The following is a 206,726-nucleotide window of genomic DNA, read 5'->3' on the forward strand; positions in this document are numbered from 1 at the left end:
TTCTCTTCTGTCAGACCATAATCTGCACAGAAGCACTCATAGCAGTGGCATTACTGGGGAGATGAATAGTAGAGCACTTCCTCCTGTCATACAACATTGAAGGCTATTTCACCATTCAGTCAAGGCCTTTAGTTATTGTTTTTAATTGCCTATGGGTTCTTTCCACCTGATTCCTCAGCTATAAAACAGAAACAGTCACAACTTACATTTGTCCAACACATTGAGATCCGTGTATGAACGTGCAAAGACAGATGTGGTTTTTTCTTGAAAACAAGTTGTGTTGCTTGTGAAAAATAAACCAAACAAGTGTTATTTTTAAAATTTTGTTTCATTTATTTGGCAGTAATATCCAAACCCCCCTGCTTCAAAAAAATTACAAAATCAAGTAAAATAAGTGCACTAAGGAAACCTACAGAATACTGATAAATTTCACACACGTACAGGAGGGAATATAGAGGGAGGAGTGGGACTTTTTTGTTTGTTGCTTAAATTTGGGTTTTTGGGAAAAAAAAAAAAACAACAAAAAACACCTTCCCTGCCCTTTGTAGTCTGTACAGCAATCATCCCAGAGGGCAATGGCTGAAATTCAGCACTTCCTTCCCCAGCAGCCAGGTCATCCTGCAGAAGCCTGAGGATTGCTCAGTCTGGGCTGCCCTTCCCCTCTGCACAGGGAGCCAAGATCTTTTGGTCCCCTTTAAGAACTGCTGCCCTTAGAACGGGCCTCAGTTTCCACCAGGTCCCTTTGTAGAGGCAGAAGGAGGAAGAGGTTCCACAGGCAGCAGCCCTTGCCAGAGGCACTGTTGCTGCACTCCCAGCCTGCTGCCCTAGGCTACCCTGGGATCTGTTGTATGGCTTCTCGGAGAGCTCCGCTTGCCGGAGATCACAGCTTGTCCCTCTGCCTTCAGTGCAAGAGCAAGCTCTGTAAACCTCAGCTGCCAGCACACGTCTCCAGCTGCCCCAGCAGCCACCCCCCATCTGCACGGCTGCACAGCCACAGCAGGCAGGAGGGGACAGAGAACACATCACAGTGCAGCCTACAGAAGCCCTGAAGCCATGCATTTGCCTCCTCTTCCTGCACGTGCTCTGGTTTTCACAGTTGGAGATATTCCTGACTGAACAAGATGTTATCCCTGTCCAGGGAAAGCCTTTAAGGCAAGCTGTTGTGTTTTCTCTAAGGCACTTTAACAATCCTAGCTGGAAGGAAGTGATCTGGGAGGCACTAACTACCTTTTAGAGCAGGGCTAGAATAAAGCAAAACATTTATTAACAATGTTCCTGTGACTCCAGATCCAGCACATGAAGCCCTTTCGCTCATACTCTTGGGAAGGAGCAAGCCTATGTCTAATGGGTGCTCCTATTTCACCAACTACTTCTTCCAGTGCCACCAGAACACAAACAATGACTCTGTCCCAGTGTAGCATTGTCCACATTACTCTCAGCTCGCATGGACTCATTCTCCTCACCTTCACAGGTGACAGCTACTCAAATCCAGGCCCTCATGAGAAAAAAAACCCAGTCTCCTTCTGTATTTATGATGCCTAGACCTCAATGGCAGGGTACATTATAGTTCTCACTGAAAAAGTGGCACTATGCCGAAGTCAATGGAAGTCCTGTGGCTTCACATCAGGAAACCAGCTTAAAGACCAGACAGCCTTTAACACATCTGGCTCATGGGAAAGAGCACAGGAGGGACCAAGCTTTCTTCTTTTCCTATACTTCTAGGTATGAGCTCATTCCTCCTCTCCAAGGAAAGCACTGTGCAAAAAGGGGAAGGTTGGGACTCAAGTCCTGCTGATCTTCACTCAAACCAGACATGCTTTTGCAGATGCAAGTGGAATTTTGCTTGAGTAAGCAATAGAGACTGCAAGATACACAGCAACAACTGCTGAAGTTGCTCACAAACAGAAAGATGGAAGTCACAGGCAGTCGATCAGGGCACATGCAACTGCTTGGGAAGCACAGCACAGGCATGAAGGGAACCTGGATGTGTGCATGAAGTACATTTGACAATTGCATAAAAAAATCAGCTGGGCTTCAAGCTACAGAGGTGACTATCAACAAAAGAGTATTTCATTTGCATCTAGGACCAATGCTCTGAGAAACGTGTGGGATGAAACCGACCCATGAAAGAATGTGAGAGTGGTCAAAGGTGGTCTGATCAATAACATTGAGAAATGCATCAGTAATGAGGCTTCCAGCCCTGACTCCAAACTCATACCTAGAATCAAAGAATAATGCTGCTGCCTCACCCCAGAGGAAGATGAAAAGCCCAAGATGATGCCAACAGCACAACTAAACAGTTTTCTACATAGTTAAGCTTTTTAAGATACTGTACTAATGGGGTTGCCTGGTCCCTCTGTCTGTAGACTGCTTTGAGGAATTTAGAGGCACGAGCACAGACTTAGAGCACATGGTCAATGCTAGCTAAGAGAGCGAGAGCTAGAGAGCTGCAGTGCAATCTGTGTCTGGTGAAATTAATTACATCCAGCCCTGTCTCTTCTTCCCACGAGGGACACTGCTATCCCCCAGCTGGGAAATACCCTGTAGTGCAAGGCTCACAATTCACCTGTGGTGTTTGTGGTGGCTGAGAGCAGTGCGATACAAACTGTGCATGGGCAATACAGCACTGTCAACAACAAAAACCCACACGCTGGGTTTTCTTGAAAGATCTAGAGCTACAAAACATACAAAAGCTGAATCACTACCATAGGAAATAAAATAATAAAAAAACAAAAAAAAAAAAGGGGGAGTCAGCACGTGGATGTGATAAGAAAAAAATACGATAGCACCTCTAAGGAGGGGGCAGGGAGAGTAAGAGTGAGATGAGGTCAAAAGGAACCATGTTGTGTTGGAGCCCACAATGTACTGGAGGAGCTGCTGGGGACAGTCTGGTGGAAAGCAAGGAGGAATGGGCTGGACTCATGCCAGCAGCATGGCACCATGACTCCCAGGTGTCACACCAGGCTGAGCAGCTTTGAGGAGCTCGAAGCAAAGGGTAAGGTCCTTGGATAGTGATGCCCTGCAGCACACATGTTCAGCCACAAAACTGCCAGGCCTATATTTCTGCAGCCAAGGGTGGTGCTGACAATTGTATTGACTGAAGACCCCCTTTTCTATCCAGCATTGACCTCCAGCCTTTCCCCAGATCCAGAGGAACAAGAAATCCCTGTTAGCTCTTGGAGGGAGCAGCTGTCTGCTCTGGGGAAGGGCCCCAGAGGCTGCTCTAAGTCCCTCCCAGCCTTCCAAGGTCCCAGCAATGAAGCTCCCTGAACAGGTGGGCTCTGCTCCCCTTTCCTGGCCCCATTCTTTGTGTATTACAAAACAAATAACCCATCGCTATACATGTAAATATCTGTGACTGGGCAACTGTAGCAGACACTTGTGCATACTGAGATCAGCACTGGAGGACAGGGTGGCAGGCTGGACCCATCCTCCTGGGCTCCTCCACTGTGGAGGCCCCTTACATCTCCTTGGTGCTCATTCTCTTGGTCTTCTCAGCCGTCTCCTAGAGAGAGAGAGAGCACAGAAGTGAAGCTCTGCACTGACACAGGAATTGGTAGCACTCTGAAGTCTTTGGTCCATCCACAGACAGTGCCAACACTGGCTTGTATCTGAAAGCCCCACCCCTGTATTTGTCCCCACAGGCAAGATATTTACTCTGCTCCTCCTTCTACCTCTTACCCCCTTCTACTTCTTCTAGAAGTCTCCAAGTGACAGAAACAGAAGGAACTCATGTGGCAATGGGAGGCTTAGTGCAAGCAGACCTTTCCAGCTTCATGCTAACCTGATGCTTCTGCAGTTCCTGAATGTATCTGGCCATCTCCTCCTCAGTCAAATCTTGATCAGGTCGGTGTCTCTGAGCAGGCACCTTCTCATTCCTCCCTAGAAGCAGAAATGGAGTTTAGTGCTTCACAAATAGGGGATGCAAATTTCAGATGCTGAACCATGAAGGACAAAGGGAGGCAGGTCAGCCACAGCATCTCTCAAGCTTAGGTAGCCTTTGCTGGAAGATGGTATGGGTTGGCTTCTTAGAAAGAGAACAGGCCTTGTGACTGCCTGGGACTTCACTGTTACACTTGGTGTTCCCCGGGGGTCCGTCTGGCCCCCGGGGCAGCAGCCGCCGTAGGTGTCCCGGATAGCACTGTGCTGATGAGGCACAGCCTGTCTGGGCCCCCCGGCTAGCTCCGAGCCGCTGGCTACTTTAGCGAGCACTTGTGGAGTGATTTCAGCTCTTAGTGATTTCAGCTCTTAGTGATTTCAGCTCTGTGCTTGCAAAGTGCCTCGGCAGACGCAGAGAAGGAGAGAGGTGAAGGCTGTGTGGAGTTCTGCGGAGATGTCTTTATTGGCAGCTTCTGCAAAGGGTTCCAGTGACAGCTCTTCCATCTGAGCTGGGCAATAGTATGGGTTTATATAGGCTGTTGAGGGATCAGGATTTGTCCTATGGCTGAGGTCGAGGAGAATACGACCTATAGCCTTACAGAGAGATAACAGAGGTGTGATGTGCGGAAGAGGGGCAGCTCTGTTCCACTCATCATGACTCTGCATTTCTTATCTTAGGCTAGTGACCGCCATGGAGGCCTTGCAGGGCCTCTGACTGCTACACTTCACAACTTGGGTGTGCAGTCTGTCCCTGTCTCTCCCTCCCATGTGACTGATAATAAAGCCACTTAGAAGAGGCTGCATATTATTCAAAAGAAAAACCTATAATTAGTTCAAACATCTGGGCCTCTTGTAGGGAATAAATGGAAGCTCAGTGCTACCCAAGTACAATAACTGATATCTAATGAAGAGGTAGTTTCGCTCAATGAAGATGTAACTTGCTGATGTGTTTGATCTGATTCTTCAGTTTCTTTATTCCTCTAACAATAGCCTCTAACCCCTCTGCTGCTCTGACATGGGCAGAAAGTCAAGGAATTGTTATCCCATAGCATGCTTCTGTCATGGATGCAGGGAACAAAGTAGGCAGCAAGAACAGGTGTTGCATAGCAACTTTGAAGGTTGTTTCTGGGGAGGCAGCAAAAAGAGCCTCTCATTCTGTTGCTTAATCTATGACACCTACACAGCTCCTCTGGCAGCTTTATTAATACTACAGTTGTTTTTTCTCAGGTGAGTTCCTGCTGCTACAACTAAGTCTGAGCTGAGGTGATCCTGAAGCCTCTGCTGCAGCAGATCAGATAAACATGAAAAGCTCTGTGCACGCTGCTGCCGTTTCCCTCTCTCCTACTCTGCTCAAGCTACTGACTATAGATCTGAACCAGTGTACTCCTGGCAGGTCCCACACAGCTCTGAAACAAAGGTCCTGCAAGGGCCTGGTTTCTAGAGAAGAAGAATATAAAAATGCAGCAAGGTCTGGGTTTCTAGGGAAGAAGGCCAGAAAAATGCAGCACCATGCTGGGAGGATGGATATGGCTCCTTGGGAAGGACCCATACATTTGCCAGCACAAGGAAAAGGTGGCATTCCACTGGCCCTGAAGTATGTGTTAGAAGGCAAAACAGAGAGCTGTTGTTCACAACTGCACCACGACCTCTCACAATTGTACCGTGGCTGTGCAAGTTTAAGGGCCTTCCAAAGGAGGAACAAACAACCCTGCCTTACTATAGCACCACCTCCCTGCATCTCCATTATTCTACAGCTTTTCTGGCAAGAAGCTAAAGCGCTTTCTTGGCATTGGATGAAGGTTCCTATATCCCCTCTTGATCGAGACAGGATCCTAGATCCTGTTTTATAAATTCCATAAACACAGATACAGTGAGGATATGGACACATATACAGGAAAGCTGACTTGCTCACGCCAACATGTATATTAGCAGCCAGTGACCTATTTGGTCTGCACCAGCTGGATGCAGAGTAGCTCTTGTTTGGAAGATGTAGTGCTGAATTTTCAGGACACCAAATCCAAATTACAAACCCCAGCAGCATTGCCCCGAGCCCAGTTACATACTTTCTGACCTCTGGAACAGTAACAGCTTGGGTTTGACTAAGATCAAACAAGTGAGGATTATGCGGAAACCACCCATGGAGAAGCTGAGGAAAAGATGGAGAGCGAAGAACCCTGGATAGCTGGTGCTTTTGGAAAGACAGAGTGAGAATTCCTTTTGCCCAAACCCAAGCACAGTAATTTTCTGGAGAGCATACAGACCCTCGCACGTCATTGCAGTGCACACCCAGTTCCCACAGGCACAGACGCAGCGGTTGCACTCCACCTGGGTCTCTGCTCCATCCTCATAGGTCTCATCTTCCAGGGCACACTCTGAAGAGGCACAAAACAAGGGCAGTGCTTGTGAGAGAGCAAGCAGGCTAAAGACAACATACTTTGGAGATGCCTTGAGAGAGAAGATGAGGTTGAAGACGAAGCCTTCTTTCCCCCAACCACCAGAAGTTTCCTCATTACTAAAATATTCATGCTGAATTTGGTGAATGAAATCAGCCAAAATATAATTTGGGAAAGTCAAACCCTTTTTTTTTCTTCCTCAGAAGAACACATTTCAATTTCTCAATTCCAAATGAAATCTCAGTGTTGGGATTTCTTTGAATTTCCTTATCTCTTACACAAAGAAAAGAACTCCTGAAATGAAAGCTTGGGTTATTCTTATCCCCAGGTGGGGATAAATTGGGGAAATAATTTGGAAGGATAGTGAACTTTGAGATGGTCATCAGGAAGGCTGTCTGTGTGAAAGGGAGAGCATAGCAGGACTTTGGTCTGGTCTGACTTTCCTAAGTTATCCAGCCATGAACTCCTCACATGATTGACCTCTGCACTGTTAAATACATGCCTTGACCTTACAAGCATACCATAACCATTCAACCTACGTCCTTGCTTCTAAAATCCAAACCTTTCTTATCACAAGAGCTGCAGGAGCTCTGGGACAGTAAAGGCAGTACTTTCAACAATGCAGGGACAAAGAGTGCTGTTGGATGAGAGGCAGGCATATATTAAAATTATCTCTGGCCATGGAGTTACAGCACACAATGTATGGCCTGAACCTGATTCTCTTTTCTTTCCTCCCTTCCCAAGACCCCTCTTGTTCCCCAAGATAAGTAAGAAGTTCCTACTTTTCTCTGGTGGGTTGAAGGATGGGCTGAGGCACTTGAGAAATTCATTGAAGCTGAGCTTCCAGTCAGCATTTTCATCTGACAGCTCGATGAGGGCATCTACACAGAGTCCCCTGAAAGAAAACACAGAGGCTTGTTCTGCACAGGGCTGTGCTAGGCCGGTCCCTGATCTACTGTCTTCAGAGTGCAGGTGAGTAAAAACAGTAGTAACTAGGGAGACTCCAAGATGTCTGGCAGAAGTGGCTTCTCTAAGGAAATCTCACAGGATACAGAGAAAAGAAAAACAGTCATAAAATACTCTCTGTCTGGCAACGGGCTGGGCAGAGGGGGGATATTCAGAACAGCAGGAATGGGACACCCACATTTGTTGACATCTACGTGCTGTCACACAGGTAGAGATGCATAACTACAGCAGCCTACAATAAGCACAGCATAACCACAAGCAGCCTTTTTTCACAGAGTGACAGACAAAGAAAGAGGGAAACCTCTCAAACTATAAAGCTGCATATGAACGGTGTTTTCCCATCATCCTTCTTACACTGGATCTAGCTATTAGGCAAAAGGTGAGGGGAGTCCCCAGGAAATCTAATTTATTGGGAAATGGAAAGAAGATGACAAATCTTCTGTTACCCAACTCCCTTCTGGCTGCACAAGTGCTAGATTTAAGGCAAAAGAATTGGAATACATGACTAACATGAAGGGTAGAGATAGGACTGCTCCTCTTGTGATGTTCACACCTATTTAAGTTGGAAGCCACTTCATACAGAGTTAACTCTGTCAGTGCAAGCCCTAACTGATATTTACCACGAGTGAATTTCCATGTTCCATTCTACCACATCTGCCCTGCCTCTGGCATCCCGTCCACTGCCCACCTGAGTAACTTGTTGGTCTCCTGGTCCACGTAGGTGGTGATGTTGATGGCAGTCTCATTCTGCTCCACAAACTTCAGGAATTCCGTGGAGTCCAAGCGAGAATCACCATCATCAAAGCTCTGTAGGGGAAGATAGGAAGATGTGAGAGGGTCTCATTTATCAGTTCAAAGTACCCCTTCCTTCTTCCTTTTCCCTATATACATAGCGTTTTGAAGCTTTAGTTCCATTATCCCTTTTTTCATAAAGAAAGAGGCTCAGAGAAAAGCAGCAACATATCCACATTAGCCTCAGAATGAGAGAGATATGATCCTAGCCTTGTTCTCACAGATAAGCTACACTGCCTCTCATTCACCTCCTGCTGCTTGATTTATGGCTCTAGCCCTATTTCTTCTCTTTGTTTCAGCCAGCTCTTAGCTTTCTTATATACCTCCTGCCTTAAAGCAGACCAGCTGCATTCAAGGAGGTGTCAGCTTTCCAATATGTATAAATCCAGAGCTGTGCCTGGACTCTGACAGTGACAAAAAGGAAAAATCACAGGAAGCAGTTTTCTGCTGATACCAGGGAAAAAATTTAATGCAATAGCACAACACCTCACCATCAAGTTCTTAAGGTCCTGACAAGACTCCTGGCACTGAAGAGCAGTGTTTTTAGCCCCAAAATACTGGCTATACTCCCAAAGAAATAATTGCATTTTGCTTTCCTGTTTGGAGATGTGACACCGCAGTGCTGGGCACTTGGCAGGAACTGCTGTGCCCCCTCAGAGACAGCTGCATTGCTGTGAGTGGAAAATTAATCCTGCACACAGACTGCTGCCACCTAATTTTTGCTGTGTGATTGGGGCAGGTCGCTGTGGCTCCTTGTGCAGTACTCTCAGGAATGCTGGAATAGACACTGCCTGTTGCTACCTCTAAGTGTTTCAGGAGAAACATCTAGGGCTATGGAAATTATTCTGCGTAACTGCTCCACATGTCAACTTCCACTAGACTTTGAAATCTCTTGTCCTGCTTTTTATTGTGAAAATGAATGCAGTTCTCTTAATGACCCAGACTGTGAGTTTTCTTGCCTTTCAAAGTTATGGTCTACATTAAGGCATTCCCACAGAGATTCTCCAAATGGAACAGCTTCCCACTACTGGTCTTGCTCCTCTTGAAATAATGTCCTTCAAGATCATGACCTGCCTGATGAAAAAAGCACATCCCAATGAGCCCCACAAGTCAGGCTTCCAGGAGGGAAATAGCTTAATGCCACATCTACAAAACTCCCCACCAAGGAGAAAGGGGAAAAGTTTCATTTCAACTATGCCTCCAGTGTTTCCTATATGCAGGACAGGAATCAGGCTATTTGCAGGAATGCAGGGCATGAAGAGCCCCACAGCTTACCATGACAAAATTCCTCCAGTGACAGCAGACACTTGTTGCTGACACAAATTTCTGTGTGTTTGAAACCATTTAATTTGCTTTGCCTTGATTTGTCCCAAGTTGTTCCAAACTCTGAATTCTGCTTTAAAAATATTTCAAAGCTTTAAGAATAAGGTAGTTGAAAAGGTGGATTACCACCTGATAAAGAATCACAGAATCATTCAGGTTGGAAAAGACCTCCAAGATCCTCGAGTACAACCTGTAATTGAATACCACCTTATCAACTAAACCACAGCAGCAAGTGCCACATCCAGTTGTTTCTTTAACCCTTCTAGGGATGGTGACTCCACCACCTCCCTTGGCAGCCACTCTTTCCCCAGCCTGTAGTTCTGCCTGGAATTGTTGTGACCCAAATGCAGGATCCGACACTTGCCCTTACTAAACCTCATACTGTTAACCTTGGCCATAGAAATTCTCCCTTTGGTACCAGCAGAGCTATTTCTTTGCCATAAGAACTCTCACCCAGTGGCTGGGATCAGTGTTCCAGAAGAAGTGGGACAGTAAAGAGAACATGAGGCTGCCTGCCTCTGAGCTGCAGCCTCAGGATATCACCAGCATGTTAACAGGCATGGGGACAGCGGGTGTGAATGGCTTGTGCAGTGACAGTGGAACAAGCCTGTGGCTGGCTCATGCATTTCAGCAAAGCCCATGACCTGGGGAGACCCTGCAAAAGTGGCTGGGGACAGCACATTTGCAGGGAGAGTGACTAACACAGGACACTGCCACTTTTGGGCGCTGGCAGGCACTGACAGGAGTGCCCAGGGCAGTGGATTTCCACAGACAGAGCAGCATTAAAGGCTGCAAATGTGAGGATGCCTGTGGAGCGAGGGGACCAGTTCCTCTGTCTCACCAGGGGGTGCCATTGCTATGGCAAATTTGCTTGCAGTGCTAACTCCTGTCAGGCACCATTAATCTCTTGCTGTCAACAGCTCATGATTTAAATGCTCTCCCCTCTTCCCCACCTGCTCCTCCAGCTCCATCCTGAATGCTCTGAAGTCTCTGTCAGGAGCCAGGCATGAGAGGGAGGGACACAGCAGTGCATGTGGCAGGAGCATGGGAGAAGCTTGGGATCTGCTGGTTACAGAAGGGGGTGCAGATGGGCTGAGGGACAGACTGACAGGGAGAAGGGAGGAACAGGATTATTGCAAGGCCCAAGACTCTAGTGTCTCCTTTCATTCTGCAGAGTACTAGGGAACTGCCAGCTCTCAGACACAACTGGGACATACTCCTTGAAGCCCCCAAGTGTCCCTTATACCCATCTCAGCATGGCCTTGGGACTATCTAGACCAAAGGATCAGCAGCCTCTGCCACAGCTTCCTGCATTTCCAGCACTTTCACCTCTTTTCCTCTGGCTTTTTACCCCTGAGATTAGTTCCCTACTCTCCTACAGGCACATGTGTCTTGCCCTCCTCCTTTTCCCCAGGGCAGGTCAGACACCAGGAGTCAGAGATGCTCCACATCTGGCTGTCACAAGCTGTGCCAGTGTCTCAGTCAGTGGCTGCTGCAAGCGGCCCATAACACATCAGGCTGTAGGACTTACCAGATCCCTCTGTTCCCCAGCTCAACAGGCACATCACACACTGGAGCCTCTCAGCTGGGGGGGCACAGCAGCTGTTATGCAGTGACAAGGCAAGAAATGTTGTCTGGGCTTTGAGGCAGATGTTGCTCTACTTGCCTTGAAATATTTGTCCAGGACTTCGCTGTAGTTACTGCCCTTGGAGAACCACCCATCTGGGATTATCTCAGCTTCCAGCCACTGGATGACCCGGCGACGAAGCTCATCCCTGTCTGACTGGTAGCAGACAACTGTAATGGGAGACAGTGCAGTAGAAGGAAAAACAAGAGTGAGAGAAATCAAGCTGGCAGGGAGATCACAGAGAGAGGACTGGAAATAAAAGCCAGCCAGCCCACCCTGATTCCAGCTTGCAGCCCCTCGGCCCTGTCCTTGGAGTTACATCACTGCCAGATCCAAGCAGCTGTGTCATGTGCTGAATAGTGGATGGGCTGTTGGTGACACCATGTGGCATGGCCGGAAAACAACACTCCTGCCAATATTCTTCCTTCCCATTCCTGAAGCTTGTGGAAGAACAACCTGGAGCTGACTCATCTTGGTGTGAAGAGTCCCTGACTGAGGGAGGAAGCCCAATGTCCCTGGGCTTCCCAACACTAGAATTGTCATTCAGCTGTCAACCCTAAAATACCAAAACCTCTATCGTCTGCAAGGGGGAGGACTAGGCTGAGCAAGCCTTTCTCACCCTGTCTCCATGACTTGAATTTTAGGGCCTACTATCTCAGGAAATACTGTTTCTTCAAAGCCCTGATTTGTCCACTCTGACTGGAAACGAGAGGGGGTCAGGTTGGGCTTGTTCACTCACAGTGCTTGCCAGTGCCACAGTTTCTCCAGGGCCATTATCACTTTGTGTGCTAAACTGTGCATCTAGAAACAAAACTGAAAGCCTAGCTGGGAATTATCACACCTGCCCAGTGGTCAGCAAAGCCAGAAAAGGAATCAGTGTGCATTCATGTCACTTACACACACTAAGGATCTTCTGAATCCAGTGACTACTATCACAACCAGATGGAGAGATGAAAAAAATTCAGCTCTGTAGGGATTCTGCATGTTTAATTTTGTATTTCTTTAAAACTGCTTTAGGGTGGTGGCCATGCTCTGGCATGGTCCTTCCTCTTTAGTTTGTATGAGGCTTTGCTCTCATCTGTCCTAGGAAGTTAAAGTTGATGATTATACAGCTTCAGTACTTTGAAATAATGAATAGGAAAAGGCTTTCCTGATGACAAGCCATGGCCCTAAAATCCAGTGTTAAGTACACATGGCAATACATAAGGGGAGAAACCAAGTGCAGGGAATTGAAGAGACTTATAATTTAGGTGATCATAGAATCATTTAGGTTAGAAGAGACCCTTAAGATCATCTTGTTGGCTGATGGTAGAGGCAGTTCAGCTGTACCTCCTGACTCTGCCTCTGCACCCATTGGTTCATCACTTGTAAAGCAAAGTTTCCTTTTAAAAGAGTGCTCCATCCCTCTGTATGGTTGATGAGCACAGTTTGAGTCCCTGAGGGCAAATTTGGTTTCATTGCATCTTGTCTATGCTGAGTCCCTGAGACATCCCAGTACAGTAAAAAGCCCAGGAGATGTATGAGCTCTGAGAGGTTACCCAAGAGCTGGGCAATCACATTTCAGCTGATTTATCAGCTCAGACTCTTCTACAGCCCATGCAGGATATGACTTTTACACAGAGCTGTGCATTCCCCCAGCACACCCTCTGCCCATCTCCCAGAGCATGCAAATTCATCCAGAGGCCTCAGCCAAACAGGAGACAGCTTCTTACCTGGACTTGCAGCTGGATTCTCAGACTTCTTCTCTGTTAATGGAAAGACAGAAGAGGACATTTCTGATGCAGTGTGAAGCAATACAAATCTCTTCCCACCATGGGTAAAAAGCAGAGGAACCTGGGAGTCTTTGGATATATGAGGGCCACATACATGATTGAGGGACTGGAATCCCCTGGACCCTGAAGAGATACTGAGGAACATTTAGTCTGAAGAACTGAAGGCTCAGGGACAATCTTATCAATGTTTATAAAATCTGATGGAAGGAAATGAGGAAGACTGCATCAGACTTTTATCCACGGTATTCAGTGACACGGCAAGAGACAGTGGGCACATATTTAAACACATTAAACTCTGTCTGAACACAAGAAAACCATGCAGCTGTTGTGTGTGTGAGTTAAACAGCCCCATTGATGAGGCAAAATCCTTGCTCCTAAAGTTATTGAGGTCTCTTATGAACATGGATGATAGTATTGGTTTTAGGAGTTTATCCTCAGAGCATGACTTTTCTTCAGCAGTTACACTGAGAGACTTACCTGGCTGAATCCAAAAGCTTAGAGTGAGGCAGCAGGAGCAAAAGGTTGTCCTGCTCTCCTGAGTGCCACACTTCCAGAAGCTTGGAGAGACAATAGCTCCAAGGTTCCCCCACAATCATGGTGTCAGGGTTTTGAGTGCACTAATGGGGGCCTAAATGACCCTGCTGGCCTCACCTAGAGTCTCTGTCCATACTCTCTAACCATGAGCCATGAGGCTCCATTTCATATCTGATGCCTCAACTCCTACTCCTTGCCTATGATTATTATGTTGTAGCCATGCCTGTTTCTAGCTCTGTTGCAACCACTCTCTTCCATAGACTGTTGATCCAGGCCTGACCTGGTGACTGTGCTCCCACCTTGATCTCAGCCCTTCTACAGACTGCATCACTAGGAGCTCATTTGGCTGTTTGATTCTGGTTACCAGAATCACCAGCCCTGACTTCATGACTTGATTTCAGGCCTACTTCATCACTGCCAGCTTGCCTGCTCATCTGCACTCTTGCTTGAACCTGGCTACTGTTCAGAGGCTTGCCTTGTTTACCCCACTCAGCAACTGTGGGACAACATCTTGGCTGGTGAGGCCTCTGCCTTGCCTTGTTATCATGCTTCACTTCCTTCAACTCTTTGTCCCTGAGAGTGTAGCCAGCCCTCCTTGCCAGGGTTACCTTTGCAGTGGCCATCGTAATCCACCTGGATCTTGGAGCCGGTGAGGCAGGCGTCACGGTGCAGCTCACAGTGGTTCAGGTATGTCTTGCCATTGCTCCCACACACAGGCCTCTTGTGAGGTTTGCATTTCTGTGGGAGAGCCAGAGAACACAGTGTTTCACCTGCCTCCTTGGGACAGCTTGGTGAGTCCAACCATCAGCTCAGGAGAAGTCCTTGGCATAGTCCCCTTGGCCCTGTGTTTGGAACAGGCTAACTCACCCATCATTACCCCAGAAAAACCCACATAGGGAAGTCTGTGGGTGTGAGTTCAAAGGCCTCACTTTGTCCCAGTTTCCATCGCCACCAGCATGACAGGAGTCTTTCTGAAAGCAGACCCCTGCAGAGAAATCAGTGTTCAGCATAAATATGGAGCATAATCCTGCAACTGCTGCTCAATGTGCCGTGGCCATGCCTGCCCAGAGGTGCCTCTGTGTCTCTGGTCTCTGCACCTGCACTTGCTTGGCTCCATTGCATCTCTCTGTAGACTCTGCTCCACCCTTCTGCAACGTAATGGCAGAATAAGCCATCAGCCATGAACAAACAACACAGCCTAACAGCAAAGAGAGAGCTCACCAGTGCCACTATTCAGGCTATGAACTTCTTTCTTCTGTCCCTTTTGTTCTGGCCAAGCCAGAGTGACAGACTGTCTTCCTACTAACAGAGCATTTCACTCTCCAGTGCCCAGGCTGGTCATGCCAGAGCTGCAAGCTCTGAGGGAAGGGGGAACAAAGAGCCACATGGCCATTCCCAGGAGCTGGGCAGAAATATTTTGAAAGCATGGGGCAGAGCGCAGCAGGGAGACATTGTGTCCCTACAGCTGGGAAAGACTCTTCTAATCATATCTGACTCCCTGCTGGATAAAGCTATTCATCCTTACAGCACTCTACCACAATTATTTCCATTTTACAAAAGCTGATTTTTAGTAGGGTGCTCGTAACCTCCTCAAACAAGGTGCCAATGAGGGCAGGCTGTCTTGGAGGTCACAGACCATTCCCTAGAGTGCCCTTCAAAGGCAGCTGCACATCCATACCCCACTGGGCTTTCCCAACAAAAGACCTCCAGTCAAGTCTCCTGTGCATGTAAAGGCCCTAGGCAGTCCTGCAAGCAGCACAGCTGCAAGTCCAGACTGTATCTACCCTACAGGACTTTGCCCCCACACAACACTGGAAACAGTCCTGCTGTTTGAAGAGCTACTGTGAATTTGCAGCTGCTTCAAAACAGCCATAGCCTTATTCCTTCACAGGATCCTTCCGGTGACAGAAACCCATCTGGGGGAGGAGGGAAGGGGGGGGAAGGGCGGGGGTGTGATGGTGGTAACACCTGTCCCAGACACAGAACCTGTGCTGCTCCCATACCTCAATGCAGAGGCAGGTTGGCTCTCCCTTCTCTGTCACTGCACACTCACGCCCAGCTCCGCAGAAAACATTGGCACAGATCTTAGATTTGCTCCTTGGCTCTTCCTGCAAGATACAAAGTCAGAGACACAAAATACATCATTACTCAGAGGAGTAACAACACAGTTTAAAAAAAAATAGCACATTTAACTGGTATCAGGACCAAAAGGTACCATGGTGTTAAGCTGGGGGTGACAGAACAAGAGAGACATGACTTCAATAGATGGACAGCTCAGACAATAAGAAGGAGCAGACACAAGAACAAGGGCTACAGTCCCAGGGTTTCCTTCAGGTCATTCCTGGAAAATCACCTGGGAGAAATGAAGCGAACATGGGCAAGAGGAAGTCTAGCAAGAATAATTTGCTCATGTCAAAGACTGCTGTCTTTAAAATTTCTTTTCATGGAGGGTAGGGAGCAGAAATGTCTTTGCATGAAACACTTAGGAAGAAGGTGAACATATCCCTAGAGAAAAGTACAATACAAACAGGCAGAAGAAATTGCCAGATAATGTCCTTGTCACAAAAAAGTCACAAAACTACATGACCCATTTTCTTGCTTTCACTAGTCAAGATTAAACACTTTAAAGGAAGAACACTGTCATGGATGAGATAATTATCCACTAATCCTCCCATAATGAAAATTCCTTCCTGGTTCCTGACAGCTTGCAATTGACTTATGTCCTGCAGCACAGTTTATATGTTTTACAGTTTTCTTTTCTCCTAGCCAAAGTCATCACAAGTATTGTTGTCCACATAACTGTCAAATATTTTGGTTTTTTTTTTTTTCTTGGTGTCCCACAGCATTCCTAAACTGGCAACACCTAGCGTGGAACATTTCCATAGTTTAATCATGGTTTTGATACAACTACCACTTACTTTTATCCATTAATGCCTTTTAAAATAGACTTCTAAAAGAGAAGATAGTTCCAGGGTTCTGACTTTGAAGAGCCTGGCTTAATTCCCTGCTTTGTCATTAATTTCCTTTGTGACTCTCATTTCATCTAACATCTTCCACCTGGATGCTGAGTATCTGGTTTATGCCAGCCAACTGGCTTCTACAACAGTTTTGCATCAGAAAGAAGATTGAGGAACAAAAAATAATCAGTGAGATAATCAATCACATCTGCTGTATTTCTTCCCCCTAATAAAAAAATGTTTTTTCACCTTCTCATCAGAGTATTATTTTTATACTCTGTTCATTTGTAGCATCTTTGTACCTCCATCACATACTTCTGAAAATAGGTGATGAAAAAGGAACAGAATTTGTCAGAAGAGCAAGCAATATTGACAAATGCTGAAGATATTTTTTCCTCCCGTTTCTTCTTTATTCTAGTTTTTTGTTTGTTTTGCTTTTAAACCACAATTTCACAGAGAGGTGCTGTCTTAACTGAATCATGGACAGCTCAGATCTGAGCCAGATCATTTTCTGAATAACCTTGCCCTGGTCTTCAGAATAGTTTGTTTGCTGGCCTACTACACAATTCATCAAACCTGAGAAGATCTTTTTAAAGCACTGCAGGAATCTCTCCAGGTTCACATAGTGACAAATATCTTTCGTATTCTCTGCAGGTGCTCCTATTTTGCTGCTTATTCTGTCAAATACAGTATTTGGACATGCCAGTCTTAGCTGAGAAATATATTCCACGTCCCAGGCTTGTTCTCCCCATGAACGTTACTCTCCTTCTGCCTTTCCTCCTTTCACATATTGTTTCTGAGCTACAAGTGACACACTATGCCTTCTACTGCATCCACCTCTCTCTAGTCACCTTCCAGTGGAGGGCTGGGGTAAATGAACCAGGCACTTCTGAGGTGGGATGGAACAACAGGAGTACTTCACTGCACAAAGGAACCTCATGCAACTCAGGGCAGGGAAGGAAGAATAGCTCATTTTGCAAAATGCACAAAGGAAAACCCAAATTGTCCAAGGCTGGAGTCTGACTTTGGGCACTCACACACCAAAAATGCAATGTAGGTACCAAAGTGTTGATCCATTTTAGGGGTTTTGAACATCTTCTCAATCCCTTCAAGCAGTCAAAGACAGAAAAAAAACCAGCTGGGCACAGCTTTGAATGGGCCAGTGAGGTCTGTAACGCAGGTGCCTGGCAACGGATGGCAGTACTCTGCCTCTCCCATGGACAGGCATGCCCACCAATGCCAAGCCTGGCTTTTGATTCCTGTCTGGGACTTAAGGCACTGCTACAATGCAGCCTGCCTCAACAAGCAATCCACAGTGCCCAAGCTCAGATAGCAGGACTCCTCTCCCCACGGGAGCTCACTTGGAAACCCAGTCTCCAATGTGGCCATCCACAGCTCCCTCCCTGGTAGTGCTAAAGCCCAGGAAACATCTCACAGCTTTTCCATTAGAACCTGGGCTGGGGATGCTGGCAGGGTGACATCACCAGAACAGCTTCTGAAGACACCCTGCCTCCTACCAGGCTAGAAGGCCACATTATTCTGATTTTTCTTATTAATCAAAGCAATACAATTTTCTGGTTGCTTCTTCTTATTGCCTTAAGTTGCCCTAGGCTGGCAGGGGGTTGAGGCTTATTGCCACATTCCAGCATGGCTTTCTCCACCTCAGGATTCAGCCAGAGGAAGAAAGGAAGCAAGCTGCTCTGCCTGCCTGCCCTCTCACTCTGGCACAGGGTTTCTCAAACCCAGCTGTCGCATACCAGAGGGTGGGAGCTCTTTCTAGCAGCTCCTGTCTGCCTTCCCACCAAATGTGGGAGTCTCCTGTGCACAACTGAGAGTGTAACCAGGACAGAGGTGGATGACTGTATGAGTATAGTAGGGGTCTGCAAATGAGGCTTTATAATATCCCCATTCTCTGGTGATCTCCCGGAAGCTACCAGCCAAACTGGTTTCTTGTGACAGATACTCTGATCTTACCTTGGACCTTGTCATGTTTGCTTTTTATAAAGCTTCACCTGCTGGAGTCATGTGAGTGAGGATGGCAGCTGCCACTTTAATATTAAATAACCCATCCTTGCACCTGCCTTGTAAAAGCTTGAAAACATAAACTGCAAATTTTTAAAATTTTAAATTTTAAAAAAAGACTCCACAGTGTTTCAACATTATCGCCCTTAAATTAATTAATATCAAGATTTGGGGGCTGGAATCACAGCTTTTACACTGCTTTGTCTCTGAGAGCTGCCATTGCCTTTTCTGTCATCCTGTGCTTGGGAAGTGTCACCCGTTCCAGTCCACAGCACGCTCAGGCAGGCGGAAGGGAAAGGGCAGACAGTTGTTATTAGTTGCTGCATGGTGACATTTTCACTGCAAGCCTTTGCAAGGCAGTTCTTCTCTTCTGCCTTGAGTGAGGTGCCCAAGCTCTCTCTCTGGGCAATGCTTTTACGTACTCCTCTGCTGCCCAGAGAGCAAATTGGAAGGTGTAAAAGCAGCGAGGATGAAGCCAGGGCAGGAGTGCCTGTGCCTTTGGAACATCTGCCATAGCACAGGGGCACTCTGACTCCTCACCCTGCAGTGGCATGACCTTCCCAGACATCTTCACTGGCAAAGACCGTGGAGAAAGCTGTTCCCAACAGCTCAAGGGCCAGAAGCTCAGGGCAACTGGGCAGCATCATGTATGCATAGCCCAGCTTGTCTATTGAATGGGGATGGGAATGCACAATGCTTTTGGAGGGCTGGGAAGTTTAACCCCATGGATGAAGGCTCTTTGCATGTTATCAGGCAAACACTAAGCAGAAGACCTGAGCTGACAGTGCAGAGTTACATACAATGCCTCTGCCTCAGCTGTTGCCTCCTGAGGAGCAAGGAGGAAAAAGACATTTCCAAGGCACTGCAGGCAAGAAAGCCAGAGGCAATGCCAGTGGTGAAGGATCACCATGGCAACCAGCAATGCAGGGCCTCTAGGTGGAGAGCTAAAATTAGGAAATTAGGCAGTGGAAAGGGCTGTTTCTCATCTCTGGCAGCATCTGGTGCTGAGAAGTTGGACCCCCAACACAGAGTAAGCACAGACATCCGGAGCATTTCCGAGTCCCTGCCTGCGCCAGGATGTCCAGGACCAAGTGTGACTTGATACACCAGTGCAGTGCCAGGTCTGCATGGGATCCCAAGGTTTTGCCAGGTGCTGTGCCTGCTCTGCACTGGTGGGACTGCATAGAAACAGTGCAGTGTCTGCAGTGAGATAGGAGTGATTGCACACATGACAGAAAAGAGGTATCACGGCTCCTTGCCTTTGCAAGGGAACTGCCCACTGCAGCTCTCCCTTGGCTGCCTCCTCCCCTGGCCCCTATTGAGCCATGATTGTCTGGTGTCCCTTGGTGGGAATTGGGACTTTCCCAACCAGCCTGTGAAAGTTGGAACCATGTACAATTCAATGACAAAACACCTCTGTAAGGAAGAACAAGCTTCCACCTGCAGAGAAGACCTGTGTATGCAGCTCCATGTCCACAGTGCCCTGCTGCCTGAAGAGAGCAGCAGGGATTACTACCATTACACACATTCTGGGAAACAAGCACCTTGCCCTGCTGCTAGGTGGGGAGTTAATGTGCCTCACAACAGCCCTTCATACTGCCTTGTTTTCTGCATATCTTTCCACACAAAATCTCCTTTTTGAGACCTCAGAAGTCTTTTTCTCAGCAGCCTATACTGCATTGGAGAAATACTACCTACTGTCCTGCTCCTATTGATACAAGTAACAACCTTTTCTGGTATCAGCAGTGAGGGCAGGTCTTTTCTTCTTTTGGCATCACTTTCTGGAAATCCATAAAATTACTTGACCCTCACATAATGCTCTGTGCTGTTTGCTGTAAAATCGAGGTTTTGTGGTTTTGCTTTGCGTGACGTGCAAGGAAATCAAAATGCTCTAAAGCTGGAGCACTGAAAGCTCCTATGGGAGGCAATCCCATGTATTATACAAACTTGAGTATTAGATAAGGCAAAACTAAAGGGCACCAAAATGATGTCTAGGATTGCAAGACATGCACAGATTCTCATGCCTCAGGGAAGGCAGCAGCAAAATCTGGGTGCAAGTTTTCAGATATAATCAGTACAATTCGCAGTAGACTTCCCTCCATGCAGCAGAGAGAAATAAGCTGTGCAGCTACGTATTTCTGCCAGTCCTCCCTACATCTTCACATCCACATCCCTTTTACCTGTTCCCTGCCACAACTAACATGGGAGCAGGGATGTAAGGGATCTCTGAATATGCCAAGTTGCCATCTATAAACTGCATAGCCTGCACAATTTCTAAACCCACTCAACATCCAGCCATGAAATCTAGCACCCTGTCTAGCTGTTATCTTGGCAATGTTTGCTTCTGAGTGCAGAAAGATTTGGAAACACAAGGCAGTAGGTTAATGATGCAGAAAGCTAAGATAAGCTATGTCTTCTGACTCCCAAACCTCCCTCCTCTCCTGTTGTGGAGCTGGGAGGGAGAAGCACTACATTGCACTGCAACATTCAAAAAGAGAGGGCTGGGTAGCAGAGCAGCTCAGGGGGGAGTCAGGAAAATTTTGCAACAGTGATGGCTCATGCATTTCATCCCATTACCCAAGTGTTTCTCCAGGTGGAACAACTCTTTCAGCACCAGTGTCCTCCTGCAGAGTTCCAGGGAGACCAGATCCCATGTTCACTGGAGGGCATGAAGGGGCAGCCAGCTTGTCACCTCTGGTCTTTTGTGCAGCATGTTTGTCCCGTTGTTCTGGTTTGCAACTAACAAGCAAAGCACTCGTTCCTCCCTGCAAACCTGACCCAATTCCTGTGGCAGCTCCCTGGATCCACTAACACTCTGGTGTGATGGGGTGGAAATATAGCAGCAGCATAAACAGAGCATGAAACAAGCAGATACCCCTGACACTGGGTTTGCCATAAATAGATAGGTAAGGTGACCATTACCGTTTTCCTTCCTTTGGGCTACTGCCTCAGGTTGGAAGAAAATCCACACAAATTATCTTAAATTCTTACTTGGAAGGCTTGAGTTTCATTTAGCAAAAATAAGATGGAGATAAGCCCAGCAAGTAGGGACTGAATCATGCTATTCCCAGTTCAGCTCCCCAATAAAACCAGACATTATCAGGACAATCCCAGGACATCATCACTATTGGGATGGTATAGTAGGCTGTGGAATAATACATATTCTGCTCTGTAAGGAAGCCTGCTGCCAGAGGTTGCTGTACACACTGGTGCAGGGTCATCTCTTGCACACTTCTTTTGGTCTGGTGTTATGTGGACTCAAAGTGGCACCCTCTGGAACTCGTCTCTCCCCTGCTGCAGGAGATTCCCATCTGTCTCTGGAAGGCTCATGGTACATGTCCTGCTGCTCACATCAGCAAAGGTGTTACTAGGTAGCTGGAAGGGCTCAAAACCAGGCTATGCCCAAGCTAGGTCATTAAAAAAGATGTTTGTCAGGCAAAGTCTGGACCAGGGCTGGATTCCCCAAGGGACTGTGACCAGCTGCATTTGACAACGTTCCCAATGCTAACAATATCCCATTTGAAGGGTGTCAATATGGGGTCTGTGTCGGATGCAGAGGGGTCCAGTGCCATTTAAACTGTAGGATTCCCCCTCCCCCAATTCCTAAAGCCATCCTGCGAGCAGCAGAACAAATGAAGGCCAGTTTCCAACAGCTCTCTCTGCATGGCCTGTCTGTCAGCTAGTTACAGGGCAGCTCATGGACTCCTTCCTCAGGGGAGGTCTTCGCAGGCCTTCTCATTAAGGCAGTCACCTAGAGTCACAAAACCAGCTGGATCCCATTATCTCGGAGGCCTCCACCGCTCTATCAGCTGTGCCGGAAACAGGCCCATAGATTCAAGGCTTGCTGGAGGCCAGAGACAGGCAGGCAGACACAGACAGCCTGCTGACATTACTTTGCTTCCTTAGGGAACCAGGCAGTAATTCCTTTGCAGAGCCCCACAAAACATTTCTCTGGCTCAGCCTCTCCTCTTGACAGACTCAACGTCACTGCTGCTTGCAGTCCTGAGGACAGATCCTCACTCCAGCCCCCCACCATGAATCCAGGCCCCCTCCTGTCTCCCTGCCACTGACCCTTGTGCTTCCCCTACAGCATTTTCTTTGTGTTGGAGGACAGACCCCATCTTACTTCTGCCTCCTCAGAGCTTCCATCACTAGGGCATTTCAGCCAGCTTCAATCAAGGGCTGTGAACAGCGATCTGGATACAGTGTTAGGAGCTGGGATGCCTGCCATGGAGGACAGCATGTGCCCCAATCCACACACCTAGACATCAGCCAACCCCTCTTTCCAATACTTTGCTCCTATCTCTTTCTATTCTTAGCTGACATCTAGGACTGGCTTTTAAAACATCACACCAAGTGCAACTCCTAAAAGGCTTTTGAATGCTTGCGAGATGAATATTTAATGGCAAAATTAGCCTGACTTTGCTAATGGGAAACAAGCCAGACCATACATCTCTGCACATGCTGGGAATCAGGGCATATTCCCAGAAAATCTGGATGCAGAGAAAAGAAGGCAATAGAGGAAAGGAACTGTACCTCCCAGAGCTCAAAGGAGGTTCCCTCTCTGCAAACCCATACCTCACCCATTTGTGCGAGACCCTCCCTAACTTGCTGGCTGCTCATTCCAGGATCCATGGATCAGATATGTCCATCATATGAACATTGAGCAGGAGAGTGGCTGAGGCTCTGACTGACCTCTGTGATAAAGGGGGCACATCAGGTCAGTGACCTTTACATGAGGCCACAGAAAAACAACATGGCTTGTGAAAACCTGCTTGTAGGAATTCATCCATGACTCTGTCAGGGAAACGGAGATGAAGATGTCTGATGCTTGTACTGCTACTAAAAAAGACTACCTGGGCAGCATTGCCTTGCAGACATTGGCAGGATGGATACAGAGCTCTACCTCCCCACTGAACCCTGTGGAGACATGGCCTGGACTGCTGGCAGGGACAGCAGCCCTCACACACCAGCCATGGCTTTCTCATGTCCCATAGGGACCAGGCAGAAGTTGGTGCCTGCACAGAAAGGGAAGCAAGAACTGGGAAGAAGGAGGGTTTTCTCCCTACAACCTAATCAAGAGCAAAAAGGCATCTGCCAAACAGCTGATGTCTCTTACAGCATGATGCTGCTAAAACAGTTACAGAACCAGGCACACCTCTCGGGCACTCTGCTGCGCAAGGACTCTGTTTTCCCTTTTAAGCTGGAAGGAATGTCTGTGCTTTGGCCCCCACAACCTCATATTTTCCACCACAAGGCAATGACCAGTGAGGCCCCATTAGGGGAACAATGACATGAGAGTCTGGGGAAGAGGAAATCTCTTCTGCAAACAAGTCTGGAAAATGGCTGCTAGAAGGAAGGGAGCTTGCTTCTGGCAGCACTCTCACTCCTGCAGCCTCTCTGCTGCTCAGGCAAAAACACTCCTTATACTCACAGCTTCCAAAGTGTCATGGCCCAAAGCTGCACTTCTCTTAGCACTATTCCCTCCACCTATCCATACAGCACCTCTGGAAGAAGGAGTTTGATTCCCATCATGTGGTGAAATTGCCAGCTTTTCCACAACCACCGGAATCTTTCTTACTAGTGCTGGCTCCCAGCAAGGCATGGAGACAGGAGTTAGAGTGTGACTGATTTGTGAATACCAAACCAGCTGAAGAGGCTTCAGCTGCAAGCAGGGCAGAATCAGTCCCACAGGAGGAGAGAACATAATGTTCTGCTGCACAATGGTTCTTAGAGGGAGGAATCAAGTTAATCACTTTGTATTTGAATAGAAAAATAACCCTCACACACAGGGAAGCATCTCAGTGCACAGAAAGGTCCTAATTGAAGTTAGTCCCACAGGCCTTAGGGATGAAATTGGTGTCATCCTCTCATGTGACAAGACTGGAAAGGAAAGGCCCAAGGTGCAAGACTTGCTCAAGAATGACCAGAAGACAGCAGCTCAGCTCCCTCTGCTCTCTGGTCTGGAGCCAGGACCACTTCACTGAGTGATGCACAAGTCATACTCCTCATTGGGGCATGATTCTTCTTCCCATATCCTGAGTGCCCTGGGCGAGGCTCTATTTTGCCATGGCTAAGCTCCTAGGAATCACAATTCTCCATCCTATTTTGTTTAAAACAAAAATAAGAACAAGACCAGCACTGACTTCTGAATTCCAAGAGGAGGGTGATGTTCTGTATGTGGGTAGCACATGAGACAAGTCACAGCTCTTAAGAGTGGTCAAAGGAAGCCCTTGACAACAGGAGGCTGAAGGAGGAGGATGAGGAGTTCACCCTCAGGACCTCCACACCAGAGAAGAGCTGTGCACCACAAACTATTGCTAGCAACTAAACCTAGGTGCCATCACCTCTCTTTCTCTAAGCACACCCAGGCTCAACTGTAAAAGGGAGGTTTCTCTGTCAGACGGCATTTCCCCAAAGGTGTATACTCCTTCCTTCGTCTGTCCCATTCTGAGGTGCTCTCACACAGCTGCCTGCCCCCATACCCATTACCCAATCTGAGGCAGTTTGTGCCATATACAACCTTCAAATGTTCCCTTTTCAACCCCTAAATCTATGTTAACCCACAGCTCTTCCTGTATCATGGCTGTCCCTCTTTTTTCATCTTTCATTCCCCTAATTTCCCACACTCTGAAGTCCTGCAAATTCTACTGGTCCTGCCAGTAAGTTTTGTTGCCTCTTTTTTCTGACCAGGGATGATTTATTTCTGAATGGGATCCAAATCTGGCACATTTCTCAGCCATCACCTGGCTCCAACAGAGAGAATGAAAGAGTGAGCTAAGCAGTGGGAGGCAAGTTAGAATTTACAACCCTATGGCATATCCACACCCCTTCCAGTAACTGGATACACAAGAGGAATGTAGATTGCAGGAAATGCTGAGGTTTACCAGCAGCCTCCAGCTTCTTGTGCAAGACCCTTCAGTGGTTTTGTTCCCTTCACTGGCATGGGAATCCAATTGCAATGGATTTTATGATCCTTCTTCCCAGCTCTATCCCGCAGTCCTTTTTTACTTGCCTTCTACCACAGCACATTGCAAAAAAAAAGCAATGGAAATCGCTGTGTGATTGGGGGGAAACACTGAGTCAGCCTCAGTGTGGGAGAATGAGAACAGAGCTGGACATAAGCCAGTCTTGCTGAAGGATTTGCTCAGCTTCTTGTTAATGCAGAGCAGCTTTGGGTCTGCTCTACCCAATGGCTCTGCTGGAGGCAGCTCTGGAAGAGTGAATCCCCAGGGGACAGTGCTCTGTCACAGTCATTTCACTCCTTTGAAGCTTCTCTACTTCAGGCAGTCATGAAATCCCCTTCACACAGTGAGAACAGTGAGGAAGGCTCAGAAAACCCATCATTATTAGGCATTATTTTGTGTAGACAACTTTTCTTGGTCTGTGGTATTGAGGGAGCATCTATCCCCTTTCTTAAATCATATAGCTGGGAATGGTTATCAGACTAACAGGAACACCTGGAACTAGAAGTGAAGTAAGGTGAACGTGCAAGAGAGGAAAAGTTTGAGTAGGCTGTGGAAGTAACCTGGAGTCTGCTCATCAGTGATACATCTGCCAAAAAGGCATGGCTCCATCCAAGGTTAAACTGTGTCCCTGTAGCCAGAGGGAGCTGAAGGCAAGTCTGCCAAAGCTCTACCACACTGCAGCTGCAAAATGCAAACTAGGATTTCAGGAGATGACCTGACAACTGGCAGGTGTGCATCTACTGATTAGTATTGGAAAGAGGAGAGAAAAAACTCTGCTGTAAACACTAAGTGAAAATCCTTGCTGAAACTGGGACATTAGGAAGGCTGAAGAGGTACACAGGGAGAGATGTGCATGTGTTCACTGCTCTCAGAAACATCACATCAGCAACAAGAAAATCCTATTAAACTGCAAGGGCAGTCAGCCCACAGCCCCACACTGAAATCAGGGAATAGCAATGTTGGGCCATGTGGGACCCAGCACAAGGGGGGCTGTGACCCAAGTTATGATCAGTACATTCTTTTCAACTCCTGTTGTCCCTATTATCCTTTAGAAAGCCTCCAGTCAAGTCACCAGCACCTGAAACCGTCCCTGTGAAGTACCAACACCATTTCATGCCTACCCTCAACAGACTTCCCTCTGTGGTAGGGAATGCTCTGTAAATCTCTGACTTGCACTTAATGACTGACCTCTTCACTGAGACAGCCAAGAGGAAGCTCTATAAGGCCATGAGAAAACTGGCAGCATCACCATGAAATAGGCTACAAAATAGAGTCAATATGGAAACTGCCACAATTGTAAGGATAGGAAAAATCTTCTCAACTCCAAGGGTTTCCAGCCTTCTCATGGATGCCCCAAGGATGGGTGTCTCTCCAGGCTATCAGCACCACAGCCAAGAATGGCCCCTTTGCCCCTGCACAGCTCCCTGCAGCTTCTTCTGGACCCAATGTCACTCAAGAACATTGGTCAAACACAGACTTTTTCTTAGGCAAGCTGCTTGTGCTTACACTGGTGTATCCTCATGGGTTCCCCACCTCATTTCTGATTTAACACAGCTTTAACAGAAGGGGAACAAAGATAATCATGTGTGTGGACTATCAGTGAGGAAGCTGGATGGTATTTCCCCCAACACCCCTCCTGGCCTGTTAGCTTATGATGTGTTGCTTGGAAGATGCACCTGTCACAACCACAGCCCCCCACCAGCAGAGGAGCAGTATATAAAATGAAGGGGAAAATGAAGCAAACAACCTCTGCTGTGCTCATTAGAAATGGCATACCCTGTACCCACACGTGTAGTCTTGGAGAACCGGACTCAGCCACCACCACTTCAGCCAGAGCAGAGCTTCCCTTATGTCCCCATGGCTGACAGCACAGACTTGGCAGCATTTGCAGCTCAAAGGCAATTCTGTGATTAAGAAACAAGAGAAGTGACCATTGATTTCCTATAACTCCTAAATAAGGCCGGGTAACATTTTTCAGACAGAGACCTAATTCACTAGGAAATGCAATTTGAGGTAGACCAAAACTATTTGGAAATTTGTGCCTAGTTCAGGGAACAGCTTTGATTCCAAAATGATTTCTAAGATGAAGTAAACTGTTTTCCTTCTCTTATTTTTAAATATATTTCATGAGGTTATGTATGCAAGCTTAAAGGTCGAAGAAAGCAAAATAAAAACATGTTTTGGTAAGCTTAGCAACTTTGTTTGCCCAGCTATTTTTTTCTGCTGGATACAGAACATGAATTTCAACTGACCTAAAATGCAATTTTTGAGTTGACTCTCTGATTCAGCTAGGAAATTAAAAAAACAAAACCAATAAGCTATTCCAATGGCTTTATTCCTATAACATTGTTATTTGGTGTCGAAAGCAACCTATTCTTCTAATTCTTTCATCTCCTTCCATCTGGCTCTTTGTGACTGTGTCTGGAAATAACGAAGAACTGTTGCAGACATTGCTCTCCCCCTCTCTCTGCAGCCATGGAATTTTTCCTGTCTAGTTGGGAAGACTTTGGATGCCGACTCCCATAGCTCAACTTTCAAAACCAAACAAACAGAAAAATAAAGCCACATCTCCATTTGGTGGTTATGAGAACCCAGAGAGATGCTGCTTCAGGGAAAGCATCCCCTCCTCTAAGCCACTCCAGCAAAGCAGTGATTTAACGAAGCTGCTCCCAGTCCAAACTGTACTAGACTAGGGCTGCAAACCCCGATCTTGCTCTGCTCTCGTCCCCTCTCAAACACTCACTCCTGCTCCATTGCTTCTCATCCTTCAGACCCCCGTGCCTGCCTCTTGAGACATACAGTGAGTGCTGCAGCTGTCAGCAGAGGAGGATATCATTGCTCTGCTGGCACCATCCAAACCCAGCTGGGCAAGCTAATGGGCATCGGGAGGTTTGCATGCAGAAACTTAAATGGGAGGCTGATATGTGCACTCAGAGATATGCAGGCTTGCCTGGAGAAGCAGAGTGCACCCAGGACTTGTGCAGGGAGAACATGGCACTGCCTGGGTCTTCCCAGCTCTCCTCCCCTGATGGATAATTTCAAGAGACACTGCCATCACCTCTACACACACCCAGAGGTGGCTCTACTTGCAGAGACATAAAGGACCTGAGTACACCACTGCAGTCACTTAAACACAGGGCTTTTGAACTCCACTAGCCTGTCTGGCCCCAAACCAGTAAGGGTAAGCAATCAGTGCCAGCCACATGTGATGATGACAATCTGAGCATTTGCCCATCTCACCTTTCTCCCTGCCCTGGAGACAGTGATGAGGCATCAGGGACTTGCTATGAGCTTCAGTCATGACCTGGGGTAGAAGGAGAGGGCTCCAAGCCCTGCTAGTGACCCCGAGGCTCTCCATGCCTCCTGCAGCCTGTGTTCCTAGAAGAAGGATCACTGCTTGAATCACCTCCAACAGCATGAACTATTCTCTAATACTTCCTGAGCCCTTCCCAGGACGTTTTGCTTTCTGCCCTGTGGCCTGGCTGGGCTGCATTTCAGAGATGAAAGGCTGTGAGCACACACAGATGCCGGCATCCTTACGCATTCCTGGCTCAAGGGTTTTCCTCGAAGCAGCTGCAGCTGCACTGCCAGGGAGGAGCAGCTGCCTCCCAGCCCAGAGAGAGAGCTGCAAATCTCAGCTTGCCAGGTATGCTGCAAGATCCCAGCACAGACCCCTCTGGCTTTGGGACCAGCTGTGACCCCCTTGGGCCCCCAACTAGCCCAGCAGAAACCAAGGCAGCTTTCTTGCTTTCCCTGAGAGTTACAACTCCCTTGAGGAGACATGGTGCAAAATGTAGAGGCCATGATGCTATCAGCATGCAAACTTGCTCAATAAAAACATGTGTTTCTCATCTGTTTTGTCCTCATGGCTCCCAGAGCTTGTCACAAATCAAGCATGTGAAGCACCACTGCCCACAGCTGGAAAATATGTGCTATAGGAAGGGAACCCAAAGAGCACTCGAGGTCTTGGGCAGAAAACTCAGGGTTTGTGCAACACCAAAGTAGTCAGTAGGGCAGGCACTTGGAGGGCTGCAATACAGACATCTGCATGCATCCATCTCCCCTGCCCAGCTCTAGCACAAGCCAAACCAAATTCCCAACACCAAATGCTGAAGGGAAGCTCTTTCATAGTCTCAGTGTGCAGCTCAGCCCCATCATAATGTTACAGGGAGACTCTGCCAGTGGTCTGTCCCCTCAGTGCTTCCCACTTAAATTCAGCATTGGTGCAGGAGCTCAGCCCTGATCCTCCACAACCAGCAAGAAAAGGCATCTCCCTGAATTATGGCCTCCTCTGTACCCCTCCAAATCCAGGCCTTTGTTCTAACAGGATGAAGTTGGCACAGCTCAGGAGATCAGAAGGGAGCTCTGAAGGATCACACCAGCCTATGGCACCAGGTGCTGGCAGAGATATGCTCAGAGCCTGGGTGGAATGTGCAGCCCTTTCTTTCTCACATAACTAAGATAGGGAATTATAAACACAACCCTGTCAAAAAAAAAAAAAAAAAACAAAAAAACACAAAAAAACCAAACAAACAAACAAACAAAAAAAAAAAAAAAAAAAACAAAAACCACAACACAAACCCACCAGAATCTATGGAAGAGTAACCACTAACCCAGCTGGATCCAATGTCTTGGGGAAATCTTGATGCCCTCATGCTTTATGCATGCAAACCAGAGGCACACTAACAGACATGGGGCAGAGACCTCTTAGAAAATCCATGGTATTCCCTTAGCTGGCCACTCAGTACATTCCTGTGTGCAAGGGAGTCCCTGTCACAGGGGCTGGCCTGTCCCTGCTGTGAATGCACTGAAAAGCAATGTCCTTGCAGTTGCTGCGTATCATATAGTTTATCATATCATTTGAGGCAAGTGCTCCCCTATTTCCCTCCCCTGTCATGTCTCAGAGGTGGACTGAATTAATTGCATGTGTTTTTTCTGTGAGTGTATAAACTGCCATATGCACACAAGGCAGATTATAGCCAGAGTAAAGAAGTGGCTGTTTTTGTGTGTCCTCTTCACACATATCCTTTCTCCTAATACTTCCCCATGACAATTATTTTTTCATACCACAAAGGCAGTCAAATGGCTCTGTTCCCATACCACCTTACTGAAATCATGAGGTAAGAAAAGGTGGCTTTGTGCCATCCAAATGATCACTAAAACAACTCATGGCTGCTGTAGGAGCTGTAGCTGGCACAGCTCTGTCCCTGCATCCCAGTGCTGCTGAACCTCTGGCCGCCTGGCACTGTCTTTTCCACCCTCAGCCTTGCCCTGGACAAGGGAACCCCAGGCAGGAAGAGCAAAAGTACCATTCCAGAAGAGAAATGTGTTGTTTTCTTCACACCACCAATGCAGTGTAAGGTTTTCAGCAAGGATGCTCCTGGTAATAAACTCAGTCACTTGGAGTGTCTCTCTGCTACACAAACCTTTCTGCTGTCCACAGCCTGTTTAATTTCTCTCTCAAGTGCCAGACCTTCTGTTCATTAGCACTGAACTTTCTCCAGTTGCCAGCAGCTCTCACTGCTCTGTGTTGTCAAACTGTAGTCGGCTTCCTGTCCTGTGTCATTCCCTCTTATGATTGATTTTTATTCCTGTAACTTCGTCCTTGTGGAAACTTCATTTCCTCAAGGTGCTTGGGCAGTCACAGTCTTTGATATCTTTCCTATGCTTTGGAGTATGATGAACTTCAGCTCCCCGCTCCCTGCCTGTCCAGATGACTTTCATTGCCCACTTTCCCAGCACACTGCTCCTCCTGCCCTTCAGCATTAATCCCTATCACCAACTCTTGCCTTCAATGGGATCACACAGCTGGGATGTACACAGGGCTGGGAGTCACCAAGTCCATCTCCATGTTACCACGCTCCCTCTTTGTGCAACTCCATTTACATGACACTGATTAAAGGCTGCTATTTTTGGCTGTCTCATACCCACAGAAAGCCTGGTCTCAAAACTGTCTTACAGTTATAAGCCTTCCCCTAATGTCAAGGCTGACTGTATTCATGGATGATTCATACATATTTATTCACACTAGCATAGGAATGAATATGTATGCTCTTGCAACTCTAAGCATATGACTTCTATACTTTAACTCAAACAACATATTTCCCTCCCTGGCATTTCGTTCCCTTGTCTTGCTCAGCATAAGGGAGGAAAAGAGAAAGCAAAAACAGATGTCTGACTTAATAAATAATGCTCTTTTATAAAAGTAATTTCTGTTTTGATTGTTATCAACAATACTTTTAAAGAAACATGAGATCCAAAAATCTCCCATTGCATTAAAATCTGGGGGACAGGCCAAATCAGAGGTGAAAATATACAGTTTAACACCATTTTAGGGCCAGAAGAGGGCAAAGAAAGGTTATAACCTGAATTTAATATTTTCACTACAGTGCAAGTTTAGCCAAGGTTCTAATTAGGACAGTAAGCTATCATCATCAAATTCCCATTCCTTCCAGGGAAAAAGAATCCTCTGTATAAGATGTGACATGCAAGATTAGGGATGGAGAAAAAGTAGAATGGATTTATTCATGGTTTCAATAGTCTGGGAACAAACAGAACAACATGAGGCAGCTCTAGTTTTGTTTCAGAGAGGGAACAGCCACCTCCAGAACTAAATCCCCTACTGTTTTGGAGCTGATATCCATTATTGGCCATGCTGTTACCTCAATGGGCAGCTGAGAGACAAAAGACAGCATTTTCCCCACACTGTAAACCTTCTCCAATAAACCAGGGCTATGTTTCAAATGATTTGTAATTGCCTCTAAACCTGCAATTAAAAATGCCATGCTATAGGCAACAATTGCCACAGATGCTTGGGATCTCTGCAGGTATCTAAGTGCCCATGCACCACAGATAGAGCATGCAGATTCCAGGAACAATTCCTGGGACCAAGGGAGGAGGAGGAGGAGGGTAAAGATGCTGCCACATACCAGCTCATATCTGGCTCTCCCACTTTTTCCCCCTAGCTTTAATTCCCATGGAAAGAAACATTTTTTTCTTTTGTGCAGGCTTTTGCAAAATCTCTTCAGCAAGACCACATGTTTGTCCTCCTTGTTCCTCGAACAGCCCTTGTGATCCTGCTTCCCAGAGGGCTGGTTAAGCACAGATGGATTCAGACACCCTTGCCAGCCCTTTGCCTCCCACAGTCCAGGCAGGCATCCCATGCTTCTCCCCAGCACGGGGACCTGACCCTGAAGAACTGGAGACCTCCAGCAAATCCTCTGCTGGCATCCCTAACAGAAGGCAGCAGACCACACAGACTTAGCTGTCCTCTCTTCGATGAAGAATGCTCCCTTCTGGGCAAATTTGAGGCTTGTTTTGGGATGCAGAGGATAGAGCAAAAAGGAGGGAGGATAGCTGCATTGTTGTCTCTCCATTCTTGGCTGGTCTTTGGGTAAATAATGGACTTCTGTCTCCAGGGCTGCTAAGCAGCTCTAAATGCCCTCAAAGAAAGCAAACAACAGCACAATAGGAAAGCCCAGAAATAAATCCATTTCATTATAAATTCATTTTGTTTTCATTCCATTTTTCTTGCTAGCAAGAAATTTAGGTTAAGCTAAGCACTTTCTTTTCCCAGCAATCTCTGCTGGCTGTCGGCTAATGCAACAGAAAATTAGGCTTTTGACAGTGTAATGGCTTTGTTATGAAAAAAATGCAATTATATTATTTCCCAAGACAAATTCTACAGCATTAAGTGTCTGAGCAATACAGCATTGTCCTTGAAGCTGTCGGTGTAGGAATTTTACATGAAGAAATAGCAGGACAAGCAGCCTTCATGGGAGATTCATTTTACTGCATAGCTCTCCATTGGTCAGAAATACAGACAAGATTTCATAGCAGGGACACAACCCATATGCTAGATAACTGTGGTACACAAGCTTTTGCCTCTATGCTACTTGCAGCTGTGTCACCAGAACTGGAGACTGTAACCACTTGAAGACTCCTCCACGGCACACAATAAACTATGTCAATTCATCGGTGTCAGCTCATCTCCCTGCTGGTGTTCCTAACAAACTCATTAGCTATAGCTATGGCTGATAATCCAGGAGTAAGGAGGAAGAGTTTAGAGCATTAAATGGAGTGAATTCATAACAGATATCACAGATATTTCAGTAATCCTCCATGTCTAGGCTAATCCCAGCAAAGCTCTTTGAAGTTCAGCTGTGGAGAAGAATACCCCAAGGCAGCAGAAGCCACCAGGGGCTGACAGAGTGCAATCCACTCCTGAACACAACAAAGGGAAAAATTGAGGAACTGCATGGTTTTGCGATGGGCACGGAGCACCAGGGCTCAGAGGCTGTGCTTACCTTGGGAAATTCAGGAGATCCAGGCACTAGCAGGAAAATTCCAGGCATCCAAGCTCAGAGAATAGGGTCAATGGTGTGGTCTGCAAGTTCTCAGACATGGTTTAGGGGTTAGCACAGACCCCCAGTAACCAAGAAATAATTCACATGCAGCATCTCTAAATAAGAGCTAAGACAGTCTAACAGCAGCATAGATGTTGGCCATTTGGTCTCCCTTGGCTCCACAGCTGGCAAACCTGTGCATGTTTAATTTAATAATGCAGACATTGCCAAAGCCATTGCAGAATCTCAGCCACAGCCTGTAAGGAGTCAAGTACCATGATGGGAAACATTGTAAAGGCCAAGGTAAAAGCATAATTTTCCACACATCTGGAATTTGCAAGACATCCTCGTGACTGGAAAATACAAAGACATGCCAAGCTGTGTATATGAAACAGCAGCTCTCATCCCCCTCCAACTTTACTTGGTTTGTACTTCACAGCCTGTCCTCCTCTAAAGGCCCTCTGAGGAATGAAGAGCAGCTGAGCCAGCAGATTCACAGAACTCAAGGTGTCATCCACTGTTATGGGTGTAACAGGTAGCACCCAACACTTAAAAGCAGCCTGACACTTTCTCCTATGAAAACATCTTTTCCACTGCTGAGAACTTTGCCAGCACTGAACTGCTGAGGTTGAAATGTTTCCATGTCAGAAGTTTGCCTCAGGGTGACTTTTCCTTTTAAAGTGTCAACAGAAAAAGGTCAATGGTTTCTAAGAACAAGATTAAGTTGTTTTGTCCATGTCTGAGGAATTGTTAAAGTTGTGCTCAGAACACAGAACAGACCTCAGCACCTCTGCAAGAGCCTGAATTTGGTGGAAGAGTCAGCCTGGTGCCTCTTGCTTGTGGGGAGAAGGCCACATCTCTCAAGGACTCTAGCAATTTAGTATGTGCTTATGGAAATCACCAATTTACACACAGTGACCATTCTAGCACATTTTTACTTCTAAATCTTCAGTCTCTGTTGAGAACAATCTTTCCCCTTACAGCTCACTGATCCAAATTACGTTGCTCAAACACGAGCTAAACAGGAATGCGAAATGAGCTCTCTTCTGGGATTGTAGGATTTCACAGGCACCTGCTGCTTGGGGTAGAGCATGGAGCAATGAATGAAAGGCAGCAGGGCTACATCTCCCTTCCAGGTCATCCATCATTACAGCCAGCAAGGCTGAGGCCAGAAGAAAAGAGGACAAATAGTACAAGGGTGAAGAACTGAATCAGCAGATGGTTTTCATAGAAGAGGCAGGCTCAAGACATGACTGAGAGCACAGAGAAGAAGCTGGGCAGGTAGGGCATGACCATCCCCTGGAGCTAGAGTCTCCCTGGGACCTGGGTTGTGTGGCAGCAGATCCAGCGTGTGCTTTATGTTCTCTCAAAAAGCAACCACATAGTGGGATGAAGCTCAGGGCCTGAATGAGTACAGCAGCAGTCTGAATTCACAGGTACCACAAACCCTTTGCCCATGAAGATGGCTGAGCTACTGCTGCTCCACTCATGAAAGTTCCCTCTTAGTTACTGCATAAGCAAGCACTCTGGAGCCAAGCACAAGGGCATCTCACACCCTCATGTCTGACCTTCATCTTTTCTTATTTATATTTTCTCAAAAGAGAAGCATAGCCCTGTGCTCTTCACAGCACAGAGTCAGTGGTTGCCACCACATCCCTAGACAGAGGATGAAAACCACCTGGATGTGATGACTTTATTTGCTTGTCTTTGGTTCAAGCAAAAGAGACGGCCTAACAGCCTACCTTAGAGAGGTTTGACAGCTGCTCAAGTAATTAAGCAGCAAATTAAGCAGCAAAAAGTCTGGTTACTAGTGATAGCACCTGAGTGGATGGCATGAAAATGTGTCAAGGGAGGTTTAGGTTGGGTATTTGGAAAAGGTTCTTCACCCAGAGGGTGGCTGGGCACTGGAACAGGCTCCCCAGGGAAGTGGACACAGCACCAAGCCTGACAGAGTTCAAGAAGTGTTTGGACAATGTTCTCAGGCACATGGTGTGGCTCTTGGGGTGTCCTGTGCAGGGCCAGGAGTGGGACTCAATGATCCTTGTGGGTCCTTTCCAAGTCAGGGTATTCTATGATTTTAAATGTTTTAATGGGCTGAGATAGATGATGCAGCAGACAGCAAAATAAAATTATAGATGCTCTGTACCACAGAAGAAAAAAAACCAACTGCAGCCAGAGCTCAGCACTACAGGTCCCAGGTGTACTCTTCCCCAGTACCAAAACAGCACTCACCTGCAGTAATTCACTCCTGTAAGAGCCAGGGTCCTTCTGAGCAGCCAGGTGTTGCTAACACAAGGTACCACCTTCAAGTGCCATTTGCCCCGATCACACAAACAGCAGCCACACAAGCAGCACAAATCTCCCCCCCCAAAAAAATTAATTTTTCACAGCAGCTGGAGCTGCAGGTCAGCAGATTTATACCTTAGAGCTCAGGAACATGGGATAGGGGGGTATTAAAGGCAAAACAAAGATGGTAGAAAAAGATACATGATAAGGCAATGGCCCCCACAGATGTGAAGGGTACCTGAGCAGCAGCAATTCCTTCCTGAGCAATGAAGGTGATTGTGCCAGACTTTGGGAAATGTCCCAGAAACCTAGACGTTTATAGCAGCAGCAGAAGCCAAGATCTCTGCCCAGACAGCAGATCTCCAATTACCAAAGCCAGGTCAGTTGGCTTAGTGACAGGTTATTTCCATGGGGTTTTTTTGCTTGCTCATTTAGTGGTAGCATTTTCTATGTGTCTCTCTTTCCCCATACAACAGCAAGAAGCCAGACACCGTGAATTTCTGGTAGCCTCCCTAATCAGAGGGAGTGTCTGTGATGCAACTTGGAAACACAACCCTAACCATGCTTTCAACCACTGGGGCTCCCAGCTGCTGCTCCTTGAATCAGAGGTGACACTGCTGATGATCTTCTGAGCTTGGCTTTCCAGCCAACCCAATGAAGATTGACATTCCTCTTTTTACCTTTTGTATCCAGCCTTGCATGCCTCCCTTTAACATCCTCCCTCAAAGAGAAAATCATCTGATCTGCTTCAGTTCTTTTGCCAGGAGAGAACATTCCTCCAAACAGCCTGACATTCACAGATGTTGGAAATGCTTAGTGATACAGAAAGGAAACAAAAGCCTTCAGCCTTGCTGGAAACCCAACCCACAGCACCAGCCTAACTCTGCCTGAAAATATCCCCTCTGATCTGAAAAGCTCAGCTCCACAAAGTGAGGGCAGTGTCCACACTCTCCCTTTGCAACAACGCAGAAATGGCTGAGTTAATCTTTCTCCACAAACTTCCTTGTTTGTGGAACTATCTAGACACCAGAGAGACATGTGTGGCAGGCTGAAACTTGGTGTTTTTCATACTTTATGTCAAAATCAAATCAAAGGCAGGGGAGCGCACTTAGTTTGGACATATTTTAAGTTAAACAAGCATAAAATATTTGGCAAACTTCCCTTGCTTAATGCAGTATAAACAATTTTGGTATTCCAAAGAAAATTTCCCATTTAATGAATGCAGTGAGTAAGTAAAGAGAAGGTCACACTATTCTTGCAGTCTTCATTAAGCACAGAACAGCCACAACTTTAGCAAAGTCCACATATGACATTAAGTGGCTCATTTGCCACCGGGGCTGCACTGAGAGGTGAGAGGAAATATCCCTGTAGGATGGTAGGTTCTCCTGCAGAATCCAAGTGAAGACAAGCCAATTTTTGCCATTACTTTCTGAGGGGAAGAAATAAACTCTGATAGACACAAACCAGAGGCAGACTAAAGGTTTCAGAAGGCAGCCTCTGGCAAATGCAACTGCAGCAGTTTAAGACATTAGCTTGCACAGCTGTCTGCCAGCCTTGGCTGTCCACCTTGTTGGCTAGCCAGAATTTACTGCTCCTCTAATAAAATCAGCAGAAAGAAATACATGCTTGTGCCTCAGCCACTATAGTTTGCAGCCCAGTGTATTAGACTGCATTGCTGATGATTGGTGAGATCCCAGACTGTATATTGAATGAGGGAAAGAACAGATAAGAACAGAACAAAATGTCTTCCTTGTCATGAAGGGCTTAGAAAATACTTGAAAGAAAAGAGGCAAATAAAGGGGCTAAAGAACTAAAGAAAGATGTTTATTCCACAGAAATTGATGCAGCATTCTTTGCTGTTGGAAAGGCTGGATTGGCTATCTACTGCTCCCCATGGGGGCAGGGAGCTGTAGGTGCAAAAGATAAAGCCAGGTCTGCCAGAGTTATCAGCACTGCTCATGCTCCCACCAGCTCAGAGCCCACTGTAAAAGTAGGAGCATCCTCCACCACCTAATTTGGTATAAGGAAGCCCTCCTGACCCTAATACCTACACTACTGACACCACCCTCCCCTTCCAGGGCTCCCCTCCAGGAATGACATCACCTGAATGTAGAAGCAGTCTATTTTTACAATTCCCAATGCAACCAGGCCTTCTACTCCTATGCAGAGCAGATTTCAGACGTAAAATGCAATGTGTTGAAAGAAATTAAGATAGGAAATTTAGAAGGGACAATAGGTTTTCTTTTTTGACAAAGATTTAAGAAAACCCAGGAAATCTACACACCCAAAGCATTTATTAAAATATGTCCCTAGAGCCAGCTTTGATTAAGCATGCCAGGAAATCACTGGTAGCCTTTGAATACTCAGAAAAAAACCTTAAAAGTACATATAATTGTGTATTGTAGACATAAATCTCATGTACTGGATTGCCCCACTTGCTTTGTTAAACAAAGCTACACTAGACACAACCTGTACTAATCCATAGGCCGTAGGAAATCTTACAAGACAACATGATCCGTTTCACCCAAAATGATTTTAGAAATAGTATGTGATACTGTAGCAATGTGTTGAGCCACAATTAACCAATGTAAGGTGCTGCAGGCCATCTGGAAGTTTTGCAATTACTGAAAGTCTAATGCTGTGCAACAAAATGTTCAGGAACTCAACACAGAACATTTTGAGGTCTTGGTTTGTTTTGGAAAGAAAGCCAGTCTTACTTTTCAGCAACCCAGTAACTTGGGTTAGCTCAGTTTGAGATAACCTAAAAACAAGCAAATAAACAAAGCCAAAAATACCCACTCAAAAAACCCCACTACCCAAAGAAGCCCCAAAAGTTCCTTACTGAAAGTCTAACAGCACTCCTAGAATAAAACTTGCAAAGCTTGTGCCAGTCCTTCCCTGACAAACACTCAGACTCTCCGAGAGTGCAGGCATTTCAGGTCAGAACAGGTAAGATAGTAGCCCTAGAAAGTTGTCTCACCAAGCTGAAGGGATGGTGTATGTGTGCTCCTTTAGCCTATGGCAAAAGCAAGATACACTAAATAACCTTAGCCTGTAATGAAAGATTTATTGCAATCAAAATACCCAACAACTTGATCGCAGCCTAGGCAAATCCAGCTGCTGGCTCTATGCTCCTCCTTGTGTTTTAAGTGCTCCAGCACTTGTAATTCCTGAGCCACTTCAATGCAGTAACTCACCAAAGAGAGGCTAAGTATCTTACTGTGAACATGAATGTCTTCCACACTGTTGCTGGTCTTTAAAAACCTCTCACTCATGAGGCCTTGACACCAATTCTCACTTACTGGGTGAACCACAACCCTTACCCATGCATGTCTTACTTGCTCTTGCCCTTGGCAGCCCTGACACTGTGAAACACATAAACAAACAGTCTAGTCCCAGCAGTGAACCTTTATACAAGAAGCCTTTAAAGTTTCAGTCAGCAACATTAAGTCCAGGGTGTGGACAAAAATCAAGTCTCTAAAGGGCACTGTTTGCGGCTGCTTCCTTCTCCCCTTCAGCAATGAATACGTGCTCTACAGCACAGGTATCCCAACTGGTTGTGGAGCAGTTCCTGCCGAGGCATTGCAGCTCTCTGCTTCATCTTCCATGGTAAAGCTGCCCCACGTTCAGTTACCAGTGCACACTGTGCCATAAGCACTGCAGGACATGCTCCACGACCTGTCCAGTCATCTCTGCTGTGTGATGGCAATCTCAGCCAAAGGCTGCTGCAGGCAGCCATGGCCACACTGCACTCAGCTGTCCAAGCCTAATCATCCAAGTCCTTTGTTACAGCAAAACACAATTGACTTTCATGAGCCTCATATCTTCCAAAATGCCAGGATGCCAGCATAGCCCTGCTATAAGGGATGTTGTTCTTCCAGTTATATCAATGTTCCATTAAATCTTGTTCCTTCACCTGCTCATATGTCATCAAACACACCAAGCAACAGTTTGTGAAACACCTGCTTTACACCTCTGCATACTCCATACATGGACTTCACCATGTTTCTTCATCTTATCTGAGTTTTGTATCTTCATCTGAGCTAAGACATTTTAATTCCTCCTCTCCCCACTTCCCTGTCAGAAACCATTCAACTGCAGAGAGATCAGACTATAATAACACTGGGACCCCAGCCAGCAGTATGCAGTGTGCCTGGCTTTTAACAGCTAAATCCTATAAAAAATAATGATGCAAATATGGGCACTCCTCCCCAAGACATCCTAATGCTTTCAACAACCTCTTAGGAACACATAATGCTACTGCATGGGACAGAGGCTGAAAGGAACTAATTTGAGACTCCTGGTACTTACTGTGTGAACACCTGCTGGCTAAATAAACAGGCCTAGGTATGAAAGCTGAGAAAGCTGTATTCACACTCTTCACTACTGTATCAGATAGCTGCTTCCTGAAAGCAGGCATGAAATGCACTGCATTATCACCTAAATGTGGTCATGGGGTAGAAAGCTCTTCTTTAAGAATTGTACATGCTGACATAGGATGAGGACAATTCTACCAAAACACCCACCTTGAAGTAGGCTCAGACCACTATCATCATTTAGGAGACTAACTCCCCTGTTCTCCATGAATGTTAGATACATTATCTGTCCTCAGCACTAATCTAATACCGCACAGGAAGTCTGTGGGAAGCCTTGCAAGTCCTGCCAGGTAAGCCCATCCTCACCTTCCACCAACAACTGCAGTTGTTCCATGACGCTTTCCTGCCATTCACTGCACGAGTATGAGCAAGGACACAAAGCCCTTCTTACATGGAATTAAGCTGATGAATGCTTCTGCATCCACCCTTCAGTCATGGTACCTTGTGTCCGTCACCTAGTGTCCTCTGGAATTTGCCCCTGCAATAAATGAACACTTAACAAGTTCCCTGTTCCAGCAGGGGGCCATGGACAAATGTCCTATGGGGAGGTGGAAATCCCCTCTCACTAGTATGCTGCTGGAGGCTCTGAAGGAAAGTTTTTATGTGAGAGGAACCATGGGAACAGACAACAGCTTCTCTGAAAAAGCATTAAGGATCTCTCCTGCATCCAAAAAACAGAGCAGCCAGCAAAGGGCTTCTGTCACAGGGGCTGTAGGGAATGTGATGGGGCAGAGAGGGAGGGCACCTCTTTTGCACTCTCTATGCTCCATTTTCCAATGTTTTCTTTCATGCCTTTAAAGATAAAAAACTAAAAACTATGTTCACCCTTATCCCCAACATCTAGAGTTATTCTGGGGACAGAGTTCAGTTTTCAGCTGCCTAAGGGCAGAGAAAAAAAGAAGAGGGAGCACAAAGACAAAGCAGCACAGGAGATGCTCACCTTTCTTCAGGGCAGCTCACAGAGCAACTCACAGGCTCTGTAACCACTTCTTTAGATGCATGTCTGAAGGAAGTGTGGCTACAAGTCTAAAAATCACAGCCCTGAGAAACAGGGCTTTGTTGCATCTTGCCAGACTTTTATTAAAAATTAGTTTCAAGCTTGCAGCAGAGCACAGGGTGAAAGCATCACCTCAGGAAAGGGAACTATCTCCTTTCACCTCTCATCACTGACAAAAAAAGACTTCCAACTAGCTTGCCCAAAGAAAAAGTGCATGAGCTTTCTTTATCTGAATGCCTCTGCTGCCCAGTAAAGGCTGCCGTGCAGGAAGATGCCTTAAAGCTATGAAAGCACAAAAATTCAACCTCGCCCATTTAGTCTTTCCAAGATGTGAACCGGAAGGGACCTGAGGCCAAGAAACACAGCCAGCTTTCCACTTTCTCTCAGAGGAGAAAAAAGTCCAACATCCCTAATTAAAGACAAAAGTTGTTAAAGACAAAGGGAGACCGTGCTCAAGGCACTGGCTGGGGAGGACAGGAGCCCCAGCAAGCTTCAGCTGAGGCTGCCTGAGGACAGGCTTCAGCTGGCTGAGTTGCTGCAGTTTGGCCGCTTGTCTCCTAGAGGACACAAGCTGTGCTGAGCACACCTCCTGGCCCCCAGACCAGTCAAATCTCACCTGTGAAATCAAGAGGGTCAGAAAGCCTCCAAATATTGACCTTTAACTAAAGCATGTATTTTAGGAAACTCAAACCCAAGGCTTTAGCTGGTAACAACAGCACATTTGTGTACTAAGGGAGCACCTCCATTGTGAAAACTTCACCAGCTGTGCTTCCTGATGGTGTGTGTGTTAATGTGTATAAACTCCCTAGTAGTAAATCAGGGCTTGCAGTGGTTTTGCCTTTCTTCTTTTCACAATTTGCACTGCCCAGTATTTATGGATTCCCAGTAACGAGCACATGACGATGCCCCTGTCATCACAGGGTGAGGGAGCACTAACACCCTGGCAAAAGGGATGCACTGTGTGGAGATTCAATACTGAGCAAGAGATTAGGAAACTCACCTTGCCAGGGGATGGCTTGAGGAGCTCAGACTGCTCAGTTTGCCAAAGACAAGACTGGGAGCAGTCCTTGTGCAGACAACAGTTACAGCAGTGGGGAAGAGACACACTGGACTAAAGGCTTCTTCTGTTTAGTGGATTAAACAGAAGATTCAACATCTGTAGATCAAGACTAGACAAATGCAAGCCAGAAATGAGGTGTAACAGCATGTGGGTAATTAACCACTGCAGCAACATACCAAACACAGTGGTATTTTCCATTTGTAGTAATTACTTAATCAAGACTAGATGTTTTTAAGACACACTATAGAGTCCAGAGCAAATGGAATTAATAAAAAAAATAGATATATGGGCTGTATTGTGCGAGAGGGCGGAACTAAAGCATAATAGATCCTTCTGGTCTCACCATCTACCAATCTATGGGGAAAACTGCCCCTTTTAGTGCCAATGGAGTTGGTAGACAGTCATATTTTTAGCAACAAGACATTCTGATGTTTACATGAAATAGTAATAATAATACACTGTTTTACACCCACACCTCTAATCTGAAATTCTCTAAGCTCTTTACCATCACTATGTCAGCAAGCCTGACAACTCACTGGCTGATAAATTGGCATTATCATTCCCCTTTCATCCAGCTTGTGCTTTTTCAGAGTAGCTAATAATCCGCTTACCATTTACATGGGAAACAGAACACTCAGGCTACCTGCCATTTTACTTTTAAGCCTTTTAGTGAGAAAAATGCTCATATGCGTACCTTGCAGAAGCTGTCAGAGTGGAAAGCAGCTCAGCACACAGAACTGACCAGCAGCTTCAGATGCTACTTCAGATGCTCATCCCCAATACAAACTTTATAGCATTCAAAAACTATATACAAACTTCCCTAGGAAAATTCTGCCAATAAAATACTTTTGAAGAGCAGAAGTCAGCAATTAAAGTGTTAAAAACAAAAGAGAGAAAAGAAAAAATGCTTCCTAGTTGTTTTAACAAAAACTTCATATACGACAGACAAAAAAAAAAAAAGAGTAATTTCCATTAGTTTCCATGACAACCAATGGAAATAACTAACCCATCTTCTCTCCCTTGTCAACCTCTGGCAGACCTGTCAGGGAAAGCAAGGGACTATGCCCTGTGTAAGGTTCTCTGGTGAACCAGAACACTGGGAAATCTACATTGCCATAATATCAAGTGCTCCCCTTACAGCAGAGCTCTAGTTTTTTTCCTCTGAGATACTAGAGGATGAAGAAGTGCTTACTGCTTTCCTGCAAGAGCAAATGTATCCGAGAAGTCCCCTCTGAGACACCCCAACTCTCCCACTTTATGACCTGCTTCTTTCTCTCTTTGGCTTCATCAAAACATTCAACCACCTCTTTTCCATCTGTGAGCCATTGGCTCATACCTTGTAGGTGGCCCATATTAAACCCTTTTTGTACATCTTTACTGGCTGGCAAGAAACTGCTGCATCACCCCCTGGTCTACATTTTGTCTCCATTTTTCTTACTATTATTATCGTTGCTGGCAAGGAAAATGATCCTCAGCAATGCCTGGTGCACCTTCTACATGAGATCTTTTAAACTTTTCTTAACAGGAATGCATCCAGCCTTATAAACCCTGCTATGAGGCACAGCACCATCATTATTCTTGTCTTACAGATGTGAGCACCACGTCTTAGAGGAATAGGATGCCTTGCCCAAAGCCTACATACAAATCATGGCATCGTGCTAAGAGTGAGGACAAATTGGTCTACAAAGAGTCTGTTTGCATTTTCTTGATGCCCACAGGTTCGGAAAGTGTTTGAACCACAGATGCTCAGTCTGCTGTAGTCCCTCCACCCTGCCAAAACCCCACAGCAAATAAATATTAACCTCAAACAAAACCAAAACACCTAAATCTCAAATAGTTGTCTTTGTTTAATGCTGGTTTACTGTTGACCTTGCATCTGCAGCCAGGATGGCCTAACTCACCCCAGCATCTGGATGTGTGCTGCTGCACTGCAGAGGAGCTTGGCAGTGATTTGTGAGGAGGAGTTAACATCCAGCTGTTCTCCCATCTCTTTTGGTTTTCACATGCACAAAGCCAGGAGCGGCCCAGGCACGGTGCTGCCACTGTGTGACTTCAGGTTTTCACATACCACAGTGAGATTTAACACTCACCCAGCAAGACAGGAAATCCACAAATAATCCATATTGACTGCAAATTTTGCTACATCCTCTATTCTCCCATCCCAGGTCTGGGTTGCAGGAGTTACCAGCAAGTAACAGGACTGGGCACAGTGGCTCAGTGCATGTGGGTGTGGGTGCGCACGAGGTGTAACAAACCATATTTTGTGCCCCCTGATTAGCTGTGCTTAGGCTCAGTTTCCTCCATTACACCCTCCTGGGGGACTGCACACAGCTCTGAGAGCCAAAGAGGACAAGACAAAGCACCGAGTTCAAAGTTGAGCAACAATAAGTTGCTCTACAAACTGCTTCCCGCAGATTCCTGTCTTGAGGCTGATGGCATTTAGTGGCTATGAAGGTATGAACTACAATCACTGGGGAATGCTCATAAATTGCTTCTCTGGCCCACAGCAAAAGCTGATCTCACACTCAAGCTGTTCCCTCTGGTAAAGCAGTAAGTACTGCAGCACCGCACCTACTCTTACAAAACTTAGAGCAACACTGTATCCTGTAGGAAATTAATACACTTCACTAAACGTGACTGAAACTGGCTTTTTAGTTTAAAAGTTGTTTGAGAAGGTTAAAAGGTAACACCAAACAGAGAATTAGATCACATACATCTCTGTTTCCTTTCCTGCATTGACAGGAGGAAGGGAGCTACAGGGAGATTAAGAGGTGTACTAAGCACTGAGCTGAGGGGGCCCATAAACTGGCTACGTGTACAAGGTGGAGATAATGGCATGGGGGAGGCACTAATTATCAATGAACACAGGGGTGTAATTAGGACCATTGGGACAGAATAAAAAATTAATGGTCTACTTGCTCACAGAAGAGAACTGTGAAGATAAACTTACTAACTCTGAGACATTCCAGAGCATGGTATCATTTTTCAGAGAACAGGAAGGGGGGCATCACTTATCAGGGAGGTGTAAAACTGAATTTGACAAGACACTAATGGCTATGGTGTGTACAAACAGCTACTAATCCCAGGGCATGCAGTGATACCCTGTAGAAAAAACAGTCTGTTTTTCTGAACAAGTAAAGAATAAAAAAAGTACTCCCTTTTTAACCTGCTCCTCCTTACCCTTACACATCATCCTCTACAAAGGGGCCCAAGCCTCAGTCCTGGGGATGACAGAAAAAGAGCTTTGTGAGAAATGGAGTCTCTGCTGCAACCTGACTTCTCCATGATTCCTCTGGAGAGGGAGAGGACTGCCTGAAGATTAGGCTGATACTACTCATGTGGCATTCATTGTCTTAGGACTGGAATACCCCAGAGCTTGCATCCTGGAGCAAACACGCTGTCCTCACACAAGAACACCGCAGCTTTTCTGCCAAGCTGAAGGCGATGCCTCCCACATGAATGCTTGGTCCCTTGCCACCTTAATTTTCCAGAGCTCTGGGTCTGAATGCACAAACTGCAGACCAGAGCTCGGTCACAACCTTTACAGTTATCCCTGAGGAATTCTACTCACCCAGACAACTAAATGATCCAGACATTGCAAAAATTCCCCAATGAAATTGCTTCCTCCTACATATAGGAAACGAGACAACAATTCCAATCCCTCATGCTTAAGCTTCCTTGAACATAAACATGAAAATGCGGCCAAAACCAGGAGGGGAAAGAAAGTCCCAGAGCAGCAAGAAGTACATATGCAAGGAGTTACATCATGCAGAAGGAAAGCTCTTGGCTTCAGGCTAAAATTACCAGTGCTTAAATGGCAGGGGCTGCTCTAGCATGGAGGGGCACCTTCCCCAGAACAGTCCTCCAGATCCATTGTCAGGAAAACAGCAACAGGCTCTGCTGTCAAAACCATCCCTGGACAACACAGTGCTGGATGCCAACTTATCAGCTGGCCAGTGCTTGCCAAAGCCCATCCTGGTGGATCGATGGAAATTCCTTGTTCTGCCTCCCTGACACTCAAGCCCCAAAATATCTTACCATTGCAGCAGGGTGACAAGGAAAAGGCAGGCAAGAATAGCATTTCTGATGGCAGGAAGAACACCCAGGCTCTGGGCTCCTTCATTAGGACAAGGTTCACCAGTATATCTCTCCATGAGAGGCAGGTACCTTTGCCAGCCCACTCCTGTCACCCCACTCTTGCTTCCCCTCTTATTGAAGACTTTAATATCCTCTGCTCCCCTCCCATGACTTGTAAGACTTAAGATCCTTTCAGGTTTGAGTCATACTACTGCCATGGGTACCTCCGCAGCAAGTCTTTCCACAACCTCTCCAGGTCTCCTCACAGATACAAAACTAAAGAATTTGTTTCTGACTATAGAACAAAATCTTCAAATCACTGTTTCTTGAAAACTTTCATTGTTGGGAAGAAGCTGCTTAAGCACTGGAAGCTCTACCAGTATTCATATTCCCAAGGTCTCCTGATCTTGTCTCAGGACTCTAAGCAAGAAACAGAGATGGGATCAGAAGGAACATGTACATAGGGACAACCAGCAGTGGATAACAAATAGCTGCCCGGACTAAGGAGAAGGAACAAGAAAAGCTGGGTTCTATGAGGTCCATTACGCAGCATTAAGGTATTTTGAGAAAGTGGTTAGAGGTCCATCTCTGGGATAGCAGTAGAGAAGGTACAGCCAAGGAAAACACTGTTTAGCTGTTAACAGTGGAAATCTGGGATTCACTTCCAGCTGAAGTTAACAAGATACTAAACTCCTCTCCAGTCATCCACCCCAAATCCTTTGCTCTTTACAAGGTATTTGTCCAAGAGGAGCCTCCAATTTGTTTCTAGCTTATAGGCTTCCTGATGCACTCCAAACAAGGTGCAGACATCGGCAAGAAATTTCACATTTGCAGACTGGACTATGAATCTGCTTTTCTTCAACTCTTTACAGGCAGCCTTCATCTAAACCACTGCCCAAGCAACCACAGGGTCCACACCAAAACCAAGAGGTACACTGTAATAAGTGACAAAACTACAGCACAGTAGCAAAATTTCACAGCAGCTTATATGAACTTCACTTCTGGGTAGCTAGTTTGCAAGACAGAGAAGGGACAGCCACTCAACACTGCTGCCTTGTGTCTTCAGCCCTGATCAGTACTGAAACAGATTTGAGAAAAAGTAGCAAGAAAATGCCACACAGTTGCTGCTTATGCTACAGTTATCTGTACTTTAATGGAGCATTGACGCCTCTAGACTTGCTTCTCCCATTTGCTTTCTTACTGCCGAGGATTTGCAATCAGAACCCCACAGCTGAAAGCAAATACATCCCTGCTCTAACCAGCTCACACCTAACTGTACACAGTTGTGGCAAAATCTACAAACCCTGGTAAAGTCAAGATGTATAACTCCTTGTCTACCACCCAGATGCAGCTGTAGAAGGAAGTACGCTTCACAGCACAACAGCAGGCTGTTCTTTTTGCTTGCTAAACTCAGAGACAGCGCTGTGAGAGATAAATCTCTCCAAGGAAATGCTGGTTATTCACAGATTAGCATAGCTATCACAGTAGAGCAGAAGCCAACCTCCCTGCAAAGATTGATGCAACCCAGGTAAACAAGGCATTTCTGGGAACCAATCTCATCTAGCTCACAGGATATGTGGCAGAAACACAGCCTGGTTAATGGGAGTCTCATCAGTCTAGGAAGAGACATCTGGCTGAAATTCGTGACAAATTCTCTTCTGTACAAAGAGAAACACTCCCCAGCTCATGTAACACCACACAAGAAAGATCAAAGGTGTCCCGAAGCCTCCCGATGGGTAAGCAGCTGTACCAATAACAGCAGCTGGAAAACGCAACAGGAGACTCAGCCAGTCCTTTCCTCCTGTGCTGGGAGCAGAGCTGCCTCCTCGGCAGCCCCCAGCAGCAGCCCCCTGTTAATTACCGGCAAGGAATTTGCACTATGGCAGATAAAGTCATTCACTCAGCCACTGGCGCGTTTGCACAAAGCAGCTTGGCTCTGACAGCAGCTCCATCTGAGAAGCAACATGCTTATTGTCTTGAGCTACAACTCCAGCAACACCTGGTCTGGCACTCAAGGGAAGGATTTCAAGAAGACACCTATCACTCCAAAACCAGCTCAAGGATAAAAAATAGATGCAAACTTTCCTTCTACTGAAGATGTGATTGCTAGACTAGACCTGGGAAGCCACTTTTATTAAATTATTTTATGAATGTGGTACTGCTGGGTTGCATTGCACAAAACCAGTGCATATTAAAAACAGTCTCAGTTACCCACATCACTGGCACCATGCTGCCTTTTCTGTCCACTGTCCTGGCTAAAATATCAGTGAAAGCAGGGCTGAACTATTCATAAAGTCTCTGTCATTTAATTTCAAAAGGCAAACTTCTTAAATGATGGCTTCAGAGCCAAATACAGCTATGCAATTACATAGGGATCTCAAATTTAATCTGTTTTATTTATTAAGACATTAGTTTTTTAGATTTTGTTCCTTGCAAAAACGTGGGAAAAGTTTGACCAAGGCAAGCTCCTGATGCTGGCCATACTGTGTGAACAGACCAGTGGAAGGAAGTACACCAAGTACACAAGATGGTCTGTGAAGACCATCTGAATTCCCCGTTCCAAATCCTCTGGTGCACACAAGTACTCTGCTGGCAAAGGGCACAAGTCTTGGAAAGGGTGAAGAGTTGCTCTCCTTACAAGAAAAAGAGCCAAGTCAGATCAAGAGGAAGCACTTAGGTGAGTTAAACAAACAGAAACCTCTGCTGTTTCTCTCCCCCCCTTAACATCCCTTTTCATCTCTTCATATATAGAAAAACGACATGGAAGGAAACAGAGGTCAGGTGAAAAAAAATCATCCCAAAATTACAACAGATGTAGACACTGCAAACACCATGCTTTTAGAAAAGGTTGTGAACCTGCCTCCAGATATTTGTCACCACTGTGCTGCTCAGGGGTTTTAGTGCCTCAGATCTGTCTGTACATCTCACAAGAGGGGAGTCTCTGGCCTTCCTCTTCTTGCCCTTTTTAGCCAAAATGAGACAAGTCAGATCAAACCATTTACACATAATTCTTTAAAAAGGCTGGCTCATTTGGCCAGAAATGGGTTAAGGATATTTCAGAAGAACAGCTACAGGCCCCAGAGATTATTTTGAATAGCCAGAAAACTTGCAAGGAGCAGAAGGCAGGCCAGGTCAGTGACCTCTCCTCTTGGCAAGGCTGGATTCAAGAAAGGACTTGTATCCACAGCTCACACCAATATACTCATGCTGGCATAAACCTCCTTGCTAACATCTAAAATTCATGGTGAAAATAACTTTCTCAAAGATTCTCAATGAGGTTTAAGTGAAAATGAAAACAAGAAAACCCATCACTCTTATTGTGAAACAAGTAGCCTGCTGGGACACAGAATGATGCTGGTATGGAAGTGGTCCCACACACCACCCTTCAGACCTCAATGTGCAGAATCAAATAGCACCTGGACTCCTCTCCAGTGTTAACTAGGTAACTTACTCCAGCAGGATGTGAACAACTGATTGACTTTGTACATTCAACAGACATTTCAAGCCTCTCCCTTTTCCTCTTTCATGATGGATGTTTCCCAAAAATCACTCCATATGCTTTGGGAGCCCCAGCTGAGAATATGAGTAACTTCACATCTGTGGCATCCCTGTTAATACAAGTAAACAGCCACCTCATTGAGTCTGACCCAGGAAGAGAGAGATAAAAGGGGCTGTCTGAAGCTGGTGGCTGGCCTCCATCCGAGGAGTACAGTTCACCGTCTATTGCTCTTGTGACTATTACTGAACCAGGCCAAGAAAAGCTCTGAAGTTCTGGCACGCCTCAGATTTTCCAGTCTGCATGAAGTTATGCCAGGAACATTTACTGAAGCAATTTCTTTCTTTAAAGACTCTAATTATGCACCTAACAATGTTGTACAAGAACCCCAGTACAACTCAAGAGTTTTGCTAACAAAAGGATTAGAAGCTTAAGGCTCAGTGTTAATATTCTGAATGTACTGAAAGGGACAAAGTGCAAGTTACAACAGAAACAGAAGGCACAGAGAGGGTTATCGCTTCCAAAATCTGGAAAGGGAAAACCACACAGGAAAATGCCACACTAATCTTTCTGAATGCCAGTGATGCAGTGGAGTAGTAACAGAAAACATTTAGAAGTGGGCAACCATCAAAGCTGTCTCTGAATTACAAGCAGCTCACCTTCAAGCACAGCCCATTCCCTAGAAAATGAGAAGGTCTAAATATCCCAGAGGATGGGATGCTACCCGTGACTGAACTGATAGTCACTGCTTGGCAGCTACTAGCAAACAGGAATCAAACTGAACCCCAAAACAGAAGTTGCCTGAAGTGTCCATTTTCCCTGAAACCAGACTCAGACCGCAGTCATAAGTCTCAAGTTTTGCTGAACTTAGACTGGAATCAAACCAAAACATTCACTGGTTTGCCACTTGGACCATTATCTCTGAAGCCAGTCATAATAATTCATTTATTCACTCAAGCATGAATTAGCCTTTAAAACCAAGTTTTGAACATGATGGCTGTACATTTTTTCTTACTTTCAGTTTGCAGGTGAGACACAGAGACATGACAATACTTATATCTGGGAAGCTATCCAGGTACTACAAATTAGAGAACATTAGGCAAAAAGCAGGATTTAGCATTTCAACAATGTTAGTGACACCAATGAAATCACAAGTGCAGGGCCAAACATATTTTGGCTGTTTCTCTGGGTTACTGATCCCAGAAGGCTTTACTCAGACCAGTGTCATCATTATTTAGCTGTTAGTATAATTTTTCTTATGCTGTGCACCTCCTTCCTACAGAGGTGTTGGTGCATATTGACCAGAACTGATTAAGATTTATTTAGGGTTCCTAAGAAAAGGAATAAACATGATTTAGCTTATTCAGGACAGTGTTGGAGAGGATGCACGGGAACATTCACTATATAAGTATGTCAAGTTTTGGGAAGAATGTGTATTACAATATTATCACATACAGGCAGATGTGAAATGCTGGTCCATACTACAGCTCATTCCCACTCCCCTTGGTTTTCATGACAGCAATGACCAGAGCCCAACCGTGTCGGCTAACAACCACCCTGTCTCACATCTGCTCCTCACCTGGCCGTTGCAGGGAGTTCACACAGAGCTTTGCTCAGGGACAGAAAGCAACAGCATTTAGGATGGGCTCCATCCTAAATCCCATTCTTTACCATAACCCGGGCAGCACAGTTCATGGGTGGGAGGCAAAAAAAGAGGGAACCAGACGTGTTTATGCCTTTTTTTTTTTTTTCCCGTGGAGCCAAACTGCGATGCTCTAGGGTGGGTCTCGCCATCTGGGAGAAATATGCAGGGAGAAAAAATGCAGGGAGGGAGGACGACCTGCCCCCGAGTGGGACCGCTTTCCTCCGAAGGCAGGCTCGGCCTCCCTTCCCAGCCCAGCTTGAGTTCATTTTCCTCAAATCGCTTCCACATTTCCCCTGCCGTAATTATCAAATATTTTGTTTCTGACTTCACTTTTTAGGGAGGCCGCCGCAATCGGGAACGCAGGCACCGTTTGTTTTCTGTCAACAGAGATGGGGGGGTTGCAGCTGGGGGCTTTCAAAGCTTTTCAACGTCATTGCAATAAAAGAAAGGAAAAAAAAGAAGAGCGCGCGGGAGAGAGGGAGGAAAGGGGGCTACCCCGGGGAGCCCATCCCGGTGGCGGGATGCAGAGGTCCGGCCCCGGCGCGGACACAGCCCCTCGCCCCACCGAGGCGCCCATCGGCCCCGCAACTTCCCTCTCCACCCCGGCTGCCACTTTCCCCGGTCCCGGCTGCTCCCCCGCGGGCGCCGCGGCGCCCCCGCTGTCCCCACCCCGTCCCGCCGCCGGGGCCCCGCGCCTACCTCGGCTCGCAGGCGGGCGGCGGCCAGCAGGGCGCACAGCAGCGGGAGAGTTTTCCAGATCTGCAAGAGAGGGAGCGGGAAGGCGGTGAGCGCGGGCCGGGCCGGGGCCGGCGAGGCGGCCGCCGCCGAACTTCCCGCCCGGCAACCCCTCTCACCATGCTGCGGGCGGCACCGGCGGGGCAGGAGGAGTTGCGGAGGCGCCTTCCCCGGCTTCGGCTCGCTCGCGAAGGGAAGGGGAGGGCTCCCCCTCGCCCCGACCCGCCAGCCCGCGGCTCCACCCCCGGCCCGGCCCGACCCCCGCCCCGGGGCCGACTCCTCCCCGGCCCCCGCCCGCTCCCCGCCGCCCCTCGGCGGTGCCCCCGTCCCTCCCGCCGCCGGCCCCTCGGCGCCCACGGCGACCTTTGAAGGCAGCAGGAGGCCGAGGGGCGTCCATGGCACTCGGTTGCCGCCCCACAACGCCCGGCTTCACACTCCCGCCGGGCAGAACGCGGATCCGGGGAGGCTCCCGAGCCCTACCCCGGTAGGGGTTCGGGAGGACTGGCGACAGCCGTGCCGGGGCGCGGATGCCCGCCAGCCGGGTCAAGAGCATCCCGCCGAGGGGTCGCAGCCGCCCCCCACATTGTCACGAAAAATGGGGAAACTGAGGCACGAGGTGGCTTTTCCACAGGCAGGACTCACTCACCGACTCAACCCATTGTCCCCCTACGCTCCAGCCCTGAGGCCACACCTACAGGTGTCACTCGTGTAGGGATGTGGACAGGTTCAAAAATAAGGATTTAGACCCATATATGATAAGATCCAAATGTTCTCTGAGCAGAACAGGCTGCCAGGGCTTCATGCCAGGCACAGGGGCTCAAAATTCCACCTGAAATGCCTGGTGGTGCTCATTTGTGTATAAATACTTGTGATCCTCTTGTTTTAGCTTTTTATCTCTGAATTTCAGTAACTTCCAGTAGCTAGAAGAGAGGATGTGACAATGCAAAGAGACCCATTGCCTTGGGCACATTGAGAAATCTCTCTCACAGCAAGCAACACTATGACACCAGTTGTCAAAGGCATTTTCTCGAGTTTTGAGGTTTGTTGTAACCAAAAATGACATCCCTGGCTTTAAAATACCATCTCACTCTGACCAAGCATCCCCATAAGCTGTCTTCTTTTCCTGTTTTATTCTGTGCCCTCAATGCAGGCAGGCACCAAGGGAGATGCTGGCATGTGTACCCTCATTCACAAAGACCAAAGAGTACTCCAGCATCCTGCTGCAAGGAGAAAACTCTGAGAAGAGTTACCCTAGATCAGTCCACATCTGGTCTGTTCATGGCAGCTGTGCCATTTTTCTGTGCTTCCTCAGGCTCTGCTTCCTTACTCAGTTTTGTTTTTAGGACTACTGTTACTAATTTTGCATTTACAAAGCATCCTCCCCAGCAAGTTCTGCTTCTGCCTGTGAATGGTACTAGTCTACAAATCCATCCTGAAGAGATGTCTAATTATTTCACTGCAGATGCTGAGCAATGTGATTTTAATTGCTTGGTTTTGGTTCTTTTAAACTCACCTTTCATGATGTACCTCTTTGTTTTGGAGTCATTGATTGCCCTGCCTCATGATACAGCACAGGCATAGTTATGGCTGAAATCAGCTGGCCTCTAGTTTGCAGAAGCTCACACTGAGTCACCCTGAAGTGAGTGCCATGATAAGAAAAAAACAAATAGCAAATGATAAATACATTTTAAAAGATTAATCAGTTTCTGTGCCCTTGGTACTCAGCTCTGTGGAAGCTGTATTACATGAGGAGGCTCTCAATTTCCAGAGTGTAAAAGTGACTCATATCAGCCTTCAGAACAGGGCACTAGCAGAGGTCTCCCAGTGCCCGCATTCCCTCCCTGATACCACAAGCAGCCTCCTCATGTAGGTGTGATTAGGCACTCTGCTGGATTATGTAGGTCACCATGAGCATGGATTTTTCTTCTTTGTATTCAAAGGACTAAATATGGAACAGAAACTAAAGGATTTAATCTCCCATTCTGTGCTGACATTCAGGTACATGAAAATACATTTCTTCAAGTTAGTTTCTATAATGTGTAAATGGGTAGAAGTAAAAACCAAAAAGCATCTCTCATACAAGCATCAGAAAGAGAGAGCACAAGACAAAACAATCTCAGTGCAGACACCAGAGCCTTATTGCTGTGCACAAAGGCACACATTTTATAACCAAATACATGATATCCAACAAACTTTTTGCTTTTTTCCCAAACTTTCACCATTTAAAACCGTAAACTGCAAAGGAACAGTCTGTACAACCTGAGTGCATGACAAATCTGATGAGAATTTTTGCTCTTTCGTGATGGACCCAAAACACACAGCTTGAACCAGAAGCACTAGAATAAGGGGAAAGCAAATGCATTTACAGTTATGTTTTCAAGCTGTGGCCATAATGGATAAGGTAATTCATCATTGCTGGCTACACAGCCAAAGTATCATAAAAATGCTTTCAGCTAAAAGCTTCATTATAAGAGTGAACGATGCTTGCCTGAAATTTTGAAGGTTGCAATGCTCTGGTGGGCCAAAGAAATTGGGAATCATTGTTCTACAGAGATGTTGTTGTTCTATTACATATACCAGTATTTCATTTCTGCTGATGCTTACTTTCCAGTCACTGGTATTTCTAAAACAAACATTTTGTTACACATATGGGATTGCAAATTTTGAGATACATACTTATCCCCGAGTGGCTGCACAACTGAAATTCAGTAACAAGCTGTTTTCTGAGAAGCAGATCAAGGGAAGCCTGGACACATGCAAATGTACATCTCATGGGTGGATACATTCTCCTGTGTTTAATAAAATGCAGGCTTCAACAGAGGCTTCCTCCATTCTTGGGGCACTGTCAAGATCACTCCCCTGGATCTCTGGTGCCCCATGAGGGTTACTCTGAAGGCTCAGCCTCTCCCTTATTACAGCATGTGCACATACATACACCCAAAATGATACTGTAAGCCTCATTTCCCTGGGAAATGAGGCTAAATAAGCCAAAAATTACTTATTAAGCCCTCACCCAACCCTTGTGGCTGTACCATGATATCACCCTCTCCACATTACCTCACTCCTATCCACCACCCACATCCGTCATGTTTCCCCATTTCTCCTGCCATATGAAACATCTGCCCTAAGGGATGGGGTTGTGCTCACACTGCTGTGATGAAGTCAGTGATTGCCCTGCCTGCACTGTGTTTTAGGTTACATTTCAAGAAACCAAGTTGTTTGGCAAGTGACCTTCACAACAGGACAGTAGTTGTCTGCGTGACAAGACAACAATCTGTCCCATTGAAGAGTAGAAAATTTGCAGCAACATTATTTGGTGGAATTAAGAAGCAGGGAATTATTTTTGAGTAGCAAATGTGTTAAGGTTGTAGCCGAGAAGGCTCAGCTCATGTGGCACTGGAGACAGCTGTGTTGTCTTGAGCTATGTGAGCAGTGACCCCTCATGGACCAGATTGCCAGCACCTGAGGAAGGACCAAGGGATGCCTGGGTTTTCCCAGCAGACATAGGCCAAGACTGTAAGACATGAGGGGAAAGCCTGGAGCAGGGTTATACCCTCAAAGATGTGGGCATCAGTTCCAAATGAACTCTAGGATGACCGCAAGGCCAGTGTGAGGGTGCCCAGAGCGGTAACACATGGATCACACGGACACCTCACCACCTTCTTTGAGAACTCAGGCCCACAGCAGCCTCCTCCAGGTGTCCCCCTGACCTGGCAGTGCTTACTCGAGTCCGTAACTACATTTCTGGAGCTTGGTTACTTTGCAGACTGCACTTTGTTAAATGCAGATTTTTTTTTTCTATTCTTCTGGCTGTTTTTTGCTTCATTTCCCTTCTACTTGTAATTTTCTTTCTCATTGTGGTTTCCTCATTTCTTGCTCCAGCTGCAGTATTTGTACTAATCATTATTCCTTAAAGCTCTATTTCAGACCTGATGTAATAAAGTGCTATACCTTCTCCTCTTTTTGTCCCCTAGTACATGTCTTTATTTTGCAGGTAGTGCTGGGGACATTGCTGACCAAAGGGCACACAAGTCTGGCACTAGCAGGCTGCATGGTTTGTATAAAATGCATTCTCTAATGGCTAATGCATTTGATAGGCTTTTGGATATTCCATTACCTAGAGGAGTAAAATGCCTAAATACTTTGACAACCTGGCCCTTAAACTTTATCCTTGGTATCCCTTTTTTCAAGGTGAGCTTTTCTAATTTCAGACAAGCTCCCAAAGGCAGCATTTCCTCACAGAATTCATCTAGCCCCAGCACCCAGGTGCAATAGCCCAGGTAAGCCATACCCAATGTGAGAGGGCACAGAGCTGCACCCACATCCAGACAGTGTAACCATATCCACTCTGCTTTTGCCACTCCCTGACCAAGGCTAACTTGATGGTCACAGTACACTTGGATCCAAGTAATGGTGTAAGAAAGAAAAATCAGTCTCAAAGCCTCAGTGTGGAAACAGTCAATCTGTCCTCAGTAGTCCTCATGTTCCTTGTGCCAGTTCACTGCACTGCTGTCAGGCCAGGATGCAGCACAGATAAATTAAATACTCTTGTTTTTGAGTCTGCTCGTGCCTCTTTATAAAGAAGCTGAGGGCACAAGGCTTGTTCAGCCTGAAGAAGAGACCCTGTTCAGAGCAGGAGGGTAGACTAAAGTTTCTTCCAACCTGAATTATTCAATGAACTTATTTGGTCCTTTAAGTTTGGCACAACCTTTAAACTAAAAGCACTCTCACAACCTATCCAAAAGCAGATTGATACAATTCCCTGAAAGTGTTCCCTAGGATGGTGCTTGTCTGTGGTCAAACAGCTCAGAACTGCCAAGTCCACCAGCTGTGATCTGGAGATATGGGCCTGTGAGAATTACTGTAATTCTTTATGCACAAAGAACAGGTCTCATGCATCTGGAGCAACAGCTGGCATGAAGGAAACGGTGTTCCCAGGCAGTTCTATATTATCTACAAGGCTGCCCCTCAGCCTGACAGGGAGTAAGAGCTATCTCAGCTGCCAGATGTGTGCTTCCACCATTGTGTAGATGATGACTGGTCACAGAGATTGGCTCATAGAGACTGCCTGCCACATCCAACCTGGTGCAGAGGAGATGTGGGATGTGGCTTATCAGCTAGATGAGCAAACCCCTTATTTCATCCAAATGAGGCAGTCACTAGCAAGATACCTGTACCCACAGTTATTTTGTGGGGTCCTAGCCTATGTGCGACTGCTTCAGTTGTTGGATTTGAGTCTGACCCCAAAAGCCCCTCAGAGACAGTTTGATAATGCAACAGGCAATTGCAAAAGCCTAGCAAATTAAGTCTTAGGACTAGTATCAAGGTAAGGTGAGTTGTCCATTGTATAGGCAGCTGAATGGGCTGTTCAATTCATAATATGGATTTTCTCATGTATAACTCTACATCACAAAGCAGGATGTAGGTACACACTACCATGAAAAAAAAAAACTGCAGGGTAGAGTCCCAACTCAACTCCACACCTGCCAATGTCACATGCACTTCACAGCGCAAACTGTTACATGTAATACTACTCTCTGAAAGTGAGGAAATAAACATCACTGCCTTCCACTTCCTTCCCCATTATCTCCCTCATTTTGCAGATGCTTTCACTGAGGAGTTGCTAAGGTCATTTCTGTCAGACCACAGAGTCAAACCCAGGACTCTTCTGTGGCTGGATGAAATTTCAGCTACTTTGTCTTCCTGCATCATTGAGCTACAAAGATGTACTCGGCCCTGCCATATTCCATACAATAACCCAGGCACCCTATTCCCAACATACTACTACTGCAGAGCAAGCAGTTATCTACCACCAGCAAATCCTGATTCACACAATTAAGAGCACTTCCTCCATTAGCTGAAACAGTAGGGGGTTTGTGCTCATGAATATAGCAGGAACTCAACCCAGAATGTCTTGAGCTCAGGCACAGGTTGTTATTATCTATCAATTATAGCACAACAAAACACAAGTATTCCACATGTCACTCACTTGTCTCACCTCTCAATTGCTGCTCTCATCCAGGGCCAAGCTTAACATTTGAATGAAATGTCCAGAAAAAAATTCCAGGAGGTGTGCTAGCACCTGCCATCCTGCTGTAAAGAAGCAGGCTCTCTCTCTTCTGCAGTCAAAGCTCACTTGTGGCTTGGCTGTGGGATTTACAGATCCTGGCTACCAAGTCAAAGCACCAAGTGCTGAAAGAGCCACTGGGCATTTCCAGGATTAATATGAACACCACAGGAGGTGCTGGGGTGTGTGCAGCCAGACCCTTCTTGGGAAGGGCAAGGACACAGAGCTAATGAGCCTACTGAGGTGTGGGAAGATTTTGTGTAGAGGCTTTTGTGTGCCTCAACACCACACAATCCATCTACAAGGTATGGGACGTCAGAGATCACTGAGGTGACCCTCCACTGAACAGCTCTAAGGTTGTCTCCTAACCTGCATAATCTGTCCATAGCTGTGTGATAGAAATTGAGTGCACCCCAAGATGCCCCCAGTCCATTCAAACAATTGCCACAGCAGTAGATCATGTCTCTCAGCAATGTTACAGGACTGTCAGAGTATGTCAGGATTCATCCCCATATGGGCCACCAATTGTTGGCATCGGTGCTTGGCACCAATCAACAGTGGACGGAAACTGACTGTCATTGCCAGTTTGTTATCCTACTGTAAAACCTTCATACCTTCTCTCTGTGAGTTCCCAAGGGCAGCCTCTCTCAACTCTGACTCCTTTTCTCTTTTTCTTCTGCACAGCTGGCTGACTTCTTCCTATCCCTATCACAACCACCTAATCCTTTCTGTCCCTAGGAGCACATACTAACCCTTACTGTCCCTAGCACAACTACCTGACCCTTCCTCTTCACAGCAGCACAGCCAACAAACTCCAACTCTCCCCTCAAGCAGCTAACCCACTCTTTTATAACACCCATCCTTATTGGACCATCCTTATTGGACACAGCTGTGCCCTGTTAAGGGCAGGGCTGTTCCTACTCTTTGGTAATTAGTACAGCTGCAACTCCTAAGGGGCGCGAGATTGCCTTCAGCACTATCTCTATTCTCTCACAATCCATCTTTCCACAAGAATACATCTCAAACTCAGGTCTTGTAGCTACTTTCTCCTTACCCTTACATTATACATATACAAAAACTTCATGGACTGTGCCAGTCACTTCTGTGGTCCAGAGGACAGGGTTCTCCGGTTCTTCCAGCCACTCTGAATAATTTTGCTATTCTCATCCTCTAAGGATGGGCAACCTGCTAGCATAGAACATGATCACACACACATAGCTATCTGTCCCAACCCGTGGCAGAGCCTGGGATACTTGCTAGAAGGCATTCAGGAATTTGCTGCCCAAAAGGCGTTTGAGCTATGTGAGTCGAGCCTGGGTCAGTGGGGACTGGGTGTGGAGCAGCAGTTCTGTGAGTCACCAGTGGTCTGTGAGACCTGAAGGAAAGGTCGACACAGCCTTTTAAAAGTACAGACTGCTGCGATGTTCTGTACACAGATTCAGGACGTCTGTTCCAGTGGTGTATATATGAGAAAGCTTGGGAGTTGGCCATGTAAGTTTGGACAGCTGACCTAAAACATAAACACGAGTTCAGGGACTCTTATAAAATGAGAAATTATGCTGCTAAGCAAGAAAATGGGCAATGTGTTAGTAAACATAGCTCACCCTAGAGATTAGCTCTTGTCATTGCTTAGCAATGCTATGAAATCATATATTCCCCTCCCAGCCCTGGGCTACACAGTGGAAACCGAGGGGTTTTAGTTTTCCTTCATACAGAGGAGCAATGCCTGCCTTTAACAAGTGCCATCATTCCCTAGGAGATGCTAAGCACCCTCAGCCCCTCTACAGGGGCTGGCAAGTGCAGTTGCTGAGCACCTGAAAACACGGTTGTTGCATTAGGTGGTAAGTATAGAGAAAGTGTCTGACCTTAGACATCCATATTTGAACATGTTGGCCTTTAATTGCTGCAGCCAAGCTGACCCAGTGGGTCAGGATTATGCCAAACCTTTAACGTGTAAGAAGAGGATAAATAGCTGTAAACAAAGCCAATCCAAAGGAAAAGGTCACTGCTTTCAACCTGTGTGAGAGAAAGCTTTTGAATTGGAAATGTTAGTGATAGGAGAGAAAGTGGATAAGAAGTTGTGATTACAAACTAAATGAGTTGTCCCAGGAGAATGGAAACTGGGAGAGCTGGATGGGCAAGTTCAAATGACATACTCCTCTGGGCCAGTGCAGCACTGCAGTGATCACTGAACTCTGTCAGAAAGCAAGGTGTAGGAGGTGAGAGACACCTTTCTGGCAGAACAACAAGTGGAGGAGATGAGCAAAGCAAGCCATAAGCAAAAAATAAAGGATGAAAGCACCATCAGAGGGCTTGGAAAGAGGGACAGGTTCCAGCTGAATGGCACAGATTTGGAGAGGTCTGCCTGGCTCTGAGGGAGGGGATAAATTCATGGTGGAAGTGTGACATCTTCCCAAATCCCATCTGGATATCCAACACTCAAAAGTTCATTGACTTTACAGTAGCACAATCCTACCTTCAGAAAAGAAGTGTGTTCACTGGATCTGAACTTCTGACTCTTTTAAAATGTCTATATCCATGATTTCCCACCGCAAGAAACATGGCATTGGGACCAAAATGCTGAATAAAATCTATCCACTGAACCCAGATCTCCAGTATCTTTTACAAGCTTGCCTCTATCTTCCTTTAGCGAGGTATGAGCTCATCTGCTCCAAATAAAATAACTGGCTTGGCAGTTTTGGCTCCTGTGGGTATCTATCCCAGTTTGGTAGGAGAAACTTAATGGCCAGGTGACACAGGCAGGTCTGGATGGAGCTGTGCTTTGTAACTCTGTGCCTATGCAAATCTGTGTGCAATGTACACAACATCTGTCCAGATGCTCTGGGGCAGGGTTTTTAGAGACTTTTTCCATCATCCCACTCTCCAGGAAACACAAACCTGGGAATGACATGGCTTTAAGTTAGTGTGGAGCCTGGAAATGACAAATTAACATAAACTGTGAGTTTACATACTTCTCACAGCCATTTATGGCCTTGTCTGAGCTTAAATAAAAGCCATGGTCCCTGGAAAATCTGGGCCAGTCTGTCAGTAAGGCATTCCAGAGAAAACATCACGTGAAGTGAAATAAGATCTTTGTTCTGCATGCTTTCCCTCCCCCCTTTCCCTTTTTCTGAATGAGGCAGTTTTGTCCAAGGATTACAAGTCAATGTTCCAATCCCTCACAGACGTTTTCCATTATCAGAGCTGCCTCTTGTCCTTCAAATCATTTTCCACAGGACTCCTGTAACTGGGGCTAGGAAACAAAGCCAAAAGCTCAGAAGAAAGGACCCTATTCCAGGCTGCTGACAAGACTGAAAAATGCTTTAGGGTGTTGCTGGGACCACCCAGACTGAAGCATCCTCAGCAGAGGAGCAGCTGAAAAAGATGCTAGTGGTGGGAGGAGGCTCACTGTACTGTACAGGCATTTGAACAGCTTGGTAAATTAACTCTGATGAAGTATAATCACATTGTGTGGAACTGACTGTAGAGACTGGTGGTAGACAACAGTGACTGATGATTAACTCCACAGCATACACTACAAAGGGCCTTTGTGTTGCCCCCCTGAGACTTACTCATATTTTGTGAGCTGCCTCTGTCTGGGAGTCAAATTGCCTCTGCTGTAGAAAACTACCAAACAGAGTTGGAGGAAGGGAGGGGAAACTCCAGGGTGGCATTCTGTTTGGATTCTTCTTCCCCCCACCCCTCCCAAAATATCATCCTGTGCTGGGGGTCCCACATGTATGGAGCTGGGCCACCTACTTACTGCACAGAGCCAAGCAGCTTCCTTCCTGCAAACAGAAACCAGCTACTGGAATGGCATCAGGCTCTGCTCTGCAGATTCCTTTTTCCATTGAGCTCAGCTGCAGAGGAGGTCACTAAGCTGGAAGGACCCATCTGAAGAACCTACGAAGCCCCTTTCTGCATCCTCACATAACTTTGTGCCATTCTGGCCTTTGGAGACTTCTGCTGAAATTCCTCCAACCATCATGATCTCATCTACCTTGAGAAGGAAAATCTCCAATTCCTTATTTCATGTTTGCAAGAAAGTTAAGGTGGCACTTGATGAGAACCATGAGAAATGAAATTAGGTTCCCTACATGTCCCCTTCCCTCCAACTCAGCTCTAGACAGTGAAATAAAGCTATAGCAGAGATGTCAAACAGGTACTCACAACTACAGCTTACATTGCTGCAGGAAAATTTGCCAGGACTCCTTTGTCAGCATCCTAATGTGAAAGAATTCTGCTGCTTCAAAAGCAGGGACTGCCCTAGGACAAGGGAGGTCTGAGCAGTGGTATTGTATTCCCAATGGCTATATTCTGCTTTTTATCAGGATGTTCTGGGAAGCAAAACACACTAGGCAGGCCTGGCTTCCATGATTAGAGCTCATGACCCCTACCTTCTGGAACCAGACCTCGTTTCAACTGGCTTGATGAGTTTGACTTTTTCTCACTTGCAAGCCCCAAGATTTCAACAGAAGTGTTGCATAATTCCTGGTGTCTCCCTTTTTGCCATCCTAAGCCTAGATGCATGTCTCACCAACACCATATAAGCTCAGAGCACCTGGTTAGATGGTGAAAGACGGAGAGAAACTGTTTCCTTGGCAGCTGTTTGCAGAGTTGAACTGACTATCAAAGAGAAGGGGTTATAAGCTGAGCACCTCTGCCAGGCTGGGACTATATGTGGGTTTGAGCAGTCCTGCAGAATCACAGAAATGCCAGCCTGGAGGGGATCTTGGTGGCTGTGTGGTTCAGCCTCCTACCTGAAGCAGGGCTATGGCCAACACTAATTTTGTTGGCTGCGCCTCTGACTCACCAAATCTTGAAGATCTCCGCAGATGGTGACTCCACCACCTCCCTGGGCACTTGTTACAGTGACACATCCTTGTATTGGGAACCTGTAAGTGTTTATCCTCCCTAAACTTACCCTCACCCCTTCTCATGTCCCCAGACATGGGGTTCCTCAACGTCTGTAAGGGTCTCCACATGTAGGAAATCTGTGGTCTGAAATGGAGCCGTTGACTGCTCTGAGAAATCTCCTGGACGTGGACAGATCTTGGCCATAGACTGAGTCACTCTGGCATTACACTCTACTTGACATCAGGAATTAGTCTGAATTTAGGCTATGGCTACAAATTAGGAATTATGGTAATTATATAATTTTTATTAATACAAATATTATTATGTAATAATAATAAGTATTAATACATATTAATAGTGTAAACTCACTATAAACCCAAAAATAATGCAAAATGCTGACTGAAAATACATAACTACATTAATCTTTTTCTACAAACTCTTCCAGTTGCATTTCCTTCATTCATAGTGAATAAATAGGCATTCAACTGCACACAGCCATCTTCTGCTCCTGTTTTCCTGCTCTGATCAGTCATAAGGTTGGTAAAAGGCATTTTGGTTTTTTGAGCACAGATACAGCAACAGCAGGAAAACCCAGCCAATTTAGCTGAGAATTATGGCATACTTCATCACCTAGCTGATTCTCTCTCCACTTTGGGGGTCATGCCTCGTTCATTCTTTTCTTGCATACATTATACTGCAATGGTAAGGTAAACAAAATTAAAACCAACTTGGTTACATTGCTTGGTCAGAGCAAAGATCAGACATTTCCCCCAAAGCAATGCTGACTTTTTCTTGTCTGCCAAGAAATGCTGCAGCTCCCTCAGCTGAGGCAGTACAAGGGCAGGGGGGTCACAGCTGATTTTGCTTCTGGGCAGAGACTGAGCTTCTGTAATTCTCAGAAACTCCAGACTACTTGCAGATAGCAAGACAGCAGAGGGCACACTGCAATCACTGCAGGTATAGGGGCTCAGGAGCAGCCCGTGGTTCCATCACACAGTAAACATACAGAGATGTCTCTGATGTACCTGTGCAAGGAAAAAGGACAGTGTGCCATCTGGATGAGACAGAGCCCATAAAAAGGGTAGGGAAGAGAAAGGGAAGTGGGAAGCAGTGGTGCCCCAGATGAGGTGGCAGGCACACAGGCTGGCAGAGGCTATGTGTGGAGCTACTGAAGAGCAACCAGTGTAAGGAGGTCATTAGGGTTTCACTGCAATACAAGGGACAACATGAAATAACTTTCCATGTCCTGCAGCTTCAAAGCATTTCAACTTGGCAAGACACTCATCTGTCCTATCTTCCAAAACAATAAATTTTAAAAAACCCCACAAAAATCAACAGCAACAACACCAAACTCCCATAGTGTGATATCAGATGGCTCACTGCCTAAAACAATAGTGGGGTTCAAGCCATTTCTAAGAGGGAGCCTCTGTAAATGGATCAGCTGGAGGAGAGGCTGCTGCCTGTATACAGCCAGCACATCCCACTGAGGTTCGTAGGTAGATGGGTGTCTGCTGCCCAGCCACTCCTGGTGACATTGTGACCCAGCCCTAGCTTCTCAGTCTGATTTCTTCATTCCTACCTTGTCCTGGTCCTTTCTGTACTCAGAGCTGGTTTCTCATTCCAGTCCTCTTTGCTCTCCAGTCACTGCCTCACCTTCTCATAATTGCTCTCTGCTTGCTTTCTTTACTTGCCTCACAAAGTATCTATCTGCCTTCATCTTTGAGGCTCAGCCTCCTTCTACTTCTCACCACCATTTCCCCAAACATCCATCTCCTGTTCCTAGGCTCCTTCCTCCAGCTTTTTGTCCAGTCACCCACCCTTCCCAGTCTCCGTTTTCAGGCTGTCCATAGCCCCTCCATCTCAGCTGCTTCTGGCTGTGTCTTCCCACTCTCAGTCTCATCTCCCTCTGTGCTCCAGATCCTCCAGTTCCTGTACTACATGTTCCTGGTCACTCTTCACTACTCACAATCACTGCCTTCTCCCTGCTTCAGGTCCTGGAGGCTTGTCCCAGTATAATCCATTTTCTTCCCACCTGGTCCTCCCCACTCTGCGTTGCAGGTAAATGTCTTTCCTTTCCCAAGTTGCTTGGGCAACTGGCAAAGGCATCAGAACAGCACAGAAATAATGGACTTCCTGCCTCCAATTGGGAAGCAATGGGCAAACTCGTCCATCCTGAGAACAAACTCCTGCTGCTGCCCTCACCCAAACCTAGGAAGATCAAAGCAGGTACCCACACACCCATCCAGCTTGTGGGAAGTGTGGGGGCCATGGCAGTGGCTTTCAACTGATGTGATGACAAGGAGATATGGACATCATGCCCTCTTCAGACACAGCTCCATTTTACCTCCTCATGGTTGATTATCTTTCAAACAGAAGTACTGCTCTGTAGTGGAAATGCCTCATTTTAGTGTTTGTGTGTGGAAACACACTAAAGCAAAGCCCTCGTAAGACAGCCAGATTTGTATCCTTGGGAAAAGCAATAGATGCTCTGTGGAGAAATGTACAACCTTGTGTCATTCCCTTATAGGAGATGAGAAAGACCATGAAACCTGGCAGCTGCAGTCCTGCATTCCTAATAATGGTAACCAACTTCAACTTGACCTTCCTGATGGACAGATAAGATTGCACCAAATCCTTCCATCATTTCACAGAGTGAAGAAAACACAAGATAAAGCCATTTGTTTCCCTTTCCATGCTGTTGGCATGGCTGATCTCAGTCAAATAAAGGCAGAAGGAAATAGGCTGGAGCTGGGAAGGCTGAGTACAGCAGGAGGGGAAAAAAAACTTTTGGCTAAAATATTTGGCCGAGGCTGGAACAAAGTAAAAGAAGAGAAAGAGAAGAGAGGCATTTTTAGGGGAACATACTCCATCTGAAAAAATATCTGCTATTTCTCTACCATAGCAGCCTATTGTAGCATTTTCTGCAAAAGAAAAAACATTCCAACAGGCACATTCTTTTCCTTCCTTAGAAATCTGACCACTGGTAGAGCCAACAAGACAACCTCTCTCTTACAGTGTATTACAAAACTTTGCCCTGGCTGCCAAACATTCACCGTTTATTTGAACTGAAATTTTCCATTCTTGCTTTCCATCTCAGACATGTATTTCCTTTTAAATTCTTACAGAAATAGCATCCCTGTGCTCTGAAAGGGGCTTGGGAAAAGGATAGTGCAGATTTGTTTTTTCAGCCATTCCAGAAAGGGGTAGAAATTCAAGGAGCTGAAGCAGTAACTTTAGATGAGAGAGAAGACCCAATTCCTTCTTTTTTTTTTTTTTTTTTTTTTTTTTTTTTTTTTTTTTTTTTTTTTTTTTTTTTTTTCCTTCTTTTCCACCAGCTCCTTGGCTGACCTTATCAGACCCCTCAGGAAACTGTTTGAATTTATCAGCACAAATATCAGTATTTCTGGGCTACAGCTAACTGCTTCCTGTGATCAACTGGTAGAAATAACCAGCAGACCTTCGCTAAAAACTGGATCCTGATTTCTTTGATTTTACAGAGGAGCTCACACTCCTAAAACTTGGCAGCCTGGTACATTCCTTAATATAAAAAAAAAAAAAAAAAAAAAAAAAGTAAAAAAACTCTCCTCCCACCCTTTCAGGGCTTTCCTCTTTCTTGCAATACTTGCAGTGTTGTAGCAAGACTATGAAATGTGGTAGGGTACATAAGTCAGGAAAAGGTAACTTTTTGTAATATGGTCTCATGAAAATCTGTTCAGATTTTGGGTTTAAGTACAAAATGTCACAAATTTCCATTTCCCATCTGTGACTGGCATAGCACAGCTTGTAGTTCTGGCCACTTGCCACAACTCCATGACAGTTTTATTGCCACGTGTAAGTTCTGGCCCTGTGTCCTGCCACTTTCCAAAGAACTCTGATCCAGCTGATCTATTGCCAGCTGTGAAGATGTGGCCAAATGTGATACAGGAAAACTCTTTGATTACTGATATCTAGGTGCATGCATATATATGAAATGAAGTGTTGGATTACTAGAACACTGGACCATAGCATTCTTGTAGCCAGAACAAGGTGGATTGGGTTAGATGAGGGGACGACAAAGTGAGTAAAAACACACTGGACAGGTGAACTCAAAGTGTAGAGGTCAACATTCCAAAGACTAATGGGAAAATGGGAAGACACTTAGGAGCAACATTCCTCAAGGGATTAATATAATTTAACATGCTCATCTACAAGAGAAAAAGGAGGCAGAGAACACCTTGAAGATCTCACAGATGATACAAACTTGGAATAGTGGTGGATGTTCTGGAGGGCAGCACTGCCATTCAGAAGGACCTAAATAAGCTGGAGAAAAGGGTTGGCAGACATCTCACCAAGTTCAACAGTGACAAGCACAAAGTTTTGCAGTGCTCGACCATGCAGGCTGGCTGCTGACTGCCCAGGAAACACCTCTGCAGAAAGGCTTTAGGGTCCCAAAAGACTACTGATTGAAATCAGAAGTACACTCAGCAGCTATGTAGGACAAGGGCATGCTGGACTGCAGAAACAAGAGGGCAAGTCAAAGAAAGGGATCATTTCCCTCTGTTCAACACTCATAAGGCTGCATCTGGAGCATTTTTCCTGTTATTTTCATCCCAGGATATGAATGATATTCATATACTAAGTGGGGTACACCAAGAAAATAATGAATCTGAAGCACTTAATGTGTAAGGAAAGACTGAGGAACCTGGGTTTGCTCATACTGGAGTAAAGATAATTGTTGGGGACTTATTTGCTGTCTCTGACTAACAGGAGGGTTATGGGAGTCAGACTCTTCACAAGGGTCCAAGCAGAAAGGATGAGAAGCAATGGACACAGTTGCAGCAAAGGAAATTCCACAGTTTATAATATTGAAGGCCAAGTGCATGTTCCTGGACTCATTCCTCTTGTGTGACATCCATTCTGGGATGACATCCTAGACTCTTTCATCTTGGTGACATCCACCCTGAGGACCCTCTTTTCAACCAAATCTGTCCCTTAAAACCAGTACCTGAGACATCTGAGCCATTCCAGTTAAGTAACCCCACTCTCTGGGAGCTCAGCCTGCTGATACCTTTTGGTTCAACCCACCAAAGACAGCACAGAAGGACTGAAAGCAGCACAAGTTTCAGGGAAGAATTATTTGATCTCACTGAACCGTTTACATTATTCAATGTGCTAAAATGTTAAAATTACAGACTCTTGAAAACATCTCAGATCCCATGAGATGCTGGTATTTTTGGTGAGCCTGGAACTTTTGGGTAAGCTTGGACTGACTTGTCTTCTTTTGCAAATGCATATTGGATGTGATGTTGGTTAGTTCACCTTTAGAATTAACTCTCTTTTCTCCACTCTGCATGCTCTGGTTGGAGAAGGCAATTGCACAGTCCTGCTGTCCATCTTCCTGCCACTGTAGCATTTTTGTTCTGATGGGCCAAAAATTAGGTGAAAGCTGGGACCAATGCAAAATATGGTGTGGGGTTCAAAGGGAAGATAAAAACATTACCTCTTCTGCTGTAAATGATGAGCTATTCCTGCTTCAGTGCTTGTGTGTCCCTTCATAGAAGTATGGGAAATTCAGGGGCTTCATGCTGGGCTTTCAGAGAAACGGGAGTTGGCCAAGTTTTTCTTTTGTCTGTTAGTCTTTGGTTCTAGCTGGGTCACATTTTCCATTATTTCATCTGAAACTGCAAGTTTCTTCTTTAAATTAATGAATGTTAAAATTTATAGAATCATTCAGGTTGGAAAAGATGTTTAAGATCATGGAGTCCTGCTGTAAACCTCCCACTGCTAAGTTCGACTAACCCATGCCCCTAAACTGCAGTAGTTACTAGTCTGTCTCTGACACTTAATACCATATCAAATGCCCAAAGTCTTACACACATCTGCACCAAAACAAGAGGAAATGGAATCCCAGAATCTCTTGCCGAATGTCTCTTAAAACTCACCTCCCCATTTTACATCCCATCTACAAAGTGGAGAAGCTCAGAGCATGACATATGTTGTTGCCATTTGATTCAAATAAGGGGCAGCTGGAGGAGGCAGTGGACAGAAGAGGAAGAGCTTGGCACTGCATTTGAATTCTATTGTGTCTTTCAGTGAGCACAGCCCTTGTGGTGTGGATGGACTCCCTGCTGGTGAAAATGTTTCTAAGGCCAGAAACTGTAGATGATAACAATTAATGGTACAAGTTAATGGTACAAATCTGTCTGTCTCCAACAATAGCTGGCTCCCAGCTCCTCAGAGTGTGCCCCTACCCTCCCAAAACAGTAATCACACAGACAGCACTCGACATCCCAAGGACTTCTGGACTCTCTTACCCAGCTGTCTTTACTTGATGAACTGCAGGCATCATTGTATGCTGAGTGAATGCTGCTTTTGTGGGATTCAGCACACTGCCATAGAATTTGTTAGGTAATGGTGTAGCTACACAATACCTACCTTTTGACAATAATTCACAATGAGTGTGGTATCTCTTCTAGAGAATACATCATTGTCAGTTTCTGCCAATAACACAAACTCTGATTCATTTCTTGCAGTAGTCTTTCTGGTTTGAGCACCAATGTCCATATTTCCTTCTACCTGTGGTTTCACACCATGTCAAAAACTTATGCTTCCTTTTCTTTTTTTTTTTTTTTTTTTTTTTTTTTTGTAAAGCATTATAGCAATTACCCATTACCTATTCTTTTTTTCAGATCCATTTCTTTAGGAATCACTGTTTCTCCTTGTGTTTCATCCTTAATCTTTTCTCTGCAGACAATGTTTTGCTCATCCCAAAAGTCTGCAATAGCCAAGGGAGCTTGTTATTCTTGTGCAGGTCACTCTGCTCTCTTTGCTTCCTTTTAAAACACAGCACATCCCAACTCTGCTTTTCTTGCTATTTCTGATAATTTAAATGTAGGCACTGTTAAGTGCTGGACTATCACTATGGATTCCTTCCTCAAACTCTTATTTTTTTCTTTTCTGTATGAAATTTCAAGGAGGATATATCAGAAGAACTTGTCTTTCCCTGTTTATATTTTCCCTTTCAATTTGAATCTTTCTAGTTTTAGAGTTACATGTTAATTACTTGGTTGTACAGGAGTATGAGGCTTGTGAAGAACATCTCCTAAGAGACTGCAAATTTCTTGCAATGCTAGCCTGTGGTCCAGCATTGTGCCAGAGAAAACTCTGACATCCAGACAATAGCAAACAAGGACTTTTCCAGGAATCTCATTTTGCAGCATTAGCACCAGTTCATCCATAAACTACCAGAGGTACTTCCTACTACTTTAACTGTCTGATGTGGTATTTTTCTTGCTTTTGCTGATTTAGCCTGATTTCAAAGCAACTGCTTTGGAGGTCTTGTTCAAGGTTTCCTTGCCACTATCCCTTCTTAGTTCTCCTCATTTATATCTTTCCCCAGTTCATGAGCCATGCATTTATGCTGCTCATGGTATAAATCTTGATAGGTATGTCAATATTCCTTGCAGTTGCTGACTTTGAGAGGGAAATTGCTGTTCATTAGCTGTTTTCTTTACTTTGAATCAAATCTGATGTCTCCTCTTTCTGCAGCATGGACAAAATAATTCAGTTCCTTTGCATGGATTTGCATCTTGCTGTGATTCAATTTCAGGCTGCAGTCTCTGCTTCTTGTAGGTAATTCTGTTAGTTTTGGAGGTTTTGTCATGTTTTCTCTGGGTCTGTCATTCATAAGAATGTCATCCAAAGTGACTCCTGCCCTTCATCAGCTTAATTTTAGAAATATTTTGGGAAATATTTTCAGCATAGGCAGCATTTTAAGAGGCTTAAAATTGAAATGCTGTCTTGAAGCCATTAACATTCTGCTGTCTTTGTTCAGCCTGAACTGCCTGTGCCTAGATGGAACACTTGGTACATGTAGTATATTTTGTGTAGAAAGCAGATAGGTGATCTCATCTTGGGTGTGTAAAGTGCATTTTTTTACTGCTTTCTTTCTGTCTAAATAGCCTCCGCAGCTACAGATTATAATGATATTTCTCTCTTTCCCTGTAATAATTGTGAAATATCATTCCAGTGCTTTCTTTCTCCATTGGATCAATTGTCTTTAGCTGCAGCACAGGCTCTGCTCCCCAGCCCTTTCTGAGTCTTGCTGCTGGTGGATGCCATGGTGTGTGTTCATCATTTTAGGCAGTAGGTACTCTCTTGCAGGGAGGGGTTGTGTTTGAATCCCAAGGGAGCCTGGGATGTCATCCTCAATGATTCCTGCCGATTCAATTCCCCTGCAGCAGAGGAGAAATCATCCATCATTCTCTGCTGCAGCACAGCTCCACTGCTGGACAAGTGCCCCATTCCAGCCTGGCAGGCACAATGAAACCACATCTGGGAGCAGCAACGCCCAAGAGAAGAGGCAAGCCTGAGGTTCAGATGGGAAATTGAGAGCCCGTGGCAGGGTCAGGGCTCCCATCAGCAGGGTACCAGCCAGGCAGGAACACAGCCATAGTGCAACTTAGGCAGCAGCCAAGCATGAGAGAGCTGTGCCTTCAAGCAGTTCCCAGGATAAGGAAGGGAGGGTGTCCCATGAAAATATCTTAGTAGAGCTTCATAGGGAATCCTCCACAAAAGCTTCTCCCAGCTCTTCTTTTCTTACCAGCTCTGACCAGCCAGCTGGTCTGAAGCTGCCAACCAAAATTCTAGGAGAGGGACAGTGCCCTCAGGGCCTTGACAAACTCTCCATCCCATGTCTTCAAATTCCAGGAGAGCATTTGGTTTTCTCTTCTGTTAGGCAGACTTTAAATTTTTTTATCAAATTTCAGGGACTTAAGGTTTTTTGTCCCATGACCAGTTTTCCTGGCATCTTTATATCACAGCACTGGAGATACTTGACACCTTGATGTATGTGTGTCTGCAACACTGCATTTCCCTGCTGTGCCAGATGCAGGTCTCTGCATCCTATCAGCCTCACAACGGTGTTCATGGGACAGCTCAGGCTGTGCTTCTCCTTTACTCTGTCCTAGGGTGGTAAGTAGCCTGTAGAGCCATGAGAAGATCCAGTGTCACCAGTGTGTCTCCTAGGTCCTACATATCATGGAATTTCATACAGTCATGGAATATGCTAAGTTGGAAGGGACCCATCAGGATCATCAAGTCCAACTCCTGGCCCTACAGGAAGAGTGCAATGTCACTGCTGCTAAATTGCTGTCCTTGGAGGTGCTCTGCAGTCACACCTGTGGGTGTGGCCAGGTACCTTTCCATCTGCTCAAATGACAAGCTCTCACCTGGACTGTGGAGAGCCAGGTGTGCTTGTTGCTTCATCACAATGAATCACATCACATCACACCAATGTCCTGCTGATGTGCCTCTGCTGCAGGCTCCACTTTAACTGCTGGGTGTGGCTCAGGCCCTCTGCTACCTCCCTTCCCTCTCAGCACTGCCTGTGGCCTGTGTTGTCCTTGTCTCTTCATCTAATGAGGTAATACCACCCCAACTTCTCGATGATGCCTGTGCTCTCTGAGCTCCCTCTGTTCAGTTGCTAAATGGGTCTTCATTGCTTATTTTCCTTGTGCCCCTTTCTGGTTTGACCCTGTTAAAACCTTCTCCTTCAATACACCATTCCTCTCTGTCAAAGCAGAACTTTCCTTAAAGCCTCAATTCTCCACCCACTACTGGGCTCTTCCTGCCTAGGTTTGGATATTTTCCTTGATAATTAGTGTTGTGCAGATTTTTTTTTTTGTTGTTTGCTGAGCTTTGTCTCTTTGTTAATTTCCCCCGAGTTTCTCACCAGTCACCACAAAGCATCCAGCTCCAGCCCACCTCCTTTGCTGTGTTTCCAGAAGCCCCCCATGCCCCTACTCTGCTCCCATCTGCTCCTTCCCTCATGTTCTGCTCTCCTCTTATGCAATGCTTGCATTTCTGCTCACATCAAGGAGAGGACTAACATCTTACCAGCTACTGATCAGAGGACATTAAAGTGTGGGTTGCCAGCAACTGAAACCATCCTGCTCCTGCACCTCCCCATCAATGGGCAGTCACTCAGATCAGCACACTCATCCAACAGACATTTTACTGGAGTAATTTCCAGCCAAATAACTCAGCTCATCTGATTCAGATCACAGAATCTTATGCCAGGTCCAAGCTGATAAGAGGTAACCAGAAGCCCCCAGGGGAGCAGAAAAAACAACGTGGGACAGCCCCTCTTGTCACTACTGCAGCATCAGGGTAGCTAAACAGGACCATGAATCATGCCCTGGGACAAAACAGTGACAAGGAGATGCTATTTAGCTTTTTTGAGCAGCCTGATGATTCTCACAGGTCTTTTGCCATGCAGGAAGAGGTTTAGACTTTTTTCTTTCTAAGTAACACTATCAGGGGACCAGAAAAAGCCATATAGAGGTAATTATGCTCAAAAGCACAACCAGAAGAAAAAATGTGCCCGCTGGCTCTGCAGGCATGAAGTCCAGCGTCAGCAACAGTAACACAGACCTGGAGTCACAATAAGAGTAATAAATAACAGCAGCAATGAGGATTGCTTTTCTTTTGTTAATCTGAGGGAACTTTGATGGGACACTGCATGGGTGGGGATATAAAATGGGTGTAAAGTCAGAGCAAAATGAAGAATATGGCTCTTAGTCCATGCAGGACAGGCTGTTCAAGAATTCCCTAAAATCAGAGGAAAGTCACTGTATTGCTTGGCACCCGCCCAAAGTGATTTCATTTTCTGTTCAGGATTAAAATGCATTAATAGCCTGAGGGCAGCAGTTTCCTTGCCAAAAAATTGCCTTTCCTCTCCCCCTCCTCCCATTTTGTTTTAAATATGAAGGCTTGCAGGTCAGCACTGAACACTCAGCGAGTATTACTTGAATTATCAAATGAAAGTGCAGCAATATCATTTTCTTTCAAGCAAACACTGACTTAATTAAAATGTGCACTCTGAACTTGGAAAGTTTCACATTATTAATGAGAAAGGTATGGGTTTGTCTATTGCAAAGGCAAGCTAAAAATAATCAGAGATACAGAACCAGAAGGGTAGCTGTTAAGAGTAAGGCACTAGAACTTTTTCTGACAAAACTCTATCTCCAAGAGTGTCATTTACCCTCAGACCATTCTCTAGTCCCAAACAACATAGCAAAGCTGGAAAAAGTCTTCATGTAAATGTGATTATGCTGGCCACAAAATCCTTTTGGCCAGAAAGCTGCGCTCTCTTTGGGGAAACAACATAATCTCTATGGGCCAAAGCACTTCTGCTGACCAAATTGTGCCCTAAGAGGGAGTAAGGCTGGAAAGCTAGGTGAAGGCAGCATTCAAAGGCTGCAGTGAGAAAAGTTTCCAACTCTCAGAGGCCCAGTCCAGCAAATGAGGGCTACTATGCTTTTGCCACAACCTTGTAGACTTGTATTCTTCCACAGAGTGACTTTTTCCATAGCAGGGCTAGGATAGCAGGAAGCACATCTGCCATTGCCTACAGCTCTGTAGCACTGTGGGCATCTGTGCAGGTCTCCCTTTGGGTTTCAACAGGGAGCCAAGGACCTAGACAGCCAGAATGTTTAGTGGGACTGGACAGATGTGAGGCCAAAAAAACCTGGAGTGCTTAGCACCACCATTGCTGAGGCAGAGGAAAAGTGGCAGCAATTTTCACGTTAACAGAACCAAAGTGTTTTCACCTTAAGGTTTTGTTCAAAGGACACTGAAAAGGGAGGAGGAGAATTAGAGCTTATCTTGCATATCACATTAATAAAAGTCTGTACACAGACCAAAGATATGACTTACCCTTTTTCCTCCTTCCAAACTCCTTTCTATTGCTTTGCTCTTAGACGGGAGATCAATTGATGGGTGAAGTGACATCCCAATATAAAATTTGCCTTCTCTCCACTGCACCTGTCATTCTCTGGCAGGTTGATCTGAAACCACAAAGTCATGTTAGTCATCTGAAAATCCTAAGCAAGATGTTTCCTGTCTTACCTGTGTAAATTTGGGTCAATCTCATCTGCTTCAACACACCCAGTTGATAGCTGATGGAAGCCAAATATCTGAAAAGTATGTGGGCAGTGAAGGTCAGCCCGTTTGCCAGTTCAAGAGCAAAGGCTTTCTTCTGAGATGAAATGATCTGCAATCCTCCATGCAGGTAAAGCCGGATAGAAATCTCCTGACAGTAGATGAAAACTGGTCTGCTTGCTTAAATTATGCCCTTATCCCTAGTTTGGAAGAACTGGACGAATTCTTATAAAAGATGCTTAGAGAATCTGGTAGGTGGGGGCAGGATGACCAAAAGCACACTGCATCCATCCCAGAAGCTCTGCCAAAAGACACTGGAGCTGTAGCAGTCCTGGGGGGACAGGGGAACTATTGCTGCACAAATACTGCACTGCAGAGGCTGGCTGGGACAGCAGAAAATATCTCTGATCTAGGGTTGAGTATAAGAGTGTGGCCAGTGATTGACATCAGTCTATACCAGGAGACACGCAGGGATCCTTTCCTCATCTTTCAGAACAGGAGCTCCAGGAATAGCTTCTGCAGTATGGGCTGGTACCACATAGGCACTGTGCAGCCTTGCTACACCATCCTGGTCTGCTGGGAAGCATCCATTCATCCCCAGGGAGATGTTCTCTTTCATCAGCCCACCCCTCCATAATAGAAGTGGGAGTGTGTGAAGAATTTGGTACATCTATTCTGTGTTGAGTTGAATAAAGAGGAGCATTTGTCTCTCCTCTGAAAGTACCATCTGCAACAGATGCCACCCTTGAAGATACTGTGAGACTTTAGGAGGTGTTTTGGAAGAAGCATGGCCATTAAGCAGAATAAAGTATTTTCATTGTAAGGAAGATTTCAACAAACAGGAAGGTAACAAACCCCCAACTACAAAATAAAAACAAGGTAAAACATGACTAAGAAAAGAGACAAATTTTATTTCTAAATGTATTCAGAAGGAGAGAAATTCAGATTGTGCATTGAAATCCCTGCAGTCTCATCCCAGGAGCAGATTAGTATAGGTACCCTTGTAGAATGAATACAGAATAGCTTTTCAAGTGCTAGCTGAAATAACATCCAGATAATAGCTCTCTTGGGGCATCCAGGTTTCAGCATAATGCTTATCTTGATTGAGGAGGAATCTGAAGGTATGAATGGGCAGAGTGCCATGCCTCTATGGGGGACTCCACATCTGATCCTGACAGCCTGGAACAGCTGGAGGCTAGGGAGATGACATTGTGGTTGTAGCTACAACCTTGAAACTCAAAAAACTGAGTGGCACAGGTGAAGATCAGACCAGTGGGCCACACCATGGGCAGGATGTGAGAGAAGAAGATTGTAAGAAACCAACTCTGAGTCTTTCAAACATCTCATTTCATAGAAGACAGATAAAGAAAGCTCTGGTTATGTGTCACCAGTATCTCAGAAATGCAATTGAGAACCGGGATCCTGTTGGGCTGGATGCTGCTCAAAGAACAGAACCCCTGCTATGAGTTTCTGCTGAGAGCTGAGAGAATCCACTCTGTGTTAAGGAAACCTATGGCAAATGTGTCCCTATGTTGTGGATGGGTAGCAATTCCACCTCATTTATTGGAAGCTTTGTACCATTTTTGAGGTGTGACTCTCCCTTCAGCAGCTATCCCAGGGACTTTTGAGGGCTAATTTTGTGAAGCAATATCAGGCTGCCATAGCTGGATTCACTACTGAAAGCTCTGTGAAGAGCAGATGGGGCCAGAGCAAACATTAACTCTGTTCAAACAACAGTGAGTCCAAAAAGACAGGGGCAGGAGAAAGAGAGAGCCTTCTCACAGCAGCAGTCCACCCCCAGCTCTCCTCCTGACTGCCTTCCTACCACAGTCAGAGATATCCAGCTTTGACTCTAGGGCTGGCAGGCCACTAACTATGGCACTTGACTGCTCCTTGCCACCAGCCTCTTCTCCAGGCCGTGCTACTTGTCAAGGTTGTAAGACAGCTGGGATCTTGCAGGTTTTCCTGGCTTGATTTTTCTAGTTGGGTGAAGCAGAGATGGTTTACATAATCTGATCTCCATTTTCCCATTTTTCCCATTTTTCTCATTGAAAAGCTCATCGTGCCCTCAGGGTGAATGCTAACCCTATATTCTGCTGCAGATTCTGTTTGTGTTGAAATGTCACCTGTGTAAACTTACTTTGCTCAGACCACCACACAGAGTTTGGTTCAAGGAGACTTGCATCTCTACTGCGGAGGCCAAAGGGTTATCAAAATAGAAGTATCTTCCAAAAAATACCACAAAAGATGCCAGCCCGTGGCACTACAGAATGAAAGGAGACTTGCTGGAAACTGCTGCATGGCAAGCAGATGAGTCTCCTGCCCTGACCCCAGCATTGCTTCTGTGATGGTGAACAAAGGCCACCACAGTCCCTTTGTGCATGGGAGGGCTGTGTCTCTCTCAACAGCAGAACTGCCTGTTGTCCTCACCAATGCTTTAGCCAGGTGATGGCTCCCTCCAGGTCAGGTTGCATCTCTGTTATTAAACAAAACAGAATGAAAGATTCAAGGGCAGTGGGACATGGGCATCAGTCATGTCGAGCTACCTAAATTCTCCACCAGCACAGGGTGGCTGTGTTCAAACCCCTCTTGCCTGTTTGTACATCTGTAGACCTAGAGATGCTGCCAAACACCAGGAAAGGTGCTACCTATATCCATGCAGTAAGTTTTTCAGAGCCTTAAAAGTGCATTCTGGGCTTGATCCCAGACCTCTCCAGGGGGCTTTGAGGTGAACAGAAACTGACACCAGACTCAGGGTTAATCAGTTCATAAGAAAATAATTGGGAACTGCTCTTCCCCAAATTCTCATTTAAATGGTATCCAGTCATTTTCCAGGCCAGAGCTGACTGGCACAAAAAAGGTGGCCAGGGAACATAACCATTAAGTCATACAGAAGTTGAGTTTTGCCAGTATAGACAAAGCCTCTGCTAACACAGCTGGCCAAACCTGGTGCACTTCTGCAGGGGCTCTGACTGACTGGTAGCCCAGTTCAATCAGCCAAGGGCAAATCATGCCCCTGGAAACAAGCCATAACAATGAAGAGAAAACATGTTTAAAAGAAAACTAACTCAGTTTAAAACTTCTAATTTAGGGCTGTGTGTGTGTCAACCAGGATCACTCAACATAGGGAAGGCATAACAAATACCCTGGCTGAGGTGACATGAGATGTCCTGGAAGCCCGAAGCTCATTTCATTCATGCTTCTGTAAGCAACAGCAAAACCATATACCAAGCACTGTCTGCAAATTGAAGTGTCTAAGCTCCCTCCTGGGCAAGGGAAATGTCCTAACTTTGTGAACAAAGGCATTGTTTAAGACTGGAAGCGGAATTGAACATTTGAAATAAGGAACAACTCAAAAAATATGTCTTTTTCCTTCAAATTTTATCTTTTGCCTCACAGTCAGTGCCGGCTTGGGAAACAAAAGAAGTGCTTCTGCCATACTCAGGCAGTACTCATACTTCTCCTCTGAGGGATGTGAAGGGTTGCTCATGCAGAGGCACAGGAGAGATGGACCTTTAGCAGACTCCTTCACCAACCTCTGCTGATGCATTTCATCCCTTAGCTCTGCTGAGCCCACTCCTCCAGTACAGAGGCAGATGAAAAGTGGGAGCACACTGGTACTGCTGTGACTCACACCAGTGCAGCAGTCACAACTTTTATCTTTCCTCCAGCCAAGCAGTCTGGGAGATGGAGGCACTTGCAGGTGGGACTCTCAAGGCACTGCACACCTCTCCTCACCATCCTGTTACACTGCAGAAGACAGTCCTTGAAGAAGAACTACTTCATCCTTAGAATCACAGCAACATAGAATGGTTCAGGTTGCAAGGGACCTTAAAGACCATCCAGCTCCAATTCCTCTGCTATGGGAGGGGCACTTTCCACTAGACAAGGATTTCTAAAGGACCATGAAGGGAATTTACACAGGGAAAAGGACTGAGGCTGATGTTTCCAGTGCAATATTTGCCTTTTCACAGCTAAAGCATGTGAAAACAGCTAGACTGTTGTGTGAAGTTTCTTTTAAAAGTTGAGGGTGTTTTTTGAGAATGAGAACATGACATGACATTGCAACATCTGGTAAATAACAAGGATTTAAAGCTACCTGAGATGAGCACTTCTGCATTTTGTTCTCCTCTAATGAGGACATAATAAAATATAGGAGTTTATAGGAGCCTATAGTCTATCAGACACTATAGGAAATACAGGAATCTTTTCTGAAGGGTGGATATTGTTTACTAAGTCACCTTCTGATATACAATAGACTTCCCATGAGTGACTAGTCTGGCACCAAAATGAGTGTTTTAGTGTGGTGGAAGTGGGAGCTACAAGTAAATGAATTCTAAAATATTAAAACAGTCAGCCATGTCACTTCTCAGACAGAAAAGCCTCCCAGCATCAGGCTGCTGTCTGTGGTCCTCCACTGCATAGAAAATAAGCCCCTTCTACAAAATCATGTTTCCCCATCAGCTGCAGGGAAACAGACTTTCCATGTCTTTTGCTGCTGCATTGTTGCTATGATCATACAGGGTCCAATGAACTGAGACAGTATTTTAATATGTGGTTATAAAAAATGCCTTTGCAAGTTGAATCTATGTAGGCCAGATGTCTATTTGGGTAGAAAAGGCTGATTTTAAATACGTCATGAAATAAATAAATAAATTAAGGGATTAACATACTGAGTGCATGTCACAATACACAGTTTCCAAACAAGAAACATTTGTGCAAAACTGAAGAATAGACTAGAAACTGAGAGGACTCTTTTCTAGTAATTCAGAATCCATAGAAGTTGCTTCCAAATGGCAAGAATAGCTTTTGCTTCTTGTGCAAAAAGAAAAGCTGAAAGTCCTCTTCCAAACAGCAATTTTTTGTCCTGCTAGTGCTTATATGATTCTGAATTTCCTAATTTTTGATTTCTTGAAATTTCTGTGAGCAACAAAAAAAAAAAATAGCAGTACTATCATACAGGTAATACACCAGTGAGCACAAATTTCAATTGCAAAGTAATTTCTATTGCTATTAATTTGTTAAAATTATTTTTGTTTGCTTGCTTTTAAAAACATTTTGTTTGAATGGCAAACAAACATTTAGGGGAATATAAGTTTTCTGGTCTTTCAGTTTGGATATGACAACATTCCTATTTCACTGATGAAATTTTGGCAAATCCTTTATGAACCTGATGAAACTTCAGGCTTTGCATTCCCACTTGAAAGCAAAAATAAAGCAGAAAAAAACCCATTAAGACAACAAGCCAACAGTTTTAGGCTCTTAACATATTTGTGAAGAAATAAAATGCCCGTGATTGTGCACTCTGTTACTGTTTCTGGCACACCTATAAAATAAATCTCAATCAATTCTTTCATCATTTGAAACCAATGTTTCCAGGTCCACTGGGTTTAGTGAACTGAGCCTCCTGCTATGCATAGAGCTAAAGAAATATTTTCTTTGCCAACAGACTACTGCACCAGCCTTCCTTGGTAATTCATTTTAGGTGTGACTAACCATGGAGTCTCCCACACAAACTGTTTTAGTTGTTTCAAAGATTGCTATACACATATCTAAGTGCTCCTGAGCTCTCCACAGCAGAAAACCCTCATAAGCACCTAATATAATATCCAAGCACAGACAGATCCATTTGGTGAGATATCTTTGCAACCACAGTCACATGCAGATTTTTCAGCTATGTATGAACATGTTCCATGTTCCTCCAGCAACAAGAGTTATACCAAGTTCTGAGTTCTGGGATTGTTTTGGTAGAAAATTGAGACCAAGGCAGAGAGATTCCTTGTGATGAAAGTGTCCTTGCTCTAGTGCTCCATTCTGCTGAAAGGCTGAAGGTGAGGCAGAAAAGGGGAAACTGTGTGAAGTTTTTACTTGAAAAGTCCTCTTCAAGTTGGCAGGTTTTGAGGTATTGAACTATAGCTCATGGTAACTTGCCACTGTACTGATAAGGAAACAGATCAAGGGACCTGATGCTCAGGAGTTACTTTCCTCTTTCTATCTCTTCCTAACTCCACATACTGATTCCTGGCATGACCCTGTGTCACCAGCACCCAACCATGTGCACATGAAGATGCAGGAGGGGAGAGTCCAGCAGCCAAAGTTTTGTATGAGAAAAGGTGTTGCTGACTTTCTCTAGTGGCAAAGCTCATTAGGAATGAGAAGTTAGCAGGGTTTTTGTGGAGGCTGTGTGTGCCTAGGAGCAGCAACATCATTTTATTCAGTATTCAAGAAGTCTGCAAACTGAGGATCCTCTAATTTCGGTTGCAAGATCCCTTCAGCAGGGGTGGATGTGACTGTACTGTGATGCATCTGTAGCATGATGGCAAGGGATGGTCAGTTGTTCAAGCATCATACAGGTGCTGTGCTGAGGTAGCTCACATAAAGTGCTTTTGTTACACTCCTCTAGGTTAAAAGCAACTATAAAAAACTCATTCTTCAAGGACAAAACATTCACCGTTTGATAAAAAGATCACTCACTCTAATCACAGGTGCTTTTGTCAAAATCTGTTTGGACTGTGCTCTCCCTGCAAGTGGGAAAACTCTTCTGCTTGCTTTTCTCCCACATCTGAATCTGAATCAACCTAATCTTTCAGTATGAACTACTAGGAGCTTCCTAACTTTGCCGTGTGATGGACTCACTATAAAACTCTGAGACAGATCAGGTATTGAAGCACTCAAATGCTGACAGCCCTGGCTGCATACTTTGAGCTGCAATAGCTGTGCTTGGCAGGGAACACGCTCTCATTAAGTAGCTGGAGGACTCCTCCAAAATCTGCCATCCCACCTGGACAATGGCATTTCCAGCACAGGCGAGCCTCTGACTGCAGCAAGGAAATCCTGGCTGCAATGAGGGACCCCACCTCACAGGGGAGCTGCTTGAATTTCAAGGGCAGTACAAGCCTAATCAGAGGCCGAATATTTTGGCAGGGGTCAGAACATTCAGACTGCTTTGGTGTCCTCGGACTGGATATTTGAAAAGGTTTTCAACTTCTCCCTCTCCTGTTCTGCCACTAGAGGGCACGGCTCCCCGCTCTGCCAGGAGACGCATCAGCCTGCAAGGACAAGGGGTTTGCCTGCTGGAGAAATTTGAGGTCTTTTTCTCCCACCTTCCCTATACCTGCATTTCACACTCTTGGCTGGACCTGAAGCCCTGTCTAAGAAGAAAATACCCTGAGAACTTTAGCTGAGGCAGAAGGGAAGGCAGCCGGTTGTCACTTTGCATGGCTTGAGAAAGCATTTGACACGTCTTTCCTCCGTTGAGCCCACCCAGAAGCAGCTCTGCCAACACGCCCTGTTTCTTATTTCAGCTCGGCCTCGTTTGCACTGTGCTACAGATCTGTGCAGCAGCCACAGCCCTGCCTCAGAGCCGCTGAGGCATCAGGCAAAGCCTGGGCACACGAGGGTGAGGCTTCCTGCAGCTCTTGACCTGTGGGAAGCAAGCTGGTTTGTGAACCAGATGCTCACTCCTTCACAGCCATTTCAGAACTACAAGATGCAGGACAGAGAGCAATAGGATAGTAACCTTTTTCTGCAGTGACCATTCAGTAAACAGCACATTCTATTTTATTTGTTCTCCAATAGTCACTGCCAACACTGCGTGACAACCAGCACATCCTCTCCTTTGATGTGACAATAGAAATCTAACCAGAGCAGCCACCGATTTGAAACTTTTTCATCTTTTTTTTTTTTTTTTTTTTTTTTTTTTTTTTTTTTTTACCATAAATAAAATATGGCTAAAATACAGGATATTAGTCATGCTTTTGGGAAGTCAGATTAAGGCAAGTTCAGGAACACTGACAGTAAAACAAAGAAGAAACACTGAATGAATAGTAATTTGCACTAGGCTGAGGTTCAGACCTACTCAATTCACAGTGAGCCTTTCCAACAGCCATTGGGAAGCAAAAAAATTTAGCTTGCAGCAAAGCTGTTAACCTTTTCTCTAAGAAAAGCACTTCCAAACCAGCATGGCCTCTTTGATGCTGTATGAGGACTCAGGACTAATTTCCTAGAGGTATTTCTCACTGATGAGTCTTCATTCAGGAATTCATGCAAATGTATTTTAGGTTGTGAAGTGCTGGGAAATTGCTTGCACTTCCTCATGAGATGTATATGCCTGGTCTCCAACAGTGGTATCTTTTCTGGCTTGATGATTAGAATAACCAAACTCTAGTTTTGGACATTAAAACTCAGAAGAAACAAAAAACTGAATTAGTGAAACTTTTTAGTTTGATGAACTAAGATTTTGTTTCTGCTTAGTTAATGCTAGGACAGGATGCATACAATTGCTCAGATACAAAATATGTATGGAGTTATAAATACCTTTAATTTTCCATCCATATGAACTGAAGTCCATGCAAAATAGGCAAACATGATCTTACCAAAGCAGCCACGTATTTTAAAGGAAGAAATATAGTACAACTTATTTTTACTTTTTGAAGATACAAATGGATATTGGAAGGTACTCTGAATTGGAGTCTAGCAATTCATAGGTAAAAGCCTAAGATATTGCTGTGTGTAAATGCCAAGTACCAGAGCCTGTTATGCTGGAAAAGGTTAGGAGTTTGAAGCAGTGATTTAGGTCATATAATTTTCCCAAGCAAACAAGATTGTATTCTTATGCAAATGATTAGGCTACTAAAAATACCAGGCAATTGAAAGGACCAGCTTTATATAAGCAGAAATACATACAAATCAGCATTCCACAAGGCTCACTAGCAGGCACCAGCAGGTTTTTTATGGGTGTTTTAAACATCTGCTTTCGCCCTCTCTCCCTGACAATTTGTCTCTCTACATGCACCAGATGCTTCCAAGGCTGTGGAGCTGCCAGAGAGTCAGCCCAGGAGATTCAGAAAGGAAAAGTCAATTATCATCAGTGAAGAGGAGCACAACATGGATGAGGGGTGCCTTCCCAGGAGACTGGTGGAGTTCCTCCTGCAGGACACAAAAAATTTGGGCATTAAAACTGTGGGCTGCAAAAGCCCAAGGCAAGGTCTCCAAGGAAATGGTGGGAAGGTGTCCATGTGTCGTGGTTTGACATGGAAGTGAATTTTTTTTTTAGGAAGTTGGGTCAAACCAATCAGTGGTCAGGTTTGGATATCGGCACCTGGAGTGACCACTGAAAGTATGGACACGCCTCTGAGAACACAGGGGGTTAAAAGCAAGAACTCCCAGGGGAACTGTCTCTTTGGTTCCAGTCGTCAGAGAGTGCAGTGAGACTCTCCCCTGCCCAGCCATGGGCTGGGTGGGGGAGGGGAAGCCACGCGGCCTTGTCCAGATAGGCCGAGGGGCTGAAGGTCTGGAACCGAGCCAGCCCCTGTGGACGGAAGGGTGGAGAGAAGTGGAGATGCCTTTGTTTTCCCCCCACAGAGGGAAAGAGACAGAGAGCCTGACAGCACCTGGAAATTTGCTGGCAGTGGAGAAGGAGAAAGGGGGGGGGATGATGCCCAGCGTGGGAGACGGGATGCTGGACCGAGATTTCAGCTGTCCAGGGAGTCTGAACTTTTAACCCTTTCCGGGAAATGAGGGCTTTGTAAAATATTACTCCTCCTTGATTTGTAGTGGAAGAGAGACAGTCCGGGACCTGAGATGTTAGAAGAATAAATATTTAGGTGAGAGAAGATGATGAAGTAGCTTTTGGCTGGACTTTTCTTGTTAGCCATAGACTGAATCAAAATCTCCTGCAACAGAGACTGCATTTTAGGGGGATGCAGTGGTGACCCAAGGAGACCTGCTTCAGCTTCTAACAGCACAGGAATGGCAAGAACAGAGGAAAGCTGAGGAGGGAATGGTGATGCCCTCTGTCTTCAGGAAGAAGATGATCTCTGTTCTTGGACCCTTGGCCCCTGGGGAAAATGGGGGGGACTGTAGTCCCAGGATGAGAAGCTGAACTGTTGTATCTTTGGGTCCGTGGCAAAGCATCCTTAAAGGAGCCCTATGAGCAGTCTGTCCATGCACGGTGGTGAGAGCACTGTGACATGGAAAGGAGAGTGTCACACTGGCAGATTTTCTCCGTGCGGTTGCCATGTGTGACAGGGAAACACAGGAGGTGGCAACTGTGTTTCCTGGGGGGTCTGTGGTGCAAGAGAGACTTCTCTCTCCCTTGATAGCTTGAGTATTGATTATCTGAAGGGTGGTAATTTGATCAGGAATCCCGGGTGATGTTTCATGCTGGGTGTTTTTGGAAATTGGGAGGAGGAGGGGTGTTTTAAAAAGTCTTCATCCTGGATTTAGTCTGTGTGTTTTCTGTAGTAGTAGTAGTTTAATAAAGTTTTTTTCCCTTTGTTATTAAGCTTGGGCCTGCTCTGCTCTGTTCCTGATAACATCTCACAGCATTTATTTGGGGAAGGTGCATTTTCATGGGGGTGCTGGCATTGCGCCAGTGTCAAACCATGACACCATGGTGCAATACAGCTACTGCTCTTCCTCCAGGCCTGATCTGCAGCCCGGCAGTGACAGTCCTGCCACAGGAAGCAGGAACAAGGAGAACACATACTCATCACGGTAAAACCCCTATGATGTGATCCATGATTTCTTTCCATATCTCCTGCCTAGCATAAAGGAACTAGAAAAGTTTGCTCTGTCCCTTCTTAAACCTATGCCCTTCCATTGCCAAATGGCTCTTAGTCTTCACTGCCAATGGCACAATATTGTGGTACTGAGGAACTCTGATCTGGCAGCACTGCGGCACCACTGCATTGATCTTGGGTGGAAATGTGCTATAAATGCTTCTATATGTATTTCCAAAAAACAGGTAATGTGAGCAATCTATAGCATCCCTAGGCAAAACTTCTGAATTAGGTACTCAGAAAAAGCTGGACTGACTCCTGACTTTGTGCACTAAGGACCTAGATAACTCAGATGTCAAACTCTTTTTATCCAGAATTTTAGCCTGTGAGAATCTGCTTTGTGGTCCTTTTGCAGTGACCAGAGGGGAACCTTAACTGAGCTTCACATGATAAGTTTTTGCTTCAGCCCAGACTTCTTACTCATCCTTTTATAGCATGACATGTGCATGGACCTCTTGAAGCAGCCCTAAGAATAAGTTTTGATCCCATTATCAGATGGCAAGGTGTTTTGACTTTTAATAATCCACCATGACTTGGGCCTGGCAGTGGATCTTCTTCTCTTTCCAGCACTCCCACACATTGCATCTTTTTAACCTGTGCTGGCTACCAGACCAAGCAGGGGAAGATTGATTTTGTCCTTCTTCCCTTGTGCCTTTGTGCCAAGACACTTGGCCCTTGTCCTTTCTGGGGAAGGACTTCCAGTGAGACACCTGAGGGCTCTCTGAGAGGGATCCCTCTGGACACATCCCTGAAGCTCTCTCTCATCTGGGCTTGAGAGTTTAAGTATTCAGCGTTGCTACACTGGCCTCTGTGTAAATAAGGCTTGTGTGTTTTAATTTCCCCCCTATGTTATTTTCTTTGGGAAAGTTAACAACAACTGGAAGAGTGCTATTGCAACCCCAATATTATTTTCTGAAACAGATGCTTATTTTAACACTGTACCCAGAAACAACAGAAAGTTCCTCTAGAAGTGATGGCACTGCAGCTTCTTTAAAACAACTAGTATTCTTGGAAGCAGCTATTTTTACCCACAGAATGCAGCTTGGGGTTAAGAATTAAGGTGTAGAAGGATCATTACTTATCATAGCTCCATTTTGCTCAGTGTATTCTTTTATAAACTTTATTTTTTCCCTTTAGAAATCTTTCTTTGGGCTGAACCCCAGCATACTAATCAGAATTACTTCTGATTCTGTCTATTTAACTGCTGCAGCCGAGATGTATCTTGAAAACGTATATCAAGTTTTGCATTAGATTAGAGATCACTTCTTTTTTGAACTCTTTGCTATTTTACTAGTTTGGGACTGCACTGCTCAAACCTCCTTCCCCATTCAGCTGAGCATAATTGTTGGCTACCTAGTGGAAAAGTAGTCTAGAACTCAATAAAGAGCATCAGTTTTCCTAAAATGTGTTTGATACTGCCTAAAGTGTACAGAACTTGTTTTGACTCTTTTGGTCTCTGCAGAGCAGTGTGAACCCTTGTAGAAAAGATTTTTTCCGAGGAAACAGTTTTGCTGCATCACTGCTATTCACCTCCTGCTTTCTGCAGAGCTTCACTGATTTCAGCTCAAGAACCGCAGCCCAAGTTTCTCACCAATTATGATAATAATAATAATAATAATAATAAAAAATAAATAATCCTCTTGGAGCAGGACTCCAGCACACCTGCAGCACACCTACCAGACCAGCATGTGCAGAGTCTCAGGAGGCTTTGTTCACTGGTGCAGAAAGGAGGAACCTAAAGTTACTTTGTAAAGTGAAGCAGCAGCTATTGATAATTGTTAAGAAAACACTTAAGATTTTCTGTTTATCATTGCATTTCTGCAGTTCTAAAACCAAACCAGCCATGTTGTCAGGAGCCAGCATTTTCTGGATACCTCATGCTAGCCTTTGCTACACTTGTGGGGACACAATGCAGTAGGAATTGATTTGAGAAAGCACAGAGAACCAGCAGCTTTTGCTGAAAGGAGTTTTCTTGTATTTTTATCATGATGATATAGCTGGGTTTAGTTGAAAAAAATTATTCAAAATAACAAAACCTGAATTGTTTTCTTTTCCTTTATCCCTCTCAGTTTCCCCCTCTTGTTTACTCCTCTGTTTCCTTTAGCAACTGGTATAAAGAGGAGAAAAGGAGGTGAAAAATAAACAAACAATTTTTTTTTAATGGAAGGATGAGAAAGTGCTTCTGTTTCTGTCAAAAAAACCCAGAAATGTTGCATCAAAACAGCAAATATGCAAAAAATGGTTGTTGAGGGAAATTTTGTCAGACTATTTTTATTGGTATTTTTATCACCATCATCATTAATCCACTATGCTCTCTGCACTACCTCTTACTGCTAGGAAAGACTGATGACTTCTTCAGAAATCCTGGACTGGATCCAAAGATTTGAAATCCTGAGACAGGGTCAAGCCATAAGAGCAGGAGGATGCCAAGCAATGCCCCAAATGCAGTTCCAGCTGTTGGGCTGTTGATACACTTCTCCTGTCCTAAACTAAAGATCACCTTTTCCTCATCACATCCTGGCCTTTCACTGCCATAGTGAATAAGCAACTCTCAAGCAAGAAAGTAATATTTACCAGAATAAATCACTTTGAAATATCTACGCTTTGATCAGCTAATGTTCTGTCCAAGGGACACCCAATCCTGAGTTTTTCCTTTCTTCCAAGAATAAGGTATTAGGCAAGGACAATCCAATGCTAACAACATGGTCAGCTCTAAAATCCTAGGGACATCCCTCTGCATGCTGTGCCCCAAGGTCACCCTAGGGCCATGAGCACAACACTACTCTCTGTAGGAAACTGTTTAAATTCAGTCCTGATCAAACTTGTGACTGTCTAGACTCTGGGACCAAGAAATACTTTTGCACCTTTGCTTCTGAACAAGGTCAAGATAATGCAGTGAGTGACAGCTTCTCCCTCCAAGAGGTTCCAGGGAAGAGACTTCTCACCATGGTGTCACATCTTGCAGTTGTGTTCCTGTACACCATGCACAGCACATCTAAAAAGTCTGTGTGAGCAGTATGCTACATGATCGGCAAGTCAGAAGAATTTGTCCCAAACAGAGTCAAAAATCGAGACAAAGCTGGTGCCAGATGCTATATAGATCCCCTCAGAGAAGAGAGAGATGCTGGTATTTGGAAGAGGTTGTGCTGCAAGAAAACAGGATAAAAATCCATAAGCTGTCAACTGAAGTTGTCAACTGCCTGACAAATGTCAGATGTGGAACAATGCAGCCAGAGGTAACTCTGCTCTGAGACTGCTCTGCAGGTCAGAAAGACCTTTTCTATCATTGCCTGAAAAAAGGCAGCATTGCTGTCAGGAACAGATCTCACCCCTGTGATGCCTCTGCAAAAACTATGTCTAACAAGGAAACCAAAGCTTCATAATTTCACTGATCTTAAAAAATATGCAGGAGATTATTAAGATTGGGGGCTCAGTTTTCCTGCTATGCTCAAGCTCTTTCTAGAGTGAAGTAAAACAAGGAAGGGTCAAGGAGTTGACTCAGCCCCACAAGGCAAAGCAAAGGGATGGGAAATGGGGTCTTGCTCTGTGCTGGGGAGAAGTTATATAACTGTAAAAAAAAAAAAATGCACTCTAATTTTGATGACTGTTGTGCTGCAAGTGTTTTATCATATTTCAAATTTTCATTTGGATTTGAGACAGATTTTAGCATATTAGTTTGTCTCATGAGTATATCCCAGACAGTCTCAATTCTTCATGAGAAGGACTATCCTGGAAAGAATTAAGCAGGTCGAGAGGTGAGTCACCACCCTTTTTCTTTCAGATGTTGAGATGTGTTCAGTCCTCAGGGAAATTATGGAAAAATGTAACCTCCCTATTAATTGGTCCAGAAGAAGAGGCATCTCAGCCAGCTGTGAAAGACTGATACAGACATAACAGCAACAGGCTGTGCAATTTCCCATGAAGTCATTCTGTTTGTGACTTTGTGCTGTGGGCAGCTCTGGTCACTTCAGGGACTGGTGGACTATGTTGGGAACAAGAGAGGGCTGCCTCCCTGGAGCTTGCAGCAAGACCAACACAGCAACAGAAGGTGGGGATACCATGCCTTGTCTGAGCCACAACAAACTCCCTCCTGACAGTATGTTGCACACAAAGAAAGGAAGGATTCACCATGAAAAGCATTAGTACAGAGATGGATGGGCCCTTCTCCATAGCCTTCACCATGATACTGGTCAGTAAATCTAAAGGCTGGTTGTAGAAACTGAGTTTGATCAGCACCCCTGTGCTGAGGAGAACCAGCAAGCAGTATGATGGCTGCTTGCACATCCCTTAGCTTCAGGCCCAGGAAGAACTCTGAATGCTCCTGCTCCCAATGTGCTGTGTACACATTGCTTGATTCAAAGAAGATGAGAAGAATCAGGGAGCAGAGCACCAAAAAGTTGTCAGTTGCCATCTGTCAAGCATTTTGCAAGTGGCTGCCACCACAACTGGATCTTTTAAAGATGTTTGGATGAAAGTGAGGGAGATATATCCAGTAGAGAGCAGGGAAAACACTGAGAAGCAAGTGAAGGAGGCAGAGGAAGTCGAAGTAGGTTGAGGGAGTAAAGAGCCCCTCAGCAGAGCTGAGAGTGTGGGAGAACAGAACTGGGTAGGGCTAAAATACATGCAAGTGAGTAGGAAGGAAGCAGATGCACGTAAGGGGATGGAGTGGGGGGCAGTAGGAAAGCAGGAAAAGCACTGTGTCTAAAGAGTCCTGCAAGGGTCACACCATAAGTAGAAATCTTCACTTTAAGGACAGAAATCACAATTACACTGGTTGAATTAAGGAGATATGGCACGGTAAATAGAAGTGGTTTACACAAAGAGCAAACTCCTCTGCGAAGAGGTTATCTAGAGAAGTATGGAAACATTAATTTAGGAAGCAATTTTTAACCTTGGCAGCTGCCTTACCCCATCTCCCCAAAACGGCAGATGAAACCTGATGGATACAGAGTTCTGCAATGCAAAGACATATTTCTAGTTTAGTGAATGTTCCTGATTTATACAATGATAACAAGAATCTAGGAACATCACTGTTCTGCCTTTCTATCTCTATGGGTCAGAAGTTTAAAGTTCTAGTATTGCCATAATTTTTTTAAAACACTGAAATACCCAGTCTGGACATGGTGTATCTTTCCCACTACCTGGCATTCTGCAGCAACAGCCTCATTTGTATTCTGTCTTTTACTTGAGCAAAGAAAAAAAACACTCTGCATTGCCACAACTAAGTCCTTCCCCACTGCAATACAGAGATTGCCAAACAGTCACACTAAATTCAACATGTTCCTATTAACATATTTTATTCATACTGATGGTCTGCTTCACAGTGTGCTCCCAAAGACTTGATTTAAAATTTAAGCTCCAGACTTCTAATAAAATATATAAAGCAAAACAAAGTGAGTGTCTTTTTCTACACAGAAGTACAACAGAGCTGCTTCTTCTTCAAGGCTCATCTATCACAGATTTCAGGCAGGAGGTTTTTTTCCCCACACAGGGCTGGAGTGTCTTCCTGTACAAGGGAGAAATTTGTGACTTCTAAAAGAATCATTGTCTATAAAGTCCTACTTCTTTTTTGAGTTAAAAATTAATTTCAGGCTGTGGATAAGTTTTGGACCCGATGATACCACAAAGTGAGGCTTCCTCCAAGATAATGTTCTTAAGTAGATTCCACCTTGACAGGCAAACTCCCTAACTCCAAACCAACTGTTGAGGCACTGTATTTCTGTCTTGACAAGCAGGAGTGGCCATGTCTATTGGGGAATAAAGTTTTCCTGGCCCCCCTGGTTGGGTCTTCACACAGCAGGCTTTTCTTTACACTCTGATTCTGTTTGTGAAAGTCCAGCTAAACCCATCAGGTGACTTCAGGTAAGACATTGCAGGCAATCTGAAAGCTTTGTGGGCCAGAGCCATTTTTCATAGGGCTCTCCTTTGCTGTTAGCAAGTCCAGCATTTCACCTGAGGGTCTGAGAAGAACTTACAGGAGCATCCTCCATGTGCAATAAAGGCTGTGTAACATTTTGCTCCAAGCTACACAAGCCATGGCACTCTTGTCACACAGTGGACTCTCAGGAAGCTGGAGAGTATCAGGGCTACACTAAACTCTTAACAAAACCCATGAAGAAAAAATTAATTTCTAAGGGATGGTTCACCTCTCAGACATGTTTTGGGTTAAGGGGACTCTCCATCTGAAACTCTCCCCATCGTGTCAGAAAGAAGCAGGCAGAGTTCACAGCAAGCACTGTTACTTTTCTGATACCCAAACTGAATGAGGCAGATCTATAATTTCTTTTGTGGGCAGAGCAAAACACCTGCAGAGAAATGGGGAAACAAAAAAGCATCAGCTTCTGGTAATGGTCTGTGTTAGGAGCAGCAGGCCAAGAAAGATGCCTCCCCTTATGCTGCATGAGCCATTTCCTGCAACACTTTAGTTTCTTCTCACTGACTCCTATTTAGCAGCTGCTTTGTGAATTTTTGCTGGCAGCCGTCTGAATTCACCCTTGGCACCACATACAATCCCCACAGCCATGAGGTTGAGCACTGCTCTGTGAGTGACACTGCAGCCCAGGAATGGCAATACTGGGCTGAGCTGGGAGCCAGACAAGGTGATGAGGGCAGGTCCAGTGGCAATAACCATAACCAGCTGCAGCCCAATGTTGTCCAGGCAAAGCCAAAGTAAAAAGGAAGGCCTGAGGTCAAGCTAGGAACTTGAGCCAAGCCTAGATACAACATACATTTCACACAGTTCAGGCCAGCTCTCAGGCAAGGATCTCAGCTTTATGCTGCACCTGGGCCAGGTGGAGGGTGGTTGGAGCAATGACAGCTTGCTGGAGTACTCCAGATCCTGACAGCCATTGTGAGGGGAAGTCCAGAAATAGTGTTAGCCCTCAACTGGCTAAGCACTTCTAACACTTAACCAACAACCCTCAGACATGCAGGGTATGTTTCAAATTCCCACCCTGCTCTAAGACCTCTTCCTCTCCCACTCTTCATTGATCCATAACTATTAATAGTTTCTTGTGCGAGGAGCTGGAAGCAGAGGGAGAGCTAAGAATATAACACTATTAAATGCTACAATCAATGACTTGCAAAGGAGTGGAGAAGGGATGCTGGCTGCCAGCTTATCCTTCTGTCACCAGGGCCACCCAGGTGGCACCAGCTCCCTGGCTGAGGCAGCTCAGCCACGGCTATAATTCAGTGTGAGTCCAAAGTTTTCTTTTGACAGGAAAAGCTGAAACAGCAGAGGGCTTCTTGCCATCATCTCTGGACAAGCCAAGGAGAGGCAGGAATGGTTTGTTTAATGCCATGTCTCATTATCCCTGGCACTTCATGACTCATTAAATGTCCTAGTTTTGTAACTAACTCCTGCTGAGCTCAACATTTGATACACATTTATGGGTGGCCTGTTGGCTGTACTAACAATTCATAATTCCCCTAACGATCTTAACTCCTTCCTTTGCATGCTAGGTTTCCTTTAAACAACTATAAAATAAAGATACCGGGGACTCAGTTCTTAACACAGAATGAATTACATGTATCTGGAAAATTTATTAATATAGCTATATGCTGCAGTTAGATGCACTCGTTCTGAGTTCAAATAAACTGTGCTGGATCCTGATGCTTCTTACACTGCTCCCCTTCTGTATCCATTTGGCTTTTACCATGGATATGTCCACGCAAATGAATGTTTGATATTGATGCCACTTCAAAAGAAGGGCAGCAGCACATTTAACAGTATTTATTCACTTGTATAGAACAGGAACAGGAGCCAAATGACACTTCTTGGCCATTACATATGAGAATTAGAAGTAAGAGGCTTCTGTTCAGGAACCTTCTTGTGATATGAGTGATTTTGTCAGCTTCCTCCATTTTCCAGCTTGCTTTCTTTGCAAAAGGCCAGTGAGAATTCACAACAGAGCCCACCAACATGTTGACCCAGCCTGGCAACTGATTCAAACAGGGCAACTGCAAGCACTCAGAACAAGTTTGACAGGCACCAGTATTTATGGAGTTGACAGCATATTTAACCTGTCTCTTCTGAAAACACAATGCATGGTCACCTTGGAGGTAGGTAGACAAGTATGTGATTTAGGTTAATTTTTCTCTCATTTACTTGAAGCACAGAATCACTTAGTTTGGTCACACTGAAAAGAGTGACTTTGAATACACAGTCAAAAAATCCAGTCTGTGTATTTCAGGGCATGACTGAAAAGCCACTAGCAAAATCACACAGTTCTAAACTGAAAGTATCTTGGATTACTTTAAACTCTAGGTGGAAGTTATTTGCAGATTCAATCAAAGAGTGTCATAGAAGTGTGCCTGATTTCAGGCTACCTTGTATGAGAATAGTCTGAAATTCAGCAGTGTCAGACAGCTTTCAAACTGCCTTTGTACTGGGTTTGGTTGGGATGGACTCAACTTTCTGCAGAGCAACCTAGAGGGTCTGTGCCTTTCATCTGTAGCAGACAGAAAAGAGCACTGGTAGCACACGGGTTTGGGTATTGCTGGGCAGTGCTAGCACTGCGTCAGGGCTTTCTCTCCAACACTCCACCAACCACTTTGAAGGTCTGTAAGCTGGAGATGGGCAAGAGATTGGCAGGGGGAATAACTGGGACAACTGACCCAAATAACCAAAGGGATATCCCATGCCATATGATGTCCTCCTTAGAAATAAAAGTTGAAGGAAAGGAGAATGATGGGAGGACATTTGTGGTGATGTCATCTGTCTTCCCAAGAAACTGCTATGCCTATTGAGGCCTTGCTTCCCAAAAAATAGCTGGACATCTGCCTGCTGATGGGTTGTAGTGAATGAATTCCTTTTTTTATTTTGCTTCCATGTGCAGCATTTTTTGTTAAGAGAACAAGTTTTCTTAACAACTGTGCTTTTATCAAACCATGAGATTTTCTACATCATTTTCTCCCCCAGTCCTTTCAAGGAGAGGAGTGAGAAAGCAGCTGGGTAGATATCTGGCAGTCAGTCAAGGCCAATCCTCCATGGGATACTGGACAAAGATTAATTTTCTTGACTGTTCTTTCCGTTTTGGTTACTGCTGATGGCAAAGAAAACAGATGATGTAAACTTCAAAGGCATTTTCATAGAAGAATTGTCAATTTCACTTAATACTGTCAACCTTGAACCTTTAATAAACATCAGTCCTGATTAAAAAGAAGAAAAACCACTTGGGGTCTTACCTGTTAAGCCTTGGTGTGTGAGCCCACGAGGATGTGGTTTTCTGACCAGCATATTCTAGCTCAAGCCTGTGCTGCCCTACTGAGACTAGCCCCACCCTTACTAGAGCCTATTTTATATTCCTGCTGCTTGCCTTAGGTCAACACTAGCAGTCAGGAGGCCAGTCAAATGAGCTTCAAGATCTGGCTGACAAAACAGGGACAAGAAGGGTCTCGTTCATTCTTGCAAAATCTTTTGTTTCAGAGGTGGTTTGCAGTAGCAGCAAGACTGTGTTCAGAGGCTGCCATAGGGTGGTCCAGGGGGAGCAGATGATGCAGAAGGTCTGCACAGGACGACAGTTTGTCACCGCAGCATTTCTCCCTCTGTGCAGCAGTTCCTGTCAGCAGGAGAAAATACAATCACTGATTTCAGTCAAGTGCTTTGTCTGCAGCATTTCTGTCTTTGTCCTGCATCGCTTTATGCAAGGGTGAGATGCTGACTATTGGTGACTCAGGCTTTTGCTGAAGAATGTGTTTTAAAGTTAGAAACATGGCTGTTACAAAACAAAGAAAGTGCACAAATTCACCCCTGGAAGAGTGAAAACAACAAATTGCAATGCACAGACTTCAGTGTCAGAGAATATGTTTCTCTGGAAGGGATTTAGTTATTTTCTTACCCCATGAAACAGGTGCCATCTCTCAGAAAAGACTTCCTTTGAGGATTTTGATCCTTTGGGAAGGAGGATGAGTTAGTGGCTAGAGATGAAATGCAAAGGTGTTTTCAGCACAGCAGCTGGCTGCTCGGTTTTCTAATACAGTACATTACATTGCTAATGGAAATGTTGCTTTGTACCTTCTGTTTTTCTCCCAGTAGAATTAATTCCAGCACTGTTTGCATGCCAAGCATGCACACTCACAGCTACGAGCTCTGGGGACAGGCAGAGCTTGGACCTGCACTGATAAGATCACAAAGATTCTGCAACAGGGCTGGGAGCTGAACTCCCTGCCTTTGTGAAGTGACTTCACCACAAGACTATCTCTGCTCCTGCCCACAGGAACTGTCACACACAACTACAGACAGGCCTCGAGAGTCAGCAGACTGGGGCAAAGGCATCTGGCTGTTTTGAAATCCTTTGGGAGATCTGCAGGAAAAGGAGTCTTCTGTTCCACTCTGTGATGCAGCAAAGAGGGGAAAAAAACCCCACCATTTCCCACAGAGCAGCTAACCCTTCCCAGTTTGCTAATCCAACCTGCACTCCTGCTTCTGCCAGGAATCAATCTGTTTCAAGGTTGCACGTGTCATTTTATTAAGAAATAAGAAAGAGCAGGGAAGAGCAGCTTTAAAAGCAGCAAGCTGTGCAGGGGCTGGGAGACACAGGCTGCCAAGTCTTTGGGAACACTCAGAGATGAAAGTACCGCAGGAGTGCCACATGGCAGTGCTGCTGGTATAGGTACTGTGCTGCTAAAGCAGCTCTCTACATGCCAGTTATGAAGAGGCACAAATCGTGGAGCTGGAGACACAGAGCTCACTAAATCCAATGGTCACAAAATGGGAAGTAAAAGGAGTATATTTTTCCATGCTATAGGAGCCACTGACCCAAGCTGAAAGCACTGGGAGAAAAAGCAACAAGGCATATTAAGTACTTCCCTGGGAGCTGACTGTGAATGAAGCAGCTTGGTTTTCACTTGGAAAACTATAACTATATATGCACAGCCATTAACTTACTGGGTCCCAATCAGCATAACTATCACTGTTTTGTATACTAGAAGAAGAAAACACAACAGTAAAGTTGTTTACTGCTACTTTTTGTTTACTGACAACTTGCATTGTCTTTCTTTACATCACTGGACACCAAAGTTCTTAATACCAACAAGATAAAAACTTCTTAAAGGCAAAGCCTAAGAATCATTAAGGTTGCAAAATAACTCTAAGATCATCAGGTCCAATGATTAACCCAGTACTGCCAAATCCATCACTAAACAGTGTTCCCACATGCCATGTCTTTTGAATATTTATGGAGAAGGTTCACTACTTCCTGGAGCAGCCTGTTCCAGTGCTGGATAATCCTTCTGGTGAAAAAAGTTTTTCTTAATATCTAATCTAAACCTCCCCTGGCACAACTTGAGGCCATTTTCTCTTGTCCAATTACTTGCAATATGGGACCAGAGACCAACTCCACATCTGGCTACAATCTCCTTTCAGATAGTTATTGAGAGCAATAAGGTCTCCCCTGAGCCTCCTTTTCTTCAGGCTAAACAACCCCAGCTGCTCCTCACAGGACTTTCCAGCACCTCAATGCCTTTCTTGTAGAGTGGGCCCCAGAACTGTTCACAGTTATCAAGATGTGGCCTCACCAGTGCCAAGTACAGGAGGACAGTCCCTGCCCTGCTCCTGCTGGCCACACTGTTGCTGATCCAGGCAAGGATGCCATTGGCCTTCTTGGCCACCTGGGCACACGCTGGCCAAAAGCAGTACAAGGTCAAACCCCTGTTTTCTTTGCCCAGTGTTCACCAAGCAGAGGGTGAATCCAGCCCTGAACCTGTCAATAAAGTCTGTGAAGGTGGTGAGTCACCTCTTGAGAATCCTGGAGGTTACCTGGCAGCTTGTCCAGTCAGCTCAGCCTTGGTTAAAGAATCAAAGGGACAATTTGAAGCTGAAAGTCAGTAACCGTGGGATTTTGCAAATACCAGTCTGCCTACAACATATCTCTTGTGTAGCACGGAATACTGTTCAAATGTAAGGACTTTTTATTCACCTCAAAAATTAATTAATGTTCAAATGTAGCAATAACAAAGCTGTCTATAGCACTGACAGTGTAAATTAGTTGCCATCCTTCCTTGTGAGGGGAGGTGGAGGGATGGGTGCTGATCTCTTCTCTCTGGTGAACAGTGACAGGACCTGAGGGAATGGCCTAAAGTTGACCATGTGGAAGTTTAGGTTGGGTATTAGGAAAAGGTTCTTTCACACAAAGGGTGGTTGGGCACTGGAGCAGGCTCCCCAGGGAAGCGGTCACACCACCCAGCCTGACAGAGTTCAAGAAGTATTTGGACAATGCTCTCAGGCCCATGGTGTGGCTCTTTGGGATGGTGCTGTGCAGGGTTAAGTTGGACTCAATACTTGTGGGTTCTTTCCAACACAGAATATTTTGTGATTCTGTGATCCTGTAATTTTAAAAGACTTATTTTCAGCAATTTGACATATATTAACTACACCTTCTAAAACATAGAAATACTGTTCAAAAGGGCAGTAAACACCCCCACAATGGCACCCCCTTGTCCCAGCAGACTCAAAGAGGTCAACACTCCTGACCTGTGACTCATTCTGAAGGCGATTTTAATTGCAGGGGACAGGAAAAATTTACCTGCTGGGACTGTTGTTATTGTGAGAATAAAACCTGCCCCTGACGTGCCCTGAGCCACAGCAAGTGAGGCCAGGTAAGGCCAAGACAGGCTAAAGAAGTGGGTACCTGGGAATCTCATGAGGTTTAACAAGACCAAGTGCAAGGCGCTGCACCTGGGTCAGAGCAACTCCGGTATCAACACAGGATGAGCAAATCGAGAGCAGCTCTGACCAGGAGGACTTGGGGGTGCTGCTGGGTGAGAGGCTGGACATGCTCTGGCCACGGGCACTCACAGCCCAGAAAGCCAGACGTGTCCTGGGCTGCATCCAAAGGAGAAGGGAGGGGATTCTGCCCCTGTGCTCTGCGAGACCCCACCTTGCACCCAGCTCTGGGGCCCCAGCACAGGAAGGGCATGGCCTGTTGGAGCGAGTCTGGAGGAGGCCACGAGATGGTAACAGGGATGGAGCACCTCTCCCACGAGGAAAGGCTGAGAGAATTGGGTTTGTTCTGCCTGAGAAAGAGAAAGCTTTGAGGTGACTTAATTGTGGTCTTCCACTACCTGGAAGGGAACTCACAGTAAAGATGGGGAAAGGTTATTTACAAGAGAACATGGTGACAGGAGGAGGGAGAATGGGTTCAAATCTAAAGAGTAAGTTTAGTTTAGATATTACAGAAAAAATCCTCTACCCTGAGTGTGGTAAGGCACTGGCACAGGTTCCCCAGAGAAGCTGCGGATGCCCCCATGCCTTGGATGTATTCAAGGCCAGGCTGGATGGGGCTCTAATAAACCTGGTCTAGTGCAAGCTGTCCCTGCCCACGGCAGCGGCGTTGCAAGAGGCTGAACTGTACCGCCGCTGCAGCCCACACCATTCCGCGCCGCCGCTTCCGTGAGGGGAGGCCGCTGCTCCCGCAGAGGGCGCGGGGGGCGGGGCCGGCACCGCCCCCCGACGCCGGCAGGGCCGGCTCTCCAAGATGGCGTGGGCACCGCCTCCGTCGGCGGCCCAGCTGTACAGGCCCAACCGCTTCGTCTCGCTGCCCGCCGAGCTCGACCCCGCCACCTACGACACATCGCCGGAGAAGCTCCGCGCCGAGACCGAGCGCCTGGCGATCCGCTCCCGGCTCAAGCGGCAGTACCTGCTGCAGCTCAACGACCCCAGCGCGCCCGCCGTCATCGTGAGTGGGGACGGAGAGGGGCGAGGGGGAAGCGGGGGAAGCGCGGGGCTCGTCCGCCTCACCCGGCGGCGTCCCGGAGCGGGGCCCGCGCCTGCGGCCGTGCTTGGGGCCGGGGCCGTGCCGGCGGGACGCTGCCCGCCCTCCCCGTGACCTTGGTGCCCTTCCCGGTGTGCCCTTCCCGGTGCCTCAGCCGCCGGGTGGAGGGATCACTGCAGAGCCCTGCGGACCTCACTGCCGTTGTCTTTACACCCCAGGAAAATCCCGCCTTGGTCCGCTGGGCCTATGCGAAGTCACAGAACGTCTACCCTACTTTCCGCCCGACACCCAAGACGTCCTTTCTAGGAGCTGTTTATGGGTTAGGCCCCCTCCTCTTCTGGATCTTTGTGTTAAAAGCTGACAGGGTAAGTCGGCCGAGAACGCTGAACATCAGCGAACAGCACAAACACCAGCTTGTAAAATGTAGATCTGCTTGGAGTCTCAGTTTATGGGATCCTCGTGCGTCTAAAAATGATTAATACCATTGAAGTAGTGAGGGAAGGAAGGCTGGTAGCAAGCCTGCTGTCTCAAAGCCTGTTACTGGTTAGAGTCTTTTTCTGAGAGCCCTTTATTGTACCCTTGGGGCTATGGCCAGTCACAGTTTGCCTGATCAGGCTATTTTGCAGTCACAAAGCTCTCTGTAGCACTGAGTGAAAATTAATCCTAAGTTACTCTTCTTTTCACCAGTTGACACACATTAAATATGCTTTTTGAACTTAAAATACGCAGGAAGCATATGGATGGCAGACCTAGCAATATCTCTGTGCAGTTGCTTGACCATTTCTTTAATTTAGTGAAGCAAATGGGGAGGAGTAATTATGCCAATTGCAGTGTCTGATCTCAGCTGGATGTTCTAATAATTTGGAAGGTTTATCTTGCTTCCATTCTAACTCCTAAACTATGAGTGTCAGAATCTAAGTAATGGTAGATCATTATGAAAAAACTCAGCTATGTAAGTACATAAAAAATGCTAACAGGCAGACAGTGACTGATTTTAGTAGAGAATTTGTGGCTGTTGTAAACCACTTTAATTTCCCTCTTTTGCAAAGAAGTAGCATTTTAGATCAAGTCATAAACCACAAAGCACTAACATAAGTTAACAGAGTATTTGTAGGGAATGTTGTTTGCTAGGGTGAATTGAAAATTCAGGTTTTAGGAAACGTGAGTGTGTTGATATAACAGTTCTTGAGACTTCAGTACTTCTTCAGTATTTTGCCATGCTGAAGTCTTAATTAGTGTCCAGGATAATTCACTTTCCTTTATTGCAGTTCCTTTAGTGATGTTTCAGGATTTTTCTTGTTTCCTGGTAGTACAAAAGACACAGTAGTCATAGTCTTTTCTCTCAGGAATGTTTGCTGTGTGTCTAGGAAAGCAAGAGATAAATTACCAGATTTTAAGTAAATCTTCTGGTTTTATCCAGCAGAAGGAACCTGGCCATTATCCACAGTGCCTGTGTACTGTAATGGTACCTGTCAGAAAGGTACATAACTGCACGGTGAGGTACAAATGGGTAGGAAGTGAGCACAGGCACTTTTAGGCACGTTATTAAGAAGTTTCTCCGTAATTAGATCTCTAAGCTGGGTTATTCAGCCAGAAGGAGGAGATAGAAACTAAGGTACAAATTATGAGACACAGCTAGTTTGGTGAAACATGCCTTACAGGAATTGGTCTCTGCTGGCCTGTGAGAGTACCTAGACGTGAGGTCAATCTGAGCAAGTCTTTAGTAGGTGAAGCTAAGTGCCTTGTTATCTTTTACTTTTAAACAGCTTGTGCTCATATAATCATTTAGGGTAGAAAAGACCCTTAAAATCCTATATGGTGCTACCTTCATGTAGTCTATGCTGAAATACTAGAATTGCTGTTCTGTTATCCCAGGCTGATTGAAAGTCCTTCTGTATTAGGATGATGATAAATGTTCTCTTTGTTCCACAGGATCGTAAAGAGAAGCGTATCCAAGAAGGTAAACTCAAGCGATCACCATTCAGTGTATTCTTCTAAGTCCCTGGAATTGCAGTGATGTTCTTGGGATATAAATAAAATAAGATGCATTATGTGATGACATTTCTTTGTCACAAGAATAAATCTTAATTGCTTGTTGGTTGTCTTACATCTTTAAAAATCATGGGAAGTGCAAAAATGTAGGATCTTTATATCTAAACCAGATGGATAGAGAGAGGGTGTCTGGAGCTCAGCCATTGTACTTTTCGGTGTACATTCAGAGGATCCTTTTAAACCATGGAAGTTGTTGCTGTTGTCCAAGAAGGCTGAAGTTTAAAATTACTAGCAGGCTAAAACGCTAAGCAAGACCAAAGCAATTTCCTAAAGGAACTACTGCTTGCCTTCTAGATGTTCTTCTTGGTGTCACTTTGGCTGTGTGGTTTGCCCTAACTGGATAATAGGCAAGTTGTATGATACATTTTTAAGAACTTAGGAGTCTGCCTGACTGCTCTCAATAAGTTGAGATAATTTTTTTTTCCCTAATGAGCTACAAGCCTAAACCATGTGTTAGTTTATTGCAATAAACTTCTATTTTTTTATTAGTACTAGATTTGGAAATAGTGAGCTCAATGTTGTCATGCTGTATGTAACCAGAATTTCCGCTAATTCTGTGGTTCCTATGAATTAGGGACAGGAAGTTTAAGATAAGGATTTTTACTTTGGCACTGACTATCTTGTAGTATGGGAGAGTTCATCCCTGTAAGGGGACTATGTTCCAAAAAAAAAAAAAAAAACCAATCAATCAAAAAGCGTAACTGAATCTTATGCTTGCAAAGATGCCTTTTCTGTTTATTCTTATAAGAACACAAGTTTTTCCTGCCCAGATCAACTGGTATAGAGGAGTCTGGAATTGTTAGTGCCAATGTATTGAGGTATGAGTGCAAAGAAAAGATTTTTGATGCATACTTGAATTTTTACATGGCCTGTAGGTGCCATCATGCTCCAAACAACCCTAATCTTTCAGAGATTATGGGACTAGTTTTTTCACAGGCATTGAGGTTCACGCCAGAAGCTCAGTCTGATACAAAAGTTGAAAACTTCCCTTTTCCTGCTGGGAATGCAGCCAATGTGAAGTCAGCAAAACCAGGTCTGCTGCATCCTTGTTTTTCCTGCATGATGAAGATGTAAATGTGGGCCGTTTGCAGTCTCTCCAGCAGAGTGAGGTTGATGAGCTTTTCCACATAATCACTAATTGGCTGAAGTTGGAAGGGACCTCTGTAGGTCATCAGGGTCCTACTCTCTGCTCAAGTAGGGCCATCTAAAGTGGGTTGTCCAGGACCACGTATGTACAGGTGGCTTTTGAGTATCTCTAGAGATGAAGAATACACAACTTCCCTGGGCAACCTGTGCCCATGCTCAGTCACCCTCACAATAAAATCACTCTCACTGTAGGTTCTTTTTGATGGTGGGTTTGTTGCTTGGGTTTTGTTGCTGTTGTTTATGGGGTTTTTTTGGGTTTTTTTTTTTTTTTTTTTTTTTATTAATATTTTTTTAAGTGTTTCCTATTGCAGCCCTTCTTGCGTGGGCCAGAAACATTCAGGCTGTGTGGAGCTTAGCACTAATGTTGTATACAGAAACTAGACTAGTCAGTGCTAGGTTTTGCAATCTATATGTACTACCAGCATATATAGATATGTGCTCCCAGCAACCCTTTTGCACCAGTTTCTGCAGCTTGTTCTGCTAGTTTAACTAAAGCAAACCCATATTATTCTCTGCAGAATAGCTCCTAAAAGACTGTCACAAATGATATTACAAGATAGGGCTGTGGACTAGTGCAGAGAGGCATCAGTGCATGGAGAGAGTGGTATTTAGGGAAAGAAATAATTGCTTGTCTGAGCATGCTAAATTAGCTATTCTTGCTGCCACAAACTAATTTGATCTCCCAGGACCCATTTCCTCAGCTAATTGGAACTTGAGTTGCCACACATGTAAATTCTCCCTTGCAGCTGTATTTGTTTCAGGCTAGCTGAGCAAATGCTTCAGGATGGGTTGTGGATGAGCACAGTGCCTCTGGTCTTTTAGGGCAACATTGGATTGATGCTCGTGGCACCTGCCACAGCCCTTCCCTTTCCAGCCCTGAGTCTGATACTACATCCCTGCAGATTTGAACGTGGTGCTTGGGGAAAGGCTGCCCTACTTTTCTCTCTTCTTATTTCCAGAATTCTCCAAACTGTTTTCTTGCTAGAAATGAGCATGCCATGCTGCTGGAGGTGGGGTTGGTGTTTGGGGCAGTGGTGCTGCGTGCAGTGAGGAAGGAAAGAGAAGTTTCCCTTCAGATATCTAGGGTGGAGGTAGGAAAGTGAATGTGCCTTGTGGAATTTTATCCTTGACTGATGTGTTACCACCCATATATGCTTTGGTGATGTGTCTGTACGAGAGAAATTCAAGCCTGTAGGTCACTGGATGATAATTCAGGTCCCAAACAGAAAACAAGCTTTTCCCCTCTGCCTGTGAAACATTTAGACCTTATTTATCCCTGAATCAGTCTGATTAAATCAGTTTCTCTGGCAAATTGATTCTCCCAAATGTCCTTTTCTGAATTGGCTATTTTAGAGTAAACATCTCCATGTAGATTTTTTAATACTTTGCTCAAAGCTGATGCCTTTTTTTTTCCCCAAGGACCTGGTGCAGATCCAAAACTGATGATGGATGTAAGTGACTGATAACTGTGTGTCACAGATCTTCATTTCCTTCTCTTTGGGAAAATTGCTTCTCTGGGGAAGTAAGAAACATAGATCTTGTGGCACCAGGTTTAGAAACTTCCACGTGGGTATGTGCTAAAGTACAGGCCTGAAGTGTGGGGTGCCTGGGCTGTGCTCCTGGTTCCCACTCTACTTGGGGCTTTGCTTGGCTCCCTCCACCCTGTGAAATTCATCAGCTGTGGGTGAGGCTTGCATACTCCAATCAATGTTGAGGTGTCTGCAGTTGACCTTTTTTCCAGGTACCTTCCCAGAAACAAATGTTTGGACTGCTCACAGAAGCCCTTTTGCATTTGCTATGCTGTAGATTAGCACAGAACTAGGGAAAGAATTTGTCAAGTGCTGACAAACAAGTCTACACTGCAGGATGGCCAGAGCGTGGAATAGAAACTTTCCGTCACTTACCCGTGAAGTGCTTTGGATTCTCCCACCTGTTTTCATTTGTGGTCTACTTTTCTGACAACCAAGTCTTTCCTTGGCAGCCTTCCATGGATGAGCAGGTTGAAGTGGCTTGCTCTGATAGTGGGCTTAGGCCTGATAGAGCCTTGAGCTCTGTTTATAAAGCTCCTCCCATACAGACAGCATACAATGCTTTGTCAGTCCCTAGCTTTTCCCTGGGAAAGACACTGGGTTGTATTTTCAGGAGGCCTGTGAACGGGAGCTAGCTGGCACCTCATGTCCACACAAGGTGCAGCTTTCACACCAGTTCCATGTGGTGAGAGCCACGCAAGTATTTCAGCTTCAACGTGTCACCAGGAAAGCTTTAATTGGATACTTGAAAGAATAATGATGGGTTTTACTGCATTTCCCACATTACTTAGGGATGATCATTTTCATCGCTCAGTGGCTGGTGGAAGTGCCATTCTGTGCTGGAGCGTTCTGTACTGCTCGAATTGACTGTGCCATCACACGTAGGTATGCTGGATTTCCCTGCCTTCACTCATGTTGCATGCACAAAGCACTTCCCTTTACTTGCATTTAGGGTTGAAATGGCTTTTCAGAGGTTCCCAGCACTTATAGTAGTTTTTGTCTAGGCGATTTGAGGTCTGGAGGCCCCATTTTGTGACGGCAAGGCTAAGGGATGATTCAAACATGAAGGCCTGATGGGAAGAGGAAAGGTAGGTTAGGGTAAAAGGAAAAATCTAAATCCAGGCAAGGTGTCTGCTCTACCATAAACAGGGTTTATATATATGGTCCAGTATTTCCAGGCTCTTTCTTCAGCCTGACCAACTTGGGGAGAATGCTCTTCAGATCTGGCAATGCAATGCTGGAATTAGTCCAGTCTCAGGAGTGACTTTGGACTCCCTGCCTGCCTAGGAAAGCCAGGTTGTTCCAAAAGCTCTAGTTTAAGGTCTGTTAATGATCATCATTAGGTTTTAGGGGGTAGAGACAGGAAGACAGTCAGGGTGTTTGCTTCTTTGTCCTAGGAGGCTAAGACAAAAATGAAATTCCCAGCTTCCTGCTCAGGCAGCAGTATACATGGGCAGATGATCAAAGCTGCCTGACATTGGATGTCTCCAGGGGAGCTCCTGGGAACTGAGCAGTGCTCACTGGTGAGGAAGCTGATTGCTGCAGCAGTTCTGTCCAAGTACTTTTCCAACTTGCCAGCAAGAAGTGACAGTACTAGGCTTTAGTTTAAAAGTAGGCACTATGCCATGCTCTACTCCAACTCTTACGAGCTCCCTTGGCTCCTTACCATGGTCCCGTCTGCAACCCGCTCCGGCTCCAGCTTGGCTTTACTCGCCTTCTCGAAGCAGTCAGCATCTGGCCCGTGAGGGGTCATCATGCTGTGCAAGCTGCCGCCTCCCGGCTGGAAACCTTCCTCCTTTGCTTCATAGTGGCCTTTGATGAGCCCCATGAACTCACTCATACAGTTCCCTGCAGTAGGCAAAGAGAAGAGGCTGCAGAAAAGGGTGATTGGGAGAGATCACAGGCTGTGAAACCCATGAGCTAAGCTGGGCCAAGCAGAGGGTGAAGTGGAAGTTTCTAGACAGGGTATCATGCTAGAGGACATGAGGGATCCTACAGGCAGTGCTTGTAAAGTTGTACAGGATTTTACTACCTGGATTCAGAAACAGAGCTCTCTGGTGAAGGACATTCATTAGAAATCACCTTAATGGAGGGGGTTCCATCTATCCCTAAATGATGTTGGTAGACCTGTGCTTTTCCTACCATCTCGAGCTGTGTTAGTAATAGGCCTGCATATGGACTGCATGGTGTAATCTGATTTTACAGACTTGGGTTAGGGATTGTGAAGCATCGAAAAGGAAGTTCTGTATAATCATCCCTGTGTTACAGACACAATATACCTGATCAACAGCCTCATGAGAGAGCTTGCTCTGCTGTCCCAGTTTATAAGCAAGAAATTATTGTGATATTCTTCTACCACCTCTAGTGCAGTCAGACACTTCACTACCTTATGCTTTTAATTCATGCATTATCTGCCTATTTCTCTACAGCCACTGTATGCCCAAAGACAAGGAGCCAAATTCTGTCCTTCCCTGAGGAAGACTACTTTCAGTAGACCCTCTGAAACCACTAGAATAACATACAACTAACTTAGGCAAGGATGGTTATATCTAATCATTCAGTACTTACTGAGTTATGCTCCGTGTAAGGAAAGTACTTTAACACCTGTCATCCAAGCTTTCAGTTTTCCTACACCTGATGTGACTAAACAATATGGAAACTTTCTGCTCAGCACTTAGTTTTTGCAAAACCAGGACATGCTTCCCTAGCTGTTTTATATATAGCCCTTTTTAACCACTAGTTCAGTCTTTGTTAAGTACAATCCAGGGTCTGAAATGTTTAACAGCAAAACTAATTTAGCTCAAAGCAGGGTTGGCCTATATATGTATGCAAACATTCATTAATTTTCATTCCAAGTTGTCAGTGTCTCATGTAGGACTGGATAGTTACAAGATTTTCATTGAACCTGCTTATGTACTGCACTTGGCGCATTTAAATTGCAGTACAGATCCTGAGAGCTGGATAGCCAATTTGTCTGCAACAGGAATTTTAATATCTCTTAGGAAGACTGGGCAGGTAAGTAGGAAATCAGCCTGGAAATTAGGAGATGAGATGAGTCCGATCTCTTTTTCACTTGCAAATTTCATATGTGAACCCAAATAACCTAGGTATGCCTCCCTTCCCTATTAGTTAAATAGTGTTGTCTACAAGCATGATGTTGTGAACTTAAAATCTCTTAGTGGCTAGTAGGTATTAAGGACCCACCATAATGAGAATCACATAAGCACTCTCTCAGACAGAAGTAATATATGCCCATGGTATAATAATAATATCAGATATTTTCATTCTAGGTTCAAAAGTACTTAGGAGTAATTCACAGCCTCTAAGGATGTAAATGCAGCCAGGAGAAGTCAGTATTTACAAGCTGTACCACACCCTTAGTATGTGAAATTGTTACGGTGTCTAAGAGGAATATTTTTGAAACACCATTGCTATACTTGGAGCAAAGTTAATGAAATATAAAAACCATAACTCTTGAGTGCATCAAAATTCTCTGAACACAGACTTTCCACTGCGCCTGAGGAGAGGAGGCAACAAAGGATTTCTGGCAAGCAAAATAAGCCTCTGGTGAAATACTTGGAGAGAAGGGAGTTCAACAGAACTGAACTTGCTGAAATCAATATGGTACTTCTACCCCAGAGTTGCTCAGTCCTGCTATACTTCTCTTAATGCAACAACATTCTCATCACAATACTAATTTCAGAAGGAATTAACGTGTGCAGTATCTTGATAGTTGACTATCACAATGTCTGCCTTACTCACTCAAGCTCTTCCCCTCCATTGCTGGGGTAGAGCAGACAACCAACCTACTAATCATTAATTTAGTGCTCAAGCTTATGGCTGAGGTGCTGTGGTCAAGTGAGTAGCTATGGTAGCCACATCTGTCCTCAGAGGGTGCTCTTAGATCATCACAACATGGACAAGAGAAGGAGAGCTCTTTCTGTCTTTTAGCACAGAAGAAGCAAGGTTGAACAACTTCATATTTGTTATCGCTCACAATGCATCTGTGTAAAATTAGCACAGCTCTGCTGATGAGCAGCAACTTAATTGTAGTTAACCAGCAGCGTGTCTCACCTCCTAGGGTCTAGAAAAAGTGTCTTGGCGCTATCCCAGCCAGTCAAGAGATGTGTTTTCCTATCACCCTCATTATTGCAAATGAAAGCAGAATGACATGGCAGGACTTTGCCTGTGGGATTTACTCAGATTACTGCAGAGCTGCCTGCTATGTTTGCAAGTGCCACTAATTCTGCTGGCCTCCAAGGTGCTTGAAAATAATTTAAGTGGCAGAAGGAACTGGCTGTGTTAGTAACTGTGTGGTTAGTAAGTGTGCAGAAATCCTCTCAGCACTTCAAAGTGACCACAGTGTGGTCACTTGATAGCTCCTGGGATGGAGCCTGTTAGCTGTTGATGTAAGGGGTGCAGGATGGCCAAGCTTTCCCTCTCAATCTCACAGAGCAGGGTGTCTCATCCTCTCCCTGGAAGGGCAGTCCCATGCTGGGAACTGGATTTCTAGCATCCATTCAATGCAACACGTTGCCACGCTCTGCCAAGATGAAGCCAAAAAACTGCCAAAAAGAAACCAGGTCTGTGGATGGCAACCAAATCCAAAAAAATATCAACCAACTCCCTGCCTGAGAAGCCAATTCCTCATCACTGGCTTCTTAAATGTGAGCAATACCTCCATCACTGTGCAGGTGGTGAAGAAGGGCTGTGGAGAGCCAATTCCCTCCTTTGCTGTAACTCTGATCTCACCATACAAATGCCAGCCCTACACCCCTCTGTGCTTCTCACTGCTTGTAATATGATATTTCCCTTTCTCCTGTTCTTTATCTATGTACTCTAATGAGATATTAAGTGATTCATGGCTGGGTGACAGGACAATATCTGACTCATTTGTACAATGCCAAGTTCAATTTGCACCCAGGCTCTGTGGGAGCCCCTCGAGTACAGATACATCCATCTATGCAGAAGCAATGGCCCATCACCTCTGAGTTTTCATGAGATGCTTTAAATAGGAACATCTTTGGATTTGTCAATTTTCCAGGGAGGACTGACTGACTCCAAGAAGCTGACTAACTGAGCCAAGGACAACAAACCAGACTGCTGCTTCCCTGCACATGCTCTCAAATAAATGGAGACTTGTTTCTTTCCTGCAGTCCTGGACTCAAGCACAGCCAAGGAAGCGCAGACGTACGGTGGTAGTACGGTGGGCGGAAGGTGTTGTTAGCTACCCCCCATCGCGGGGGGAATATGACAAAGTCAGCGAGTGCCACTCCAGCACGGGTTGTCTTGGCTGTCAGGACAGTGAAGATGGAAGGATCCTGGAAAAAAAGCAAAGCAAAAAAGAATTAAATGGAGTAGGGCTCAGAGCTGTCTGCTCAGGTCACCTGGGTGGTAAAGCTGATTGATACAGCCTCTCCCTTGCCTAAACAATTTTGTCACCTGCACCTGATAGTGTGGATGAGATTTGGGACACTGGGGGACAGCACTCAATTCCACGCTGTACAGGGAAGACAAGAAATGGGTCTGGATGGTTCTTCCTTTGAGCAGCTTTGACAATCCTTCCCATCCTGGCCCTTGTAGCTAGCAGCACAGATGAGGAGGGTGGACAACACTGCAAGATGAGGTACTGCAATTCCAGGAGCAGTCTCCAACACTCCTACCACAAAACCACACCTTTTCCTTAGCCAGTTACAGAGGCATCTCACTAGAGGCATTTAGCCTCATGGCCCTGTTAATTTACAAATGGAGAAGAAATTGCAGAGAAACTGTGCCTTGTTGAAATCTCTAGTGCAGTAAAATGATTTTCTGGGCTTTGATCCCAAATCCATCCTTCTCCTGGCAGATTTTTCTGGAGTTTTAAACAATACTTTTTGTTGGTTTTCTCACTAGAAATGATCCAGTCTCCCTTGCACACCCACTTGCATTGCTGTGGGCATCTCTCCCACTGGACTGGTTTCCTTTTTAGATGAGTTGCTTACATTAGTTTTGGCCTTAGTTATTTTCCATAAAATCTAGAAATTGTTACAATAAAAGCTGCCAGCTCTTCAAAATAAAATTCAGTGCTGGACTCAGAGGAACCAGAGGAAGGAGTCTGTCCAATAGCAAGAAATAAATCAAGGCAAGAATTTGAAGCAACGGTGTTTTTGCTGAGTTGCACAGTGTATGTTGGCATCAGTATTCATTCCTCCTCCAGGGCACAGAAATTCTGTGCTAAGCTGCACAGAACTGTTTAAGAAGCTGACCAACCTCCAGTTATGTCTTTGTACCACGAAAGAGGATGTCTTCTCCTATGAAATCTTGGTTTGGACCCAGGGAAAGCAAGACAAAAGATTTCACACTGTTTCTTAGAGCACAACATATTTTTTAAGAGGTGCAGAGCCCCTGGAGCTCAGGGTGGGTTTGGATGGTATGGTAGCCACAGAATTTTGCTTTGCCTTGCCCAGTTCCAGAACTTACCGCGTGGTCAAAAGCAACAGCATTAATGACCATGAATTTTTCCAGGTGGTATTTGTATGGCGTGTAGTTCCCATGCCAAGCTACAACATTGTAGGGGGAGTAATCCTAGCAAAGCAAAGAGACAGAGGATTACCACATACAGCCTTCCAACATGCTGCACATATGCACGATGCTGCTCTTTCCCAAGTGAAAAGTGGGTTTAGTGCTGGTTAAAGGTACACTGGCAGCCCTTTAAGCACAGCTCAGTGTTGTGAGGATAAGGTTTTCCTTAGCATTTCTGCCTGGTGAACCTCAGCCTTCCCTCTGGGGTTTGATCTCTTAAGAGCTTTGGAATGCTCAGGCAGTGTTTGGGCAAGGCCAGCTGCAACACCAGCTCTCTGGTAAGGGAACTCTGGATTTTGATAGTAGCACCAGCTCCTCATTACTACGCTGTCACTATAAATATATGGAGTCAAAGACCACTGTTGAGTTTTTGGACAACCAAGTCTTCACAAACACTTTTGTCCCAGGCTGAGGATCCTCAGCTGGGAAAATGAATGACCCAAGAAGACAAGGGCTCAGTTCTGCTCCACATAAGTGAGCAGGACTTTGTGAGATGACATCCATGCTACTGAGCTGCATATCCCAGGCCATGTACTGGCAGTCACTGCGCTTCAGTGTTACCTGTTCTCCCAGGGCATCCTCACCTGCTGGGCTGCAAACAACTTGCCCTGGTACTTGCTGATCACTGTGTAGCCCCCTGGCACTTGGCGGTCTTCGTACCATGCCACAGGCACCAAGAAGTCACGTGGGTTGGCCAGGCCATTGGCTCCTGGGAAAGAAGGAGAGGTGACAAAGCTCTTTGAGCAATCTGCTAGGGAAGTGCAATTTCCCAATCAGGAGAGGCTGGTGCAATTTCCTGGCTTTGCGGGTGCCCTTCTGTGTTATGAATGACCCAACTGCTTCTTGGCCCACCATGAAACCTGAAATAGTCATGTACTTCTCATGTTCCTATGAGTAGGTGATTGTAATTCATCCTAGCATTCAAGTCCATGCTCCCTTTGTGACTAAGAGAGGTCCCACCAGTTGCCTTCTGAACAAGATTAGTACGTCATCCTCAATTAAAGGTATGTAACAACCAGGAATTAAGTGAAAAATGGAGGATGAATTGCTCTGTTCCTGGACATCCTGCTGACAGGATGCTTAGCCATGCAGAAGTTATGAGGCATGTCACGAGGGGGCCAAATACATTTCTGAATGCTAACAAAGAGAGCAATAAAATAGTGATACCTACAGACTAGGGGCATACTGAGGGGTTGCTTAATGTGAAGAGTGCATTTTCAAAGTGCAAAGCACCATATGAGTGCTGGAGCATTCTTTTCCTCGGTAGTATTATTGTTACAAAGTGGTTTTGAATTTCTTGGATAAAAATGCAGACATTACTACACACTGCTAAGGTTTAACAGTCACTGCTTTTCTCCAGCTGTCTTTTTTTTCAAGTGAAAAGTGAAGTTAAAATAAAGTAAGACTGAAATACAAAGGATTTTGGTCTCTGAGGGGAAGGTGGGTAGATGGTGAGAAGAGGAGCTCTTATAATTACCACCTCCTGAAAAGGTTTACAGGCAAGTGCAGTCTCTTTCTTTTCTCCAGAAAGTAAGCCTTATAATAGATTCCTGCCTTCTGGAGACAAAAGATCCCCAAAAAACCCAAACCAAAATCCCAAAGCAAGTCTAACTGTGTCTGGAAAACTAGCTAATGGGAAAACTTATTACAAACAGTCTGGGCAACCATATCAATAATCAAGTGGAGCAGGCACAGGGTATGATAAGTGGATGGCAGAAAGCTGCAGCTGGCTAAAAGGCAAGCTGTTGAAAAATCATTGTAGGGTCCATGTGGAAAATTATGTGCCCAGCATGTCATACAGAAGAGATGCTCTAGTGGGGCTCCACTGAATGCTGCAGATTGGATTGGTTTTCCACTGAAAGAAGGACCAGCTTCATTTTCACCATGGCCATGAGATACAAATGCCCCTGAATGCAGATGTGCCGCACCAAGCTTGTCAATACCAGTTAATTTGCTTGAAGCATGGCCAGTCCCCTAGATCATGCTGAGAGCTAAAAATATCTAGTGGAGGAAAAAACCCCAATCCAACCTAAAACTAAACAACCAACCCCAAAACACCAGTCTAAAAGTGGAGAACTTTGGCACTGGTTTTGTAGTTATTTTAGCTGTTACAAGAGGAGTTTCACTTCCCTTCCCTGGGACAATCTCAGTAGAAGCAACCAGGAGGTGTTTTTCTCAACAAGATAAATTTGGAGGCAAGTACCCAAGGGATGAGGAAGGTGACATAACCTGAGCTGAGCACTGCCAGAAAGCTGACTGGGTAATCATGATGTGGGCAGCAGGCCTTCAGGTGCTGCGTCCCCTCACAATATCTTTGTCATGGCAGCAAGAGGCTGTGTCTTCACTATCTGTGACTCTGCACAGAACAGGAGGCATCTGGCACAGAGGATCTGTGATTTATGAGAGCTAGACCTGCACTCAGTGAAAGCAGAGCCTCCCTTGCAGCACCACATGGAGATGTGAATGCGTTGCTGATCCAAGTCCTGTGCTGCTTGCTTTGTTGGCTTCTAATTCTCCAGGAAGCAGTTTCTGACACTAAAGCACTCTAGAGCTCCAAGGTTCCTCTGTTAACAGAAGCAGGGGGGAAAAAACACTTGACTAAATCTAAGATGGGCCTTCAGGAATATCTCATTTTCAGTTGCCTTTGACATCTGCCCTTCCTTTTACCTTTTAGGAAAATTCTTTCCTATCACTCCAGTTTATGTCATATCTGTAAGTATGAGGTATCAGTGGTGATGGCCTTTTGGGTTTCTTTTGGTAGGAACAGTTTCAGAGCCAGCAGATGGGGATATGCTGACCAGAACTGAAAAGAAAATAATAGAAAAGAGGGTGGGAGATAACTGGTCCCTTCAGTGCCAGGGGAATCTCTGGACAGCTGGTCTGTCACCTTTTTTTGGGCAGATGCTTGCTCTTCTGGGGCATAGCAGTGCTGGAATGGAAAGCAGCTTTGTGAAGGAGCATGTGCATGGGAGGATGTGATGGATTTGGGCTTGCAATTCGTGCCTGTTCCTATGAAATTCACTGTAGGTGTAACAGGAAATCATTACCAATGGGTCCCAGGTCAGGCAGCTCAAAGTGTGCCCCATACACCTCTAGGATGTAGCCTCTGGTCTCTCCAAACACCTCCACACTGAAACGCATTCCTTGCTGGAAAATAAAGAAAGATACTGGGATCCTCCCAGGATTTCACTGACAAACCATGAGCAGCTGAATGCAGGAGCTGGCTTGCTCCAACATCGGGCTCTGAGCCACAGGCAAGGTGCATTCAGCCCTTACCTGGATGACACAGATTTCATTGGGCTCCACTAGCATCTTCCCAAACTCAGTTGTGATGAGCAGTTTTCCTTGCTGGGGCACTGTGGAAACCAAATGCAGGCAGAGGAGCTGAAGTAGTGTGGTGATTGCCATCTTCTCTCTCCCTGTCAGAGCACCCAGGCTCCAAGGAAGAGCACTGGGCCCTTTTTGGTACAGCTACACAGTGAGTCTAGGGTCCCATGCAGACTCTTGCAGCAGAGACACGTGCACTGGAGTGAAGCTTCCTGACCAGCTCCATCATCCCCGTGTCACAGAAGGTACTTGTATGAGCCAAAACTTCATAGCTCCTTGGTGTAAGGTTTGCACTACAGCCCAAATAAATGGGATTTGATACGTTTGGGTCCATACCTCTCAGTCTCACAATCTTCATACGAAACAGTGCATGTACATCTTTGTCAGGACTGTGGCGGTGTGAGATGTCTAGGAATAACTGCTTCCTGATGGTAGAAACAATACTCTGCTAACATCTGCATTGTTTTCCATTACTGTTCTGGCACAGGAGAGCTCACATTTTGACTTGAAAAACAAGTAGATTTACAAAATCTGCTCTGGCACTTTTACTTCACAGTAGTGAGGGAGGTGAGTGAGAACAATTTAATAGCTATTTGATGGAACAAATGTTCCTGTTGGTGTCCCGAAGGCATTCCTATTCCTTACTCAAGAAAGATACAAGCAAATATCTGCCTTCTGATACCACTCAGAATATTTCTCAGCATGTGTGGACTTTATGTGTCAACCTCCACACTCACTGTGGCAGTCTGGTTGCCTGAGGCTGGCACAGCATGGGAGCTAAGGTGCCGTGCCAAATAATATTGGGCCAAAGCAACAAAGGCATCTAACTGTAAGCTGTTCTGAAATCCTGAGTTTTATGATTTCCAGAAAACCTCTGCCTGTGGCATATCTAATACCAGTCTGGGGAGCACTAGGAAATGATCCCTGAGTACCATGGTGAGGAAGCTGGGTCACTGCTCAAAAAGTTGAGGTCTGGCACAGGAGCAGTGCAACTCGCCCAGTGACCGAGCTGGTGCTAGACCACCAAATCTGCATGGCATGGGGATGAAGCCAACCCTCCCCTCCAAATCTTGGCTGTAGAGCCCCAGGTTCTGGAAGAACAAAGAGGCAGGCAGGTGGTAGCCCAGGTAGAACCACCTGGAGGACAAAAGAAGCCAAAGCATTAACTCACCAATCAGGAAGTCGCCATCTGAATTATAAAGGCATCTAAAGAAAAAGGGAAACAGTAAGGTTAAGGTGCTATAAGCCCCACGCATTTGTGCACACCACAGCTACAGCTGGGGAGTTTTGAGCTGGGAGACTGACATGCCAGAGTTTCACAAATTCACAGAATACTCTGATCTGGAAGGGACCCATAAGGATCATCAAGTCCAGCTCTTAAGTAAATGGCCCAGCCTGGAAGCAGGATGTTCTCTGATCTCTGCCAGGTCCCTGCCTTTGTACTCATGGGCACATAAGCTATTGTAAGCTGGGGAGTGGGGCTGATTTCCCCCCTGAGCTGCTGCAGGGAGCAGCAATGCCTGCTGCATGTGTGTTGAATTCTGAGGAGCAGCTAGAGGACCTAAATCCAACACATCTCCTCTTGCTGCACCCCCATGTCCAGCTGCCTACTTCTCTTGGTGGTTCCTCACCCATTCCTCCAGTGTTTGACCACAGAGCGCAACCCACTGTGGATATGGAGAACACGTTTGCCTGTGCACACAGGGACACAGGACATAGATGGATGCCGGGAGCTGGACTCAAGTTGGTGGCAGACAGACAACCCAAAGCAGTCTGAGCCACCAGCACAGCAGGCACTGACCTGTCAATCATGGAGGTGTTGCAGACAAAAATATGGACAGCGATGCCATTGCGTCCTCTGGGCTCACCGGCGCCACACAAGGTGTGCAGTCCCTACAGGCAAACCCAAAGCACCAGGAGTGAGCAGAAGGCAGGGGAGCAAGGGCAGCCCTCTTTCCTCCCCTCACCCCACCCTCTTGCTGGGTCTAACCTCCTCTCTCACTTCCCACACTGCTACCAGCCTTTCTCTGGGTGGCCTTTTTTCAAATGTGTTGGATTCCCATTAATATAATATGGGTTTCTTAAAAATCCATGTAAGCTAGTGTTTTCCAACCAGTGGTCTGGGGAAAACTGAGGGTTGGGGCTTTTTTTTTTCTTTAAGAATTCCTTGAAAGTTCAATGAAGAAAATCAAGCCCGCTGCCAGATGCTTGAAATCTGCAATCCTCTCCCCTCCTATAGATGCTCTGCAAGCCCAGTGGTTTCAAAACTGCCAATATTACCCCAGTTCTGAGCATCTTGTGTGTCCTGCCACCCACTGAGGGGAAACAGAGATGGAGGATGCCCAGATGCCCTGGTTCCCCAACTTACGCTCACAAAGTCCATCTTATTCTGAGGGGCTTTTGGAATCTCAAAAGGTTTCCACCGCAGCTAGATTGCAGCAAACAAAAAACAAGAAAGAGGTGCCAGTGATCAGAACACAAACGGTGATAATTCAAAGAAAGTAGATCCCTGTCCTTCCCCTGCTTCTCCTTGCTGGGGTAGCTGTCTCTTTCCTCTCTTTTCTCATTGCTTTGATCATCTGGTTTACAAGTGTTTTTGTTGTTGCTGTGGGTTTTTTTTTTAAATTAAAACAAAAAATTATTTGGGGGGCTTTAAAATTTTTTAATCATAATTTTGTAAAGTAATTGGCAGGCCTGTGTAGTGCCAAGGTCAAAAAAATCCTATTTAAAGTCTGTCTCTATTAATAACAACACTTTTGAGAGCAAAGGAATTCAGGTAAGCCAGCTTTCCACAGTCAAATTGTTATGGTCCTGTGCTCCACGCTAAATGATTCAGTCCTTCTGTGACCCAAACATGACATTTTTGTTTGCTCCACCTCATATCCCCACAACCAAAGCAGAAATAGCTCTGCCTGCATGAGCAGGAGCCATGAGCGGCACTAATTACTTCTTGCAAAGCCTATCAAGGTCCTCAGGCAGAAGGTGTCAGAGGAGTCCAAAATATTTGTTGGATTTGAATCCAGCTGCATCCTCTGCACAAGAAGTTCCACAGTTTATGTTTGTCTGGAGCTTTTTAGTTTGGTTGGTTGGTTGGTTGGTTGGTTTTTGTTTGGTTGATTTTTTACTGTCACATTTGTTACTGGCATTTGTTTTTTTCCTGCTTCTCAATCACAGCTTCCCTTTGTCATCTCTGTTCCAATCTGGAGAGCTTTCTTGTTTCAGCATTTCTTGCTCAGATGCCCCCCATATTTTTTCATCACGTTTGACTCCTTTTCAGTTTTGTCATCTTTTATAATCCTGCCATTGTCCTTGGGTAATTTTAAAGTGTCATTTTCCCCATTGACTTTGCATAAGGTGCCTCCATATGGCCATCTTTTTAGATGGATGAGGATTGCTGAAGCTCCTTAAGTACCCGGGTGAAACACGAAGCATTGCAGGGAAGAGTAGGTGTTGTCCAAAAACTGAACCTTGTCTCTGGCTCTGCTTCAGAGAGAATAAGAAGGAATGCAGGAAGGTGGCTCCCACTTGCTGCCAGGAAATAACTCTTCTGAGTTTGGTAGTTGCCATTGAAAGTGGCAATAGAGGGAGTGGGCAGGAGCTTTGCTGCTGTTTCCTTAGACAAAAAAGTACTACATGTAAAGGGTTTCAAATATTGAGAGCTGGGCATCTTGGAATTACTGTAATCATAAATAATCATAAAGGTAGATGTAGGGTGCAAAAGGACATCAAGGACGGATGAGGTGATAACAGAAGTCATTGGAGCTTCTTGGGAAGGAGCACCAAAGGCATGTAAATATGAGCCTGTCACTGCTCCTTGGTCAATGGCTGGAAAACATATTCCAGCAGATCCAGGAAATTATTTAGACAAATGGTGAGGCTGCCGGGAGGCTGGAAATTAGCTAATGATGATGCATCAAAGGGCAAAACCTGAGAGAAGTGAAAACCAATGACCATGAGATGATGTTGAGAGGAGAATGGCAACAGATTAGCAAAACCAAATGTTCTGGGACTGGCAGGGAAGAAATCATGATTAAAGACAATGGCAAGGCTGTAAGAGAGGAAGACAAATGCCATCTCTCTCTGTGACTCTCCAGAATGAAGTGAGATTTCCCATGAGGGCTGCAGAGAAATGGGCTGGCAGCTAGCAGCCTCTCCAAAAGCACAGGGAAGGAGAGGATGGATGGCAGAGACATGCAGCTGCTCTGCTGGCTGAGCTGTGGCATGAGAATTTGATGGGGGACACTGAAGGAGAAGAGAGAGCAGATTAAAAGGTGGCCAGCAGGATCCCCCAGGGGAGATGCCAGGTAGCACAGATCTAACTCTGTGGCACTGTAGCTGTGCTGGGAAGCTGTCAAGATGGGAAGCAACAAGCATCGAGGGTGTCCTTCCTTAGGTGACCATGGTGAGGAACAATGAACAGGTGGCGGACAATACCCTGCTTTTGAATTGGTCAGACCTCCAGGAACCCATGGCTCCCCTCAGACCTCCTGCAACTCAGTGCCTTTGCACTTCTGATTAGTTTGACATTGGACTGTCCTGGCAGGACCAGGGCTCCTTCCAGCACGGTTACCTGGTTGGGGTCAGGCTCAATTTCGTCCCAGTCGTGTGTCAAGTGGCCCTCTTCAAGAGGTTTGAAAGGTTTGTGGCAGACTGAAGGTAGGATTCGATATAGCCAGCTGCAAACAAGGAAAACAAAACACCTGTATTAGCCTGGGGAGGAGGTTAAACCCTCTGGGTAGCTGCTGGCTGACTGAGCTCCTAGAATAACATTTACATGGATGGCAACTGGAACAAAAGGTTTATTAAATGTCAAATTAATATTATTAATATTAAAATTACATAGCAAACAACAGCTTACAGCCAGAGGTTTCCAGAGAGATGGCTTTTATTATGGGCTCTAAATACAAACATGTCCTGCTTTATATAGGTAAATGTCTATATGTGTATTTATGTGTAATTACTTAAGTCTACATTCACACATATGCATATGAAAAAATAAAGATACAGCTTTTTCTGTTGCAACAATCTCACAGTTGAAAAAAGAAACTTGTTTAAACACAGCTATAAAGCAGCTCAGACAAGACAGGGATGAGCAGTGTCCAATAGAAAGAACAGAGGAGCTCTCTGGAGACAGCCTGTATCTGAATTCAGATGGATTACAAAAGTAGCATCCTATGCTTGGTTGGCCATGCCCATGCAGCAAAGCCCAGAGTTTTATGTGATGCTTCCTGCTGCTGAGGTCCCCTATGCCTCCGTCGCTGCCTGGGACCGTCGCTCTCCTTCCTTACTGTCTGCAGTGGCTGTGGGCCCTGCCAGCACTGCCACTCCAGCATCCACACATCCTGCATGCTGCAGCCAAGCCCAAGCCCTGACTGGACTTTCAGTCAGGTGAGAGAGCAGAGGTGACCAGAAAAGCCTGAGCTAGGCAGGGCAGCCAATGCTTTTGATGTGTTAACAGTGCATAGTTGCAGTCTGGGCAAGTGGGAGAGGAGAGGAGGGAGCTCTCCCTTGAGTGCTTGAAAAATTCCATCAAGGACAACTTTGTGCAGCAAACAATGATTCATCCCTTTCCCACGCACACTGAGAGCTGGCACCAGCCTGGAGAGCAGAGGCATCTCAGATGATGCATTTGCCTTTCATTTGAACAAGCAGCAAAAGGGACAGAAGAGCCACAGTGGGAGAAGCAAAAAGAGAAACCCATCTTCTGCAATCTGGTTATGGCTGGAGCATGGCAGGACAGAGCTCTGGGAAGCTTGCTGCTGGCTGGAACAAGCTGTTCCCAGCACTGCTGAGGTGTCAATGATCATGCTGGGTGCCTGGCTCTTTTCTGAGGCTCTGGGCAGCCCCAAAATGGGAACAGACTGAGCTAGCAGCTCACTGGCCCCAATCAGTGTACAGGAACATCCCTTAGGAGGAAAGAATCTTTCTCAGAGGCTTTGCTTTGACACTGTGCATCATCAATTGCTTACCAGTGCCAGTGCCAGGGGTAATCTTTCCATAGAAGCATCAGGGCTGAAACCCCAAGGTTGTTTCACACAGCACACATTTAGGACTCCGTGGTCCCTGTGAACATACCCCTCCTTCCTCATCTTGCTCAGAAAACCACTTTGTTTCCCACCCCAATCACTCTTTTCTCAGCATTTTTTTAACCCACTTGCCCCACCAGAGCCTTTTCTCTCCCTCTCCTGTGGTCTTCTGTCCTTGTCCCTTTCCCAGTGCACAGCAGAGCTTTTTACCTTTCTAGCCTTGCAGAAAGCACTGGAGGCACTGAGGCAGCCTCTCCACCACTCCCCAGTGCTCACCCCAAGTGCCACATGCCCCCCCACTGCCAGGGGTCACGGTACCTTCGCTTGTTGGTGGGCCGGGGACAGGTGAAGGCAGAGCCCGAGAGCTGTTCTGCATACAGGCCGTACGGGCAGACTTGGGGGTTATTCTGGATGGGAGGAGAAGGAAAAAGAAGGAGTGAGAGGCAGTGGCATGGAACTTGACTCTGCAGCCTCCAGCAGAGCACTGACCTGGGCACCCAGCACCCCGATGCTGTAGGGTGATGTGCTCTCCTGAGGCTGTGCTTCAGCTCCAGTATTTGTGTGTTCTTGCTCCTCTGAGGCACCAGCCAGACCCCCAAACACCATTCCCACATGCCACAAAAGTGCCCTAAGGAGTCAGCACACCCACTGAGGCAGCAATAGCTGCAAGGGGCAGTGCTGCACAGGATCAGAAACATGAGTATCAGGGAAAAGGAAATAATTCCCAGTGAATACAGACTGAAAAGCACACCAGTATTGAGCACAAACTTTTCTCAGACCAAGTGCTCAGAGAGATTACCCCAGAGCATCATGTCTGGTTGCCTTTCCAGAAGGCACAGAAGACACAGAAGCTCAATGCACTGAATTCTCCCTTCTCCTGCCTCCTGCCTATGGAACCGGTGCCCAGAGCAGGCATTTTGGTGTCGTACTACTTCCTCCTGACAGTGCTGCTTGCTGCCCAGAAGCATCAGTGACCTGTGTAGAAGCCTTTGCTTTCCTGCAGGGTTTCTGCACAATGAGTCCTCCTTTGTAGTACAAAGGGGGCATTTCCCCCTTTGCAGAGCCGTGGGCACAACTAGCACAGGTTTTAGCAACCCTTATGAGTTCATAACTGGAGGACAGAGTTCTCCTTTTCAGAGAACAGAAACTAAGCATTTTGATCTAAGTAGGCCACCATTTATTTGTTTGAGATCAGCAAGAAGCAAAGATATCCGAGAACTGCAGGAAACACCACAGTGGGACAGTCATACACCATTTGCTATCCCATCTCCCTCTTTGTAAGGTCTACTATAGCATCCTGTATCCTGCTGCTGAGCAGACCAGCCATGCATACAGGATCAAACCCTGCCCTGAGAGGTGGGCAGAGGGGAGAGCTAAAGCTCTCTGAGTGCATGTAGCTTCCAGCACTCCAGCTCCATCTTGTCAGTACGGGTATGCAGTGAAGCAGGGGAATCAATAACCCTTGGAATTTTTATCTTAGCCAGCACTACTGCAGATGCCAGTCTTATAAATACTGCATTGGAGAAAGGATCCACTCCTGGGACTGAAAATCTTTTTGTCTAACTTGTTTTCAGATTTTTCTATTAACTCTTTTGATACAGAGTCCACACTCTGTCCAGATGAGAGCACCTCAGCCAGGAACTGGAGGAGTCTGCTCTGGAAAGTGGTGCTGCTGTGGAAATCCTCAAAGAGCACACCCACCACATCCCACTGCCTTTTCAGACCAGCAGCCACTATTATTGATCTTCCAGTTTTAAGTGCCTCTATCTTACCTTTTTTCTAGCCAGCCGCAGTAACAAGACAGTGCACCAGTCAAACTACCAGCATGAACCAGCACAGCAGTTTGTCTTTCTTGTGAGCACACTGTGGGCTGCCATGCAGACTTAGGGGACATTTGCATTTAACATGGCACTGTGTTGTGTGTTAGTGTCCTCACTGGCACACAACATGCAAAATACCAGAACTGGGGAAATCCAGGAAACTCAGGAAAAGCAAAAGTTGAAAAAGTCTCCATTTGACCTTAATTCTACTGGCCTCTTTGCATAGATGAGGAAGAGGAGCACCAAGGGGTGTAATTGGCTTAGCACCAAGTCACAGAATCCTAGAATGGTTTGGATTGGAAGGGACCCTAAACCAACCTGCCATGGACAGGGTCACTTCCCACTTGACCAGGTTGTTTAAAGCCCCATCCAACCTGATCTAGAACATTTCTAGGGATGGGCTATCCGCAGCTTCTCTGGGCAATCTGTGCCAGTGTTGCACCATTCTTATAGTAAAGAATTTCTTCCTAGTATCTAATCTAAGCCTGCCTTCTTTTGGATAAAAACCATTCTCCCTTGCCCTATCCACTACATGCTCTTGTGAAAAGTCCCCCTGCAGATCCCTTGTAGCCCCACTTAGGTACTGAAAGGTGCTATAAAATATCCCAGGAGCCTTCTCTTCTCCAGGCTGAACAACCCAAATCCTCTAAGCCTGTCTTCATAGATGTGCTGCTATCCAAGTCCAAAGATTACAGGAGATCCAAGGGAAGCCACAGGCAGCCTCAGAGTGTGTGCTGGTGTAAAGGAGACCAGCACAAAAGGAGGTAAGAGAGGTTTAATTCTTCAGGGTCTCATTCTTGCCTTTGGGCACCAAGAAGGTAGCGCCACATGGGTTGCAATTCCTTTCCTTAAAACAGAATGACCCCACATAATTTATTTTCATCAAACATGTTCAGAAGTTACTTTTAAAAATGAATCTGTCAGTTTATTACTACAGGTATTCATGTCCCCTCCCTACAAAGAAGCTTCTCGCCTGCCAAAGACTCTTATGTCAGCTTCATTGAACCCCATTCCTACAGAAATTGTGAAATCTGCCTCTCCTGCATGAGCATATCTCTCAGCCAATCTTCAGACTTCTGCTCTGATTTAATCCAGAGCTGGTGGCTTCATTCTCAGTGTGGCTGAGCCACTTGTATTGCAGACTCCTTTAGGAAAAAAAAAATCCTGTTGCTGAGCAAAAGTAATTTAGACAGGTCTTAACACCCAAGGTGAAACTTGGAAGTTCACAAATAACTTAAAAATAGAAAGTATGAATGGAAATCTTTATTTCTGAATTCTGCCAGCGTCTTATTATTCCAGTCTTGTATAAAGAAGACTCCCGGAGATTTTCATGGTGGCAGAGAGAAAGGAAACATGTTAAGATGAAAAGAAGCCAAAGGATTAGATATTCACTCAAGACTGCATTTTGATAAAGCACTTAAAAAAACCTCAGTACCTGTCCCTCCGGTAAAGCTCCTGGACAGCGTGGATCCTCAGAAACATGTTCATTTCCAAATCCTGACATGTACTGTAAAATAAACCACACAGCTCATCACTGTTTTGAAAACACAATCAAAACCTCTCCAAATAACCCACCCATAGCTTTCCCATGCATTTTTCCCGGCTCTTTGTATGCATTAAGACTTTTTCAAGTGATCTGCTTGCATGTTGCCACAGACCATTTTTACAGCTCCCGGATTTGCTTCATTAGCTATCTGTGTGGTGGGCTGGGAAGCACAGACAGGAATTGCTCTCCTAAGACTGCATGTCTATTTTGACTGTATTCTGCTCCATCATGGTGCTTGAGAAAGAACCCAAATATCACATATACTGTCAGACTCAAGGACAACAGGGTGATGGAGAGGAAGAACTGCATACCAACATTATGGATGTGTGCTAGCACCATTCACGTTCAATCTGACTTTGCTTCAGTCATGGGTGTTCCAAAATCTCCAGACTGCCTTGCAAATTTGTTCACTGGCTCATCAGATTCTTAGGGAATGAAACTGGGAATAATTTGGTTGGCATGCCTTGTGATAAATCCCCATGCTCAAAGGTCAAGGTGTAGATGAGATGAGGGATGAAGGGAAACACAAGCAAGTTAAACTGTGCCACTGATCTGCCCTAAATAAGTGTTGTCCTGTTGGGCATGAACTGTCCTCCACAGTAGTAAGCAAGAATGAATCCATTACTGGGTGATTGTCTGGGTCTCGAGCAGTGAATTCCCAAGAGACCCACAAATGGAACAGACCTATGCATCCTCCCATACCTGCCCTGTCTACAGCTGTCATGGTCTGAGCATGGCTAAAAGGTACAGGATAGAGTGGATGCAGATCCCAGATTTGCAGCACTGGGAAAAGCCCCTCAGCAAGCCTGAGACACATAACAGAAGCAGGAATAACAGAGACCTTAGCTTTGCACTGTCAGAAATGTAAATACAGTCCCTTCAGATGCTACAGGAAGCCACAAAGCAGCTCTGTTGAACTTTACGTGAACGCAGAGGTGTTTTTGGCAGCAACCGAGGGTTCAGCCCCGTGGCCTGGGGAGGGAGTTAAATATTAATGCTGCCCTCTAACAACTGCAAGAGTAGCAGAGCTGCTCATCAACCTTCAGACAGCGGTGCCAGGATGGCAAAGCCCAGGAGCCCTAAGGCTTGGTTGTCACACATCCTAGCTGTGACCAGCACTAAGCAGCCCTGGCAGGCACAGGGACCATCCTCAGAATGGTATGACCCCCTGAGAGGCATAGGTCTGAGATTAAAGTGAACAGACAGACGAAGCCTCTATACCTGATTTATTTTATATATAGTATTACAGCACCTGGATTATTCCCCCCAGGGGTGCTCAACCTTGGGCAATTTGCAGCCACCTTATAATTTTCCCAGTGTAGCAGATATTCAGAGAGCAAGCCTGAAACCTCCTGAGAAGTGATGTGTTTTCCTCAGGCTCCTTTTAGCAACCTGTAAGAGAAGACCATTCCCAGGGGGCCCAAGCTGGCTGGAAGCCCTGCTCAGCCTGAACCTGAAAACATCCTGGTTTCCCTTGGTTCAGGGAGGATATTTCTCTCGTCTTGTAAGTGAATATACATCGCTAGGAGCTGCTCTCCGCTGGGTTCTGTAAGAAGCATATTGATATGCAAAGCAGTAGGTCACCTAAGCAGCCTTGGCAAATGTATTGTATTGGAACATTCCCCCCATTCCCCCTCCCCCCCCCCCCCCCCCCCCCCCCCCCCGCTTTTCTTCCCCCCTCCCTTCTTTTAAACGGAAATGCAGCAATATCTGATGGGACTGCAGCAGTTCCAGAATTAACTGAGACTTCGACACTGCATCCTCCTTTACCGGTACCATAAAGGTTGTCCGAGCATGTACCTTCCAGGCAGCCCTGTGAAAAGGGGAGGAAAGGGGGAAGAGGACGAAGAGGGAACAAGCTGATTTTCTGGAAGCATAGCCAGCAAGGTTCAACAGGCTCTGCTGAATGCTGATGGAGAGCTGAGAGGGGACAGTCAGTAGTTCTTCGGAGGGTCTGTGTACCTAGCAAGCATCGTGTGCTCCCTGGCAGCCCCGTGCCACACTGCTGGGGTGAGGGGGAAAGGAAGCACAGAGATTTTGTTGTGACAAATCCGTCCCTTGTCCTTCAGGCCAAAAAAAGCTGGAGACTTGCACATCTGAGCTGCCCATCCACATCCCCAAAAGTCCGTTTGCCTCTGCTTGCTGGGCCAGAGGAAAGAAAGAAAGAAAACCAACTCAGCAGCAAGCAGCTTATGGCAGCAGCTGCTCTGTGCCCGTGCTGGTGCTGCACCGCACCTTGCCCGAGCACAGCAATGCAGGGGACACTTTCCCACTGGGCTGGATGCAGAGCTGCTGCCTTCCCCAGCTGCACCAGGGGCTGCAGAGGGTGGCACTGCCCCGCTGCCTTGAGAGTGGCAGCAGAAGCTGCTGCATCATTGTTTGGTTAAATAAATTCTTTCTTGCCAAGAAAAAAAAAAAAATAGAATTCTCAGGTAACTGCATCGAGGGCTGAAAAAAAGACATTGGCAGGACTGCAGCCACTGGAGGGGAGACGCCTTGCTGGTGATTTATCACCCTGAGTGTGGCTCCAAGACTTTTGCCTACAGATCGGATGTGGCTTTTCTTATTCCCTGTTTCATTTTCTCTTTCCCTATGGCATACCTCAAAGAGTCTTCTCTCCTCTACATGCCAATAGAGGGTTGGTGTCATACATTATCTGGGCTCCCAAAAAGCTGTGCCACATGTGCTCCCTGCATGCCTTGAATAGTCATGCTCCAGGGCTCTGGGGCACCATGCAACGACCCTGCTGATACAGGTTGGCTGGGAGCAGCGGTGAAAGGGCCAGTCACATCATGGCCTTTCTCCCTTCCAACCCTCCAAATCCACCTCCCACATCCCAGTTTCTGTTGCACAAGGTGCCCCCAAGCCAAGGGAAATGGCCACTTTTTGCCTGCCCAGCAGCAGAGCATCCTTCCTGGGCTGAAAAATCAGTGAAAATGGAACCCAACCCTTCTCTGTGAAGTAGCACCATGATTTGAGCCCAAGAGCACATCCCCCTAGGTCTCTGCCTGGCCTCTACAGTTCCTAGATAAGTTATAGAAATCTCCAGGTTGGGTAGGTTGATGTAGCACTATTGTAATTGAGCAGCTGGTTTCTCTGTTACACAAAATAGTCTCTGTGGCTCTTTGTTTTCAGTCCTGCTTTTAACTACTGTTGTTATTTTGTTCAAGATCCTGTAGATTTTTATACCAACAGGACCTTAGGTATTCATCTGACTCCACTTTGGGTTTTGTTTTGTAGTTTTTCGATAAAATGAGAGAGATAAAAGCCCAGCACAGCATAAAAAATTCAGCATAGCTCATTGATTGGAATAACTGGGATGCAGAGTGCTCACAATGGGTGTCGTGGTCTGACCTATAAACCATAACCTTTTGTTCTCCAGATTAGACAGCAGGCATGGGAAAAATGCATTTGAAGTCTGAACGCATACTCTGCAAAATAATTAAGACCCTTCTTCAAACACTGCATAATATATTTCTCTATCAGCTCCTGCTGCAGGACACATGGAAACAACATTCCTCTCTTGACAAGAAGCATGGCACTTTTTATCAGCTCAGTCCAGTCAGCCCTGGAGCGTTCAACACAAATGCAGAAACATTGACATGAATATTTGTGGCAACGAGCAGAGTAGGTCTCTCACTCTCTGTGTGGGGCTCCACAGCCTCCTTGCAGGCTGAAGCCAAAGCACACAAACCAGAACTCTCTGCCCTGGTGCTGTAGGGCCAATACCCCCAGAAGAAGCTGCCATCTCCCCTGATATTTCAACATCCCTGTGCTCCAAAAGTGCTGGAGATGGTCCAGTGCCAGATCTTTCCTGAAAGGACCTGCTCAGCTCTAGAATGGGACATGGCACTCTGCAGACAATGGAAGAGAGGGATGGATGCCAGGGGAGTGGAGAGGAAGGGTAAACCAACAGTTTTGGAGGAGAGGTGCCAAGAGAAGGTGAAGCAGGTGAGGTGATGACGGGGTAGGGACACGTGTGACGTCCCAGAGAGGAGCTGCTGGCAGAGCAGCCTGTTTCCATGAGCAGCTCAGGGCAGACCCACGCTCAGCCTGTAGCCACAGCGGCCAACAAGGTGTTAGGGGCTGCTAGGAGTGAGTCAAAGATGGACATGGAAGATGCAGTCACAGCCATGACATGAACCAGCTGGATCCTGATCTGGAATGCTACAGGGACAAGGCTGCTGAAAGAGGATAGTGAGAGCTAGGAAGTGTCATGGACAGGCAGGGAAGAAGCACGGTGAAATCTTACTGTTTGAGGAGACAGGACTCCTCAGAGGTGGATGAGACCTATATGAGCACTGTGTAAAATAATGAGCATTACAGAAGGTGCTGAAGGAGCACACACGTATCTCCACGACTAGGAACAGGCTTAGTAACAATAACATCCTGAAAGTCCAGGGAGAAATATGATGATCCTACACAAGTACTTGAGACTCACCATGTCATGGAGTAAGGCCTTGCCACTCCTGCGTGCTGCAGCAGCTCATGCACCCCAGTGGCCTGGGGCAGCTGGCCCCCCACGACAGTGGTGAGGTGCTGATGAGATTCAGGGTTGCAAGTCTCGTGTTCCTATGCTTGAGCCACAAGCCCGCCCTATTACACCCTTCTCTCAAAGCTCCCCCATGCTCTGGTAAATGGTGCAGGGAAAGCTCCTGCCAGCTGCGCTGCTGGGGCTTGGAGAGGAGGGCATGGCCACAGCCTTGCTGCTCCAGGGTGCCCTGCAAGGAGTACTGAGAATCAGCCCTGAATGGAGCCACTTCCCGGGGCTGCTGGGGAAGATGGCGGCCAGGGTTGCAACATCTGGGCAGATGTTGCCAGCCAGATTTCATAGGCTGAGGGGGAAACACCCCCTGGCAGCCAGAATGGGAGGAGGGGGGTGCATGCCAAGGGTGGGAAAAGGACAACTCCCACCATGAAGAGGTCCTGACCATGAATGATTTCCAAAGGAACTGAAGAGGGAGAGAAACGCTTATTTATAGATGGAACACAGCAAAATACTTCACCCCAAGAAAACTTTAAAAACACACCTTGACACACAAAAGAGGGGCACAATAAAATGAAACGGAGCCCCAACAAAATTAGTATGAGCAGAGAAAGGGTGTCTACAGCCAGCACTGGTGCATTCCAGGCACCCAACATCTTACCTGCAGGCCCGTCATCCTCCTCCTGGTTATCCTCCTCTTGGAGCAGACACAAACCCTGAGCAGGTATCTGCCTGGCAAGCAAAGCCTGCTCACTGATCAACTGAGCTGGGCTGGAGGCAGGCTAACAGTGCTGAGAGTGAGAAAGTCCAAGGGAATTTTCAACCTGTTTGCTCAGCCCAGTCTGTGTTTAACCAAACGCCCTTCTCTGCAGAACCAACCCCAGGATCGATCTGAATAAACAGGGGGTGAGGGGGACTGGGTTTCACCCCTGTTCCCCCTTAGATGTTAAAAAAGAGGTTACAGCTCCCACACACGGGGAAGGGAAAAGAACAAGGTGTTTAGAAGCAAGAAAAACCACTTTGCAACTGTTTTATAAGCTTCTTTTGTAAATTGTACCTCTGGAAATTTTCAGACACAACCCTCTAAATGTGTAACAAATACTTGTTCATTAATTCTTCTGTGCCGTGTTACATTGGGGATAGAAGAGATCACAGCTACATCATGGTGAAGGCAGGGATATTTGTGAAACACTGTGTGGCAACATTACACAGCATTTTGGGGCCAAAAGCAGGGAGGATTTTGTATTCCTATGATTAGAGCTAGTAAGGGGAACTTACAAATTCTGAAATATTAATATTCTTCAAGAAAGCTGTTGCTGGGGAAGAAGTGGCAGCAAGCATTTAGCTACAGAATACTAATGAATGTAGCTCTGTACTCCAGAAGTTGCAGGGGAAAAACACAATTGATTTTATTTGATTTTTTTTTTTACTTTGAATTCTCAACCCCCCTTTAAAAAAAAAAAAAAAGAAAAGAAAAGTAAAAGCAGCATTTTTTCCATTTCCATCACCTGCTCTGCTTATATGCCCCGGCAGGAGGAAATTTCTAGGAGGCACCCACTGAAATTTGAATGTGATCCTGAATTAATGTCTCTTCCTCTCCTAGAGCATTCTGGAAGCCTTCCCTCCCCAAAGCAGTTACCAGTCCCTGTGACCCCCACACCAGTCACTGAGCTTGGGCTGCAAGAGGGGCAGGTCTTAAACCACCTTTGCTTCTCTGAAAACTGGTAGCTCCTCACACCATTCTAAGTAATACATTTGAGCCATTGAGAGCTGCCACTTTTATGAGCTGGCAAAATAGGCTGGCTGCCCTGAGGGAGAAGATGGGCTGTACGAAGAGAGAATGGTTCTGGATGGAGGAGAGGGAGAGAGACTTTTCCTTGACTCTAGAAGAATACAGACTCCAAGTTATATGTCTTCTTCAGGTCTCTGTTTCTGCACACTAGGAAAGCTCTCTCCATACCCTGGTCTCTCCTAGCTTTGCCATAAAAAATCGCTCCAGCAGAGATGAATTCTCTAGGACAAGGCAGAGATTGTGAATATGTTAGCTCACCCTGAGCAGCAATTCATCATTGCCAAAGAAATGAAGTACCTGGCACCTGTCACTTACCCTTGAGACTCCTTTTCTACCAGACAAGATTTAAGAGTAAAAAGTTCACCTCACTTATTTTCTGACAGTGAAGAATTACACATTTGACTACAGTTTAGCGAACTGCAGTTGCAGAGTTTCAGGGGTTTCCAAGATCCTCTTTTACTGAAACACACAGCAGGAGAGAGAACATCACATTTTAGCTTACATTTCCCTTTGAGAGCCTACATTTCACCTTGCTCACATCTCCTTACAGGCTCCATTCTCTTGTTGTCTTCTCATGGAACAGGTAAAAATAAAGGTGTTGCTTTTTAATTATCTGTAGGCCTATTTCCTGGTTGTTTTTGTTTCCGAAAAACAGACAAGGTGTTGTCACTTTACTCACTCGATGGCCATGTAATATTTTAAAGCTGATTAGGCTGCCTAACCTTACCATTCCATTCCATTCCATAGAAAACATTATTTAGTAAGATTCTGTTGAAATGCCTCTTTATTTATTGATCCCCAAATTATATGAAATACAGAAAAAAATCTTAACACACGTTGTGTTTCTGTTCTAGCCCCTCTGAATGGTAATTCAAGAGGGAAATCATAAATCCATGCTGATCACTCCAAATCATCTTCATGCTCTTCATGTGTGTGAAAATGTTTTCCAGGATTAGTTGCCTTGAAGCATCCCATCTGAGGGATGGAGGTGAGGCTGACTGACCTGTAGCTCTGTGACTTCCCTGCTTGTCCATAAATGTGAATATTAAGTGGTGGTCAAACACTGGAATAGATTGTACAGGGAGGTTGTACATTCTCCACCAGTGAAGACATTCAAAACCCATCTGGATATGGTCCCGGGCAACCTGCTCCAGCTGACCCTGCTTAAGCAGGGGATTGGATGAGATATTTAGCCTAAACAACTCCTTTAGTTAGTTGCAGTATAAATCTTGACTATAAATCTTATGTAACATGAAGTATAGATGTACTTCATTAATATTTTAGTAACTGTATTCATTGTCATGTAAATATGAAACACAGAAACACGATGAATTGTTATTGCATAAATGTCCTAGGGTGACTTCCTCCCAAATCTGCCCTAAACCAGGACAATAAACATAGGGCATAAGCACAATTAATTAAACCTGGAAGAATGAGCATTAAAAGCATTCAATGTTTTCTCAGCTACCTTTCTGGGTTCATGACATTATCCAGTGCATGTCTTTACTCCAAGGAGATTCCAGCTGAAAGACATAACAAGACTCAAAAGAAGTATGTCAAAAAGCAAAAGACATCAATACCCCTGTATTTGCTACATGATGCAGGTACAACTGGATGGTACCTGCATACCAGCAGCTTATTACTTATGAACTGTTCTCAGAGGTATCTGAAGAGATGTTCAAAGAGCTCATCTACTTCAGAGAGGCGGCATGAAAATACCAAGGGGCTTGCTTGAAAATTTAGCAGCTAGTGTTCAACATTCTGGTGATGAATGAAAGATGAGGAGGAGAATGGAAAATATTTCCTTTCAATAAGAAGTTGAAGCAGCTTGTATTTGATCCAACGGAAAAAGGGGACTAACAATATTTGAATTCACAGCATATTAAAAGGCATTTTGTTTCCTGCTGATTCAGGTAGTGAGGCCATAGTATGAACTATTATTGGATCACAGCTCACCACTGCTTCCTGCAGCAAGGCATTGTCTGGTCCCAAGCTCTTCCATCCTGTGAGCAAAAGACGTCACAGGTGACTGAGGCAGATCCTTTCTGATGTATTTGTGCCCCTCCTGTTGCAACAACCTGTTGCTTTTCACAGTGATGCACCTTGCTTCTAAAAGGACCAACTTCTCCTCCTATCTTCATCAGCTAAAATGCATCTGTGATGTACGTATTAATAAATATCCTCATTCACTCCTGTCTCTCTGATCCCAACTTCCCCAACTTGCATCTGTTGTTTGCTTCTTAACCCTTTATACACTGCTGAATGGGACAGGGGCCCTTTACAGCAGCTGTCTTTGTTTATCAGATAGTTACTACTTAGTACCAGGAGAATTAATCTCTTTTTTGAACCTTTCACCACATATAGCAAAATAAAGCAATAATGTTTATACTTTTTTTTTTAATCACTGCCAACAGCATTGTGTTAAAAAAGGCTCTTTTTAATAACATGTACCTTCCTGTAGAGTGGATCTTATGAAATATGTCCTTGTCATTTTTCTGGGACTGTTCAGCAGGAGATGCCAGACAGGTTAATTATTATCATTTATTTGTGCAGGAAAGATCATAAAAGTTGTCTGCAGCAGACAAACTCCTTGTTGCCAAAAAGCAGATGCTGCATGAATAGAAGCTGGCAAAGCCACCTGCTCACGTTGCTGTGATGTTTCTGCCTGCAAGCTAGAACCACCACTCTTAGAAGCAAGCAGAAATTTAGTCACATTGCTTTGTTCTGTCCTTCCCCACTCTGGTGCTAATTTTGGACAGCCACTCAATTTGTGATCTGACCTTTTATTCAGCAAGGGTAGGACTGTCCATCAAACCCACATAAGCCACAGCAGAAAAAGCCTCAGGAAAAGCAGATGGTATCAGACAGAAAGACAGAAGCTCTGACCATAGTCATAGCCTTCACAGCTACTGGGCATCCTTGTCCTTTAAACAAACTTTAACCCAAAGCCAGCAGTGCATTTCCACTGTGTAAACATTAACTTTCAGGTCAAAGAGAACATAGATGTGCATGGGTTAATCACCCACCATTTCACTTCATGCTCCTCCTTTTCAAAAATATGACTGAATTTTAAGTTGGTTTGCTCACACAGTCCAGACTTCATTTTGATCTAGTCAAGAAAGAGCATGTCTTTTTACTTATGAGCTTGTCTCATGTTCAACATCTTTTTGAGAGAAGTCTGTAGTGGTATGCTGAGAATAAACTTCCCTGTGCAATTCCAGTAGGTATGGAACCAGCATTTCTGTGCACTGGTAAGGCCAAGGGGCACAACAAGCTGTACCTCGGCAATACAATGCCAAAGTAGGAAAAAACCCCCACATTTCTGTATTTAATGGTATTTGCAGCAGGTGTTGGCTAAACAGCTGAACTGCCAAAGTTAGATTTCACAGTCTCTTTGCTGCCACAGAGAGCTCTGAACATCTAAACACCTTCCTTACAAGTATGCCGGGGACTTGTCCTCAAAGCTGTGCTAAAGCATGCCTTTCCCAAAGCAACTAATGCTACTCTGAAAAACCCTAAACATTGACAAATCTGCTTTTTTTCCCCAGTAACTGTTTCAGGCATCATGATTCTCACTGTTAGATGTCACTACATCTCATATCAAGATCCATTTAGAATCAGGTCCTGCGTACTGCTGTTCATTGCAGCTTTGCCTGCACAACTGGAAATCCCATATGCTGCTCACATGGCCACTGTTAGTGAGAGAGACTCTTCTTAATTTCTCCTTTGTGTCCTCATGTACCATAAAGAAATATATTTTCCACACTTCCTGATCAGATGTCAGAATAAAAATGGTAGCACAAGTGGATAATAAATACTAAGAATAATACTTTTGGCCCTTACAGGCCCTCACTAGATGGGAGAGCTTTGCCATTGCTACTTGGAACTGCTTTTATTTTTCCTCCCCTCTTCCACCTGAAAACTATGTGATTTTTTTTTTCCTAAAATCCCTGTGTGTCTGAGGACTAAAACAGAGTGCCGCAGCAAAGCATACCCTAAGGAAAGCTTTACCTCTGCACACTTCCTGGTAACTTGCCAGCCAGTGACAGGTTCATCAATAATGATAATGGCTTTCTGTCGAAGAAAACTAGTGCACTAAGCCACACATTTGCTCAACCCTACAAAGGAATCAAAGTAACCAGCATCCTTGTAAGGATAGTGAGAAAGAAACATGACTTCTAACAAGAGGAACTGACTAACAAAAGAAATAGAAGGATTAAGCTCCCTTTGCTGAAAAGCAGAAGCAGATTTTCAATCAGTGAAAACTGTCACCTTGTTATCCACTGAGAAATGAGAACCCAAACCTGACTTCACCATAGCTGACTGATACTGATTGCAGGCTACAACACAGCAGTTCATCTCTCATTTGTGACAAATAGAGCATATTGCAGCTGCCTCTGCAAATATAATCAATAATGAAAATTTGTATTAAGGTTGCAACCAAAATCCCATTACTGGATAGGTTTCACATGCTTGAAAAGCCAGTGGCATCCTTGCAAAATTTTCCATGTTAAGGACATACTCATACTCATTCTGATTGTCCCCCCCGTCATCAAAGTGGTCGTAGATCAACCAGAAAGCTCTGCCAAGCCCCTTGGGAACAGGGAAGGCTCATGGTTTATTTGCTCTACATTTCACCTGCGTGTGCATGGGAGGTCCAACGTGTCTCACATGTACCTGCACGAGCCACCTTCACTGACACCTCTGGAACACAGCACCTGGGCACATATTTCTGCCTGGGAAATTACACAGACATACTGAGTAGCTTGAATTTAAAAGGACTGGGTAGCAATGTTTTGATGCGAAATGTGTGTGCATGTAATACAAACCAGAGACAGACAGGACCAGAGATGAAAGAAAACAGAGAAACAAAATTTCAGTGGTACAACAAGAGAGACAAAGCATGGCATAGAGAAACAGAGAGGAAAATGGGAAAAAAGGGGAAACCAGAGAGCTGAGCAGGAAGCACAAAGAGGAGTCTTTGTGACTTCTTGTGATACAGAGGGGTCAGAAAAATGGGGCAAATGGGGAGAGAAAGAGGGATAGTATTTGTGAGAAAGGGAGCTGGAGGAACAGGGAATGAGGTATAGGCAGACAGAGGCAAGACAGACAGAAGGGTCACAGGGCATGGAAGAGGTGTGTGTGTGCAGAGAAAAGGAAGGTAAAACACATAAAACAAGTGTGATATAGAAAAGTCTGGTGTCACATCCCTAAGCTTGCAAGTGAACCATTTTTGGACAGCTGAAACAGGTAAGGTGAAAAAGCAACGTAACTAACTCCAGCTGCTCACATACTCCTGGGTTCTGACAAGAAGCTGGAATTTCCTGCAAAAATAAATGTAACCTCATCCACATGCACAACTCCATTACACATTACCTTGTCCTAAGAAGGAAAAAATACACCTAATTGTGGTTACCTGCTGAGATCTAAACAAACAAGATGCTTATTCTAGGTTAGAATAACTAATTTAAAACTACTTTAAAACTCGCAGACAGGTGAGAAAACAATTCCAGCTTTCATTGTCAAAGGATCAGAGACAGACACTGGTGCTGTCACTAGCTGCACAGCTCAGACATGTGTTCTTTATTATGAATATTTTGGTACCTTGTTTCTTCTGGTTGTAAACTAACTGTAAACTAATAACCTATTTCACACAAACACCTAAAAACTTAACTGCACTCATGTTTACAACTGCTCCCGGACCTTTCTGGAAATGGCCTAAGGAAAAGCAAAGCATCCATCTTTTTAATAAGTTTGATTGGTGCCCCCAGCTGTCACTTTTGTGCCTGATTAGTGGCAGTAGGCAGGTTTCTATTTATTTCCAAGCAGCTGCCAGAAGAGCTGCAGGCAGAGATAATCCAAAATCTGCAGAACTATGCTCCCTGTCAATTTCACACCAGCTTTTTACTTTCTTCTATCCCCATTTATTATTAATCTCTATTTATATCTATCTCCAGCTCTTAGCCTTTGCCAGAGGCTTAACCATTAGAGGTGACTGTGAGGAAGGTGTGGAAAGAAGGAACTGCCATAAATCAAGCTTTTACCACTCCATGGAATTCTAGCAAGGTGAGAAACCGTGTAAAGCTTGGGCTATTTAAGAAAACAAGATCCTGTACAGGAGATCAGACCAGATCAAGTCTTCTTCATCCTTAGTGCTAACTATGTAAAGGAAACATGTATTTCACAGAACTTTCCTCCTAATCATGCTCAGTTCCTATGTTTTACACAGTTTTATACCCCTTCTAAATTTCTACCCATTCTAATTCAGAGGATGCACTTACATTCCATGTTTTCTGAATCCACTAAGTCCTCAGGCTCAGTAGGACCATGTCACATTTGTTCCAAATAAGCACTGTATAAAAACATACTTTTCCCATCAGTTTTAAATGAATTGCCTTTTAATTTAATATAAAAAACAAGACCACAATCAATTATGAAAAGATAAACAGGAGAACCTGATTTACTTTGCCCTCTCCAAAGTAAACAATTTTAATTTAAACAGCAGAACTAACAACAGTTGTTTTCTACTACTGATTTTCTTTTTAAGGCTTCAAATCTTTTTTCGTATCTTGCCTATTGCTTTTATCCCTTTTGAATAGGGATGAACAGTGTGCTCTAGGTGAAACAACACTCCATTCATCTAATGAAGGCATTCCATTCTTTTCCAGACCACTCCTTACCCATCATTATGGTTTGCTCACTTTCCTGTACATGAGAAGCCCACTCAATGTCATCTTTCCTTTCGAGGTAAAATGAATGCAAATCATTGCAAAGGCTGTCCATAAGTTTTCCAAATGGAGACAAGGATGTCACATATATGTGCTGTGTATGATTAAGTTTCCCACAGCAGTGAGAAGCATTTAACTTATTGCACACTTTCCACAGATGTTCCCATAGATCCAGATGGTCTGCAATCCTAAGCAATGCTCTAAACTCCCGATTAGGTTTTTGGAAAACTTTTCCCAAGTCTTTTCCAACAACAAGCTTCAGCAGGCTAGCCAGCTGTAATATCATTTTACTCTGCTTGACAGAAGCATTACTGTCTTTGAGCATCCAGTCAAAATGGGAATGTCATTAGGAACTCAGAGAAGTCATCTTCCACTTCTTCAGTGCTCAGTCATAATGAAGGCTCTTCAGTGTTCCTCCTCCAAATCTCTTCCTTTCAGAGAAACCAGGAATCTAGAGGCAGGGAAGACAATTTGTCATGTCAGAATCAGCAAGAGCTCCCTCTAGCCCACACTGTTACCAAGCCAACTGCAACATCTTCCACACCATCTCCAGAATGAGGGCCACAGTGCTTCAGCTGACTGCTAGAGGAGCACCACTAATTAAACACTGCACAACTCCACTATGGCTCATCTGTTCTGTGGGGCTCCTGAAGACTTTTTGGCAAGGGAAATTGAAAGCCTCAATCCTAACACAGTTAATGACAGATTTCAAAGATTTCAAAGCAGATTCAAGTGCATACAAGAATTTCTCCTCCATTCATTTTTAAAACTATAAAATAATATAAACCAAGTCCTATCAAAGAGCTGTTGAGGCTTTATGCCTTCAAACTCGGGCAGCAGCACTTCAGTGGCAGTTGAAAGTACAGTTTTAAGCTGTAAGCTTAAAGAAAAACATTGGGATAGAAATGGCTGCAACAATACAAAGGATTAGCACTCCCGCTTTTGCAGCCCATCTGCAGACACTGCTTACACAGTGACAATGGATGTTTACAAAGAAAATCGACTTGAAACCATCAGAAGCTTCTCTGGCCTTAACAGCATCTCAGACAGATTTTCAATTCAATGCACCTGTGAATCCCCAAAGGAAAGTGATGTGCTGCTTTCTAATACTGCGTATCTGCCCTACTGGCATCATAAAACTATTTGATTACAGGCCAGAGTAACTTTTACCTTACTGACTACACAGAAGCAAGAACAGCAGACCCTGTAGACACACCCTCCCAAAACAATTCCACACATTCATAGGAAAGTCTGTATCATAGTCATGCAGTCTACTAAAATGGAGGGAGTCAACCAAGCCCTACAAATCATGCCAGAAGAACATGGGCACGTATGGATGGTATGGGACAAAAACATAATCTACAATTCACAGCAGACTGCTCAGGTTACACACTTCATTGGTAAGCAGAGAGCTGAAGAGCTTTCCCAAAATAAAAGTCCACAAAAAACTCCACAGATTAAATTTACTTGGGGTTTTCAGGCCCAAAACTCAAATATGCAAGGTATTCACTAAGGTACTGGTTTATTAATCTCTGAAAAGCAATCATCTCTAAGGATAAAATCGGGCAGATTTTGTACAAAGGTTCACCTTATGAAAACTTTGGGAATTTAAAGAGGAAAAATGCAATCATTATAACTAAAAAGTACCTGAACACCATAGGTAAAAGTTATCTGCTTTAGCATTTTTTTACATCAAAGTCACTAATTAAGAGTAACTTTTATTTATTATGTATCAGGATGAAATTCCTTTCATCCTGAAGAAGTTTATAACAGAAATACCTCAAAACACGAATAATCACAGCAACCTATTGTAGAAAACACACAAACACATCAGTAAGAACTACATTAAGTAGATAACTTCAAATGATAACATTAAGAGATTGTATTGAAGTCTCCATTTCCAATTTGGATTTTGCCTCTTTAAACATGACTGCTGTTTAGGATTTGTTTTGAGCTTTTGAGCTCCTGTCAGGGAAGTAGATAGTCATCAGCAGGCTGCAATCTCTGGCACACAGCCAAAAGGAATGTATAGTTAATCCCTGGTTAGCCACTAAATAGGATCAAATGATAAAAATAAAAATCTTACATCATGCATCAAAGACAACCAGTACACAAGCAGGTTTCTGCATTAAGATATTATACCCATGAAAGAGAAACTTCCTTTCACTAGAATGTGGGGAGGAGGGTGGGAGAGGGGAAGAAATAAAAGGCATCATGCAGAACTGAAAGAGGCTAAAGCAAATTTATTTTCAAAAGGCACTATAGAAGTGCTCAAAGAAAGGAAGCATTTTGTAATCTGTGATTATTTCCCCCCCCCACTCTCCCCAAGGGGCTTTCAGCACAGCTACCTCTAACAATGTACAGGTGTAACTGTACTTCAGAGATGCTTTTCAAGGTAATTTGCAACACCTTTACATATGGTAAATGCAGCTTCACTACTCCCTGCACGGCAGACTGCACGTGGAGAGGTGGGGGGGCACAAAAGCTGAAGTGTTCTGCCTAAACCAGAAGTCATTTTGCTAGTACTTCCCCACCTGGCTGAAAACAGTTAATTCAGTCCTTTAGGAATTAATTACAAGCTGATATATACTGCCATTTTCCTTGTGGCTCCACTGAGTCTCTGGAAACTACCTGTATTAAACATAAAATCTTGTTCCAGCTGTACAAAAAAACCCTTTCATTGGCCTTCAGGATAGCATCTATGACCTTAATCTGCAACCAAGCAGCCTGAAGCTGACAGAGCGGAAAGAAATTATATTTGCCCATTTTACTTCATTCTTCCAAATTCTACTATGTTAGCTTACTTAAGTATTTCACTGCCAATCACTTTACAGACAAATACTTCAGCTGACAAAAGTCAGCCATTCTTCTGTCTAGCTTTAACAGCTGTGCTCCCACAGATAAAAGAATTAAATTACCAGCTCAGATTGTCATTTAGGTTGCATGAAGCTTGTGTTTTAAAGAGGACTATGTCAGCAGATCACATTACACAGGGAGAAATGAAACAAAAGAGGAGGAAAAGTGACAAACCTGATTGCCATCTCTTAAGAAGTATCTCTTCTCTATGACCTGGAAACAACAGAGAATGATCTTAGCTTGCACAGCACATGAGTAACCTCAGATTGCAACTAACACTTCACACATGAGCACTGAAACTCCTGGCTAAGTGGGACAAGGTCTGACCCCACATCTCTGCTCCAGGCCTACTACTTTAGTGCAATGCTCTAGCACACACAGCAGTTGCCACCTACAGCCATTCTTGGACAACTTGTCTAAGCTGTCTAATCATCCCCAACTTCAACACAGCCCTCCTGGGTAATGGAGGCGACGGTTTGTGTGTCTCCTGCTTCAGACTCAATTACTCTCATTCCCTCTGCAGGGGTACTGGCTCCTACTACTGCACAGTAGCCCCACTATGCTATCTTTGCCCAGAGGATGTTTAAAACAGAGCATTCCTTCTCTCATTTGCACAGTGGACCTTAATGGTCTCTTTTTCAGGAAGGGAGAATAATATTCTTAATTAATTTCTTAATTCCTAAAGGTTACTTTAACTAGCATCAACAGAGCTAACCAGTCTTGTATCTCCTCACATTACTACCTCAGAATGCTGCAACCCCTCTGGCCTGCCAGACAACTTCAAAAGCATAAGCAGAATGTCTTTGTCTTTGCACATTTGTGAGTTCATTTTCACTGCTCTATGCAGATCAGGAACTAAATCTTCAAGCAGATCACCTATTTCCTGTAGGGTTCCAAAAGCAGATCAATCTTTGGCCTCCCCACACCTGGCTTGAACCAACTCAGAGAGTGGAATATGAAAACTGTTAAACTGTTGTTCAAGCTCAAATCCCAACATCTGATGCACAGGACAATAAAACATCATTTAATCGACGTACCTTATCAAAAAACCTGCTTAGTTTGACAGCATTGGATGAACCTGCAGCCAGGTAACGAGGACTGGTGCAGTCCTACAACACCCAAAAGACAACAACAAACCAAGCACAAGGAAATCAGTGCAAGGAAGCCAAACACAAGGAAATGGAACATACCCTTTTCCCCTGACACACACCATCAGCAAGGGAAAAATATGGATCTGCTGATTTTTGCTCCACAGTCAGTTCAGAGAAAAGACCAACTGCTCTTTGAATCAACTGCAGAATTCCAAGCAACCCCCCATATGCTCCATATCTTCCTTCCACCACCAGCTATACAGTCAGGCAGTGATTCATACAGACTACACCTGAGATTGGGAGTGTGTATACAAGCATCCATACAGCACATGTATATTTTTATACCCACAGATCTATATAAAGTCATCTTCATGTTTCATTCAAAGACAGTCTATATCAAAGCTATGAACAAGAAAATTTAACTCCCAGCCAACAATTCTAAGTTTAAGTGACCTTATCTAATACCCCTTACATCTCCCTATAGTGAAACAAAGACATCTGTTTCACCAAGCAAGGGGCAGAGCCAACAGAAATGTGAATAATTGACACTACCGGAAAAATCTCCAAAAGCCAAATTTTTGTTACATCTTTACTTACTAAAAATTGTACTCACTCCGATACAAAAGAAAAACAACAAAGGTGACACGGATACTAACCAAATTTATCTCTTCAGCATTGAAATCCTCAGCCAAGAATGCTGTTCTGGTCAAAACTTCATTCCTCTTAGTTTCTGGGATCTGATCCAGTTTAGTTCCTATTACCAGCAGTGGGATCTGGTTATCACCAAACTGTTCACGGTCATAGTCACTGATGAGGGAAAGAAAGACAATCCTGAATGAGGCAATGGCCATGTAAGTGGGCACAAGCACAACAACACCTTCCCTGTACCTCTCAAAAATCAGTAATTCATTTATTAACGGTCCATTTATCTAAGTTAAAATGTGCAATATCTTTAAATTAGGGAAGGGCTTCTGCATCTAAGTCACTACATAGGAATCCAAGCTTCAATCACTCTCCTTAGCTAGGATAATCACTTGTTTTTTACCTAAATCACTCATTTTTTACCTAAACCAAGCTTTCTAGTAAGTAATTTTACAACCAACAGCAACAACTTGAGCAAGGAACTGCTACTGGCTGAACATCTGTCCTTGACAGAAGTTAAATTTCTGAAAATTAAAACAATTGTGAAGAACCTGTCTGTAGAGATACTGGAAAATTTTGCAGTTTATACAATGTAAATCCTCCTTCCCATCAACTATGTTTCTACAGAAACACCTGTGTACCGAACAGACAGATAAATAATTGATATTCTTCCCACAAAAAGGTACTCCTCGTTATTGCCTTCCTGCTCATGTGTGATGTTTAGCAATGATTTTAAAACCTCCTTGACTAGATGGACGACAGGAGCACAGAGGTACAGGAGGAAATCCTTGACAAGGTGTTGGAGAGCTAATTATGAACATGCTGTTTAAGCAGAGTTTTCTGAGCTCTTTTAGCCACGCTCCTAAAATAATTCCCCCATCACCCAAACCAAAAATGTATGAAGTGAACTTCCTCAGTGTTGGTGCACAGAGGGAATGCCTCTTCACCCAGACACATTAACATGACATTTCCTGCACAATGGCATCTCTCAGTACAGACAGAGAAATCTTGTAACTGGGACTGGACCCACTCTCACAGAGGCCTCAGACAAATAAAGGATGTATAAAACATCTTTTCCCTTAAAGCAAGGTCTCTGCCACCCAGTTTGGGAATCTGCTGTCAGAATCACCTGATATTGTCTGGCAGTATAAAAAGAACACGAACAATCAAAAGTCAACTTTTTTTGATACTCCCCATTTCTTTCTTTCTTTCTTCTGAGTCTAACCACATCTACTTTCCTGTGGAGACCAAGTAGCCTTAGAAATGGACAAAAACTTCTTCAACTGCTTAGAATTACCATGTCTAAGCTCTGCATGTATGTTTTTCACTCACCCATTTGTCACGAGAACTCCTGTTGGAGCAACATCTCTGTTGAGTGCTTCCAGAGACCAGCGATACAAATTCTGGGATGATTTCTTGTTGGTCAAGTCATGCACTAAAATTATCCCTAGAGTGAAAGACAAGACAGCAAGATGCCATTTAAAGATACATATTCTCCTCCTTATCTTACCAAATGACACCTGCAGGTTCCCAGATATCTGAGAATGAAGGGATGTATAACCAGTTCAGTTACAGTGAATAAGTAAGGCTGAAAATATCAGGATGCAACAGGTTTTTTAAAGCTGCTTATCAAGAATTGGCTAAGAGAAAAATCACATGAAAGCAGGAAACAAACAGCCATCTCAGGCTTTAATCTGCAAAAGGCTCGCAGGCATTCACTGATTCTGTCTACTTCTCATGATACTGGAATTCTATATTACTGCAGAAGAAAATTTAGCCTTTCTCTGGTAAACATAATTATTTTTTATCACACCATCTATAAAGTCTGAAGGCTTTTTCTTTGTTTCAAAAGAGTTCAGAGAGAACTACTGCTTTCCTGCATTTTCAAGAATTATTTGGGAAGGTATCCAAAGGGGAAACAGACACTGACAAAATTTCATACTCTCCTAAATGGCTGGTAAAAGCATGAATTAGTAAGACTTATTGCACTTAAGATTAAGTTTCTAGCATTTTTCATTACTATGAGCCTTCAAAATGTAAATTCTGAGACAGAGTCAAGCTTCCTAGCTGTGCTATTAACAGACACCCACTTTTGATAACCACAGTTCCTAACTCAATTACCAACTCCTGCTAGCAAATTTCTTCTATTTATTCACACCTTCTGCAATATGTGGAATGTTCCCACTTCCTCCAGACTTCAAACTATCATCAGTTCAAGGACAAAATGGAATTATATCCCTTATCTGCATCAAGATTTATTCTCAAAACACTTCACAGCCTACAGGTGGAAAAAACTCCGTAATTTATCTTTCACCATAACTTCCAGAGGTGCCATCCACTGTACATGCTATGAACAAACCACATTTCCACAAATATTTTCCACTATCCCACTTGACTGTGCACAGACTCTCCCACGAGAGTTCCCAGCATATCACAGCTACAGCCTCATTTTCAAGCATTTATCTCAGTAACAGTATAAAAAGGCAACTCTGCTGTGTGTCCACCCCCAGCATGAAGAGAAAATCCCTAACACAACATAACTTGGCCTACAGCAACAGATACAGAGGCACTGCTGCACAACCTGTGAGAAACACTCTCCACCTCCACACACTCTCCCTCAGTTATGTCTTTGATTGGTCAGATTCCTTATCTGCTTCACCTAAAACCTGCACAGTTAGCTGCACCAGCAGAAAAAGACTGTCAACATCCAAAAAGAGCAGGCAGGACCAATGACTACTCAAAGAAATGCTCCTCCCACAACAAGGTCTGCAAGCCAAAGCCTTACTGCCCAGTCACTGTCCTCAGCTATCACAGTCCCCACACCAGGTGGAGAGTCAGCAAAGAAGAAGATCTGTGGATAATCCAAAACCAAAATGTACCAGCCCTGTCAACAGCCCGGCAGCTTGCACCGCTGCTGCCACAACCAAACACTGACTGGCTTTCAGACACTGCAAGCCCAGAAAGCACAAGCAGTCAGGCAGAAGGAATGCATTCATCTTCTCTTCTTAAATCAGGCCAAGCACAGGCAATTTGTGAGACAAGCTCTAATGGAGAAATTAATCTAATGAAAGAAACAAGACCCAAGGTTAACTACCAAAGTCAACACTCTTCATATGCAAGCTGTCTAATTAGTATCTTTTGGGCAGTGGAGATAAATAACTCTATTTTAATGTCATCAATTATAATTCAGATGCACGAGTCCAAGATTTCATTTCTTAATGGGCTGTTCTAAGGTATTTCCAAGTCTGACCCAAACTTCCTGGCACACTGTAGGTTTGGGATCAAAAATAAATCATTTTTTTTCATATACCAAAGAGGTTTGCTTTGAGGGCACAACTCAACTCAAGTCTTATACACAGAAATCTGGTTAACAGTATAAGCAAGAGGTACCTAATACAGTTTTCCCCTGAGAAAGGAGGAAGAAATAACTAGTTAATCACAGCCCAAAAATGTTTATTGTGTGGCTTAATATGTTATTGAAAAACCTTCAAATGAGTGGGAATAAGCAAAGAGAATCAAACACAACATTTGAGCCAGATTTTCAGAAGCCATTGTTAGTCTGATACACATCTATTTTTAGTGAACTATCCTGGGATGACAAAAAGTAACAATTGAAATACTGCACTGTTATGTTTATAATCTCTTACTTGCTCTTGTTAGAGACACAAATGAACTACTAGGTCTTTAGGACAATATATCAACAGAAGGCACAAAATACTACTTCTTACATATGCAGTAAGTGGCAAGATTTAACTCTTAAAAATAAGTTGGTAAGCTAAATGAGCAGAGGCAAGATGGTTATCAGCATATGGCAATTTTACGGGATGCAGTTCAAATTTGCCAGGGTAGGATGTAACTATCAACATTCATAAAAATTGAAATAGTAATTTTTCTGCTGTAAGTTTTACAACTGAACAGACAAGAAAATATAAATCATAAAAAAAAACTTAAAAAATATAAATCATATTTCTGCAGTATAGCAGACTCAGAAAGGTGAAGGCAACCACTGCACCTTCAAAGCCTCCCTGCTGTGCCAGCTGCACAAGACTGAAGGGAAAGGCTGATAGAGCTCATCTGCACAGGTTTGCCTGAAATATCTGCCGTTCATCACTGGATCCATAAAATTCTGCCTACGAATGGTATCAGGTTTGTTCCTGTATAAATCAGAAAGGAGAACAATGTAGCCCTCAGGCAGGCTGCCTGGAACTCTGCCCCAGAACCAAGGGACAGCTCCTAACAGAAACAGAATTAAAACCAAGCAAACTTACCATTCAGCAAATTATAGAACACTGCTCGCGTGCTCTTCACACTGCTGGCACTGCCCACAGAACCTCCAACATCCCACAGCTCAATGTAATAGGTCTTCTCTTCTGGGGTTCCTTCTTTGTAGTCATGGATCTGATGAAAAATTCAAATCATAAATAACCACAGCACCGTGTCACAGGAGTTACTCCACATGGCACTTATACTTTCAGCTGGAAGGTTTACTGCACTCAGATAGAAATTTGGAAATTCTCATGCTGACACTATTTCAAACCTCTCGAGTGGAAGAGAGATGGAATGAGCCAAGCAGCAGCCACTGGGCACCACAGAGATGGAGATCACCATCTCATGTGAGAGGGAGCCTGGTGAGTAAACAGGGAGCATCCTTTGCATCTCAGTATTAACAAACCAAACATCTCCTGATGTGCTTGGACACAGTGTTTTGCTAAAGCAAATGGAAAAATTAAGGTCATGATTTCTTATAGTTGTTAAAACACACAGGGCAGCACTGCAAGAATATCAATACAGGTGATAGACCTGGATTCCATCTGACCACACCTTTTCCACCCAAAGTCTGACATCTCAACTCAATTAATCAACAACTTCTGCGCCCAGATCTGCTGAGTAGTTTTGCTCCACAATCAAACAGGACGGCCATGCTCCTCTCCTCAGATTTTGGAAATACATTCCTAACCTAAGGCAATGCATTTCAAGTAAAATGCAGCAAAGGGTGATAAAGGAGAAGAGCATTTATCAATGTCCCATGAGGGTTGTAGGCTGGGCCAAAGAACTGCTGGATGGGCATCCTCACTCTTCCCACAGCAGGTCCTGCAGCAAGTAGTCAGGAGGAGAAGCAACCCCATGGTCACAACTGTCACCAAAATCCAGGAAATAAACTCTCTAACCCAGTTAGGTTAGAAAATCAACACTACTTTATTTATCACTGAGGTACGTGAGTAGCACTTCACCAAACGTGTACATCAGTCACCAAAACTTACAATTGTTGATACATTTTGGCAAACAAAGGAATTAATGCTCACTGGCTTACAAGTGATGCAGTTATCTTCATTAATTAGTATTTGATCTTCTATTGATTATTGATTTCTCACTTCTCATGCTAACTAGCCCACTTTTTCAGCCTTTTTTTATTATCATTTTCCCAGATAGGGAGAGTCATATTAATTGTCTGTTAGCTTTTTCTTCAGCTCTGCTTTCTGTAACATTTATAAATTCTGCATTTCTGGTGTCCAGGTCTCAACAATAAATTTCTCCTGTCAATTTCCTCACCCGGGTCTAAAAGCCTTGAAGCATGCCAGGCCCTACATTTTGTTTTTCTAACACATCAGCATCACCCAGAGCTTTCCTGTGCTCCCACAATCTAAACGAGCAAAATGTTTTTCCCCACTGTGTCTGGCTGACAACTTGGCTGTTCCTTGCCTGTTTCTCAGGGAACTGGCCACCCTGTGACTCGTCACACGCCCGTGGCCACTGCAGCAGGGAGCAGAGCTATGAGTGACAAATGTCTTGTCTGATTGTGACAACCTTGGAAGGTCAAAACTTGCTTACACAAGTGCTTGGCTCACATTTGACGCTACTTGCATCAGAAGATTAAGCCCTCAGCAAAACATATGATCAAAGTACACCTCTTTCTGGGGCGGCAAGTAATTAAAATAAAAAGTCAAGGCCCTTCCTTTACACGCCAGGCTCAGGGCCACCAAGAGGCCGTGCACGTCACCTACTCGCACATCCACGGAGCAGCCCACTGTCCAGGACGGATTTCCCAACACCTGGTTGTGGCACAAGAGGTGAACGAGCGACGATTTCCCGACACCTGCAAGTGCACAGAGAGAGAACAACTCCTGGGAGGCGGTGCCAGGGTTACAGGTGGCGAGGCCGGGAGCAGCACTGAGTGAACGCGGGCGGTCCCGGCCCGTCAGCGGGTAACGGGGAAGGAGGCGATGAGCAGATCGCCAAGGACCGGCCCCGGGACACACGGCCTGGGGACACGGACTCACCGGAGTCGCCCAGCACCAGCACCTTGACCCTGTCCAGAGCCGCCATCTTTACCCTGCTTAGCAACAACGCCCTGCCACCGGGGCGCCGGCCAATCGCGGCGCGTGTTCTTCCTGCTCCTCTCAACCTATTGGCTGCCTGCTCGAGAGGCCAGCACGGTTCTCACTTCTGATTGGTTTAGCCCCGGTGAGGGCGGGAAGGCGCTGTTCTCTATGGGCAGGCGATTGGTTCGCTTTCGTGTCGCTCGCGCAGCCGGGCGGTGCGCGGGGCGGGGGCAGGGAGGGGGCGGTGCGGCGCATGCGCCGGCGGCGGCGCTGACGGCAGAGGCGCGCGCGGCCGTGACGCGGGTGGTGGAGCCGCTGGAAGCGCCGCCCGGAGCCGGGAAGAGCTGGAAGCGGCGCCAGGTCAGTGCCGGCCCCGGGGAGCGGGGTAGTGCCTGCGGCCCGCAGAGGCCCCCGGCCCGGCGCTTGGGTGCCGCAGAGCGGCCCGCGGGGCCCGTGCTCTCCGCACATTGTGCCTGTCTGGGCCCCTTCCTCGCCTTGGCTCCTTCCCACCGTTTGGCGTTCCTCCTGCGGTGTTTGTTGAGGCTTCTTCTTTGTTTTGTCTTTTTTTTTTTTTCTTTTTTTTTAAGAGGTTCTTCTGACCTCCTCTTGCCCTACAGAATCGTAAACAGTTCGATGTTTAAACCTCAGCACATAAAAGTAGGTAGGGAATGGGAAGCTGTGCAGACGGCACAGGGATTCTCCCCTCTGACTGGCGTTAAAGCTCGCTCTGCTGTTGTAGTCGGGGAGGTCTGTGTCCTTTGTGATTTGCAGGGACATGCAGGGTTACGGGCATCTGAGGAGTAGCTGGCTGGCAAAGCGAGCTTATTCCTGTTTGCCAGGTTTGAGCCAAGCAACCAGCTGTGTAACCATTCAGTTTTCCAGGTCAGCAAGGTGCGGGTTTTTTGTTTGTTTGTTTGTTTCTTTTTTTTTTTTTGTTGTTGTTGTTTTGTGTTTGTTTTTGTTTGGTTTTTTTTTTTTTTTTTTTTTTTTTTTTTTTTTTTTTTTTTTTTGTGTATTACATTTCTTCTGGCCTCAGGAGCGTGTTGGTTCCCCGATATCACATCTCATAGTGGCACCGAGCTGCTGTTAAATGGGTCCAGCCATTAGGCTTGTGCCATTCCAAACGGCTCACAAGGAAAAAGGAGGATGATTATTCTGAAAAGGGTGTTCAGCCGCGCACAGCTAAGGTGCATTTTCTTGAAGTCTAGGTAGCTTAATATTTTTCATCCACATAAGGTGGAGTTTTTTCTTTCATCTTTTCCAATGCAGTGGCATCTTCTCTGGACGTGCTGGTTCTCTTGCTTGTAAGAGTTCACCACCAGCTCATTAAACTGTTGAAAAACATAGCAAAAAGTGGAAAAGAAAAAGTATTTTTCTACCTTTAAACGATCAGTTTGGTGCACAGGATGGTGTTGTGAGGGCAGAGCCATGTGCCTGGGAAGGAGCACATGCTTTCAGGCAGAAGTGAGGCTTGATGGGAATTGCATTCCTGCCTTCCACTTCCTGTGACATTCAGCTCACTTTCTCACTGGATGCTTTAGGGGATTCTTCTGAACAAGAAACTATGTTAATTAAAGCTAATCTGGTGTCCTGTTACTTAGTTTCTTTGTTTCTTTATTGCTTATATATATAGTATATGCTCACTTAACTAAAACTGTAACCCAATACTTCCATAATTTTCCTTGTCTTTCTGGAATTTCCAAAAGGCAATATTGCTCACATCATCTCTCATGATGAAAAGTGTGGTGTTCCAGGTCTTATTGAATCCATAATGTGAAAAGCAATTATTGCTTTTTTTCCTGTCAGAAATGTAGAAAGGAATGCTGGCGTTAAACGGTCTATGCTTTGGTGTAATCATGACTTCCTAGGCTTGATATGTGAGAGAAATTATCTTACTTCCTTCCCTCTAAAGAAGCCCTCAAAACCTTACAACTACATTATGTGATGGCTGAGGCTTACACGTCTGTGAAATAACACATATGCTCCTGGTAGGTTCAGATCAGAGTCTAAATTGTAAGAGGTTCTGGTATCCATAATTAAAATTTTCTAATGGCCTTACATTACAGTTAGGTCAGTTTTGCCACCGTGTGGGGGAAGCTCCCCACTCATCTACATCCTTAGCCGAGCATTCTTTTCTCTGCTTTGTGTTGGCTCTAATCTGGTAATATAAACAATTCAATTCTTGAACTTTTCCCCTTTGCCCTCTCTGAAATGTCCCACCTTTTATTTTGATATGTCAGTTTTTCACTTTTTAACAATTGATTCTTGTTGCTACATGAATAGTGAACTGCCAGAATTAGGACTGAAGGGTGGGGCTTGTGGCTAAAGGCAAGGAAGGAAAAGAAAGATTTCCTTAGGGGAGGGAAGTTGTAATTTGACTTAAGCTGCAACAGGAAATTTAATCCATTTGTGTACATGCACACAGGTGGTCCTTTAATTTCCCGACACCTTGCTATTGTTTATGCTGGGTTAAGATTATAAAAGTGATTGAGAATTACATCCTGAGCCTGCATTGTTTAGTTTCTGCCTGGTGTGGTCAAACCCTGTGGCCTTATTACATCTGGTTCCATGTGTTTTTACTTGTGAAATTAGGGGGAAAAGCCCTCATTTCAGGCAAGCCCCTCAGCCTTTCTGTGTGCAGCTGCAGCACAACTTCTCATCCTGAGTGAAGAAAACCCTTTGCTACCTGAGGCCTCCTGGTTTCAGTTTATGGAAATCCAACAAGAAGATGGGATTTCAGTGAAAGCATATTGTTCTTTTCTGCCCTCATACTTCAAGGCAGGTCTTGCAATGAAAATAAACATATTTCTCATCAAGATGTAGTGCAGGAGGAAGGCTGAGCAGTAGCATTCATGAACTCTCCAGGGAATCAAACTCAGTAAGCTCTTGATAAAATGTCAGAAGACTTTACTTTGAAACTGATGTGGGAGAAAGGCAATTCTGGACTCACTACAGAGAAATGCAAGTTAAAACAAAACTCCAAAGTGGAAGATGCTGTGCCCTTTTCTGGAAAGGATGAATAGTGTCTGAGGTTATGTTGTACAGACATTTAAAATCTTGATGACATGTTTTCCCACTGAAGTTCTGAAATTTATGCCTTTCCTTCCTGTTCTCAGGAAGATTCAGGATTGCTTCTCTTAGCTTAACCTCACCACCTTCTGAAAAGCAGAATTTTAAATCTGGTTAGAGTGAGAGACTACAAAACTGGGATCTGGTGTTTGCAAGTGACAGCTGGAGCAGGATATGGCATGCACTGGCTCCTGGAAGCCTGTTGTACCTGCCACATTCATGGGAGAGGGGATTCTCTTCTTATAACTTGATTTTGATTTTACCTGAAGAAACTATGTCAGCAGTGTAAGCAAGTAATGTTTTTTCCCCTTTCTTAAAAATCTTGTGTCAGAAGCTTGCAGAAGCATTTTCGAAGCAAAGCAGCAAAAGCTAGTTTCAAAGATTTATTGGAAAGGAGCACTAATTAAATAAATGTGGGGAAAAACAGGAAGCACCTGTGCAAGTGTTAACAGTGTGTCTGATAGCCTAGGTTCACAGCTTTGTATATCCTTACGAGTCTGAAGAGCAGGCTGCTTCCTTTTTTAAGATCCTGCTTTTGAAGAGCCTCTGTCAAATATATGAATAGTGAGACCATTGAAATTTCTGGGTAAAATTAATGTAAGTCTCAGAAGTTACATGTTGAACCAGGATGATCTACATTTGCAGTATTGGATAAAAATTCATATTAATTTACTGGCTGATGTAGGTTTTCATATTTTTTAGTACTGTTTTCATCTACATTGTAGCTTCTAGGTCATCACACTTCTAGCGCTCTTTGTCTCAGTTTGAGTCAGGAAAAGCAGAAAGAAAAACAGATCTAACTTCATTAGCAGAATTCCTGTTCATTGGAATTGAAAACTCTTGAAATTGTTGTATGTGGAGAAGAAGAGTTCAGTTGTTTTGATGTTGCATCAGAAAATGACTGAAAATTGAGGTGTTTGCTCAGTTCAGTTTCTGGCTTCTGTGTGGTCTCTGATTGCATCATACTGAAGGGTTTTTTTGCAGTCACTTGTTCTCCCCCTGACCTCCTCTCTGGCATCTCTGGTTATGCTGAAAGCCTTGTACATTTTACTAAACCTCAGGTACAATCTTGCAGAAGGTGCCCTTATTTTTTTCACCCAGCAGATCTTACTGGCTTGTGTAACTGTAAGTCTCTTTTATTCCAATGTTGCCTTTTATAGACACATCAATATTAATTCTTTCAATTACAGCAATTTAAAAAACCCAACAGATGTGTATTTAGGTTTGCTGTCCTACTGTATTAACACAGACAGGTCTGCTTTCCTCCTGTACCCAAAATACTGAATTGTATTAATGTGATTACCCAGAACAATTCCTCACAAACTGTCTCTTTTAATAAAGTCCATGTTTAAATTTGGAAATTCTTCTTTTGGCTATTTCTGAATATGATGTTGTCCAGTGTGCCTTATTATTGATGCTGTAGGTGCTTACTGGCATAGGTGAGTATCTTGGCCATTGTATTTTTTTTCCTTGATGTTCCAAATGTTCCTTGATGTTCATAAATTATTAAGGTCAGTTCAGACATTATTATGAAACAGATGCACGTGCATTAAAACCTTGTTAAAGGTGTTACCATATTTCTTTGCACATGTAATTAATTCAGATTTGACTTACTGCTTCAGGGGAAGGTGAAATCATTGCTGAAGAATGCAGTGGTAAAGTCCCCTTGGCTTGAATTTTGTGAGCTGAATCAGTGTCTTTTTTGCCTGGTGAAAGATGGTAAGAATTTGCAGTTTAGGGATTAAAAGCCTTGGGTTCTTCCTGGACAAGACATCATCTTGTCCTGGTAACATCTGGCACTTGTGGTTTTTTTTTTTTTTTTTTTTTTTTTTTTTTTTTTTTTTTTTTTTTTTTTTTTTTGTTTTTGTTTTTGTTTTTTTCCGCTCAAAGATGGCACTAGTCAGTTGTTTTTTTTTTTTTTTCACCCAAAGACTGTTTTCTGCAGGATTTAGAACTCAGTGTGTTAATCGACTTTTTGAAGTGGAGGATAACAGGAGAGAATGGTTTCTGGTGTTTTCAGAATGCTTGTATTTCCATGTATCCGCACCTGGAAGAAAACAGTATCACAGTCAAGATGCCCTTTGTTACCTGAGGACACAGAAGATTTGAACATCACTCAACATCTCCAGCAGAGTAGAAGAAACTGTTGAAAGTCCTACTCCCACTAGATGAAAAAGAATATTTTCTAGTGATTGACACTAAGAAATATTATTCAGTCTCTGAATGTTGCTGAAAACTCATAGATTTGGTTTTATTTACTGGTCCCTTGCAAGTCTCTGTTTAAGCTGTTTGAGTGCATTATTCAGGAAATTGTACTTTAAACCTATTTTGGAAGTATCTGTGGAAATCTGCAGCTGTCTTATCAATGCAGAGAAAGTGCTTTCCATCAGCTCTCAGGCGAGGTGTCCAGAGTGAGATGTGCTTATTTAAAAGCATTTTTCTCCTTTTTTTTTATTTCAACTGATGTCTGAAGGTCACTGTGCCCCTGCAAGTTGCATCACCAAGTTTTTCTGAAAGGAAATTTTAGGGAAGGTGGATTGTTGAAGAGAGAAATTGTCTGCTCTTCAGATCATCACTTAACAAGCTTTTGACTTTAAAAATCTGACTTTTTAACTCTCCTGGGGTGCCAGGTTTTATTTAAAATTGATCTTTACATTTATTCTTTACTGTGCTTTAACTCTGAATAAGATTTGATCAATTTGAATAAATCAAAGCTTCCCTCCAGCTTCTGCATTGACATTGTTTTATAGTGTCAGTATGTTGCTGACAGATACAGTCAAAACCAAGGTTTGTCTTTAAGTGACTGAAAGACTGAAAAAATAACAACAGAATGACATTAATCTTTAAAGACAATATTCTGTGACAGTATTTAGATTTGGTCTGACTTAGAGATTCCAAAATACTGCATGGCTCATTCTTGGTGGGACATCATTTATTGCTAACACTTTTACCTTCAATGCAAATCTCTATAAAACTCTCCTTTGTGTGAGATGAATCACTGTGTCTCTGGCATGAAAGAGAAACTTGGCTGACTCTAGAAGTACTTGTTTCATGGTTAATTTGTGGTGTGATAGATGTGTTTTAAGTGAATTTCCTTAAAGGGAAGCTGTAGCTGGACATCCAGGCATTGTTTGCTGTGAGCTATTGTCAGCCTGCACACCAGCAGTCAACAAATGTCATTCAGTTATTTTCAATTTGAGCACTGCAAATACCATTTGGCTCTAAGTTAGAGGAAAAGAAAAGCTCAAGTAGGGAAGTGTTCTGAAAGAATACTACGAAAGTGGTGTTTTTCTTATCCAAGAAGCATAAAAGACAGGATGATCTTAATTTAGTTAATGTGGAGCTTCATATTCCACAGTCTAATTGCTTTGTAGTGGTACTGGCCACTGAGAGGAACATCCCTCCTCAGTGGCAGCAGAGGGTAGGGATGGAAGAGGAGGAAAGCTTCAGTGTGTAACGCTACACTTTTTTGAGAGGACGCTGTTTATCGTAAGAAAAAAAAATATCCAAGAAGACTACTGTGATAAATGATCACAGATTTTTGAGATGTCTTAGCTGATGGAAGTGAGTCAGTAGCTCATTGGTTACTTACAGTGTTGGTCATCTCAGAGGGATGTCTTAGTGTGGGGAGTGGACAAAAGTTGTGTAATGGTCTGTGTGAAAAGGCCTATCAGTGGTTTTATGATAGTGATGAAAAAAATACGATACTCATCCAGATCCTTTATTCTGTCACTTTTTGCTTTATTTGATAGGCTTGAATACTGGGGAGATACATATACAGTGTGTGAAACATCTAATGGAAATGAAAATTAGAATTGGCAGAGTTTTACAATTTAATATATTAGTTCACAGATAAAAATTCCATAGCAATGATGAAAAAACCCAGAAATTAGGGTGAGGGGGGTTTTCTTCAGTGGAAGGAACCTTTTGCTGAAGAAATAGTTACTCATATCCTAAACTAGCATAGAAAACTCATACTGAAAAAGATAGTTCAGAGTCTTATTTGATGTTAGCTGGAAGTGTAATCTTCTAAATGGCCATTTCAAAAGCTCCTTTAGTACTTTGTTCTTCCCTTGAATCACTGGTGTTGTCTGTGAGCTAAATCTGGCAGGGGTGACAATGTGAGGAATTCCTTGCATGTGATTTTATATATGTTGCCAGGTATGTCATAGTCATGACAAATTTGTGTCATTTGATGTTACAGTGAAGAAAAGTGAAGTGGAAATAGAGTAGTTAGAAATTATTGTCTTGTCACAGGTAGCCTGGTCATTGGTGGTAAGTAACTCAAAGGATACTTCATGGAATACTTTCTTCTTTTTTCAACATACCATATTTGGTATGTCTTGACTTTTTCTTCGTTTATTATGCTATATTACTTATGGGCTTTTAAGGCCTGAGTGTGGGACTTTAAATGAAGGGTCAGTCCTTTGTAAGGACCTCTTTACTCATATAAGAACAAGACTGAAGCAGTTTGTGGTGTAGGAGTTGGTAGTGCTAATGGTTTTCATGCTGCAGATAATTGACTGAGGTCTGTTTATAAGCAAGGATCTGTTCTCATGGTGCAGCTGGGAGCTTGTGCATGAATGCATCCCAGCCTGTACAGCAAGCTGTTCTCATAGGGCATCTGATGGATGGATCTGAGGGATGGCTGAGGTGTTAAACCAGACAGGGCTGCTTACAATAGGATCAAGTGATGTCAGCTGAGGCCCTCAGACTGCACTCTTGGGCTGTCTTAGGACCTTTCTTGCTGTAGCCATTTTCTGCTTCTCCCAATTTACAGGTCTCAGTTATCTCAAAGCTGTCTTCTGGAGGACAGTTTTCTTACTCAAGCTGTGTTGGCTGTGACTGAATACAAATGAAATCTGCTGTATGTTTTGGTACTAATTTCTTGTGAGCTTTTAAAAAAGTTTTACATTGTATTGCTTTGAATGAGAGGTATCATTTCCTATTTCTGTAGCATTATTGACACCTAAGGAGACAGTACAAGGCTTAGCAAAGGGAAATGAAAAACACCCATGCTTTTCATACCTCTAAGTAAGATAAATAAGAACTTTGGAAGTTAGATGGCTAGCTAAGATTCCATCTGCCTTTTTGTCCTTATAGTATACATGAAGCTGACGATCTGGACCTGCTATGACTGACCCAGACGTCCTCACTGAGGTCCCAGCAGCTCTCAAACGCCTTGCCAAATATGTGGTGCGTGGCTTTTATGGCATCGAGCATGCTTTGGCTCTGGACATCCTCATCAGGAACCCCTGTGTGAAGGAGGAGGACATGCTGGAGCTCCTGAAGTTTGACAGGAAGCAGCTGAGGGCTGTCCTCAACACCCTCAAGGGTGACAAGTTCATCAAATGCAGGATGAGGGTCGAGACAGCTCCTGACGGCAAGACCACACGCCATAACTATTACTTCATCAACTACCGCCTGCTTGTCAATGTGGTCAAGTACAAGCTGGACCACATGCGCCGCAGGATCGAGACCGACGAGAGAGACTCCACCAACCGTGCCTCTTTTAAATGCCCCATCTGCTTCAGCACGTTCACAGATTTGGAGGCCAACCAGCTGTTTGACCCCAGGACAGGTAAGGATACAGCTAACAGACTGCTCTTGCTGTCTCCTGTGGCTCTGAGTGCTGGTGTTTAAGGAGACAGAGCCTTAGGAAAATTTCTTTGAGTTTGGCCAGAGCTAGAGGGCACTCTGTTTCTGCAGGTGGTAAATGTTTGAACAAAGTACAAAAAGAGTGTATACAGATTTATACAGATGAAGAGGAATCTTGGTGAAATGCTTTTGAGTGACACGCAGTAGAGAAATGGAAGTCTTATTGAAGTCACACTCAAGGGTGAATAATGCAATCTGTCGTTGTTGGAAGCTGATGGCTTTTCAGTATAACCTGCTCTCGCCAGTAAACTGTAAGACTTCCAGATAGTTTGCAGAGAGGGTATATGTAGAGTTGATTTTAGTTGGTCATGCAAGAAGTGAGTTGTTACTGTTGAATATTCTCTACCCTAGTGCATTATACTGCACAACCTTGTTTCCTGATGCAAGGCAGTCTCACAAAAGTTAAAATAAATTAATTATGGTCTTGTCTGTGATTGGGAGTAAACAAGATTCTTATTCATGTCTAAGTCTCAGTGGAAGTGTGTATCTGTCTCATGCATATGAAACGAGAGTCTTTACTGGGTGTCATTGTTTACTTTGTGCTTTTGTGCCAGGGAATAAAAGGAGACTCTGTTTTGCTAGTCTAATCTGGGATTATTTTGGGGGGAAGGCAGGGAGGTTAGGTGTTAATTTACTTTTTAATTTTTTTCTTGGGAATTCTGTGTCCTGATTTTACTTTTTCAGAAAAGTAAGAGGACAAAAGTTAGGAGAGCTCTTGGATACGTTGAAGTATGATGTTTTGTGTCAGTTAACATAATGAGAATCTGTAGATTTGATTGTTTAGCAACACTGAAGCTTTTAATCTAGGGTTACTGATGTTTAATTTGCCAAGTGCAAACACCCAAGAAATGTTCAACCTCTCATTTTCCCTTTTTCCTGCCTCCAAAGTTAAAAAGCTGTGAAACTCCATATACTCGAGCAACCGTGAAGATAGTACTAGAGAAGAAGAATCCACTAAGTCAAGCAAAATTGTTGATGAAATCCAGCGCAGCTCGCTGAGTAGAAATTGCTTCCTTGTAGAGCACCAAACCAGCAGTGCCAGCACAGAATTTCTGTGCTCATCACTGAGTGTAGAAACTCTGTGCCCTCCACATGTAATGATCATCTGTAGTGGCTGTGGTTGTGTGTGTTGGCTGAAAGGAAATGGTGCTTTTGCAGTTTTCATTGGTAAGGAGCAAGTAGAGAACCTGTGCAGAGAACACATGCAGTGGGGAGTGCGAGACACTGATCCCACGGGGACCTGTAGCCCTTAGCAAAGGCCTGTGGCCATTGCTTCCCAGCCTGTGGGGGCAGTGAGTTCTGAGAGCAAAGAACTGCCTGTCAGGGACGTGCTGAAAATAATATTGCTGGGATTTAGCTTTGATACCAAGGCCTGTGCTCCAGGAACTGATAAGGTCAACCAAGGGTCTGCCTGCTGTACAGCACTGGCTGTGTCCCCGGTGTAAAATCATTCACTGGCACATGGAGTGTTTTATGTTCTGATGGAGGAAAAGGATGAGTGCTGTTTTCTCAGCAATTCCCAGGAGTTCTGTCAGTGGTTGTGCAAATAACAAGATTGTCAGTTTGTCTCCACTTACTTTCAGTAAGAACATACCTGCCTAGAATTTGCATATATTCTGTTTCTCTTTATATTATTTTTGAGTCAATGATAGCTTCATCTACATAACGCACAATGATACTGTTGTATGTCTGCTTTATATTGCAGTGGAATGTGTTGTCTCCATGTTTCCTGCTGCTCTGAATTCTATATCAGAAAAGACCTGAGAGACCCCTAGGTCTTTCACAGAGGAAACTCATGAGGTCAAGGCATGCAGAGAAACAAGGTTTATTAGACAGTGAAGAGCCATGCTTTTCCAAGAATGTCTTTAGCTCCTGTCAGTGCTAAAGATAAACCTCTCCCACTCATGGAAAGTTGTGGCAGTACAACTGCTGAAGGGTAACTGAAAGCCACATAGCTTCAGTCACAGTTGACCTGAACTGCTCTTAGACTACAGCTATGTTGATAAAACTTTGTGAATTAAAAGGCCTGCAGGGCCAAAATCTCTTAATCCATAGAGCAGGTAGGACATGGAAAGCATTCTCTGCACCAGTCTGGACCAAGCTGCACTTAAATTGAGAGTTTTTTGTTAAAAGATACCCTCTTTCACAGCCTGACTTTTGTCCTTGTCATTCAGAGAGAGGTGTGATTTAGATGTCCTGTGTTTTCTTCTGTTATGCTTTTCTCATTCCTATCTACAACTCAAATGCAAACTCTTAGCAATTGCAGAATGGGAAGAGTTGCTTTTGCACTTCCTTATTAGCATGGGTGAAGAGGTTTCCAGAACCACTTCATGACTCTGGTCATTATACTGGAATTTCTGAATTAAGGGTGCTTATAAAGAGCCTGTTCATAATTTGGATCTGTAGAGCTCTTTCATTTTTATCACAGCATCTTTGTCTAGCTCTTGGATTCAGCAGACTTTTGTTTCTTATGGGTCAAGTAGCTCTCTTTTGGCTCTTTTCTTTACTCCCTCTCTGAATAATGTTGAAATAAACCGAAGTGTTTATTTTTTCATCAGAAAATGTGATTATTGATGGTTTTGGAGGGTAGATATGAGTCTGCTGAGAGAAAATAATTGATAATGAGAAGGCTTTGTTTTCAGGACATGTAGATACAGATGTGCTTTGACTGCTGTTCAATTAACTTGGAAAAAATATTTTGAACAAAGTAGTGTGCTTGCCACTACAGTAGTTTTAAATGTAGATTTTAAATAGAAGTGTTACTTTGAGAGTGTGTTCCCTCTGCTTTTAAAAACATTGCAAGATTTTTTTTTCCTCTATCCCTTTTTCTGCCATTAAATGTCTCAAGCCAAAAAAACCTCCAAAGACTTTCTATGTTGTCAAAGGTTGAACAACTCTTATCTGGTACTTGAAGGAAGTTCAAGGACAGGATGTGAGACAGTGAAAGTCAAGATGATGCCAAAAACTGGAGTTTTTCTGCTGCTTCAACTCACAAGGAGATCTTCTGAAAAGTGGAAAGAAATGCATGCTGTGTTGAAGGAGTTGCTTGGTTGGATGACCAGTGAGTGAGTGCCTGTTAACTCTGAGCATGACATGCCCACGTCAGGAGTTTTAACCCCATTTGTTCTACAGGAGGAGCTTGAGCAGATCTCTAGCTGTCACACTTTCTCCTCGGTGTTGTTTTTTACTGTTGCCTCCAAAGAACTGTATCAGTAACCCCTGGTTTTAGGGGCAAATAGTGTGAACACAGCATGATTTTACTGTGCAAAAGTTTGCAATGGAAACTTGTAGCAAACCTTAGAAGAACTTTCTGATTGAAGAGTTTGCCTATGGATGGAAATTGGTACAGACTGGGTTGTTACAGGCTGAGCAGCCACTTCTGTGAGTGTTTTGTAATCTACAGGAGAGAAAACAATAATGCTGATGAATGAAAAGTCTTCTAGCTTTGTTTTTCAGATAGGATGACTGAGAAAGGAAAAAGATAGTTGTTTTCCTGGAATATCCTGCTATGATCACTTGATCCTTGCCTTTTCCTTGTGCCATCATCTGCTGTCTGACTGTACTCTGGTATTTCATCACTCCTCATTCTGCACATGAGCAATAGTTTGCAGCTGCTGCTGTGATGAGCGCTTATGGAGGTGGAAAGTTTCAGCTATTCCCCTGAACAAGATAAAGGTTGTCTCTTGAGGCAGGGGGTGTACAAGGAAAGAGTTTAGTTGAGGAGCAGTAATAAAAGCCATCCGTTAGATGTGTGATGTGAATAACACTTCTGAACTCAGTCTACTGCCAGACCTGGGTTGACAGTGGACACTGATGTAAGGGAACACTGGGTTTTCCTGTTTTACCTAAAGATAGGATGTTACATTAGTCTCTTAAACCTATGGGAAGAATGTTCTTCTCTGTGCTTTTAATGTAAAAACTGCAGAAATTTGGGTTCTGCAGGCCAATCCCTTGAATTACAGATCAACCTAAACAACTTCATACCATTCTGTGGACTGGATATTTGGAGAATTGAACCCGCCCACGTGCGTGCAGTGGAGTGCGGGGGAAGGATGGGAGGAGCTGCGGTATTTCTCACCCGGTAGAGGGCTCTGTGTTTTCTGTCTAGAGATAGGCTTGGCTTGCTTAATCTATGGAATGTCACAACACTGGAAATTGTGTTCATGGATGTGTGTTTCTGTAGCGTGATTAATTGGATCTGGCTGGAGAAGGTCTCTAATGTATCCTATTCTCATACTTTAATCATATTTGTAAATCTAGTGTGGTGTTGGAGTTCTGTCAAATTCAAGGTCAGTTTGAAAGAAAGTATATGACTAGAAAATACAAAAGGGAGAATGAGTTGGAAGTGAAGGAATGGCAGAAATGAGATTCTGCAGTGCATCACACTGGTATTCAGCCCTGGATTTTCTTAGGTATTCTAAATACCAAACTGTTAGGATACTCACCAGTGCAGAAAGTGAATTTGATGTTAGAAAGTGTAAGGCTAGATGAAGTTGTTTTTCCACTGCTCTCTTCCATCTTTGCAATATAATTTTTACCCAGTCTTTAATTTCTTTCACTTCTGTTTCTGTGAAGAAAAATACAGATGTAACCAGTATGTTGTAATTACAGTTCATCTCTCATGTCCATCTATACATTGTGTCCTCACCATAATATTCAGTTAGATAAGGTGTGAATAGTAGTGGAAAGAAATGGATGGAAGACAAGTGGGTAATGTGAATCAGAAAGGTGATGCTTGTTGGGATGTTCTTAATCACAGTTGTAATCACTGAAATATTTTGTTGCTTTTTGAAATCACAGCAGTTAATTACTTGTCTGCTCTTCATCCTCCCACAGTTTGCTCTTGGTTTGGTGAGTGATTTTGTGGGGATGTCTAGCTGTTCCTATAAATGCACTGTAATGGTAACATACTGTGTATCTGTATGCCTTTCTTATTCTGTGTACTGATAAGAAATTTAATTTGGGAAGAACAAACTGAAGGTGACAATATCAGTTTTATAGAAGGAAAGACAGCACCTTGAATATAATTTTAACCCACTTGTTTTACTGTCAGCCTCTCACATGTCCTTTGTGTACTTCCTAACAGAATTGCACATAACACATTCAGAGACTGGTTTTGTGTACCTGTCACAGGGCACTTAATATCACATTCAGGCAGCCTGTATGCAGCTGAACACTTACATGGTTTGGGCCCTGTTTCTGAGATTAGAAATTTGACTAGTCTTTCATTTTTTTTGCTTTGGTCTTGTGTGTTGACTTCTGGAGCTACTGCCTTTTCTTCTGAGTGCTCAGCTCCTCACTTCATCCCCAATGAGCTGCTCAGAACACATCTGTCTTCTCATCTTTTGAATTCCCACTTCCTCAGGCAAGTTCTATGTTAGCTTCAAAAGTTCCTCATCTGATTCAAATTACTTTTGAGCCTGTCCCATCTATTTTGTTAATTTTTTATTATGCTTCCCTTTTCCCCTGCTTTTTTTGCCTTACCCTTTCTTTGGGAGCACTTGTGTCCATTTCTAGTACATCTCTTTTTGTATTCTGTCCTTTCCAGCCACTAGAAAAAAATAAATCACATGGAGCTATTTATTATATATATTCATACAATGTAGCCAGTCCTGTTTGATCTTTGTTGTTGTTTCTTGTCCTTTGAGTTCAGTGATTTTCAGACATTCTGGATAGCTTTGTCTGCCATGTAGTGCCATATATGTGCTAAGTGATGCTACTACTACAACAATTTACAGCTTTTAACCAGCCAAAATGAGGACTTGGCAAGTCTTAATGTAAATAGGCATACTAAAACTTGCCTTGAAAAAGAAAGGATTCAGAACAGTTCTGCTTTGAACAACTTCAAGTTCTGTGAAGTTGTGTGTTTTTATCATTGTTAGCTTTCCAAGTGCATGAAAACCCATCAGTGTGATTTTCCTTGACTCTACAAGCACATTTTGTTTGTCTTTGCTGCCACTGAGAGCTTTTGGCAAACACCAGCAGAAGGAAAGTGTCCATGCTCTGTTTAGTTTTTCTATTTCTATTCAAATTCCTGGCAAAATCTCCAAGAGTATTCCTGTCAGCTTCACTCTGCTTCAGCTCGATAAGGTTTGGAGCCACAGGGAAAGGAAAACTGAGAAAAACATACCAGAATTAATGCATATTTTCCTCAAAGTAAGAATATTCTGTAGAGTGAGTTAAAGGTTGCATCTATAACTTGAACCCATTCCCTGTGAGTTTGGCACCCTGTCTGGAAAATAACCAGCTGGTCTAACCATGGATCTCTCAGCTTGATGGGGAAATAGGTGAAGGTAGGGTTGGAAGCTGTGCTATGCAGAACAGCAGCCAAGAGGATAAGCTTCTGCCTGTAGAATGCTGGCTGATCACTTCCCTGTATTCCACACTGACCTCTGGCTGGAATGCTTGTGGCTCTCAGGTTAAAAAACCTATCTGATAAATGCATGCCCTGACTTGCAATATTGATGCCCTTTTTTTGTTTTATCTGTGAAGGGCATTTTGTTATTTGAAGTACAAGAAGTAATTGCCCTTCAAGTAAAGGTTATCACTTTAACTTCTCTTAGCTTTGCGAATTGAAATAGATTGCAGCAAGAAGATCTCTGTGAAATCTGTGAATATTGCTAAGCCGTTTATAGTGATGAAAGCTGAACTGCAGCATTCCTTTCTTTTATTCTAGTGACTTGTTCTTTTGAAACTGCAGCCTTGGTAATGTCATCTGTGAAGGGTGTTACTCTTTTAGGCATGGGCATCTGTAAGTCAGCTCAAGAGCTCATGGAGAATCCTCTAGCAGTCTCTCTGCTATTGGATGCAATTCAAGGGTATAGTATGTTGGCTTAGTTGGTATTTTGGTATAGTCTTCTTGACTGAAAGAAAAAACACCTATCTCTGATTCCCACTGGGCTTCCTTTGGATAGTCCCTCTGTCCAGTTGTGTTTTCTTGCCTTAGTGTCTGGCTTAATTTATCCACAGTAGGACCAAAGGAAGAGCTCTGTCAGCTCAAATCTGCTGAGGTTGTGCATATGAGCTGCAGCAGAATTAGCTTCTGGAGACGGGGAAAGGATTTCTCTCTTCCAGTTTATAGTGAATACATATTAAATCATTTGATGCTTCTGAATTAACAATAATTTGATGTGTGTCCCATACAGTCCAATTTTTGAATGTTTAATTTACCTTTTCAAGAGAAATGTCTTTGCTTAAAAATTGTGTTACAGTAATTTTAATTTAGTTGAGTTAAAAGTGATCTGCACACTGAGATGAATGAGCAATGTGGTGTTCCTCTAGATAATATAAAGTTGTTCTTAAGGTGCTGCTTTTTTTTTTTTTTAACATTAAAGGTTAAATTGTTCCCTTTTTCTAATTGCAAATCCAGCTCATCAGGAAGGGGAAACTGTAGCATGAAGTATAGGTTAATGTCGTTGTGAAATGCTGAAGGAAGTTTGGTTGATATCTTAAATTTTCTCAAGTTTACTACCTAAATTATGGTGAAGAAATAAATACATACAGGGGCAGTTCCATATACACATTGCAATCTGTGATCAAGTTGCTATTTCACAGCTGAGTTACAGCACTGCTTTGCCCTTAGAACACCTTGCATGCCTCATTCTCCACTCATAACCTGCTGTGGCCCCCTGGCAGAGCTTATTAACTTGTATCCTTTACAGTGCTCTAGAGAAATGTATTTTAAACTGCTGACTGGGCCCCTGGACTCTCTTTGTATAGAGAACCATGTTCTTGGTTCTCGGCCAGAAAAAAAGCTGGTGTCTTTTTGGCTTTCAATTTAAGATCAGAGTGATACAGCTGGGTGTGTTTTCTTCCAAAGTGCTGTCAGGGTACAAGCTGGAGGTTCAAGTGTGCCCATCCTGTACTGATATGTGTCTTCCAGAGCACATTGCAGGTCAGGCATGGAGCTTGAAGGAACAAAATCTGTCAACCCATGTTCAGGTAAGTGATTCTGCCACTTGAGGAACGAGCTGTTTTGCGGTCTAGAGTTACCAAAGTTTTTTTGCTTGAACAATGTGAGATTTGGGAATGCAGAAAAAGGAGCGTGGAAGTGCAGACAGAGATCATAGGATCTCAAGTGCAGGGCAGGATGCACTTTAGAAGATAAGTAAACAGTCTAGTGTTGTGTTCCACCTCAAAAGTGTTCTTCTGAGAGAGACAACAATAACAAGAGGCATGAAACCTACTTGGTGAAGATTTGCACTTCAAAAGGACTGGCAAGGCTTTTAATTCTCTCTACCAGGGATGGCCAGGAAGGGCATTTCATCAGAACACAGCATCCTGTCTTCATTGATTAAAAGAAATCTGGGTGTCAGAAGGGAACAGGCAGCTGCTTTGACGGAACAGGAGAAAACTCAATAATACAAATCTGTTCTGAAAATGCCAGTCTAAAATTGCATCATGGAAGCATTTTCTCTCTTCACAGTCAAAAATTTTCTTCCTCTTGGGCTGTTTAATAGTTTTATTCTTACTTTCTTGTTTCTTCTTGGGGACTTAACATGAATTAACACAATTGGCTAATAATCAGGTTTTTTGGTTGTGCTTACAGGTGGAGCTAAGGCAGGCTGTCTTTTCTGGATTCCTTTTGCTGTTAGTCTGAAACAATATGATGCAGTTTGCTGGCTTCAGGCTAGGGAAAAGAGTTAAACTACTCTGCTTCTGAAAACAATCCTGTTGGCAAGTAGATAAATGCCTTTAGTAGTTTTACTGCATGACTGGAGTATATAAACTTCTAGTGTCCATGATTATGGGAATACTTGAATACTGTAGTTTTAAGTTGCAAAGAGATTAGCAACTTCTCAATGTAATTCAGTGGAGCTGAAAGAAGAGATACCTTTTTAATTTCCATAATAATTACACTGAGCTGCTGAAACGGATTAAAAAGGGGTTTGTTTATCTACCCTGAAGCCTAAAAAGCAGTGAGGACAAGGATGCAACTTGACCATAAAAGACAAAAGATTAGGTGATTTGTGAATCTTCACTCAAGCTGAAATGGAGAGATGGCAGTCTCAGTGGTTCTTCCTGCTCTGTGAACAAGATCACATGAATATATGATTGTTGTTGGGAACAGAACATATCGATTTTAAAACCAAACAAAACTCAACAGAACTTATCTGAACATTCTTTTTATAAGAGAAGACAATAAAAGCTGTAATCAAATTGGCTGATCTGTGTGTCTGTGTAAAAATCTTGGTGTAAAAAATCTTAAATGTCAGAAGCTGATGAAGGAAGAGGCAGTAATTCTCGCCTGCTGTATATGATGCTCTATCAGCTAAAACTTTGGGCTGGTTCTGTGCTTGACATAATCCTTTTTTGCATTTTAAAGAATTTAACTCAAGGTAATCTGTGTGGTCTCAAGACACACTTGAGCTGCTTACTATCACCCAAATGTTTTTGTGATAACTGAATATCGTGTGTCTAGGCTGGAATGTTTTTGTTGAAGATTGAGTTCCTTAGTCCTGCCTGTGGTCCTCCCTCTCAGCCAAGGGTCTTGCCACTGGTAAATGCTTTGGTGATTCATCCTAATCTGCCTGGAGCTGGAAGTTAATGACCCACAAAAGCAGTAACTTGTAAAGCTGACAGGAACTTGCTGCTTTCAGGCAATGAAGGCTGCTGTGCTTCTCAGCAGTTTAGTATTTGCTTCCAAAACATGATCCTGGTCATCATCTGAATCTGTAGTACTCATTCAGGAATTGGAGTGTTAAGGATCTGCTGCCTTGTGTATTCTCAGGACTGCAGTGGTTACAGTCTAGTGAAGGGAAGACAACTACAGTTGTGGAGCCAGAGAAGATGTGACTGAGCCTGAGTTTGACCTGTGCCCATCAGCATGCAGCTTCTAGCTCCTCCTAAATGCTCCTTGTGTTGTTTAGATACCACAGCTTAAACTGGGCATTAGCTCCAGTATCCTTACATGGCTTTATCACTTATTACTTAGGTTCTCTGTCTTCCAAATGGGAGAAATATATAACACTGTTTCCTCACACTTGCTTGATTTGCCTGATTAGGCTGACAGTTTTTGAAACAGAACTTTTTCTACCAAGTATTTTTTGCAGGACTTCAGTTCTGTGCAGTTCTGAACTTCTGTATCCCATGTGAGTAGTACCAATGCCTCATGAATATCAATGAGTCTCTACTGGTCTTCAGCACTGTTCTGAAATTTTATGTTTATATTTAACTAGATGACAAAATTCTAAACAAATGTTTACAAATTTCTGATGTTCTTTTGTCTTTTGCTGCTCTCTTGGATTGAATGAGACCTTGTTAAATGAATCATTTATACTGTGCTTCTCCCTCTTCAGAGTACAGGTAATGAGTTATATCTCAAATTCAAGATCATTGGAGCACAGCTGCTCTTACACCTGTAAAAGAAAGGAATAAGAGCTTGCTTCTCTTAACCCCTTTTTATTTGAATTTTAGTTTATTAGCTCACTTTTATCATCTCTGGTGCATTTCTAATAGCAAGATGACAATTTGCCTTGGAGTTGTGCCAATTCTGCTTGCTCTGATGGAAGCATTTGTGGCACCAAGCATGAGTGCGTGCTCAAGGAGAGGGAAAGCAAATGCAAGTAAACAGCTCAGCAGGCCTGCTCTTTGAAACTCCCTGTGAGGGCTCAAAGATTTGCAATTAATGTCCGTATGTTTGTTTATAATCAGTTTTGAAAGAGCATTAAGACCCTGTAAGCTACTGAATGCTGAAAGACAGGAAATCAGGTTTGGAAATTTGAGAATTAATTTATGTAGTTGTTGTTTGTTTTCTTCTCAGATTGCTGCCTGCATCAGAATTTGTGCAATAAAACATTTTTAATATGCATTCACTGATTTTTTATTAAGGCTATATAAAGTCACTTTCTTTAATGTAATAGCAGTGTTTGTTTACAAGTGTGCTGTACAATTTCATGGTGTCAAAACACCTTAACTTGTGATGGCTCTTCATTCTACTGTCAGCTGTGATGCAAAATCCTTTAATATAATTTTTGATACACCTTTTCAGGTTAGATCAGTTAAAACTTGGAATTGATCTCTTAGTTAGAAGTTCCTTTGAGAATATCCTGTGTGATATAGTTGCAGGCATAGGCACTCACTTGGATTGTCTGCATCAGTCTTTGTAGGTGCCCCAATATTGCAGAGTCTGGTGGTAGAAGATATTGTTTTTATACCTATTCTGCCAATCCAAAGGTGCCTTTATAAGGCTCACAGCCATCATCTGTAAGCAATATAGAAAGTAAAGTGCAGGTATGGAAAAATAAATGGATACTTTGGACTTTACTAAACAGCATCTTGTTGACTAATGACAATTTATGTAATTCATAAAGACAGTTTTTCATTCCAGTAGTGTCTTCTACTGAGGATTTGACACATTTTCCAATTTTGTCTTTGTTAGTACATAGCATATGCACCTAAGAGTCTACCTTCAAAATCTCTAGGAGAAAGTATGAAACTGAATGAACCAGGCTAGACTCTTGAAATGCCCTCTAAGGCTAACAGTAAGCAATGTTTTTTTTTCTTAAAGTGGTGTTCTCCACCAGGTGTGCAATCATTTTGTGATTAATTTATCTGGATGATGTTTCTTTAGTTTGCTGATAAGCATCCAGAACAGTTGAAGCTCATCTCTTCTCCCAAACAAAATGCTTCCTGTTTTTCTCAATATCCTTTATCTTAGTTCATTATCCTTCTCTAAAACTTAAAATTTGGCTCACTTTTTTCTTCCTCTTATAATTCATACTCCTGATCAGTTCCCTCCTTATGGATAAATTCTCTTCCATGCTTTAGCCTCCACCAATATCCAGTTTTCCTGAATGGAGTATAACCCCTAACAAAATGGGCTGAGTCTCAGCTGTCCTCCAGCCTTCCCCAGTCCTAAATTCTAGTCACTAGATCTCTGCTATCATAGTTGTTATTTTTCTCTGCATTAACTCCAGGTAAATGCTGTTCCTCACTGAGCTGCAAGAGATTAGATAATGTCTTTGGAAGTAGGAAGGAGGAGAAAAGGCCATCTGCAGCACACTCCAAAGTGGGATGCATGCAAAATAATCCATCAAGGTGGGAGGAATACTAAGAAAATATTTTTTGTAACATCAATAAAAATCTTCTAAAACAGTTTTTCATCTTTATCTTCTTCCTAATTCTATTTTTGTGTATACTTTATCATATATAGCATATTATTGCAGTACTGCAGATACAATTTATATGTACATATTCTTATAGTTTGCTCAAAAGTTTTTTTTTACTGATGGGATGTGCAATCAAAAAGATGATCTGGAGCTTCAGGTTTCCTCTTTTCTCTTCCAAAGACAACTTCCAGTCCCTTGCCCATGTCAGGATGTTATTATGGAAGTTTTTTAATGCTTATTTTTTTAATCCAGAGCATTATGATTTTGTTATTTGAGAGTTAAATCAGACTCTTGGTTTGTTTATAAATTTGAAAAGCGGTGTTTTTTGCTCTTGAGAAGACTTGCATGGATTTTAATAAAGCACCCTGATCTCCTGTGGACTGCTTTTGTCAAAAAGCTGAATGTTTCCTCTTCCTTCCACTGGAATCTTTTGTCTGGATTTCCTTGACCCTGAAATAGACTCCTTATATGTGCTGAATACGCTGCTGTGAAATTGAGATTTCTCTGGCATCTTTAACCTGTCTCACGTGTTTCTGTGCATCCCTTTGGATGTGCATCAGATAAAAAGGATTGCTGTGACTCTTACGTGATGAACAAGCTGAAAGGTAGTCCTTGAAGCACACAGAAGAGGATGCCACTAACTTTGTAGTGCTGTTCTACATCTTCTGCCCAAGGAGAATTGACACTATTCCAGTTTGGGATTGCAGTGATAACAAGTGATTGCTTTTGTGCCTGCTTCCTGTTGAAAGCTCTTCTCTTCTTAACACTGCAGGTTGCAGCTGAGCAAGGTTATGTGCTTTGAGGTTTTGCTTTTGTTTTTATCCTGTTACCTTACTTTGTCACAGCTCTAAGGCAAAACATCCCTGTGTGTTCAAATGGAACCAGAACAAATTGCTTCATTCCTCAGGTTGTTGTGAGTGAGGCAAAATTATTTTGGAAATATTTAGGAAAGCTGGGGCTTTTTGTTAAAAGAAAAGCCAGCAAAAGTGATAGGCTCTTGGATTGTGTAAGTAGGGAAAGATGCTTATCTGCGTGGGAAGATAAATTTTTGATACAAACTTGCTCTGCAAAAAAGTGTTTAATATAGGAATAGAGAAGTACTCAGAATACTGTTTCTTAGATTTTGTCAAAAATGTATACATGCAGAAATTTATTCAGGATGCAAGGCAGAGTAAAAAGTCTGTTGACATTGGACTCTAGAAGTTACTGCAGTGATGAATATGAAATACCTAAACAGAGCTTTCTGGCTTGGGTTTAAGAGTGAAAAACTGAAATTTAAAAGAAAATTAGCATCATTAAGGTAGATTTTCAACTTTATTTCTTCTGTACATAAGCATTTGACACAATCTGCATATGCCCTTTCTTCTCAGAAGAAATTCAAGATACTGTTTTTCTGCAAATGAGTTTTCTGCTTTATATGCTGTATCAGATAGTGTATGCTTGCACTAAGCTGCTTTTTCATGTATAATGTTAAAATATGCTGGCACTCTTAGCAGCTAAATTAATTAATTAAAAAGAACTTTTAATTGTGTCGGTAATGTTTTTCTCTGATGGCAATAATTGACAGTGTTACAGTGAGGTCTTGTGAAAGTATATATAAATGTAAATAAATTGCACGGGTATGTGTTCCTAATTGGAAATAACTTGGTGACAAACCTAGAAAGAGACTCTGAGTTCAGACTTCTAAATTATCATCCTCAGAGAAAACCTGAAAGGCTGGGATATTGTTATTTTCTTTCTGATGCCACTATCTGAAACTGTAGAACCTTTAATCTGCCTGTGCTTCAAAATATGGTATTTAGAGTGGCACTATTCATTAGTTAATTCTGCTAAAGTAAAACGAAAATGCAGCTCAGGAAACTGATGCAGATAACTCTTGTATTCTTTTGAAGATGTTGGAAGGAAGCCAAAGTTAGCATCAACAATGTTTTTGTTTAAAAAAAACATTACTTGCAGAACATTAGAAAATGTTCCAGTGATACAATTCAGTAAATGAGAGAGAGAGAAAAAGAGAGTCTTCCTAAGCATGGGCACTGACACTAGACAAGGTATTAATCTTCCTAATTTAAGGCATTTACAGAGCAGACATGGACACTTGAGGCAGAAGAAAACTGTAAACAGAGCATCTTTCTCTCTGCTGCCCGTGAAGGGAGCCCTGCACAGCAGTAGCCTCTATGTTCTTGTCTGGTTTTAAGTGTCCTAAGTTCAGTGGAAGTTCTTTCTGGCTGTTATGTGCACCATGGGAATGCCAGTTTCATTCTGTGACTCTGGAACACTTACTAAACTGCCACGAGCTAAAGCTAAGCTTACGTATGGTCTGGTGTATATTAAACTTCTGTGTAGAACAACCCAATTCAAAAGAGACATCGAGCTGTGCTACAAAAATAACAAGGTTTAGTTTTCTTCAAGAAAGCTATTCATTAATAAAACTTCTTGTTTATGAAATCAAACTCTATCACTTAGGATAGTTTTGAGCTAGTCATTATTATTCAGCTGTGCTTTATATTTTGATACGCTAAAACCACAAATAGCAACCAGATCACAAATATCATGGCTCAGATTCTGTACAGTGTTTCAAGTATGAAGGTAAAATTCCTCATGTGTACTTTGTTGTCTTGAGCCCTGAAACCACTTTAAAGTGTGAAGGATCAAGCATTTTCACTGGTTTGGGTTTTGTAGTGGTCATTGCTTAAATGAATTCAAGTTGGATTTAGCTTCCTTCCAGCTTTGAAATCAGTAGGTTCACTCTATCCGGTCTCCCAAAGGGAGAGTGTGCTTCAGCATACCTTGTAAGGGAGTGTGTTAGGAGCAAGAGAAAAAAATGAGGATCGAGAATTTGTCATAGGAATCAACCTGCAGTTTTTTTCTCTTCTTTCAGCCTGCATGTGTTGGAGACTGGGAAAACAGGACAAGAGCATCAAGAGATGTTCAGTGCCAAGTCAGACATAAAATAACCTGTTAAAGTAAAGCACACAGCTGGGACTTTCACTTGAACAGGTTAGCAGATGGTCTGTCAGGCTGTGTGTAAGGCACTGGTGCAAGTGTTTGCTACAGTCCCAGCAAGAAAGGCATTCAGGCTTGTGGGGTATTGATTAAAATATCAGTTATTGGAACTAACAAGAAGGCAAGGGAGAATGGATAATCATACAGGCCTCCAGAGGAGTGTGCTTTCTTGTGCCTTTCAATTACTGTGACCCTGGCTCACTGGCTTCCAGCATAAACATAGTCTAAAACTGGCAATCTGTTGATTAAAATGTATAGGAGAAAGCCTGAAACAAGAGATACAGCATTTGTGAACCAGAATGTTGATGCAGAATCAAATTTTCCAAGGAAAGATGTCGTTAATAATTCTATTTATTAAACAGCCTTCAGTGGTGGGAGGGAAGTTCTGTTTCAATTTTTCATACTTGGTTGTTAATTTTATGTTTGTGGCTTTAAAAACATGTGTGTTTCTGCTTTGAAAAGTAGATACATAATAGGGAATGAGTATACAGTAGAAGTATCAGCATTTCAGAATATGCTGAAGGTTATTTTCACATACAGTGCAGGGCTAGAAGAGATAGCCATGTCATCATCCTTCTCTGAAGCAGGGTAAATTTAACCTTCATGGCTGGCATATTCTGGGCTTCTTATCCTCAGTTTTTCATAATACCCTAACCTAAAGGGGTTTTTTTACCCCGAATTAAAGCAGTGAGTAATCTTTTTATGTATGTGTGAAATGAAAGAAGAGTTTGTCAGTGTTTTCATTACTGCAATACCCAAAATTTGCTGTTCTCTACCACCACCTTCTTAAAACTAAACAAGTCTGTCTTTCCAATTTTTCCCCAATGAAACATTTGTTAAGCTGTGTCATTTTGTTCATTTGGAATTTTTACAGTTGGACCCTATCCTCAAGTATGGAATCTGAAGCTGCACCTGGTTTATCAGGAGATAATTCATAGGGAAGAATAAAGCAGGGTAACATACTGTGGAGAGTAACAGTCATAGTCATGCACAACATAGTTTATTAATATACATAGCAGCCAGATTTTCTCTTACTTTCCTTGCAGCACAACAAGTTTTGTTCCTGGGTTTGTCTTCTTATAAACCTGAGGTTCTTTGCAGTGTGCTGCCAAAACAATTACCCCCTTCTCCTTCTGGTCACCTCCCTTCCTTTTTTTCCTTTTTTTTTTTTCTTTTTTCTCTTCTTTCTTTTATTTTTTTTTCCTAACCCAAGTGCTATATTTTCTGCCAATCTATCCTGAATTTCTTTATACTTATTCCAAGCATTTCTCCATTTAGAATGGCCGTCCTGTCTCCTAATGCACTGATAAGCCCTATCCTTTAAATTGTAAGCTAAATTCACAAAATTTAGTTACCTGACACTCACTAGAAAATTCTAACTGTGATCAGGGCCTCACTTATTCCCACCTGATACCAGATTATTAATGCCTACTTACTGAGAATATTGAGAACATTTTTCAGTTGTACATCCTCCTTATTGTCAGTTCACCTGTAGCCTTTCTCCCTGGTGAGGATGTTTTTCAGGACAGTCCAGCATCAGCTTGCATCACACCTAATACCTGTTCTTCAGCATTTGTAATTGTGAGATCTCCAGGAAGACAAAGCCAGGATATTCAGAGTCATGCCAGGTTGGAGCACAAGAGGGTCTGAACTGATATATGACCTCTTCACCTTGAGCAAGACTTGCTCAAGAGATGTTGTACAGTCTACACCCTTGGGAGGTTTCAAGACATCAGTAGATAGAGTCATGAGCAGTCAGGTTTGATTTCCCTCATTTGTGCAAAAGGCTGGACTGGAGACATGCTAAGGTCCATCTATGTTTCCATTCTTTGTCAGATCTGGTCTTTTTACTCTTCATGTTTGTCCTTCTGAGATTTTGATAGTTCTTCATATCCCAGAGCCTGCTTTCAACAATTCCCTGTTTCCTCTGAGGGAATCATCATCAGATCTTGCTGATGATGTATCAGAGATGTGTGACTTATTTTACCAGCTGTACAAAGCTTTAGGTTCCAGCTGATTTCCTTCTTTTCTTTATTACAACATATCAGTGCCCACATACAACGTTGTCTATGGGCAGTTTGCTGGTGACAGCAACACTTATGAGCAGTGACACAGCCACAGTGACCCTGTAATTGCCACCTTTGGACTATGCTTCTGTACCTGAAGGTGGCGAGCAGAACCATGCAGTTACAAAATGAACCTACTCACTCCCCTGTGCCTTCATCAAGCCTGTGCTCATACCTTTCTCCCACCCCCCAGCTTCCTTCCCCATGAGATGTAACATCTTGGTGCTCCTTCTCAAAGGAAATGACTGCATCTAGTGTGTGCTACGCCAGAGATGTCATACACTAACTGGCACAGCAGCACAGCTCACTTGGGCCAGTGTCTGTCTGTGAACGCTGCACAGTTTGAACTTTCAGAGGTGAACTGAAGTGTCCAAAAAAGCTCTTACATTGAAATTTTGGGTGGACCTCAGAAAAAGTAGGCATGCATATTCCCATCAATAACTGGTCCATATCCATCACTTCCCCCTAGCTCTCCTACCACCTTGTCCTGTTTGTTTAACCTTATCTAACTTGCCCATGGAACTGAAAAACCAGCAGGTGTTCCCTATCTGCTGGAGGAGAACAGGCAGTTGCCAGCCCTTCTGGTGCAGAAGCCCTTTTTCCTTTCTGGGATGCTGCATTTATCCATCTGTTTCCCATCCACTGTGGTGCTCAGGGGTGTGTGACAGGATGGTCCCCTCTTGGCCCCTGACACCACCTCCCAGCACAGCACTTCCAGGGGAAGGCTGCCCTTCCTGCTATGCTCTCTGCACTGGAGGGAGCAGGGGCTGGTTAAAAATAAATTTGGGAGCAGATGGTGAGGCAGATTATTGTTCATCCTAGGGTGATGATGATGATGTGCCAGCTAACTGCTGGTTGTCTATCAGAATTAATCAGAAGCTGTGAAGCCACTGCTTTCCCTGAAAAAGAGAAGAAAGAACGGAGAAACAGCTCTGTAAAATAAATTGTTGGAAAAGCACTTGTTTTGAAAATAAAAAAAGTTTCAGAGGGAGAAAAGACTCTAATAAGCAAACGAGGAATGTTTTTAGGATTTTTTTTTTTTTATCTACTAACACTTTCATATATCTGCAGGTGTGCTTTGCTTCTGAAAAGCGACTGGGAAAACTTGGTCACTTTCTTCTTGCATTTATTTCACTAGAGTTGTAGATAATATGAAATGAAAATATTTAAGAGGTTTATAGGACCCTTACAAGAACTATCTCTATTGCTAGTATGAAGTGTTATCCATGAATGCACCTGTTTCAGATTTGTGATCAGTGTCAGAGGAAGGGACTTGACACTTGCTGTGCTCAAAACCCTTCACAAATGTTACATCTCTACACTCACAAAACAGACAAGGCAAAAGCTGACTCAACCCCCTGAGCTGAAAGGCAGTATCCGTTCTGATGCTTTAGCAATCTGAAGGGTAGTATCCCTGTTACCTTCTTTTTCACTGAAGGGGTTAATGAGATGGTTTAAGAACTAGCAGTGATGGATCACATTATGAAATAAAACAGGAAGTACATTCTTGATTATTATTTTGTAATAAAAAAGAATGGTAATTTTTGATCACTTAGTCCACTTAGATAACCTGTCAGTCTATTTTGTTAAGCTACTAACATGTGTTAAACCAAATTTCTTATTTTGTGTATTCAGCTTCTGTTGTCCAGGCTATGTCATGGCATGTCCTTTCAAAGTCCAACCAAGCTGATGTCCAAAGATAGGTTTTGCTGGGATGTAATTTGTGGAAAATTTGTGCTTTGTTTTGGAAGGTGATACACTAAGTATTTTTTATCTAAGACTGTGAGGTCTGTACAGTCTGTCTTAAATAGCACATTCTCCACAAATATACAGTAAAAAATAAAAAAAATTGGGTTAAATTTGCTATTTCTTCACATTTTTAATCTGTTCTTCTTTTATACTTTCTGTTGAGAAAGTAGTGCTGGTTTAGGTTATACCATAATCTGAGGGCTCTGTCTGTATGTAACAGGGAGGGTTAAGGCAAGGCAAGGCTGAATTCAACTGCTTCAGCTTTTATTTTTCGGGTAGTCTAATTTGATATATTAGAAATAAGATAGAATGGCATAAAGAGAGGTGGTGCCTCTGTGCTGAGCATTTGCAGGTGTCAGACTTTCTGTTGCTTTGTCTGGCATTACTATGAGCTTCATCAACCTGTTTTTAACAGTTCCATGACTGAGATGACAGATCACTGGTGGGTTATCTGCAACAGCAGTAATCTGTAGATCAGGAACTCTGTTAAAATATTCTTGATACTAACAAGTCATTTTCTCTTGCTTGGTGTAGAAAATGATGAGAATTAAAACAGTTTTTTTTTTTACTGGGGTATTTATTGATGTGCATAAGTCAGACTGAACTGGAAAACTAGTCTCACTGGCTTTGTTTCCGATAAATTCTGCTGTGTGCTGCTGCAGGAAGCTCAGGCTCTTACTATTTGGTGTCTGTAGTATCTGAAATGTCCTTTGTTATTTATTTTTTTTACTAAGTGAAATAATCTCAGGAACCTGTTTATTTCATTGCCCTTGCCCTTGCAAACTGCTGTTTTTGGTATGCATGTTGCTGGAGTGAGAGGGTGGTTTAAAGGAAGTTGTGTGCACATGGGGTGGCTTGCTCTTTAAATCTTTTTAAGTGCTTGGATGCTGGTAAGGTGAGGTTTTGTACCAACCCTGCAGTGCGGAGGCACCTGGTTCCATGGGTGAGCATTACTCAGTTTTACCATGAAACCTGTGATGAGAGACTGTAGTACAGAAGGCAAAAAGTGCCCTTAGCTGTAGAGATATTTCTCCTCTAAGAAGAACAGTTATTGAAAAAAAGCACCTTCTTTCCAAGCAGGTAGTAGAAGTGAGAGTGCTGGGAATTTGGTCTTTGAAGTGTTGTTAGCAGAAATTCTGTTTATTAACACAAGCCTGTGGCACCTGTGAGTGTTTCCCCAGGCCACACTGTTGTATTAGTCCCTCTAACCTATGTAGACCCATGTGGTTCCCACTGCATGAGTCAAAAGAAAAGGATAGGGAAGGTAAAAAATGTACCTCCTCTAGTCTTTTTCTTTCCCTGAGGCAGTCTGGGAGAGAGGTACCCAGACGTCAGTCCAGGCTTCACAAGAGATCCTGCCCAGTATAATGGGCCAGCACTTGAGCAGCCTCAGCAATTTCTCCTGCCTGTTTCACCTGGTGCCCTGTTATTCCTTCCTAATTTCTTTTTTCAACATTTTTGAAGTCCTAGTTTGTGTTAGTTTCCCTTTATGCTCCAGGTTCCCCCCTGGCATTTGTGCAGTTCTTTCACTTAGAAACTGCCAACATATTTCTGTCCATGGCAATTCTGGCACTGTCCTGCAGTTGGAGCTCAGCTGAGTCCCGAGGAGCCTCTCTTTGCATTTATTCTCCCTTACATTTAATGAGAAAATGGGGTCCTCCCTGGTAGCCTCTAGAAAGCACTGCCCAAGCTTTCAGGGCTGCTCCCATTACTCTAATGGCTCTGCATGGACAGAGGGAAGAAGGGTGGTTAAGCACTAAGTGCTGTCTTTGGAGGAAGTTTGTCCATCACACTTCTTTGGGCTTCTCTTCACTCTCTTCTGCCAGCTCTGGCCTGAGGCCCAGGTTATGTGCAGGGAGTCCTGCAGGTGGGAGCTGGCATGGCTGTAATCCTTCCCCAGCCAGGAGAGGTGGCCCTTCATGGAGCACTACTGGAACTTGGTTTCATGTGCCATGTAGTTTTCACAGGGAGCAGGGGAAAGATATTTCCTTTGAGAGTAAAGAACAAAGAACTTCTGCACAAAGGAGTTTCTAAAAGGCATAACATTAAGGAGAAAAGAGATCAGTGGGTGGCTTGACTATCCAGAAGGAACAAAAAAGAATTAATGGATATTTCTGTTTCCTTGATGGCAGGTAAGAAGTGAGGCTTCATGTGCTAAAATGTGAGAAATACAGAATGGATCAATAGATTAACAAAAATACCGTGTAAGGCAGCAGGTAAAAGGTGGCACTTCCAGGCAAAGGGTATGTGCAGAAGTTTCTTAAGGAGATCTGTTACCTTATGTATGGCTGAGAATCCAAGTTAGTTGAGTAGAAAATGCTGCCTTGCATCATCCTTCACATTACCAGCAGAAAGTCACCTGGAAAGGAACATTCTTTCTTATCACATACTGATGTATATTTTTGCAGTGCTGAACACGTCCAAAAGATGCAAGCTAGGAGCATGATCTCTTCCACCACTAAATAGTTGGTCAATATTGCCCATAAATTATTTCAGACCTTGAGGAAGGAGGGGTAGTGTGATGTCTGTTCTGGTAAGAGTCTGTCTTTATTCTTAAGTAACCAACATTGGAAAAAAAACTGCTTTGTTTGTTGTGAAGGGCCTCCAAAACCTCTTGGAAAACAAAAAGTGAAAAGTGAACTTAAGAGCAGCTTGTCCTCTTGTTGTTGGCCCATTCCATTATGTGACGCTGTTGAAACTAAGACTGGAAACAACATGCTGACTTGGAGCTCCTCCTTTAATTCCTCTCTCTTGCTGTTTTGAGCTGCTGCCATCCCAAGCACTGGTATGGAAACGCATGCTTCTGATACTGGCCCTGTTAGCCTTTCAAATACTGCCTTGGGACCATGGTTTAAGGATTTTGTTCTTTGTTCTTAAGTAGATTTGTATGAAATGCAAAGTCTCAGCATCCACTGTGTGTTCCCTTGAGTGCCCTTCTTTTTAATTGGAGTTTATTATAATAAGGCAAAAAATGACATTTTACATTTTTTTCTATTAATCTGTATTGTTCTCTGTTGGTGGCTCTGGGTGCTGATGTGGGAGATTTTTCTTGCTGCACATGAACTCTGATTCTGAATTCTCTGACCAGAATTTCTATGTAAAGGATTTAAGTTGTTGCCATATCTGAGCAGTGGAATTTGAGGTCCTTTTGGAGTATAAGTAGCATAGTAGGTGTGCCAGAGTTCTGGATCTCTCTGCTCAGGGAAATGTGTTGTATGATACTAAAGGGATTTGGTAGTGGCAGTGAACATGGAAGAAGAGATCTCTCTCAGAAAATAGAAGTGCTAGTGTAGTTTAACAAGTGGATCTCAGGCATAGGGAAGGTATTTAACATTTGCCATTGCCTGAAACAGGACAATCTAGAAGAAGCCTCTGAAACCTTCTGTTTTCCTGTCCCCAAACACTTGAGATTTTCAAGGAAGAAGAACGCTGACCCTATGTATTTGAAGGTGTTGCCAAGGGTGTCTTATCTTGGCAATTCCTCCTTCTATTGTTAACAGCAGGGTTCATTTTGTGTCGAGAGGGTCCAGAATGAGTGCTGGACACTATTCTTAGCCATCTGTAATAACATTCTAGCACCACCATTCTTCCAAATTATGCCTAGCATAATGTAACTGCCGGAATAAAATCCACTCTGCAGCTTAACAGAGGGACCTTCTGTTTCCAGGGCTGCCAGTCTCTCAGTTTTTATACATTTACACACTGCTCTCTGGATGAATAAATAATACATGAACATATGCATTGGCTAAGTGAAATTTCCTTCTGATTATAGTGAGGCACTGTTTAATGGCAATTATAAAATAAGTTTCTTTCATTTTTTGCTATTTCTGCTGTGTGTTGAAGAGTATGCCTTTATCTCTTTTGTTGTTGTTTTAAGTTACTGTATTGTTTTTATTTCTTAAACAAATTGATCATTTTTCATGTGTTAGTGAGTTGCAGTTTTGAAATCTTCTGAACACGTTTCTGGCAGAATTACCTCATCTGAATCAGAAATAGTGCTGCTGCATGAGTGCCTGTAAATGAGGTGGCTTCTACATTTATATTACAAGAATAGAAGTTTTGAAAGGAAACTGATTGACATTTATCCCAAATGAAATGTTTACTCTCTGTTTAATACCTGGTGGGCAATTCAATACTCTGAATCTATATCAAACATGTTTAATATTAAAATGTTTAAAAAGCATTATTAAGGCTCAAAATAGGTACTCAAAAGTCAGAGCTGTATCTTGGTATGCATGTATTATGAAATTGTGTTGAATTGTATGGTGGAACACTGGATTTTCTACTTACTAAATTTATGGAATAAGCCCTTTTCAATAACCCATTTTCTCAAAGGCTGATTTGGAAGGGTATATGACTCTTTCCCAAACCTGTAGGCTAGGGAGTTGAATGCTGTTTCAGGAACCTGGATTTTACTCTCCACTATGCAGTCCCATTTCATGTTGAACAGCAGTTGAGTGAAGACAAGCTGTTGGAAGGTGAACAGCCATTACTCATTCTCTAATTCACAGAAACCTATTTTAAAACCTTATGGTCTGATACTGAGAAGGATCAGTCTCACAGCTGTTGACTCAGTAGGATTTATGCTAGAATATGTACAGACTTGAGAAAAACTGGATCAAGATTTGGGGCACATAAAGTTAAAAGGAGGGTTTTTTTTTACTTTATTGTGGAGTACTGATCCCATTTGTAAACAGTAGATTACACAACTTTCTTAATAATTCAGATATTGTGGAAAATTAATAAAGATATTAAAATCTTTCTTCAGATAATAGAATTGCTTACATTATTTGTTCCTAGCCTCATTTTTAGCTAAAGTGCCGCGCTTGACATTTTCTAATGTGCACTTCACATGCTTCCTCACTCATCTGAGGCAGAAATGTGATAGAAAAGATGTTTTAGCAAATTTCTGTCTAGGATCTGACAATAGGATGTGTCCAGCAGTGCACAGTATTGGTTGTTGCTGTGCCTCCTGCCCATAATGGTAATTGTATGTACCTGGTACATACAGAAAAAAAGTAGGGGGATAGAGAAGATGCTGTAGTTCCTTAGCTTGTTACTAGGAGTGCTGGTCAGTTTTGGGGGCAGGATCTGTATTTAGCAGTTTGCATCTGCTCAGGCCTCACGCAGCGAGCGTGGTGATTTGGGTGCAGTGCTGTTTGAGGGGTGCTGTGTGCTTGGCTCCAAGCTGCAGCCACTGCAGTGACCTTCTCTGGGCAGCACTGGCCCATGAACCTTTCAGTTCTTTGCTTTCAGGTATCACCCACATGTTCTGCATTTGCTCTGTCACCGTTTCTGACCAAGGCTACTGATCTCAATTGCAATATCCCATATCTTCTTCATAGTTAGAAATTATAAAGCAAATTGGGTGAAGCCTGATGCATTTTGGATTTCAGTAGCAGAACTGGATGTTTTATTACAGAAGCGGGTTAGCGAATCTTCCCAAAATGCTGACATTTTCTACACATGGCCCAGTGTTTGTTTTCATGACATGAGTTCTGCCAACAGGGTCTGTTCTGGGCTATCCCAAACAGGACTAATATAAGAAGGTAAACTTTTTGTGTCACATTTCAAGAGAGAGTACTGCAATCAGCCCTGGGCTGTGGAGTGGCCCCAGGAGCCTAAGATCCAGTGGACCATGAAACCTGTCTCAGAAAGACGAGATGTGGCATTACATTTTATGTAACACACTGTGCTCTGTAACTCTCTCTTTTATTGCATGTGTAGAATCACTGAATTACTTGCAAGAGAGAATGGCATATTGCTGTGGTGCTCAGGAGACAGCTTTTGTTGGTGGATTTATCTTTTTTTTACCTAAAGTAGCTGCATTTTTGGAACTCACATGTGAATAGGAATGTACTAGGGACTATGGGTTTCCAGTACAGGGAGAAAAGAGCTACGGGGCCAGAGAAGGCTGCCTGATGAAATTAACAAGAGGCTCATCTTTCTGTGTGGCAGGAGTGCATTTCCCACTCAGACACACTGGATTGCTTTCTCATTGAGGTGAGAACAGTTTGATGAGGGCTGAGAAGTCTGTCTAAGTTTGGGAGTCACTAAAGGACAACAGCTGCCACAGTCTAATCTACATTATGATTAATCCAGTTAAAAATCAACTGTTTTAACAATTAACTCTGTTACCAGATCAGTCCATTAATGTCATTAAAACTCCCTTTGCTTTCATTTAACCCCTCAGGTTGCCACTTCTAGTAGGTTGAGTGTCCTTATAGCCTAATGTAGAGTATGTTATGGTAACTGATGATCCAGGTCTGTTGTAGCCACCTGGCCTACTGTTTGTGCCTTTAATGATTCAGCAGAGATATGCCTTTAGGTGCTGCTGTAAACCATCCTCTAAATCTTAAAAATCAATGCTAAATAAAAGTAACCTATTGATAATTTGTACTGACAGCACTACCTATTACTTAGGTTGCTAAGTATTTTCATTACATGAGATTGGCTCGTTGGTGGAGGGCAGGCATAGGAATTGTTCTGTGATTTTTGTTCTCAAAACTTTGTCAAAAACTTACTGTATGCTGAGTTTTTCCCATTCTATGCATCTGACTATGTTTAAATTGCTGAGGAAAATTTAATTAAAAACAGTTTGGCTGTATTGAAGAATGGGCTGATGAGAAAATGGAAGGGGAAACCAGAAAAATGTATATTCTTTTGCCTGTGTAATATTGTTCTGAATGACAGGTGGTGCTGTGAAAAGATCTTCCATCTCTCTGGCTTGAAACAGGAAATTAGTTTGATGACCAGGGCTCAAATCAAGAGGCAGAATTAGTTGATCTAAGAGTGTGGGGCAGAGAGGCACAGGAATGAGGAAAGGCTGAAACTGGAAAAAGAAGTCCAGGAAAGGCTGAAATTGGAAAAAGAAGTCCAGGAAAAGAAAAATGAACAGAGAAGTCTGAGAAGTGAGTGAAGCCCAGGCTGAAAAAGCAAGACAGCAAGGAGAATAGGACTATCAGAGAAGGAAAAGCCCAGAACTGGGATGGGAAGCAGATGGGAAGAGCTGGATAGGAAACTTTAGGCATGGGGCTAGCAGGAAGAATAGCATATTCCCACAAAGCACCTCTCTTTCAAGAAGCTAGAGCAGCACCCAAGGTGTTTCCTTCTCATCCTTCCTTTGTTAGAGGAAGCAGGCTGGCACAGCATCCTGCTCCCCTGCAGCACTAGCAGCTTGTCATCTTGCCTTTGGCGAGTCAAGTGGCAGAGGCCTGTGCGGAACCGAGGGCTCCAGGTCTGCAGATGAACCATATGGCTGCTGACACAGCATCCCATAGTGGGAGGCATTTGTCTGCCTTCCTGGTGGTAGGGACCTAGGAAACTCCTGTCCTTTCCTTAGGATCTTTATACTCTCATTTTAACATCAGGTGAAGCACTCGGGGTTAAGGAGTGCTGAACTAAAGCTGCCTGTGCATCCTGTAACTTTTTTTCTTTGATGTAATTTCTCCCTCTGCCAAAACATGCTTTGCTCAATGAGAGAGAGCAGTTATGCTTATAGAATGCACTTTTTGTCTGGCTTGCTGCAGAAAAAGGAAAAATGCAGTGTAAGAGTCAGGGAATTACTTGAGGAAAGAGGCTGTAGAAGCCACAAGAACATGATCTGATCCTCCAGGCCATCTGAGTTTGTGTGATGTTGAACTAGTCATTTTTAGCTTTTCAGAGGCTGTCATTAGCCGCTGTATCTAACTCATTGAAGATGCCCAATCCTAGAACCTGAAAGAAGAGTGGTAAGAATACTGCACGTTCTGTTCTGAAAAAGAAGTTTCAGAAAAGCATCTCAAATCAAGTACTGCTCAAATCAGCAGATACTTCTGAAATTATGCCATCTGTGCCTCAGCTCACTCACCATGTAATGGTAATAATGCTACTTCTAAAAGAAGGTTGTGGGAGATTTTGAAAATAAATTAGCTTAATGTTTTGTGATGCAGTCAAGAAAAAAGAATTGGATGAGGGTGAAAGCTGGAGGAATATAAAGGAGCTGAAAGATTATACTATGAAGTAGTGTCATGCACCTGCCATCTAATGCAAATGTCTGCTATAAACATGGAGTTCATCAACTGGAAACTACAAAGGAGAAGGAAAGATACAAAGGAAAAGAAAGATCTGGGAACATTGATGGGTCTTGTGGTAATTGAGGCATCACATTCATGATGGTCTCTTACAATGTGATCTTAAAAGGTCTCAGTGGCTATCAGAGAAGCACTAATGCCTTTGAGCTTTTGGGAGATTTCATCTGGACGCTTGTCTATTCTTCCATCTTCACAGCAGGAAGATGAGAGCAAACGGGAAAAAGGGCCAGTATTAGCAAGGTCAAAAGAATGGGTGGCCAGTTTTAAAATGTAAAGAAGAATATATGGCCTTGCAGAATGAAGACTGAGGGATGAATGAGACAGCAGTTTGTAAATACACCTGAAGGATTAACAGCAAGATGGAAACCTGATGAGATGAGGTACAGTTTTTGGCAAAGCAATCATTAGGTTTGAGATGAATGGGAATAAGTTGAGGTTGAAAATCAAGTAGTTTTCTAAGAGAGTAGTGAGAGTCTTGGGCAGCATCCCAAAGGAGAGAGTGGAAGACCCCTTGTTGGGCTGGAGGTGAGGCTTAAGCCCTTTGACAAGGGTGTAAGCAGGGCCTGGGCTCAGACTCAGGAGTCTATAGCCAGTTAAATGTGTTAACTGTAGCAGGTGCTGCTTGCACACTTGGACATCCTGTCTTCAGTGTGTGTGGGTGGTTGACCTTTTCCTTCTCTCAAGTGAAATCAAGTCATTAGGAATTATCTCTAAATATTCTGGCCCCATACTTCAGAGCTTCAGCTGCTTTAATCTTAGTAAGCTTTGGGGAGCCAGATTACCAGCATATCTGCCCCCCAGAGTCTGGGAGCATATGAGGAGCATATGAGCCATTTCAGACGGCTGATTTTTTAGTGTGCAGCCAGAGAGGTCTGTTCAGTGTCTGAGCATGTGTTAAAAGAAGGAACGGGATATATGTGCTCTCTGTTAGCATTTCCAAGATGCAGAAGAGCCTCATGTCTGTTTGCTCCAGGATATCTGTTAGTCCTGGTTTATGCAGCATTTTGGAATTGAAAAACTCTGTTGTGTAAGGGCTGAAGGAAAAAATATATCGTTGGAGTGGAAACATTGCCGTTTTCAGCCTTTGGATGGCCTCCACTTCATGTTTGTCACATGCAATTCATATCTGAAAGGAACGTGTGTCACTGCTGATGTGATGTGCCATGTCATAAAAGCTTTGGTGACATTTTCTGACCTCTTAAAAACTAACGAAAGAGGTTTGCCACTTATAAATGCCATCTGCCATGGCAAAGCAGCTTCCCAGTTCTCTAATCACATATGCCTCTTGTGAAATGCTGCATCACCTTGAAAAAAAACAGCATATTAATGGAGGAAGCTTGTCATTTCACTCATTCCCAAATTCTTTACATAATTCATCTATTAAATTTTTTTGCTTATTATGAACCCTGAGGGGTGGAAGTTGCAGCAAATACATGACAGCTTTAGGAGTTCTGTTTCATTAGAGCTGTATTTACTTTCTGATTTTTTGGTACTCTGAATTGGAACCATTCTCCCTATGATCTTAATCTTTTGCAGATACTCATGGGGTTCACAGATGGAAGTGTGAAAAGTCTGAGCTGTCTCAGGAACATGTAACAGGACTTGGGGGGCGTGTAAAAAGAGGGGAGTGTTTTTCATTAACCTGTGTTTGTTCCCGTCATCCATTATGGGAACTGAGATGTGCTAATTATTTTTAATTGATTCAACTTATGTCACACCAATAGTCTCAGATGTGGGATAAGGAGACCAAATATTGGGTTCAATTTTTGCTGGGCTTACAGCTTATATAACAAACAGTTTTGAATCAGTAGGGACAGTTTTTACAGCCTGGAAAAAAATAAGCAAAGTGTTTCATGCTTGGATAAAAGAGAAGAGCACTTTATCCACTTGTCTTTTACTTTGCATTGTGCTGTTGTTGGCTGCTCTGACTTTTGCATGTCAATAAAACAAACTTTCTAAAGAGAGGATTTATTGCAGGAAATGTGTCCATATTACAGGCCACATACACAGCATACATTAATTTCTGAGTATCAATGAGCAAAAGCTGCTTCAGATGGTGCCAGGGTACAAAACTGCATCTCTACAGACTGGTGAGAGGCAACAGATCTCCCTTCTGTCATAAACAGTGCTTTTTGTGTTTGCTGAGACAAGTGTGAGCATTGTCTAGCCCTCACAACCGGCGCTGAAGAAGTTAGGTCTGTTTTTATCACTGCATTACAGGCAGGGAAGGAGGTCTGCTGAAAAATGAAGTGACAACACTAGCAGATCTGTGTAAGCAGCAAACCAAGATACCAGAAGCCCTGGCTTGCCAGCCTGTCTCATTACATCATGCCTAAGTGCCCTGGGCAAAGCCCGTTCTTTAGACTGTGTTTCTCCATAGCACTGGTGACATAGCAGACCTCAATACTGGTTCTAATTCTGATTTTTATACATAGGATTATCATTTCCATGGCAGGATCTATCCTCAGGCTTCTTATGGGTAAAAAGATCTTGTCATTTCTTCACTGGGGTATTGAGAGGTGAGGCTAGACGTGCATGGGTGTCACAGAATGGACAAATAAAAAATATCACCCAGGAGCAAGAGAAATCAAGAAGCCTGTGAGCCTCACTCTGGATGTCATGTTCTGAGGTGGCAGGGGTATGTTCCCAGTCCAGCACTTGCAAGACGAAGCCATTACAGTGTTCTTCTCCTTCCCAGCAGACCAGATGGAAAGGTCCCACTGTGCACGTACCACCCCAAGGGTCCTGCTCACAGATGGAGTGATGAAACCCAAAAGCTGCTGTGCAGGAGTTCAGTGGGTTTTTTGTAGCCGCTTTGCCATGTAGCCATTTCAGTCTGACCTGTTTTTATAGATCCTGACGAGGTCTGCAAAACAAACTTATTTTTAACTGCTATTCACATGATTCTTTTCTTAACATTTGTAATTTTAAGAAGCTGGTATGGGAGTTGGGTGGGATAGGTTTTTGCATTGGCTCCTCTGCAGTAATGACTTTTTTGCCTGGTTTGGCCCTGAAACAGAAGGAGAAGCCATCTCTTTTTTGCAGTAGCTGCAATGTGACAATGGTTAGATTAGCAGTTACTGCAGTCTGGTTGGTGCAGTGTAAAACTGCACTGTTTTATTGTGAAATCAGCCTATTGGCGTGGCCTGGGAGATAGCAGGGCAGGCACCTGAAACAGAAGATATTTGAACTCCTTAGAGGATACTGTGTAGCTTTTTATCACAGCCCAGTCATAGCTGACATTTAAAATGTGCAGCAAGGAAGGAGGGAGATTAGGAGATGTCTCAGTAGAGGTATTGCAGCCCATCTGGGCTTTTCAGAGCGAGAAACTGTACCCAGCTGGGTATCCCTGGCTGGTATCAAAATGCTTCCTTTGTTGTCTGCTTAAATAATAACCAGGTACACAGTGTGTGGGAAGGGATTTTTGGGGCAGAAAAACTCCTTAGCATCCAGCTAAGGGAACAGCAGGGCACTGGTGTTGGAAAGACTGCATGAGGAGCTGGGCCTGCTGCTTTCCTTCCAACGCTGAGCAACTTCTCTCGTTTTAGGAACTTTCCGCTGTACGTTCTGTGAGACTGAAGTGGAAGAAGATGAGTCGGCAATGCCCAAAAAGGATGCGAGGACACTCGTTGCACGATTTAATGAGCAGATTGAGCCCATCTATGCGCTGCTTCGTGAGACGGAAGACGTTAACTTAGCCTATGAAATCCTGGAGCCAGAACCCACAGAGATTCCTGCCCTGAAGCAGAGGTGGGAGCGTGCCTGGTCTTTCCTCACTGCACTGCTTCCTTGTAGAGTGTTCCTCTGCTCTGTGGGGCTTTCCCAAACCTTGTGCAGGACTTACTTGTACAGCACCAACTATGCAAACATCTGACAGATTGCCCCAGGGATGTGTGGTTTACAAGAAGACAGAGGGCTGTAACCACTTTTTACTAAATAAGACTAACTGTTCTTCTGGTCAGCCCTCCGCATGTATTTTTCTCTGAGGTGGGATGCTTGAATTGCCTGCTGCTTGCCATGCTGCAGCTGGTATGCACACCAAGCCCTTGGCCCAATAGTTAAAAAATGCAGCTGCTTGACAAAGCTCTGAAGGTGCCACCTATGCTGTCTTCTATCTCTCAAATACTTACCTGTCATCTGTTCCTTTTGCTTCTACCCAGCTTTCAAAACGAAGCTATCTGCAATCCACACCTTGTATTTCAAATCCTCATATTACAGCATTCTAGTTTGAAGACATTACTTGTAATAAGCAGTTTTTTTCTTCTGATTTTGTCCAACTTGTTACACACCTTCTTTTCAGAAGAAGACCAGGTTGGAATTAAAAACTCCTTAAAATGTTCTTACCCATGGTATGAATGTTTCTTTCTGAACATTCCTAGCTTTACAAAAACAGATGATGTTTAAATAATGCAAAAATATGTGGGGAGCTGTCAGTTTTGTCATCTGTGGTGAAATGTGATGCACTTCGCTGTATTTAAAAAAAAAATTAATTATACACATGGGGGAAAAGAACTGTACCTTGAGGGGAAGCATTCCCACAGTGCCTTGGGGTGCTTGGCTTTAGTTAATAGGAGAGCAAGCAAGATACTCTTTTTTTTCTCTCAGGCTAACCTTGAGAAAGAATGTTCCTCATATATTGATGCTAGACAGCTTCTAATTAATATAATAAAAATTCTTTGTCTATTCATAGTCTTTTTCTAGCCAAGAAGGTAGCTATTTTTCCTCATCATTCTGATAGAAAAACAGAAGCGATATAAAGAGCAGAAAAGATTTTTCCAAGGTCACTCAACGTGTCTTTGGTGATATGGGGAATTCTTTGAAGCTTTTATACCCAAGCTGAATCACTAGACTTTGCTTTAAAATCCCTTTTCAGTAGTTTAAGTAGTAGAACTGGGATAACCCTACCAAAAAGAGAGTAATTTTTTCAGTCTTCCCTTTTTGTGTACAGGAAATTATCACAGCAGAGGCCTGGTGCAGTCCCATGATTAAATGGCAACGCCCACTTACTTGACTCTTAAATACTTAAAAAACATTGTAAATGATTAATTACTCTGTGCAAGAAATGACAAAATAAATCGGGAGCTTTTTAAATGCTTACTTGAACACAACTTGTTTCAGCACATACAGTGATTTAATTATTTATTAACTCTTATTAATTCAAAGCAGTTAATTCCATGAAAGCAGTGCTGTGAGATTTTTTTAAAGTGCCAAACCCTAGATTATGTATCCTCTCTATTTTTATGGAGTTTTGAGTGTCTGAAATCATTGACAAAACTGACAGTTGGTGATTCTGAAACAAACCGAAAAGGTCACAAACGCCTGCATCTTCTCTTTGCAGTAACTTGGGCAACTTTACGTGTTTTCAGGAGAGTTATAGCTCTATTTGACCCCACTGCATAACTCATTCACCTGCTCTGGGAAACTGGGTAGATCTTCATTTATGTTTTCCTAAGACTGTTAATTTTCTTAATCATGGGAGAGCATGAATTAGCCCCACAGGTTTCAAAATAAACCTGCTTTTACTTAAGCCCTTCTCTGTGGTTTTTGAAAAATTATGGATTTTAATAACCCTTCTATTTCCTTATGTCAAAATAGCATGATTTCAATTAACAAAAAATCTTCACAGAATTAATTTTCTGCGGTCATGCTGTCAAGAACCATGGGTTGTCTGTTGTGAAGTTGAAGCTCTTAAGAGCAGCACAGTGAAAATGTGTTTTATCTCAAATGTGGCAAAAAAGAGAGTTATCCCCATTATCCAAGACCTTTCTTAATAGTCTGGGCAGGACTGAGATGAAAATTTCAAGTTATTTGCCCACTGCACAGTGTGGTTTCTGTGGGCCATACCTCAGCTGTGTCAAGGGCTATTTATGTTGCCTTTAAAGACAGCTAAACCACTCATTAAGGGATTTCCATTGAGGTGAATAAAACAGACTAAATGTAGCCACATCTGGGCCACTGAGCTGCCACAGTTTGTGCCTGCAGGGTGGCCATGTGAAGTCTAGAGCAAGGTGGGAAAAAAATAGTTCATGGATCTAAGAGAGAAAGAGATTTAAGAGATCCCTTTATCTGCTCTGTGCTGCCTGTAAGGCAGCTCCCACACCTGTCCTTTTGTTGGTGCCTGGTCCATGGTGTCTAATCCTGTACTTTGGAGCAGGTTGCTAAACAGTAAGTTCTCTTCTTGCAGAATGAAGTGTTTCCCTGCTCAGGTAGTCTCGGGATGGTGCTCACACCTACCAACAGTGTCACTGAAGGTAAAGAGACAATTGAGGCACACTTGCAAAGCTCACTGGGGTCCAAAATTAGAAAGTGTCTAGATGGCTCCAACTCAGTGTAGGACATTGCAGTAGATGACATGAAGTAATTAGTACTGTAGGTGTCTCTTAGAAGTGTTACTTTCATTTTTGAAACGTTCCTGACGTCATGGAATAAGTGTTTTGCTGCTGAATGGTTCTGTGTAGGAAAAAAGTCAATTTCAGGCACACTCACAGGGACTTCTGTGTGAAAGTATTATTAGGTAGCTCCTGGCACTACTGAGGGTTTAGTGTCACACTGTAGTCATGGGGAGGGAGAGCTTGGGGGAGAGCTGCATTGTGCATCCTGTGAGGAAAGTGGATTACATAAAATCGTCAGGGAAACGCTAGTTAGAGATTTCTATTGTGTGGGAAGCAGAGTGGTGCTTTTCACAGAACACACGCCTGTCTTGGAGAGCTGAAAGGTACCAACACTTGAAATAACACGCTGGGGAGAAGGTCTCTGTGTGGTTCCTTAGGTTACATAAGCAATACATGCGCATGAGCCTTTTGCCCCAAAATTCAAGGCTGCTGTGAAGCTCTCCTAGCAGAGCTGGCTGCAGGATTGCTAAGGACACAAGACATGCTAACAGGGATGCTGTGAAGTATTTTGTTAACAGATCCCAGCCATTCCACTACTGAGAGGCTGTGAGTAGCTCTTTGATCAATACCGTGGCTAAACACACCAATAGTTTTTATTTGAGGAAGAGCAATGTTCACCTACCTGTGTAATTTTACCCCTAAAAATCCAGCAGAATTAGCTCATCAAACAGTGGTAATGTCCTTGCTGAACTAAAAAAAACCCACATATTAGTCAGATCTTCTCCTAGTGCAACTTTTTTTAAGCTTCATGGTTGGAGAAAAGGTCATTGGGTAGACAGCAGCAACTGAACCATGCTGACTGATGACAACTGTCAGCTCAGCTGGCATCCTGGAGTATCCCTGATGGATTTCATCTGGACAAGAGGAGGAGTTAAGGCAGGGCTGTTCCTCATGAAAAGCTGTAGTTACCCCTGGCAATCGGATGACTGAAATTATATGGCCGAGGGCGGGTGCAGTATGCACTGGATATGTTTCTCTGAAAAGATGAAATCTCATTCTAAAGTAGAGGAACAGTCACGTTTGGCTTTCCTCACTCTGCATAGCAGCACAGGCCAGGATGTATTTTAGGCTCATTGCCATCATCAGTGTGCAGAAAATATTTCACTTGATATCCTCTTTTGATCAGATCCAAGCAGGAATGTTTTTCTCCATCAGTCTCCTGAGCTTGAAGGGGCCCTGCAGGGAAATGTGCTGAGAGCAAAGGAGGGCTGGGCTTTGACTGCCATACCCTTCACATGGGTCAGCACCTGTATTTCTCCACTTTTTCCACAGTGAAGACAGTTCTTCTGTCTCCTCCTGCACTCCATCAAGTATACAAAGCCTTTTGTCCAGCTCTAGTCCTCTGGTTTGAAGGTGCTCTCTCTTTCTTCTCTTCCTGGACTCCCCAGTCCTCCCAAGGCTGTGTCTGGATAGTACAGATCTCCTGTGTAACACAGGAGAGGTGACTTCTCATGTGCATTGTCACTCACAATTCAAGCAGAGGTTTGAATTGTGTTTTTCATGGTGATTTAACTCCTTCAGGAGTCCTGTGATTAATAACAGTTCACAGCTCTGAGCATGCTGAGTCCCTGGGCCTACTATCTACCTTGGTTAAACTTCAGTGCTTTTTTAATGCAGTATTTGGTTGCTCTGTGAAGGCCAAAAAGAGGCTTTTCCAAATACCAGACTACTGTTTGATTGGGTTTTGCTGCTGTGGCTTCTGTTTCAGGGAATTCTGGGATTTTATGTTTTTTTTTAACCTAAGTGTATTTGCATCTCTCCTGCTGCCTCTTATTTTCAGTGTCTGTGGTGGATGTTGCCATGGCCCTGTGTAGGGTTTCCCACTAGAGATCCACAAGTTTCCCAAACCAGCAAGCTGGCACAGAAATTCCTGGCAGCACATGTTAGAACTGAGAATGAAAGTTCTCAGTGCAGATGATAACTAATCATCGTTTAAGTATTTTTGTCTAAGGAGGGGCTTGTTCTGAGAGCTCTGTTTTTCTCTCTTTAACTTTCACATAGCAAGGAGCGTGCAGCTGGTGCTGGTTCAGGGGCAGCAGCTGGCCTCGCAGGTGGACACCATCGGGAGGCATGGACTACAAAGGGACCATCATACGAGGACTTGTATACCCAGAATGTCGTCATCAGCATGGAGGACCAGGAGGATCTGAACCGGTCTGCAAGTGAAGGAAAGCCAGCCAGAGAGAGACCCATTTGGCTGCGGGAGAGCACGGTGCAGGGGGCTTATGACCCTGATGAAATCAAAGATGGTAAGAAATTCACAGAGCAGAAGTACTGCTGGGCTTATACAAGGCCTTTACAGTGCTGTCAAGAACATGTTCTGCTCTGTGTGTGTACAGCTGCTGCTCCCAACACTGGAGTGTCTGCTCCCCTCTGCTGTGCAAAGCCACCTGTGTGTAGGCAGATGTAAAAATTCCTTAAATCCTGGATTGAAATCTAGGTCAGTAAAGCTGAGCTGTCCATGAAATTTTGTGGGGGCTTCTAAAATGTTAAATAGCTATTGTCTTCTACCTTGAGAGCTTATTGCTTCTAGATGAAGGTCTTTCAGTTTCATCTAGAAAGCTGTCTCCCTAATAGGTCACTGCTGAAAAATAATATTTATTAATGTTCAGTGACCCTGAAGTCTACCAAATCTACCAGCACTGTTTATATACTCCCAGTCTTCTTGATAATTGTTTCTCAAAACTTGTTATATATGAAGAATACTCAGAAATACAGCTTTTGGAAGTACAGTAGGAAGGTCTGTCACCATGACAGGTGAGTCTTTATTCCCTTCTGTTTGTTTCTCATTATCTCTGCTTTTATTTTCATTCATCTGGTGTCAGGTTATCCACAGACTAATGGTCAAAATCTTATAACCATTAGTAGAAACATTCTGCGTTGGTATGTGTGCTTTTTAAGCTTCCATGCCAAAACTGGAAATGGAGACCTTTTATGATTTTTACAAGAATGAGTCAATAGATAGAGTAATTTTAGGATTATGGACTGAAACTGTTGATGCCCTAGCAAGAAAATAAGGCAAAAGGGAACCATGTGTGTGAGTATGTAACCCTGGAACTCATGCCATGATCAGGAGAGGAGTGGAGTACTTAGGTGTAGCAGAAGTGAAATGTGATATAATGGTCACAAGATACCTAAAGAATTTGTTCACATGTAATACCTTTCAAGTGTATTATGAATCCCAAAACATTTTTCAAATCGATTAAGCAAAGTGAGATGACTGAACTGCTCCTGCAGTCTGTAGCAGGTGTTGTTGTTACTCACCAGCCATGGTGAGTTCTCAGCCCATTTTTCTGCTAGACATTCAATTCACCTGTAGTTTTAAATCAACTCCTTGAGACAACTTTTGATGTACACAGCATAAATGTTTCTCAAAAAATCACTGAGGGACATGGAGGTGGAGTATCTCCTTACAGGATGGTGGCATCATTACTTAACCTCCTCAGCTACTGCAGATCAAAGAGGGAGCTAGTGGAAATAGCCTGAAATTGCTGCTTGCTGCAACATGTAAACAGGAAGGACAGAAACATGGGACCATTGACAGAAAGGATCACTGCTTGGATCTGGCAGAAACAGTTCTTGCAAGCAAGAGACAGCCCCTCTGAGCCTCAAAGTCAGCCTTTGTGGAGCTAACTCTGGCTGTTGTTGTTTCACAGCTCTCAGTGTGATGAGCTATGATGTTATTTCACAGAGATGCTCTCCTACAGCCTTTTCTGCTCCACAGTCACAAGCAGTGAGCTGAGCACACGACTGCCAACACGATGCCTTTATTCTTCCTTTCAGGAATTTGGCAGTGCTCTAGTATTAGTAGTTGTAGCCATTACCCATTACTACAACTTTATTTACAGTGAAAACAGAATTCTGATGAAATTAGGTATGGTTCTTTTGGCCTTTATTTTACCACAGGAAAAGAGTGACCACAAAGTGCCCTGGCTTTTAGTGCTAAATGCAAAACTTACTTCCTTCACATTATTTTTTAATCTCAAGTTGAAAAACATAATCAGCACATTTCTGACTGGGGAGGAGAAAGACTTGGGACCTGCCTGCCTGGATGTGGTGCTGAAACCATGAGGATTTGTGTCTTGGAGGAGTGGGCAAGTGGGTGCCTGTATGAAGGCAGAATGCCAACACCTCAGCTGCAGCAATTGTTCATGGGCAGCATCTTTTGGTGTAAGACAGAAGGTTTGCCACAGGGAGCCTGTCCTACTTTTTAGGCCTTTTTTTTTCTCCATATTTAATTTTTTGTTCTGTTTTTTTGTTTTGTGGTGTTTTTTGAGGTTTTTTGTTTTTTTTTTCCCCATACTGCCTGTAGTTCTTTTGGCACTCACAGCCCTCTCACCAAAGGTAGGATTAGGAGAGGTTTTCTGTGGAATGCTACTTTTTGAGCAGAATTTTACCTTTAGAATCCATGAACTGCAGACATCCTGCCTATCAGAGCCGTATTGAACCCTCCCAGCTGTTGTTCAGACAGGTTTTCTGAAAGAGGAGCACAGGCCAGGTTTGTCAGCTGGGACACTGCAGTCCCCTTCCATAAGAGCCACAGGGACTGTCTGGGCTATGTTTCAGCTTGGAGAGCAGGCACTGGTTAGTGCTGTGCTGTACTGCACAGCTGGACTGTAGGCTGTCAGCTGCATCTGCTCCATGCCATCACCATCTTCCTGTAAGGAGCTTTTCCCCTTTCTGCCTGGTATAGGTGCACCTCTGAGCTCACCAGGCATGGCTACTCTAAATGTTGTTTTATAACACATGGTTTCCACATATTCTTTGCCTGGATCCATTTCTTCTCTGTGTTCATCCTTACAGGCAAGGGAGCTCAGCAGGATAGGGCCTGGGCTTGGGGTCTGTATTTTAAGGATTGGTTTGCTTTCTGCTCCGCTGTAGTGCCAGAGGAGGACACCTCCTTGAGGAAGTCTTTTCCAGGTGCCTGCCCATTGTGCATTTGTTGTCTTCACTTGCAATGTGCTCCTGGTCAAGGCTTCCAGCTGGGAGCCACGGTGACTCTAGGCCTCCCAGCTCCTAGGAAATGTCAGTACTTGCTCTGCCATTATAAGACATAACTGTCTCTGAATTTCAAGGGAGAGGAGGAGTTGGCATAGAGAAAGGGTGTGACTTTGCCAGCTGAGCTCAGTGGCAGTAATTAATGAAGGTTAAGAAAGCTTTCAAGTCCATCACACACATCTATGAGGAAATGCTCATTCCCTTGTGTCCTTTGCAGGGGGCCGGGATCTGGATGCGTTCCAGGAGCGTGAGGAGAGCCGGGCAGCCCTGGATGACAATGAGGAGGTGATGCGTGCCCTGCTCATCCACGAGAAGAAGACACCTTCCGCTTCCACCGTCACTGTCAGCGGTGCCGCTCCTCTCTCCGGCGGCAATGCGAGTGACTCCGAGAGCGAGACGAGCGAGTCGGAGGAGGAGTCCCCTCCCCGCCCTGCTGCCACGGCCACCACAACATATGGGCTGGAGGAGGAGGAGGAGGATGAAGAGTTTGAGGTGGTGGCAGAAGACCCCACTGTCACAGTGGCTGGGCGCCCACATTCTTACAGCCAAGTGAGTCAGCGCCCTGAGCTGGTGGCCCAGATGACACCAGAGGAAAAAGAGGTTTACATAGCCATGGGGCAACGCATGTTCGAGGACATGTTTGATTAACTGGTCCCTGCCGGGGCATTTTTTAAAAGGTGACTTTTTAAGGCAGAGACTCTTCAGCAGAACAGAAGACTGGAGCTCATCTTCCCTCTCCTGTGCACAGGCAGGGTCACTGCAGCTCAGCACTGCTTATCTCAGGCATCCTGCTCGCCAGAGCGGGGGAGCAGCAGAGCTGCATGTGCCAAAACACATAGGGGAGGACGAGTCTCAGAAGTGAGGATGCTTGCAAGGTAAAAATCTGCTTCAGGGTGCCCTGCACAGGCGCTGCTTTAACCTTCTCCAAGGCCCTAGTAGCTCTTTCTCCCGATGGCTTTAAGCTGATTTTTGTTGCAGACCCCAGTGATGTCCTCATCCCTGCTCTCAGGGGACATAAAGGCTCTGTAGTCTGAGCAGAGCGCTCTGTAGAGGAGGATGTATGTAACGTACAACTGCCTATGCTCAGCAAGGGGAGAGTAGAGGGAAGTATTTGCTGATGGCAAGCTCGGACAGGGCTTGTAGCAGACTCTCTGCCAGCAGCCACTGGCCACCAGAGTGGCTCTTTCTGAGCAGGCCTGTAGGCAGCAACCTTTTCTTGCTCCCGTTCACTCCCTACTGGGACTCAGCACCTCAAGGTCAGGTGTAACTTGAAACAGGCAGAGTGAAAGCCTTGGCAAGCACATGCAGTCAGTCAGTTCTTGTAAGTGTAAAAAATGCCCTCCACGGATCTGAGCTGCCAGTGCTCTGACTTGCCAGGAGAAACCTTCATTTTCCAATATTGCTTCCTATTGCTTCTGCCTAACCCTGTCCATGAAGACATGCAGACAGTTCACAGTGGGCAGAGCTGCTGTCAGGCAGTGCCAGAGAAGTAGCATAACTAAGTTATATTTGCAATCTCACCAGGGCTATATGATTTTAAGAGGAATTACACAATTTTGAATTCTGCTTGGCACACTCTTTTACCACAGAAAGACATTTATCAGTGCCTATAGAGCAATATAATGTTTTTAATGTTTTTCTCTTTCAATTGAAAATGTTGCTTTTTTAAAATTGTTGTGTTTTCCTACACAGTGCTACAATAAAACAAAATTATAAAAGAGTTCTGTGTTCCAGAGAGTAAGGGCAGCATTATGTGCTGTTCCACTTATATGGCGGTACAAATTTGCTGCTCACTGAGACTGTAAATCTGTTTTATACTAACCATGCTTTCTGTGTTCTGCTAACCTTGTAATGCCTCCTTTGTGGTTTGATTTTCAGCTTCTCAATACTCTGAATCCCCTCCTTTTTAAATAGTGTTTTGAATTTTCTTTTAAGTCATTTTAAAGAGGAATAAATAAACAAAAATAAACTGCTCCCCTTTGTCATGTTTCGGTTTATCTTGTGCCTAGTTGGGAATATTGTTTGGTTCTCATTTTGATTTATTGGATTCAAGGAAAAAAAAACAATTTGAAGTCTCCTTTGAGAGGACCATTTGAAATCCCACTGCACATTGTTTCTCCTTAGCAGAGGTTCCTTGAATGCCTCCTGGAATCTCCTGCATTTCCAGGATGGATGTTTCATTACATCAGTGCTATGTAAAAAACAGAGGCTGCTTTTGATCACCACTTCATTTCTTTCCTCCTTCCTCAAGGGAAGCATAGGCTGATGGTAGAGGACTTGCAGACATAGTACTGCTGGTTAAAATGGTTTTCTTGTGTAGACAGGCTTCCAAGATCTTGTATCAAGCTTCTAGATATCAAGTCACAGACTTATCAAGCTGATAAGTCAGATTCAGTGATCAGCTGGCAGAAAAAAACGTGCTGTACCCATTCTGTCTAGATTTAATCTGGCTGAATTTAATATTATCACTGGAGAAAAGCAGGTAGATTTAGAAGGAGCCAAAAGGAGAAACTGAGAACTAATCCTGAATACAGAAAACTGCTCGTGCTCTGAACTCACCAGGACCGTATACTAAGTTTTCAGTTTGCAAAATCAAGCTGTAGGTTTAGTAAAGATGAAGTGAAGAAATACCCAGCATAAAAATCTATAAAGTAGTGCTTTTCTTAATAAATACATTTAATTGTGGCTTGTGCAGTGGTTGCAGTTTTTGTCATTCAGCAAGGCACATCCTGCACATGGGGAAATCAGAGCAGTGGTTGTGGGGTTTGCCTTCCATCTCTCATTCACCACGGGATGCAGCCCTCGGGAGGACTGGAAAGGTCAAAGGTGCAGGAGCAGATACCATAATTGTTTCCTGCCCTCTCCAACAGTTCCTGGCATTAGAAAGGATGGCTGCTCTGCTCTGTTCCAGCCATTTCGGGCTCTTGAAGGACAACCGTACACTGCTGCTTCCCTGCCATGACAAGCACGGCTTAAATGAACAGAACACACAGTTGATAGTGCCCTCTTTCTCTTCCTGCAGCTGAACAGAGCTCTGCACGCATGGCAGGAGGGAAAAACAGCCTCTGCAAGCAAAGCCAGGCACTGCCAGCAGGTTGGTGGTAATGGAAGGGTAAAGCCATCAATTCTGAGGAAGGCCCAGCCATTTCCCCTGCCTGCTAGACCGCGTTTGCCGCATTAACGCTAACCCAATAACGCTGTCAAGCCTTCCTGGGTGGATGTTCTGTCTAACTCCATCCAAACCAGTTTCTGCATCTGCTTCTGACCTGAAGTGCATTTTATCCCATGAGTGATACCTGAGAGTTCCAAGAAGTGTTTGTACAACACTCTCAGGCGTATGGTGTGATCGTTGGGCGTGTCCTGTGCAGGGCCAGGAGCTGGACTTGGATGATGCTTGTAGGTCGCTTCCAGCTCAGAGTATTCTATGGTTCTGTGGATGTACATGAGGGTAGGGCACTGGAGCTCTCTCTGGAAAGAGAATCTCTCTTTCTGAGGCTGCTCGTGCTCTTCTTCCCAATGGTCAGAGATGCATCTCCCAGCTGGATGAGTACTGCATCTGTTCCTGCTACCACTGCAGGTCAAGAAAACTGCAGTGGAGTTATGTGCTCCCTGGCCCAGTGCAGAGCAGGCCAGAGCAGATTAGCTAAGCTGTTGATGGAGGGAATATGCACTGTCAACCCTGAAGAACAGAAGCATTACAATCTTTTCTACTAAGCTTCAAAAATTGGCTTCCCCCATCCAACTCTTCCTGTGCTGCTGCCTCCTTCAGACTTGGATTAAACTGATTTACTCTGTGAGAGTAAAGGGATTTGAAGATCCCTTGGAGGAATCCTAGAGGGCAGAAATATAGCATCACCTCCTTCCTGAGACATCTTAGGGGCTGTCCCTCAGTGATGCCTGCAGTGCCAGGACATGCTGTGAAGTTTAAGAGGGCCTGGCAGGGGAAGCAGCCTGCTGTGCTTGGGTCTCTGTTTCCCACTGAGCCTCCCTAGGAGGAGAGAGAATTGTCTCAGGAATCAAATTCAAGGCAAAGCCTTCATGGAGACGGAAAGGTTATGATGAGGTGGAAGGACATGTCAGCAGCAGGGCGAGCCAGCAGGCCATCCAGGGGCGGGCTGCGGGGGCAAAGCAGCAGGAGCCCTATTTCTCTGGTGTGTGTCAGCATAAATGAGGGAGGCTTTGGGCCCTGTCCTTTGGAGCAGGGACATGTCACACAGTGCTCCAGGTTATTGCTCTGGGCTGTCCAGGACTGGTACTGCTTTATCCCACTGGAAGCCTTGGGCTAGGTAACCATGCCCCAGGCTTGTTCACAGGAGGCTTGGGAATATTGATCTGAGCATAGACAGCCAAGGATTCCTAAGCATCACAATAGTTTAAAGTGTATTGACTGTGAGACAAGTCTCCTCCAGCAGCAGAGGACCTGGGGCTGAAGAGTAGCTTCTCTCTGCTGAGCTGCTTCCAGAATAATGATCAATATTTACGAAGTCCAAGGAGATCATCACTTGTACAGCCTTGATAGGAGGTGTAGCCAGATGCTTGAATCTGTTTAAGATATGAATCCACAGAGAGGCCACTGCTACAAGGAGCGGCAGCCCAAAGTGTGGGGAGCAATGTCTAAGTGCTGGTGCTCTTGGAAAGCTGCCTGCCTGCCTGCTTGCTAGCAAGCAGAGAGCAGAGCACCAGCAGCACCAGACTGTTCGGGACTATAGTCCTGTCCCCGTGGCAGAGCTATTTTATCTCTCTTTCAAAGTTATCCAGGGAAATCTGGGCTTTTGCCTGTTTGGGATATCTAAATGAGCTGCCAGGAAGCAGTTTCTTATTTACCAGCATTTAGATTGAGAGAGAGAGAATGAGCCTAATTTACATTCAAACAAAAATCAGACTTTGGAAGCACCTGGTATCTCATTAAAAACCATTAAGGACAATGAGTATTAGTGCAACCATCCTGAAACAGCAGTCAGTCTCTGAAGAAGATGCTTTCAATATAATAGGTATTTTTGCTTAAAATGTGTTTATGACCTAAATATAATTTAATTTCCATGCCTTTGAATGGTGTGATGCTAATGAAGCAGGCAGGGATGGCAGAGAGGAGGCTGAGGCAGCCGCATCGGAAGCAGCTCCACTGCAGTGCGTTAGAGCCCCTGCGTGTGCTTCACCCCGGCTGTCACAGCCACCAATGCGCCAGCCCTGCCCAGGGCTGGCCAGGCAGCAGGAGGAAACCTTGGGCTGCTCTGCCAGAGACACGGGCAGGGATCCAGCTGGGAAATGAAGGCTGATCAAGTGCTGTTCCACTAGCATTAATGTCTGTGTACAAAAAAAGGTACATCTGGCAAGGAGGAAAAATCACATCTCATATAGATGTGATTAAAGCCCTGACATACTGCTTGTGCTTATTTTTCACCTGGGATCTGTATCACCAGCCTCTGCCATTCCTTTACCTGCTGGAAGAAAGAGGGTAAGCAGTGGTAATTTTGCAGTGAGCTAAAATTGTGCATAGAGCTGAGAAGCCTGGCTCAGTTCCTCCTGGTAAAGAGATCCTCCTAGTCTTAAGCATTTATTTTCTGCACTTCTGACAATGGAAGTCTGCCTGAGCCAATGCCAAATTTGCCATGCTCTGGTAGCACAGTCCATGCTTTTGCTATTTTCTCATGGCATGCATTGTGGGGTGACAAATATGTCAGACACCACTAATGTTTGTGACTGGCTGGACTGGGTGTGCTTTAGGTTGCAGTGTCTGAACCAGCCATGGCCCATGTGAGGCAATGATTGCTTGGGTCATTTTGGTTGGATTATCAATACCTGCTCTTTGCAAAGGCGCTGGTTGTTGTTCTCCCATCAGTCAGTGCTGATGGGCTGTCCTAAATTCAATCTGTCTGCAATCACACACAGGTGTCAATTTAAAGTTAAGCTTCAAGCCCTTTACAACCACCATCACCAAGCAGCTCCAGCTTGTGCCATGTCCACTCCTGGGACATGTGGCTCTCTTATCCCAGGTGCACCATGCAGGTCCCAGCCATGACTGCCTCAGCCTATGCCACATCCCAGCAGAGAGGTTTAATGAACGGTAGGTTTGTGTTTTCTCCAGAAGTGAGCTCTGGCTGGGTTCAGGCTCCTGAAATTCCTGTAGTGTGTAGGAAACAGGCATCAGCCCCAGGCTGGTCACGCATTTCTGCTGCTTGAACTAAATGTGATTTGGTAGGAGTAGGTTTGATTTTTTTTTTAACCCTTTTTCTTTTTGTTCCTTGGGAATATTTTGAGTTTCTGAATTTCTCATTTCTCATGTTTCCCTGCTTAATGAGGCTGTAAAATCTTGGTAGAGAGACGTATCTGCTCTCCCTGCCCTGTCACCACAATTATTCTTCCATTGCCACACAGTGCTTTCTTCCCAGAAGATGTATGCTTTCAGCATCTCTCAGTCCTTCTGGTGATGTCAGGAGATGAAAACTATTCCCAGTACAACACAGAAGAGTAGAGGGAAATGGAGTTAGAGGGAAATTGGGCCTTAAGAAAATGGTGCATCATGAGAGAAATTTCGCTCTGGCATACTCTCCCAGGCCACATGGGTGCTGTATCCAAGCAAAGAAAAATAGAATGTGATGAAGAAAGACTTGGCTTATGGTGCATTTACCCTGGTGTATTCCCGTGCCTCTGAGCCCATTAGGAAGGGTAATATTCTCCAACTATGCCAACCTCTTGTAAGTTATATAAAGGCATCAGGAAGGTCCCAAGTTAGCAACCAACTTCAGCAGGAGCTTGCAGGTCTGTTTGAATGATCTGACTTCTGCTTTCCCCGTGCTGAAAGGTTTGGTGCAAAAATATCTCACAACAAATAGTTGTGAAACTGAGCTCAATTGTGACATTAGAAAGAATCTTTTTCCTCTAATATTTCACCACAATTTGTGCTCTTATGTCTGTGTATGAGAAATAAACATAAATGCCTGTAGGGGGCTGCCCAGCCCTCCTCAGACATGTTCCCCTTTGGGGGACAGATAAGGACTTCTGTATGGTTTAGGTAGAAGCTACTGCCAGGAGCAGCAAATGATAACTGGAGTTTTTGTTAACTAGACAGTCACATCATTGCAGCTGTCTGAAGTGTGGACTAAAAGTGTTGATGTCCACAGAACAGACATGGGTTCTTACAGCTGAACTTATGTCAAAAGGCCAGATTTTCAGCTCTTCCAGTGTTGGGTTTGTTTTCCTTTAATTCTTTGCAGTTTTTACTTCTCAAGCACCTTTTTGGTGCACGCAGGTGCTACCACAAACTAAAGACCTCCTTGAGGCATTGCTAATTCACATGCTAATGGTATCTGTCCCAGGAACGGTGTGAGGCAAGACATTAGAAACACGGAAGACAAGCCAGATGAATATTGTGGTCAGCAGTGCATTTGTTCAGGTGGTCAAAGCCAGTGAACAGGAGATGAACAGCTCCCTGTTTGCAGAAAGTGTATATGGCACTCCAAGTCTACAGTGAACATAAAAACTGCTTTATGCCTAAGTCAGTAATAAAAAGAGCATCAAGACTGGAAGTCCATGTTGGGAGGGAAATAAACTGTGCATTACTGAGGGATTATTTATGTTTGTTGAGTAGAAAGTGGCAGTAAACCAGAACCTCTCTCTGTCCCATATGCAAGACCCTTTGGCACCTGGGGATGTAACAGTGAGCAGAAATGGGAAGCATTCTGACATCACAGCTGCGGATGGATTGATCTGCACAGGAAATCCAGCACTTTTTAGCACTAGAAGAAGCCAAGTGTTCAATGAGACCAGTGCACCCTGTACTGTAGCAGTGACAGCTGCAGAAGCACAGAGAGAGCTGTTGTGATTCAATACGCATGCTTGTCCTCTCTGGTTTTTACAGGAGTCATGGCCATGCTGCAGGATTCATGGAGTGTATTACCAGAAAGAACTCTACGTAGAATGTGGTCTACTGGAGATGGTTACTTTCCTTCCTTCCTGGCCTGGCCACTTCCTGCTCCTTCCTCTTGTATTTTGAAAAGGAAAAATATGAAAAATAATGAATTTTCCCTTTAAACTGAGATAACAAAACAAATGATACTCAAGCCTGCAGCTTAATGGCAAGGAATCAAGGAGAAAAAGTGTTTGTAGATGACTCTCAGTCCATTTTGCTGATAACTTTTCCTCACACCAAGGGCTGTAACTCCATAAAATCACAGAATCTCAGAGGGCCTCACAGGAGAGCAGGAGCTGCATTGCTGGAGTATGGGTGGACTCTCCCACCCATCCCAAGGGGACAGAGCAGGGGGCTCCTATGCACATTTCTGAGGCACTGCATGGAAACTGTGAAAGTATAGAGGAAAGTGAAGAAGTATCAGGAGAGCAATAAACAGGGCACTTATCTCCTCCTTAATCACAGCCCAGCCTTCAGGAGGTCTGCAGGGAGAACTAATGGATTAAATACAGGTATTAAATGAAATCTTGGAAACATTTCTCTCACCTGGCAGGACTGAGAAGCTGATGGTTATGAGGGAGTGCTCCCAGTGCATTCGAGCTGTGAGAGGCGACCAAAGGAACTGGGAGCATGGCTGACACTGTACAGCCACAGGATTTAATAACCTGGGCTTTTGCTGTTACCAGGGGCAATCTTGAAATTTTCTGAATACATCCTTCAGCAATTCCCAGGTGGACTAAATGAGGTGCTCCTTCTCAAATTGCTTTCCACCTGAGGTGGAGGTCAGACTGTTTTATTTCACTTGCTGCAATGCTTGACCATCTCCAGATTATGGGGCATGCAAGCGAAGAGCTGCAGCTCTTCCGCAGCCAAAGATTACAGCAGCATCCCAAGGGATGCCTTAATCACTTACTGGTATGACCTGCACAAAACCTTGCATGAGTGCAGGTTTGCTTGTTTGGGTCTCCAGGTGCCCTTCTGTCAGAAGGAAGGCTCCAGAATGCGTGGCTGAAGATGAGGGGTGATTTCTGTCCCGGTGCCACGGAAGGCTGAGTGCAGATGGGAGCTCACCAGGAAGGTTTCAGTGAGTACAAGCACCGTTCACAACTGGGAAGTGGAGGTGGAAGAACGTATTGTTAATTATATACCTTGGTGCAGTGGGGTTTAATGCTGGCTGCATTCCCAGGCCATAAGATCTCACCTTGCTTTCAGCAAGGATTCAGTAATCTTTCCTCCTCCTTCCTCTCCTAGGAACTCCTTTGCCTTAATAATATTAGGAAAAGCAGTGCTTTTCATAACTCCAGGGGTTTATCCGGAATGTGTGAAATAGAGCACTGTGAACTGTCCCTCAGGTGACTGTAGCTCAGCAGGGTATGAGGGGTTATCTGCTGTCCCCTTTACTAAGTGGATGGGATGACTGGAGTCGCTGCATGACCAGGTGGTTTATGAGCAAGTGCTCACAGAGAGGGCAGCTCTGCCCACAGCTGGAACCAGCACTGTGAACTCCACTCCAAAAATTAAGCTTCTAGTGCTGGACAAAGCTAACACATCTGTTGGGAGAAAGGAAATCAGCTTTAATAAATGGTATCATAATTCAAAGTATTTTTTAATATAAGGCTAAATTAAAGAAATACACTTCTGAGGGACAAATCAACACCAGTCAGGCTAACCAAACTGTCATCTAAAATAATCCAACACAAGTAGAAAATCCTGTGTAGCTCAGTGATGATGCTAGTCATTTTATTCACTTTCAGAGTATAAAGAGAATCCTTCATCTTTGAAGTCAGTGACATTGGTTTCTCCAGCTCCTCCTCCCTTTCCTAGCACACTTCCCTTTGCTTTTGGAGGGTCACTGGCTGGGATGCCTGTCTCCCACAGTCCTCATGCCACCACTGCCTGAGTAAAACCTCAGTAGAAGTGATGCTTCACTAACACACACCATTCAGGCACTGAATTGTCATTAGGGGTTGCTTGATCGTTACTGGCAGTAGAGATTCCCCTTTACATTTTAGACAAAACTCACTGCTGGCACTGTACTGGCAGTGGAAAAAGGGCAGGTCATGAAGTGTAGCCAAGATCAGGGTCAAGGAGCTGGGCTTGGTGGCTGTTGTGGGACCATGGGTGACAGTGACAGCACTGCAGTGGCCCTGCCACTCAGAGCTAATGTCATAATTCAAGCAACAGTAAGTAAAACAAAGCAGCAGGGTACTATTTGCATAATAAGCTCCCCCTTTAAATAAGTGTTTGTCCTCAGACCCCTGAACTAACTCAGCCCACTGCTCCCACTGACAAAGCTGTGTCAGAACCATGACTCCCTGAGAGGCAGCCCCAGGTGAAAACAGGATGGGAGGAGATAGGCATTAGGAATTAACAGCTAGTTCATTCATCAGGCACACACAGGATTTGCCATCTCCTCACCAGCATGTAATACACACACAGTCCCACCACTGAACTCATTCACTATGCCATTTTAGATCCTTGGCTTCTTTTGAATGCAAGTAACTTTTAGCTCTCTTCTTATTTTCCTTCTTTCATAATTTTATTTCTGAAATTAAGAATTGACATTTCCTCTATTTGTGGTCCTGAGAGGCAGTTACACCTTTGTACAGCTATGATCTACCTGCTATGACTTCTGGAACCATTTTCTTTCTACCCAGGAATCTCCAGACTCCAGAAGTGGTTTTGATCCATTTCTTCTGCTCCAACACCTCTATTCCTCTGATGTCAAGGAGAAGTCCATACACAGGAAACTTCTTCAGAAACTCTCCAATGACCTGAGTTGCTTTTCTCCAGCTCTGGAGAGAAATGACAATGACATCCCTCATCTGTTATGTGATCTGTCAACTGGAGAGACTGTCCCTCACACAGAGGGGAGTTAACATGAGCTGAGGGATTCCAGCACATCTCAAAAGTTTTATCATAAGTCAACCTTCAAAAAGGATTAGATGCAGAAAATATCACTGTGCCTTTCCAGTGCCAGAGGCACTAGAGATGTAAATTTAAGGATGCAGTCAATATAACTACCTGAGATATGGCTTCCCAGGGGCACCATGTCTCCTCTCCCTTTCCACAGTCTGGACTCTGCAAGTTCATCCAAGGGCTCAGCTATTCAGGTAAGCAGAAAAATCTCAATAACATGGAACATAACAGAGAGCAAAGGTACTGCAGGGGCTCTGCAGATTGGTAACATGGACTTGGAAACATTCTTCCCTGTTTCTCTTGTTCCCACCAGCTCCTGTACACCCCAGTTCCCAATTAGCAGAGGCTTGTCCCAGTGCCACCACACAGCACTGCTCCCAGGCATGAGGCAGCGTGGCACAGAGGTACATGGGTTGTTCTGGAGTAACAGGAGTGCCATCAAACCAGATGCCTTTGGAGTTCATCTGGCTTTACACAGAGAATTGTTTCAAAAGCACCCTCATGTGCACTCTGCACAGAGCTCACTGGCCCTGTGGCCACTGGTTTAATTGCTGTGGCTCTGTGCTGTCCCAAAGCTGCCAAAGTGCTCCTGGAGCACAGCTGGCAACAGCAGCGATGGCTGAGTTTGCAATGTAGGGCATCCAAGCCATAACCAGCCTGGATGTGAAGTGGCACAAGAGCCAGGTCCCATGTCTCTATCTGTAGAGCAGCACACTCACAGCCTGGACAAACAGCTTGTGAGAAGCTGGGATTTTATTATGTATTCAAGTAAGTGTGTCTCAATGACACCTGCTGTCCCACTTGGGTGACAGGCTTGGGTGGCACTGTCAGGTACAGACAGGGTTGCTGCAGGCTGCTTCATGGGGAAATCGATGCTGCAAGCTCAGGGGAGGAGCAGTTCCTCAGGGAAATGTGGGAAATCACCACTCAGATGTGTGACCTCAGGAGCCATGTGATCAAGCGAGACAAAACCCCTTCTTGTATGGCTGACTTTCTCCTTCACGCAGCCACCAAGAAGTCTCAGCTGTGATATTTTTCCAGCTGTGCTGGTGGCAGATGCCTGTGGGTGGATTTTGAACTGGAGGGTTTAGCTGCACCAGTGCAAAATCCCTGCTGCAAACAAGGCTGATATCTGCATCTGCCTTTCATTCCTGCAGCAGCCCTTTCCTCTCTCCCCCTTCTCCTCTCTAATAAAGACATCCTGGCAAGCTTCCTGTTTTTCAAGAAGGCTCAGAGCTGCCAGTTGCCCTGGCTTTGGCTTCATGCAGGTCTCTTCCTCTGCCCCTATTAATTCCCCTGTAAATCGGATCACGATGAAAGGGAAACGGCAGTGTAATTTAATTGTCCTCCGAGCACAGTGCGCTGGAGAGGGATGCTGGCGAGGATAAGTCCTCATGAGATGCCTTTTTTATCCCTATATGTTACTTTGCAGGGGAAGGGGGACACTCAGCATCAGCTTCCTCTCACCATGTGCCTTCTCATAATGCCC

General features: G+C 44.2%; 5 protein-coding genes across 10 annotated transcripts; 2 read left to right on the top strand and 3 right to left on the bottom strand.

Moving 5' to 3' along the window:
• Positions 1 to 309: 309 nt before the first annotated feature.
• On the bottom strand, positions 310 to 98,946 carry FSTL1 (follistatin like 1). 3 transcript variants are annotated; one of them, XM_053934427.1, is made up of 13 exons: positions 98,849 to 98,946; positions 94,845 to 95,218; positions 74,872 to 75,002; positions 52,215 to 52,274; positions 15,290 to 15,394; positions 13,895 to 14,024; positions 12,693 to 12,725; positions 11,020 to 11,150; positions 7,927 to 8,045; positions 7,055 to 7,167; positions 6,141 to 6,251; positions 3,785 to 3,882; positions 310 to 3,505 (listed from the first exon to the last, which is right to left on the bottom strand). In XM_053934427.1, exons 3-13 carry the CDS (start codon positions 74,944 to 74,946, stop codon positions 3,461 to 3,463), a joined length of 1,020 nt encoding a protein of 339 aa, XP_053790402.1. In that variant the 5' UTR covers positions 74,947 to 75,002; positions 94,845 to 95,218; positions 98,849 to 98,946; the 3' UTR covers positions 310 to 3,460. The 3 variants fall into 3 exon arrangements, with proteins under 3 accessions (XP_053790402.1, XP_053790401.1, XP_053790403.1); XM_053934426.1 differs by lacking the exon at positions 98,849 to 98,946 and adding an exon at positions 95,498 to 95,904; XM_053934428.1 differs by lacking the exons at positions 74,872 to 75,002; positions 94,845 to 95,218; positions 98,849 to 98,946 and adding an exon at positions 52,370 to 52,447.
• A 105-nt stretch (positions 98,947 to 99,051) lies between these two features.
• NDUFB4 (NADH:ubiquinone oxidoreductase subunit B4) lies at positions 99,052 to 101,467 on the top strand. Its single transcript, XM_053934429.1, has 3 exons — positions 99,052 to 99,334; positions 99,589 to 99,735; positions 101,303 to 101,467. The coding sequence occupies exons 1-3, from the start codon at positions 99,134 to 99,136 to the stop codon at positions 101,366 to 101,368; spliced, it is 414 nt and encodes a 137-aa protein (XP_053790404.1). The 5' UTR covers positions 99,052 to 99,133; the 3' UTR covers positions 101,369 to 101,467.
• Positions 101,468 to 104,807: 3,340 nt separating this feature from the next.
• Positions 104,808 to 128,672, bottom strand: HGD (homogentisate 1,2-dioxygenase). 2 transcript variants are annotated; one of them, XM_053936330.1, is made up of 14 exons: positions 128,525 to 128,672; positions 123,267 to 123,338; positions 120,330 to 120,418; positions 118,556 to 118,661; positions 116,354 to 116,413; positions 115,787 to 115,878; positions 115,157 to 115,191; positions 113,935 to 114,014; positions 113,706 to 113,805; positions 111,243 to 111,367; positions 110,557 to 110,661; positions 109,292 to 109,418; positions 105,764 to 105,945; positions 104,808 to 105,167 (listed from the first exon to the last, which is right to left on the bottom strand). In XM_053936330.1, exons 1-14 carry the CDS (start codon positions 128,537 to 128,539, stop codon positions 105,036 to 105,038), a joined length of 1,320 nt encoding a protein of 439 aa, XP_053792305.1. In that variant the 5' UTR covers positions 128,540 to 128,672; the 3' UTR covers positions 104,808 to 105,035. The 2 variants fall into 2 exon arrangements, with proteins under 2 accessions (XP_053792305.1, XP_053792306.1); XM_053936331.1 differs by lacking the exon at positions 128,525 to 128,672 and adding an exon at positions 127,819 to 127,837.
• A 7,982-nt stretch (positions 128,673 to 136,654) lies between these two features.
• On the bottom strand, positions 136,655 to 147,463 carry RABL3 (RAB, member of RAS oncogene family like 3). Of its 3 annotated transcripts, XM_053935789.1 has the most exons (8): positions 147,251 to 147,461; positions 146,975 to 147,066; positions 145,241 to 145,370; positions 142,305 to 142,419; positions 140,987 to 141,137; positions 140,277 to 140,348; positions 139,414 to 139,452; positions 136,655 to 136,834 (listed from the first exon to the last, which is right to left on the bottom strand). In XM_053935789.1, exons 1-8 carry the CDS (start codon positions 147,294 to 147,296, stop codon positions 136,769 to 136,771), a joined length of 711 nt encoding a protein of 236 aa, XP_053791764.1. In that variant the 5' UTR covers positions 147,297 to 147,461; the 3' UTR covers positions 136,655 to 136,768. The 3 variants fall into 3 exon arrangements, with proteins under 3 accessions (XP_053791764.1, XP_053791765.1, XP_053791766.1); XM_053935790.1 differs by lacking the exon at positions 140,277 to 140,348 and having other exon boundaries at positions 147,251 to 147,463; XM_053935791.1 differs by lacking the exons at positions 139,414 to 139,452; positions 140,277 to 140,348 and having other exon boundaries at positions 147,251 to 147,463.
• An 83-nt stretch (positions 147,464 to 147,546) lies between these two features.
• Positions 147,547 to 196,383, top strand: GTF2E1 (general transcription factor IIE subunit 1). The gene is made up of 5 exons (XM_053935648.1): positions 147,547 to 147,652; positions 155,465 to 155,942; positions 186,568 to 186,769; positions 191,413 to 191,660; positions 194,627 to 196,383. Exons 2-5 carry the CDS (start codon positions 155,495 to 155,497, stop codon positions 195,055 to 195,057), a joined length of 1,329 nt encoding a protein of 442 aa, XP_053791623.1. The 5' UTR covers positions 147,547 to 147,652; positions 155,465 to 155,494; the 3' UTR covers positions 195,058 to 196,383.
• Positions 196,384 to 206,726: the final 10,343 nt, after the last annotated feature.

The sequence above is a fragment of the Vidua chalybeata genome, chromosome 2 (genome assembly GCF_026979565.1).
Source record: "Vidua chalybeata isolate OUT-0048 chromosome 2, bVidCha1 merged haplotype, whole genome shotgun sequence".
Lineage (NCBI taxonomy): Eukaryota > Metazoa > Chordata > Aves > Passeriformes > Viduidae > Vidua > Vidua chalybeata.

Coding starts and splice junctions, on each gene's coding strand:
- FSTL1 (XM_053934427.1), bottom strand. CDS start 74,946: ATGTCACTTCACCCATCAATTGATCTCCCGTCTAAGAGCAAAGCAATA. Junction 11,151..12,692: donor GAATCCAGCTGCAAGTCCAG/GTAAGAAGCTGT, acceptor CTCCCATTACAG/TTGTCTGCTACCAGTCAGAC. Junction 8,046..11,019: donor TCCTGGACAAATATTTCAAG/GCAAGTAGAGCA, acceptor CTTCCCCTACAG/AGCTTTGATGATGGTGATTC.
- NDUFB4 (XM_053934429.1), top strand. CDS start 99,134: ATGGCGTGGGCACCGCCTCCGTCGGCGGCCCAGCTGTACAGGCCCAAC. Junction 99,335..99,588: donor CCAGCGCGCCCGCCGTCATC/GTGAGTGGGGAC, acceptor TTTACACCCCAG/GAAAATCCCGCCTTGGTCCG. Junction 99,736..101,302: donor TTGTGTTAAAAGCTGACAGG/GTAAGTCGGCCG, acceptor TTTGTTCCACAG/GATCGTAAAGAGAAGCGTAT.
- GTF2E1 (XM_053935648.1), top strand. CDS start 155,495: ATGACTGACCCAGACGTCCTCACTGAGGTCCCAGCAGCTCTCAAACGC. Junction 155,943..186,567: donor GCTGTTTGACCCCAGGACAG/GTAAGGATACAG, acceptor CTCTCGTTTTAG/GAACTTTCCGCTGTACGTTC. Junction 186,770..191,412: donor ATTCCTGCCCTGAAGCAGAG/GTGGGAGCGTGC, acceptor ACTTTCACATAG/CAAGGAGCGTGCAGCTGGTG.
- RABL3 (XM_053935789.1), bottom strand. CDS start 147,296: ATGGCGGCTCTGGACAGGGTCAAGGTGCTGGTGCTGGGCGACTCCG. Junction 141,138..142,304: donor GGAGTTCTCGTGACAAATGG/GTGAGTGAAAAA, acceptor TTCCCTCATCAG/TGACTATGACCGTGAACAGT. Junction 140,349..140,986: donor ATGCTGAAGAGATAAATTTG/GTTAGTATCCGT, acceptor TGGGTGTTGTAG/GACTGCACCAGTCCTCGTTA.
- HGD (XM_053936330.1), bottom strand. Junction 116,414..118,555: donor TTGAGCCTGACCCCAACCAG/GTAACCGTGCTG, acceptor GCTGCAATCTAG/CTGCGGTGGAAACCTTTTGA. Junction 114,015..115,156: donor AGATGGCGACTTCCTGATTG/GTGAGTTAATGC, acceptor TGGTTTCCACAG/TGCCCCAGCAAGGAAAACTG.